The sequence below is a fragment of the Falco rusticolus genome, chromosome 6 (genome assembly GCF_015220075.1).
Source record: "Falco rusticolus isolate bFalRus1 chromosome 6, bFalRus1.pri, whole genome shotgun sequence".
Taxonomy (NCBI): Eukaryota; Metazoa; Chordata; class Aves; order Falconiformes; family Falconidae; genus Falco; species Falco rusticolus.
Window position 1 is genome coordinate 59,740,865 of NC_051192.1, and position 288,358 is coordinate 60,029,222.

The 288,358-nt window shown below is 37.7% G+C and overlaps 2 protein-coding genes across 2 annotated transcripts in view; one reads left to right on the plus strand and one right to left on the minus strand.

Moving 5' to 3' along the window:
- Positions 1-1,371, minus strand: part of DDX1 (DEAD-box helicase 1) — a 20,400-nt gene extending 19,029 nt beyond the window's left edge. The window contains exon 1 of the mRNA XM_037391498.1: positions 1,287-1,371. Within this exon, the coding sequence (XP_037247395.1) occupies positions 1,287-1,302 (16 nt within the window). The 5' untranslated portion in view covers positions 1,303-1,371. The remainder of the gene's footprint in view (positions 1-1,286) is intronic.
- Positions 1,372-4,826: 3,455 nt separating this feature from the next.
- NBAS (NBAS subunit of NRZ tethering complex) lies at positions 4,827-188,297 on the plus strand. The gene is made up of 52 exons (XM_037391240.1): positions 4,827-4,970; positions 10,011-10,065; positions 10,642-10,678; positions 12,394-12,471; positions 13,494-13,541; positions 14,677-14,720; positions 15,064-15,197; positions 15,967-16,100; positions 16,218-16,316; positions 24,055-24,193; positions 24,986-25,051; positions 28,489-28,617; positions 31,993-32,056; positions 33,493-33,686; positions 34,773-35,030; positions 35,808-35,933; positions 37,091-37,242; positions 38,082-38,216; positions 38,482-38,560; positions 39,274-39,378; positions 39,681-39,817; positions 53,644-53,727; positions 54,373-54,526; positions 55,928-56,113; positions 57,106-57,279; positions 58,277-58,410; positions 59,151-59,213; positions 59,768-59,890; positions 61,352-61,454; positions 63,996-64,219; positions 69,030-69,142; positions 72,781-72,894; positions 81,665-81,778; positions 82,678-82,835; positions 84,923-85,021; positions 92,179-92,346; positions 92,944-93,057; positions 93,302-93,425; positions 97,850-97,926; positions 98,484-98,621; positions 114,334-114,563; positions 120,824-120,934; positions 124,343-124,593; positions 126,396-126,730; positions 136,736-136,954; positions 137,204-137,406; positions 146,264-146,353; positions 148,643-148,838; positions 166,434-166,573; positions 173,067-173,211; positions 179,734-179,862; positions 187,486-188,297. The coding sequence occupies exons 1-52, from the start codon at positions 4,827-4,829 to the stop codon at positions 187,759-187,761; spliced, it is 7,146 nt and encodes a 2,381-aa protein (XP_037247137.1). The 3' UTR covers positions 187,762-188,297.
- The last annotated feature ends 100,061 nt before the right edge of the window (positions 188,298-288,358 follow it).

Here is a 288,358-nt window from a genome sequence, read left to right on the forward strand (position 1 = left end):
TTCTACTTAAAAAAAAAAAAGCAGGGGAGGGGAAGAGGCCTGCAGTTACTCAATAAGGGCAAGAGGAAAGGGGGAAGAAAGCAGACTTAACCAACCCAAAAAATGGTATTATACCATCAAAATAGCAGTTTAGCTGCTGATTATCTTCTCAAGTGCATAGGGTTACTCTAGAACAATTTAAGTACAAATACATACCTTTCTAAAGGGATCTTTCACCTGCTAGCCTTTACACTGTCACATGCTGAGTTTCACATATCCTACACACACAGAGCCAGGCTGACATATATGGATCTATATCTATGTAGCCAGAAATTATTCTTCCATTTACTATAGTACAAATGTTGTAAGAAACATGATTAACATGATTTCAGAAAGCTTTAGTATTTTCAAGGGTCAGCCTATGAACCTATATACAAAATTAGACAATCCACATAAGCAAAAAGCTTTTTTCATAATAATAAAAATAGCTACTATTTGCAAATTATATACAAATCCCTAGATTTCTAATATCCTTCCAGTTCACATAGTTTTAGTCAATATACAGAAAAAAGGGTTTAATCAAACAATGTAACTACAACATTTTCCTCAACTACAACCAAATTTATGCTACTGTCTAGCAAATAAACTCATCTCTAAATCTACAGAGGATGCTTCAGTTAAAAGAAACAAATTAAAACCCTCATATACTTTGAAACTTTACAGTACCCTAATCCCCAACACTGACTGGTCACCTGCGTGTACATGTATGTACGGGGGGGGGGTGGGACGACAGCAATGCTGTCTCCTTCACCGTAGATTACAGTTTACACACATAGTTCAGACCATATCACAGAACAGAGCTACTCGAAGTTATCATCCACTGCAATACACAGAATATTCATGAGCCTCCTGTTACAGCAACCAGTCAGCCCGAAGAACGAGTCTTGACTTTCAAGCAGCCCCGTTTGCCGGATACCTGCATACCACATATGCACCAAAACCAGCAAATCCATTTTGATAACCCCTTTCGAAGGCCTGCAAAAGCCCAAGGAACGCGTAGAGCACCTACACCCCCACAGGCCTCTCGACCTTAAGCCTGCTACGCGATACACACGTTAGAGGATGCCGCACGGGGGGCAAGCCCGAGGGGCTGCGTACGGCGCTAGTAGGGCTCGTCCACCGCAGGAAGACCGGGAGCCGCCATCCCCACAAGACGCCGGCAAAGGCCTGAGGCGAGAAACCTCCCTCCCAGTGCTCTGCTGCCGGCGACACAGCCGACGGCCCCCACCCGATCCAAGACCACGTACCCGAAAACGCCGCCATCTTGGCACCCGGAACCGCCAACCACCACGGCCCCGCGAGCGCAAGCGCAAGGCGCGTCCGCGGCTTTATGGCGCCGGGTGGGAGGCGGGCGGCGGGGGTGCCGTGCGGCGGGTTCCGGCTGCGGCCGGTCCGTGCTCCCGCCGCGCGCAGCCACAGGCACGGGCACGGCTCGGCAGCGGCTGCACCAAGGACAGCGTCGAAGGAGGAATTATTTTTCGTCTGTTTGCGGGTTTTTAGGGTGCGCGCAGGCTCACGATTTTATCACTTTTCTGAATGCATGGTGTGGCTTCCCCCCCCCCCCCCCCCCCCCCCCCCGCAAATCAAAGCTCGAGTCTGTCGTGCGGAGCCCTGTGACCACGGCTTCACGCAGGCAGCAAAGCCAGGAGAACATATAGGTAATATAGCTTACACCCACTGTAACTTATGTTTTAAACACGAAGTGTGTGTCTGCAATGAGAACCTGCATTATATTTGCATACAACACTGTCACCTTTGCATTTCATGGGTGTAATTCATGTTTGCATAGTTTTCTACAGTAAGCACGTTTGGCAGAAAGTATTCAGAGTTTCATAGGAACTGAAGTACCTTTGCACATAGGTAACACACACCAATTTATGTTTTCTAGACATAAGTTAATGGTGATACATTCTTCTCCAGTTTCTACAGAAGTTTCCCCAAATTCTGCACAATCTTTCTAGGATAATTTCTAGTAAATTAAAAGGCAAGAATTTCTGGGGTGTTATTATAAAAATAAAATCAGATTGCAAAAGAAAAATTGCAGCTTTACATTTTTCTAAATCTACACCATGAATCAACGGTGCATTTGTTTGCTAAATGGAGGGCACAGCATAAAATACTATCTACTCTTTTCCATTGAGAAACACAACTAAGGCAGGCTTCACATACAGACACATCTGGTTCAAAGGACAAATAAACAACAACATATCTGACAATGCCATTCTCTTGACCAGTGTGTACAATTCGAGTACTGGTTTTGCCCTGGAAGTTTATTTGAAAACCTTTTTTAAAACACTCACTGAGCCCTACTGACTGTTGACTTACACTGTAGAAACCAGGTGTTATGCAGAGAGAAATACAGCAGGTATTTTATAACTTTAGTACCAGGCCGTTTGCATCAGTGTCTTCTTGTACATTAATAATTTCTTTGGGAGTACCTGAATTTTATGTGCTTACTTTCACTATTATTCGCTATATCTGTCAATCATTATTTTGCTTGCTTTTGGGTAAGTGACAAATCTGATAATTTTTAAAAACAGAGATATGAATAATCTACAGATTAGACCGTGAATCTGAGAAAATCACAGTAGGCAGACCATGATATCAATATATCGTACTGCTTGTTGGCGTGGCACCCAGAGTGTAATTTACTACAAATCTCCCACAAGCATTTGGAATTTACAGACAGGAGGTGATACTTAGCCATTGCTTTACAAGTTACATCGTCAAATACAGTTAAAGAAAAATTAAGCAAAGAGACAGCCAGAAAACGTTTTTTCCCTTGGTAATTGTTTCTTCCTGAAGTGTTTCCCAAGTACCCAACACAGCTTTCACATTGTCCTGAATCCCTAGTTTCAGAATTTAATTTTTAGTTTAACCTAATTCTAGGCTGCACAGCTGCCTACAGGACTAAAAGGCTACTAAACACAAGCTAAATTTAGAGCACAGAAGCAGAAGTGATAGGGTGTGAGATAATTTTCTTTCAATATTACAAACGCTTTATAAAGTCGCAGGAAAGAGACTTAAACCTCAGTACTTTCATAGTAACTTATAAACAGGCTTATTTTTACCTGTGTGAGAGACCTCAGCTCTATGAGTGCAAACATTTGTAGGACTGAAATATTTAGCTCTACATAGTGTCATTAAGCTTGGAAGAAAAATTTGTGAGAAAAATGTCACTTTTGCTTTTTTTCCTGTGGGAGAGGGGGATAGAGAATGTCTGAAGAGAGATGTGTGAGAGGAGTGCAGAGAATGTCTGACCATTACTGATGGAAGATAAGAGAGAGGGGGATAGAGAATGTCTGAAGAGAGATGTATGAGAGGAGGATGGAGAATGTCTGATCTGGCAGGAGATGAGAGAACAGCTGGGTGTTGTGAAGGAGAGTTAAGAAAGATAAACATGGTTATCTAGTAGCAAATAGGTGTCCGTAGGACAAGGCCTCAAGGACAAGAGTCCAAGTACTGTTAGCCTGATGAATAGAGACGTGTTAGAACTTGTAGGGCACAAGCCCTGGGAACAAAGGAGCAAGCTAACCGCAGACTCTTGAGCCCTTGCAGTTGAGATGGCAACCAGATGGACAAAGAGGAACAAGTAGCCAGACAAGGGAACGGATAGTGCTGATAAGGAACTCTGTTAATCACGAAAGTCAGGTAGGAAGAAAACCCCTAATCTTAGAATAGAAATTGTTGCTATGACAAGGTAAACTAATCAGTTTTTATTGTTTTAACAGTGTGCCTTAAATGTCAACCAATCAGTGTTTTTTACGCTTAAGATTTAACCAATCAGTGTGTAAGATGTAGAAGGTAGAAATGTATATAATTGTAAGAAAATCACTAATAAACTGACATCTTGCTTGCATCAAGCTGCGTCCCGTCTCATCATTCACCGCAGGTGTCTGCATGCTTATAGTGATATATAGCTATATAACTGCATGAATGGTTTCTGCTGTGAGCTTGGTAGTACTTACAGCTGGAATTTGTATCTGGGCTCAGAGATATAAATATGAGCTTCTCTGTACAGTAAGGTGACCCTGGTTACACCCACAACTGGAGTCCGTGCCTTCATAGGCCATGTTCGCCCCCATTAGTTTTTCCCTATTCGGTCAGGGTTTAATTAGCACACTCCGGCCTTGCCCACATCAGGAGTTCCTTGCCCTAAGTTTTCTCAGTATCAGCCTTCTGGACAGCTGGCACAGGGCTGCAGTGGCAGGTGTGTCCCCGGCCAGGCCCGCTGAGGGGGCTGCGCCAGCCAGCGGGGCCGCCATGCCGGCAGGGTGGCCCCGGTGGCTCCTTACCACCGGGCACTGGTGGGTGCTGGATAGAAGGCCTCCGGGGCCCCCTGGGGCAGCAGGCAAGCTGTGGATCTCCAGGGTTGTTTGTATATGCTCTCTATAGGTGTACACCATATGTCATATGCGGTAGCTGCCTCTTTTTGTTTCTTGCCCCTAAAGTGCGTGCCACCCCTTGCGGCTTAGAGGGGAGGTTGAGGTCTGCCGAGCTGCCGGCCCTCAGGGCGGCGGCTGAGGCGGGGAGGGCTTCCTTGGCCTCGCTGCCCGGCCCTCCGCTTCGAGCTTCCCCCGCAGCAGCTGCCATCTCAGCGCTCCGCACCCGCTCGGGCGGGGAAGGCACCGGTCTCTGGCCCCGACGCGAGGCGAGAAGCGGGGCGCGGCGCCGCCGCCGAAAGAGTTAACGGCCGCCGGGCCCAGGCAGCTGCCGGGCGTTACTAGTTTGGCCTCCGCCGGGCGCCGTCGCTGCTGCGGCGCTGGGAGGGCGGGGAGCAGGCCAGCATGGCCGCTGCCGGCGGGGAGCGGGGCGAAGCGGTGCCGAGAGAGGAGGGGATGTTCGGTGCCGTTGAGGAGGAGGACGGGAAGGGCAATATCCTGTACGACCTGCTGGTTAACACCGAGTGGCCTCCGGAGACGGAGGTGCAGGTGTGTGTCGCCGCGGCGTGGCCGGGCTGCGGGTGAGGTGACCGGCCACGTAGGCGCGGGCGGGGGTGGCGGCTGTGGCGGGGGGAGGCCGCCCGCCCTGGGGGCCGCGGGGCCGGGCCGTAGCCCCGGGGAGGCTCGCCGGGCTGCCCGCTCCGTTCCTGATGGGCACAGGAGCGGGGAGGGCAGCAGAGGCAAGCACTGAAGGGGCTCCGTGCGGTCATCCTGCCCCTGACGTGGTCTCGTCGCTTGGTTCCCGCGTTGTCACCCTCGCCTCTGCCGCCCGAGATGCCTCTGAGCTTTTCCTGCTCGTGGCCCGTGAGCAGTGTGTGTCAGGTTTTGCTGTTCAGCTGACGGGAGGGAAGCCGTGAGGGGTCTCATCTCCAGCAAAGAGCTGTGCTGAGAGCAGTGGAAGCTGTCCTGGTGCAAGCGAGGTTTGTACTGAGCTTAGTTTGCATGAGGAGAACCACATCCCTCTCTAGACCTGTGCATCGCAGTGGTTTCACCTGTGTTTTCACAAGTGGGTTAAAAAGGAGAACTGTATCACAGTGTATCCACAAGGCACACAAACTGATGCCAAAGCTGAAAAGATGAGAAAATGTCATTCTTGTATTAAAATTTTTGTTTGCTTCTGTCTGCTCTTCTTTATGGGCCAGTGGAAAAGCTAAAAAGCTCTTTCATCTTTGCTTTTTGGTCTTTTATCCTGTGATACGCTGAACTAGCTGCCTCTATGTCTGCTCTTGTCTGATTTGGACATGGAATATGCAAGCAATATGGTTTTCTTTCTTGTAGGAACTTTCAAGTCCGCTGCTGCTGTTAATGCATTTCCCACTAAAAGTACTTTATGAATGTATTTTAACAAAGTTTTATGCTTTATGAGAACATCTGAACAGAGAAGATGTAAAAAATTACAGGTGGAAGAATGTACCTATTATAATTACTAAAGCCATTCTCATAAAAATATGTTTTTGTTTATCAGAAAGTGATTTTGTTTGTTTCTCTTGATCTGTAAGTCCTCAGTTGCAGTAACAGGTATGGGTGTTTGGAAAATATTACTGTGGTGTAACCAATTGCTAACTTTATAGATTATTCAGATAGGTGAGTAGACAGATACACCTATTTTTATTTAACTGGCTTCTGAGAGATGGTAAATTGTGTTTGTTTCTAGCAACATATGAAAGCAATTTATATGTCTGTAAACTGTGAGGAGGACTTCGGTGTGCTGGCATGAGACTGGTTCTACCAACTATGTAAAGGGGGCACACTTCTGACAAGTATCCCTTCTCTTCAGCTGCCATTAGTATGGAAGTTGTATGGTTAGTTGATTAAAAACCAATTAGTCTGAGAAACAATCATGTTGTTTCGTTTCCTTTTCGTGAGTGGTCATCCTAGTGCTCATGTACCAAGTGGGGTGAATAATGTTTCAGTCAAAGCTGAGTGAAGTGTGAGACCTCCCTTCAGTGGCAGCGTGTGGGTATGCTGATATAAAGTAATTGTGGAACCACAGTCTTGGGATCCTCATCTGCTCTGATAGAATTTCTATGCATTGTAGAATTCTGCTTGTGAACTTCAGCAAATGGTACAGGGTATTTTAAACTTTGTATTTCTTGCCCGTTTACTTTATTTTCAAGATAATTCCCATCTTCAATGGCAGAAATAGGAAGGCTGAAAATGTTATGCTATGTAATTTGTTTGGTTTTACATTCCTGAGAACTGTCAGTAGCCAAGGTCACTTCTGATACTCTTTTTACAATTTTAGTGGGAAATTGATTTTACACAGACATAATAGGCAAACAAATTATTTTCTCAGTATGATTCTGGTTTTACCTTAAGGTTGCTTTAGCAATGATATTATTTAGGTGATTGTGACTTTCCTTTTGGAACATGTCTCTTTAAATCCTGGTTTAGTCACACTTTTCAGAAGAAGTCACAGAACACTCCCTGCATTACTTCTGTAGAACTGAATGGTTTGGAATGGTTGAGGTGAGGAACAGCAGGAAGGGAAAAAGGAAGTTGACTGCTGCAATGGGAAATGAATTAAGTGTCTTCCTACGCAGTCACCTAGGATACAAAACAAGGCCTTAGAACAGACTTTTCACAGGGCTCTATTGACTTTGTTTTAATTTTCTATTATCTCATTTGGGATGATGCATTTTTAATTGCACAGTGCTGAGCACTTAACGACTGTAATTATGTCTGTTGGAGGATGAGCCCTGTGATGAACATGTAAAGTCAGGTTAAATTCAAGACACTGATAAAATTGGCATGGATTTCTTAAGTTGGAACCCTAAATTAGCTTTACTTTTAGTTCTTGTTAGTATTCGTATTCACCTGTATTGTATTTCCCAATAAGGTTTTATGGGTTTTGTTTGTTTGATTGGGTGTTGTTTTTTTTTTTAGGTGGTGGGGTGGGTGGAAATTAACAGTTATTTGTAAAGGACACATGCAAGGAACTAAAAAGGCCAGACAAGAGTGGTGTGGAAATCAAGCAGTCTGTGTTCAACGTAGTGATGTGATTGTATCTAATGTACTGTTTGGGAACCCTGAAACATATAATGAGAATAAAAGGAATCAAGACAGTAGTTGATCAATGAAAATAGTGAACGAGGCAGTGGTTGCAGGGGAGGACTTAAGGAATCTTTTGTGGAAATACAGGCAGGCTGAACTTTTCTCCAGTAGACAAGTACTGTCTGTCTTCTGAAATGTATCAAATGTATCACTTGACTCTGTGAGCATTTTTCATTGCCATCTCATATTCTGAGATTTCCGCAACACCCCCTGCCCCCTATAACCTTGCTGTGTGTGCAACAAAATACAAAACTAAGTGGGTGTCTTGTCAGCGAGGAAGTTAGTTAGGTTTTATTACTGGTATGCTCTAGTGAAGGAGACTTTGAAGTTGTTTTCCCTAATGGGAATGAATTAAAAAAGAAATACAGCAGATCTAGTAGCTACTGCTGTTGCTGAGGTGCTAGGAATAAATGATGAAAAATAAAATTCAGGTCTTCAGAGTGTAATAGTAAATCAGCTTTGTGAAGGGTTTAACTTGTAGAATAGGAGCCTGTAGTTTAGGCTCAGGGGTGGACCCTAACAATATTTAAAAAAAATAAAATTAAGTAGGTATAAGTCATTTTTGGAAATATTTTTGCTGAGAACTTTTGTTAAAGGTTTTGGATTAAGAGGCTCTGCTGTTAACCTCCCTAAGAAACTGCAGCTTTCCCTGGGGTATTATGATAGCTGTAAGAAATAATTTATGCTCTCACTTATTTTGCTGTAATGCCTGGTTATTGCCTGGTTGATCAACCTGAATTGGAACACTACCTATTAGTACAGCTGTGTTGGCTTCTTACATGTTCTGAGATGACAGCCTGATTACTTGAAAGGCTGTTTCTGTACTGCAAACTTTGCATATAGAACTTCTAATCTTTACTTCAGTAACTTAAATTTGGGAGCTGTTGTGGTTTAACCCTAGCTGGCAACTAAGTATCAGATGGCTGCTTGTTCACTCTCCCCTTCCCCCTCCGGGATAGGGAGGAGGATCAGAAAAAGGTAGAAAGTGTGGGCTGAGATAAGAACAGTTTATTAATTGAAATAATAATAATAGCAACAATAGCAATAATAATTGTAATGAAGAGGAGAGGGAGAGAGAGCAACAAAACCCAGAAGAAAAAGAGATGCACAACACAACTGCTCACCACTCACTGACCAATGCCCAGCCAGTCCCTGAGCAGTGACTGGCAGCTCCCGGCCAACTCCCCTCAGTTTATATACTGAGCATAATGTTCTACGGTATGGAATATCCCTTTGGCTAGTTTGGGTCAGCTGTCCTGGCCCTGCTGCCTCTTGGCTTCTTGTTTGCCTGCTCACTGGCAGCACATGGGAAACTGAAAAGTCCTTGACTGAGAGTAAGTACTGCTTAACACATGGGTGTTTTTGTTATTGCTGTCAACACTATTCTCAGACTAAATCCAAAACACAGCACTGTACCAGCTACTAAGAAGAAAATTAATTCTGTTCCAGCCAAAACAAGGAGTCCACATTTTTTTTTTTTTAAATATAGACATACTCTGGAATGTTGCTGTTCTATAAATTGGATTCAGAGGTCTGAATATTTCAGTTAACAAGTAATGATCTGCTGTATGTATTCTATACTGAAGGGAGGAGGAAATTCATTCATTACGTACTCTAATGCTCAGTTTATGGTGCTCTAATATTTTCACTAGAAAAGTATAAGCATGACTGCTTATTTTGAAGATTTGTGTGTGATGCCTTCCTTACTGCTCATCTTTATTGTCTTCTCAGTTTAATCCCTTTTTCTTACTTTTTTTATTGGCAAATAATTTTGCCCTTTCATATAGGTAAGAATATACATGCTATGTTTTCTATTTCTTTTTTTCTGTTGTTGGAGAGTGCTTTCATTTATATAGTGAGTGTAGTTGTTCACCTCTGTCTTAAGTAAGCAGGAGTGCTGGAAGAGCTATGTGAGATGATACAGAGTAGAGGTGCTGATTTGAGTGGCTGTGTTACCTAGTACAGATTGACATAAAATGAATTTTTCTTCAGAAGTTCTTTGCTTTTCTTAATATTTCTGAAACTTTAATGGACAGTCTTTATTATGTAGCTTAGCAGTTACATACTAGTGTAATACATTGAACACCAATTGCTTTGACTTCTGGACATTACAGATCAATCTGGTATTTGTTTGGCATGGAAAGAATGATTTTATAATACCTCACAGGAGAACATCATCAGAAATCATTATCTATTGGTACTTCCCAAAGGTCAAGGCAAAGCTGAATCAATAGACAGTATGTAGTATGTTTGGTTTATTGCATTTTGGCACTTAAAAGATCTGGTTCTATAGCGTGTTCTAGCTTCTTATGCAGTTAAATTACTCACTATATGAAGTTGTGAGTAATAGAAAATACGTAAGGAACTTGCAGGCTAGCAAACAACTTTAAATTTAGTCAGTGAATATGCGTAGGAATGTTGTATTTAAGTTAAAATGTGTAACATAGTGTTTGACCATTATTGTTGTAATTGCAGCCAAGAGGCAACAGAAAACATGGTGCATCATTTATCATCAGTAGAGCAATTACAGGTAAATATGACTTGTTCTTATGTTTGTGACTGGTAAGAATGGTGTGTGGATTGCTTGCAAAATTTACAATTTCTGTACTTTAGGGTGGCTGGTGTAATGGAAATAGAGTGCAGGGTGTGCTTTCAGGAAGACGTTTTCTGATTATTGATACTTATTTTGGTGAGCTTTCTTGTCTCTGTTAGCTTGGGAAAAACTTCTAAACCTTACATCTAAGAGGTTTAGAAGCTGTGTTGTTTTTTGCAAAATGTCGAGCTTTTTTTCTCTACCAGCTCTTGCATTGGGCTATTTGTTAAGGAAGCTTTAAATTCAGATTATATTCAACACTTGGTTTATGCAGTAACTGAATTGCATTTTCACACAGTAGGAATTTCTCTTAGAATTTCCAGAAAAGTGTAGCAATATTCTTTTAATCTGCCATTTATATTTACTCTAATGTAAGAATTCATTGGTCAAAGATAGAGGGTTTTTCTGTTAATACCTTTTTCTTTTGTGAGATTTCTGAGATTCTGTGTACAGTGAACTGGAAAGTGTTGTAAAACTGCTAGAAATGAAATTTTTGCCTTATTTCCATTGTAGGTCCTGCATTGTTTCTGCTTCGGTACGTCTGGTACAGGTAGGTTTGAAAATAGTGCTGAATCTTTTTATTTGGTAATATTTTTATAGCTTTTTGATTTGATGAAAAGTTATTTTAAATACAGTAAACTTGAACACTTGTTTAGAGTATTGTCCAAGCAATGCTTAGAATATTCTCTTTTCATAAGTTTAAGTTGGCTTTTTACTTTTATCAGAAGCCTAAGTAAACTTGCAATTGGAACAGCATCTTTCTCAAAACATGTATTTGGCCTTCCCACTCCCAGGTGACATATTGCAAGTGAAGCTAGTTTGGGTTTTTTTCTCTTTTTTTCCTCCTTAGGCCTCAGTGATAGGTATGATGGCATGGCAGAATTTGCTTCCTTTGAGTAATAATTCAGATTTTTTTTTTTTCCCCACGACAATGTCAACTGTCATACAAAAAGCTGGATAACTAGTTGAGCAACACTCATGCCATTTATAAATTTAACTTCTGATTCAAAAGGCACTTAAATGGTCTCAAACATATTGGGGTAAATACGGTGCTCCTGGAGAATTTTCAGCTCTGTGGTTATACTACTCTGTTGGTACACTTGACAGGTTTGAAGATACCAGTTCTCCCTTTCTAGGGGTATTCTGTTGGCTTTGGGATGTATAGGGAAAGGGACACTTAATGTGATCCTTGTGAAGCAGTACTATACTTGATTTCAACAGACAGTGCTGTTTTCTATGTTGTTGGTGTCATACTTTATTTTGTGCCTCCTCCCTCTCCTTTTTTCTTGGGGATGGGGTGGGGTGTTTATGGGCTGTATAACATCATACCAACCTAGCTGTAAGGATTCAGTTGCAGAAATTAACTTATTTTTCTTCCCACCCCCCCTCCCCCCAGTAGTCATATTTAAAGTCTGATTTTTAACTTTTAAGATTTATTCTATTTGCTATTTTAATGTATTTAATAAGTGTTGTGAGGGAGCTCAGGAGGCCTCTAGTTTGAAGTCCTGCTAAAAGCAGGGAGAACATTGAATTCAGACTAGGTTTCTTAGGGCTCTGTCCAGCTAGGTCTTGAAAACCTTAGAGGACAGAGATCCCAAAGACTCTCTCTGCAGCCTGTTGCAGTGCCTGGCTAGTCTTCATGGTGAAGAATTCTCTTCCTTATGTCAGCTTGGAACATCCTCTGTTTTAGGGTCATGGAATTATTTAGGTTGGAAAGGACCTCTAAGATCATCAAGTTCAACCATTGATCTAACACTGCTAAGCCCACCAGAGGGTTAATCACGGCTTCTTGTGCTCCCATCACACACTTCAGTGGCTTCCATCTTCATGATAACCTCCTAGATATCAGAGAGCTGCTGTTTAGTCCCCCGAAGCTTTCTCTTCGCCATTGTAAACAAGTACAATTCCCTCAGTATATCCTTGTAGGGAGAGTGCTCGGGTCCCCCTGAGCATGTTGTTGGCCCTCCAGTTTATTGGTGGTGTTCTTGTAATGGACACATACACACACAGCTGGCTGCTGACCAGAGTATAGTGTGGTGAGTAAATAGTCAATTCCCTTAATATCTGCCTTTGTACTGTTAATATAAACAAGAGTGTTGTTAGCCTTTTTCGTTGGTAGGGTGCAGTGTTGATTCATGATCAGTTACTAAAACCTTCCAGGTGATTGATGATTGCCTTAAAGCTAAGTCATCTGGCATGTGTATCTCAGGTACTGCTTTTGTTAGGGGTATGTTCTGATTTAGTCTAATGTTTTTGTTATTTCAGCCCTGCAAAGTTTTCTCTGCCCACTGGACTGGTTCGTCTAGTTAATAAGCAGATCAACTGGCACCTAGTACTTGCAAGGTAACCAGCCTACATGCTTTTTCATTTTTGGCAGGAGTGAAGACATTAATGTTTCCTCTCCTCCCCCCACCATCCCCATTGGTAGCAATGCTGAGTTAATACTGTGCTAAGATAGTGTTACTCTTTTTGGTCAGGAGAAATACTGGAGGCTTTCACAGGTAGCCTTGGGAAAGAAAAGTCAGTCTGCTCTGTGGGGACTTCCATGCTGCTTTCCTTCATTTAATGCATCTCTCACTCAGGTCTGAATGTCCCTCTAACTTCTGAGCCAAAGTGGCTTGCAGTGCAGTAGTTGACAAACTCAAGTGATCAGTTTAAGACCTCTAAATCAGCAGGATACATAATATAAATTGTTTATCTTAAATTGCCCTCAAGACTTACCTGCTATTTTATGTATAGAGAAGTGAGTTCCAAGGCTAGAACCAGCTGTTCTGCAGTAACTTGATCAGCATCAGTGAGATCACTGGCTTTTAAAAATAAGCATAAATATATACAGAAAAATAGTTAAATGACATGAAGACATGTTTTAGTTTATTATATATTATTACTGAATATGATCATTGGTTCAGCAAGAGCTCTGTGCTGTTGAGATGGTGATTCTTTGAGGGGAGTGATGAGCTCTTTTGATGCACAGCATGCCAGTTGCAATGTGGCATGTCAGGTACAAAGACTGGAGGTCTGCTCCTAAGGAGGCAATGTAACTTACTGAAGTGTGGTAGTTGTTTATTCCAGAAAACGCAATACATAGGTTTAAATATTTCTGTTATAAAATTATCCATAAGCAACATCTGATTCTGAAATTCCCTGTGGCAAGCTTTTAGACATTTTTTCTGTTTTCTTAGTGCCACTAAAAAAGAGTGGCAGATACATTTCGGTGATATGAGAGGAACCTTATTATAGTGCTGATTTTTTTTTTTTTTTTATATCTGACCTTACAGAAAGGTTAAAAAGAGCTCTGATGCACATTTTTTAAGGACTGGACTGGACTTCAAATGAACTTTCACACCTGTGTTTTTCTCTTTCAGCAATGGTAAATTGTTGGCAGTTGTTCAAGACCAATGTGTAGAAATCAGGTAACTTAGTATTACCTACAACTTCATGACTACAGTTGTGGAGTTCTAAGACACTGTTTCTATTCATGTACTAATCATACTTTAAAAGATTTTCCTGGTGTGTGGTTTTTTTTTAATGCTATATATTGTGAACGTAGTCTATGGAATAATCATAAAACATATTATCACTTAGAAAGCAGAAACCTTCTGTTTCTTCTTAGTCCTTGGCTGTTTTCTATTTAAAAAAACCACCACAACAAAACCTCTCTCAACCCCCCCCCCCCCCATAATTATAAATGTTACATAGCTTTATATAAACGTCTACCTGTGTATCTCTTTTTGCAAAATTAATGAAGATGCTTCAAAATACTAACCCCAAGTCAACTAACCCCAAATCATGGTTGTTCTAACCTTTGCTTTTCTGTTCCCCCTAGAAATTATCTCCTAATAAATGGGGCAAGGAGCTAGTATTCTGCTTCTCTGTAGAGAAGCTGGCATGTATAATACTTCACCTTATTTTACAAGTTATGTGGATTGCCGTAAAGGCTGATGCTTTCCCTTTTTCTTCTGCTCTCTAACAACAAGCTCTCCTTTGCCCACTCAAGAACACATTTAGCTGTAGAATGGATCTTGATTGAGTGTGTTTACTTGTTTCACAAAAATCCATTTGCTAGAAGGTCAGACCTTCTATTTATATGTAAAAGAAGCAAGTGTATGAAAATTGTTCAATCAGAAGTGGTGTGAACACCATAAATGTCAGCTTATAGACTGTAAAATAAATCTTGTGTTTCAAGTGTATTAAGTATATTCTTGCATTGTTTCTAAAATTGTAGCATAGAGAATACAGACTAGTTTTTTTTTTCTGAAGTTACATACTGAAGTTCTGAAATGCTGCTGTCCTATTTTGAACAGCATTACTACTAAATGAAGGATATTACTATTTATGTGTTGGGAGGATGTTTTCTAAAATGCTATTGTTATTTACTGCAGCTGCCTAAGGGTGAAGGCTACTGTGCCTCTTTGAACAAGTACTTAAATGCATGCAGGCCTTTGAATTTTGCACTTGGAGTATTTTTATAGTGTTCTGTTTATTCTGGAAAATTGAATAGTGGTTTTATTTTTTCTTATTTAAATCCATCGGAGTCTTTTTCTGCAGGTCTGCAAAAGATGACTTTGGATCCATAGTTGGAAAATGTCAAGGTGGTGTTGGTTTACGTTAAAGAAAATGTTGTAACTTCTTAAAAGCACTGGCAAGAATCTCTTGATTTTGCTTTGTGACTAGCTCCGTTACCCTCCCTCCCCCTCTTCTTCTCATAATGATTAACATATAAAAGCTGAATCTGAAATGAAATGGTAGTTAAAATTAATGGGTTTGGGAGATGCAGCAGGTGTTGGCGGTGGTGTGGGGTTTTTCTTTTTTCTTCTCTGAAATAAGCTTGTAATGATGGTAAGCGCCCTGCATTTTTTGATGCAGTTGACTTTGTTCTGTTTAAAGGACTATATTTATATTCAGCTTTTTAATAACTTTCTTCCTTTTTCATAGTGCCAAAGGATCCTAACCCTCAGTGGAGGAGGGTGGCATGGAGTCATGATTGTACGTTGCTTGCTTATGCTGAAAGCACTGGAACAGTGAGAGTGTTTGACCTAATGGGTAGCGAGCTTTTGGTCATTTCACCGGTAGGTGCTCTCTTATATTAAATATGAATGTAGCAGAACTTTTTGTAAGGATAAAGGGTAGTTTCCACTCTTAAGCCTTTTTTAATCATGGCTTATTTTGGTACAAAGGCTTACAGTATGAGTACCTTGCACAAATGTACTACAGTGAAGTGTTTATCATATGATGGCTATATTATAGTTAAACTGAAGTCTTGTAGCACTCATAAAGTGTATTCTTTGCGCTGTTGTATCTAGGCAGAATCTTCATCTTTCTTTTTGTTAGAATTGTGGCAGATCTGCAGGTACATCAGATTGTGGAAGTATAGAATGACCTAATTACCATGTGTGCATATATCATTAAAATTTGTAGTACTATTACAAATCTGCAGTTTATATGCAGAGTCACTTATATGTCAAGAAATATTGCTGATGGAGCAATATGAGGATTTTGTTTTCTTGGTATGAGAATAGTTAGTTGCTATTGGCTTGTTCCACATAATATATTTTATTTTGCATATTCAAAGATTGTATTAATTTGTAATTAATTTGGGAAGGTAGCTCAAGTGTATTTCCTTAATATATTGTCTTTGCAGACTTTATAATAATAATATTTATTTAAATTGAAGGTAAAAGGAAGTGTATTTTGTTAGTAATACAAACTGAAATTTTATTTTTTAATATGTTTTTATACAATATAATAAATTCCTAGTTCTTTTGGCATTTAATATTTTTTTTTCTTTTTCCCTAAATCCCTTTCTCTCTCAATGTGTCTCTGCATTTTTGGGTAAAGACAGCAAGTTTTCCAGGAGATTTGAGTTATGCCATTGCTGGACTGATTTTTCTAGAATATAAAGCAAGTGCCCAATGGTCAGCTGAACTGCTTGTTGTTAATTATCGTGGAGAACTGAGAAGTTACCTTGTAAGGTAAGCATGCATTTTGACTTCCTTTGAGGAGGCACAGTGAATTTCAAAGAAATTCTTTCCACACATTATAAAGAAAATAAATCTGAAATAGTATGTTATTTTTCTTCCCATACTTAGTGTTGGAACAAATCAAGGCTTTCAAGAAAGTCATAGTTTCAGCTTTAGCAGCCATTATGCCCATGGAATAACTGCTGTCATTTATCATCCTGGTCACAGGTAAGTGTTCTGTTCGCTACCTGCCAACAAAATGGAAATGATGAACAGAAGTGGCAAAATAAATATTGAAGTGTGTTGGATAAGGAGGGAGAGAAAAAAATAATCTATTTTACAATTGGTATTTAGTGAATTAGTAATAACAAGTCATGTATCTTACCTATGGAGGAAGCCCTGGTTGGTGATCTCACTCAACTTGATTTTCATTATTGCATTAGTAATGTCCTTTTCTGTTCAAGTACCTTGCATAAGCAGCATTTTTTAGGATGTCAGGAGTAGCTTCAGAAGATGGTTTTGAATTTGATGGGGGGTAAAGGCTGGTGTATAGGTTGGTTGGGGTTTTTTTCCCTGTCTGGATTTGACTGCTGGATTTGTTGGGCAGCCCATTTTCCCTAGTGTTCTGGCTGGAACTGCCAGGATTTGGTATTTGGAGTTGTCTTGTGATGCATTTTTTTTTTTCTATTAGTAATGTATTGGGTACAGATAACATACTTGAAAGGTGGACTAGTTGACTGCCTGCTCTTGAACCAGATGTAGGTGGAATAGGTTCTGGTTGGCCAATTATGTTAAATATGTGCCTGCCTTTTTAATATCTACTTGTTCTATTGCAAGATAAACTCGGCAAATTATTTTTCTACTTCTCTTCAGTTGTAGGGACTAAACTTCCTTCTAGATATGTCTTCTATTAGATCTTATAGAACTGAACTAGTCATGCACTATGTTGTATCACTTCATTGTTTTAAACAGAAATTAGGCTTGGCTATAGAATACCAGAAAAAATTCGCTGTTTAAAAACTTTATCTCATTCTTCAATGCTAAGTGAGCTGTCCTGTTTATCTTAGAAAAAAAATAATTCGTGAGAAGCAGTGTTCTTCTAGCTTGTTACTTTGAGAGATTAATTTTGAGTGGTTTTTTTTCTTTCTACCTAGTTCATATCTCTTAATTCCACATAATTAATATTCAGTATACAAAATATAGAGTTTTGAGGTAATAGGTGTGGGTTATGGAGCTTTGGTAGTGCTATCTGACCAGACAACAGAACCTACTCATCCTTTTATTTGAGCAGACCAGGGTTAATGGTTCTTGAGACTTGTTTCCAAAGTTATCTTTTCTGCTTGTAATATTAGGAAGTAGATTGATTTTAACAGTGAGTGTTGCAAAGAATATCGATTAATATTCAAAGTATGGTCAAATAATTATTCTGACAATTATAATAGATGGATGGGCTTGCCTTTCATTTTTGGTGCATTTCTGAGTAAATGATGTCAGAACTGTTAATAGGTTCATCCATTATAAGAGTTTAACAAGAAAATATACAGAAAATCAGCTGCTGTAGTTGTCAGCCAGATAATATGGATATTGCTTTGTGTATGCTTCTTGTCTTAGAGTTTTAAAAGAGGAGAGAGGAAAGAGGAAAAAGTTTCTTGTTTTCCTGATTTCCTCTCACCTCCAAGAGAAGTAATAGCTTTGGTTTTCCTACTACTCTTAAAAGATATTAGGTTAATGTTTTTAGAACTTGATATTAGTGTGAAGTAAAAGCAGGAGAAAATGCTGGCTTTGTGCTTAGAATAGCTTATTCAGAATGTTAGTAATTAAAGTTATATTTTTATGGAAGCTTATGGTTGGCGTGGTGGTGGTGTTGTTTTCTATATTCCATATTTGTTAGGGACAGAAATGCCCTTTCCTTACATGAAAACGTGATTATATCTGCTGCTGAAATAGTAAGTTTGCATGATGTGTCGCATACACATTCAGGAATTACTTGTTTTTACCAGGAAATACCATGATGCATTCCATGAAAACAGAAAGTTGGGTAGAGTCCCCTGTGATTGTAATATCTCCTCCTAAGTGCAGCCACTTTAGTGCAGCTTAGTAAAGTTGAAAAATTGGTACTTGAAAGAATGTACAAGTGGATGGAAAGTAGAAAGAACTGATGTTTTGCCCTTCATGTAGGCAGGTTTATTCTGTTTCGAACTTACTCTGTGGTAGAGGACTTCTATCTGACAGTAAAGAACTCTAAATTCATGAGCAGAGTCTTTTGCTGAAATTGTCATTATCCAGCAAAATCCCAGGAGTTGAAGGGAGGCAGTTTCCTTATATTGTATATTCAAGGAAATTGTAAATACATATGAACTCTTCCAAGTTTTCACTTTCAGTAATTTGAACTTTGATCACTTAGCACAAAGTGACAAAGGTGAACTTACATTGTCTTGCATTTCATTTAGTTTCAAATCGTGAAGTTATACTGGTCTATCTCCACTGTGAGCCTTGACTTACTGCTCTCTATATTGCCATATATTTGCTCGTTACCTATTACAGTGCAATAAAATAGCACTAAAGAACTTAATATGCTTAATTTTGTCAACTAGATGTATGATAATTGCAAAGAGAATATGTCAGTAGGGCATGTATCAGAGTCTGTAGGAAAACTTGAAACAATAGCGTTGGGAAAAAGTCTAATAATGAGTTTCACTGCTCTTGAAAAGTGTTATATACCTTAATTTAGATGCCTAAATTAATGTTGGTGTTTTCATCTAATCTGGACTTCACCTATGATGGAATTTATGGTGCACTGTAGTTAACAAAACTTAAAATTTTGTCTGCCTCTGTGAGCTCTTTGTAGGCACTAACAGAAGGTTCAACACCAGCTTATTTTGAGTATCTTAATCTGGAGCTGAATGTCTTACTTCAGGGTTATCTGCCATTGTTACAAAAAATGTTTGTTACTAGAGCCTGAAATTTGTGATGACTATAGGAGATAAAAGGTTTTAGAATCAGTTGGAATTTGCTTGTTGTAACAAAGCTGATGAATGAAGAAATGTGTAGAAGTCTCAAGTTTTTCTTGGGTGTCTCCATTGAACTTGCTGTTATTGAGGCCAGCATTAATTATACTAGCTATTTTCAGCTCAACTTACAACCTTTGAAATGAAGTACACTTGAGGTATTGCAAGGGCAGCCATTTTTTTGAGACTGAAGAACTTCTGGAGATAATCTAATCCATTCCCCTTCATAGCAGGGACCACTAGAACAGGTTGCTTGCAGCCATATACCTGCAGTCCAAGCACTTGCACATCTGTATCCTCTCCTAGGAGGATGGTCTGATGTGTGGGGGTAGCTGCTCCAGTTGGGTGCTGGGACTGAGCCTGGCGGTGCTTCACCACAATTGCAGAGAACATGTTCAGAGTTTCTAGCCATGATTTTCTGCAAATCGCTGCACAAAATACTTGGCTGTGCTCTAGGTCTGGCACTTACATAAGTCTTTTTCTAGGACTTGTTGAAAGGGTTCCTAACCCTTACTGATCAGGAGTCAGCTGGAACAAAAGCTCAAAGCACCCTTTGATCAGAAACAGTTGGCAGACCTTGTTAAAACCTAGAGCTTGTTAGGTAGCTCTTCCTGGCAATGGCAGGCGTTGTGAAGTTCCTCAAAGGCTTCCCAGGAGTCCTGTGATGATTCCAGGAGTATGTAGAAGACTAAGCAGATCTAGAAATGGAGCCCAGAAATTGCTGCACAAACTACTGCTTGCTAGCTGTGGCATGTGTAGGGAATACATGCAAGAATAAAAATTATTTGGGTTTTTAACACTTTTAAGTACTAAAGGATGTTGCGTTGACCTTGATTTCCATAGCAGCATGATAGAAAGGAAAGTTTTATTTACAGAGTTACTATTAAGTGTCATATATTAAAGTGGCTTTGTGACCTATCTGGAGTGGCATAAAACTACAGCTGATACAATGGGATTTAAGAACCCAAGGATTTGGCCAGGAAAAGTAGTTTTTTAAATTACTGAGACAAAAAAAAAAAGTTGTTGGCATGGTATCTGTTTCTTCAGACTGAGACTAACTTAAAAAAAAAAAAAAAGTAAATGGGGGGAAAAAAAACCCCTCTCCTGTTGCTGTTTCCAGTCTACCTGTCAACTTGTTATTTTGGAGTCATCTCCTGTCTAGTCCTGAAAAAATAATTGGTAAACAAGGCCAGATCTTTGCTGAGGCTCTCAGGAGTACCTTTCATTTTCTTTTGATGTCAGTGTTGTTATTCATCTTAATAGTTTCTGTCCCTGCTGTTGTATTTTGCTCTCTGAAAAGCTTTTTAAATTTTTAAGTACGTGCTGCCCTGATGAATTTCTCTGCAGTCCTGAGAGAAGGCTTTTTGTCTTGAGGTTGTGTGTTTTGTGCGTATCTAAACTGATATGACATCTTCATTCCAGCTGTCATTGGGTTTCATTTATCCTAAAAAATATTTCTGAATTATAAATACATTGCACTGCATGTGACAATTTTTCTGAAATTTCTTTGAAAAGATTTATCTTGATGGAGTTTTTGAGAGCTAGTTTAGGCAGTTTTGGAGCTCTTGCTGTCACTATTATTGACAGTTCTTCTCTTTGTCTTTGTGCTACTATTTGTCTCACAGTCACCCCTGGCACAGTTCGGTCAATTGTAATTGAGTTTGTCACTGCTGCTGTTGCAACATGCCAGTGAATTAAAAATTTCAATGGAAGTTGAAGCTTATGGGAGAATTCATGTGCCTATGGATGGACAGGACTATAGAGAAATTAATATTCCAAAGGATTGTGCCAGCTGTGCTGTGGCAAATTCATGCAGTTCTTGTTTACTGATTTTTGGTTTTTATTTTTTTTTTAAAGCTTTCCCCAAGAAAGCCTGCAAAAGAGACACATCATTTTCTGTGCTAAAAAAAAGTTAGGACATTGATCACTTAATGTCACACAGATCGTTATGCATAGATCTTGCCAATATCTTCCCATGTTTTAAGATATGTTTTCATGATATTGGACTGTGCGCTCAGATGTTTGGGTACCCAAACGTTTTTATTCTGGGCTAGCTAAAATGGACGTAAACTGCATTGTTTGCAATTGGACATAAACTGGATCATACCCCTACAACAGGGTAGATAAAGTATTTTGCCCTAAACCCTATTGGTGCTATTACAAGGAATTTCATGTGGTGCGCTATGTCTGTGCTGAAAATTTGGGTTTTTTTGGGTTGGTTTGTTTTTTTTATATGTGGTATGTGCTGCAAGATACTTGAAAACTTACTACTTTTTTTTTGTTTTTAACTGAAGTTCCTCAGAAGAATGATAGCACATCTAAACAATGGCTTTTGTACAAGTTGGGGGCAGCTCTTTTCTTCTTTGGTTAGTGGCAGCATGTCAAGCTTCTCTGATAGAACAATTGTAGGCAGAGGAAAGTTGCAGGAAAAGGTCAGGGAGAAAGAAAATAAAAAGATATGCAGAAGGGATATTTAGTTGGATTGTTAGCAGCGTGGATTATTAATTGGATGACACTTAATATGTGAAATTTTTCTCTTCCCAAATGTGTTTTTCCCCCAGTAAGCAGCAGAAAATTTGGTATTAAAATATTTTGTGTAGTTCTGAGAACTACGTTGTTTATTGGTGGCTGTACCTTGTGTTTTTCCATGTTCCTGAAGGACTGATGTTCTTTCCAAGCCTTCCTTGGTGAAAGTCACTTTCTTCATGAAAGAATAGCAAACTGTTCAAGTAGTTTATAGGATTTGCTGTCGTCCCAAAGTTGAATGAAATTAAACTTGCTTTGTTGTCCTGCTTATTGTTTCTGATTTAATTTCCTCAGTTGCTTGAATATGGAATTACTTAAATACTCTGGTTTTCAATGTCTGCCTTTTCATTATTGTTACTTTTAACCAACCCCAGTACTTTCTTTTTGAGTCCTGGTACCAGAGATATCCTCAGATCAAGCTTGTGCTTGGTATGACTTCCAGAACAAAGTGCTATTACTAGTATTTTGTGTTAAAGTGGTGTCTTTGTATGTTCCTCTGAGTTCCTGTCCAGATACTTAGTTGAATTGCCCAACTAGTTGACCAGAATAAGCCACCAGATGAAAACCAAACAGTTGTGTTGATTGGAAACTGTTAAAATGTAGAGCAACTTGGGTTCATTTAAGATCTGAAGTTTGTCACGTAAGAGGCTTAATGCAGTCATATTACTAGCTCGTTCAGGAAAGATGTGTTCACTGTAGGAATTCTTTGGTATTTTAACAATGGGACTGCTGTGCTTACTGAGCGACAGTAGTAGTCTCTGTTTAACAAGTAGCTTTTATGATGAAGCTGCTTCTGCAATCTCCATAATGCTGAAGTACAGTTCTCCCTTGCTGCTGTGTCTAATGCCATGTTCTGCTAATTGTTCTTATCTGCATAACCCAGTTGCTTTGTTAAGTATCTACAGGAAAGCTATGATAGGTGAGTTTTGTCTGCTTTTCTCCTGTGTTACTACTACAAAAAATGTATGCTAATTACTCAAGAAGCACGTTTGCTGGTCAGGTTACCAGTTTTAAGGGGTCTGAAATATGATCTGCGCTACTCATGGTAGATTTCCTTGACTTTCATAGGAATCCATTTGTTCCTTAAATAATATGATAGTTTTTTCTTGGAAGAAGGAAGAAGAAACCACTGTGTCATGGATGCACAGCCAGAGCAATTTACATGCTCTAAAGTTAAAGAACACCACCTTAAGAAAGAAATAATGACTCTTAGCTGTGCTATGCTTTACTTCCTGATCATAAGAACAATGTAAAATTACCTATTCTTCTGTTAATTATGGTATACTGAGAGTCTCCTATTGCTGTTTTTGAGAAAAATAGTGAAAGTGATTCCTGTTTTGCTGGCTTAGGCAACTCTTTACATTACAAAACAACTAAAACTCTTTAAGAACCTGAACAGACTGTGAGCATCCGTGGTATAAATCATCTTGCTGTATATTTCTGAATAGCTTGAAACCTGGGAATGTTAAATATGTTCTGCTGACCTGTTAAAGGGGATTAAATGGGGAAGGATTTATTTTTTCCCTTTTTTCTTCTTTTTTTCTTTCAGTTGACTTTTGCAGATAATGCTTTGGAATACACTCAGATCGCAGCTGAGAGCTATATGACTGTCAGCCACTAGGTGGCAGAGCATCTCAAGAGTAATGCAGAGATTGAAAATTGATAAAGGAGTGTTCTCAGGGCTGAACTCCTGGCTCTTCCAATCTGTGCCTTTTTTGCAGATACTTTACTTTTTGATGGGTTGTTCACTGAAATGATGCTTCCAAACAGACCTGTTAGTTTTTGTCAGAGCAGTTATCAGTTAAATATAAAACTCCTTGCTAATAAAGTGAGTTTCAAGGGAAAATATTTTGATACATTTTAGTGGTAATTAGCAATGATTGTAAGGCTTCCCTCAAAGTTCTTAAAATGTCATCTACTGCATGTAACAAAACTATTGCATGCACATTTATAATCAGTAGGGTGGCTTTAGAAAAGAAAATTGGAAAACCTTGATGCGTTAAATTCTTCAATAAAAGAGAAATAGCTTTAGTACCACATCTGAATAAGTGGAAACCTAATAGTTAAACAGAATGACCACAGCTTTTCATAAGCTTAAGCTGTAATTGTTAGCATTCCTTGTGGGTAAGGAGAAGCTCAAATTTGTAGCCAGACGTATTTTGTTTTAAATGTTGGGAATTGGGCCCTATTTGGAAAGCAAATAACAAAATAACAAAAAAAAACCCCACCAAGTGTTACTCAGGTAATATTTAAGTCTTTTTAAACTTCAGGGTGTTTATTCACAGACAAAGCTTATTGGGGCTGTTGGGTATCAGTCTTTTTGTTACTGCAAGCAAACTGCTCTAGTTTTGTCTTAAGACAATTACCCCCCCCCCCCCCCCCCCGTTTATGTGGCAGTATATAAAACCATAATATGTCTTTGTATTTTACAGACTTCTCCTTGTAGGAGGCTGTGAAATGGATGAAGATGGAGTATCTAAAGCAACTGGTTGTGGGATATCTGCTTGGAGAGTTCTGTCAGGCTCTCCCCATTATAAACAGGTCACTAGTTATGAAGATGATGTTAGAACAGTAAGTATGTTTCCTTGTTTTACTGGATGAATATTGCCACCAATAGAATTATCTAATTGGAAGTTCAATATTAATCTCTTTTTGAAAGAAGAATTTAAGGCAATATTTTATTGTTTTGTAAGCTACGATGTAAGTTATATCTTCCCTCTCAGCATCAGTCTATCTTTGCTTTTTCTGTAGTATGCTTTGAACTTTTAAGTTCTTGATTATCACTTGTGGTTTAAAAAACAAACAAACAAACTAAAGACACAACAAAAATGGTAGTGTGGAAATAAACAATCTCCTTTGTTGTTTACTGGGATATGTTACATGTCTTTGCTGGAAAAAACTCCAGTTATTTTTGTCTTTTTGTTACTTCATAACAAAAGGCAGCGCGCCTGAAATAAATGTTTCCGTTTAAGTCTGACTCTTGACATCTTTTGCTTCTAGTATAAGTAAATGTTTTATTTGGTAACAGCTGCTGTGTGGATAAAGTGCAATCAATCTACAGTATACTGAGATAAATTCCAATATTTGCTCTTATATAGGAATTGCTTAGTATTAAAAGTGAGCTGTTAATTTCACTGCACATGGGTAGTGCTTTTCTGTGGCATGATACATACCTGATGAAATGGGCAAAGTTATACAAACTGGGGTTTACTATCCTTGCATTATTTTGAAGTAGGCTGTATTAAGGAAGTTTAAAGAAACCTGCATAGTTGTTTTAGTACTTTAGATATGACTTTGGTTTTGGTACATAAAAAAATGTATGAGATTGTCTCTCATTGTGTGATGTGTTTCTGTTGTTTACAGGCACAGAGAAGAGGATTATTAAGGATTATGAATTTAAAATTTTACAGCAGGCGGGGAACAGAACAGGTATTAAAGTCTAGGTCTACCTCAGAAATGTTTTTTACTAACACAATTGACTATTAATGACTGCCTGAGAGACCGATTGAAACTAGTTTTTAATTTATGCAACTTAAGAATTAAGATTTCTATAATACGTATCAAAAATAATAAGCTTTTAGCAGTAAATGGAGTAGCTTGCCATTTATTTGGCTTTTAAAAAAAATCCAGTTAATTAATCTGCTGAAGCTTGAATCTTTTATTTTCAGCATACTGACAGGAACAGGTCTAGAGATGTAGAGTTCAATATTAAATGTAAATTTTTTTCAGAAAGGAAGGTATAAAAAGCCTCCTAGTTATTTGTTCATGAATGTAATGATAATAGCATGTTAGATGTGTTGCATGTTCTACAAGAGGAGAGTGAATTGTGATGATGTTTCTCAAATACGTGCCCAAGAGAGAAATAAGAGGAACAAACCTCAGCCTTTTTCACTACCCCACTTCAACTAGAAGGCAAAATAAAAATCCCTTACCTTACAACCCAAAATTCTCATACAGTGTTGGGAAGAAAAAATGAGTGGATTCAAACTAATGATTGATGGCTTAAATAGGGCAGACACAAAGACTGGAATTTTACAGTCTGTTATGAGATACTATTGAAATATTTTGCTAAGTAGCTTCAGAGGTTTGTTGTGGGTCACATTTCTGCTACCAAGATGCACGCGAACCTAATGAAATTGCTGATCAGAATCTATTTGTTCTTAACAAAGCCTGGGTATGGGTCTTGTATTCTCCTTTCCTCTGAATGAGTGAGTGTGAAATATTGTCATCCTGAGGTGCAGGTGTGTGCTTTTTATATTTCTAAGGCTTTGCACACAGTGCTGTGGCTTTCTTCTGTATGACTGAGGAGCTACCTGTGCGGTACTGCACCCACCTTCTCCTATCTCTTGTCTACTAGGTGTGTGCAGCTTTGGTTTGATGCCTTGTTTTGTCCCCCTTTCCCTGCTTGTAAAAAAAAAAAAAATGTTTTGCCTTCTTTTGTTTTGCAAGGAAAGAACAGTAAAGATTCTGTGTACCACCCTCCTGTGTCCTCCAGAGAGGAAAAATGGCTGGTCTGAAGTTACATGGACTTTGAAATGACCTTAATTGATTTTTAGGATGTTTAGGTGACTAGTTAAAAGAAGAAATTACATGCTTGATTGGAAGGGGAAAACAAATCTTTCCGAATCTCTCTTGAGGGTGGAATGGGTAGAGATTTTATTTCCTTCACTGGAAATACAAGAGAAGGCTGAAGTAAACTTTCTTACTGGAAGACTAGTACTGAGTGTAGCTGTACTAAACTTCATTGCACTTGCTGGTACTAAATTTACAAAGAGAAGCAGAGATTGTTATTCATCCTTGAATGTTTTACTCTGATTTCAGAGAAAATGATACAAACATGTGAGGTAGTTTATATTCTTAGTGGGAAATAGGCAAGTGTTGACATATGACAGGAACAGCAGCTGGAGGACTTGTATATTAGAACTAGCTATATCGGGATTTGATTCTTAGTGTTGCTAACTTAAATGACACTTATAAAATGTGAAGTGCCAACCTGCTGAGGTTTACAGTATCTTGTTCTGCAGTTCCATAAAGTTGACAAGCTGTTTACTAAGGCAGCATTGCCTGCTTTGCCAAAGAACTGATTAATTTCTAGATAACAGTGCTCAAGTGGTGAATCTGGATGTGTTAATGGCCACCCAACATCTGAATTTAACAGCAAGAGAATTATTACCAACTACTGAGTAAACTCTTTAAGATCAGTGATATATACCACTGATCATTTATCTGAATGGGTTATATATTTTAATTATATGTTTCTAAGCTCTTTAACAGTCTTGTTCTTTGTATTCTGTGCATGCAAATTGATTTGTAAAGAGAGAATTGCCATTAGCTGGCAGGTACAATTCCTTGGCAAACTACAGTAGAGATTGCAGTACTCTAGCTGCTTAAGAATATAATCAAAGAATACTTACGAAATTTTTCTAATATAATAATTCTTAATTGTCTTTAAAAAACTTAATAATACTCTCCTTTTCAATTAAGAACATACTTTAAGCTTGGATTTAAGCAGTGTTCTCAATAGCTGCAAACCAGTGAACAACAGTGAGCAGATTACTTGATAGTCACTTGCTCTGTGGCATAGTTAGATCTTTAAATAGCCTAAGAAATAAAATAAAAATAACAAAAAAACCAACCCCATACCCAAACAAACAAACATCCCCTAAAAGAATATTGTTATCTTCAGCTGATAACCGTCACTGATGTCCTGTAGAAATGCCATTAAAACTTCTTAATTGTATGGACATCTAGTAACTTTCCTGTACTTTGTTTAGGGGGTGTTTTCCAAGAGGGGAAGTGCTGGCTTAATTGATTAGCTGCAGACTTGAACAGTTCTAACATTACTGTAGGATGAGTCCTTATTAGGAACTGACAAAATGGGATTTTATAAACACACTGAGTTTTGGAATCTACATCCTATTGTCTTTCAGCAAAGACTAGACTCTCTGAGAATGTAACGATCTTTCTAAATACTCAGAATTCAGTTTGGACTGGGGGGAACAAATAGGAATTGTTTTTTCAGAAATTGTTATGCATTGCCAGTGGCACTAGGTTTGACTTCATGATTTGAATGTATACTTAGAAGCTAGTCTTGTGGAAATAGTGTATAGATCCAGTTGTCATTATGTGGGAGCTAGTGAATCCTTGAGGAAATACTTTGTTAGAAGTATGTTTTGCATCTTAAAATATCCAAAAGTGAAGGAAAACGTAATCCAGGAGAATTTTGGTATCCTTGATGAAGTGTATTTAGAGATGTTGAATTACTTCATCTGTATGGCCTTAATCTGAAGTTTCCTATATTGCTGCTTAGTCTATTGTTACCCAAGAGTTACCCAAGAGATTCTTAAATTCCAAATCAGTGTCATGAAATGAAATGTGTTCCTCCAAGATCTCTTAGTGTGTGTATCTCTTTAATTTCTTTTTTGTGGTAATAATGCTCATGCAAAAGCTTGTTCCCAGGGAGGAAAAAGCTGTTGTACTAACTGGTTTTTGGTAACAAACTGAGGCTGCTGAATGTTTTCTTTGAACGGAGGAGAACCTGTGGTTTTTCCTCCAAGTAGCTCTGCATTGCTGTCTGTGCAACTAGAAATGACATGCTTTCAGTTTTTATTTGCTGTATAACAATGAGATAGAAAAGTTCACATTGCTAAAGAGTTTTTTGTGTTACGGTAGTGTTCTTCCTTTATACAGGTTGTTAAATAGTTTGGGGAAATTTTTTTTGTTTTTTTTGGGGGGGGAGGGAGGTATTCCTTCATGCATGTGGAGAGGGTTTTTTTGTTTGGGTTTTTTTTTTGTTATTTGCTTGTTTGTTTGTTGATTTTTTTTTTTTTTTTTTTTATTTTTTACTTTGACATAATATTTGGCAGGATGGAGTTTTCAAGATGAATCTTTCTCCTGATGGAGCTCTTCTGGCAGCTATTCATTTCTCAGGAAAACTGACAATCTGGTCTGTTCCATCTCTCAGACAACAAGGAGAATGGGACCAAACTGATCAGGTAAGAAGGATGTAGATACTTAGAAACATGCATTATATGGCATAATCCTCTGGAGATGTGTTTTCCTAGAATGTGAAAGTAGTTCAGATAACTGTGCTTTAGCTGCTGGCTATCTTTCCCGTCAACTCCATATTTTTCAAGAGCCCTACATTTTCTTTTAAAATAATCTTTCTATATTTTAACCATAAGGCTTAAACTTGAAAAAGTAAGAAAAAGAACCAGTTTTTCACGAGGCATTTTGGTGCCAAGTGGGTAACAGTTATACTGAAATGCTGTTTTAAAATATAAGTGGAGGCCAACACAGGTAACTTTGCTTGAATGGTTCAAACCAAATTCTGCTGGATATCTAATGTGTTCATCTATTCCTCCATTAAAATTTACCTTGCCTTCTGCCAGATAATGCTCCAGAACAGTTTGTTCATCAGATTGGTATTAGTAACTCACATGCTTTCTACAGAAATTATTTGCAAAACTAAGTAGGGGAACTTAAGATAGGAATTGCCCAGACACTGGCAAACTTTTACATGACTAGTGTGAATTTAAACATTGGGAATTGAAAACTAACTAGTTTTCAAAGAAATTTCCAGATAACTAATACACTCTCTGGGTAAAAATAACTTTATATTCTAATAAGGAAAATATATCTGCATTTTTGAAAAGTGACAAAGCTGAAATGATGTACAAAGGTATGTGAAGTATTCTGGGTTTACTCCTATTAATTCATTGGCTAATAGATTTAGAAAGGCTTTTCACTTGAAGCACTGTGTGTTATGTTCTAAACCTACAAGACATGAACCGACATCAAGTCCAAACAGGGTAACCTGTCAAACAGGATCTTTGTTCACTAGACATATATGGCAGAAATTACTACTAATATTTACTATACAGTATTGATCTCAAGATGGTTTTGTTGTACAGAAGTGTGCTTCTTCTTAGAAAATGATAATAGAATGAAACATTTGCTACTTAATGTAAACAGGTGTGCTTTAGTGCATATACTGATCAATAAATCCACATTATATTAGCATTAAACATTTGCAGTTCCTGAACTACTTAATAATTTCCATCTGCAGGGTAAAGCTTTGGACAGTGTACTTACTCCTTTAGAAATTCCAATACAAAAATATTTCTTCTATTTTTGTAGATGTTTTAAATTCTTAAGATTTATGCAATCATATGAAACAATGGACAGCTTTTTCCCATGCTATTGGATTTCTCTGCTCTCTGCACATGGTGCAGTGGGTACTATAAGGTCTGCAACAAAACACTTTCTTGACATTGCGTATAGGCACAGGCTCCTATAATGAGGAAGAGGACAAAATGAAGGAAGATGTCCTTTGGTATCATGATGACTATGAGGTTAAATGAACATTTTCAAGAAAAATGGCAAAAAAGATAGGCTAAAAACTTTGACTATAGGGAATTTCAAGTCAATGAATACTTCTAGAGATCATGTGGTGTGTTGCCATCCTAAACACTACTGGTGTGCTGTTATCTTTTGAATCTGACTGCAAGAGCGGGACTACTGACTTGGAAACATGGCTGTGGTGTTGTGTAGCTTAAGTTTTGGTTCTTAGAGGTAAGCAGTCAGATCTGGTTAGACTGTATTGACTGTGAAACTATTCTGGGTCTTGCTGGGTTGGAGTTAATTTTCTTCATTGCAGCCTGTATGGTGCTGGGTTTTGGATTTATGACCAAAACAGTTTTGATAACGTATCAGTGTTTTAGCTATTGCTCAACAGTGCTTGCACAGCTTCAAGGCCTTCTCTTTTGTCACTGTTGTCCCCCAGTGAGTACTCTGGGGGTGTGCAACAACCTGGGAAGGTACACAGCCTGAACAGCTGACCTTGACTGACGGAAGGGATATTCCATGCCATATAATGTCATGATCAGAAATAAAAACAGAGCAGAGGGAGGTTTTGGTGGGTACATATGGCTCTGAGACTGGGTGGGCATTGGACTGCTTTTGGTGTCACTTGTTTTTATTTTAATTTTTTTCTGGCTTGCTTTTGCTAATGAAACTGTCTTGACCCATGACTGTTTTTGCTTTTGCTCTCCCTATGTTGTCCCACTGGGCAGAAGAGTGAGTGAGCGGCTGTGCAGTGCTTAGCTGGCATCAGTCCACCACAGAAATGTAATTCTAAGCTTATTTAGGGAAAGTGCTTTTAAAAAAACAAAACCTAACCAACCAAAGATTCTGCTCCGGTGCTGGCAAAAGTGCTGTACTGTGTGTATGTATGCATATCTGTCTATCTGTATGTATTCTTAACGTACACTTCAGATTGTTGTGAGAATACAGGTTTTGCCTAAGGGTGCTTACAGTGCTTTTTTTTTGTTTGTTTGTTTATTTTAATGATAATATGTATTCTGAAGCAGTTTTCAGGACACTATCATTTAGTGAGGGTGACATAAAACAGTACTTATCTATTTGACTGTTTGTAGAATGATTTTTATAGGTGAGACTGGTGTCCAAGTATAACGGATATTTTCATGATGTGCGTGTTTCCTATTGTCACCCACACACATTTGATAGAATAACTTAAAAGTGGCTTCATGTTTAGTTTTAATTAGTAGACCTTTCTCTTTCTACTAAAAAATTAAATCGGCAAATGACCTTCCGCTTGACCCAAGCCTGCTTCAGTTGTCAGCTGTATAATGTACCTGCATTTCCATTGCATTGCACTTAGGGGCAGGATTACTGTCATCTGTATTTGTGTAGTTCCCGTGTTTCTGATATTACTAAAAGTTTTAAAAAGGCAACACAGCAACAGCTTGCTAATTCTAAATGTTGCAGCGCATCATTAAGTAATGTTGCTTCTTTTCCTGCACTAGTCAAAGGGGCTTTATAGTTACGAAGATAACCAGAGTGAACACTTACAGCACTGTACTAGGCTGGTACTCAGGAATGTTTACACAGCCCAAACAGAAGGACTTGGAGATACTTCTATATGCTTGTAGTCTTATGTATAGACATGAAAAATAAATGCTTGGTAGGCTTCTGATTGCTGGAGAGCCTTTATTTCAGAAATCTTTAGGGTGTGATTGCTGTTTAATGCTGACTAGGCCAGGTCTGATGGTACTCCTTGTTTTATAATATGGAGTTTTAGGAATGTAGAAGTCTGTTTTGCTATGACTTTTTTTAATTTAACTGTCTGGAGAAAAGTACAATGTCACTATAGCAGCTGTACATTTTATGTTGAAGAAAAGTTTGAATTTATGGGGAGCATTTTCATTGAAAAGTTAGTTGGTCAGCAATACAGTAAGTAATCTTCGTAACACACATGGTCTCTTTTACTTGCATGTAATTCTTTTTTGTCTGTGTTGTGGTTTTTTTTGGTGGTGGTTTTTTGTTTGTTTGTTTGTTTTTTTGTATAGCCAGGTTATGACGAGCTCAACCCAGACTGGAAACTCTCTACTGAAAAAAGAAAGAAAATAAAAGGTATGTGGTACCATTAGATCATTATTTTATACCATTGTGTAATTAAAAATATTTACACAAATATACAAAGGCCTGAAATGACTTAATTAAATCTCAATTAGAATAGCTGCCAAAATTGTATGTATAATTTGAATTTGTAGCATGGCATAGATAAATGAGTGTCACAATAGGTATTATGTAAAATCCTCTCCTAGGAATACTTTTGCAGCCATAACCATAAATAAAGATGATATTCCAGTTAGTACAGGACTTCATTTATTATTAATCATGCGGTTATGACTCTCTAGAATGCTGAAATTTCAGCAGATGTCTCTGCTTGTATCAGAAGCCACTACATCATAATATTGTAGGTAATGCATTATTAGAGTCAACAGTCTAAAACCTAAACTGTCCTTTACCTTTCTTCCTATGAATGTCTAATAAATCTTGAACGCTAATGTAATGTAAAGGTATACATGTAAAATTCTAAAGGAAAAGGCCTTTGTGTCCTCCAGCTGCATTTGCCTCATGTCAGTCTCTGTTCTTTTCCCAAAATTCAGGCCACCACATGCAGGCATTAATCACCTGGTTATTGCATGGCTCTTGGAAGAGTGCAGAGATCAATAGCTATTCCATGATCCATTCATTACTGCTTGTATGCATCTATATTATTAAAAGATCTCTGTTTCTTTGTGCTGTTTTTCTTGGTGATTCTGTCTTTGGGTTAATTCAGTTGACCTTTGTGGGTAGGCTGCTGACTAAGCACTGAAGTGGCAGAAAGGTGCTAAGCTGATCTGTTTCTCAGTGCTGTTTGGGGAAAGATCTGTTTTCATCAGAGATGTGGGAAATGACACTGTAGTGAACAAATTGAGTTAACTTTCTGGTGAATGTTTTCTCCCAACATCCAGTTACCATAATCAAGACAGTCTTAGAAATGACACAGCTTCCATCATCAGTCGTGGCAATTTTTATTTGTTTTGTTGGTTTAGTCTTCTTAACCTCATCTTGTAGGTTGTTTCAGAGGTCTTGTTGATAGTTGTCACTTGTCCTCAAAAGCAGCGTAACTTTTTCTGATTTTCATCAATACTATATCTTTATTGCCAGGGGGACTTGGTCAAGGATGGCCTGGGAAGTATTGAAGTAGATCTTTATCAAATACCTAAAATTTATTGTATTTTGTGCAAGTAAATCTGTTTACTGTGAATTCTTTCTCCAAATAATATTAAAAAATAATTGCATCCACAATGAAGTGATTTTTTTCCCCTCCTCAACAGGTTTCTTTAATGCAAAACTGATTTAGTAAAACATAATTCATCTAAAATGCAAACTTGGTGAACCAAGGATGCATAAACAATAATCAATGTCTGTTAAATTAGGCCATCAGGTGAAATCTCTTAGTAATTGAAGTCACTTCTGTTCTTATCTGATGTTTAAAGTTATTTGTTTATTTGTTTTAGACAAAGAATCCTATTACCCACTGATAGATATAAATTGGTGGGCAGATAATTCTGTCATCCTGGCTCGCTGCTCTGGTGCGTTGACTGTGTCATCGGTCAAGACATTGAGAAACTTGCTGGGAAAGTCATGTGAATGGTTTGAGAGTTCTCCTCAGGTCACTTCAGCTCATGATGGAGGATTTCTAAGCCTGGAGGTGGGGAATGTGCACAAGCAGATTCCTTTTTTTGGAATGCAGTAGAACAATCTGCTTTTGTGTATGTAGTTCTAAGGGTGTTTTGTGTGTGGTGTGGTTAAAAAATGAAGTTGTTATTACTAACAGAATAAGCGATTCTGTTTCCTTATCTCCAGATAGGTATTGCAGTGAAATTCTGAACTTGGTGCAACTTAACTGTCTTAATAAAGATTTGATTGTCAAATAACTTCTGGAGGGTAGAAGTAAAACTCGTAGAAAGCTGAGTCTGAGAGGAATCTTGTTGCAGGAAACAGTGTTGACAGTTTTCACTGCTTTGTATGCTAGTGCTTTTGAAGAATACTGCAAGCTTCCCTCTCCCATTTTGAAACAAATGCCTCTTACAAAGGGAGTATATTTAAAAGAAATGAGGAACACATTTAAACTAAGGCAAAGCTGCCACATAAGAGGTATTTTTTGTTCATCTTTAGTAGGATTCCAGGAAGGGGTAGAACATAATGAAGCTAACCAGGAATTTTCTTTGAAACTAAGAAAATCACTCTATCTGAAGGCTTACACTGAAATAGGCCTTAAACGTCTTAAAAGTTTAGTATTTATCAGAGTATCTCAATATGTATCAAAGCTTGCATGTATGTTTTTGGAAAGGTTTATACTGGAAATAGGAGACAGCCAGTACAGCCTAAGGATGTGGTCTGAGATTATATTTGCATTCAACAGAAAACCTTGCATTGAATAGCTACAAGTTGTATAGCTATGAGTACGCTGCAGTAAGCTATGTAACAGTGTATGAAGAAGTCCCCATGGTTCTGCCTGTCTGGGGTGGTGCAGGACACTTAGCATAATAGCAGGTTACTATTAAGAAGCCTTCAACTCTTGCTTCAGAAGGTAAGAGATGAAGCCTCAGATCCAGGAGACGCACAGAGTTTGTGGAGTGTGTTAAGCAAGCTGAGAAATAAAGGGTTAAAAGGAGAAGAGGAGGGAGGATGTTGATTCTGAAATTTGGAGGACTGGGTGTGAAGATATACTCAATTCTCACCAAATAGTTGAGGTTTACTAGGTGGACATTTCATATTCGTATTTTCTGTGCAGTGTGAGATAAAACTTGTTCCAAAAAGATTACGCTTGGAGAGCAGGCCTGGTGATGAAGATGAGGGAGAAGATGAATCTGACTCAGATGACGAAACTTCTGCTAAGGACAGATACTTCAGTTACCTAAAGCAAGGCCTGTACTTTGTGACAGAAATGGAACGATTTGCTCCTCCACGGAAACGTCCACGTACTATTACAAAGAATTTCCGCCTTGTCAGTTTGAGATCCACGACTCCAGAGGAACTGTACCAGAGAAAAGTAAGTGTAGAAGGAAGGGTCCTATCTCTTAATCAGCTTTATTTAGAAAGATTTCCACCCCACCCACCCCTTTCAATTCTTGCTATGTTAACAGGAGTATTTTGGACGCATATTGCTAAGTCTCTTAGTTGACGGTATAATGTGTTACCTAATTGAAGGGATCATTGTTTAAAACCAGCAATACAGTAATTCAAATGAGATGATGTTTGCAGGTCACTGAGGAGACACTGTATCATCTTGGCCAGACTTGGAAGTGTACTCGTGTGAATGTTTACAAATAATGACAAACCTGGCAAATAGATTGAATGAAATTAGTTCAGCTTGTTACTGGCTGAGGAATGGGTTAACTGGTACTGTGATGTGAATGTAGTTTGCTTGCATGTTTTTTCAGGCATACATACAAATCAGGCCTGTGACTCTTGTACTGAATAGATACTTAATTTTTAGGACTACTCTAGAGAGCACTTTGTCTAGGCCATTTCGATTGTTCTGATGGTAGACCAGCTCACTTCATAGCTGTTAGTTTCCACAGAGTGTTGATGTCATACTAGCTACCTAAATAACTTCTTTCTTTTTCTTGAGGCAAAATCTCTGATTTTCTAGAGGTGTCCATCAGATCTGAGTTTTACTCGTCTGTATCTTGAGCCATTCTCTTTCCTACCTGCTTAAGCATACTCACAGTAATTATTCCTCTACCTGTTTCAGCACACAGAATTAATATTTGATTGCTTAATATGGAAATTGGATGACTTTCATTTGCATGTGTTTGCTTTTTAGATTGATAATGAGGAATACGGGGAAGCTTTGTCTTTGGCTCAAGCATATGGCCTTGATTCTGATCTTGTGTATCAAAGACAGTGGAGGAAGTCAGCTGTTAACGTTGCTTCAATTCAGGACTATCTGGTGGGTTTGTTTTTTGTGACTTCTAGGCTTTCTTACTGGAATGTCTGCATTATCTTTACAGAAATTGAATTCTCAAGTGTGTTCTAATTTATGCAACATAAATTGGTGGCAATGTGGAGAGCTGTCTTGCAAATTTAATTTCATGTTATGTGGAAGAGAGTGGTCTTGTTAATTTAACTGAAGGCCTGATCTAGAGACTTTGGACATAACTGGAAATCTTTCCTTTGGAGTATCTTCTAATTTTCATTAACAGCAGCATGCTTTTTCTAGTATAATCTCTCCCCTACATGCAGCAGTAGATTGTTGCCTGGCAAATGAATAGTAATAAATATAAACATAAAACACCTAAATGACTTCTAAATATTTTAGAAAATGAAATGGAAAGGTGAAGTTGGTATCAGTAGCTATATAGCAAAATCTGAATAAGAAAATTTACAGTGAACTGCTACCTGTAACTGAAGCTTTCAGTAGAATCGAATGTGGGTTTTTTTGGCTTGAAAGAAAGACTTTAAACTCAGTGAAGTGTTGTCAAAACTGTACAACCTAATGGTGCTTCTAATGGTGCTATAAGGTAAAGTCTTCAAGAGCAATATAATCTAATTTTTGTTTTTTCAAGTCAAGCGTTGATTTAATGTCAAAATAAGATTTTTACAAATAGCCGTTCTCCATGTGCAATGTAATCTCAACTGAAGATAAGCTGAGAAGACCAATAATACTCCGTGACTGTGGTGGGGTTTTTTTCTGTCACAGAATCCTATCGGCATGTGAAGAGGTTGGAATTAAAAATGACTGTAGTGCTATTGGGGAATACACTTGGTTTATAAAAACTGAATTTTAGCCCCAAAACATCAGTTTTTATTTGGTTTAAGGGGAAGGGATACTATTGAAGGAATAAAAATAATAACTTCTATTCCAGTTGTTGTGAAAGTTCTGCTAAATCATTTGGCATTTCTGTGCCCTTTTCTGCCACATATACTCTGAGGGAATTATGTTTCCTGCGTTCTCACCTCTTTTGCTCGTTTGCATTGTCAGTCATCAGATTAACTTGGCATTCTCTTAAGTGGAAGAAACGCTCTAGAAGATTTTAACATTTCCAATGTCATTGCTTTGGAGGATTGAAACATATAATATTGTGTCTATGCTCTTTTCTTGGACAGAGCAAAATCAAGAAGCGCACGTGGGTTCTTCATGAGTGTTTGGAAAGAGTTCCAGAGAATGTGGATGCTGCTAAGAAGCTGCTTCAGTATGGCTTGAAAGGCACAGACTTGGAGGCTCTTGTGGCCATAGGAAAAGGAGAAGATGGTGGCAGGTTTGGGAAGAGTATTTTTGTTTTGTTTTATTTTTTCTTTTTAAAGAATGGTGTGTGAAGTCTTTTCTGATAATTTGGTAATATTTTTTTTTATATCAACCACTAATGAAAATGTTAAGATGCTTTTGCAGGACCTTAAGAAAAGTAATGTTTTGAATGAAACTAGTTTAAAGATGTCCGTAAGGTACCTGTTCTCATTTTATGTTTGTAAAAGGTTTTGTACTGCATCTTCCCTCTTCTCTGGATGGCCTTTGACATATGAAGTTCTCTATGATGAAGAAAACACACAATCTGTTTGTGTTGCCTCTTCTGGGAGCTGCAGCTATCCCTATAAATGCATTTTGTTGTATGTCTTAATTGTAATGATCTTCTGTTGTTCAAGTGGGGAGGGGAACAAAGCAAAACACGGTGGGTCAGTGGGGAAACACATGCAGAGACAATTCTCTTCAGTATTCATTTGTTGGTGGTAGAAAGAGATGAGGCTGTTCTTTGTGCAGTCAGCTATTAATATTGCATGCTGTAGAGCTGCTGTCAATCCCAGTGCTAGTGGTGGAATTTAGAAATTTATCAACCATCATAGCTGTGTGGTTTGTGGTTTGGTATTTTGGTTTGTTTTAGGGAGGGGATGGAAATAAGAGATGATGGCCTCTTGACTTGTGATGAGTGCCTGCTGCTTTACAACAGCAAAAGTCAGAATTATCTTTTTCTGTAAAAGGTTTGGATTTTGGTTAAGAAATAAATGGAAAGCTGTGTTAATAAGTTTTATAAAAAAATAGTTTATTGTATGTTGTTGTTTTTTTATCAACACTGATGATGATGATGTTGTTTTTGTCTTGCAGATTTATCTTACCAGGGGAGGTGGACATTGACATTCCCTATGAAGACTTTTTGTCACCAGATGAAGAAATGGATGCAAGAAAAGAAAAAGAGGCCAAGAAGCGTCAAGAACTGCTATTATCAGTAAACTTCTCAAGGTAAATGAAACATTAGGCCATGCTTTATTCAGAATTAGAGGTTTATTATAACTACACAGTTGCAAGAATGTAATTACTCTTATGTATGTTATTCCTAATAGGAAAGTGGTTTCAAATTTAATTGGCACTATTATTGTGTCAAAGTTCTTGGTTTACTTAATTTCTTGATATATTCCAGTGCACAAAGTCATTAATTGTTTAATCCTTGCCTTCATATGATGTACAATATCAATTGCAAGCATGAAAATTCCTCTTCTGAACACAGGCTGACATTGGAACAAAAAGAACTCTGCCGTAGCAGGCTGAAGCTGTTAACTTACCTTGATCGCCTTGAAACCTATGAGGTGAGGAAACTTGGCAACTGGCTACAGTTCTTTTGAGTTCTCGTTCCATAGGTATTCCTGTTACTTTTCTATCATATATTGTAGTATTTATGTTTATATTTGTCTTGAAATGCAACAATCTCACTTGGCAGAAGTAAGCTGTTTTCTGTTCAAGCTTAGTGAGATTCTTTTGCTTTACTGTTGCAAATGGCCAGCTTCTAGGGTTGAGAGGTATAGCTGGGCCGAAGCGTGCTTTGAACATGCTGTGTCTGCAGGGAATTAAGTTATGCAAAATGCCATATGGAGTTGTTGCAGGATCACTGTCAGTCTAATCAGTAAGTTCTGTTTGGATTCTGTGATAAATCTTCTTCTTCCATGACCTTACCAAAGTGAAAGTTTTTGCAATGTCAGACTGTATTTTGCTTATTTTGTTAATTTTAATTTTGAAGTTGGCACTAGTCATATAATGACTTTTACCACATCTCTTTGTAACTAATGTTGTCTAAACTCCTGTTAAGATAAAGTGGAGAATTGTCTTAGCTTGTCAATCAAAAATGCATCTGTTTTTTTCATACTGAAACAAATAAAAACCAGCATGCCTTTCCACATATATCTCATACTTACTCATCCTAAGATTAAGTAATGTGTAAGTTTTTTTGATGCTTTTGTAAATCTTGCATAAAACCCATTTTTTTTTAAAGTTGCATGTTTTTTGTGTGTGTTTTTTTTTAAAGGAAATCCTTGGAGGGCCGCATGCAGCTGAACAGCACTATGATAGCGAATTCTTCAAGAAGTTCAGAAATCAGAATATTGTACTTTCAGCAAGAACTTATGCTCGGGTATTAATATTTATTTTGTTAGAACGTAATTATGTTTTGGTATTGCTGTTTGCATTTAAGTGTATTCCCCGCCCCCCACCCCGCTTTGAACTTGGTTAAATCTCAGTGGGAATTTAAGAGGTGGGGGGTATTTTTCTGATAGTAAGTAATAAATGTGATGAGCCTGAGCTAATAATTTTCTTTATTGCTACAGAAAATTTTAAAATTAAATGTTTTTTGCATGACGTAAGTTTACATTTTTTTTGCTCATTTTCAGTTTAAACCAGTCTTAAGCTAGTTCTTCAACATGTTTTATTCTTTAGGAAAGCAATGTCAGAGCCCTGGAAATTCTGTTCACTTTCCATGGATCAGCTTTACTTCCACACAGACAGGCAATTCTGTCCAATTTTCCAGAGACTACTTCACCACATGAATATGCTTTCTTGTTGCCTGAAGCTTGGTAAGGATGCCTCAATGGATATTAACTAAAAAAAAGGAGACTTTTAGGTTAATACATAAATTAGTTTTTATATATGGCAACCGGCTGTTGGTTATTACATGGAATCAAGAGAGCAGCTTTGTCTTTGTGTACTTGACTAGTCTTCATTTTCTGCTTTACTTTATGCCATTCTTGGAAGCTTTTTGGTCTCTTTTGGGTTAATATCAGGAAAGTAAGGACTTTAAATGTTCTTGTCTCCATTATGCTAAAGAGGAAGCATGGCCTCTTCTGACCTACAATGGCCCGGATTTTCAGAGGTCTAAGTACAAATCTGTGATTGATTTGTAATAACAGCCAATGTTAGGAAATTAATAATACAAGTGTTTAGCTCCCTGGAAGCAATTACATTTTCCTGGATTTGTTTTGGTGTGTAATTTAATACTTAAGCAGTCAGTAACTTCAGAATCATTAATCTTCTTGTTACTGATTCTTATGCAGCTTGCTAAGGTCGAATTATGAAAAGCTTTAAATCCAGACTTTCCTATTCATTCATTTCAGCATAAGATTTTAGCTTACTGTCAATTTCATATAAATTTTTGGAAGAGTCTTCCTTGAACATCATACTTATGTTCTGTGTATTAATTAAAATATTTTTTTTCCTTCTAGAATATTTCTTTTAAACACTTTCATTATGAAATTAGTTTTGAAGCATTTTGTTCAGTGCCCATGAAGAACTGGGCACTATTTTACAATAGGACTTTGAAGCCTTACTGCAGGGGGATAGTTTTTGGAATAGATAATAGATAATTTTTTTGTAGTCTTCCAGCATTATAGTTAAGTTTTTCACTTGAAAGTTTTAACAGTCCCATATAGATAATTCTCCATGTAGCAGAGGGGTTTTTCATTCATCAGGTTATTCCCCCGACATTTTTTCTAGCTTATAATGCTTACCACCTTTGTTCTTTCTGAGCAGAAATTAGTCTTTATTTTACAATATCCAGTACTTACCAGTGCCCTTTTTATTGTGTGGATAGTATTAGGAACACATGTAGTTATTTAGTTAGGATGTGAAAACACTTGTTTGAACATTTTATTTAAGGTAACAGTTAGGACCATGAAAAGAAATTATTGCAGTGTTTAGAAAATTAGTAAAACTTATTCACAACTTTCTCTTTTGTTTTGAGAAGATCTATAATGTGAGAGGGTGGGAAGAAGGGTCATCTTAAATGTGGTTATAATTTTGTTGATGTTCATAAACATGGTCGCTTTCTTTCTGAAGGGGATGAGAGCAAATCCTATATACACAAATCCTGCATACTGAATACTGATCTAACCTTTTTCTAAAACTGGTTTCCTGTTACAGGGATTATTCACACAGTATTGCTAAATACACTCCCTAAAACTATTTTACTAATGTAATGATTAAATATGTTTTGATGAAAGTATTAATGAGACTTAATACTTAATAGACTTAAGTTCTTACTTTGTACATTTTCTTAATGATTTTAATTTTTTTTTTTTTAATTGCATGAGCCTTTCCCCCAGTCCAAACAGCTTCAGTTTCTGGCAGTTGTTTTATGTGAATCAAAGAGAATTGAAGGTCTTGGTCTTTTTAAAGTGAGTTTATTGGGCCTTTTAGTGCTAGCGTGTTTTTTTTAAAGTGGGTTATTAGTATGAATAGAATTACTGGCATTCTGTAGATACATAGTTTTTGTGACATCCAGTTTAAATGTGTGCTATCTAGTTTACTTCTCTATAGAACACAGTATGTAGACATAATTTGCATTACATTAACTGATGGACCAAGGTTATGATACAACTTATGAAACTGGTTAATTCCCACATAATATTAAAAAAAGTGCGAGTGCTAACTGTAATTGATAAACTTCTGAACAAAAGGAAGACATTACAAAAATATAAATCCCAATTGGTTAAAAAAAATGTCGGCAACACTACACGTCACTGTTCAGTTTATGCAGCTTGTCATTACAGTGGTCTTGGGATAAGGGGTGAGAATGATCCAGTCTATCCTCATGAACTCTGACTCTAGAAAAATCTTGTAAAGGGTTCTGAGGAAATGACTTAGTCTCGTATTCCTCCTTAAATGTCACACTGTTGCAGTTATGAAATACGGTGTGGATATCAGGAGGATTTCCTATTTTCAGCTGCAAAAAAAGAGCAATCTCTCTTGTGATTTCTTTTAGATCATTGTTTTTCTGAAAATTCAAGGCCGTAATTCTCTGTATGAAGATATTCCAATAGGGTAATTGGTTGCTGTGGTGCATGTGATGAGACCACTAACGTGGACCAACTGCATGATAATGCCCACGTTGAGTGCAGCCTGCCCTGGTAGCCATGCTTAAAGAACACCTTGTTTGTGCCTTGCTGATGCTTTTGCTGCTCAGCCTTCTGCAGGGCAGACATCTTGCTGAGTAGTGTGCAGCTCTGGAGGCAGAAAAGATTTTGGTGGAGGGAAAAAAAACCCAGTAGTGCATCTTCTAGGTTTTCTTATATGGCCCTGTGTATGTGTAGGATGAATACTGTTGGGAACTAACCATCTTGTGTCTGTGTATATGGAGCACTTTAAACACTGACAGGGTTGGTTCCCAGCTGGAGCTCTCTGAGGTGACACCTGTCTTTATGGAAATTCACCACACTGCTCTGTGCTTTCATAGTTTCCCCCATCTGCAGGGGAATCTGGCTGAAGAAGAACTTGAGGCTGTATAGCAGGTGCTGCCTTGTTTGTGCATGGAACAGGCGAGGTGGGACAAATAGCCACCTCTAGCTATTGCCAAGGCAAAAGCATTGAGACACAGTTGCTTGTTGTGCAGCACTACCAATGTGAATGCGCACAGAAGTGCTATATCTGAAGAATTTCATTCCCCTATAATAAAGAGGTTTTGTAAAAGTTGCATTATAAATGCTATTTCCTTTCATCTGGAGCCTTGACTTCAGCTGCAGCTAGTAAATTGTAAGTACCTAGTGAAAGAAAGGCTTATTTTGCTACTGCATTCCATAGGCATAAAGCAGTTGTTTTCTTGTTACCGGCACATGTAATTTACATTAGGATGGCACTTAGAGGCCAGTGTCACAAAAGTTTTAAGGTCTTACCCATCAAGGAAGAGTTGGCATAATAAATGAGGGGAAAAAAAGGTAGAAGAATTTCTCCCTCCCCTCCGCCCGCCATGTTCTGGGCCAAGTTGTTTGGAAATACATATTTTTCCCCCAATAACAGCTTACAGAAAGTCTGAAGCTGTAGATAGCCTTTCATTGCTCATTTTTGGCACAGGTTTTGTAGCTTAGCATCTTTAGGGGTTGCTCTCAGAACTGTTCAGGAGGAGTTAAGTAATATCTGGGCAGACGATTTATGTATACATAAGACTCTTGGAAAGGACTGCAGGTTATATAAGCTCAACTGCTCCTGGAATTGAGAAGAAATACTAAGACGCATTGGTGGCTCTACATGCCTGTCAGCTTCAAATTGGTATTGTGATGGACTGTCAGTAATGTGTTTCTGCAGAATTGCAATTGTAATGTTTTCTTCTCATACTACTACTTGGCTACTTTTATAATGATGGCTTCTAAGTCTCTGCTGTCTTAGTCATTGGGATTCATGCTCCTTCTCAGATCTCCATCAGATGTCTTAACAGATGAAGTCTGTACAACTAGAGTGAAGGTGGTAAAAGTGTAGGTATTAGGAGATGACAGCTCTTTCTTATCTCTATTTCAATAGCTACAGCTAGCATTCATAGTCTATAGGTAAGACTGGTGCCCTGAGTTTTTTTTAAAGGTGATCTCAGAGGAAAATAACGCTGAACCACCATTATAAATATAACTAGTGCTTTTTTTTTTCCCTTTTAATTTTCTTATCCTTTTTACTACATTTAACTGCTATATTGCAACATTACCGCTCACATTTTAAACTCACAGAAGTTGGGAAATTCATATGTATGGTTCCCTCAACAGCCATAAGTCTGCTATATTGCACATTACTCTAGTAGTAAAAGTCTTTCCTCTTACAATAGCAACTTCTTATATGTTTCTACTTTTTCACTCCCTAACTTTCTCAAATACTGATTTTCAGTTGTAGCTTAAAGTGAATTTTCACTGGAGAGTTGTGGATGAACTCCATTTGCCTAATGAACTAGGGTGGGAGTAGAAGTATCTTCTAAAAACTTAGTGAAGTTTGTAAAACCTGAAAATTTCCACATAATTGGCTCTCACCTATGAATAGGTAAATACTACACAATTAAACTAAGAGATTCATAAGCAGTTAACTTTGCCTTTCCATAATGATATCTTCTCCTGAACTAGGTTTTTAGTTATTGCCTGTGGCACTGCAGTTTCACTAAAGCTCTTAGAGTTCATCTCTTCTTAGTATATATGTATGTGAATTGGTTTGATGACTGAATGTCTGCAGAACTAATATATGGTCCTCACTTTTTCATATTAGTTTTCTCTTCTGAAGCTGAACTGCTTTTGTAGTTCATGTTAAAAGAATTAATCCCGTGGTCAGGGGTTGGTTGTTTTATTTTTTTTTTTTTGAGTTAGTGTGTGTAGTGCTACAGTGAAACAAGTAAGAAGGGCATAAGTTTTACCTTCACTTCTTTTCTGTTGAGAATTTGAAGCTGTAAGGGAGCCAGGGAGAGCATGAGCTGTAACCAAGGAAGGAGGGAACTTTCACTGGAGCTGCAATGCTGGAGTTGAGCTGTCATTCAGAGGGACCTAGACAGGCTGGATGCATGGGCCAGCAAAAGCCTTGGGGAGTTCAAGGATAAATGCAAAGTCCTGTTCCTGCAACTGAAGAAACTCTTGCAACAATAAAGGATGGAGACCGACTGACTGGGAAGCATTCTGCTGAAAAGGACCTGGATGTCCTGGAGGGCAGAAGCAGGACATCAGCCAACAGGGAAGGGCAGCAGCATGTTGTGCTGCATGAACAGAAGCATAGCCAGGAGACAGAGCAATTGGAGTACCGCACTCATTCAGCTGCAGCTAGAATACTGGACCTCAGTTCAGGAAGGACGTTGGTATACTGGAGCCACGTCACCAGAGGGCCACGAAAGTGATTGGGGACTGGAGCACTTGAAGGCTGAGAGCTCTGTGTGTGTTCAACATGGAGGTTTCAGGCAGGCCAGTAGCAGCCTTCACATAACTTTCTATAGCATATGAGCTAAACTGTGCCTGTACTGTTTATCCACAGAGCATGAACGGGATTTTCTTTTTTTGAGTTGTTCATGCTGACTTGTCCTGTCTTCATCTACCATGTGTGTCTCGCCTGCATAGTCCTGAACTGTACCTTGGCTTGCTGTCCCCAGTCTTCTCATGAAAGTGTATCGCTCCCATTGTCGTATTTGTTTGTCACCTTTTTACAGGGTTTAGAACAAATTTTCTTCTATGAACATCATTATCCTTTATAAATGAACAGTTGTGAAGGAGTATTTTCAGTATGTGTTGGCAGACAGCTTTGATCTTACTCAGAGTTTAACTGTGTCTTTGAAATAGCCCATTTTGATTTTGTGAAAGCTCTTGCTGCCTCACAACTTTAATTGTATCATCAAGAAAAAATCCACAGCAAGCTTCTAAATGGCAGTTATGTAGTGTTGGTTGATTTTTCTGATGTTTAGATTATTCAGTCTAGGGTTTTTTTAGGGGAAAAATGTTCCTCTTTCCCCAAATTCTGTTAAAGGTTTACTACATCATTAAAACATAGCTTGATTTGTTTATGTAAGATCAGATGTAACTTTTTTCCTCTGGTGGCAGAGTTGCTTCAAAAGACCTGTCATTAAGTGCACAGCAGTTGTGAAGGGTGATTAGCTGTGGTAGCCACAAGCAGGATGCCTTTTCTGTGTAACAGTTTTCTCAAAGTGTGTGGTGTTTTTGTCAGACTGGTTTAGGCACCAGCTGTACTTCTGTCTTGATGAATTTGTCACGTGACCTGTGGATATTACTAGAAAATTAAGAGCTTCTCTTTCTGCCTACCACTACTGTATTGTGTAGTATATTGGATAATTGGAAACATAAAAAATATATGTAATCAGTTATATAGTTGCATTTACTAATTCATTGCTAAACTACATGTTTTCATGCAATACAAAAAATGCAGTACATGTCATAGCTTTGCAAGAGTACATATCCGGGATGCATTTCTTACTCTGTAACTGAAGATGAAATACAGTAATTGTGATGTAATAAAACTGTTTCAGAGCCATAAGAATTCCAAAGCAACAGAAACTGGCTTTGGTTTCCTAGTTGCTGTCTGAGAAGATACAGACTGTGGACAAAAGAGTTTCTGGACTAAATTAAAAAACATTTTTAAAAACTTCCCTTACATATCCTGCATTTATACAACTATATATATTAAATATAGCCTACTTTTAATACCTCCATAACTATTTGTAGTGGGATTATGAAAGTGCTAATCTGAATGTGAAGTCTAAAATAACTTACAATGTACCTACAGTAAAATAGGGAAATCATAAATTCTGTTAAGTGGACAAGAGTCAGCAGTAGGAAAAGAATATTTGATGGTTCAGGATTTTATATCCCTCTTATCGCAAAACATAAATTTGAGATAATTTAAAAAAATGTAATAAAATTGGAGTCAAGCACATTCTTCAAAAACATTTTGAGTGAAAACCATTTGATGGAACTCTACCTTATTTTTATCCTACAATATCTTTCATATATAGCTTTCTAGCCTCTAACAGATCAATACTAATTGTCTTAACTTAAATGTTATGTTCAGAACTATTCCAATATGTAACACAAGCTTTCAAATGCAGAATTAGTGTTTATAATATTATTTTTCAGACAGTAAGACATGATTTAAAAAAAAAGTAAAGATTCATCAACTCCCAAAATATTTTTAGAGAAAAACCCAAACCTACTCTAAAAAATGTGCATGTCTTTTAGCAAAAATACATTGTTTCATAAATGTGTTGGAGAATTGCATTTTGCTTGGAGCCCGGATTTGATGTGCACAAGTTAACAAGGGAAAAGATTTTAAAAAAATAAAATTCTAATCCTCAACCGGATGAGTCTTGGAGAGACAGGCCTGCTGTATGAAATGCTTGAAGGAAAAAACCTGCACAGTTGCTGTTGGTAATAGAATTGGACTCTGACCTTAAAACTGAATTAGACCTTCCTGTTTTGAACGCCTCTCCTTGGAGAGAAAAATAATTTGCAGGTTTGAATTAATGCAGTTGGTAGGATACAGAAACTGCCAAAGAAATGGACCTCTTTTGTCAAAGAAAAGAATGGGAAGAATTGCCAAGCCAATGTAAACAATAGTGAAAAGAGCAATACTGGAAAAGTCAGCTCCTTTGAAGGAACAGAGCTGAATACCTCTGTAATCTGTCAATTTACTGGGCTCCAACCATATTTATTCTACTGTTGAAAAGAAAAGGTAAGGGCAAAGGGTGGGGGAAAAGCAGTGGCTCGGGAAAAAAAGTGTAGACTTACAGTGCGGCATAGCTGATGGCCGCCTTTTCCAATTAGAAGAAACGATCTGCCTTAGTGCCACAATGATCTATCCCCATATCTGGAATCTAGGGTGGGCGACCGCTGCGTAGTAATGCAGACTTAACCTGCACATGTCTCTGACCTCTGTGGAATTTCAGTTTCTAGAACAAAGCAGCAAAGTTGCATAGCACAAGCAGAGGGACTAATGAATTCTGGATGCAGTAGCATAAAGTGTACATTGCACATATGGCAAGCTACCTGTGCATGCTAAATTCACTACTTTCAGCCCAGTTAGGCTTACGTATTGTGTGTAGGGCATACATGGTAGTTCTGATGTGCCCCAGTTCAGCTGGATTTGCTGCATGTGTGTTGTGAACAAAAGCATGGTAGAGAGATGGAAGCCCTACCTCTTTCATATATGTCTTCATGTCTGTATATCTTTCTTCTCAGTCGCATCTGCATTTATGTTTTTGAGTTTGCAGACTGCAATGGTGCTTTGATGCCTGAATTTTTTTCTCAACTGACTTGCTTCCATTTTAATAGTCCTCCAAAGTTTTGTTGTTCTCCTGTTTCTGCACAAGTCACTGGAGTTACTGATAACAGAAATTTGATGAAAAAAACCCCCATACCTGTGCTAAAGCATGTATCAGTTAAGATAAAAGCTATTTTATGCACTTTAAGATCAATACAACATTTTAATAATTTTTTTGCTTTTATAAAGGACTTGGGTACAGGGATCTCCCATCCTTTCTTTGCTGATATCGAGACCGGTTTATTCCAGCTCTTGCATTTGAATTCAAATACAGAGCTTTTCTAAACCCTTCAGAATGAGTAGAGAAACTAAGGACAGTTGGATGCAGTCACTTAGGGGGCAGAAGGCAGTAAATATTTTAGCATTGTTGAGAATGTGAATGAAGTTAGCAGTCAGCTCTGAGTGGTATGGTTTCTCCTTTTTTTTGTGTGAATGTAGCAAGAAATGTATCTGTTAAGACTGGCTTTCCATAATTGCTGACTTCTACTAGGAAGAAAGATTTTTTGCAGTTATCTTTTAATTGTGTTGTTTTCTTTAAGCATTTAGAGAAGGTTGTTACTGAGTGCTGCTTGACTCTTGGTGAGAGCTTAAAATCTAAAATTCCTCTCAACTTTTTCCTGTGGTGAACCTCAATACTTTTAAAATGTCAAATCAAACCAAACCAGAGCAGAAGATACTTTTAAAAGATTTTTTTTTGCTTATCCATACACCTGAGTTAAAGTATTTAACTCTGACCTTTTCTGCTGTGAGAAGGGGAAAAAAGATGGAGTAGACATTCTCCAGTCAAGATTGCACTGCATGACAGTTCTTTCCCATGAACTGTAAAGTCTTCTCTTCAGTATTTTGTGGTGGTCTGTTAATAAGCTTTTATGAAAAACTTGTGAAGTATGCTTATAGTACTTCTTGAATTGATGTGTTGGGACAACTGTAGGTTTCATTCCAGCAAAATCCTGTGCTGAAACATGAGATTGGCCTTGGTAGATTTGGCCGTAAGGCAAATGGCCAGCAGCAGCTGCTAAGGGAAGAAACAGGTACAGACAGGCACATCGCAGTATTTACCTGAAGTTTCACAAATGTCTATAATACGTGGTACAAATATTCCTGAACTAGGTATTTTCTAGACATAGTAGACTTTCATGACACTTATTCCAAGAATTCTTTCTATTTTTGAACCCAAATACACAGTGTTTTATGTTTTATATCGTGCATCAACATGTTAATGACAAGTTAACAGCTTAGCTGCATATGGTGTAAAACGCTTATCTGCTGTTGTTTATTTTAAATGAGGTCCTGCTAGTCTCATCAGTGCTTACAGTGTTGTAGGAAGTAAAAACAGTGAAATGTCATTTCCTATTTGAGTGGAATGAAAAAATGAACAACTTTGGTATCAATCTTAGCATATTTGTTGTTTTCTTCCTTCTAGGATTCTTAAGTCTGCTCTGGCTTTCACAGAAGGGATGTTCACACACTTCTTGCCTTTGGTCATTCACATTTTTTCTCAACTTTCCAACTTTTTTTCTGCCGTGCCTCGTTGAGTAACATAGGCAGCGGGAGGCAGTTGGGCATTGCTTCCTTACTTGATAGATTTTGGAGGTGAGGGGCAAGTGGGAAGCAAAGTCAAACAGAGCAAGGCCTGGGAACTCAAATTGAGTGAAATCTTTATCAGCAAGCATTTTTTTAAGCAATACACTTCCAATTTTAGTCAAGGGTATAAGCCATAGTGTGGTTTTGGAGAAGTTATTTTGAATGGAGTTTGTTCTTAATCCATGACATGTATAAATGGAAAGGATTCTATTTAAAAATGTATTTAAAAAAATATTAAAGCAGTTAAGTTTAAAGACAAACTCAGGTGTTTTTTCTGTTACAGGAATAGGGAAGAGAATACCTGCTTTTAGATGGGGAGAAGGAAATACATATTGTTTTCTGAAATGAGCTGGGGAGAAGGGCCAGATAGGTGACTGCATCAGTTTGCAAAAAGAAGAGTTAATAACACAATAACTACATAACTTTTGATTTTAGGGTGGGTGGATAATTCTTGCTTGCATAGAAGATAAATTGTTCAGTCTCTAATAATTGTTTATCAGAGTCAGGAAATTGAGTTAATGATGTTAAGAATAACTGGAGGGAAGAAACATTCATCCTGATTTTCAGGTCAGTTAAGAAAATTTGCAAGTTTTGCCAACCTTAATTATGAGCCTTTTGTGCTACTGAACGTGTTCAGAAACAATTTCTGAACTGGATCTGTAATTCCACAATGTAACTTTGCCACGTTTATGGCAAGTATGTAGGATGTGGCTGCTTAATTAAGAACATATTCAATGTAGTATTTGGCAGTACAGTACAGATTTTACTGATCTACAGATCAGTAGACGTTTTTATTTTTTTCTTTTGGTGGTGGTGGTGTTTTGTTTGTTTGTTTGTTTGTTTTCCCCTTCAGGTCTCATACTGAGCGATACTAGCATTAGGAGAGTGTGTGTGAATTCTGGAATGTCTTGTCATTCAGATCCTATATTCATGCATGGGTGGCTTTAAATTTGTGCTGTGAACTTCAGCTGTCTTGGCTTATTTCTAGTGATTTTCTGTTTTAATACTTTGTTAGCCAAAAGAGGAAAATTTTGAAGGGTAAATATCCATTAAATATCTGTACCTCTTTCCTTACTCTTTTGCATGACTTCTTTCTCTCAATAACAACAAAAACAACCAGTGAAGGAGCATCTAAACCAAAGCAGCTTTCCCAAAAGTTTCTCCTCAGGCTCTGAGTTTATATGAAAAGACTTACTCAAATGGGATGCTCTTACTTTACAGAGCTGTGAACAGTCTGTAACTGACTACTTGGAACAGGAATTTGCTTTCAGAGTAAATACAATAAATGGTACTTGCGATTTTGTAATGGATCTTGATATAATTATTAACTTGTCACGTGTCTCTCCCCTATTGCTTCTCCATCAGTTAGGTGTTTCAGAGACTTATGCAAAAGCCAATGTTTGGAAGAGGGGTAGGGGCACAGTCTGTGTTCTCTTTAATAGAATCATAGAATCATTTAGGTTGGAAAAGACCCTTAAGATCATGGAGTCCAACTGTTAATGTAGCAATGCCAAGTCTACCACTGAACCATGTCGCTAAGGTCCACATCTACACATCTTTAACATACCTCCATGGATGTGACTCAACCAATGTGTTGTCTTATGAGATGCATGAGAGAGACTGACAGAGAGGGGTTAACTTTTGTTTTACAGGTTACCCAGGTTATTCATGCTGTTTTTAGTGGAGCTATGGGAAGGAGACTAAGGGCAGGGCAAGATGTGGTGTGAATGCTCCTCTCACCATGCCTTTGTGATTCTTCAGCTTCTGAAACTGCTCAAGCCCTTGGGCTCCTCTGAGAGCTTCCACTGTCAACTGGTCCTTGCCAGTGACTGAATCTCTTTTTACCCCAATGTTTATGAATAAAAGGTTGTTGAAATTATTTGATGTAGTTAAGTTCTTACAGGCCTATACTGTAGTAGAGATTTTTTCTTTTTATTTTAAACATTTACTCTTCTTGTTACTGTATATTAAATAATTTTTTTAAAAAAAACCTCTAAACCATAAAATAACAAAATCTTAAATGTTACAGTTCTTGGAAGCAGAACACTAGTTAAGGCATTAGTATGTGTAGCTAACATTTGGGGGAAAAAGCTATCTGTAACAGGAAATTGGAGTTGTTACCTGAAAATCTCCTGTCTTACTGTTACTCTCTCATAGTAGTTCTGCTACAATTTTGTAGATGTTATTTGAAACAGCTTCTAAATGAAACCCTTGACTGTCCTTGCTGTGTAAAAGGTCTTGTGTGTCTGCTCCACCCCAGTAAAGAAGGTGTGTTAAGATTAAGAAAATAAAACAAAAAGGCCTTCCCCAAATAAAGTAACCAACCAGCCAATCCCCTCTTGAAATACCTTGTTAAGCCTACTGGGAAGTGAATAGAGTAATTTTGCTATGAAAAGAAATTGTATTGGGCAATAAAATTTTGTCCAGTTTTCTTTTATGTTTAATAGAACATAGGAAAGGAGAGTGTTATTGATTATATAAAGACCTGGTTTTGCTGTCTTGATTTTATATTTTGGAAGGGAGTGTTAATCACACTTTGCCTTTTCTGTTATTTGACATTTCAACTGATAGAGAGGACTTTTTCACTGCAGACTAGGTCTTCAATAACAACATTCTTATGTTTGACATGTGAAATGTGACCTTTTTTACTTAGTTATTGAGCCCAGTTTTAAATAATAATATTTAAAATTAATTGATAAATGATGTTATTTAAGACTTACAGAATAGCCCCCCTCCCCCCATCCCCAGAATACATGGGCTGATGATGAATCTTTCCAGAATCTGGAAGTAACTTTATTCCTGGTGCTTATATCATAAATTTTAATTTGTAGTTTTATTTATTAATTATTTTCAGTGATGTTAATACGTGGTGCCTAATTATAAAGATAATTGTGGAACATTCTGTCCAACTGAATTGGAATTGAACACAGATGTTACTATAGCTGAAACTCGGGAATTAGCAGTCTTCCATCTTCTCCCCTCCTTTCTTTTGAGTCTTATAGCCTGCAGATCTGTCTCTGCCAATTTATTGCTGGATTTCTACTGTGTGTTTCATTTGGAGAGTAGGAATTAATGTGATAAAACACAGGGTATTTGTTAGTGCATTTAAGGGGGAAAGAAAGGGTGGCTGACCTCCAGGCAGAAGCGTGTATGTGTACAGTGCAGGGCAGTTATCATGGATATGTCTGTTTTTGTTAAATGTGTTTAATGGCTGTTGCTAAATGAAATGTAGTAACTAATTCTTAGTTTGTTGTTTTGACTCTTACTACATTGTGCAATTGATTTGTTTGTTGGAGTTTTGTTTCTTGTTAAGCTGTTGAGTTACAGTGCTGCCCTTCAAGAGATGTGGAGATCATGTCAGTTGCTAACTTATAAATAGGAATTGTCCATGTACTATTGGTGTTTATTAATCAGGGTTAGGAGAAAATGAATGAGACTTAAAATAGCTTATTGCTACAGTATGCTGGAACGTTAATGTCTTTACTTTGTACGTGGTTTGTTTCTTATTTCTACAAATGCCATAACCTATATGACTTTTCCTCCTTAGTTTGTATAGCTTGACATGGTTTTCTTGGGTTTTATGCTGCTTAAACAACTAGGCTACAGCAGCAAGTCATAACTAATCATTGTATTAGTAGCCCATAGCGTTCTAATCTGTATCTTAAATGGATTTCCCCCCCACCCCCTTCAACATCGATATTTAGAGAGTGTTTCACCGTCGAAGTTTGTAGTCAGAAAACCACATAAAACTTAATTGAGAAGATTAGTACAGCAGGGCATATCTTGTTTCGTTTCAGTACAAGGATTTGTGCTAAAATGTGAAGAATTGTATTTTTTTATGCTGTGAAGATCACAAGTTTTTACTTATTTCATTCTTCCATGACAGCATATGAATTCAGATTACTTACTGTGAAGTTGTAAATGTTCTTAAAGCATATAGTGGAGATTTTCCTTTTTTAATTTTTTTTTTTTTAAGGTATGGCCAGTAAGAAAATTAATTTTTTTAGTGGATCTTTAATGATACAGGTAGAATATGTGTTTTTACAGGTAATATACAGGTAAAATCACACTTGTAAAGCTGCATTAAAAAGTGATAAATCTTTTAAAGAATTGATATTGTAGTTGAATGATACAAGTATTTCAGTGAATTCATAATGAGCATGTGTGCTTTGTATTCCATTAATTGAATGCCATCACAGTTAAAAAAAAAACAACAAAAAACCTACAATCCCAAAAATTGTGTAAAGCTTTTTTTCTGTTATACCAGTTACAAACAGGGGACATTGAAAATTCTTCCTTGGAATGAGCAGAAACATCGTGAAGAAGATTGGTGTGAAAAAGCAGAATGCAGGTAAGTATGTAGAAATAGCAAAAAGTTTTTTCTATATTTATGTGTGTTTCAAATAAGGAATTTACTTATTAATTTTAAAATGTGGGAAATGCCCAGTAGGACTCACTTCTTAATTTTGTACATGCTGACTTGTGTTTTAAGCTTTCTTAGTGAGACTGACTGAGCAAATACTCTTTAATATTAAAGCATTATGTTTGGATTGATTGTGTGATGCATGCCTCTTGTAAATGCATGGTAGCCGGGGGAGGGAGGTTACTCTTGGAATTCCTGAATTATTTATTTATTTTCTCCTGCCCCCTTATTTGTCAGCTGTAATGTTGTCATAGCAGCATTAATGGATCACAAAACTGCCTCTTGCTGTGTGAGGAACAGATGGGAAGCAGAGGTTTGTCTTTAGTAGAGAGGATTCTTTCTTTCGTGATCTGCATCATGTTTTGAAACTCTTACTTGTCACTTTGCTGACAAAAATGAATATTTGCTGTGATTGGCATTTGAATCTCATGAAATAATTGGTGTAGTGGTAGGTTGATTGTATCATTTTCTTTCAGAACGACCAGAAAAATATAGGAAAAGACTGATGTGAAAAAAATACAAACAAATCTACACTTAAACATATGCTGACTCTTTTTTTTTTTTTTTTTTAAGGGTAATTGTTGAACCAACTTTACAAGATGAAGGCGAATTTCTGTATGAAATGCAACATGAGTTACTGAAGTACAGGACTACTGACCTTTCAGTTAATCTTGTTACTGATTGGTATTTGAGCAGAGCACAGGAAATTGAAAAATATGCAATGCAGGTGAGAATAGCAGTGAAAAAATAGTGATGGCTGACTCAGGCTGACCAGCCTTCTTCAGCAGAATCGTGTGTTAACGGGCTGCTTTTTGCTTGGTGACATACACTGTCTCAATCTTTGTTATGGCTTTTGAAGTACTTGGTTTGTTGTTGGTTTTTTTTTTTTTTAATGTTTGCCCCAAAGTTTACTTAGCCAAATAATTGATCTGTAGGAATGACCAAGAAGCTAGTAGATTGCCTTTCACTTGGCTTACCACAGCAGATCGTAGCACTTCTGTAGTCCATGGAAAATATTCACCATTACATTTTATGTTTGTAACCAAGGGAGGGAATTTGGTGCACAGGGTATTGAGAAACATGGTTTTATCTGTTGCATGATACAGTGTCATATGTATCGATAAGTGACAGTCACATGTGTCACTGTCGTATGCCAATATGTAGTACTGTCATCATTGCTTTCTGGTAGGTTATTTGTGTGTCTGTGGGACTACCATGCAGCTTATTTTTGCTTTTATTTTCTTCATATTTTTCAAAATGTTTGAAGATCTGTGTGGTAAAGACAAGCATTGCAAGTAAGAAGAGAGCTCACCACTGACGTGCTCTGGTATTTTATTGCTTCACAAGCTAATTTACCTGCATGGAAAGGAGGTTGGCTGGAACTATGAGTTAGTTCTGATGGAGGAGTTTTTTTATTCTTGAAGTTTATAGTCCTCCAAGTCTCTTTCATCATAGTTTGCTGTGATCTTAACAGCCTATCAGTAGGTATGGAAATAAAAGTAACTTCCAAGGATCAGTTATTTTACTAACATATAAATGAAATTGTGTTCTTCTCTTCCAGACCTATGTCTGCCTCACTGAATACTTACAGCCAATCTTGCATTCTCTGAAATTGAAATAGAATCTTCCATATAGAGGCATTTTTGGTCACCAGGGAAAAAACTGTCACTGTTCTCTGTGAAGTGAAATGCAATAATTAAAATTATTAATTCATGGTCAGCTAGAAAAGTCATGTTACATGCAGAGGTTTTCATAACTTCAGTCAGTTAACTGATTATCTTAGTTTAAAGCATTCCTTTATATTCTGTGCAGTGAGATGAGTTGATGTATCTGTGTGTGTGGTCTCCAGAAGGAATAGTATTCTCCTAATTTACATGCATTAGTGAGATGCATCTGGGTCAAAAGCCTATAATGGTGTCATCCACTAAGATTAAAAACTATATTTGGACTTTATAAAGCTGAGAAGAGCAATCCATGTAGGAATATAGTCTACAAAAACTTCTAGGAACTTAGAATTGCCTATTAAACAAAAACGGAAAGAAAATAGACACAGAAACAGGACACAGATCAGACTTGAAGTTGATTTTTAGCAAACAGTTGTACAGCAGAGTTTTTAATTATTTTTCAGGTGGACTGTGCTCTGTCCCTTGTTCGTCTTGGCATGGAGAGGAATATTCCTGGTCTGCAGGTGCTTTGTGACAATCTGATCACTCTTGAGACAATAGTTTATGAGACTGATGGTGATCGAACCTTAACTTTGAAGGAACTTCTGGAGATGAAAGACATTGAAAAGCTGAGACTGTTGATGAGGAATGTAAGTGTTGTGAATAAAGCAGTAAGTATACCTTGATTTCCAGTAATTCAGGTTATCCTAGATCCTATGTAAAGATACTGTTTGTGGCTGACATTTTTCTGGTGAAACTTCATTTTGAATTCAACACTTCTGTTGTTGCTTTTTTGTTGTAGTGGAGGGGTTTTTATCTGTTTTTAACAAAAGTTAAAATGTCTTGGTTTTCTTAAAGACCTGTTCTTTATCCTAGGCACAGGACTAAACAGTAATGAATCTAGTCTTTTGAAAGCTGTGAATTGCTTCTTCATTGACCCTTTCTAAAGGATCTTTAGTGTCACTGTCAATGGTGCTGCAGATGCAACAACACTGAATTTTTTCCATGGATATTTTTTGGTGTCTTTAAATATTAGCAAAAAATCTTAATATTTGCCTCTGCAGCATATATGTGGTTTTTGTCTTCCCTGCGTTCAGCCTGCGCATGGCATTTCAACCTCTTGGAAAGTTTGAAAAACACCTAGAGATTGAACAGGGCTCTGAAATTCAGTCAAATAATAAATATTTAAGTATGAGAAGATAATGCTCAGAACTTTCAAATTTTTGCTAGGATTTATGTAACCACTCGTCATTTGTTTTTCTGTCTTGCATTCTTGCATGCTGAAAGTAATGCTACTCTGACATGAACGCAAGCCGAGCTTTCACTCGTTATGAAATTGTAGGAGGAAGACAACTAGGCTTTCCTCATGCAGTGGGCTTTACTTCTGTACTGCTTGCTTTCCCCAAGCCATTGGGCAGCAGAAAGATGATGGATTATTTCAGTGTTTTATGATGCGGTGATCTGTGCAGCAGTGGTAAATGTCATGCTTCAGCTGTTGTTTGTGATAGGTGAAGATGCTGTTGCAGTTGTAATGATCAAAATACTTTGGGTTTGGTTTTTTTTTTTTTTTGTTTTCTTGTTTGTTTTGGACAATGAAACTGAATTTGTTCTTTTTTGTTTTCTAATTCATTGTGCTTTCCAGTCCTCTGATGAAAAATATGTGAATAATGTTTACCAGTGGATGATCCCTTTTCTCCACCGCTGTGAAAATCAGTCCCCCGGTCTTGCAAATTCACTTTTAAAAGAATATTTAGTAACCTTGGCAAAGGAAGACCTGAGGCTACCTCTGAAGATATTTCAGAATTCAAAACCTGCTGTAAGTGTAGAGCCTTGATGATTCTACTGGTTTATTAAGAAATTTCTGTATTGAACAGGTGAATTCATAAATAGGGTTAGTTAATCTTCTAAATCTGATTGTTTCTCTGATATTTCCCTTCTTTTTGGACCAAGTATTTGTTACGTTTTCCAAAACATTTAATTAAAAAATATTGCAGCGTAAGTTATAATGCATCAACTGTCCTTGATAAGATTGTCAAACTAATGTAAATATCATCTTGACCTAGTAGAACAAAAATTATTGTAAAGATTCTTCTTGAAGTAATTTTCTGGTGATGTGTTTAAAGTAAATCCCTGGTATTTTGACTTTTTAAAAAATGGATAAGGAAGAGTTTCCAATTTTATCTGATTTCGCCTGAGGAAAAAAAAGTTACTAGCAGTGCACTTAAAGTTATTCCACTCCCCTGCTGCCCCTGCCCCTGTCTTTCCATAACAAATGTAAAGAATAAAATGGGGGCCATTAGGATGGACCCAAGAGTTCAATGAATAAGTGTTGAAGTTAATTTCCATGTGAGTATTTCATGCTGCTTCTACATTTTGAATAATTATTCCAGGTCACATAAGCACATTTTTGCATACTACTGAACATTCTAAGTGTATAGACAGAAAATAGTCAGTGAAGCAAAACTACAGCTATTTTATGTGTATTGTTATTGTTGTACATATTAAATAAATGTGACAAATGTTTGCAGCAGTTGCCTTCCTCCGCCCTGCACCCTCTCCATCTCTCAAATTCAAGAAGGGTATAATGGCGTACTACTGTTCTTTCAAGCATGTGCAGTGTAGGAAACCAGCCAAATTATGTTTCATGTTGTAACTTCAACAGGTACTTCACTCAGTTGTTAGCAGGAGATGTTATACTTACAACTAAAGACAATTCATTTACTTGGAATACGTATCTTTATCTATCCAGAAGAAACTTGACTGTTGAATTAGAAACAGAAAACTAAAAATAATGTGCTTTCTTTTCTTGTTAGTGTCAGCCAAAAATTATTTCTGATCAAGACCAGCTTATGATTACAGCATTGGAATGTATTTATAGTTGTGAACGAGATGACCAGCTCGCGCTCTGTTATGATATTTTGGAATGCCTTCCACAAAGAGGATATGGGTAAACATTTTCAGCTAGCTATTTGTAAATATTTTAGGTATGTTAAATACAGTTGTGAAGTAATGCTTCAGAAGTAGTTGTTAAGTCACAAAAGGAGAGATGATGTTACTGGAATTTTCTGTCCTGGTGTGAGTTGCCGTGTGTGTGTGCATCTGTGTGTGTGTGCGTCTGTGTGTGCTTGTGCTGTATATGTACTCTACCAGATAACGCAACAAAACAGGATTTAAAGTAGCAGCCTAGACCAAGGCTTCTGTATTAGAATCTTAGGCTTTTATAGCCTAGTGAGTTGGACTGGCTGTTAGTGCTGTCTTGTTGGACGACTTACTGTTAGTGGTGTCTCACACTTAGCTATAATCAGCAATATGGCCCTATGAGAGAGGTCTCAGTATGGAAGATCTATATGAAGGATAAGTAATTCTTGAGAAAGTGAAAGCATGAGGAAGGGATGTAAGCTATTCTCCCCAGTATCTTTTACATGTAGGAAGGAGAGAGCCTGAGAAAAGTCTAGGAAGAAGGAAAAGTTCTGTTCTTTGGAGACCGAGGGACCCCTCAATTTTAGCTATCCTTCCAGCAGGAAGCCAACAGTTTTATTCTTTCAAGTGAACATATATTTGATTTTCATCAAGGAATGTTTCAAACTGCTTATCTGTACGTCTATGTAATAGGGATTACATGAAGAAATTACAAGTAGTGTGTGTGTGTATATATATATATAATGTTAATTGTATATTTTTTTGCAGGCCTGAGACAGATAAAACGAACACTCTTCATGATAAAGTAGATGAACTGGAACAAATCCTTAGGTATTTAATTTTGTGAAAATAATGTATTCTTACAGAAGTCATTAGGCATAGCCAAGAATATTTTTATGACAAGAAAGTAGCAAGAATATTTTCCTTGGTTTTAATGCTGTCAACAAGATAATATGTAAGTTTTTTGTGGTCATAAATTATGAAATTTTGAATGGTTTTATTTTTTTGAATATTGTAAAACTGCATGGGTATTTTCCTTGGAATACAAGTAATTTTGGTTGTGTTTGTGGTTTTTTTGGTTGGTTGGTTTTTGTTTTATAAAGGGAGAGGAAGGTTACCCTGGAGATTTGTTTTGGTCATGATACTCCGTAATGCTTTGAATAAGGGAAAACTTGTTGGTGATATGCATTTACCCTACAGCTTTTTAAAATTTTTTAAAAAATGTATTTAATAAATACTGTTACTCTGGCTAATCCATACTTTTATAGACTTTATAGAGACTGTTTGCATTTGCAGTACATTGTCTGAGACAGCTTTAAAACCGCTAAGGTAGAGGTAGTTGTACAACTGTGCAGGATTCAAAAATGTTGACTATTTATTTACAGTGTGTCAGAGCTGTTGGAGAAACATGAACTTCAGAAACCTGTTTCCTTCGTGAAAGACACAAAAGACAATGCAGAGGAGGCACGGAAGCTGATGGTTAGGCTGACAAGGCACACAGGTCGCAAGTTAGTATTCAAAGGGGGATGGGAGATAAGGGGGAAAGGACGGTAAGGTAACAGTACTTATTGTCAGGGAGCGTCCCTGCCTGTTTTGCAGCAGGGAGCTGTAGTGTACAAACTAAACACGGTGCACATAAAACTCATTTCTTAAACTGATGATTAACATGGTTAGTGTTCTGGCTGCAATCTCCACATTCAAAGAACTGTCTTGCTTTAAACCTATCTCAATATGTTTGTGTATTGCCTAAAAGGTGTACTGGCTGCAAAATACTGTAAGATCATGAATAGTAGAAGTTAACGTATTGTAAATGAAGTTCTTTAAGACCTATGAAATTTTATTGTAAGTGTAGGATTTGTAAAATAATAGTTTCTGGTTTTTGATGTGTTTTCTTAGGAGCTCTTGTAATAGGGCAATTTATTGATTGTATGTATTGATTCTACTTCTTATATTTCCAGTATAATTTTTCAAATTTTCTATTTAAGAAAAACTACATTTAATTTGTCTTCCAACTGTAGACGAATTATTATACAGCTCACTGTGGTTTGTTGTTTTTTTCTTTTTCTTTCTCTTAGTTATGTATTTCTCGTATTTAAAGTAAATGTGCACAACAGTGTATTGGTGATGGTAGAGTAGCATTTCGCTTGGACGTACTGAAAGCTTTAAGACTTGTAAAAACATTGCTTTAGAAAGATCAAGTTAATGCCTCTGTAGGAAAAATGTTGATTTATTTTCTAAATTATTTTGTGGAGACCCTTTGCTTTGCCAAAACAAAAGCTAATGCCACATGAGAAAATCGCTATTAGCTGGACTAGTCTGTGTACCTTCAAGTCTTTTAATTGGAAAGGCTCAAGATAATGTCAAAAAACCTTAGTAGTAAAAACTCTATGAAAGGTTTTGATAGAGCACATGAGGTTGTAAAGGAAGCTTTGTGAGTAAACAGATGTGTGGAATCAGAGGGTCAAGAATCTGAATAACATTCCAGTTTAAGGAACAAAATAAACTTGCAGCTGTATTCTTCTGTGCTTGCATGCAATTGATTAGTTCTTTAAGATTGCTTATAATGAACAGCACTTTAATGATTCTCAGTTGCTGTTAAAAACTTTTTACCCAGCTGTTCTTGGATCAGTATGAAGTTAGCACTTCCAGCTTTTTGATGTACTGCTGGAAATTAGCAAAACCTACTTGAGGGATTTTGATAAAGATTGCTTAAATCTCTGTGTTATTCCACAGAAAAAACACTTTGGGTACTACACTGTTATCATCAATTTTATCCCACAGACACTGTTTAAATGTTAATTAATATTAAAAGCATTCTGTCTTTAAATCACTTCTCGTTAAAAGTCCAATTAAAGATTTAAATACTGTTTGTGAAAATTCATATTTTTGGTGATAGAACTGTAGTGCATCTACATCTTTTCTTTAAGTCTGTTGAGGAAGAGAATATTTAATTTTAAAAATGTTTGTAGGCAACCATCTGTCAGTGAGACACACTGGAAGGAATTGCTCCAGGATATGTTAGACATGCAGCAGAAAGTATATACATGCTTACATTCAGATACTTGCTATGAGGTGAGTTTTATTTTTTCTTCCTGATTTATGTCCCAAGTAAGCTACAAATCCTCATTTCATATTGTTGCTCACAAATCTAAATACATTTTCATGTGTTGTGTTACTTGGTTGTCTGCTGGCTTTTTTACAGTATTTTCATTCAAGTCAGAAACTTCCTGTGTTAATTCATTTCATCAAAAGCTCCTCTAATAAATATACAGGAAATTTTTTCTAGATTTAAACTTTCTTTAGATGAAGTCAACTTCCTGAGACTTTATAATTGTATGTACAAATGTGTTTAGTATTAAACTCTTAAAACTAATGAAAATAAACAATCTTTTAGCTAAGTGTTATCTTTAGCCAAGCATGTTTTTTAAACATGAAGTTCTGGTTTGATAACATTATCCAAGATTATTATAGGATTATGGACTTTCTACTGCTTGTAATTGAGGTAAAATAATGTGAGGTAAAAAAAATCTAATTTCATTGAAGGAAAAAACCTACCAAACTTGCATGTACGTAAATCCAAAACGTATGTGATTAATATTTCAAAGGGCTTTTATTAGACTAATGTAGAATTTGCTGTGACGTGTCATTTATCTGCATTTTCACTTCAACAGCCTGCAGTTTTTTATAGGATGTGCCGTATCCACTATAATTGGTATTTAAATAGTCACATCTTTTAAAAGTTTAAGGTGTTTTACTGCAGTTGGCAGATTTAATTGCTTATGGCTAACAGTCTGATTAGCTCTTGGGAGAAGTTTTGAAAGCAAATTAGAAAAAAAACCCTGAACTGAAAAAGCAATGCTATTCAACCTGTATGGAAAAAAAAGTCATGATTTTTCTGTAGTTCTACAGTTTAGTGTTGCTCAAAGAGAACTGCATTGTATTTAATGGTCATGCTTTTGTGATAGGCTGTGGCTTATGGTACTTGGATTTTTTTTTTTAAGTGCATTTAAAAAAATTACAGTACTAGAGAATTCTGAAAATAATAGCATTTGATTTTTTCTGTTTTTAATATTTTGATTAATATTAAATTATTTTTTAACCTCTATACTATATGATTAAAAAACCCCACCACAACAAAGAGTTTTGAAAAAATTCATGTAGGAATGCTGCAAATCCTTTAAAATGTAGTGCCGTTGTATCCAATTATGCTTTGATAATTAGAAAATTGATAAATTGAGGCATTAAGGATTTGCAATCATATGTGAGGTTTTATGGGGATATTTTTTTTTTTAGCGTGATGCTTACTCTATTCTGCTTGCATGCAAAGTGAATCCTGTCCTCCTCAAGGACTTAATGTCCATACATTTTGAGAGGGGTAAGATGTATGTATGTGATCTTTAAGGAAAAAAGTGTCAGCTATCATACTTTGCATCTTTCACTGTTCCTTGAGGATTAATGTATTGTGAAATGGAATATGATCCAATTGTATGATGCTTTTTAAGAAGCACTAACTATGTTCCTTTCCCAGAGTATAAGATGATTTGCAGAGGTTCTTTCTAGTGAATAAATGCTTTAATTTCAGACGCAGTTGGACAGGGTGCTAGATAATTTCATTTATGCCCCCTTTCCCATGAAAGTTCTGACCAGATTACCTTTTGAGGTCCCTTCAACTGGGGCTTGACTATGACTCATTGACTCTATTTAATTTGTTAAGAAATTTAAAACTTTTTATAAAGGCCATATTGTTGCAGCTGTGATATTTTCTGAAATGATTAAATGCATATATTGCTCTTCATTAGGACAATACCGGCTGTGTTTTAAAAAAAAGTAAATTTGTTTTTGTAAGAAATTGAGATTATTTTGAGCATCTTGAAGTGGGCAAAACTTTGACCTGAAAGTAATAGTTAGGTGTTTTGTGGCAGGTGCTGGTATGCATATTGGTATGCATGCTTTGAAGATAGTCTTGATTCAAACTTAAAAACCATCTTATTTGCTGAGTTCTAAATATTTTACTTTCTTCAGGGACACAGCATTTTTTCACGTATATTCTTGGTTTTAAGGTCTTAATACCGAACTGCCTTTTCAGATTTGTACATCCTATTAACACCTCAGAATGCAGGTATAAATAATTTCCTCGAAGTCACACTGTAAAAAAGGCAGTCAATAAGTTGGTGTTGGTTGTTCCTTGCCACATCCTCCCCCCCCTCCCATCCTGTTCCCCCCAGAAGTAGAAATAATTAGCTATTAGTTAATTTTAGCTTTACTTTCATTTTTTTACCTTCATAGTGTACTGCATATTCATTTTCATTCACGTACAGGATTGGTTACAAGTTTCTCAGTTCTAATGGAAACTAGTGCACATCCTCAGATAGCACCACTGATGTTTTTTGCTACCTACGCGTGCTCCTCAAGTGGGGTTTTGCCCTCATTCAGTGGGGCTATTTGAATCAGAGGCCACAATCTCCCCCTGCCACAACTACCTTTGGAAATCCTCTTCTTGATAAAAGTTCTATTTTCTGCTTGTTTTAATCAAAAGGGGTTGTTCCATAGAACACAGATAAGCTTATCTGAAGCTGCTCCTGCAGACTGTTGAATTATTGTTCTTTCTTTTAGATATTCACAGAAAGTCTTTTATGCTCAAGCAGTATAGACAATATCCACTTGGCTGGGCAAATGATGCATTGCAGTGTTTGGTCAGTGGATCTACCAAGTGCATCAAAAGGGAAGCCACAGTACCGAGTCAACTATGCAAAAAGTATTGAACTAGTTTTGGCTGCTGGCAGAGAATATTTCAATTCTTCAACGAGCTTGACAGATAGCTGTATGGATTTGGCCAGGTATATTTACAATTACGATATACATAAATACATATTGCTCTTTTAATTGAAACGTGAATTTTGTTTCCCTGTAAGAGGGGGTGAATTTTAGGTGAGTTTATTTCTTTTCTTGTAAAATTATATGGTAAGTCAAAACAATACTTTCGCCTTCTGCAAAACTCTTCTGGTGTGTTGTTTTTTTGGGTTTTTTTGGGTTTTTTTTTTGTGGTTCCCCCACCCCTTGCTTTGTGTGTGTGTTCACCATTGCAGTTCCTGGTTGATGGAGTGATCTATTACAGAATTCAGGTTGAAGAACAAGAAGAAATGTGCAAGCCTTTCTCTGTGGATAAGAAGGTTTTCACTCATGTTACTTGGACCCTTTCCGCGTTATGACATTGAACACGATTGTGGCCCCCGGTTACTACCACAACAGAAAATAGCAATTTGCTGATTCTTTCATTACTTTTATTGTTTTGGTCTTTTCCAATTCTGAGAGTTCATTTGAGGCTATCTGTCTCTCTTTGTTGCATGAAGAAGTAAGACAATTCTTCACAATGCAGTTCAGCCATAGAGCAGCCTTGAAGGTTGCAGTGTGAATGTTCATTCTTGTATAAATTTAGACATGGAAGTATTTTCTTTTACAGATTAGATGCAGATAGGTAAAACAGTTTGGTATTACCTATGTAGAAGATTGATTCCTTGGCTTACCGTAAATATTTAAAATAGAAGCATGTCTTAGTATTTCCAGCCTTTCCCTTTTATTCTAAGAATTTGCTTTTCCATGGGTATTGTTATGTGTTAATCCAAATAAATTTTCCTTAAGGCACTTATTAAAAACAGAAACAAACAAACCAAAAAAACCCCCCCAAATCCCCACAAACACAAAAAAAAAGAACAAAAATAAAAAAAACCCACCCAACCAAACAAACCAAAGAAACGCAAAACCACAACTCAAACACCAAAAAACCAAAAGAAAATCCCATAACCAAACAAAAATATTTGTTTCAATTACAATGGAAGACATGTCAACTTTATAAAGTACTACTTTCACTTAATGTGAGTATACTGACCTACTAATTACAAGAAAAAAGTTTACTTATTTTTCTTCCCTTCAAGATACAAATTCATCTTGACACATAATGGTATGTACTACACGTTACCAGTTTGTGGGGGTATTTTTGAGTACTGACTACAGCAATACAGTCAACCTATTTGTAAGTAATTATTGTTTTTCAAATTAAGTTTTCCTCAATAAAATATTGTAAGTTTTATGGATTGACAAATCATATATTTTTTGTTAGAGATTAAGGGAAGAATACTTTTGCATTTTGCCTTGAGTAACAGTTATATTCTCCATAACTTAATTGGACAATGACTGAAAAAGCATTGGGTTTTTTCCTCCCTAATCACTCACAGCTTGTTTTTCTCATAAATACATGTGATGAGGATGAAGGTTTCTTTCTTTATTTGTGTGGGATTTTGTTGTTTGCTTTTTTAGTAAAGGCATTATTACCTCAGGTCAGTGTTGAAGGGTGGTCACTTTTACAGGAGTAAAAATGCTAGCTCTCTTTCTACCTTTTTATTGAAAGCGCAATTTATTGACTATCATTATTGCTTATAAGTGTTTGTTCTAGGTATATGCTTGCTTTGGAGGCTGAAAAGGCCCAAGAGTCACTGGCTTTTACTTTATTTTAAAATATATGAATATTTATATAAATATATAGATGTTTAAATTAGTTGAGGCTTTCTAACATTTTGGATACCAGGACAACTAGATAGTCTGTAAAAAAGTTGTGATCACAATGAAACATGCATAGACTGTTACAGTATCCAAATTACAACTGAATTTTATCTGTGTGCATATAATGGCCATCGTTAAAGTTTATGTGTTAGCTGCTTGTATGGGGAGAGGATACTGTAGTTGTGGGATTTCCTTGATGTGTAGGAGAGAAGCCACCTCTAGGCTAAGTTAGGACACAGAGAGGTTGGTTGGTTTTTTGTTTCATTTTGGAGCAGCAGGAACAAAATGCATGGTTATTTGGAACAGACCTTTTGGGTCAGCAGTCTAGTCCTTTGCTGTTGCATGTGGCACTGTAATGCAATGTAACCTCACCTTTGTGCCTGGGAAGGTTGTGGGGCAGATCCTCCTAGAAGCTATGCTAAGGCACATTGAGGACAGGGAGGTGATTTGAGATAGGAAGCATGACTTCACCAAGGGCAAGTCCTGCCTGACCAACCTAGTAGCCTTCTGCGATGGAGTGACTACATCAGTGGTCAAGGGAAGAGCCACAGATGTAGTCTGTGTGGACTTCTGTAAAGCCTTTGACATGGTTCCCCCCCTCTCCTAACATCCTTCTCTCTAAATTGGAGAGATATGGATTAAATGGGTGGACTGTTTGGTGGATGGCCTCATCCAGATGGTAGCATTCAACGGCTCAATGTCCAGATGGAGATCTGTGACAAGTGGTGTTCCTCAGGGATCCGTAGTGGGACCAGTACTGTTTAATATCTTCATCAATGACATAGACGCTGGGATTGAGTGCCCCCTCAGCAGGTTTGCCAATGACACTGGACTGAGTGGTACAGTTGACAGGCCTGAGGGGTGGGATGCCATCCAGAGGGACCTGGACAAGCTCAAGAAGTAGGCCCCTGTGAACCTCATGAGTTTCAACAAGGACAAGCGTAAAGTCCAGCACCTGGGTCTGGGCAACCCCTAGTAACCCCTAGTATCAATACAGACTGGTGGTTAATGGATTGAGAGCAGTCCTGCAGAGGACGTGGGGGTACTGGTGGATGAAAAGCTGGATGTGAGCCAGCGATGTGTGCTTGCAGCCCAGAAAGCCGGTTGTATCCTGGGCTACACCAAAAGAACTGTGACAGCAGATCAAGGGACGTGGTTCTCCCTCTCTGCTCTTGTGAGACCCCACTGGGAGCACTGCATTCAGCTCTGAGGCCCCCAACACAAGGACACAGACCTGTAGGGGCAAGTCCAGAGGAGGGCCACAAAAATAATCAGAGGGCTGGAGCACCTCTCCTGTGAAGACAGACTGAGAGAGCTGAGGTTGCTCAGCCTGGAGAAGGCATCAGGAGACCTTATAGCAGCCTTCCAGTAGCTAAATGGATCTTATAAGAAGATGGACACAAGCTTTTTACAAGAGTGTATAGTGGCAGGACAAGGGGTAATGGTTTTAAACTAAAAGAACGTAGATTTAAACTAGATACGAGGAAGAAATTTTTTACAGTGAGGGTAGTGAGGGCACTGCAACAGGTTTCCCAGAGAGGTGGTAGATGCCTCATCCATGGAAGCATTCAAGTTGTCAGATTGGGTGGGCCTCTGAGCAACCTGGTCTAGTGGAAGTTGTCTCTGCTCATTGCAGGGAGTATTGGACTGGGTGATCTTTAAAGGGTCCTTTCAACCCATTCTATAATTGCTATGAAAAAGTGATTTAATGTCATTATAAAATTAAGGTTTATTTTCTAATTCTGCCCCGCCCCCCCCCTTCCCCCACCAGTCTTTGACTGAGAGTCTTTTCCATTAGAAGACTCTGGAAATACAAAGTATCACTGTTTTTAGTATCTTAGAAGTTTGCTGTCATTAACTTTTATCTCTGTTTTTATGGTCAGATTTCAAAATAATAGCTCAAATACTTGCTATGAATGTATGACCATGTGTTTACTTCTGTTTAGTAAGCTGTTTTGGTCCTTCTCTGACTTTTTTCCAACCAGTTGTTTCATGGTAACTTAACTTACCTCCCTGAGTGTTCATCACAGAGTTTAGGTCTCCTAGTAGTCTTGCTGTAGGGGTTGTTTCAGGCAGAACATATTTTTCTTCTCTTTAGCAAGTTCTTTTTCCTTCTGCTCCTGTTTTAATTTCCGCTTTACCTGAAAATGTTTGTCAGTGCTCCTGAAAAATGTGATGGGTTCAGATGGGAATGTAGTTACCATACAACTTTATTTTTTATGCAAACATAGCTATTTCTTATTTAACATGTAGAGATAAAAAACATACAACAAATTGCACAAACAAAATATGTTTAATGTGTATGATGAATTAAGCCATTTTAAAACACTGAGGCTATTTTGCATGTGGAAATATTTTGCATATTTTGAAAATATCTATTAATAAAACTACTTATGAATATGCTGTACCAGAATACAAGTTTTATTTAAAAATATGTAAAATCTGATTATGTTAATGTAATATTTATAAAACATAAATTTTTAAAAAGTTTACTTAAAGTAAAATTTTATTAATAGTTGCATATATACATCTTCAGAGCAATTTTGATAGTTTTCTTTTTTAATCAGCTTTGTTTTCATTTGCTGAACCTAGTTAAGGAAACTGAATTTTTGACAGTAGCTCTAACATCTCACTTCCAATCAAGTTTTTGCAGAATTTCGTTTTTATCTTAGTGGATTCAAATCAGTCTTTATCTACTATGTAGCAACACCAAAACACAGTAGTGATACAAGAAATACTTCCCTAAATAATTACATATTCATTTATATTACAATGTCTTTTGTTAAATTCATTGCAGGTCTAATTTCAGTAGGGTTTAGGTGATGTTCTTACCATAACTAGGTGAAGAAGATTGTGGCAATCCAAGAATAGAATTTCATAAAAATGTTTAGCCAGCCATGACAGAGGTACAATGCCAGACACTTACAGTGTGTGTTACAGGACTAGTGAGTATTTTGATGTTCCATGAGCACAGTAAATTACTGTTGGGTTTTGGTGGGTTTTTTCATACTCACAGTTGAACTTTTCCCACAAATTTAACTTCAAATTTATTTAACAATTTTTAGAAAAAATTGTTTCCTTCCTTTTTAGGTGCTGTCTACAGCTTATTGTAGACTGTCCAAGTGCTATTCAGGAGGAGCTAGATCTCATTCGTGCTCTTGGCTACCTTGAAGAATTTGGTGTGAAAGTACTACCATTACAAGGTACTGCATATTTTCATTCTTTATGTGATTACTTGAATCACGGGCATAAATATGCATGAAATATAGTTTACTATTGCATGAGTGTTACATGGTTAAACTCATGTTACATGGTTAAAAAAAAGGTCTCTTTTCTGCTTCCAAACAGCTTACAGACACATACCAAAAAATTGGGTTTTTCTTAAAAAAACATTCTTCTGTTGACGTGAGATGAGAAAGATGTCTGCATTTGGAGTCTGTGTTTTGGGACTTTTTTAGCAGAACTTCTTAATAGACTACCGAGTATCTGAAGTTCCTGGTAACTTCATCAGAAATAGTTTGAACTCACCTTTTATTTGCAAAATAATCTGTCCTTGCTCATTTGCTGATGAGCTTTAAAGTAATGGGTGGGAGAGAGGTACTTCACATGTAGGCAGTTCTCATGTCTGCACTGGGCTGTTTCATTCTGAGGTATGTAAAACCCAATGACAAGAGAAATGAGCTTTCACAAGGTGTTTCTTCTGATGACTTGTTTAAAACTTTAAATAATGTTTTGGAGCTCTGACTCCAGTGGTATGGGAAGTTGTTGGACAAAAGTTGGAAAGAAAGGATAATACGGACAATGAGATAAAGGGGAAAATAGACTGTATTGTAGTGTATTTTATTGCTTATAGATTGTGCCAAACAAAGTTAGTTCACTGCTTTATGTGGAGGTTGACCCTGGCTGGATGCCGGGTGCCCACCAAAGCTGCTCTGTCACTGCCCTCCTCAGCTGGGCAGGGGAGAGAAAATGCGGTGAGAGGCTCGTGGGTCGGGATAAGGGCAGGGGGATCACCACCAGTTACCATCATGGACAAAACAGACTTGACTTGGGGAAACTGGTTTATTACCAATCAAAAATCAGAGTAGGGTAATAAGAAATAAACCAAATCTTAAAACACTTTCCCCCTACCCATCCCTTCTTCCCAAGCTCAGCTTCACCCCTGATTTCATTTCCCTTCTACGGTCCACAGTGCAGGGGGCTGCGGTCAGCCCCTCGGGCCCGGCCGGCCCCGGCGCGGGTCCCCGCGGGGGCACCGGCCCTGCCCGCAGCCCGGCCCCGGCCCGGGCTCCTCTCCCCGCGGGGCCACGGGCCCTGCCCGGAGCTGCTCCAGCGCGGGCTGCCCGCGGGTCACAGCCTCCCTCGGGCACCCCCTGCCCCGGCGTGGGGCCCTGCCGGGCTGCGGGGGGGGAACTGCCCCCCGGGGGCTCCGTGGGCTGGGGGCACAGCCTGCCCCGCCGGGGGCTGCGCCGCGGGCTGGGGGGAGCCTCTGCCGCGGCGCCTGGAGCCCCCCCGGCCTCCTCCTGCCCTGGCCTGGGGGCTGCAGGGCTGCGGCTCTCACATGTTCTCACTCCTCTGCCCTGGCTGCAGTTGCTGTTGTGCACCGACTTTCTCCTCTTCTGAAATATGTTATCCCACACGGGCTACCAGCATCTCTGATGGGCTCAGTGGTAACTGGCATTGGCTCTGTTGGACAAAGGGGAAGCTTCTGGCAGCTTCTCGCGGAAGCCACACCTGTAGTCTCCCCACTGCCAAAACCTTGCCACACAAACCCAATACAGTTAACAAAACCCTCCACTTTTCTAAGTGAAAGAAGTACAAGAGAGCTCAACTACTTGGCCTTCCGTAAAGCTTTAATGTATCGTGTGTGGGCAACTATGTGAAACTGCATTAACATGGGTATTGGGAGCACTCTAAAAAACTGGCTGAGAAGAGCACAGAGTACCAATGAAACATGCTGATGTTTTACTTGTGGCATTGTGCAGAGGAATACTGGGATTTATGGGGAGCACTTGTGGGTCTGTGGAAATGAAGTGAATGTTCTAAATGGTTGTTGTTACTTAACAAAAAGAAAACAACAAACTACTCTTTTGTTTCCCTAGTATTCCTTCAAAGTAAGCTGATGCTCCATATGTTATATTCGGAAATATTACCGTTTCTGGGCTGAGAATTAAGTCTGGTTTCTGTATCTTGCAATATTGATATCTAGAGGAGAATTATTTTTTAGTCAGTTTGTTCAGCCTGTAGAAAAGTAAACATATTTTTTTCATCTTTTGCAGTGTGCACATTATTTTTATTGTAAATAATGTAATGTTAATGCGATATTATGTTGCCATGTGTAGTACAACTGATCTAGATTAATTAGAATATGTGAAATCATGCCTGTAATTTCATTAATGATCCTGACTTATCCGTTCCTCAGTATCTTTCATGTAAATCTAATTAATAAGATTAAAATTATGTTTTAAAGTTTTAATGAAAGCCTTTAAATGGTCAGTTACTTTGATAGAATGTAATTAAAATAACATTAAGGATCAGTTATTCCCACAATAAGAATTAGCAATAGTCTTTTATGTTTAGTATTCTGTAGAGCTTCACCCCCTTGCATTTTTAGCAATTCAGAAGTTAAGGTTGTGAACTATAATTATGATGTATTTTAATAAAATCTGGTTTGGACACTCCTTATTAACATGAAAGGTGAAGAGAACTCCTTCTTTAATGAGCGTATTTAACCCATGGTATTATATCAGATTACTTTCAATTATGTTAAATAATACAAAAAAATCTTACTTAATCAGTGAATGAAAACATTTTACTGCTGTATACTAATATATGTGTGATAAAATATTAAAAGTGAAACCAAAAGTGTAACCCTTTCCTGCGCCCCATTCTTAATTTGTTTTAGTCTTAATTTCTAGAACTTACTAATAGAGTTTTCATTATGCAAGTGCTGCTTAGCACTTATTGAGGCCTAATAAGATATGTTTTAAACTGTGCAATAGCACATGGAGCTTATCCCTCATGCAATCATTAATGTCTTACTAAGTGTTAAGTGGAAGATCTGCGTGCTGTTCTTCTGTGTTTTGAAACTTGAATGGTATGAAAATGCTACCTTTTTAAAGCAGCAGCCTGAAGTTAGTCACCCACTATCTAAAAAGAGCACTGCAATTGGTTCATGGTATTACATTATATAATTAAGGTAATTGTTTAATTCTTGATAAAATCTTTTTTGAAACACAGTACTAATTATAAGCTTCTCAGGATATGGTTGACAGGATATGGTGATTTGCAGGCTTTCCCTCTACTCGCTCAGGAATATTGATGTAAATTAAAACAGCTGAAGATTTTGCCTGTGACAGTTCCTTCAGTCTGTATGATATATCCTGTCCACCCTACAATAAAATGTAGCATGAAATATTAGTTATTTACAACGTTCTGAATGAAAGTTAATGTCTGTTTTAGCAGCCTTTCTGATAATGTTGCAAAAATTATATTTTAAAAAGATAATTGTATAAAGGCATGTGGTTAGTCATATGAACTTTAAAGCATTGAGTCTGAAAACCTGAAACAAAAATAAATTTTCATTTGGGTCCCTTTTATTCCTCCCTTTCTAGCCTGATGACTTGCTAGTGATTGGGGCTGGGTATATTATAGTGTTGTTTTAACTTTCTGTTTATCGGTATAATTGAGGATCTGTATGTAAGTAACTTTCAGCTAGTTTTCAGATTGTGTTTGCATTTTTATATTCCCTAGTACTCTTTCTGTGCCTGCATTGTTTAACCAGTAATACAGCAGTAAGGTTCATTTATAAAGTCTCTAACACCAGCTCTTCTTTCAACAGTGCGTTTATGTTCAGATCGACTCAGTCTCATCAAGGACTGTCTTGCTCAGATGTCAACAAACTATAAACAATCTGCTAAGCTCTTGGGACTTGCAAATTTGCTAAGGGTTGCAGGTAAGCTGTGCTAATAAGACACTGAATTGCAATGCAACATGCATTTGTGTTATACTTCGGGACATTTGAGTTTATCGTTAGAATGTGTGCTTGAGGATGTCACCAAAAAATTATGTGGTAGACCAGTCATTGGGGAGGAATGAAATAATTTTAGATGAATGAAATATTTTATCTGTAAAACAGCTGATACTGTCAGCTGTTCTGATGTTCCACAGATACGTAAAATAAAAAAACCCAGCCTTGTCTAATCTGGATTTTTAGTAAAAGCGTATTTCAGGTTGGAGGACTTGTGACTGAGAATAGTTTGTCTTACAGTTAACTGATAATACTAAAATTCCAGTAAATCTTATTGTCTCTGTCAAGTAATGTAGTTTGGTTTAATAATAGTCCCATTTAAGTTAGAGGCAAGAAAGTCATCTAGAATGCATAAACTTCAGCTTTGTGTGTCTCCTTTGTACACTACAAATAATGTGTTAGCTTGACTATTCATTTGAGAAGCTGAACGTCTTCAAGGATCAAATCCTAAGTATGTTAGATGATTTTTTTCTTTTATCTTCATTTTCTAGATGGCCTACCTAAAGTGTCTGACAGCCCTTTCGATTTTTGAAAAATACTTCATCGGTGTAACTGCAAATACAATACTGCTGTTTTTATTGATGTAGCAATAGAATACAGAAATATAAAATACAGATTTGTATTTCGTGCACCGTGGTATATAAAAATCAATGCATTCCAGCTTTGTCACTGATGCATGGCTGACTAATTCCTTTCTCTCTGTATTTGTTAAGAAGAAAATTGTTAAATGATTTATGTTTTCAGGAAGCTTAGTATTGGCAATTTTTTTTCATAGTATTAAATATATATAGGAGGGGGCTATCCAAAGGGATTGGATGAGGTTATGAATAGAGGTATAAAAATTAGGTTGTTGACCTTCCAAAATACCCATGTCCTAAGGAAAGACAGCACTGGAAATGGCATTGTGACTGTGATAAGCTCAGTGTTCCTGTTACATAGCACTGCTACATGAAAGATGACAGAGGGGAGGGGATGGTACGGTACCATGTTAGTTAGCTGGATCCAATCTATATATTTGTTCATTTCACATGTAATCTTCTGTTCTATAGAAAAACTAGAGTGACAGGCATTAACTTTATTTTTCCTTGTTTGCAAGACTTTTTGGGAAAAAAAAAGTTTCTTCGGATCAGTTCATAAGACAAGATTGCTGTACAGCTGCTTCCCTCTCCTCTCTGCTTCTACCCGCATTAAGTTAAAATCTGTCAGTTTTTCATCTAAATAATCTGGGTTCTTTAGGCTAATGCTGCTGATTTTTGTTTTACTTTCTTTTGAAACGGTGTGATTCTTTTTGTATGAGAGAAGGAAGAGCAAATCCACAGTGATTCTGTGAAGCTTAACAATACAAACTATTTTGTCCAGTAGTGTTATCCTAGTGCGTTAGTTATAGATCAGCATCTACAGTGCCTTGGTGTGTACCTTTGAACAGGGAACAAACTCGTGGCTCCCATCTCCGGAGACTGAAAGATGAGTGGCCTGCACTCTGCAGCCAAAGGGATTGAGAAAAATGCGTTTATAATTATCAGTGGTGGCATGCCACCTAGCTACCTTTTGATTCCAGTTCATATTGAAGTTCTAGCATGTCTGGTACGGCACCACTCAGCGACAGCATGACTTCATTCAGGCCATGATAGTCCACTGTTAATCTCCATTCTCCGTTAAGCTTTCATGCGGGCCATATGGGGCTATTAAAGGGTGAATGGGTCTTGCTGATGACTCCTTGGTTCTCTGGTTGGTGAATCAGCTTGTGGGTGGGAATCAGGGAGTCTCGGTTGGTGTGGTGTTGCTGCTGGTGCATTGTTGTAGTAGCAGTTGACACCTGTTGTTCTTTGACTTTCAGTAACCCCACCACAGATGGGTCTTCTGAAAGACCAGGCAAAGCAGAAAGCTGCTTAATTTCCTCTGTTTCCAAGGCAGCTATACCAAAAGCCCACCGATATCCTTTCAGATCCTTGAAATACCCTCTCCTAAGACAGTCTATGCAGAGGATACATGGAGCTTCTGGACCAATCACAATGGGATGTTTTTGCCACTCATTCCCAGTTAAGCTTATTTCAGCCTCCAATACAGTTAGCTGTGGCGATCCCCCTGTCACTCCAGAAATACTAATGGGTTCTGCCCCTTCATAGCTTGATGGCATTAGAGTATGCTGTGCACCTGGATCTACTAGAGCTTTATATTCCTCTGGGTTCAATGTGTCAGACTATTGGATCTACACAGTCCCGTAAACCCAGTTATCCCTGTCATCTTCCTGGCTGGAGGCAGGGCCCCCCCCTAATCCTGGTCATAGGATCCCTCACCAGGACGACAAGTGGTGCAAAGTGGATGTAGCATGCAGTGGTTCCGCTCACTTGTGTCTTGCCAGAAGGGATTAGAATTCCTTTTCACAGGATAGAGAATAAAGGCAGCCCTATCACTTTGTCTGGGAAACTGTCCTCTGGAGACTGGAGCAGCAACCTTCCTGGAAGTCTCCCCATTTCTGACTGTTTTTCATTGTAATTATGCATCTGTGTCTACTGGGTTGAGTTAGGCTTTCCATCCCACCTCTTCATGTCCTTGCTGTGGTCCTGCAGGTGTAACTGCAGGGTACCCTGTGGTGTGTATCTCCTATATTCTCCCCTTCAAACAGAAAGGCACCTACTGGCTGAGATGCGGGTCTGTACAGGTGGAGAGTGGATGATGGACATTATAGAGGTAGATGATGGAGGAGTGGGTGGTGGAGATGATGGAAGCAGAGGTACTGTTTTCGTAGTTCTGCAGATGGCGAAATCACTTCATCCATCATTGGTGTTGTCTTTACAACCCATTGTTGCCAATGAATTGGCATATGATGATGGTGTGCTCTGTATCAATTTCTGCCACATACGTCAGAGACATAGAACTTCATTGGGATGCGTGGGTGACCGTGGATTGTCCTGGTAATAATAAATCATCTCTTTCACAGCTAATGCCCTGAAGTACCGGCTACCTTTCTCTATTGCAGCTCACTTGTCTGGGTGACAGCTCTATCACAGCCAAAACCAGGACAGCTACAAATGACATACTTATTCTAAGAGTATTGAGTGCTCTGACTTTAATGGTTAACCTCAGGAATAATGCTAATGGTTATTGCTGTGGTAAATATGGTATTTTAGTAGTAAAGGTCTATTCCAAGAGGAAATCTTGATAAAGAATATACTGCTTTGACACTTGCTTTCTTGTCTTGTATACTAAATAAATACCTAACTCTGTCACTTTCACAGTTATCTTTTGGTTACTGAAAAACATTTATTTGAAAGGAAAAGATGGCAATAAAACATTTCTTGTAGTGACTTTGTCTGGTGGTAGATGTGGTGGGTTTTTTTTGTGGGTGAGTTGTTTGTTTTTTGTTTTTTTTTTTTAAGTAAGTATTTTTAAGCTTTTGTGATTATAAACCGTTTCACTGTCACTGACGGCTGACTAGTCATATTGCTTATAGAGAAATATTTTCTTTACAGGATATTCATATGTGAGCAACATACGGATTAATTGAGAGAATGCCATAGTTGTGAATTTTATCTAAACTTATTTGTTGTAGGGGATGAGCTATGGAAAACAGGTTTCTTTATTTTTAAGAAACTATTGCTTTAGTATTTTTTAGCTTTTCTGGACTTGAAAGCTATAAACAGCCTACCACTATTACTGCAGATATTTTTGTGCCTGACATTCCATTCCATTGATGAGTATCCAGAAGAGTTTCCAAAAGCATACAAAGGAAGCCTAATTACCTTTGCTCTTTTAAGTCATGTATGCAGATGCTTTTCCCAACAAATTAAAGTCTGTAGAGCTTTACACTTTAGTCCTCAATTACTGCTGTATATACTTCCAGTGAGTGGTGGAATAGGCAACCGTACACTGCATTTAAAGTTGTGTATGATATTATATCCAGGTTAATAATACCTGTAAAAAAGTGGAATGCTGGCATAGCCTTAATCATAGTCTGTAAATGAAGAGTCTTGTAAAATTTGATAGTAGGTATAAAAAGATACTGAAACAAGACATTTAGAAATGGCATTTCTTTACGTGTTGGCTCAGTAAGTTGAGTTGGTTAATTACAATTATTAATATGATGAAGAGTTATTTTAGAACTTGGTAGCCATAAGAATGTTAAGAAACACTAATATTATTCCACAAATCAGTTTGTAGCTGAAAAGGCATCTCACACATGCAGATTAAAAGATTTGTGAATATGTATATGTTATTTTAAACTGAATATTAGAAAAGGAAAATCTTCTTTGCAGTTATAGCACAGATGGTCTTTGTTAGGAGGTTTAAAACTACTGAGAAAGGGTAAGTTGATTTCTAACAGCTTATGATGAAAGGGAATGGTTTTACGGAGATATATTGGGATGAGTCTGGATATTGAAAAAGAATCTAGGGATTGAACTTCATGGACTTGCTTAATGAAGAATTAGATAAAACACAACTGGAAGAAAGAATTGGTTTTTGTCCCTAATTGGTTTTCACTACTTGTACAATTATCCTGATTTATGAGCCACCTTTGCTGTGAAAGAAGTTCTAATTTTGTTTTGTGGAACATACTTGCCAGTATTGGTTATGCAAGCTCAAACTTGCAGTCCCTTCCATTCCTGAACCACTGTGTGTATCTACCAGTAGAGTGCTTTCTTCTGCTTTATCTGCTGACTGATGGAATTTGTTGTAGCTCTTCCCCCTCTTTGCTTTCCCTGCCACCCCAGCCCATACAGTTACTGATTGTGAAAGACCTGCTTGCTACATCTATCCATACCTATATAAACTCTATACATATGTGTATGTGTATAGTATATGCGATGTTATACTGTATATAATATATAGCCTATAAAATACTATGAGCGTATATATTTTAATTCCAATTCTGAAAGAATGCATTTGCTGTGCATACAAGGGTAGACTGCACATGGTCATCCCTAAGGAGCTTTAGGAGCTGTGTTCTCTGAATATAGTTTGTTTACAGAGCAAGGTTGAAAGTGAGTAATAGAATTTATATTCATACTTATCAAAGCTAAAATGTTGCTTAGGTAATGATATATCACCTAGCTTATTAATTGCTTTAAAGTATTTGATTAATGAGAGTGAACTCTACTTAAGCCTCAAGTCTCTGTAAACCTCTGTGAAGTAAGCACACAAGTGTTTTCCTAATTTCATAGATTGGCAAAGTGAGTGAGGGGGAATGTGCTCAGCATGACAGCTGGAAAATCTGCATCTGCTCAGGGAGCTGGAGCTGTTCTATGTCTCGTGATCATCACTTAATTCACACTCTGTTACGAAAGGGTGTGAAACAATTCACTTAATGCAATTGCTTGCTTACAAAATAGGAGGAGCAAAAAAAGTAAAAAAATGATTATGTATCAGAAACTAAGAGCATTTTCTCTACTGTTGCTGTGCATATCTAGTGAGTTTCACTGTATTTCTTGAGTCAGGCTCTCTAGAAATGTTTTCTGTTCATTGTTTTCTTTTTTTACAACTTTTTGTGGTAATTCACTTAATTTTAATATCCGTAAGTTAATTCTAGTAACTTTAAGCTTTACTCATATTCCTCACAGTAAGTCAAAGCTTATTGTTGAAATCTACCTTCCTCAACGCTGACTTTATTGCTTAATGCATGTGGAAGTAACCATGCAGATGGTTTCTAACATCCTAACTGCAGGTGACATGGAATTTCTGAATTATACATCCAAGTTTGATACTATGTGACTTTTTAAGTTTTTATGACCTGGTTTCACTCAAGAGAATGTTGTTTCATCCACTCAGAAGTAGTATGCATCTTATTGAAAGTGTTTCAGTGTTTCAGCTTTTGAATATCCTTTATTTCTGAAGAAAAACTATTTCCTGTTATTTCTGAGCGTCTGTATTATTCTTCAGGGAAAAAAAGTAATTCCTAATGTCCAATCTAAACCTTCCCTTGCGCAGCTTGAGGCCATTTCCTTTCTTCTTATCATTTATTACTTGGGAAAAGGGATAGACCCCCACCTTGCTACAACTTCCTTTTAGGTGTGATGTCATTCATATCTGCTTGTATCAATTCCTATCTGAATGTTAAACATCATAAGTCTCTGAAGTTGTTTCCATATCTTATTGTTAATCTTACTGGGTGGAGTAACCCTTACAATGTAAATCTTATGATGTAAAGAGGCAATCATCCAAAGGCGCTGAACACATGCAAACTTTCACAGATAATAAAAGGGGAATAAAATAACTAAGATATCCTTTCCGGTTTCTGAACTTGATTTGTTTAAGTCTGGTTGTCAGACATTGACATTAAGGCTTAATGCAGAATTACTATGTAATATAATAAGGTCACCATTTTAGTAGTTTTTGTTATTGAACCTTTCTTGGTTTTATATCTTGGATGTCTGTCAGAATGGCAAGGGGAACAATTCAGAATTCAAAACTTTGACTTTTAGAAGACTTTATTATTAAAAATACTTTCAAATGAGTCATTGCAAAGCTGTAGCAGTGAATTTTTTCATGTTTCAATAGAATATGACCAAGACTAAACTACAGCAGGTAGTATTTTAAGTGACTGTACTGCTGAGGCAACAAAAGCTGCGTAAAAAAGACGGGCTGTGCATTGAAGGGGATTCACTCGTCATGTCAGAGCTGATGGTTTTTCTGTGGCATAACAGCATGTGTCAAGATAATGGAAATTTAAATGAGTGAACAGTGGAGATAAAATGAGCAAGTACAGCCATGGATGGAAAGGGAAATGATCCTTATATTTTATGTTTGTGCTTTTGTAAAACATGTGGAGATGTATCCTACTGCATCAAAAATAATTTGCTAAAACATTGGGGTTGGGGGACCTGTTAGCATGCAACTGCTCAAGCATAGTTAAGAAGAAAACCATTCCTTGCTCCAAGTGTTCCTCTTCCCTCCAATTCCACTGATTTTTAAGTAGTGATAAATAGCAGTAATTATTTTGTTTAGCTAAAATCTGAGCAACAAAAGTACTTCTCTTGCTTTTTATTTGTGTCTGCTACTTAGTCAAATCTCTGTCTAAAGTAGTAAAGCTGTCAGGACAAAGTGGGCATCAGAAGGTGAGTGGCAAGTACAGATCTCTTGCTTATCGAAATGACAGTTCACATTTAAGTTGTGTAGTTGGAAGTGACTCTTTGTCATCTGTAATTGCTTTTGCCCGAATGAGAAGTTCCCAGGTTCCAGAGGGCAAATTTTTGCAACAGAAGAGCCTTGGATGTGATTAATTTGCAACATCATGTGTTGGCAGTACATTGTACAAGAAGCCGAAAGATAAAATGATGGGAAGCCAACCTGTTCTCCCAGCTGAGTTAGTCATGACATGCAAGGATTAGGGGAATTTAGACTGAGTTGAGTAATTAGGGTAACTTCACTTCCCCGAATGTCATTCTAGTGCAACTGCTACATCTTTTCTTTTGAAAAAGCTTTAAAAAGAAATTTACTTTGCCTGCGCTGATGGACCTGCAAAGTAGAGTTAAAAATAACAGCTATGTGATTTAAGAACATGTACTCTTTAAATGGTTTTCTGAACTGGATCTGTTTAACCTTCTGAAATATTTGATTTCCCAAGTTACAGTAATACAGTTTCATAAACCAGTGTCCTTTTCAAATGACTGTAACACCGGTGACTGTGTAAAATCACTTTTAATAATAGGGGAGAAACATGAGCAAGAAGCTTGCATTGAAAAAATCCACTCTTTTTTATTAGCTTTTTGTCATCCTTCTTTCCTCAATTAAAATTAATAGCATGAGATGATTTTTCCTGTGTTTAGTCACCTTGTCATACAGTGCATAGACATATATGCTATTTTGAGCACAAGACTGGACCAGCTGGTGTCGGTAAATAACTTTGTCTCATGTGTTCACTGTAAATTGGAAAAAGTTTTAATAAAATAGATGTCTGGTAAAGGGTTGCAGGTGTAAATGTTATTTGTATTAACTACAGCTAGCTTTGAAAAAGGGGTGAGTTGTCTGATTAATTTTTCATCTGTGAATGCTTATGTATTAAAATTAAGGTCAGGACATTTTCCTACAAAGATTCTTGATGAAACTCTAGTCAGAAGAGATAAATGATATCTGAAGTGTAACTTTTAACTCATAACTGAGGGAAGAGGTGTTGTCCAGAAGATCTGGTGACCAAGATGCATGTATGGCGTGAAAAAATAGTTTGATGTACTTGCTCAATTTATGAGAGTAGGGTTTTTAAAATACCTGTGTCTTCCATATCTCATGATTTGGATCACATTTGGCTGTGAAGTGGGAATTTAACCCAGGGCTTTGTATGCTGTACGAAAACAATTAAAAATTTCCAATTTTTTCGTTTCTTATGGTTCACAGAAGTTTTTTTCCTATGTCAGTGTTTTGATTTATGTCACTTACCTTAAATGCCGATTTTTGATATGGGGTTTTTTTTGTTTTGTTTTTGTGAGGTGGTTTGTTTTGTTGTTTGTTTGTTTTTTGTTTTTTTTTACCTAGACATAACATGCTGTGTAATTTTCTTTTTTTTTTAAGCCAGTTATGATGCCAGTGTTTTTTACTGTTTTTATTGTTTCTTTCAGGAAAAAGCAGATAATTTTATTTCTGCTTCAATTTCAAGATGTACTTTTCATGTTGTGGCATATAGTTTTCCTAAGACATAAAACATCAAGTTTAAGTTGACCATTAATTCCAATTAGCTAATAAAAATGTTGAATTTTTCTTACAGGAGATGATCAGATTGAGAGAAAAGGCCAAGTTCTAATCCTTTTAGTGGAACAAGCTCTCAGTTTCCAGGATTACAAAGCAGCTAGTATGCATTGCCAGGAGCTCATGGCCACAGGTGAAGTGAATAAATGGGGGTTGCATGGGATGATGGCGGTGGTAATCAGAGTTCTGACTCTTTGCTTACTGTGAAGTATTGCACTTCAGATTGGTCCATTTCATTCAAAAATTAGATATGCTTTGTTTGTGGAAGTCAACTGGCATCTCTGTGGAATGGATGCTGTATACAGCAAATACTGTATGTGAGAAGATGGTTACGTGTCTAATAGTTCAGTAACTTTAGGAAGCTTTTCTATATTCCTCTGGGAACCACAATTTTTATTCTTTTTACACTGTACCCATCTCAAGCAGATAAAAATATGTGACTGCAGCTAGCAGGAATGTACAACTTTTTAGATGTCTACTATTCTTTCAGAACTCTTAAAATACTTGTGCTATTTATGTAATTTGTATTTGTCTGGGGATGAGTGGAGATAAATGAAATATATGTGTCAGGGTACTAAAGAAGATGGGATTTGTTTCTTTGGCTCTTTTTTCTGCCTTGAGATTGAGGGGGGAAATTTGCGATGAATTGAGATTCTTTTAATATAGCAAGTGATACATTGTACTTTTTTTTTGTTGGTTTTTTTGTTGTTGTTTTTTTTTTAATTTACAGCCACTCCAGTAAGGTGTTCAATATCATGCTGTTTTTCTTACTGCGGTGTGTAGGCTTACAGATGCCTGTTGTACTGATATCTACAATATGATAATAATTAATCTTCTATGTATTTGGTCAGTCTAACATTGAGTTACATCTCTGATTTATGGAGCCTTTATGGTTCTTTCCTTAGGGGATGTTAAGTGTCAGGACGAATGCCACACGCCCTCCTTTATCTCATCCAGTAAGAGTTATGCAGCATCTTCCTATCACTTGTGAAGCTTACCAACCTCAGAAGTATGTTTTGTATTCCCTTGTAGGTTATTCTAAGAGCTGGGAAGTATGCAGTCAGCTTGGGCAATCAGAAGGCTACCATGATTTAGGTATGCGTCAGGAGCTCATGGCTTTTGCTCTGACACACTGTCCCCCAAGTTCCATAGAGGCGTTGTTGGGAGTGAGCAGTTCATTGCAGACCCAGGTGGGTGTTCCTGAAACTATTTTCATGCAAGGTCAGTGCTTACCAAAGTAAAGGAGACTTGTGCTCGTTTTGAAGTTTGTTCCCTTAAATTCCACCCCCCTACAAGTTTATAATTGTTCTACTTGGTTTTTCTTCTTTCAGTGTTACATTTCAACAAATGAAGTCTCTTTATGAGCATTTTTATATGTTCAGTTGGCTTCTCCAGTAGAAGTGCAATTGTATTCTCTGCCTTTAGTACTTTTATTTTCTTTATTTATTGCCTCATTTAAATGTTTTATTTCCAAATGCGGTTAAATAATTTTTTCCATGTTTACACTTTCTGATGCAACTTCATTAAATGCCCATGTAAATGTCTATTAAATCTTTATTCAAACGTTTTCATGATCTCTACCCAATATACAATGAAATTCTTTTCCCACTCATTTCAGCCATGTAATGGTTTCAACAACTACAACAGGCTTTATGTTTGAGCCATATTAACTCTGCAATGACTGATGACTTAATAGAATCACATCTTAGGTGTTCAGCTGATCATAGTATGTATGTGAGAATGCATAATTGTGGCATTTAAATACAACTTTGCCAAGTGACATAGCAAACCTTCTGAAAAGTTTTATTTGAAACTGCAGTGCGGTAATTTAGGTTGTCAAAACGTTCAATTTCTGTTCAGCGTAATTACAGCTTGGCCTACATACTATTGCTTGTTTAAGATTTCGTAATTGTCTTAGTAGTCTAAGAATTCACAATGTTCATGTTTGTATTACACTAAGATAGGTCTGTTTTAGAGGGCTTGAATTCTGTGTTTGAACAACGGGGGAGAAGGGAGCAATGAGTACAGTACTTACGTAGTCTAAGGCACCTGCAAATGCATACCCTTTTTCTTTACAAAATTGCCTTTGTAATAATGTGTATGAGAAATACTGGCAACATATGAAGGCAGCCTGTACTGCTTCAGGGACAGAGTAACATCAGAATAAAATGCTACAAAGAATTTGAAATAAAAGTCTATCTCCTGCAACCTATTTAATGTTTTATTTTTATCATGAAAGCACTCAAATTTGAGAGGTAAGTGTAATTATGAGCTTAAACACAAGTGGAATTATTGCAGAACTGATATCTGTACAATATAGAAATAAAAACTTGTTTCCCCCCTTATGTGCCTATACCTAGCATTAGAATTTGAAGTCAGACAAACTTTTGACAATGTATAAATGAAAATTAGTTATACTTTCTGTCAATTCACTGCTTCTATGTTGCTGTCTCATTCCTTCTAAAGGCTTCATGTCCTGGTAGTTGTAATGAAGTGCAGCTGCTCAGCCACTAGTTATTACTCTCTTGCATCCCACTTCTCCAACGGAAAAGATCCTCTGTCTTCTCCATTCACAAAACTTGAGGCTGAATCTTGCTCAGGTTTCTTTGTTAGTGCAGTATCATTTGTAGCAAAAGTGCAGTGATGATTAATGTAATATTTGCCCCAAGAAGCCAAACCTAAGTAATGATTTCTGTCAAAGCATGTTTACTCAGTTTCTTCTGCAATTACTTTGTCCATAAAATAAGCATAAGCTTTTCAGGTCTGTCCATTAATTGTCCTACATGTTCTGTCCAAGCACTCTGTCTTTGTATGTAGGTAGATAGATATATGCTGAAAAACCTTATCAGAAAGTCATGCTAACTATATGATATTAAACGACTGTGTCTTTCGCCCACAAAACTACAATCTTGTGTAACACTTGCTTGGCAGCTCCACAGAGGCACCTCAGAGGCACAGTTCAGATAATGGCTGTTTTTCATGTAAGTTCTTTAGTTAACATAGTATAGCAGGGTGCATATAATTTTTTTAAAAATATTTTACATTATGTGAAAAATATTGCACAAAAATCACAGAGAAGGGAAGGTGGTTTTGTCTGGGGCTACAACAGTGAGGGGATGCCAAAGATACCTATGTGTTCTTCTCCCTGTCTTCTCCCACACCCTTGTTTTTCTGTCATGGAAGCTTTTACATCAGAATTTCTTGCATTTCCTACGACATCAGTCATAATTCTTACATTTTGTTATTTGACTGGTAAGAGATTATTTTGTGTTTATAGATTCTTTATCAGGCTGTGAATTACCAGTTCCTTCCTTCAGAAGGAGGTGAGAATGTATATGTCTCAGGACCGTCTTCACTGATCAGTAAGGATACAGAGGTAAGCTTTAAAGAGAGTTTTTGGAGTAATAATTATTTTTTTCTGCATTATGAAGAGCTGGATTTGATTTTTTTAGCAATATCTACTGTTTACTAGATAAAATGCACAACATAAAAGAAATTACTATTTTCTGTTCTTAGATTGTTGTAAGTTCAAGGTTTTGTTTATGTCTTTATAGTTAGTCTGGTGCAATTTTTTTATTGCCTCTTCCTACGCAGTCTTAACACCACAGGAAAAAAACCCACCACAAACCCAGAGGCAGAAGAGGAAAGTGCCAAAAAAATTAACATGATAATATACATTAATGTTGATTTGATTTTTGACCTGTCCCAATTGCGAAGCAAAACACTTGAAAATAAACCTAAGCTACAAATTTAATAAAAAAATGCCTTGAATTAAACTTACTTTTCCCTTTTGTTCTGTGTATCATGAAGTTTGTGTCTTCTTTGCCATTTTATAACTTCCATATATTGCATCTGAAACTATTTCTATGTGTAAGATCAGGAGAAACATCGAGTGTTTTGTGGGAAATAGAGGCAAGGCAGCAGGAAAATAGGCTGCTATTATTCTTTCTACTTTTCATGTTTATTGTTTTAAGTTTGTACATGTACAATTGCAAGTATATTTCTCTCTTTAAAGAAGATGTAATTACCTATTTATGAAATTCTAAGTTTAATTTTATTCTTTTCTGTTTAATTAAGGTTTTCTGTAGATAATGAACAGATCTTGGGTGGGGAGAAGGGTAGTAAAAGCCTTAAAGACATACAGGAAAGAACAGAGAGAGAGAAAGAAAGAAAGAAAGAAGGTGGTTCATGTTGCATAGTCTGACGTTTTTAGAAGAGTGTCTTGAACTGCAGTCACCTTAATGTCACTATACCCTTGGGTAATTTTTACCAATGACAGTGTAGATGAAACACACTAGTCTTTGCCTTTTAGTGTACTTAACATCATGTGGCTTAAAAACCCACACCTCTCCTTCACGTTGTTGGAGTGGGAAGAGAACTTCTATGCCTCTATTTTGTGTATGTTTTATATATGTATAGGCATACATACATTGTATACATATATGTGTATGTAAACATACATATACATGTTTGCATATATAAAAAATAAATAGGCAAGAAAGCAAAATACCGCTGAAAACAGTATTCAGGGGAAAAGAGCTAAACACCTTAACTGCTAGAGTCTGCTATGAAGAACAGGTCTGTTTCGCTGGCAGGAGTGCTTAAAATTTTCTGGAAATTGGTAAATGAATCTTTCTGAGGGGAAGATTATTAAGTAGATGTTAAAATTGTTCAACTTTCTGATGTGGATGCATGTGTTTACAGAATTTTAATGTATATAACAAACTGTCATGCATCACCTTTCATATGCTGTAGTGCTATTTACTATGTTGTGACAGAACAATTAGACTTGCATAAAAATGATTCAGAAACTTATTCAGAGATTTATCAGAGTTGAGTAAACTCAATAATTAAATTTATTATCCATTCAGTTTGGATATCTGAAGCAATTTTCATTATGCTAAAGAATTCACATTCGGAAATTTGTTCGATATTTTTTTTCCCCGCCCTTAGTTGTGGTTGGTTGACTGTTTAGAATTGGAATTAGGTAAGCAGTTGACCTGACAAGTTTGTATGTTGCTGCATTGAGTTTTTTATTTCTTTCTGTGTTAATACAGCTTCTTGGCATGTCATATTTCAGACTGTTACACTATGAAATGAGTTCTGTATGTTTGCTAATTCTGTCTTTTTGTTCTCTCCCAGTTAACTTAATAGGGATTTATAGCTTCTTTCATTTCTTGCAATGACACAGGGGGAAAGGGCCCAGAATTTAGTCAGTGTATAACCCTTCCTTTGTTACAGACATCTGAAATGTTAGAAAAGCAATATATTTAATAACTCAGTTTCTCTGACTTAACCGAATCCCATGTCTGCAATCCCCATAGTTCCACTTCAGCTAATTCCTCGTGCTTCACTTTCATTGTCTTGTACAGAATTTCAGTTCCTTCAAAGAAAAAACTGTAAGACTTTTTCCCTTTCTTTTTCTCCTTTCTTTTTCACTTACGTCCTGATTAACTTAGAGCATCATTTTTTCGAGGATTTGACAAATGTTTTTCTTTCGTAGTTGTTGATACCTTTTCAAATTGGTGCTCTAATTTTTCTTATCTTGACTAAGCGTCTTCTATCATACATGTGTTTGGGCATCCCTTTCTCTGTTGCATTAAAAATACCTATCTGTAAGTATATCAGTTTTCCCTTCCGAAGCTTTAGTGACTTTTTTTCTACTCTTCTTACCTTCATCTAGTATTGAATCATTAGTTGCTGCTACCTTTTTTTTTCATTATAGTAACTTACATCACCAGCTCACCATACTTGTCAATCATTCTTCTCTTGAACTCCTCTCTAGAAATGTCTAAACTAATTTCATTTTTTTTGTTTTAAGTTTTTCCTCTAAAAACTTTTTTCCCATTAAACTTCCAGAAATCTTGATAGCAGCTGGCTTTATAACTCCACAGATTGCATAGAAATGTGTCATTTAATACTGCTGTCATATTGCCGTCAGTATAATTTTTCTCCAAGTTTTTGGTGGTTTTACTTCGAAGGAAATTCCTGATTGCTATGATAAAGATGCACTTAATTATTCTGTAGGAGCTAACCTATTTGCACAAGAATGTACTTCATTAGCTTAGTGCCAGCTTGTCACCGTTGATTGAACTTGTGGGATCCATTGGAGGAATTATCTTTTGGAAGCTACAATGATTCTCACATAGCAGACTATTTTTAAGCAAAATGCTAAGTTTCCCCAGTCTGCACCCTTTTTTCTTTTTGTTGTATGTGACAAATGCATTGACAACTAATCTATGCTTCTCAAACAAAATATCTCAGTAAGAAAATTAAGGTCTTGATAATGAAAAGCATTTCAGCATATTATAGCTAACATCTGATTAAAATCTAATGCTTAACCATGAAATGCTGTGTTGTGTCTAAACAATGGAAACAATAACCTTCGATTGCCTTGTGATCTCTGACTTTGTTAAATGTGCAGAATAGTTAAAACATGCATTACATCTAAGAAAAATATCTATCTTTTACATATCTGAACGTGAAAACTTAATTACTGTAACATGGCACATCAGCAGAAGAGAAATCTAGGGTCTCACATTCCCTTGAAAACAAACTCTTTTGATATGAGAGCAGACATAATTTCTAGAGGAGAGTATCTTAAAGTTATAGGAATGATTTTCTTAAATGTTGCTTAAAGAAAAGAAAATTCCCAATTAACAGAGTATTAGCATCTTCTTTGCTTTTGCATTTTTTCCCAAGCACTAGGTCTGGGGAAAGACAGGATCTTTTAAACATCTGTATACATTAAATTGGTATGTCATGCATTTTTATCATTGCTGGTTAGAAATGCTTAGGGAATGTTGTGTTTGCGGCACGCACTGGGAACTCTTCAACCTGGAGTCTTTGGAGCCTCAGGGCAAAAATAACGCTCCAGCTGCTGTTTGAAATAGTTATGCTTTGGGTTTGTTTGGTGGGTTTTGGTTTGGTTTGTTTTTTGTTTTTTTAATTTTATTTATTTTGAGATTAACTGGAACTGTGTTTTGTGGTTTAGTAAATGTACTGGTTTTAATTCTGTAATAAGTAACTTTAAATTCTTCTCATGGGAAGAGGTAGCTGCAATTCCTGAAGAAATAGTGTTCATTAACAGTGTCACAGAACTCTTGTGCAGAGGAGAAAAATCTAAACGTGGAACTCTATACATGCACTATTTAAGCTCCTGTTGTAGTCAGTGGAGGTCCAGTATATGATGCATAGAGAATAATGCAGCTAATCAGCCATTAGGTGCTTGTTGCAGTTACTTAATCATAGATATCAGCAATTTGAGATAGCCCAAGTTATCCTCCTCCTTTAGCTACTGATCCAAAAAGTCTACGTCCTCTGTCAGATCTACAAGTGTGTTAAGCAGGTATCTTTATTACTGCCATATATCTCAGTCATCAAAGCCTGCATTTAAGCAGCTGAATCAAATGCATTGTGTATGCTTAAGGCTGGGTTACTTTTTTGGTTCTAGTGACATTAAAGTCATAATAAGAGCTTAGACATCCAGTGTCACCTGAATTTTAGTGTTGTCATCTTGAGCTGAATCTTTTCGATAGCCTCTCATCTAGGGTCTGGTTTATCTTTGCAGGAGTGGAGTTTTCAATTAGACCGGTTCATTAGCTGTAACATACCTTACAAAAAGAAAAAAACACACACACCCCCAAAAACCCCCAAACCAAACCCCTCCCAGGCATAAAACATAAATGTAGGTTAAACATTAATATGTATGTAAAAGAAACTATTTCAAAATCCTATTTTCCAATGGAAGTATCAAAAAGGGAAAAAGAAAAAGGAAAACTAATACTTGATGTTCTGTCTTATGAACAGAATCTGTTCCAATTCGCTTTGTTTCCTTTATAGTCTTAGGCGTTAAGAGACATTATGCAATAAGGTGTATACAGTATATGGTTTTTGCATGCTTTAATCCTTGCACCTTCAGTAATTGTTGTTTTGTAATTGTAAAAGAAAAAAAAATAATCCATATTACAGGCGTTCTGATTTGTTACTCTGTCTTCCATGTTTATTTAAAATGTAGGTGGCTTTGTTATTTGTCGTTGCATTGGACTGGTTGGAATTATATATATGTGTATGCATGAGAATACGTATAGATATAAAAATATTTTACCTGTTATTTTAGAGTATCTTGATAATTCAGAATTTGTTGACTGACTTTTTTTTACACTGATTTAGATTCATTCAAAAATTTAAGCTGCTATTATTATTTTGTTTTTAACCTGATGTGCTTAGTTTTATAAAAGATATCAGGAAGAAATGATAATTTCCCCGAAACAGCTCTCAAGACGTCCAAACTAACTTCCTCCTGACAATACAATTAAAGGATGCAAGTTGTCTTAAGATAGGATCTCAAACAATCTTTAGGAAATAATTTATTTTATGAGAGATTGATTCAGGATAGCAAAAAGTTATAGCCTTTAAATGTTGCTGTTCCAGGTACACAGAGGAATGGCTTTTTAGAAAACAGAATTCTTATTTGTGCAGAGAAGACTGTAATTACTTGTTAAAGTTGAAATTGTTTTTAGAGAAGATCAGTAGAGTTTATCTGATAGCAGCAGAGCTATAGAAACATACACACTAGCATACAAATTAGCCCATTAGTTTTCACACTACTGAAGGAGGTTTATTTTAAGAAAATTTATTTTTATAGAATCGTTTGGGTTGGAAGGGACCTTAAAGTTCATATGTTTCCACCGCCCCTGCCATGGGCAGGGATACCTTCCACTAGACCAGGTTGTTCAAAGACCCATCCAGCCTGGCCTTGAATGCTTCAAGTTTTGCTCGAATGCAGTTGAGAACTTGAGCGGGACTTTTTTTTTCTCCTGGTTCTGTTTGGTTTAGTTTTGGTTTATTTTTTTCCCCATGAAAAATTTTCAGTGTCCTGCAGCATCTACTTGAAAAGGGAGGCAGAGAGAAAACTTAGTATTCTGTATACAACATTTAAAATAAATGACAAAAATCTTTTGTACGAAGTAAGAAGAGTGGTTTACTTAACATACAAACAGGAAATTCTCTCCCACACCCCAAGCCACCAGACCTATGATTTTCAGTTGCTTTTAACTTTTCAGAGGAGTAAAAATACTGGCATGTTGTAATTGGCATTAATTTTCTTTATTTGGTCAAGTAAAAGCTGAAATTTCCAGTTTAGCCAGTCAGTTCATTAGTGGTACATCGTGAAATGCAGAATGTAGTTTCAGAAAGGACTGAAAAAATGCTGAAGCCTTAATGGAAAGAAGGATTTAAGATGAACCTGCTACTTCAGTGGTCAGCTTGAGGCTGTGATTTACTGCATACTACAGTAAAAGGTACTAAATATAAGTTTGTCTGCAGTGAAATTCTGCCTTACTGAAGCTAACGTGTTTTGTCGCTGAGCTTATGGTAGGGGACGTAATTCACTGAAGTGTAACGACATCTTTTTGGGCTGGAGTCTGGAATTTTGTCATGAATTAGTATGTTGTAAACTAATACCTCATATTTAGTTATACATGTAGAAATTTTCTATTTGGATACACTTCAGTGTGTGGGGAGATGAATAATAGGGTTGTTAGTGAGAACCATTGGATATAAAGCTCTTGAACTTTGCTGTATGGAGGAAAATACTTATTTTTTTCTACTGCTGAAGACAGTGTGTTTACATTAGCATACTAATTATATATTCATGTGTAATGTGCAAGCCTTGTAAAGCATGCAATTAATGCTAAACCTTTCAGGACAGAAATAACACAGATCAACCAACATGAGTGTTCTGGGTATTATTTAAATGCTTTACATGAGGTAAAGCTGATAGCCAAAGCTCCATTTTTGGAACGTGTTCTGCTTTTAAGAATTTACTTACATGTGAGTTTACTGAGTGAAAACGTTTTGCAGGATCATGTGTAGACATGTATGTGCATGTATTACAGAAGCAGTTTGCAACTGGGGGTAGGCTGGGGTCTCTGGTTTTTTTTGCAGTCTTTTAGGTTTGCTATATCTGGTATCTTCTAAATGCTGACTACAGAATTTCAAATCTTGATGATTCTTTTTCACTTGGTCTGGAGATGAATGTTTACATCACTTCTCATTTTCCCTACTGAGAATTCAACTTAATTAATGCTGCCTCTGTACAAATACAAGATTGTGTCTACTATCAGCTTTCTTGAATTACTGAAAATTAATTTTAGCATGCTCAATCTGCTCATTTGTAGAGACATCATTATTTTAACAGAAGCATTCAACAATTATGTAAAACATTACCATTATAAACTTCGGAATTAAAACCAGCTGTTGTCTGTGGAAACAGGAGATTATAACTGAATAAGGGGCAAAATGTTCTGTTGGTCATGCTGGTAACTTCAGATTGAAACTCCTAAACCGCTTTTAACTTGTTTTTTGTTTGTCTTTGACAGCTGCTGCTTAAATTAATGATCATTAAAAGTATGTTACTAACATAGTATCTTAGTATTATGCATAGAACTCTAATGCATTTGGCTTTAGGTCATTAGCCTAATTAAAGCATGAGTCTTAACACTTGCCATTGTGTGTTGGATATGCTCACAGGATGAAACCAACACTGCCTCTAGCCAGTCTGCTGATTTGTTGTACTGGACGACATCAAAAACCATGAAGGTGTTGTCTAACACAACTATGACTACAAAAGCCATGCTGCATGCTGTCAGTGATGGACAGTGGTGGAAGAGATCGTTAACTTATCTTCGACCGTTACATGTAAGGGATTGCTGATGTGTCTCTGAACGTTTACACATTCAATGATACATTAGTATAAAAGCTAGGCTGTTTTGTAGTATCTGCTAACTGAAGACCTCAAATCAATAAATGAACTAGAGACATCATGGGATTGTTTGCAAGCAAATCCCAATTAAAGAAGGGGACTAAAGCTGTTTCTTTTTCTTGTTTTCTAATCTGTTTCATCCTGCTTTCTTAGCATAGTGTGGGAAGGCATAGTTGAAATTTGGCAGAACTTCGAAACTTTGAGGAAGGAAGCACAGCAAAGCCCGATCTTTAAATGCTCTTTTTTTTATATTGAAAGCCATTCCTTTTCAGTTTCTCTTTTCTACCTTCTCTATCTCAGTGGATTTTCTGTAGCGTTCATGATACTAGTTTTTCTGATGGTACTTCTAAACATGATTCTCTTTAAGGATACTGGACCTCGTTCAGCATTGGTTTATGTAAGATGATACCTATCTTACTCCCCAGTGAATTAAATTATATTTTCATTTACAGCTGTTTCCCTTCTGAGCAGCAGTTACAGACTCTTTAATGAGCTTTTTTACAACTAGGTTCAACTATACTTATTTTTCCCAGGGCCAAGAATTTGGAGATGTGTTAAAAAGTGGGCCTGAAGAAAATGCCATTGTGGAAAAACAAGGCTGTCATCCATTTTACGAGTCTCTGATTGCTGATCCATATGTTGCAGAAGTAAGTTTCTGTTAGAGTTCTGAAGTGTTAGTTTTTGTTGAGATGTTATAATTAAGTAAAAATACGGATTTTGGATTATTTGTGTGACTTGAAATTTTGTGCAATAGTAGGAAAAAATCGAAAAATAAACAGAAAGGAAAGCAAATGCAGGAACTAAGGCAGATAATTGCATCCAATTCAGGTGAGCCAAATAGAACTTCAGGGTATAGTGCACGTGTGTCAGTTACCTTTATTTTACTTCTAGTCTGAAATCAGCTATGGCACATACCAGAACAATTCTTCGGAAAGCTTTGCGGAAGTATTGCTGAGAACAGAGAAACTGACAGAAACAAAGAGTGAAGGGAAAGACCTGCTTCCAACTACAGAAGGTATGGGTACATGTATATTCATTCCTGTATTTACTATATATAGTAAACACATGAGAATCTGTGGATGGCTTTAAATATGGAGAGTTGCACACAATGATCTGAAGTATTGTCTAGGCGTTTTGTATGAATTGGGATCCAGTTCAACATCTCAAGTTCCTAAGTAGTCTTGATAGAAGTATCTGCAGAGTTTTCAAGAGAAGTGGTATGTTTAAAGAGTTGCTCAGTAAAGACTACAATCTGAAATTTGAAAGTTGGCTTTAAATGAGCAGAAACTGGTGTTTGGGGGCTGACAAAAATACAGATGTTGTGGGGGGGGGAAGTTTTTGTAAGTTTCCTGAATACTACCATGTGTAGATATTTAAATGAAAATTGGCAACCCAGTGTTAATGTTATTTGTATGTATGCCTGTGTATTCACTTGTTGAAATTGTGTGCCATTGTGTATACAGCTTTCAGTATTGCAGGGTTGTTACAGTATTTTATTTCCTAATTAATGCATAACTGCAGCTTCTGGAATCATCAGAACTTCTTCTGAAATTTCTACATTTTTATAGGTTATACTTAACGGTTTGTTAACTGAAACAGTTTCACTTTTTAAAAAACAACAAACCACACAAAAACTACCTATGATTGTTTGTCTTTCATTTTGGCTATCTCCTGCTGGTTTAAGGAATGAACTGTTTAAATATTTACATGCTGTTAGTGTCTCTTGAAGGAAGAAAACTGTATTATTTTACTCTGTGGTAAGTTCTGCCATGAAAAATGAATATATTAAATCACTTGCAATATGAGAAAAGTTTCAAGTGAGACTTTCTTCATTAGCCACAGTTTTATTTGAGTTGTTTAGTGAAAACCAACATATTTGTCTTACAAGTATACGATTCAGTAGTTTGAGATATATGGTATTTCTACAGATAACCTGTACAGTTGTAATAGAATAACATGAATTAGAAAAGGTCAGCAACAGCTTGCATAAATGGGGATGTGTTCACATTTTGTTCCTTTCATACTCTCTTAATGCAAAAGTAGTTTCAAATCAGTACTTACGATCTCTTTTCTTGCATGTAGAAAGCCCATAGGCTTCTAGCTGTGATTGCTGTGTCTTAAAGGAGGGGGAGGCAAGGATTGAAAAGCATTCGTTGCTTGCTTAGGACAACTGATGTTAGTTGGCAGATCTTTGGTAATACTTCCTGCTCCAACTTGAGTAATTGGAACTGGTTTACAATTCAGTGGCTGCCTTTGAGGTGTAAATCTCAGTTCTGGGGACTTGTGCTTGAAGAAGAAATTGTAGATTCCAGCTTTAGTCTTCAAGCCTCTATCTTCCTCCTCCTAAGTGTGCAGACAACTGCTTTTGCAATGTTAATACTTCTGTTCTCTTCTAACGCTCTTATTCTATAGTCAGTCTGAATTTCGCTTACAAGTCCCTCCAACTGTGTTAGGGAATTGAGATTTCTGTGTTTTCCTCTGGAAAACTGAGGTGTATTTATTCTGTACTCTGCAGTCCCGTATGACACTTCTGGGTAGTCAGTAGGCAGCATTCTTACACATACAGTCTTAGTGTGACCGAGGCAGTGTTGTGCATCCCTGTTTTGTTGTGGTTCTCTTTCTCTGTAGGGCTTAGGGATTTGACGGGGAGGTTGAAGATGAAATTTGAATAGGAAGTTACTACAAACACTGCATTTCATTGTAACAGGAGTAGGTACTAAACTCAAAGTAAACCCAGGACACTTGGTCATAACCTATCAGTCCTCAGGAGTTTAAGAACAAAGAATAGCTTAATGTTTTCCATGATTTTGTAATTGCTTACAGATATGACTGTTTCACTGAAATACATACTTTTTAAGTTTAGTGAGATTTTATCACATGCTAAATGAAGAATTGAAAGCTTGAAGCAGTTTTTGTGGGTTTTTTTAGAGAGAGAAAAAAAAGGAAAGAGCTGAAACTTTCTAAGGATTGATAAATTCCAGTTATCAGAAATTATAATTTTCTTTCCTACTTTGCCTTCCAAACAGTCTTGTGGCATAAAGTAGAGACCTGCACAGGAAATAAAAATTACTTTTAAAATTAAACTTTTTTTTAGTGTTTTCCTAAGGAAATATTGCTTGTGAGACAGCAGCACTGGCTCTTTGTTTGTCAGTGCTTGTCCTTCCTGGTTTACCAACCCTGTAATGTTTAATCCCTTGGGCAAATTTCAAATTTTGCAGTGGTCTAAAATGATACTAAGTTCCTGTAAATTTTGTGAAGATGTATGAAAGGACAGAATGGCATCCTGCTAGTGACCATAGCCTGTGATTCGAACTCAGCCCTGTTAGACATCAGAGAATTCCCATAGGGCTTCACTGAGAAACAGAAAACTGAAGTTGATCTTTGTGTATACACGTGTGTTTGTGTGTACGTAAAGTAGGCATCTGTGTATGGATATATTAACACATCTGCACACAAACACACAGAAAAATTATATTTTTTGAATTAGTACAGGGGATTTTTTTTTTTTTTAATCTCAGAAGGGATGACAGTGGAGGCAGGTCTTAACAGCATTCTGGCAACAGGGGTGTCTTTGTGTTGAGCTTAATGCAAGAGTATGAATAACATTGTTTTCTGGCTTGTACTGGTGCTATGTTCTCTGTCAGGATTGCTATCTGAAAAGTGAAGTTATAGTTTTGCTACTGTGGCTGTTACCATGTTGAGGATGTTAAGCTGGAAGAGAGCCCACAGTTGATCATTCCCAAGGCTTTGCAATTGCTAATTTTGCAGAGAAATGGAGAAGGAGTTGGAGCCCAGATTCTTCTTTCCCTTTTCCCATTTTTTTTCTGTTCAACTAGAGGTGGTTATATGAATATATAAAGTAACTTCACTTGTGCTCAGAGTAGGAAATACCAATTTTGCAAACTAATTCATCAAGATTTTAATATTAGGTATTTCTAGAGTCCTGTTACCTTTTTTAGGACGGTATACAGGTTATTTTGAATGTAGCAGAAACAAGCTATCAGGAGCAAGAAACTCTTAGTAAAAGTTTGAAGCGTGAGCATAGGTGCTGTTGGACAGGCTTGTATTTGCAGTAACTGTGACATATTGCCATGTAGACAGCCTCTGTGATGACCTGTCATATAGAAATTTGGGGTTTGTTTCTGGCTGAGGGCCAGCATGTAAATCCACTTCAGGCTGATGGCAAATTAATGATAATCTGAAAATTATAATTGGCCATTCAGGCCTTTTATAAATCATTCTTTGGAACAAAGAATTCACTGGGGGGCTCTGTATATAAAGTAATCGGATCTCTTGCCAGCATTCCCTCAAGAGTAGTTTGTGTAGTGTAGGAATATAGGTATTTGAGATGTCCTTAAACAAAAAGCTAAATTGCTGGAAGGTAGCTTGTACAGATTAGAATAATCATAAAAAATACAATCTATAAAAAAATGAAACCATAATATTATTCTTGCAATGTACTTAAATTCCTTATTCAATTTCTGGTCCAGGGTTCATAAGATTTTTTTGAAGTTGTCTCTGGAACTAATAATTTAGGCTTTTTTTACCCCAAAACCTGAATATTAAGTGTGTCATGAGAATCATTATTCTGTAATTGTTTGTTGGAACCCTGGTAGCAACAGGGTGATGCTTGACTTCAGTACAGAAGGAGGTAACTGCATGAGAGAGAGAGATCCTGTTACTAATTAACAAATTCTGGGGGTTTACATTGTGTCTGTGTATCACTTCTATTTGTGGAATGTAAATTATAGTGGGGTTTTTTGTTTAAAAAGCCCCACAAGTTTGGCATCTATAATGTAGGAAAAGCAGGTACTTTTTCTGCCAGTTTTACCAGAAATATATATTTTTATAATCAGAATAATTATTCTTCCATGCATTAATTTCTGCTATGTCATTGTGCTCATGCTTATGTTTGCAGTAAATGGCAGGACCTGGTTTTGGTGTTCCACTGATCTTATTTAAAATTCATATGACACTTGCAGGTTTGGTTCTGTGGTTTGGGGTTTTTTTCATTTTATTTTTTTTAAGACGAGTTTTTAATGTGGTTTGTTTTGTGAATTAGAGCTCAGGTTTGAAGAGAGGACTTTTTGTACTGTTCCTCTGGTTATTCTCTTTGAACATTTAAAACATAACTGCATTGAATTTACAAACAAAATATTTACCTATCATAAATTGGTACAGGTGATAACTTTACTGGCTTTGCTTAGCATCTGTTACTGCACAATCTCATTGTTTGGTTAATGCATCAAATGCTTTGCCTGGAAGTCAAGGTAAAGCTGTGCTTCAGTTTAATTACATATTACCTGTTCCTGGATTGCACTATAAGTGTTTAATTAAGTATGTAGAGCTTTTCAAGCTAGTATCTAATAAAATATGGTTACACTGAAAAAATTTCATTTGATGAATCAAAGCTTTTTTTCTGCTCCTTATATGTTGCAGTTTTGCTACAACTGGCAAGCGATGCTTTACCAAATGATATGGCCTTGTCTCTTGCCTATTTGCTTGCACTGCCACAGGTATGTTGATAGTGATTTTGTTTCTGTTTTTTTGCCAGGAAAGACTATTCATAGCATTTCAAAATTCCATTAAAAAAAAAAAAAAGAAGTAATTTCCGTAGGGTTTTAAAATCTTGATTCTTTGAATTCATTTAAATACACTTTTTAATAGATTGGGCTGGTGCATTTAGAGGGAACTCTGAACAAATGCTGTTGGACTGGCTTGTGAACATGGCACTGGCAAAAAGACACATTTTCTTACTTAAAGTAGTTGTCTGGCCACCTGACTGACAGTTCTAACGTAGCTCAGAAAGGTGGATAATTAGTTTGTGGTATAGAAGCAGCAAAACTGTAATTGGAAAAGCATTTTGGTTAGGTGTTTGTGCAAGAGTGTGAGAAACATTGTAATATAAAATTATCTTTGTGTGTTTGTGTATGTTACTGATTTACTTCTGTGCCAGAAAAACGTAGTTACAGCTATTTCTAAGTCACAGCAAGTAGCTTTTTAGAAAGTTTGTGCACTTAATGTTGTATGCTTATTAAATCTTTCATCTAAATTAATGCTCTTTTTCTCCTAGGTGGTAGATGCCAACAAATGCTTTGAAAAGCAATTACATTCTGCGTTATCTCTCCAGCTGGCAAGTTATTACTATAGCCTGCAGATCTATGCTCGTTTGGTACCATGTTTCAAGGACAAATGCCACCCTCTCTACAGGGTTAGTACTCTTTCTTTTTAAAACCATATTCATTAATGTACAGCATTAAAGCTATTCTGAAAAACCAGTACATGAGTTAAGCCTGTTAAGGAGCTGATCTGACTTACACTGTGAGAAGTCTTTTAAGTTACACGTAATTATTCTTCTACAGTGCTGTAAACAGACAAGTACTTCACAATTTGTGGAGGAGTTTTTGAAGCACAGTGTCAAGTGTCATTTGTAGGTAATAGCACTGTCAGTCTTCAAAGTAGCGTATAAAAACTGAGCAATAATGAGCATAACCTGTGCTGCTATCTTGCAATACTGATACAATATAGTACTTCCTAGAAGAGTCAAGCGTCCATTTCAGCAAGAATGGTGGTATGCAAAAAGTTTCTGTAGCCTTCCCTGAGGTGTGCTATTTTGTATTTCAGTTTACATATGGTGTTTTGAGAATTCATCCTCATTCATTGATGAATTGGTTGATTTCCTTTGACAAGTGTCTCTTTTTGAAAAGGCACAGCTTTCCCTCTTATTCATTGCCTGTCATTAAAGCAGTTACATGGTAAACTTGGAACTAAATTGAAGAGGTGACATACAAAGATTTAACATGGCAGCATTTGCCATTTCTGCCAAGATACTAGAGTAAAAACTCTTCTTTGCCACTCCAAGAGCCTTTCTGAATTTACACCGATTCTTTTTTTCTGCACACAAGCTCGCCGGACTGCTTGGTTTTCAGCAAAGATGAATCACTAATCACCACTGTGGCATGAGAGCAGATTTTGTTTTTTTTCCCCGTGTTCAGAATGACTGCTGATTTACAGAGGAAAGCCTGTTTTGGTATTTGCCCAGTTCTGCAATTAGGCTGCCTTTCATGTTCCTGCTGAGATTTGCATTCTTTCCATCTTCTGTTTAGACGCTAAGGGAAAACTTAGCTCACAACTGAAATTTGGGGGGCTTGCAAAATATGTTGGTTGTGAGGAATTAATTCATGTTTGTTAAGTAGCTTTCCCTGAGCTGAGGTCCACCTGCTGCAAGACACCTTTGATGGGGAAAAAAAAATATTTTTTTTTTTAGTTTAGCATTTTGAAACAGTCTTATTTTATAGAAGGAGCTGTGAATCCTTTTGAAAGAGGAAGTCATAAGAGCAAGGATGGTAAAGATGAATTGTTTCTGCTCCAACTGCTGTTTAATAACCAAGGTCTTATCAGTAGCACCATGTAGTTTATCTCTTACTGGTACAGTCTTTGGCTAAATCTTTTGCTCCATCTTGGTAAAATACTGTATGCAACTGTGATAAGCAGTGGATTCTAAGTTTGCTAAAAAGAATGTGCTATGTTTAAGTACTATTCTTAAAACAGTAGCTTTTGAAAACAACTGTATGAGAAGATCCTGAATGAAGAGCACACCAAGAAAGGGGTGGGGGGGAGGGGGGAAAACCTGAATGCCCAGTAAGACTCTCCCCCCACCCCCCCAAAAAACCCCAACAAAACCCAAAACCAAAAACCAAAACCCAATCAACCAAACAAAAAAACCACAAAACATCCCCCCCACAACCCCCCCCCCCCCAACCAACCCAGACTTAAATGCTTAGTTTATACTGCAAAACAGCCATTTGAGTAAATGTACACTTAAATGCTGGTAATAAAGAATGGCTCCACTTACAAGTTGCTGTCCTCAATGCCATACCAGATGCTGTTCATGGAAATAGATCTAGCCATGGTTTTTGGTTTTGTGTTTCCAAAGAGCTCTGTGGGGGTTAAAAAACCATTGCTTTTAATCTTTTATGGTACATACTTTTATGAATATGATAAACTCAATTGTATACGTCATTACATAGTAGATTGTCTTCCAGCTCTTGCCACTAGTGTCTTGCATCACCTTTATCTTAAAACTGTTCCGTAAAGCAGAAATGTGTACCTAGGCCATTTTAAATGTATCATTCAAAGCTGTGCATTGTTCTTAGAAGAAATTGAGTGTAGTTTTTGGGTGAGAGTGTGTAACCAATCCTTCTCCACACCCCCACCCCAAACCTTTACATATTCAGTAAAGATTTAAATCTGGCCCTTCAGCCACATGCTTAGATGGTGGATCCTTGAGATAATAGAACATTTATTTCTGTTTAGCAGCATCTGAGTCACAGTGTGATTTCTCCAATCGGCTGAATCAAGTACCCTGCCTGAAAACTCTAGCTGAATTTATAAGAAGCTGTAAAGAGGCATGGAAAAGTCTACATTTCCTTCGTTTTCTTTAAAATAATACTGTGTAAATCTTTCAAAACAGTAAATGAGTACATCTGGCATAATAAGAGATATGTTCTCAGAATGAAAATGACAGTTGTGTTATAAGGATAATGGGGAGTAGTGGGGGAGAGTTCCCTTTCAGCTGGCTAAGATAGACCTTTAGGACTTGGTCATTAGTCAAGAAAGACATTTTGAAGGAATGATTGGGTCTGCTGCGTGAAGGCTTGATTATGTTTTTTTTTTTTTAAACTGCAATGTGAAATACCTACAGCTAATATCTGCACATCAAAAAAGAATCATAAATTGCCAAAAATTCTGGTTAACTTTTTTGTACTGTTGATGTCCAAAAGGAAATCAGCTCGATAATCAAGTTATTACTTTGCTTTAAGGAGAAAAAAAAGGATTTAGGTGTAAAGCGCTGCTTCAGTTTTGTACTCGAGACAATTTTGAATTTTAGTTGTTATAATAATATGAACATAATAGTTATAGTTTAGGGCATCTGACCTATATCAGTTTCTTCTCCTGAGTAAGATGTTAGATCTCTACAACCAAATGAAACCATAGGTGAAGGTCTAAGAATAATGCCAGACAGAACAGAACAAAATTTCCAGAAACGGACTGGCTGTGGAAAGCATTGGTGTAAGGAGGCACATGACCTTTAGAGAAGCTATATTTATTTTTGGTTTAGGTCTGTACTGCCTCTGGCAGAGGTGGGGTTAACTTTCTTCATAGCAGCCCCTATGGCACTGTGCAGCGTTGATAACACACTGGTGTTTTGGCTGGTGCTGAACTTTGCTTGCACAGCATCAAGGCTGTCTTCCCACTACCACTGATTCACTGCTCACTACTTCCAAGTCTTGATGAAGAAGAAGAAAAGTCATACAGATGAGCAAGAAATTTGCTGGATAATTTTTGCTGTTAAAGCTTTTCTCATTTGTCCTATTCCAGTGATCTGATAAGTGAGCAGGATAAATATATCTGGAGGATTTCACTCTAGAAAGGAGTGAAAAACTTTAATTACCCTAAGGCTAATTAGTACTTTATGTTCCTGTCCCCATGCTAATAATCTAATGCTGAGGTGTTTCTGTGGTTTTGGAGAGGATTATTTTACTGACTTTAGCTGGGGGATGAGCTTTTTCTTGGAGCATCAAGCAACAGTTCTAACAGATACTGTTAAGTTGCAGAGGGGAATGGGAATTTTGCAGTTAATAGCAGAGGAGGAATGTTGCCATTAGCGGAAAATTCTTAGGTTTATATTTTATTCCCTTACCTGTTATTTTCATCCAAGAAAATGATTACTGCCCTTTTGTGCATTGCAACTGGCAATATATGCAGCTAGAAGTTAATTCTATACACGAAGTAATCGCACATTGGAAATCAAATGCTTATTAAATGGTTGCATATTGGTTTGTGTTTAATAATAATATCCTGTCATATTCCTAACTTATAAACTTAACTCACTAGAAACAGTATATACATTTTTATTCTGAAATTGGGTGTGTGTTCATGAAGTTTACTGGAGTATTAACACTGATGCAGAAAACTAACAAACTATGTCAGTCAGTCTTGTTTCATTCTGTCTGAACATTCAGCTCTTCATCCGCAAGTGCAATGGCTAGCACAGTCTATTGTAGATGGTAAAATGGTAGAGTGCTCTTTTAGGTTGACTTATGATGGACTTAAAACATGACCTTCTTTAATTGTATTACTATTTTAATTCATGATTCAAGCCCTTGCCTCCTCTTTGACCCCTCTTTCTCTTTGGTTAGTGATGCTGAGAACTCGCAAATTTCCTTTGGCAGTGTAATTTCTCCCCTTTGCTTCCCTGTTTGAATTTTATGTTGTATGTTCTGCTTCAAGTTGAAGTTTCTTTGCTGGTCTTTAGGTTGCTCCACTTCCTTGTCACATTGTTCTTTATGCCTGGCACTTCCTATTTTTTTATATACGAGGCTGCTTGCTTGTACGTGTTCAGATACAATTACTCATTAATATTTGAGGGGGCGGAAATAATGTCTTATCTCATTTGGTATATGCATCTAAATCCAGTGCATGTCTGCCCCAAAACTTGAAAAGATGAGAGTGTAACTCCTTGAATCTACACTGCACTACTCTCTCTCCCATTGACCTTCCCGCGTATGCATGGAGTCTGTGGTGGAGAGGAGAACCAGGGAGATAGAGGGCAGTAGGGGAAGGCACTGTGAATGAGACATGAACTGGCAGACTAAGAACTTGGGAGAAGTTTTCTTTGGTGGTGTTTTGTGGGGTTGTTTTGTTTGGGGGTTTTTTTTGGGGGGAGAGGGTGGGTGGGGTGGGGTTCTTTATTAAAAACGCTAAGGTAGACCAAACACTGTAGTATTGATATGACATTTTAATAATTCGAAGAGCTTAGTATCATCAGAAAACTTAAATATTTATTGCTTATCCCTTCTCCAAGTCATTGATGAGTAAAAGTGGTCTCAAAACTTGCCCCTAGAGGACTTGCTGCTGACTCTCCCCTACCTGGAAAGTGATCACTAAGCTTTTACCTCTCCTTTTACCAGGTTTCAGTTCATAAAAATACCTTTGTTCTATCCCCAGGCAACCTAAGTTTCCTGAGTGGACTTTGGTGAGGAAACTTGTCAAATAGTTTTGGAAGATCTGTATATATTTTGCCACAGGATTCCCTTCATCCATGTGCCCCTTGACACTCTCATAGTCCTCCAGCAACCTAACAAAGTTAAGTTCTCTTTACACAGGCCATGCTGACTCTTTCCCACCAAGCTCTGTTAATGCATGTGCTCAGTGGTCTTATTCTTTGTTACAGTCTGCCATCTTGCCAGGGATGGAAATCTGACTTGCTGATCTGTGATCCTCTTGAGTTCCATTTTTCAGATGGGACTTTTGTACTCTGGCACAGTGGTTTTTTAGAACATTCGTTGATGCACCTTAGCCTGCCATTTAACATAATTTCTCATTGGTGTTCCTTGGGAACAGAGGGATGAATGCCATCTGGTCCTGGTGGTGTGCAAGTACATCACTTAATTGGCCTGACACTTCAGATACATTTTCTTCTAACTTGTCTCTAACTCTTATATCTTTTGAGCTCTGTCCCTCACATCTTCAGCAGTGAGGGCTGACACAAAGTGCTTATTGATTTCATCTGCTATGGACTTATCCATGAGGGCCCCTTTGACACCTTTTCACCAGGTGATCCTGCCACTTCTTTAGCTGCTTCCTGATTTTGAGTAACTTTTCAGAACTTTTTGCTGTCAGCTTTCCTGTTCTTTGTAAGACATTTTCCAGGTACTTTTTAGGCCCTTTGAATTTCCTCTTTGGCCTGTCACATTTTGTATCTTTTCCTCATTTATTTGTTTACTCCTTAGTGATGTCTCAACAAATAAACACACTTTTTTTTTTTTTAATGAATGACTATCTGATCTAACAAAAATTGTGAGCTCACTAAACACTATTGTGTTTGAAATCTTGAAGTTCAGGTAAGCTCATTGTGGACCTTTGAACGTCTTTCAGTATGATCTCTGAAATAGTAATCCAGCAGTTAGTGACATTGCAGTCAGGTTGTGACAGCTGTGTTTGAGGCTTGTCTGATACAGATAAGCCAGTGCTTCACAGATCCTCATATTTCTTTTAAGTACACAACACTAAGAGGCATTGCCACTCTTACTTGGGACCAAATGATATTTAGGTGACTCAGAAAAGAGCTATTTTTAAATAGTTGGGATATTCCCCCTTCTCTCCCCCCCCCCTTTTTTTTTAATTTCTTCAAAATGAATTGTGCTTAAGAAAAAGAGATGTTTACAGTGTTGCTTACTTTTTTCTCAAGGGTTATATAAGCTATTCTGTTAAATCCTACTTCTGAAAGCAGAGTGAGTGTTGTTCTTGAGCCAGCTATTCAGAAATACTCTTTTAGAAAAGAGAATCTTCAAACCAGGCTTCCATTTCAGCAGAGGTTTGAGGTCTAGCTTGGCTGTGTTCCTCTGGAGACATATTTGTGGCTGATCATGCAAGGGTGGTAGCTGGGGTAAGTACTAATGCTTTCATTTTTGCAAAGGGTTTAGTTCCTCTCTGGGAAACAATATAAAGGTGATCAACAGCTTTTTTAAGCAGTCTTGCCCTAGTCAATTGGCTTTATCTTTTATTTATTTGCCTTTTCTGTGCTTTTGCAACTGTTTTCTCCAGTCAGTGAGCATCATTAATTATAAGGAGCCCAACCGAAATTTTCTATTAATAATAAAACAGAAAAAAAATTAAATGAAATTTGGCAATGTAGGTAACTTTTCAGACAAAGCCAAATTCCCATCAAGTGAGAGAGCTGGCTCCTCTGTCTCTTCGAGTTTCAGTAGTTTGGCTGTTTGGTGGTGGCAATTTTTTTGGTGGTTTGTGTGTGTGGGTTTTGTTTTGTTTGTTTTTATCTTGCAAAATTGAGGATAAATGCTAGATTGGCCTTTATAAATTTAGCCTAAAAAGCTATCCATGTAAATGTACACCACCATTAGAGAAGCTGGTCACTGAGAAAATCATGCTTCTGATCACAAGTGCTAGCAGTGCTTGTGGATTACGATGAAAAAGTATTTGACTTCTGGTATTTTAATAACTGTTAGGGAAGGGAAAATTATGTCTTACAGCTCATGGAATATTTAGTTTTCAGGCTTTAAAACAGTAAAGTATAGAAATATTTGCGTATATCCAGCCAACTAACGGTACAAACTAAAAGGATACAGTATCGTACTTCAGCTAAAACTGTATCATATCGTACTGAAGTTTTATAGTAGGAGCGTGTACTTGTCCCAGAGTCTGTATATGACTACAGCTGCTGTTATATAGATCAAATTAAAAGGCATATTCTGAAAGAGTATACAATAACATAATTTATTCAAAAAGAAAGCACAATTATTAGTTTTTTAGAGAAGAAGGAGGTAGAAGGTTAAGATAATTACCTAAATGGGGACATTATTTATTGAGACTAATGCTGAATGCAAATGGGAAATTAATTATGTACTATGGATTTAGTAGCCAATTCACTCAAAACCATGTAGTAATTTTGTATTTTTAGAGGTGGTCTTTCAGTTGACATTTAAACTTTTATGTATCATCTGTTAGTTCCACTAAAACAGCTGTCAGGTGAAATAATGAGAAGAGATTTTTCTACCTAAACCTGAGTTGACGATATCTTACTCAATAACAGAGAGTCTGTAAGAGAACACAAGGTAGAAAAGAAACAGTGAAAACATTTTATCTTTGGACAAACTATTTCTCACTCTTGCTGGACTAGCTGATTAAAAACAAAGCAAAAAAGCATTTAAAACAGAGCACTAGGGCAATTTCTTCAACTCTTTAGGGACAAGTCATTTAACATAACTGTAGAAACAACTGCTTGGACAACACTTCAAATTATTTTTGTTTTATTACTTAACAGCAGCCTCTTGCTTCCCACCCTCCCCTGCAGGAATACTGGTTTCTGTATTGGAAATTATATTGATTTAACTTATACCTGGTGGTTTTATTTGGGCTTAAAGTAATTCTGTTATTTTTTCTTATGATGCTGGCTATTAAAAGATCATGTGTTATTTCTGTAACCAAGTTTCATCTGTTGGTTCTACCTTAAAATATCTTTAGTAAGAATACAAGGCAATTTTTAGATTAACATGCAGATATTAACATTCAGTAGTCTATAAATACTGCAGATATCCTGGCTGACTATATGATTTAATTTTATGATGGGTGGCTGTTTGTCATTAAAGCAAGATATATAGATGAAACTAAATTTGACTACATTTTATCCTTGGTTTTGAGTATTCTGATAATTCTAGGCAATGATTGTGCTACAGTTTGTGGGGCAAATAGTTAAAAAACCATGGGTTTGTGTAATAGATGCTGTACACTGCTTAGCCCAATTCTAATACCATCTTCAGTGTAATTTTTGAAGCAGAAATAAAACCAGCAGGAAATATTATTTTAAGGTTGTGTGCTGGCAACATCTGATTCATAATTCAAAACTAACAGCTTAATTCTCAGTTGTTTCTTATTCAATCTCATCTGGAGCCTTTGTTGGCAGAAAATGCTCCTGGGTTTCTACTTGGGTCGTATCTTTAATCATGCCAGCATCTTGGACAACCTTTTGCCCTTATAAGATTCAATTAATTTCCAATGTAATGATCTTGAAATGGCAGTGGTGTATGCTATCTTCCTATTCCAAGTGTTTCACTTTTCAACCATTACATTGCAGCATTGCTTATTCAAAACATACAGCATTCCTTTTATTAAAAAAAAGAAACAAACAAAATAGCCAAAGAGATGGTTTGTTCTTTGTAGACTCCAGTTTTGCAATATTATAATTTTTCAGCCTTTTATAGATTTTGCATTCTCAGTGTACTTCTGTTCATAAAGCAACAAAGCACATTTGCATGTAATGTCATTTATGATCATATGTTTGCAGTTTGAATTGTTATGGCAGGTCCCTATTGCCTGATAGTGGAAGAAAGCAGGACCTTGGAAATTAATTAGTTTCAATTTCACTGAAATTGCGAATGCTTATTTACAAACTGTTTATCTGTATTTTTGTGTTCCCCTCATAATTAACCAATTCTTTTGGTTTTGGCTGGGTTTTTTTGAGGTGAATTAGTTTATTTTAATTTCACTACAAATGTACATACTGGCTTTCCACTAATTTCCCCAGAAATTCAACTAATCCCTTAAAGTTAGTACTAGCTTTAAACTGCTAAGAGGGCTAGGACTGTGAAGCCCTCAGCCACCTGTGTAATCTGCATTTTGTATAACATTTTAAATTGTGTTTGTGTAATATATATGTTTGAGAGTGTTTTAAACTTGGTCACTTCAAGTGAGAGGTAATTGTACTGGAATTTAAACTGTGGTCCAGGAGCATTTTTTTTGTGCAGCCACTCATCTAGAATGAAGTTTTAAAACAACCAATTTCAGCTCTTGGAATAAAGAGAAATCTGGATGAAATCTGTGGTGAAGATGAGAAGGGAGAATAGGGAGCTAGAGTCCACGGCTGCATTCCTGCATCTACAAAATCCAGATCTACCTTTTTGAGTACAGTATGAATTTGCTTGTTTGCATCAGCCATGTACAGTACTGCGGTGACAAACAATTTTAGAGAGTACGAACAGACTTTAAAATAATCATACTTAAATATATCTTTGACATTAGAGTATGTTACAAAAACTTCTGATGGATCATTTAAGTTTATGAATCTGAAATAGAGAATTGTTTTAATATTGTCTGAATATGTAAGACCTTCCTTTAGGTTTGATAATTGAGGATTTATTGCACAGCTCATCTCTACTTCATTTTTTTGGGTTAGTTTGTACAACTTCATTGTGATGCATCTTGCAGCTTATAAAAGGTATTCTAGTAGGTATCTTCCTGTGCTGACTTGATGTGGTTTCACTGGTAGGTGATGGGATTTTCTGCTTCCTGTACCCATTTAAAAAACGGTTGTGAAGGCTGATCCTGAAGAAATCGGTGTTGTCACCCAACAATATGTGTAGCTGCAGCAGTGGAAGAACAAAAACATTGAAGTATCCTTGCACTTGAGTGATGTGACAGTACAGGTTTTATTTCTGAGATGTTCTGGTAATCCATCTCAACCATACAGTTTATCTTTTGCTTTGAGCAGATCAGACATGAGGCAGCTGTGATCTGAAAGGTAGGCCACGCCAGATTCATATGGTGCTGTGTCTATGTTAATGTACTCTTGACACAGTGTGACAAGAAGACTCGGTTGAGGACAAGTGTCACTGATTTAATTAATCCTATGGAGGAATGGGGTTTACTTCTTGAGTGAACAGGCATGTTCGGATTTCATTTCTTGAGTGAACTGTTAAGATTTAGCAAATCTCTCTCCTGTAAATCTTTTTTCCTGCTTTGGTGTGTTTGGAAAAGTGTCCCCTCTGTGTTTTTCTTCATTCCTTGTTTTCTTGCCTCTCTCTCCATCAAATTTATAGCACATTGAATCTCTTGCTACAGGCACCACTGTGGCAGTTGCTACAAGGATTAGGGAGAGCTGTCCTTTTCTCCCTGAAATGTTAGTGCTTTCCAGAGGTGTAATTTGGTTCCCTTGGAAGCGCTGGATGTGGCAGGGTAGTGATCAAAGTGCAGCTGTCTGCAGCAGGATTTTACGTGCTGCTCCCTGGTATCTCTTGCTTTGTCCATGTGCTGTCATCTCCTAGTTTTGCTAATCATTAGGGTTTTGCTTGGTGTACATGTCTTCCTCTGTAGCACGATCTCTTTCTTAGGATCACTTAAAATGGTTTAGAACAAATCTGGTGTTACAGGGTCTGGACACAACATGTCTTCTGCCTTCCCATTCATATTCCAATGGCTCACTGTGGCTGCAGCTTTTAACCATTACCAAAAGATTACTGTTGCAGCTTCAATCCAGAAAGGTCCACCACATCAGTTAGGTATTTGTGTGATTGTAAGTGGATTAGCCTCGATCTAAGCAGTTTTTCACATCAGTGTTCCTAGTCAATTCTGTATTACAGTCTGAAAATGTCCATTAAAAACAAACCAAAATATTATTATTCTTATATTCCTTTTTAGAGCAGTTGGGAAGATTCTTGGTCTTAAAAGAAGTAAACAAGCTAAATAAATAGCCTTTCAATGTTCTAATGTTATCTCAATGACATGTTTAGAGTAGAGCTTTTTATTATTTATCTGTCTTACCATAGCTGTAAAATGGTTGCCACTTTCTGAGCAGGAGAGGAACAGGAGAAAAAACTGACTCAGATTCCTTCGCCCCCCCGCCCTCCATGTGTATGGCTGAATTAAGTCTTTTAAAGAGATTTGAAAGAAAAAAGAAATAGCATATTAGGCGGGGCGTGGGGTGGGGGATAATAAAATTGAAATTATTTTAGAGATCAGGGTGAAGAAATTCCAAGATGAAAACATTTTCTCTCTCTTTAAAACCAGTGTTGCTTTTGTAATATCACAGTGACATACAGATTCTGAAGTGCTTTACAGGTGTGACTCCCAGAGGATGGTCAAAGAGAAATACAGCTTTAACACATCTAGTCAGGTAGACCCTGATCCCCAGCAGAGGCTTACTGCTTACTGGTAATACCTGGTGGTACAATATTGACACTAACTTGTGCTAGGTAAATGACATCTAATAGCATGAAATTAAACTAACTTTATGTTGAAGCAATGGATGTTTATTTCTTTTCTCTCTCTCCCCCCCCCCCCCCCCCCCCCCCCCAATTCCCGAAGACAACACAACACTGTTGTTATGTTACAGCACAAAACACAGTGCTAGTTGAGTAGATGAGTAAAATGCTTTGGCAGGTAGTTCATGAGGGATTTCCCTGGCAATGCCAGGGAGGCTCACAAGGGTGTAATACATTCGGGTCAGCTCTTGTGGCTCCTCTGGACACTTCTGCAATGTTTGTTGCTGTGTTCATATGTACAGTACCCTTCCTGAATGATCAAGGAGGGGAAGCCATGTTTAGATGTCTGCCCAAAAGCACTAGAGGAGATGTGTCTGGCAAAGCCGGGGGGTTGGACACCTAGGCATGATTTCTAGCTATCTGAAGGATTCTGAAAAGCCAACAGAGATAATGGTGTAGTAGCAGTTTGGGGTATTTTTGGTGGGTTTATTTGGTAGATAACATTAGAAAGAATACAAGTTGAACATCAGGTTTTATTGGTCTTGTCAAAGTTCATTTGTGTTTACAGAGACTGCTGTAGAAATTTATTTTTTTCTAAGTACCTGTTACAATTTTAAGAAAGTCAAAGAATTTGTAAACCCTGTGAATGCTGCACTAAGAATCAACCTTTACTGATTTTGCTGATTTTCTTTATGGCCAGCTACTATTACTAACTATTTATTATGGTCTTTTAAGTTAAAAACTATTATGACTTTTTTGAATACTGGCAATAGAGCTATAACCAACTTTATTAGTGTTTGTTAGAACAAGCATCATGTCTAATTGAACTAGGTGTCTAATGGGTGTAGAAATATTTGTGTTTATCTTTTAAAAAACATTATTATTAAAAATGTGAAGATGTTAAAGAATGAATACTGAAAGTTATAAAATACAAGTTCTACACAGCTTGATACCAAACTCTTTAGCTTTTAATATTTTTTCCCTTGAGCTTGGGTTGAATGCTTGATTCTGCGCAAGTTATATCTGCACAAACAGCACTGTTATTTTAAGAAAACATTTTAAATCTATAGAAGGATTACAAATCTGAGGGAAGGAAAACTGTGTGTCATTCCAGTAAATGAGTTTTGCAAACAACTGCAACTTGAGAAAAATTGTTTTCTATAAATTAAAAAAAAACCTAGAATGTCTCATGTCAGACATAAGTATAGGCTCTTGCATGAAGCAGGCTGTGGAATTTTTCTAAACTAATTATTGATTTCACATGCTCTGATAGTTTGGAGCATAAGTAAGGGATAAAAGAGGATAGCTTTTGACTGAAAGATTTTTGGTAGTGAAGAGTTCAATGCAATCCCTGGCAACTGCTTGCAATAAAAATAAAAAAAACCAACACCAAGAAATTGTGTTTTCTTAATTCTGAATGTATATCTGATAACATATATAGCTATTATATCTCATATTTTTAATCTCCAACATTGAAGAGTTTTTGCTTTTTTACCTTACATATGTATGTATATACATACATGGGTGTTCATACAGGTTATGATTCTATTGTTCTCTGTTAATAAGCTCAATAGACCCTAAAACATTATTTCTGAAGATATTGTATATTGCTGTGTTTCTTAAATCTTTCAGATATTTTTTGTGATGCTTTTCAGAGCTGTTCCTTTTATAACATATTTCAGAACTTCAGCACTCATAGAAGAACCTAGTAGTGGGAATTGGTTCTCTTCATGACAGTCATCAGTGTAATGTTTTTGTTTGTTGTTCCTCATAGGTACAGCCAAGGATCACATTCATCCTTCAAACAGCATATACATCAGATTATCTTCCACTTCCTTCTCTTTTCCTCCCTGTAACAGTTTGTCGTCATTATTATTTGTCATGGTACTACTGTATCACACAGTGGTCCTTGATCCAGGTTTTTTATTTTTATTATAACCTGGTAGTGAAACAAGAGGTAGAAGAGATTAGAATAACAGAAACCATGAAACAATACTGACCAATTTGATAGAGAGAAGTTCTGGAGGAACTGCACACTTACTACTGCATCTTTGTAGGTATTATTTGGCAAAAGTATTAACAGGAAAATGGTTAAGCTGATTAGAGGACCTTAAATTATTCCGTTGAAGCATAAGCAGGCAGCATGCAACATTGCACACAGGGAATGTAACAAATGGGGAATAAAGATTGACAACAGTGAGAGATGTCATTTGAGAGGGCTGACAACATGATTGGAAGTACAGTGGGATTTTTTTTAAAAAGGTATTTCACATTTAAAGGTGAAGATTGCCCAGTATATTGAAGACAACAGTGGACCAAAACCAAAATGGTTTTAATCTGTCTTAGTAATTAGTATTACTTTAAGTTGTTGTTATAAATACTCAAGTTTAATGCTGCCTCATGGTGAAAAATTACGTGCTGTTTAGGAATCTTATTGAAAATGTTATCATTTCATCTTCAGAAACCATTTGTCAATGAAGAGTTTTGGTCTATTTGTTTGAAAATACTTTCAAAATTATGTACTTTATGAACAATCGGGTGGGCTGTGCACTGGAAGAAGAGTGCTAATGCTGAATTCTACTCTTCTTAATGGAGAGAGGGGAAAACTTAGCAAAAGGGCAAATTTACCCTTACAGGTTGTCAGAGGAACCTGCCTTTCTCAGTGGACTGTACAGAGGATTTAGGCAATTATGTTAAACAGTTTTCCTCATCTTGCTCTGAGTTTCCCTGCCTCCATGCGGTTTTCTAATGTATCACCTAAAATGAGATACCAAGATACATAATAAGCAGTGGATTGGTTTCCGGCTGATATAATTGTATTGTAGAGGCACTGCTATGCTTGCCTATCTCTTTTTTGAGGTTTTATTATACTGTTACCAATCTTCTAAGCAACCTTGAAAGAACTGCTGATGATGTTTATAAAATCGATGAGTTTGTGATGTTTAGAGGGCTTCAGAAAAATATCATGTGGAGAGGAAAAAGGATGCCCTGTAGCATTTAGTATGACTTGGTGAGCAGCCTGTCAGCTAAGGCCTGAAAAGAAAAAAAGAAAAAAAATCAATTTAGAATGACCAGCAAGTTGCAGAAAAATTCAAGCATGCCTTAGGGTTCAAACATCTGGTGCGTGTTTTATCCTGCTGTGTACTCTAGTTAACATTCATAAGATTAGCTTCTAATTTAGCAGAATTATTCTGTAATAAAAACAAAAGTATGTTTGTCCAGTACACTCAGCATTTTTGAGATCGGTTGAATCGGCTCTTTTAGAAAGTAGTTCAACTACAGTTGGCATCCCCAGGTATTTTTCTGTGACTTTTTTGGTGGCACTCCTCCTTCAGTGGATGTTATGTAGAAATCACGGTGCTTCCTTATGTCATTGTGCTGCTGGTGGCCTCGTTTTTCATGGAAGAGAGAAATCAATGTGCTGAGTGATGGCGTATCACACACAACTGCGTTCAAGTGGAAGCACCTAGACATAGTCACAGTCCAGATCTTAAGATAATTGAGAACTCTCTACAATACATGTGTTCTTTTTTCATTTCTAACATGCAGACTGTATTTGTTCCGTGTTCTGAACTGTTGCTTTGCTACATGTGTTTCTGGTTGCAGAACATAGTGGTTGATTAAATATGCACTTGATGTATAACTTCTAATCCAGCAAAGTAAGTTTTATTTGTGATGAAGGTATTTTGAAAACAAAGGTTGTCCTAATTCATGGATGGTCAATATTTAATTATTTGAAGGTTTCAGAGTGTAGACAATGCCTCGTGTAATGCAGATCCTGCAGTGCTTCTCATTCTTTGCAAGTATCGGTGCTTGACACTTCAAATACTAAACTATTCCTTTTTTCAAATATGTATGATAGAAGTATATCAGAAATTCAGTAACAAGAAAACCAAGTTTGCAATATTGCTTCTATTCTTATTTTTGAAATAGAGGCTCTGTTTTAGAGTAAACTTAATTTTAATGTTTGGATTGAAGATAGATTTGATGAGTTTTCTTTGATTTCTTGAAGCATTTTACCAATCAGTTTTTTACCAGTGAACTTTGCCTAGTTCAAAGTTAATAAAAATGAGGGGTTTAAAAACAAATTAATTCAGTCATAGTGAAGAACTTGTTACTATTAATTTGGTTAGGTGGGTTTAAATTTTTGTAGCATATGGAACAAGCTAAAACATTCCAAAAGGATAAATTCTGATGCTACAGTGAATAGCCCTTACAGAAAAATTGGGAGTTCTCTTGTACTTAAAAATTCTCGGAAATGGAAACAATATTTCAATTCTGAACACAGGGATCAGTTATAAAATGATACATTTTTTGCAGAAATTTACAGGGCTTTTTTTAGTTTTTTGTCAATTATTTTCACAGGCTGATCCAAAAGAGTTGATTCAGATGGTCACAAAGCATGTTACTCAGTGTGGCTATACAGACTGGCATGAAGAAATCATAACTTTAATAAATCAGCTGCATTACTACAATGAACGACTGCTGGATTTCACTCAGGCTCAGATTCTGCAAGAACTTGGCAAAGGAGTAGATGTGCAGAGATTTACAGCAGATGGACAGTACAAGAGAGAAACAATACTGGGATTGGCAGAGTAAGTAATATCTATTATGTTTATTTTCTTTTTTTAAAAATGGAAATACTTTAAGCTTTAAATCAGGAAAATAAATTGAAAGTATTGCTGACCTTTAGAAGGGATAAGTTACCAGTTGCTTTAGATATTTACACTGTAACGCTGCTAGAAGTGGAGTGTTTTCTATTCAACTACTCCACTTAAATGAAATGTTGCTCAAAGAAGTGAATCGATAATTTTAAATGGAAGCTATAACTCTTTGTTTATTAACTACTAATATTAAAGTTAATCAGGAATAAATGAAATCAGAGCATAGGTGGAGGTCTGATCTCATATTCTATCTCCTGTAAACCTGCCCTAAAAATCCATTAGGGTATGTCCTAAGCATCACATTTTGTACTGAACTATAGTTTTAAAAAAAAAAAAAGTGAAGAAACTGTATTTTATTTTTAAGAATTTATTTAAATATTTATTACAATATTTTCCCCCTGTATTCATTTGGAAGTACTGAAGCCTTCACTGCATGTGTTGTGATATTTAGAATGCTTTTATCTCACCTTTTAGTTATCCAGAATAGAAAAAAAAGCAAGATATAGGGTAATACTGTCTTTTCATTTTAAAAATATCTTTAACGTCTGTATGCAGGTGCTTTAAGCTGTGAACAAGTCATGAATAACCTTGAACTCTGTATGTTTTTAAGACAGTTCAGTTTAATAGCTGCTGTACTGTCAAAGAAAGAGTTTTGTGCAACAAGAAGCTTTTAATATGAAATTTAATCTAATTATAAATTACTCTGTACATAAAGCTTTTGAAGGGAATATTTAGATGTTTACAATCTTCTACCTATCTAGCTTCTCATGGCTATAATTCCAGTGGAAATCTGTTAGTAAAAAAACATTGATATGAAATGCTGAATAAAAACAATAGTATAACCTCAGGTTTTGAACATTAAGCTTCTGATTTGCATCTATAGAAGCTATACCTGCGTAATTTTGGCACTTATTCATAAAAATAGCTTGAAGCATCTTTTAAAGTTTCCATTGGAGTTACCTGTTTTATATATATTGTTCACTGAGCACATAACATATCAGTACTATGTCACTAGGTAAATGTTACATCTTGATGATTACCTACATCAGTATATGTAGGTAACACCTACATGTATTACTTCAATACAAAAATCTTTCTATTATTACAGATATTTTTTTTTTGATGCAGCATGCTTACTAACATTCTCATCCAAGAGTCCTTTACATACTGTCTTTCATAAAAATAAATTAAACGTGAAAAGGAAATTCCTTATAGTAAGTAGAGATCGAAACACAATATGAAAGAGTGAGTAGAAATAAGGCTTGACGAGATGTGGATGAGAGTGGTAGTTCCGTATAAGGCAGCTGCAAAGATCCAGTTAATTACTTGTTCAGCTTGCAGCTTCCTTGTTTTCATCTTCTCAGTTGATTCTTAATCTGCATTTTTTAATGAAAACAATGTGCAAATTGAATATAATTGTGTAGCATACTTTTTTCTTATTTTTGAACTATCATTGAGTGGCTCATGTTTTAATCTTTTATGAAGTGCTGTTTGTAGAAACAGCACCTGGAAGAGATGGTATCTTATTTACAAAACAGCTTTGTACTAGAGTGAACAATTTGCTAAAACTACTTAACAAACAGTCATCAATCTTATCTTCCATATTTGATGTATTATCATTAAGAGTTTATTATGCATTATTTATCAAATATTTAAATATCTGGGTGCCTCACAGGCTTAATCAACATTAGATCTCAAGCAGTTAACAATTCATTTGGGCAAAATAGAGCCAGAACATATCTGGAAAGGAATTAAACTAGAGCAAGATTGAATGGGAATTCTTGAGTAGTCAGCTGAAGTCCCATGTATCTTCAGGCCAGCTATGGTGTAACAAGGTTTCTAAATTATTCTTTTACTTGCAGCCAGCTTTTGGGCAGTTTTGTTTGTTTGTTTTTATTCACCTGCTCTGAGGTCTTCAGCCCTTCATCACTTCTCTTAAAATGCTGAAATCAGAAGTTGATTTTAATGATTTAATACAAATGTCTTCCTTGTCTTATGTCACTGATCTGAAATACTTCTATATTTTTAGAAAAACTGTGCAGTTACCAAGCTATCTCAATTTCGTAACAGCTTGTGTTTCTTGGGTTCTCAGAATGGTTCTGGTACATATGAACGAAGTCCGCTTCCAGAAGACTAAACTAGAAGGTCCTGTATAAAGCAAATTTAAATGTACTTCAGCTCTTATCAGCAACATTAGCTTCTGAACCATTGTTTATGCTTTTGTTCTGCTCTGCTGTCAGTGCAGACAGTGCCTTTTCTCTTGCTGCTGCAGGACTTAACAAACAGCTGTAGTGTTTTCCACCATCTCATTTTCCTGCTGCAAATAGTAGAGGAAACTAAAAGCCCTTGGCTCAAATCTTCATTTCACTTCTCTAAGTTGCATTTTTTTCTTAAACGTTTTTGAGGACAGGCAACTGGAAAAGTGGATCTTATTTTCCCCTTGTTATGATGGAATCCAGTGGTGGTTATAATGCTTTGTAGCTGATTGATGTCAACAGAAAATGTTGAAGACAGCAATTGTGAGAAAGCCCATGCACATGTATAATACAAAAGAAATGTTAGAGAACAAGATAGGAAAAAAAAAAATTGCTCTGAGCTGCCAAATGCTTATTTCTATGAGCTTGAAGGTAGCCAGCAAAATCCCAGCTGAATGCTACTGCACAGGCGTATTTTTTGATGCTTCAGAAATTCATGCTACCACACACACAGGGTGGCTAAGAGCCATCCACAAGAACTGCTTCTGACTTAGTTTTCATACCAGTCTTGGTACAACACCACACAGTAAGTACATCCAAACGGTGCCTGCACCGGAGCCCTCAGTGGGGATTTCTCTGGCAGGCCTCAGGCTCACAGAGACAGGCAGTTAGGGCTGGGCATGGAAAGGGGTGTGTGTGGGGAGAGTGTAGTTAAAAGGTCTTTTACAGGTAATGGCCATTTTTTCAGCTTTTCCTTGTGTAACAAGTGCTTGTTTTTGTCTTGTCAGTGTTATCTTAACAATGAATACCTTTTACTGTTCTTCATTTGTACAGTGTTGTTTCCTTAATCTTTTACTGCTTTGTGCTGCCACTGCATGCCACTCCTAAGACAGAAAGACAGGATTTTAATTGTGTTTATAAGGTGTTAGGGGGGAATGGATCCCACTAGCTCCAAGAGCTACTCCTGGTTTGTATGATTGACTGAGTTGTTGTGCAACTAAGCATTCATATAATCTTCCTCTTTCGCTGAATCGGTCACAGGATGGTTACGATTGGAAGGGACCTCTAGAGATCATCTTGCTCAGCCCCCCCGCTCAAGCAGGGACACCTAAGACCTAGAGCTGCCAAGGACCACGTCTGGGTCGTTTATTAGTATCTCCAAGCATGGAGACTCCATAGTCTCCCTGGGCAATTTGTTCCAGTGTTCAGTCACCCTCATGGTGAAAAGTATTCCCTGATCACATGGAAGCTCCCGTGCTTCAGTTTGTGCCCATTGCCTCTGGGTACCACTAAGAAGAGCCTGGCCCCTCCCCCCTGCACTGTCCCAGAAGGTATTTGCATACATTGACGAGACCCCCTTGAGATTTCTCTTCTCTAGGCTGAACAGTCCCAGCTGTCTCACCCTTTCCTCACAGAAGAGATGTTCCAGTACCTTCGTTGTCTTCATGGCCCTTCACTAGATTCTCTCCAGTAGCTCCACTGTTCATTTTAGAACTGCTTGTTTTAATTTCAGAAGTTGTAGCATTTACTTTTTAAGCAGAGGATTATTAGATCATTCCTAGAGATCATCTTTTATTTCTGTCAAGATATTCTGTATATATTGTACTTTTTCATTATTTTTTTTTTTAATTAGTGGAAGTACTGAGGTCACTGTTGTGGACTAGCCTGCAGAATACTGCTGTTAACCTCATCACCTCCAGCGTACCATTCTTCCAAATATCCTGTTATCTTCTCCTTAGTGGCATACTTGCTGTGCTGTTCTTGCATCAATCTTCACCTTCATTATAACTAGTAATCCCCTTGTTGACCCGTGTTTGATGTACATCAAATGATTTCTGGAAAATGCAAAGGAATTTAAGTTTACATGTTATGATTTGACAACAGATGTTGTGTATCCCTGGTTAAAAAAAGATCTGCTTTTATGTACTGAATGGCACAAACTGTGGCTACTACTCTCGAGTTTACAGTGTAGTGTTGTCATGGTACTTACTAATATAAAAAAACAGAATAGAGCATCTGCCTCTAAAATATTAGGTGACTTATTGAGTATTTTTTTAAAAAAAAATAGATCATCATCATCCTCTTATACATACATCATTGCTTGATGGGTTAAAAAGTGTTCTGTTTGCATTGAAGTATTGATTCTAATTTTAAGAGGTTGGGTACAGGAAGGCTTGCTGTGTTGGAAAGTGAGAGGGATGGTGCTATGGCCATCGGAACAGAAGAGACAGGACAGTGTGTGGGATTTCTTTCTTTTTCTTCTCTTTTTTTTTTTTTTTGTTTTTCTTCTGAAATGTATTTCAATGAAGACTTTTATTTGTCCTCAAATATATTTCTTTCTTTCAATTTTGATGCTTGTGTTCTGTCTCCTTTACTTTGCATACGTGTTATGCAGTGTATGGTGCTGAATATTTTTTTAGGGGTTGTTGTAACTAAGTTATTACAAGAGGGTTGTGGATTTTTTGCTTTTTTGGGTGGTTTGGGTTTTTTTTTTGTTTGGGGGGGAGGTTTAACTATCAAAGCAATAGTTGTAATACAAAGACTTCTGATAGCTGGTTGTAAAGATTTTTCAGCATTATATTATCTCCTGACATTTTGCTTTTCTACTCGGCATCATTTATCCTATTTTAATTTTATAATATCTGTAGTAACCATCATAGTGGAATATAATGATATGTTGGATTGAGCATCTAAAAATCAGAATTAAGGTGTATGGATGTGTCTGCTGTTTACCTAGGGTTGTGAGAAAGTCATTGACTCCACCTGTAAGCCTTGTTTAGCATAGATCAAGATATAGCGTACATCTGTGCTGGTAAATGACAAAAAAACCCTGGGAGGATATGGTCTCTAATCTGTAATTTTTTTCTACTTTTACCTTTATTATTATACATGGATCATGATGATTGTGTAGAAAAATTTACTAAAACATTAGTACAAAGTCTCTCGCCCCTGGATTGTTGAAAACAATGTAAAGAATCTAAGAAAGTTGTTAAACAAAATATGGTAAGGTTGTTCAAGTTTATGGAGTTAACATGGGTCTTGTATTAATATAATCTTGTAAACTAATTTACAGACTGTTGCAACAGTATTTTGTAGTAGTTTGTGTTGTGTAAAGGCTTTTTACCTTAGTTACGCATGGCTTTTTAATTAAAGAATCTAAACCAGCAGTATTCACATTAAATATTTTTTTTTTAAAATTGCCTATGTCAGGTATTTTAGGATCTAATTCCAGATAGTATTGTTCTTGGAATTATCCGGAAGAAGAAAAATAAAAACAAAACCTCCAAACCCCAGCATCAGCCTTAGCAGCATTGCTCCTATATCAGCCTAAAACCAAAACCCACATGTCTGTTTGAGCTATACTAACTTATAATAAAAATTAATATGAAGTTCATTTCAGGATTTGATCACTTAACAGATTCTCCATCTATTGCTTTGTTAAATGGTTATACAATGACAGAAAATCAGACATGTACAGAGTAGAGCTGGACATCTTCACACCTTCTTTTAGTCTGCAAATACTGAGTGTTTCTGTGATCTTAGGGAGAGCTTTGAGAATCTACATACCAGTTGTGCTAAAACACTGTAGGTGTTGCAACTAAATCAAATGGTAACTGTGATACATAACAACTAGTGTTGCTTTGTAATTGAAAACTGAGGCTTTAGGTTTAGCACAAAGGTCAGGCAAGACACTGTTATAGAGATCCAAAGTGTTATGTAGAGTATGTACCTGTCTTTGGAGGATCTCTGTAGTTTCCAGTTTTGTTTTTTCTTCTTTTCTTTTAATCCCCCCAATGTACTAACGAGTGTAAAAAAAAATGCAAGAAGGCACAGTTTGTGTATTTTTATTTAACAGTGATTCCAGTTTCTTGGTTTATGAAAAAAAAATATTAAAAAGAAGCCATTACTTTTCTAATGTAAATATTCATTTTCATGTCGTGTGTAGGGTCTTAGTGTAACTTTTTCTTCTTTTCTTTCACATCTCTCCTCTGTAAGAACACTTGAAGAAAATGTCTACAAGATTGCTATTTCTTTGGCTCAGCGATACAATGTTCCACTTTGGGAAGTTTATATGACCCATCTGGAATTTTTATTCACTGACAGTGGGTAAGTTGTCTCCCCTGCAAATACACATGCAATTCTCTTACACAGAAATATGTGCTAACCTGTGAAAGAATTGAAGTATATTGAGGGTAGAATTTGGTTTATGTTTTCATATTTCTTGTGTTGTGACAGTTGGGAATTTTTGTCTTTTACATGTGATGCTTTTGTGACCAGCCATGAAAATAGGTGTTAAAAGCAAGGATGAAAGTCCAGATGTCTTACTGTACTTGTGACTTCTGTTTCAGTGTTTAGGTTTCCATGGCTTTGAATGCTTAGTGCTCTCTTCTGATAGTAACTTATGTTGTAGTTATTTTTACAGTCCCTTGGAATATGTCCTGAAGCTTGATAGTTTCTATATAATTATTCATTTTTGGGCAATAATACAAAAAAAGTGTTCCTATTTATTGACATCCCTTCTGCATAATAGCAAAGGGAAATAAATGTGTTGGAGCTTACCATTCCCATCATTCATCTATTCTCAGTTTCAGTTTTTTTGTAGAAGCAATTTTTTTACAGTATTTCTTTGGAACTGTTCTAGCCTACAAGATTATGGCAGACCAGACCTGGCATGTTGGGGGCATGATGGGGAGGGATGTTTTTTGTTTCTATTCCAGAGTTGGTTCCAGGATCTTGTCTTACTGTTCGTTTTTTTTTTTTTTTTTTTTTTTTTTTTTTTTTTTTTTTTTTTACCTTTGACATCTTGTCAGTCAGACAAGTACTTTTTGCCCACTGAAAGATGAATAAACCCATTCAGTGGAAGACTAAGCTACTTGCTTGAATAGTGCATTCAGATGACAGTGATGTAGAGCCCCCTGTGTAATACAGCAGCTTTTATCTACTGTTCCAACAGCCATGATCAAATTAGCCTAGTTTGTTTCAGATTTTGAATTGTGAAAGTAGCTTTAGCTGGCAGCAGTAGTTGTACCTCTCTTAACATTAACTATTAATTAAAAAGCATTAGAACATTTTATAAAACATAAGGCATAAAACCTAAAGCCTGATAGATGTTGGTGCAAGGTCTGGGAAGATGAAGTAGCATTCTGAGATTTTCTTTGCTTCCTCCAGAAAACAGAGAAGTCATACCCTCTAAATTTTGATGCTGCTAAATTATTTAAACAAAATACATAGTCAGGATATAAACATGACAACACTGGCATAAATGTGAAAGAGCCAGCTGACTTGTCTGGGTCTGAAATGTTACCTAAGGTATTTTGTAACAGTTTTCTGTCATCTTCTTTGTTCTTATCCTCCATGAGTTAGTATTCATAGAATTCTGAAATCGCTGAAGTACAAAGTGGCAACCTTTTCCCTTATGAAATTAAAAAAAAAATCTTAAAAATTGATGTATAATAGCATAATATGCTGCTGAACATGTTTTTGTTTTATCATAATTTCATTTTAAAGTTGATTGACAGCATATGGCCATTACAGTATGTTTTAATCTTGGGATTGTGGCATTAATAATGCATTCCTTGTTATTCATTCATTCTAAACTAGAAAGAAGTTTATTATAAGACTTAATCTGTTTAACAAAATATGCAGTCTTTCTGTATGCCACTTTGAATAGGGAGAAGCTCAAAAGAAGCACTTACATAGTTTGTATTAACTATTTATTAGATTGCTTGATGACAAACACACATCCCATGTTTTTGTTATGTTTAGAATTTTTTTAATTCTATGGGAATTTAATTGGTTCTTTTGAAGAATCTTAGCACATTTAATTCCCCAAAATCTATAAAACGCATTTTATGATTTAAGCAACAGAAAATTTTATATGCCTGTCACACAATCTGTTATTCTAGAATCTTTCTGAACAGCATAATGGAGGCTTCTATCTATCATCACCTCTGCCCCAAAAACAAATGGGAAACCTCTGTAGATCCTGTTGGTGTAATTTAATGTCCATCTAGCCTTTAGCTTGAACTTTGGGTGTGGACAGAAGAATATATTCAGATCACACTCTTGAAATACATCAGGCCCAAGTGTCTGTTCTGTCTGATACTAGGAGTGAATGATACTTTATCTCCATTAATATCGTATTTATTGCCATTAATATGGTAGAACACTTAAAAAAATAACAAGAATTTAGAGAATGAAAATAATGCTTCTAAGGTTGACAACCTAACTGAGTAGGTTCTAGATGTAAAAATAACTCAGAAATAACTTAGTCTCTCTCAGAAATCAATGAGTAATTTTTAAACTGATAGAAAGTTGTGTTTGTAGTATTTGCTGTAGGAAAATAATCTTTAGGAATGAAAAAGGTATCAGAGAAACACTAACTTATATGTGGCATTTATACTCAGGAAAAATTGATGTAAAAATTCTAATTTAATCAGTTTTAAAGTAGAAGAAAATCAAATGGGATTAGAAGACATCAGATTTCCAAATGAAATGTACTACCTAATGTGGCATATTATTGGACTCTGGGGAGTGTCGAGGTGATGGTCATTTGTAGGTTCCTTCTTTCCTCACATTTTAGGTAAAACTTTCGGTTGAGAAAGGTGTAAACTTTAAGATGAGACTTTTTTGATATGCACATATTTTTCTTGCAGCTGGGGAAAAAAAGGAGTGATTGCATTCAGCTATCTTTTATGTAGTCAGCTGGAGGTGTCTGAATTCATGCTGTGAAAGAGCTAATGTATTCTTTTCAAAAGGGTCAGGAAAAAAATTTCCTGAAGCAGTGAGCTTGGCTGAGGTCAACCCAAGACTTGCTGATATTTTCATAAGCTTTCATGGATAACAGTTTGAGAAGCAACTTGATAAAACTGTCAAATGATATATGCTAAGCATGCGTAATAGTGTCACATAGATTAACTAGTGGGCAAGAGCCAATTTTCAGTGATAATGTATCTATCAAGGCATACAGCGTTGCTTATCAACTACAGAAAACAGAATGTAATAGTTTGGGAGAACTAACTGAGCAGTTGGATTTTCTGTCATCATTCAGCTGCAGATTGTTGGGTTTTGGGTTTTTTTGGGTTTTTTTGGTGGGTGTTGTTTTTAGGGGGTTTTGGGGGGTGGGTGAGTGTGTGGGTTGGATGTTGTGTAACTTTTTTTTTTTTTAAAAAAAAAAAAGGCTTCCTGTACAAATACTGTGGGCATATGTCTACTTTTACATATAGCTACACTTCTCTAAGCTAAATGCTGCTTTGAATTCTACTTCAGTGTTCACGACCCTTAATTTGTATGTCCAAGTTAACAGATATCAATATCAGGAAATACAAGAACTCCTTAGATTTTGTTTGTGGACAGCTGTCTAAGTAGTTATGAATGAATACTTACTCTTTCAAAATGTCTTACAAAGTTGAACCTTAAACAAAGGAAAGTATTGTCCTATCTCCCAAGTGCGCAGCTGAAGAGTCTTTCATGGCACATCCAAGCCTTTAAGGCCAAAATTATTTCTAAACACAGGTTATCAACACTGGAAATAGAAGAAAGAGCACAAAGTCTTGGTCTATTTGAAACTTTGAAAAACAGTCCTGAAGCCTTATGTGAACACATGGTTAAATATGTTTACCCAAGTATTGAAGGCAGAGATCACCAGCGGTTGCTTTATTATTTTACACTCCTTGAAAATTGTGGTTGCGCAGAAGTGGTGAAGCATGCTGTTAAACCTGAAACTCATATCCGACTCCTGAAAAAATTCAAAGCAGTTGCACCAGGTAGGAGAATTCCTGTTTCTTTTCCTTGTAGCTATATTTATTGTTCCATTATGTGAGTGTTGACATGATTATGTTTATTTAATTTATACCTTCCAGATTTAAAAAAAAAAAATAAATTAAGTGAACATATCAGATGAATACAAGTAATTTAGTAGGTTAGTCATACCTTTATAGGAGTAAATTCCTTCTCTTTGTATTACTGGAAATTTAATTTACTCAGTCACAACAAGCAAAAAATATGTGAAACCAGATTTCTGTTGGTGCAGATCAATATTATTGGTAGTGGTTCACAATGAATTTTTAAAGAAAAAAAAATACAGACCGCATAGAGCGTAATTTTTAACACTGCAATTTTAACATGGATTTCACAAGAACTTAACAGTTTACCTTTCAAAAGTCTGATTTGCATAATGTATTAGGAACTGTAAGCATTTGTTTGCTTTAAAGAGGGTAATTTTACTTTGCATGTTATCCTTGATATTAACATCTGCTTTTGGAGATCTACATTATTTGTCTTCCTACATTATCAGACTGTGCCTATAAAAGTGAGCAGCTAGAAAGCACTCTGAAATTGTGAATACTAATTTCAGTTTGTTTGTTAGTCACGTATTAGCAGTATCTTGAATATCAGTTGAATAACTCCAAATCCAGTTTCAGAACGTAAAATACGCACTATATGGGATTATTTGCTCTGTGGATGAATTAATTGTTCAATACTGGAATCTCATCTGTATCAGACACTAGCGTTACTGCAGAATTTGGAGAGATTATGCCTAAATTCATGTATTGCAGAAAAAAAAGGCAATAACGTTTTTGTGAGAAGAAGGGTTACCTTCAGTTCTTATTGATACGTTTAAACACTCAAGTAATATGATACTTGTCAAAGACAAAATTGTCAAGAAGTTACTGTTTGCCTTGAAACCTATTTTTAAATGTTGCTTAAAAAAAAAAAAAAGTCCTTGAACTATATACCAGACACAAATTAGTCACTTTTAAATCTATTAAATAGTTAAATCGATTCTATTATACCCTTAATTAAACTTCTCAGTGTTCAAGATAGTTTACAGGTAGTCATCAAGGAACAACATTAAAGTGTTTGCAGAGGTTGCAAGCCCTAAATATATGAAAGAAAAGATGGCAGCAGAAGTCAGTTCTCTTAGGAATTATAGATACAGAGAATAAAATAGTATTGTTGCTAGGATAACTTGCAAGAGGTTTGTTCCTGTAGAAACCAAAGTAGTAACAGATTCTTCTGTTATAGAGATACTAATGTAAATGGCAACTAGAGAGAGGACACTTAGATCCCTTACTTAATTTACTTGTGGTCAGTGCCTTGCATTTTTGTTAAGATAGATAATAAGTACCAATTGTTACGTGATCAGAATACATCTTTTTTTAATTAATGAAGACTTATGTCATTAGGTGCATAAGGCTTTCCAGGCTTTATATTAAAAAAAAAATAAATAGTACTGTGATTCTATATACTATATATGTATTCTTATTTCTTTGAGAATCTGCTCTTTTAGTTTGTGTTGATATGCAGTTAAAATGTGTTCCAGGGATTGAGAGTTTTCACACACCATCAGGACATCATAAAATCCCAGTGCTATATGTATGCAGTGTATACAGATCTGTCTTCCTTCCCAGTCTGTCAGTATGTGTGATTGTAAAAGGAAATGGAGTAGTCTTTCTAGTTCTGCAGCTATTGGTTTAGTACTGATTGTTTTACAGATAAATGTAGAGTTTGAGTAGATTTAATGATGAATAACTTGTACTTTGCCTCTTTCTTGTCCTGTCAATAGGTCTTAATTACAAAAAACTAACAGATGAAAATGAAAACCCACTGGAAACACTGGAGTCTGTCCTTACAAGTCAAAATGTCTTGTCTATTTCCAAACTGGCTCCCAAAATTCCTAAAAAAGATGGCAGCATGCTGTCACCAAGCTCTATTTATGCTGTCTGGTTACAAAAACTTTTTTGGAATGGCGATCACAATCTCATTAAAAAAACACCAGAAACCATGGATGAGTGGCTACATGCATATGATATGTGTTCAAAGTACTTCGATAGACTTGATCCAGATGATATTGTCACTCTTATTGATGAAGTCACATTTTCTTCAAAAGCTGTCACAAAGGTAAGCAGGCGTATTTGAAGAATTGCAGGCCTCAGCTGAGGTACAGTTCAATGTAGTATAAAGAAGAAAGTCTCAGGAGATTTTTCATTTTACAGTTTTAAAAAATAAATTCATAAATCTACCGTTATCTGCCTACCTCTTCTTTTTATGATTGCCAGTATAAAACCACATTTTTGTTCAGTTAGAGGAGTTAGCTCTGTGGATAAGAGAGTTCTTGATGTAACCACAAAGTCCCTGTATTCTGGTTCAGCAGAGAGTAAGGAATTCTTCCTGTGTATTTGAAAGAATCACAGAATGGTTTGGTTTGGAAGGGACCTTACACCTTGTTCCAACCGCCTTCCGTGGGCAAGGACGCCTTCCACTGGACCAGGTCGCTCAGAGCCCCATCCAGCCTGGCCTTGAACACTGCCGGGGATGGGGCATCCACAGCTTCTCTGGGCAACTTGTTCCAGTGCCTCACCACCCTCATGGTAAAGAATTTCTTCCCAATATCTAAACTAAATCTACCTTCTTTCAGTTTAAAAGTTTAAATTCCCCCTTGTCCTATCAATACCTGCCCTTGTAAGAAGTCCCTTTCCAGTTTTCTTGCAGGCCCCCTTTAAGTATTGAAAGGCCACTATAAGGTCTCCCTGGAGCCTTTTCTTCTCCAGGCTGAAAAACCCCAACTCTCTCAGCCTGTCTTCATAGAAGAGGTGCTCCAGCCCTCTGATCATCTTCTCTGGCCCTCCTCTGGACTCGCTCCAACAGGCCCATGTCCTTCTCATGTTGGGGACCCCAGAGCTGAATGTGGTACTCCAGGTGGGGTCTCATGGGAGTGGAGATGAGGGGAAGAATCACTTCCCTTGACCTGCTGGTCACGCTTCTTTTGATATGGCCCGGGATGTGGCTGGCTTTCTGGGCTGCAGGTGCACTTTGCTGGGTCATATTGAGCTTCTTGTCCACCAGCACCCCCAAGTCCTTCTCCTTAGGGCTGCTCGCAAGCCATTCTCCACCCAGACTCTATTTGTGCTTGGAATTGCCCCAGCCCATGTGCCACACCTTGCACTTGGCCTTGTTGGACTTCATGGGGTTTCCATGGGCCCACCTCAATCCTGTCAGTGTCCCTCTGGATGGTATCCCTTCGCTCCAGTGTATGGACTGCACCACAGACTTGCTGAGGGTGCCCTTGATCCCACTGTCCATGTTGCTGACAAAGATGTCAAACAGCACCAGTCCCAGTACTGACCCGTGAGGAATGCTACCCATCATCACTCTCCACTTGGTTATCAAGCCTTCTGCAACTTGGGCAGTGTGGCTGGAGCACTCACCAGTGAGGACCAAGGCAAAAATGTCATTGTGTACCTCAGCCTTATCCAGGTCTCCTGTTTCCTTCCAGAGAGGGCCCACAGTTTCCCTAGTCTTCCTTTTATCACTGAGGTACCTATAGAAGCTTTTCTTGTTGCCCTTGACATCCCTGGCCAGATTTAATTCTATCAGGGCTTTAGCTTTCCTAACGTGGCCCCTGGCTGCTCAGATAATGTCTCTGTATTCCTCCCAGGCTACCTGTCTTTGTTTCCACTCTCTATAGGCTTCCTTTTTGTGTTTCAGTTTGTGCAGGAGTTCCTTCTTCATCCATGCAGGCCTCTTGGTATTTTCACCCAACCTTCTCTTTGTTAGAATGCACACACCTGAGCTTGGAGCAGGTGAGCCTTGAATACCAACCAGCTTTCCTGGGCCCCTCTTCCCTCCATGGCTCTATCCCGTGGTACTCTACCAAGCAGATCCCTGAAGAGGCCAAAGCCTGCTCTCCTGAAGGACAGGGTAGTGAGCCTGCTGCGTGCCCTCCTTGCTGCCCTAAGGATCTTGAACTCTACCATGGTCACTGCAACCAAGGCTGCCCTTGAGCTTTACATTTCCCCCCAGCCTTTCCATGTCGACGAGAACAAGGTCCAGCATAGCACCTCTCCTTGTTGGCTCCTCTATCACTTGGAAAAGGAAGCTATCATCAACACATTCCAAGAATCTTCTGGATTACCTATGCCCTACTGTGTTGCCTGTCCAACAGATATCAGGGTGGTTATATTTACTTACTTCATTTGTGCTCACCCTAAAATTCACGGTGCCACATGCCTGTGTTTAGTACCAGGTTTCTGCATTCTGAATAGGATGCTCCACAGAGAAGCATTCTGGGCCAGTGCATATGATTTCTAGGCATTATAATAATAGAAATTATAAACTCTGTCATAATCTCCATCTGGCTGAAGGCCCATTATTGTAAGAATGTGCTTATGTGTCTGTAACTTATATTACCAGATCTGCCTGCAGGTTTTTTGCCCAGTGAAACCTACTTATAAGGATATTTCTAACATAAAGTTTTACCCATGAGTTCTTATGTATCTGTACTGCCAAGCACAAAAAAAAGAGATAAGATTTCTTAGATATTTCCGTATTGAAAGATCCTGAGATGTATTTACTAACTTCATCTGAAATGAAAAGATGGTAAAGAGGATGTTTTGTGGGGGTTTTTGTGTCTTTATCTTCTCTATTCGAGATTGTGCTCATTTTCTAGAGATCTTTATTCACCACGTTTAATAAAGTGAATTTCAATTTATTCCCTCTTTGGATATTGTTTTAGTGTTCTCGTTACATTTGTATAAATTTATTAGAACCCGTCTAACCTGTATATATCAAAATTTGGTTGAAAAAAATGTACAATTTATTGAAATCCTGGGAAAACGAAAAGCTTTGTCAGCACAAAATTTATGCTTTGATCTGTCTGTCATGCTAGACACCTTTTATCACTAGTTCCATCAGCTGTCTCTCTCTAAAGCCTGTTCAGCGGAACTACTGTCTTGTTTAGGTGTTTTTATATTTTTTATCATATGTTAGGACTAAGTGTTTCATGCTTATCAGGAAAGACTTGACACTTACCCTGATATACCACTTGCCAGACCTGACCATGGACTGAGATAGCCAAGGGATCACTTTTGTCTAATGAGAAGAAAATACTGTGTTTGCTTGTGATTGCTGCTAGTGAGTACTTGAAACTCTTGCTGTTAATGTATCTTTAGTACTTCAAGGTTCCAGATGAATGGTGCAGGGAGAGGGTGGATAGCCTCCACTGGGTTCTGTTTTGAAAAACATTGTTTATTTTTCCTTTGTTTATTTCTGTTCAGGATTCTAATACAGTTTCTCTTGTCTCTTAAGATGAGTAGGAGTAGCAGGAAGGAAACATTGATGGCAGGATTATAGTGGCTGGTGCCCAAGCAGAACTTTGTAGCAGGAATCTGTTAGCTTTTTGGGCATGAAAGATGCTCAAGAAGTATTTGAAACAGTTGGTCAGTTGATTTAGTGTGTCCCTTGCACTGAGTTTGGGAAAGAAACAGCTGTTTAACTAGCTTGCAACAAGTTTTGTCTCAGGATCCCATCCAATTTTCAAGTGGAAGCGTACAATGAAAAATTGTTATAGAACCTGAAAACTTGTTTTTCAGACATCTCTTTCCTCTAACTTTGATCTGAAAAATTCTTCATATGTAAAAGCTGCCTTTTGGCTTGTACCTTTTACTTAGTTTTATCCTGTTTTGAGGCTGCACTGGTGATGTGATTGTTCTTAATCTCTAATTCAGCAGTTTTTTCCCAGCCTAGTTCTGTGGCCAAGCACTTTATTATATCAGTTTCCCTTTCCCATTCCCATAACAGGTGCACATTCCTGTATTTCATGGAAGTTCTGATAGTTAATATATGTAAAAGACTGCAGAAAGCCCATGGTCAACATCATGAAATAATCTGTGCTGTCTTTGAGACAGCAGAGTTTTCTTGTACACAGAAAATTTCCAGAGTTCTTCAGTGGACCTTGACAGGGAGCTTAAGGTGAAGTAGTGTTAAGTAGGATTTTTAGTAGTGGTGAAAGATGAATTAGCTCCTTCCCCCTTTGCAGCAACAAACCTCAAAACAAAACCACACACACACAAAAAGAAACTGCTGCACACACACCACCCAGCCTCTCCTACCTCCTCAAAATTTCAAAAGGGGAAGGGGGAAAGGAGAGAAAGAGAGAGTGTAGTCTAGGGAGGTGATGAGATAGCACTCCATCGTTACCCTTGTGGAACAGCACCTGCATCTAAAAGCTCCTCCTTGTCAGAAACAATCAGTACAAGTCTTGAGTGATAAGGGGTAATGGGAGGTAGGCTGTGTAGCAGTGTAGGCTAGATGAGTTGACCTTCAAGGGTACCATTGCTGCTGGTACCATGTGGCAGTTTAGGAAGCAGACATCAGAATATCGCCCACTCTTTGAATATATCAACAGTAGTAAGTAGAGGTAGGTGATAGGCCAGCAAAGTAATAAGACGCTGCTTCTACTTGTGTGAGTCCCTTGATATGGCAGAGAACCTGGGAGCAGAATGTGTAATTGTGCAAAAGGGAATGAAAACACAGGTGCTAAGTGCTGACTCCTGCAACTTCTTGTTCTTACTGAGAAAGACAGGAACATACTGGGCTTACACTTGGACCCTCTTGCAAGAATGTCTGAATTGGAGAAATGGATGAGGAGTTTGCACTTGTGAAAGGGCAACTAATATTGTTATGCTGACTTGTAGCTTAGGGTGTGACGAGGTTTTAGGTGCTCTTAGCTCTAAGAGCTCAAAGATTCTTTTCTCCCATGTTTCTTGCAATCAGTAGAAATGAGTTACTACCTGGAAGATGAGATTCAGTTTCCCAGCCTTAAGTGCTGAGAGAAGTGGTGAAAGTGGGATGGTGGGAACTGTGTGAGCAGAGATGCTAACCTGTATTTATCCAGTTTTGAAATTCCACCTATAGATCTTTTGTCTGCTATACTAAAGAGGTAGTCATCAAAGTTTGCTTTCACGGTCAGATATTCAGCAGAGGCCACTTGACTTTGATAAACTGAATGCACTGACCGTGGAAATTTTTCTGCTTTTTTTTTTTTTTTTTTTAATTTCCCCCTCTTGTTGTGTGTGTGTTTGGTTTTTGTGAGGTGCGGGTTGTTCCCTTTTCTTTTTTCCCTAGTTCTTCCATTATTATGACAACTCTTCCTTGGATCCAGTATATCAGCATCCGTCTCTAGTTAAAGAAGGTAGAGATTGATGCAGTATTCTTGTTGTATTTGCAGTGAATGAAACAGGTGAAGTCCTTTGCTCTTCATCAGTACCCTCTTCACACATTGAAGGACTGAAATATTGATCTTTTGACCACAGCAGCTCACTGCTGCAACCAGTGAAGAGAGTTCCTGACTGTGGCATCTCTACTCAGAAATGCTTTTAATTCTCAATAACTGTTTCAGTTTTTCTGACTAAATAATAATTCAGTCTACCTCCATAGTGGTAAGCTTAAACTATTTGCATGTATGGAGCAGATTTCTCCCTAAAAGGGATATATTCCAAATATTCAGTGTAACTACTGCTTGTATTCTGAGTCTGTCTTCTTTCCTTTCAGCAGCTCTGTTTGCTTTTAACTAGTGCTGACTTCATAGATTCTTAATTATAGTAATGATCATACCAGCTTCTTTATCTTGGTTATTTCCTGTTTATTCCCCTTTGTGTGATCTGAGTAAAGCATTATAGGTAATTTGGGTTTTTTTTCTTTTCTATTCCTTTGTTGCCAGCATTCTGTTTATTGTTCTAGATAGCTATGTCTTCAAAGAACCATCTGCTTCAGAGCTCGTAGGTCATTGTCCTGATGTTTGTTGACTAACAGTTCTCTGAAAAAAAGCAGCCCAACACAACAAAACCAAAAAACAAAACCACAACTGAATACAATTATTTTTTTCAATCACTGTGTTTTTATTATTGAACACCCACTACAAATGGGGATGGGCACAATATGTTGGTTGAGAAGAAAAGGCTACAGCTTTAGGCAGCAAAAGTAGAATAAAAATCAGTGGTGTCATCTATAGAGAGAAGTGGAATTTTTCCTTACACAGGTTCTTCCTTGCAGTCTTCTGTAGACTCCGCCCTATTCATTCAAACTATAGCTAATGACATTGTAAGTTTACTATTCCATCCTTTATAACTTCAAGTTCTGATGCAAAGGAGGAACTCTGCTTGCAACTCAGTGTTTATAATTTAAAGGTTGACTCTTATTTTCTCTGAGTCAGCAATGCTTTTTTGACCACTTTCTTCATGCTTAAGCAGGAATACAATGTCTGTGTTTTGACCACACACTAAGTGGCTGTGGAATGGGAACCTCTTACAACTGGATATTAACCTACATTTTTTTTTCTATGTTAATGACTTTGAATGCTATTTTAAATAATTGTATAGAAAGCTCAATTTGGAAAAAAAAAAAAGCTCAAAGTAATATTCAGTATGTTTTGTCTGGCTGACTGCTTAACTCTGTGTAAAATGCTAAGGAAAAAGACAGGACATGACATTGCCTGAAGATGTACAAGAAATGCGTTAATAGTGTTCTTGCATAGTATGACTGCATTCAGACATTACCTTTAGATTTACTTGGCTTCTTTCTGTCACTTTTTATCTCTGTGCTCCAGTTCAGTCAGTTTGTCTTGTCTGTCCTTGTTTTCTTCAGGGGTATTGACAGTACCTCTTTTTCTAATATCAATACATTTTAAGATACTTTATTGTGCCTTGCCATTAATATAGTTATTTTAATTAAATCTACTTCAAGACTGCGAAACAGGAGACTTCATGAATAATGTCTTTAACTGATTCCTTACAGGTGTTAGAGCTTTCACAGTGATTCTCCAGATGAACTGTGCTGGGTCTGGCAGGGATGGAGTTAGCTTTCTTCATAGCAGCCTGTAATGGGGCTGTGCTTTGGATTTGTGGCTGAAAGCATTGATAACACACCAGTGTTTTGGCTACTGATGAGCACTGCTTGCACAGTGTCAAGGCTTTATCTTTTTCTCAACACCCCAGCCCTGAGTAGGCTGCAGGTAGGCAAAAAGTGGGGAGGGGACATAAGCAGAACAGCTGACCTGGGCTGGCCAAAGCTGTGTTCTGTGTTACATAATGTCACGCTCAGCAGTAATGAACGGAGTTGGACAATGTCTTCTAAGATGGTTACTGCTTGTATATTGGCTAGGCATTGGTCTCATTGTGAGAGGTGGTGAGTGATTGATTGCCTTTGCATCGCTTAGGTTTAGTTTGTTCATTCTCTCTGCCACCCTCTCCGTGTATTAAACTATTTTTATCTTGATCCACAAGTTTTCTTGGTTTTGCTCTTCTTTTTCTCACCCCCTGTAGGAATTGAGAACCAGATTTTGTTACTTCGTAACTGTGTAACCTGCTTCTGAATTAACATAATTTGCTTTCCGTTCTATTGTATCTGATTGGCTTGTGGATAGGTGACATTTGGTTGGTGCAATATGTAGAACTGGGTTTTAGTGGCAGAGATAGGAACTGAACCAAAGTGTTTGATCTGAACATCAGGAATAATTTTTCATTATGAGAGGAACCGATCACAGGCACAGGTTGTGCAGAGAGGTCGTAGAGTCTCCCATGTTGGAGACACTCAGAAGCCACCTGGATATGGTACTAGGCAGCTGGCTGTAGGTGGCCCTGTTTGAGCAGGGGGGTTGGGCCAAATGCTCTCCAGAAGTCCCTTCCAACCTCAACGATTCAGTGTTTCAGTGTTGCTGGGATCCAGGTTCCTGCGGCATTAAAAAGGAGAGTATTCAAAGTTGCATGCTGATCACTAGCAATAAGAGTGGCAGGGTCAATATCTTCATGTGCAAGTGAATGTTACTTGTACAGTACTTTATTAAGAAATACATATTCAGAAGGAAATGGGTTTGAGATGAGTTTTTACCCTGAGGAGTGAAATCTGTTGAGCTGAAATAGTATGTGATGTTCATTGATTTGAAAATGAAAGAAAACTGGTTTTTAGGATTTTTCATTACACATTACAGCCTATAGATTTAAAAAGCTTTTTAAACTCTAAAAGCTTTTTAAAAATAAATCTTCTCTTCACATGCAAGCAAAGATTGAACTAGCCCCTAAGCTACATTTTTTTTTTTTTTAAATCACTGGGTATGCTACCAGATCTCATTACTAAAACTGACTAGAAGTATGCAGGATAACCATTCATGTTTTAGAATACAATAACCAGAGAAATAGCATGTTTGTAGTGCTGCATTTTGGCACTGTGCAAATATGAATGCAAAGTTAAAAGTGTCTTGGAAAAAGCCTGTTTTTTGTTTATTAATGCTTTATTCTGTATGATGCCATAAGCACATGACTTCTAAACTGGCAGTATATTCACACTGTTCTCTAGGATACAACAGTTAGATGGAATACTTAAATTGTTTGCCTTTTGCATCTCTCTTAATTGCATTTTGAACATTACAATGTGCAGTAGAAGGAGAAAAACGAAATATGTAGCAGTTTTCATCTTTTATCATGTTTACAAAATGGATATATATATCCATCTGTGGTCATTAAATTTTAATGTGATGTGAGGAATATCCCCTTTGCTTAGTGTAAAACCTGATATTGAGACCTTGTTCAAAGTAACAAAATCGTACTTAATTACTTTTGGTGGGAATGGAACTGAGTTGCGTTTGCAACCCAATGGTAAAGTACCCTTTGTATTTACCTTGCTACACTGGCAAGTTTTCTGAGCTCTTACAATAATGTCCACCCATTTTGCTTTCATCATTAAAAATGTCCAGTAGACCATTATTGTGGTTTACAGCAGCAGTACATAAAAACAGGAGTAAACCATACTTCTTTCACTGTGTGTTCTTAGGGAGGAGGGAGTGGGAAAGTCTATAAGCTATAAAACTTTCCGCTAACTAATCCTTTTTCTGCCGTTTTCTGCGGCTTTACAAGTAGATTGTTTAATTCACGATATAAACATCAATTTGATTTTTTTATGAACAATGCTATAACGGTTTAATTTTCCTCTTTCTTTAGTAATTCAGCCTCTTTCCTATTCAGTGGTCATACAGGTTTAAGCTTTGTTTACTATTTGTTGTGTGTTTCAAGTTGAGGATTGAAATTGCATGTCTTTGTCCAGTATTCCAGTAACTAAACACCTGATGGTAAAAGTACCTAATGCTGTGGGTTTAGGCAGAGGAGACCCTCACCCATTAGAAAGTATATTGCAAGCATCCTTCAAAATGTACTTGGAAGTTATAAACTAGTAAATTATACATTGTTTTTTAAAATAGCGTTTTAGACTTGGACTTAAGCTGAAGCTGTGTCTTTCCTGACTTAAAAGCATAACAGTTTGCTGCAAGTACTGTCTATATAAAGAGTATTTCCATCTATATCTTTTTCCAACATACTCTTGGTTTCTGGAAGCTTGGGAGTCTGTGATCATTGCCCAGGCTCTGTTCTGAAGTCCTAAATTCCATTCTGACGCACTGGAATAACACTTTCATGCTAGATGGAAGGGTAGGGGAAAATGGCATTCAGTGAATGTATGATGACTCCATGTAAAAATTCAAACTCTTTGAGAAATACAATGTTAAACCCTAATCTTCCTTGTTTAAGTTTAGTGGCTAGATACATCAAGTTGTATGGGTCTTTCAAAATAGTAACTTGCTGTTTTGTATAGCATGTAATATAAATAGGTTGATTTAAAACTTGTGTACCATCTATTGGGTTTTTGCTTACAATTGTGATCTTAGGGATATGTTTTAAACAGTGACCTAAACCTGATAAAATGAAGTTAATTTTCGCCATTTGATATTTTCAGTTAATCTTGTAAAATGATCCTCAGATATCTCTCAATGCAGAATTAAAAACCAAAGATTGTAAGGCTGTCTACAAAAATCCTAAACATTATTAGGGAAAAGAAGTTTCAAATGGCTTAAAATGAGCCAGATTCAACATCAATAAAAAGGACAACAGAAGAATGTAATGGAATACTGATATTTTTTAAATAAATGACTAATAAGAAATAAAGTTGTTTCTCATAAAATACTTTATTTAGTTGTATGCCGTGCTGTAGAGTAGTGGAACCACCTAACCTCTAGGTCGTGCTGTAATACAAATAGTAGTTTACAGATGATGAATGATTAAATATTTGAGTAATCTCTTTCAGCTGCCAGTTGAAGCCAGGATAGAAGTGACTAAGAAGGCTATTAAGGCAGTCAAACATCTTTATGAGAAATCAAGAAAAAAAACTGCTGAGAACAACATGGAAGATGCTGAAAATCCATCAGTTGCTTATGAAGAAACTCTTGATCACTTGCAACAATCTCTTGCTCATCTGGAAACCCTCACTCATAGTTTTATTGCTTACTTGAAAAACAGCGAACAGGTAATGTTTACTGATCAAATGCTTGTTTGGAGTGTTCCCATGACTAGCAGTGACGGACATAAATAGTCTATCGTATTTTATTAATGATTTGTATCTTTGTTTTTGTTGACTTGGTTTTTGAAAATTAACTTCCATCAGTCTTGACTTTTTCATAGCGTATGTTCAGCCTTGGTAGAAAGAAAGACTGAATGATACAGCCCTGTAAATAAAGAGTACGCTGATTTGTGTTTAAAAATTATCTGTTCACAGGATACACTACAGAAGTATGGTTATTTATATGATTTGTCAAGGTCAAAGAAAGAAAAAATCCATGACCAAGCAGTAGCTATGTGTATAGATGGTCAGCCCCTGGACATGATACAACAGTTGTTACAAGTGGCTGTTGGAGATGTAGGTCTTTCTCCCAAAGATATTGTCCAATGTGCTATTAAAAAAATTGTATGTATATTGAGGTAAGTACATTGCCTTAATCGAGGTAAAAAAGCTTTCTTTTAGGCTTTGTTTTGTGTTTTTGTTTTGTTTTGTTGGGGTTTTGTTAATTGGTTTGGATATTGTTGGTTGGTTGATTTATTTATTTTTTTTTTTTGTACTTTGTTTGCTTTGAATGTCTGGATTTTGCAGAAAATTGGGTGGTAACAGGAAATGAGTTCTTGGATCATTTATGCTCCTGTTTACCTATAACTTCATATTCAGATAAGACAGTTCTATTTTTCTGAGTTTGGGAAGCCTGGGCAATCTGAACAAAGCAAGCTACAGAACTCATCCTACTCACTGGAGGGTGTTTTTTAGTTAAAAATTTTGGCTTAATAATAATGTTCCATTACATGTGTGTGCACTTGTTAATTTTTGACAGATTTAGAATTGCACATAATTCTTTGCTCTTAAACAGAGTCAAAAGGAATGTTTGTTGGAAATGGTGCGTACCTAATGCAGGTATTTGGGCAGTAGAGGGCTAGCAATGGCAGTTAGAACACAGCTAGTCCTACAGGAAGAAGTACAGTTTCCATCTTTGGAATAACTTTTTGGGGTATTTTTGGGGCTGCATTGGTTGGTTGGTTTTTATTTGCAATTTTTTCAAAAACATGTTTATCTGTCATTAAAATATAGGCTATACATCGTCCTTCGTTGTTCTCATAAAGAATGCTTCATAGAGTTTTTACTCTTCCTCTTCCATCTCCCTTTGTGTCATACCATATCTCCAAATTAAAAAGCAAGCATGAGTGCTTTGTTCCCTACAGCACTTAAAAGCAACAATGATACCCTTAAAAACCCCTGACCTGCAAAGTTCTTGGAGAGAAATAGGTTTCTAATGTGAGGAAGGGGATTGTTTTGTTCAACTGTTTCACTGTTGCCATTGTTGCTGTTTCTTGCTATTATTAATGCCACGCTATTATGAGCAATCCCACATGCTATTATGAGCAATCCCACATGCTGTACAAGAAACAAGGCTTTATCTCCATCTTTTTCTGGGATTCACAGTCCCAAACCTCAGCAATTGTCTTTTTCATGGCATGACACAAACCAAATAACCAGCCTGTTCATGCAGCCCCAGCAAACTGCGTCACCTTATATTTTAAAATTATGGAGAGACACCCTAGGAGAACAGAAGATGCAGAATAACTAGCTTCCGCACAGTTTATATGTACACATCCCTGAATAACTCTGTTGAGATCCGGGTGAGACCTGGGTGATACAAAGGGACATGAAATGCAGTTGATGCTGACCAACTCAATCTTGTTAACAGCGAGCTTAAAGTCTTAATTAACTTGAATATGATGATCTTCTAGTTGTATATATTCTTTATTGTCTTGCTTCCAAATCGTAGTTGTAATGCTTGTAAGAAACAGTCTAAAACTACTGTAGTCAGTGAGTTTCTCCAGTACTAGTCATGTCTTGGGCAAGGGAGGAGTCCTGCGTTGAAGTCCTGCCTGTTTGGTTAGCTGAAGCCTCTGCACTTCCATGTCTTACAGCCCAGATGAGACATGGCTTATTCTTCATAAGTTTAAGGCTGAAACTGTTTAGTTTGTCTGGCATTTGGGAGAATGTAGTCATCTCTGGGAATACTGAATGCATCCATACAGAAGTATTTTTAACAGTTCTCAGACACGGTGAGGATATGGACACAGGTGAGGGAAAGCTAAGCACACTGAAAAGCCTCTCAGTGAAATAAGGTGCTTTTCCTTGATTTTGTTTGTTGTCAGTTCTAGCTCAGCTTGTCATTTGTAGCACCCTCTGTTAAGATTTGGTAAGAGATTTACTGCTTTTGTAGTCATAGGGATTGTAAAATTCCTTTGGCATGTGAGACTGTCCTTTAAGTTTCAACCTTTTTCCTGCCACAGCAAAACTGAAGATATTTATTAGGGCGGTGAAGTGACAGGGGATGTGGTCTGGGGGCTCAAATGACAATCCAGCTGTACACTGAAAGGCAACTGTACATTGAAGATGATTTGTTCAGGTTGAATGAGTCTGTGAAGGTGCCATTGTTCTTTAACAAGATTTAGGGTATGTGGAAGTCCACAAAATTTGGTAGTCGGGTAAGTGCAATGTGTCCTCTTTCCTACCAAGGAAGTAGCATTCTGACCCATACTTAGCGCAGTGGAATCTGTGCATCTGGCTTGTTGTTCTCTGTTGGAACAGCTTAACTGAAGAGCACACTTGGTTGCCATTGCTGTTGGACTAGAGCTGAGATGTGAAATGCTCAAGACGGCAAGCAGAGAATGAAGTTCTGGGCTTTTACATCTATATCCCTGTCAGTATTTGTGTTCCCAGGATGAAGGGAACCCAAGATTTTTCTTTCTTTTCTCCCTCCCCCACCCTTGTTGACAGAGTATCAATGAGCTCTTAAGAGTCTTTCTGTCCTTGATGCTCTTTCTCCTTCAGAACAGCACAGAAGTATTTATTTTGGCTTTTTTCTTCTGCAGTCAGATGAAATGAATTCATCGGGGATTTTTTTTTCTTCTCATTTGAGGAAGCTCTAATGGATTTAGTGTTGCTGACTGCCACCTGTTGCCTCTTCTGGGCTGGGTCTTTGATGTACTGAATATTCCAAATGAAATGGCACTGTATTTGTAGCCTAGTAGTTTCAGTAGAGATATTTTCTTCCCCCTCTTCTTCCCCACCCCCCACCCCCTCCTTTGGGTGGGAGGGGAAGAGATGATTTTGTGTCATTCATGATAAATGAACAGATAGTTCTCATTTAACTATTCATACAAAACTCTCTTCTGAAGTATTTCTGATCCAAAGAGGCATGCAACAAGTGTGAAAGAGTATTCTGTTGTTAGATGGCTGCTAGACACTTTATCACTTCTAAGACCAGTTCAGATAGATAAAACTTTGGGAATTTATCTTGCTCTTATGCATGCAGAAAAATTATGTGGGCCAGGTGACCGGAATGCACATACCAGAAATAGAGAAACAAGTCTAGCATGGAAAATAATCTATGGCTCTACCTTTTCTTCAGCATCTATGTATATATTACAGCAGACTGAAGTGCCACAAATGAAAAGAAGGCAGCCTGTCAAAGCGTCTGCAGTCTTATTTGGCAGAAAATGGATTTATCCTGTCACTCGGTTGCTTATTCGTAGTATCCTCAATGATTGTAGAGCTTTTGTAAAGAACCATAAGTAATACTGTCTTTCTTGTCTGGGTTTGTGCATCTGATGAAAAATAATTTGCCTTTAGATAATCACTGTTGTGCTGTTTCTGCCTGAAATATAACAGTGTGATGCATCTGGATATAAAGCTCACAGAGTCGAGTTATTTCAACTATAATGAGTCTCATTAACATGCAGAGTATGATAAACCTATGAAAATTCTCCTTTCTACTCTGCTGCTTAACAACATTTTCCTGTGAACTGAAATATTTGTTCTTTATATGCATTGCAAGCCTGGAATGTTGGCAAGTTGATTTAAAGTTCTGGGGCTAAAATGATGACCAATTACTCCTATGCAGCACTCTCCACTAAAGAAGGGAATGTCTGTCTCCCTGGTAGAGAAAACTGTAATGGCAAAGATGGGAGAAGTAGTTGAAGGCTTCAGATAAAATCATTTGGTGTGTGATGTGACCTAATGTGGTTGTGTGTTTTTGTTGTTTGGTTGGGGTTTTTTGTTTGTTGTTTGATTTTGTTTTTCCTTTGTGGGGAAGGGGAAGATCCTTTCATGTCATCTATGCTAAATGAACAGATACTAACCTGTGGAAAGTTTTCTACTACAATGATAGAGCATGAAGTAAAAAAAAAATACTTGAAATAATATCCTCTCTATTATGTATTTCAGTAAGAGGATAATATTATAAAGTTGCAACACTCTAAACACAGGGGGCTATTAAAAGAAAGGTTGTTGCTTGGCATCTCTTAAGCCTGCTGGTATTAATGTGGTTGCTGTGAATAAAGCTGGATGCATGTCTATTGTATGCTCAGATGTTAGTTTTCAGGCTAGAACATAATACAAATGAAAACTTATTAACTACATTTTGCCCAGTACTTGCATGTCAAGGTTAATAGGCAAAAACGGTAATTAAAGAAGTAGTCTTGTACGCGTACCTGGAATTACAAAATACTGTTCAATAAATGAAACATTTCAAGGGAAAACTCTTCAGGTTTGTTTATTGGAGCTTTGATATGTTATACAATGTGGCTGTTTTATACAATAGTTTTGAAAGAAATAGAGTTGGAAAATTCCTTCTTTGACAATTAACCTTCACAGTAGCAGTTGTAAGGTTATAACACTGAACTTGGAGTTTCCGTAGCTATGGTGACAGGGAATGTGACTTAAGGTATTGTATCTATAAGTGAAACAGTCCTGTATGGATGTGAAAAATCATGGTAGCGTCAGTGCTTCACCTGAAAGTCAAGCGTCAATCCACCGCTTCTGTGATTGAAAATATGCATCTTTTCTTTCAGTTTCATAACTATAACCCCCCTTCAAAACACAGGAAAAGATCTTCTGTTACTAGTATATTTACTGACTATTGCAGAAGAACCTTCTAGGAAGTATTGCTTTTATGAAAGATTAGAAAAGTTAGTTTTTGGCTTCATTTTTCAACAGCATACAGTATCACAGGCTTAGATTCTGACACCTTCTCAGAACCAGACTTCTTGTTAAATAAAAAATACAATTATTTGCCTAATGTTATGTACTTATATTGTGATTTCAGGAGCAGTATTGTCTAGTTCTGTTAACTAATTTCATCTCCTTGACTCTCTAATTCTGGCATATGAAATTCAAAGTAGAAGCTCTTGCAGTGGTATGTATAAAATCTCTCCAGCAGAGCACATCTGCATACTTATACATATATTGTATGGGGCACTTCCTTGTTTGTCTATGGAAACAGCTACTATAAATAAAAATCAGTTGCCTCTTCAGTAGAAATCATGCACTTGTGAAAAAAACGCAAAAAATTTTGGTAACGATGGTAGTCTGATTAGACTTATTTAAGATTCAATTTAATCCATTACCCGAGATTACTCACATGACACACTAGAGACTTTCCATGATCCATGACCTAGTTCATGGTTTGTTAGTCAGGGAAGACAGATCATCTGTTGAAATTATGACCTCCTTCATTTGCAGCTCCTAAATGCCTTATCTTAGGTGTTCACCTGGATGTAGCATTTCTTGGAATTTTGGAAGTATTCACCAGGCAGTGAGCAAGAATGGTTTGGTGAAATATTGAGTTCTTGTTTAATGGCCAGTGTTTCATGAAGGTGGTAAAACCAGCTTTTATTAGACTGCGTAGCTAACTTCGAAGGAAAAAGGCCATTTTTTTTTACTATCTCATCTCACTTGAGCAGGGGTCATACAGATTAATTTTGTATCTTGGATATCATAATTGCATAATATTTCTGATTGAAATGATCGTTTGGCATTATGAGTTTTTTCCCCAGCTTTGAACATTCATACCAATGATACTTTATTTTCTTATTTTCCTGAGATTTACAGGAAACACGGAAAGAGGAAAATAAGGCTGGAGAAATAAGATTATATCAAGTATTTTCAATGATACTGTAATTAGGTTAAAAGATTTAGTTGAAGTTAATTTATTCTCCTTTCAAGCATTCTTTGTACTTTATTGTGTTTGAGGAACTTGATTAAATATGCATCACTTTTTCTGAAGCTGAACTGAAATCAAAATAAGCCTTTATCAGTGTAATTACACCAGACTCATACCTAGGAGTTTTGAAGTGAACACTGAACCCTGTTCTGTTGCTTAGAACATGCATAAAATAGCATATAATCTGTGTGGAAGACTAATCCTTCCTTAATTATATTTGTTTCTGTTAGTAGCTGCTTATTTCTAATCATTAATTATTAAGAAAAGAACAAGGCAACAATCTGTAGAAACTTGACATGATTATTTGTCTCGTGAGCTGTAATTTCGTTTTGGTTTCTCTAACCATTAGGCAGTAAAGGCAATATTAAGCTTAAAAAAGAGTGTTAGCTTTCAATCTTTGCAAATTTCTTTCAAAAATAATTTCTTGTTCTAGAGAACTGTAACTTCCTGCTTAGTGTTCACCTTTTTTATGCTTTCCCCCTGCTTAGTAGAATAGTACCTGCCTGTGTATAACAAAATCAAAGCTTTCTGTAAATGTTCATATATGTATTGTACTTGAAAACTGGTTTCACAGATGTATTGTCTGAAACAGTGGTTTTCTGTTTTCAGAAATGCCCATTAATTTTACGTATGTTTCTTTTGACTTGAGTGTTTTTGAGATGTTCAGAGCCTGATTGTGATAGGAGCTAATGGCTTTCATTTCTAATGAGAGATATGAAGGCGTTTTGAAGAGCAGGTCCAAAACTGTCAATATCCAAAATAAAAGTATTGCTGGGCAGTCTCTTTGATATGGAAGTTGCTTAATGTATACTAAAGATAATTTAGGGTAAGAAGAGCTGTAAGATCTCCACTTCTGTAGTCCATAGAATCATAGAATAGTTTGGGTTGAAAGAGACCTTTGAAGGTCACCTAGTCCAGCCCCCCTGCAGCGAGCAGGGACATCTTCAGCTAGCTCAGGTTACTCAGAGCCCTGTCCAACTCGACTTCGATCTACCCCTTGTCCTGCTAAAATGTTTGTCCCCATCTTTCTACAAGCCCCCTTTAAGTACTAGAAGGCAGCAAGTGTCCTATTCTTTTCTGTTTCAATCATGATTCTCTTCTTAGTATGCAAGCTTTGTACGTATTCCAGTTTTCTTTGAAGATGTCGTTATTGCCCTTTATAGATGTCTTTTTATTACAAACTTAATTGAAAAAAACCCACAAAAAGCATAATAATACAGGAAAATTTAAATCTGTCCTGTAAATAGAATGTTGATGAAGAAGCTTATATCTGTCTTCAGTCTGGGAACATATTTTAAACTTTCTTAGTTCGTTTTATTTTAAAACATGTTTGAAACCATCTCCTAATGCATGTAGCTGCTTGTGTACTGCTTGTGTAAAATGATTACTTTAATACTGCTGTTCTTTCTACCATTTTCACACTACTGCAGCATTGGTAATCTTAATGAAAAATGTAATTCATTCCCCACCCCCCCACCCCCCCAGTGCATTCAGTTCTGTCGAGTTTCCTTTTCTGTGAAAAATACACTTTTTTTTTCTTTCTTTTTTTTATGTGCTTGGTGAAAATAGATTTTTATCTTTTGGACACACATGGCTTTTCAGGAGTCTAAAATACTGGATATTTCTGTACTATAAATTATAATTCGCTTGTTTCCAAATATTCTGAAGATGTTTAGGAAAACACTTAGATTTAAACTTCAGTCCTTTAAAATTTATTTAGCTGCCATATGATAGTATTGGTATTAAGAATGGCAATTCTATCATATTCATATATAACAGTATTTTTTGAGAAAAAGGAGGTGTTATGAACTTTCTACTCCTTCTTCAAACTTATGAGTGCAGTATAAATGTAAAATGAATATACTAAGGTTTCGTCATGCAACAGATCTTTCATCTGTTCTGAGTGGAGTCACACGGTCTTAAATCTAGTGTTGTTCACAGAAGTGCTGGTTTCCTATTTAAGATAAAAATAAACCCAGAAAAGTTAGAAGTTCTGAATGCAGGAAGATGTTAAAGTTTAGAAAAATTCAGGTCTCTATGCCATAGAGTATAATAATCTTTTAGGCAATCTATTTATCTTACTGAAGTAATAAATGACAGAATTATAAATACTCTCATAACTTGACAAAAAAGTTGTGTAATTGCAGTTGGTTTTACACATTCCTGTCAGCTGTGCAGTGTATTTTTGGCTTTAGACAGAGCGGTCAGGGTAGTCTGGGCATGTATTCATTCTTATTAAGAGATCATATAGGAAGAGGCTGACATTTTTAGTAGCAGGAGAGTTTTGATATACTGATGAACTGTAGAGAAAATACGCTTCATCCCTGGGTTTTTGAGTCACCTTTAGTAAACTAACTTTGGAACTTTTTCTTTCTTTCTTTCTTTTCTTTTTTTTTTTTTTTTTTTTTTTTTTTTTTTTTTTTTGCCTTTCTTTCTCTTTCTTTAATGCAGCATTGACAAACTCTAGAGGGGCAAACCTGTTGTTTTTGTAGTTTTGTAGGGTTTTTTTGCTGAAAATCTTAGCAGAAAATGTTACTTCATTGCATTATGAGTGAAACTATTTTTCCTACCAGAATGTTTCTTTTCCAGTATTTACTACCTTTTGACCTGCAAAACACTTTATTGTAACTGGAATGTGTGACAGGCAGCATAATTCACATTTTTTCCATTCCTACACATGCATAGTGGATGCCATTTCATGGGTGATTTGACCCTTTCCTTTCCCACATGCTGTTCCAGACCACGTACTCCATGCTTCTTAATTTTGTTGTTCTGGTAATCATGAACCTGGTTGATCCAACTAAAAATAAAACCTGAGGATGGGGGGGAAGACATCTGATGAATCAGCAGATAGGATTCTGTTGACTCAGGTTACAGTCAAGTTGGTTTAAACCAATAGTGATACTTGAAAAGAAAAGCCAGTGACATTTATGTGTAACCTTTAATCTGTTTAGTCAATATTGATGAGATCTTTAAGTTAACAAGCCTACATGTGTATATTTTGCTGACCTCATCTGTGTTAGAAGTGCTCCATTTTAGTTATTCTTTTTTCTTTCAAGTTTCACTTAAGTATTTTTAGTAATTCTCTTTCCCGCTCTTGGTGCTCCTCACATTACTTTGACATAAAAATAAAGGTACCACTTAAGTAGGGAAAGTGCTGTAATTATTGAACAAATCATGTAAATCCTAGAAGTGGGTAGAATTGGATACGATATCAAGGACCATTTTAATGGTAATTTTATGTCTTCCCATAACAGTGGAAACAGTGACTCATCTACATCAGTGACAGATCCACTTGGAACCCTGGAAGGCATCATTTCTGCAGTGCATGCAAGTGTGGAGAAAGGGTAAGAACTTCCTGTATGGATTCTTTGGTTAAGACTTTGAAAGATGCTTCTCATGAAAGCAGTGAAGGTACAATACTGAATATGGATGATTTTTCTTCATGGTTATATATAATGGGATTGCACTTAATTTTCTGAGGCTTTATTCTGGAACAGTCTGTCGTCAGGTTCAAAATATGAGCCCTGACAGAAGCCTTTATTTGATCATTAAGTCAACGAACATAAAATTTAGATAAGCATGTATTACGGTGATTTGAGAAAATGTTTCTTCTGCTGTGACTATTGCAGACTGTGTATCTACCAGGAGTACTTTACTGCTTCTGTTTTAGTTTAGAAGGTAAAATTACAAATAATAATTACTCACTTTCAGATATCTGAATTTAGATAGGTAAATTTGTCAGTATTTGTAAGGTATAGTGCAGAAACAATTCCACAAATGCTGTATGATGCTTCACTGCATATTCCCCCCCCCCCCCCCCCCCTCATGTTTTGGCCGTGTTCTGATTTCGAGTCACATAATGGTCTGTATGTCTCACTGACGTTTTCCATTGCATTTCTACTAAAGACAAGAAAGAATAAAAAACACAACAAAACAACACAGTTTTCTTTCCAGACATATAAACTCATGTATGATGATAATAATAATAAAACCCTATACTCTCTGCTAGCCACAAAAAACAATTACGCTATTGTGTGGAGGCTTCTCCACTGACATTAAATTAGTTAAATATTAGGTACTGAAGTAGACTGAATTGATGTCAAAATCTACAGTAAATCTCATTTGCAATATTTAAGGTAGAACCAGAGAGTCAGTACTATTTTATTCTGAGGTGAATTTTCTGGAGTTTATTTGTGTACTTCATCAACATTTAACTGCTGAAACAATAAGCTGGAGTGAAAGTCATTGTGATTACAAGGGATAGCTTACATTCATTTAAATACTTGTTCTTATTTATTGACTTAAATCTCAGCTATTACATTTAAAAAATATAAATCTTTCCCTCAGGAAAACATATATAAACATCAAATGTGAGCTCTACAAAACTGAAATATTCCAGCAGGTCCTCTTAATTCCCAAGCTTTTAATTTACAGTTTGAATGCCACCTGTTCAGCAGAGGCATGTCTAATTTAGCTGAAGTTCTGAGCTAACAGCATCAAGCAGACAATATAAAGCCTAAGTAAAATTGAAATCCATGTAATATGAAAACCTAAGCTGTCAATGTTTATTATTTCAGGGCTGTAAGACAGGTTAAATTGGTGTTTTCTGTCTGATACTACTTTCCCATCTGTCTTGTTAAGACAAATAAGGGAACATTAGTTATAAATCACACTCCACCTGGAACCACTTTCTTGAAATGTTTTTTTAAGAAAAAAAAATTAGCTTTAGTTTAAAATAATACTGAAAGATAGCAGAATGGCATTTACTGATTTGTTACATGCTAGTTTATAGACTCTAAGGTCAGAACAGATGATTCTGTCTGCAGCTGCTAGCTGGTTGGTGAGTTCATGGTAATCTGAACTGTAAATGCTTTCACACAGTTAGAATGTATTCAATATAATATACTTTTTGAATCAGATTATTTAATTAAGAGTTTTTCTAATTTTTCTAATTAGCCAAGTCAGAAAACCTCAAAACCTTATTTTAACAGCGCTTTTTTTTTTTTCTCCCCTTTCTAGGGATTATGGGCATTTTTAATCATCATACTATAACATATAAAAAGCAAGCTGGCTAGAGATGGCCCAGAAAAAGAATAAGAAATTACTAGAGTTACAATCAGGAGAAACTAATTTGTGTATGTGGTGTTTAAAGAAGGGACTTGTAAGGCAAGAAAGAAAATATATGGCAATATGAATAAGCATCACATATTAAAATGTCATACTTAAAATGCAGGCAGTCAAGGTGGTTTTCCATAAAGTCATATGGCATGGAAATAAAGGCATTGATCAGGATCAGACACTATAGAAAGGCTTGCATTTTCAGGTGCAGAAATCCAGCACAATGATACAGTTGGCAGGCAAGGTAGATATGGGAGAATATGTAACTGTATAGATGGATTTCTATGGTATTACATGGTTATTTGAAGTTCAAAAAAAGTTCTTACACAACTGAGCTTTAGGCACCTGATTTACAAAGGCTAGTTTCTCTGCAGTCTCACAGAAGTGAGCTCTTTCATTTCTAGTGTTAAGTATTTGTTATGCATTGAATGTACTTGTTAACAGCTTTGAAAATACATGCAGTGCTCTCATTAGGATTACCAAGGACTGTTTAACACAGTATTGTTTAATTACAGGGAGAAAGTAGTTTCTTCAGATGACCTCCTGGAGTGGTTGAGACCGTTCTGTGGTGATGACTCTTTAGCAGTGAAGCCTCGCATCAGAGTATTGCAAATTTTGGAGCAAGCCTTCCATCTCAGTGATGAGGATAGCAAGCTACTTGTGTACTTCAGGACACAAGCTGTTCTCAGAGCTTGCTGGCCTGAAACAAAGGTATTAATATTGATTGCTATAAATGTTAGCTTAAGACTGTTTTTATGCAAGGATTATATGATGAAATGGTGGTTTGCAATTTATGATTGTGATACATGATGTTGGTATGGGAACTAATCCTGCCTTCCTTTTGAGTCAGGTTTCTAATACATTATGATTCTTTGAAGTTCTGTAAAGTTAACGGACATCTCAGCTTTTCTTTGGGATCAGAAGTACATAATACCAAACTTGATTAAACACTAATGATTTTCTTGCATTGGAAGGTCCAAGCATTGACTTTGCAGTTTTTGTATGATCTTTCTTTTCTGACCATTTATTCTGTCTGTTTTACCTTCCTTCTTTATGTGACATTATAGTCAGAATGACAGTTACTGACCACTGTCTCTTTTTTCTGTGGTCTTTAAGTATTATTCCATTAACGTGTAGTAGGAACCTTAAGGACTTTCTCAATGGAAAGGCTTGATTGATAGGGAATGCATTCATAGTCTGCTGTTGTCACCCAAGAGACAGCACGTAACTGAAAGATAGTTGCTTAAAACCAGCTCATACCTTTAACTGCCCAAGTGATAGTTTTAAGTCTTTTTTTGGTGTAAAGTCAAGAAAAAAACAAGGTCAAATTGTTCATGAAAGAAGTTACTCTTAGCTGTTTGTTTCCAGCTAAGAAAGACAGAGTGCTTCTAGTTCATGTTTTAAAGACTATAACAGGTTAACTTTCTTTCTGAATCAAAGGGTGACAAAATGTCTTTCATTTTTTTAAGTACGTGTAGAAGTTGATCTAAGACTAATAAGGATCATCTAGTGAATGTTCTCAGGAGCGAAAACGCTTGAATTTGTCAAGTAGTATATTAAAAATTCCATATGTGCAAAAAAGGCTCTGGTTATTCATTAATATTTTAACTGCTTGATTTTATGACTCATTTTGGTGAAGTGCTTAATATCAACATACATATTTTTAGATGTTCTACATTTCTAAGTACTATGAAAATATACTAAAGGCTTAACAGGAAGACAGGAAGGTATAGTCTTGTCTTTGAAGCTTGTGCCATTTTGAAATCATTTAAGTATCACTTGCTGCTTGTAGAAGTGTTCAGAAGCAGAGTTACTTTTCATCCATTTCCTATAGGCCTCCTCTCCCCCAATGCCAACCTTATAGAACTAAAATATAATATTTCTAATACTTCCTCAAAAAGCTATGCATAAAACCGTTTTATATTCATATAAAACAAAAGCAGTATTTCAGTCGTGACTCACTGTGCTAAGATCATCCAAGGGAATAATCCTAATAAAAATCTTCAAAGTAAAATAAAATGCTTATCTCTGGCTTGCTTTAGAAATTACTTTTTCTCTTGCATTCACGGTAATACCAGCAGTTAACTCTTCAACTGCTCTTCAGGTGTCTGTCTATGATTGGATTCTTCGTCTTCAGTTCAGTCCTTTGTCAGTATTTGTGTTGCTTGTGACCTGCTTTCCAATCCAAAAGCATTTCAGGTCTAAAAGAAAAAAAGTTACAAGTAGATAATAGCTTTCAGCCATGTCTGTAGAAGACAGAAAAAGAACCTGTATTTGACAGAAAGCTTGTGAGACTCCTTATAGTTGTTTGAAAAATACGTAAGATAAGATTACTTTTATTTTCTCCTGTAATTTGGTAAGTCAAAACGCGTGTAACTTTTCAACATGAAACTCACATCCATTTGCTTTTGTCTCATGATGTTTTAGGAATTACTTGAATGCATGACATATGCTTCTGGCTGATGCGTTGCTTACTGCCCTCCAGGACCCTCAGGGTCCTCTCAGCAGAGCTGCTCCCCAGCCTGGCTGTCCCCACCTGTGCTGTCCCAGGTGCAGCATGGTTGCTAAATCTGGTGTGATTCTTGTTGGTGCAATCTTCCAGCTTGTTTTGGTCCCTTCATATAGTCAGCTAATAATTTCTCTCTCTTGAAGTGGTGGATTTTTAGAATACTCCTAGTTTCAGGCAGGAAAACATACCTGTTTCTTGTGAGGGAAGAAGTTTGTACTGACTATAAGCAGAAGTCCATTTGCTCATAACACAGAGTTGCCGATTGCTTCAATGCTTTACTTTTTTTCTGATGAGTAAGCAAGTAGTGCAAGAAGCCACGTAGTAAAAAGCTTAAGTACTATGCTAGATAAGCTCAAACCTTTCAGACCTGATTGTATTTAAATGTCTATACTATATTGTAATATAAAATTATCTGTGTATAGTATTTATTATTTAGCTAAGTTCAGAAGTAGTTTTCATGCTTAGCAATAGTGAAAGCTGTACTTATAGTACATTCATAAAAATCATTGATTTTTCACCCCAATTCCTGCTACAGAATGCAGTGTCCTGTTGGAACACATTTAAAAATTATTCTGTTTTAAATGTCAGTTCAAGCTAAATGTGTTAGATCAGAACCCTTTATTTTCATTGAATATTTTGTGCTAGGTAACTTATGTGTGATTTAGTCAGGAGAGTCATATTGGTTTGTCCATTAGGTACCAGTCATTGAAATTCAGAGTTCTTCATGAATGTCCAAGAAAACAAATGAGTGACCCACTACTAAGACTATTCTTTTTTTCTTTTTCTCTTTGAAAGTCAGCTGATGTCAAATGCTGGTGTACAAGTTGGTATTAGAAAAAGCAAGTGATGACCTTATTTGATGATTAGTTTTGCTTATTTTGTGAATTAACAAACAGGGAAAATAGCATATTGAAAACTACATTTCACAATCCTTCATGGTATGTTAGTAAAACAAGAACCCTGCAGAATTCAGTGGCTGCATGACTGTTGAAAAGTGAAAAGAGAGATTTGTATATGAGCTTTTGGCAAAGCATTAATTAAGCAAGTTTTTCATGCAAGTTAATGCTTCAGGTGCTTCAAAAGCAGCCCTGTTCTACAGAAGGGGATGTTGAAGCACAATTTAAAAGTCCGATCAGCTTGCTCTGTAATCCTGTGTGAAGCAGGGTCAGAAGGTAAACATAAGGCATTACATCTTTCAAACACGTGCTCAGACTGCTGTGTCAGTCTGCCTTGTCTGTAGGTATCAATTTCTCTAGTGTCACTACACCTTTATTAATTTGGTCATTTTTTCTCCTCCAGCAAAGTAGTAAAAAAAAACCAACAAAAAACCAACCACATTTAAAAAGAAAAAAAAAAAAGAGGGGGGGTGGATTGAATGCTGGTTTTAGATTGTAGAGGAATGTATTTAAAGGTTGTTGGGTTTGGGTGTTGGTTGGGTTTTTTTTCATGAACTTTAAATTGCAAGTATTTCAAAAATTTATCCCTTATCTTACTTCCAGATTGTTTTATCCTTACTTGCTTGGGATTTTTTACATGGTTTGAGGGTTTCCCTCTTTTCCTTTACCATTCCTTGGCATAGAAAGCGAGAACAGATATTATAAAGGATGAATGTGGATTTTTTTTGAGTAAAGATAAGTTTAATGATATTGCAGTGTTCAATTACCAGAAAATGTGTGAAAGCCACCCTCAGTGTGTCTAGTAATCCTCTTAGTCAGACTTTGCATACATCAAGGAGGGACTTAATATTTAATTATGCTGTAGGTGCTGTAAGTAGTGGTCCCACAAATCAATGTACTACTGGGAAACAGGCCAGCTCTTACAAAATTAAAAATGTACTTTATAGAAGCAGCTACCTATCAAACAGTCAGAAACACAGCAATTTCCAGTTCTCTAATGATTAGTTAACAAAATTAAAAATTCAGGGATCCTCATTTTTCAAAGGCTTGAGAGTCTTTAATTCACATTCCAGTAGCATCCCACGCTACTGGAGGAAGGAGGCATGTGTTGTTTTAATCCCTTTGATGAGTTTTATCTGAGCTCTTCAGGTTCTGTAATTTTCTAGTTAATTGGTGCATGAAAAATATGGGTCAAAATACTGACTTATTTATATATTACAAAAATGTTGGGGAGGGAGAAAAACATGCTATAGAATGTTCATCTCAAATTTTAGCTTTATTCATCTAAGATAGGAAATCCATTTGTTTTCACATAATATATAAAAATATCTTCTGTAATGTCTCACAGCACTGGTGTAAGTAAGGTATCAACTAACAGGTTATGTGTGTGTATGTAGTAGTTCAGTTCAGTGACCACTTGCAGATATAAGTTACAGTAATAAGAGTTAGAGTTTTGCCCAAGGAAGTTACAGCGGCACTGGTAAAGATTTTGTAGGTAAACCAGGGGTTAGTTAAAGGTAAAAAGTTAGTATTTCTGAAGCTTCTCATCTTAAAAGGATTGTTTATTATATGCAAATGCAAAATGTAATTGCTAGTTGCATGCTACTTACATGCAAATAGCTTTGTCATTTAGAGAAGCTAATCTCATTTAGCCTTTCCCCTCATGTTGTTATGTTACGTTTTTTTCATTATCTTGGGGTATACAGAGCTGCTGAGGGCTAAGTGTTTTTGAAAACTGGAAGGGATATCTAATACAAATTTAAGACTGTAACTTTAAGCACCTTTCTTATTGTATCTGTGGGTTTTTTTCTTTGTAAAGTTTAGCTTTGAAAATTTGCCAGATTAATTTGTATGTGTTGTGTATGTCATATGTACATTTACCCTTCCTTCATATAGGCAATTTATGTATGCCATATGCGAGTTTTATGTGTCTTAGCAACCTTAGTAATGTCTACATTTAACATAATGAGTTTCTGACAACTTGGGTATGGCTGTCAAGCCTCCATTGCTCTTTTGGTCCTCTTCCCCCAGTATATGAAAAATGTGTATCTTCATATGACTTCATAAAGAAAGGTTTCAACAGGAATAAGTCAATGTCCAGTGATTTTCAACTTTTTCCCATTGCCTCTGCTTGTGTCAGAGAGATTTAAACCTAAGGGCTTGGAAAGCGCAGTGAAATTTAACAATTCCCAAGTCAATTTTGCTGAAGTCATTTACTGAGTAACAATGACCTGTATTTAGCTTGATCTGGTAAAATATGTGTGAAGGAGCTGTATCTGTTTAATCCTCAGCCATCTTTAATTTGTGAAAAATGCTTAATTAGAAGAAAGATTTATGGTTCTATCAACTTTGAGTAAATTTGTTACGATGTTGTTTATAATTCTAGAGACATTGTGTCTCTGCTAGTAATGCATAAAAATTAAGTTTAAGAAATTTAATTTCAGTTTTAATTAATATTTTAAAACACTAATTTCCGTTCCTTGAAGATGCAATTTATCTGTATGAGAACACGTGAATTGTATTTTTTCTGGGAACATAAATTGTAGCATGTATGATTAATTAAATACTTTAAGATGCAAATGAAATATTTTTCATTAACTACACAAGTAAAATAGATAAGACAAAGTGGAGAGGAAAGCAGCAGAGCCTGAATGAACATGATGGTTTTGAATGTGAGCCCTGGGTACTGTGGTATTCTGTGACTAGCAGTAGTGGCTTCAGAGGAAGATAGTGCTCTGGAGTGGATTCATGGAGGATAAGTCACTTTCTGTATTAGGCCTTTTGTACTAAAGGTATAAGTGGACCATGGTTTAGACTTTGCATATTCTGCTTTTATTTCAGTTTCAGAGAAATTAAGAGCTCATTAGAGATGTATTCCAAGTTCTATTATTATGTTGCAAAGAAACTATATGAACTGTGATTCAGCCTTGAGTGTGTCTTGCTACATTTGTGCCATTGGTGCGCCATACAGCATTGAATGCCAAACGTGCCAAAACTTTATAGAAGGATTTATATTTTTAACCTCTTTATGTGATTTGGTATGTGGTGGCGTTCTATGTTTTATAGGATAGTAAAAGCCAGAAAATCAAAGTCCCTGCTCTGTTCTGTGTACTTCATCAGTTTTTTCCTTATTCTGTGGTTTAGTCAGTTTAAGCAAACAATTCTAGTCACGTTACCTCATCCACAGTGTTTTCTGCCTCTGTAACTATTCTCCCCTCTATCTTGGAGCCCACTGTGATATGCAGTATACCTCCTGAAAGGAGGTAATGAGAGAAAGGAATGTGATGTTTGTGTGGAAATGAACAGTCTATGCTTGTGCATTCCCAACACCTTGATTGCTCTCTTGACTTCAGCTGTATTTTAACCAGAGGTCTCTGACTTTCATTCAGTGAGGCTCAGGATCTTGTTTTGACTTGGTGAGACTAATTTAGCATAGCTTAAAATGTGAAGACTTTACCATTGTTACATTTTATTTGCCATCATATTTACTAATCCTAGAATTTTCTTTTTTTTTAGGTCGATCAGAGGTTTCTTTTTACAGTGTCCTTGACAAACATAATGTAGCTTATTTGTGTGCAGTATTATCTGTTCTATGCTTGCAGTGCTCCAAAACCATCATTTAATTTATATAAGCAAAGAAGCAGTCATAAAATGCTGATAAATTCTACTTTTTACCTTTATCATTTGATTATAACCAGGGTTTTTTGTTTGTGCTTTTTGGTTTTGTTCCTGTTAGCGGATAAAGGTCTTAAGAGTTTTCTAGTCAGGAATGTTGTTAAAAGCCTTTAAAAAATAAATAAATTGTAAAACTGGGGAGGGGGTTTAGGCATTATTTTGTTAATATCTCAATATTTTGTATTAATAACTGTGACATTCAGTTGATATCCTTTTTTTTAAAAAAAAGTCTTACCTTGTTCCATCAACCATCTTGCTAGCTGATGCTTCCTATTCAGAGGTCTGTAAACTGTGCATATCTGAGGAGCCCCTCTCAGTATTCTTAAAGTAGTTCTTCATAGTATTTTCTGATAGGTCATGTTGATTGAGAGTGTGAGGGGGTTTTCCATATTATTGCTATTATTACATAAGGACTCATCTATGATGGCTGTGGCTGGGATTCTCACTACATCAAATTAAGAAGAAAACCACCAATTGCAGTGCTTACGTAATGCCATTGCATGATGCTGCCTACCTTTGATTATTTTTATGGCTGCAATAGAGCTTCTCGTTTATTTCATTTTTTACAGCTTAAATTATTCTGTGGGATCCATCTACCTGGTACTTTAAGTGCTCCTGGCATAGGTCATAAATATGGATAGACACTGGAGGAACTTTTCATAAAAATTTCTCTTTTCTTTTTTTTTTTTTTTCCCTGAAAATAGTAGTACTGAAATAATATTTAAAACTGGAGTCCACATCAACAACTCATTGTTCCTAAAAGAGTATATTAGTATATTCTGAGTTGTTCTTTCTAAAAATTTATCTTTTACCTTGTCAGTTTTGTCGTATCTGCAGGATGTCATTTTGGAAAGATTGTTTTTTGACAAATTTTCATTTACATGAAAAACAGCTTTTAAAATCATTTTCCCTCAGTTAGCAAAATTGCAGACTTTTATTACCAAGACAATTATACATTCACCTCAATACTGGGAGCTTGTGTATGCACTGCTGCTTGATGGTAGTGATGATCAGAAACGGTAAAATGAAGAGCCACTTGCATAAGGTATGGAGGGAAATGGCTGACACTAATTTCACAGCTTAAAGTTATAAGTAATATTTAAGGATTAAAATATTGTCATTTCCAATCTGCATCTTCCAACAGTCTTTTCTGTCCTAAGTGTGAAGTATCTATATTATACATAGATAAGAAATATGAAACAGTGAATAGTAGCTGGCGCATACAAGTAAAATGACTTACATGTTTTTAAGTCCCCATTGTTGCACAGATGTTAGTTTTAGGCATGATTTACATAGATCCAAATTGTTACCTATTAACTGACACCTCATCAATATCCTTTGTAAATTACATGTATGTTAATCCTGTCTCTTTCAGTTCTAGCTGGCTAGATACATAAATCTTTCAAAAGCATAATTTTTTCATTTGCCCTTATCTCTCTATCAATATCTATATACAGTCTTCAGAGGTTTTTTCTGTACTAAAATGTGTTTGCAGATTAGGACATAGTCTCCTGCAGAATACAAATGAATGGATTTTACTTTCCACGCGAGTTACGCATTTTTGTGCGTTAGGCAACGTGTTTGTGTTTATTGAATCTACATGCATTTCTTAGTGTTACTGAGCTACCTATCAAGCAGATAAGGAGTTAAACAATACATAAATCGGTTCCGAAGAAAAAAGTTATTGGGTATTTCTGCAAGACAGGCAACTCAAGATGTGGCTGAACCTTTGTTTAATTCATCACCAGTAGGCTTCTGGTTGATTTGTTTCTAAACTTGAATCCCTTAACTTGCTTATCCTGTTCACTGGCTTCAGTTTGAGTAGGATTTGACCTGTGAGATTATGCACATCCCTTTAGTATCTGTGTGCAGCAGGCATTCATATATGGTCGGCACTCATATTCACAGTAATTTTTAATTTGTGAAGTCCAGCTTTGGGGAAAGTGCAAGAAAGCCTGGCATCAGAGTGATCTCTCCTTTTGGGTAGAAGCTGTGGGTTGTGAACACTGAATTTGTAAGGCAAAACCCTTGACTTCAGTTTTAATTTTGTATTGGTTGCTCTAAGATTGTTGTTTTGATAGCAGACTCTTCCTTCTGGTCTGCCAGGCAGTGGCTGTTTTTTCCGAAGTCTAGATCATATCAACCCGTGTTCTCTTTGTGAGTTGAGAACTTGGACTATGTTCCACCATGAACTGCTGTCTTCTTGTTGGTCTTAAACTCAAATGAAGGGGTGATGTGAGACAGCCTTTACATCACTGTCTCAGCTTATATCCCCCCTAGTAATGTAAATCAACAGTACTTTGAATGTGGTGGGGTTTTGTTGGTTTTGGTGTGTTGTTGGTGTTTTTTTAAAAGTGAATATTCCTTAACAAAGGTGTTGCTTTTTATTAACTGGGATAAATCCATAAGCATAGCTTCATAAAGGCATCTTTCAAGCAAAGGAGTTTAATCTGCAGCATTGGTAGGCTGCAAACCAGATCGTGTTTTTTCCTACGGTGTCTTTTCATATAATAGAACTAACGGCCATCATTGTATGGGAGCATTTGTGAGACCAGTAGAACAGTTTTTTAAACTTTGCCATGTCTCAGCTGTGACTTACTACCATTTAAGTTTCCGTTTACCAAGTTCTAAAATGGTTTGAGAGTAGGATTATCCACATGTAAATTCGGGCAGATGGAGAAAGTAAGATGAAAAAGTCTCATTTAGAACTGACAGGTTCCTCTGCCATGGGGGGGAGGGGGGTGGGTGGGTGAATATATTTGGAATACATTTCTGAGAAAGTAAAAGTCATCTGTGCTAAAGGAAAGATGGACATCTCGAATGACACATTGGCATACATTTTTTCTCTTTTGTTATGGAATTTAGTGCACAAGAAATCTTTGAACTTGAAGGTTTACAATTTACTTGTATGTATGCAGTCTTCAAATTGCACTTTTCTTATCCAGCAGTGGTGTGAATAAACTTAACACTTTTAATCTAAACCACAGCTTTCTGTGATTTTTCTTAAAAGTAAAATTTCTTATCAGCTTTACAAAAAAGGCTTTCCAAAAATAGGAAGCGCGGTACTGAGATTTAATGATCAGTAAAGCAGCAGTTTGTCAGTGTCTCATCATAGTCATTTGGCAGTATTCCTTTTTCTAGGAAATCTTTTGAATTTAATTCTAAAACATTGTGAATATTTAAAGTATATAAAACCTAGTGCTGCATGAATGTGTTCTTTAAACTATTCTTAATTGCTTTTAACTCTGTTCATGGCAATATAGTGCTAGGACACAGAGTGAAAGGTACTACATCAAGTTATTGTTTAAACTTCCAATTTTCTATAAAAACTGGGGAAAGAACTTCAAGGAGATACTAAGTTTGAGATGAAGTCTTTAAAATATGTCTTTGAGAAGCAAGTTTAGCTTGACCCCTTGACTCCTATTCAGCTACCTTGTGAGAGTACATGTTTCACATATGGAAAATTTTAAGCTTACTTGAGTCCCTCTAGTCCCCCAATTCCACTTGGAAACTGCATATAATGAAATATTGTGGTCCCAGTATGTTTTCATAATGTAAATTTTAAGTAGTGTTTGAGTATATAAAAATGTCAATGCTAATTCAGATCAAGGTCCAATCCAGCTTGGTATTCTGTGTTCAACAGTAGCCAAAAAATCAGATGTGGAAGAAGAGTAGGAAAAGGAAAAGTACATATGAAACTTCGATATTGCCCTCATCTGTGGGTGGTCAGAGGAGGTTAAATTAGGAATAAGAATTGGAAACAATTCTGTGTAGACAAGCTGTAAATTCAGGTGTTACTGTGACAAGGTCAAGTAAGTGAAATCTTAATAAAATCAAATAAGGAAGATTTACTTTTTGATTGATAGGTAGGAATAATTTGCCAGAAAGGTACTGAACTTGGTGACACCTTAAACTTGTTTACTTAAGTCAAAAGACTACGTCTATTAGGAAGCATTCTAGCTCTAAACAGAAGTTACAATTTTAATGAAAAAGTATTGGGTAAAATTATGCACAGAGATATGTAGATTATCAGAACAGATTGTAATAATGTCTTCTTCCAGCACTAAAATCTCTTATTAAACTTTGGAGAATGAGACTATAAATATAGCGAGGGAGAAAAAGTGAGGAGAAAGAGTAGTAATTCCCCACTTTTCTTCTTTCTCGGGATCTCCAGTTTCCAGTGTAAGCCTGACAAAACAGATTAGTTCACTGGTTTTTAACCTCTTCTGTCTGCCTGTATGCATGGTCTCCTCCTGACCTGCCTTTAACCAGGTATCTCAAACTGTCCATACCTAACCTTGCAGCTGTGCTCTCGTGGTTACTCTTGACTTTTCTTTCTATGTGCACTTGCCCATATACTGGTAGATAGGTGGCTGAATGACACGGTGGTTTGTTTTTCCAGGCCTTTCACTACTCTCCCCTGCCTGACCCTGTTGTGTGTCTTTGCAGATTTTCCTCTCAATTACAACTTAAAAGTTTTCTTTTTAAAGAAACCCTGCTTTAGAAGTAATGGGGTGCTGACAGTGTATTGGGGAGTACAGCACTTATGGTTTTGCCTTAAAAAAGGGTTTACTGTTGCTCTGGGATGTAAAGGTCTTGAATAAGATGTCTCAATATGTACTTACAGTTTTGCTTTGTTTCACAAGTATATAATGGGTCTAACATCAAAGTTGATAGGAAGTCGAGCATCTTGAAGCAGTTTGAAGAGAATGAAATAAATAATAGCCTTTAAAAACTCCTAATCTTATCTTTGCAGGGTCAGTAGCTACTTGGGTTTACTGGTGATTTTTCACATTTATGTTCATGGGAGTAAATAACTTCTAAATATCTATTTGTTAGTCTGTAATTTTGTATGTCTTTTGTAACAAGCTTTTAACTTTGCAGCCTTGTACTTGAAGTAGGCTTCAGTAACTTATGCTCATGCAGACGTTTCAGTAGCTGCACAGATACCAGCAGAATAGGGAACAACAGACTACAGGTTGACCACAAAATTGTGAGGAACAGTTTCTTCAGTGACTGACCCTGACTGGCCTGTTCGTGTAGGAAGGGCAGTATTGTCTTTGCTGATTTACCTAATTAGATTGTAGATTCCTTAAGGCAAGACTCTTGTATTTTTTTTTACCATGAACGGCACACCAAGATGTCAATTAGAGAGATTCAATCAAATTGTTATAAGTCTTTCAGTCATCATTTATAACCCATGTTAAGCCCTGTATAATGTGTGGAAGCAAGTTTTAGCATCAGCATTCCCTGTCTTGAAGCTGAATAAAATCTTTCATGTCAGATCTGCCTATTATTTTAAAATGCAGCATAGATGAATTCTCTACCACGAGAACTTGGGTGGGAGGGAGATAAATAACAATGTAGTGCATTTTACAAGGGAGTCCTGACAAACTGAAAATGTATCGTAGCAATAAGGGACTACTCAAATGCCTGCTTAGTGTTTCTATTTTCAATGCGATATTAATTCAAATTTATGCTGCAGTGATGAACATGAACATATTTTGAAATATTTACATTTACAATCTGGTGGATGTAATAAAATGAATTTTATAATCATGTAAATCAGTAGGTTTTTGGTTGCAGCTCTTGAAAACAACTGTCTCTGCCTTTAATATAGAGAGCTGCTTTTAAGCACGGATATAGCTTTTCTCAATAACGAAACAATTACAATGAAGGAAAAGATTTCTCTGATTTCTACATCTCAATTCTTTGGTTACAAACACCCTTATCAATTACTTCCATAAAACATTAGTAGTGAACAAAATCTGTTGATGAAAACAACGGCTTTGCCATGTCACAGGCAGTAAAGACATAATTTGCGAAACAGATTTCATTGTGCAGGCGGAGGTAGAGGTCTGTCTTTGTTAGTTTTCCTGCTCACCATTCTCATATGTAAATAGGTAATCTTTTGTATTTTAAATCAGAGGAAGGACAGGATTGGATTGGCTGAATCTTTTTACTGGCATTTCCATTTTTTAAACAAAACTCTTGAAGTTATCAGCCAAGTTGGTCAGCACCAGATTCTCAAATTATGTAGCTTTAGCAATAAAGCATTTACAGCTCTTATCAGATGTCTCCATCCTTTAGGATCAGGAGAAAATTATATAGTGGCTATCTATGCCTCAGGGACACAATTTAGATACAGCAGTATTCCATGGTTGCTGTAAATACTGATTTTAAACTAACTTCAATTTCAAGGGTGAGATAACGTACGGAACTAAACAACTGATCTTGCATACTGCCATACCAAAGGTTTTCGTTATCAGTCCTGTATGATGTCCAGGGCTTTATTTAACCTTATCATTCTTCAAGTGTATCATGTTATATTTTTTATAAAATTCTAGATTTTTAAAAGGTGCAGAAAAAACTTTTGAGGGACTTTGTTTGGACTCTTTTGTGTGTCATATGCAATGAGTATCTATAAAGCAATAACAGAACTACAGAACAAGATGATGAGTCAGATCTTTGTGCGTTGGAAGTGGATAAAGCATGTTGGTTTCAACATCTTGGGCATATAATAGGATTTAATCTGTGATAGAAGAGAACTGTGTAAGTGTTCTAAAGTTTCTATCATCAGGCAGAACAGCTTGGGGTTTTATATGGATACAGAGAAAATGCCTTTCAAGTTCGCTCAGGATGGCCAGTCAGATGAAGGGTATGTTAGTGCTCAGACAATGTACTCTTGAAGAGGCTACAAGTATCTCAACCAACTGCCAGATCCCTCTTTTTATTTATACTTTAGCAGTAATAGCACCCTTGCAATATAATTCACGTTTTGTATATACAACCAAATGTTTTAAAAAAACTTGTGGGAATCTTGTGTGAAGTAACTTCTTACTAGCAAAATGATGTCAGAACTGAGATATTTTGGCCAATTTTTTGATAAATAACTGAACTCCAGCAATAATTTTTTCAACACAGTAGTTCAAGACTGTCCCTGTAAAAATGATTGATTGAACATACACCATGTCAAGTCTCTGCAACTGGTAAGCAGGCCATAACTACTTGAGGAAAAATAGCTGGTTTGATGTCTAAAATCATGTAATTCAATGAAGTATATTGTGTGGCCATGCTCAAAGACACTCAAAATAATATATCTTAGATAAAAATAAAATCTGACTTCTGACATACCATAGCTGCCACAGCCTGTAGCTGCAGTCTGCATTCCCATTCAGAACTGTGGTTAATTTTCTGTCTTGATCAATATTTGAGAAAGGTGGACTAATTTTTGTCATTATTAAGCAGAGATAATATGGGATGAGTCAGAACTCTTTTAAGAGCCATGCTAACCACTGGTACCTAGTAACAGAAGAAACTAGTAAAAGATGTAAAAGCCAAGTGCTGATGAGGAGAACATATTAAGTGGAGTTTGTATGGGTTCAGACAGCTAGTAGTATGAAATGTAGTTTTAAGGAACACTCAGTGCTGTTTGTGTAGCCTGTATGTTGCTTTGTGAATTTTCTGAATATTTTTTTAAGGAACATGAGCATATGCAGATGTTGCATATTCTTGATTTTAAACATATGTAGTCCCTCGATAATGAAATCATGTATTTTAACAGTCTAACATAAGGTTTGATTTTAGTTAATTTGTATTTTGTTTTATAATCTATCATAAGTATAATTTCTGAAATTAATTTGCCTAATTGGCTTTCCCATTGTGGTAAATATTTATGCAGCCTTTTATTTTAATGAAAAGCATGAAGGCAGCTGTGTTCCGCTGCCAAAGAGAAGTCATGAAACTAGGGAAAATCAAGACAGAATGGAGAAAATCTGTTGTTAAGACTGAAAGTCCTTGCTTTCTTTTTCCTTGTTTCTTTTCTTTTTTCTTTTTTCTTTTTTTTTTTCATATTCCTTTGGGATCATCTGAAGTTCAAGCGTACTCCTCGCTGCCTGGATATGGGCCTTATTATTCTGTTTAGTGACAGATTCTTCTTTACAGGCACTTGTGCTATCAGGGCTCCGAGCAGTTCATGGCAAGTTTTCTTTGCATGATTAATCTTTGAGTGGTTTAGAGGGATGTTTTCGGGTTTTGGTTTTTTTTAAAAAAAGGGGGGGGAGGGGGAAGCTGAAGTAGTATTATCCCATTACCATGGGTTTAGATATGATCATACTTGTAATGCATGCAACAAGGCACAGCATTTCTACAACATTGTCATCTGAATCGATCATTCAGAGTCACTACAAAGAACGTTCAATTAAAAGTAGAATTTTTAATCTTTTTGCTGTGTTGTTACAGCTAACAGTAGGCTTGACTAGCCTTGGCAACTTCATCTCAGCTAGCTTTTACCTCTGTTAAGATGAAATTTCTACCTTTTAACACAGTGTGATCTGTTTCTGCTGTGAGAGGTGGCTGCTTCCTCACCATGCTCTCCCTCAGCCTCAGAAAGAGACAATACAGAGGAAAACATGTTCTCTGTGTATGCATGTGTGTATATATACACACACACATACATACCCACACACACATATATAAGTGTAGTAAATATAAATTTTAAGAAACTTATTCCTATGTGTATTGTTTTGTTGTAGCTTATTACTCTGAGGTAATAAGTGATAAGACAAGAGGAAACAGCTTGAAGTTTTTCCATGGGAGGTTTAGATTGGATATTGGGACACATTTCTTCCTGGAAAGGGTTGTCAAGCACATGAACAGGCTGCCCAGGGAAGTGGTTGAGTTACCCACCCCTGGAGGTATTTAAAAGACGTAGATGTGGCACTTAAGGACATGGTTTAGTGGTGGAATTGGCAGTACTAGGCCTACAGCTGGACCCACTGATCTTAAAGGTCTTTTCCACCCTAAAGGATTTTGTGATTCTATGAAGTCATTAAACTTCCGTTTCCTCTATCTTTAGAGCTGCAATTTTAGATCACCGCATGCGCTCTTAAAAGCATGCATACTTACACACTATGTTGCAGCTTTATAATCTCAACTATTTCACAGTAGGTGGAAGTGAAGTCTATTTAAAAAAACATAAAACCCCCTGAGTTTTCAATAGTTTACTTTAAAAACTCTAAGTAATTAATATTGTAGAAAGTTCACTTTATTACTTTTAGTGGGAAATGTAGGTGACTTGAAAAAAGGCCATTATAGAAAGAAATATTGCAGAAATGCACCCCATGTTTGAGAATAAAAGGTTAATTCTTCCAATTTACTTCAAACATATTAATGTGTTTTGTTATGAGCAATCATGTTGCAAGGATCCAGCTGTCCAAAATGCAAGATTATAATGTTAGATTAATTAACCTCATTAAAAAAAAAAGTGAACCCAAGTCTGTATAGATGCATTATTAGGCAGAATTACTGGAATTCAGTTATGTTGAATAGGATGTCTGATCTACCTCTACTCTCATCTACCTTCTGCTACTAATAGCTTAATTTCTGTGACAGCTTTTCTCATCTATTAATATTGTCTGCGCCATTTCTTGCCATTTTTATGATTATCATTAGATCTGCTTTAGTCTGTGTTTTGAAGTAACGTGCTGTTTATGCAGATATACTAAAATATACTCAATGGACTATCCAGAATGCTAGTTACTTGGTTTAAATATTTAAAGAGCTAGTTGCCTGAAAAAGGAGTTTGGGGACAGATGAAGTAATCAGAGGGCTTCTCTCATCTATATAGTACATCATTTACTAAATTGCAAAATGTTTTTGATCCTTAGAGGTTAACATATCTTATGTCCCTTTTACCCTTTCTTGTTCTCCCTTCTCTGTTCAGCCTTGTGATTTAAATATTGAGGATTGCAATGTTTTGTATTAACAAGTATAGATGGAATGTAGGGTTATTGCAAGTGGGTAACAGGTATGTGCTGTGTGACATTTGCAGAACAGGAAAGTATTTTAAATGGACAGATCTCAGAAACATTTCTTCACTCTCTAAAATGTTTTAGTATACAGTCCTTTCAGATGTACTCTGGAGACAGAAGCAAACAGTTTTTCAACGCTAAATATTTTGAAGTCACAAATTATGTAGGCAACTCAATAAATGCATCAGTAATCTTTGTTTTCCAACCTCTTTTCAAAAATTTGGCCTTGATGTATCAGAGTTACTTTCAAAAGATGGGAATGTGATCTGTAATCTTTCAGAGTAGCCGCAGAAGTAAGGAAAACTTTGTCCATGTTTGATGTCTTAGAACTTCTTGGACTGAAACAGAAAAGTTAACAGTTAATGCTGTGTATCTTCAGCAGAATTATAAGATGAAACTGAAGTGTATGATATTCTGGAACTTTTTAAACTTTGAAAGAACATTTCAGCGTTAGAATGTGTTAATAACACAGAGTAAGCTACCTTGTTATTGTAACAGATTATTTTTAAACTCCCAAGCACTTTTGTATGTCAAATAAACAGTGATTACCTATTCCATTTGTGAAAGCCCTCCTAGTGTGATAGCCAAACTGTTAAGCAGAAGCTGCTTCTCATTTAGTAGCAAGTTGGTTCTCATTTATAGCAACCTTCCTTCAACAGTCAGACCTTTTACCTTGCACTTTTTTACCATGCAGACTGCAAGCAATAATTATCTGTAAAAGAACCTGTCATCAACTGAATTGATTTCAAGTTCTGGCAGAAGCTGCAGCTTTTAAACTTAGATGGACACTTTTTCTGAGATAAGTTGTCTGGTGGCTGGCTGATGGGGTATGGGTTTTTGTTTTTCTTAGGTTCAAACACCTATACAGAGAAATATTACAGTGCTTGTCAGCAAGTGTTCTTTGCTGAGTAAATTAATTTAGAATCCTCTTTCAGGGCTCTTCCCTATGGGAGAAAAGATTAGGTGCTGTAAATTCAGATAAAACTTGAATTTTCTCAGGTGAGAAAGGGAAGCACTAGACATACTCATTCTTTAAAAATATGTGTGTGTATATGTCTGTATGTTTAGAAGAGGAAACTTAAGGAATTTTTGGTTGTTTGAAGAATCACAGACATAAGATCCTCAGAACTAATCAATGAATGTACTTGTGTGGGGTATATTGTTTTAGGAACGTACACCTAAGTCATTCCCCATCATTTGTGTACTCTTCTGCTTTATTTGTATGTAATTGAAAAAGCAAGGCAAGAAACTGTTTCTGGGGAAATTACGTTCACTGTGTTCCTACATTGTTTTAAAACAGTGATGTCCTTACAGATAGTTTGCTAATTGCTTTTAAATAATTGATATCTTAAAAAAACCAACAACAACAAAAAAATCATTTGAGTGTTTTGTTGTTTTGCGTTTTTTTTTCCAGGTAGAGATAAAAGATATTGAAAATGAAGAAAAGAGGTATGATCTCTTCCTGGAACTTCTGGAGTCTAGTCACAGTCCATCCGAGTTTCAGCACTTGGTTTTACTGCTTCAAGCTTGGCCGCCGATGGATATGAGCAATGGGTGAGCATTTCTTCAAAACATATAATAAGAGTTTGAAGGTTTTGAGTTGAGGTTAGTAAATGTGATGCCTATTTACAAGAAGGGCTTAGAAGGAGGATCTGGGGAACTACAGACCTGTCAGCCTGCCCTCAGTGCTAGCTAATGTTATGAAGCAGACAATCTTGAGTGCCACCACGTGGCACATACAGAACAAGTGAGGGATCAGGCCCAGTCAGCATGGGGTTAGGAATGGCAGGTCCTGCTTGACAAACCTGATCTCCTTCTATGACAAGCTGACGCACTCAGTGGATGAGGGAAAGGCTGTGGATGTTGTCTACCTGGACCTTAGTAAAGTCTTTGACACCATTTCCCACTGCATTTTCCTGGAGAAACTTGGCTGGTCATGGCCTGGATGGGTGTACTCTGCACTAGGTGAAAAATTGTCTGGGTGGTTGAGCCCAAAGAGTGGTGGAGAATGGAGTTAAATACAGTTGGCAGCCAGTCACAAGTGGTGTTCCCCAGGGCTCAGTATTGGGGCCAGTTCTGTTTAATATCTTTATCAGTGATGTGGAGAAGGGGATTGAGTGCACCCTCAGTATGTTTGCAGATGACACCAAGCTGGGTGGAAGTGTTGATCTGCTTGAGAGTAGGAAGGCTCTGCAGAGGGATCTGGACAGGCTGGACTGATGGGCTGAGGCCAATGGTATGAGATTCAACCGGGCTCAGTGCCAGGTCTGGCACTTAGGTCACAACAACCCCATGCAGTGCTACAGGCTGGGGAAGAGTGGCTGGAAAGCTGCCTGGAGGAAAAGTACCTGGGGGTGCTGGTTGACGGCCAGCTCAACATGAGCTGTCAGTGTGCTCAGGTGGCCCAGAAGGCCAACAGCATCCTGGCTCATGTCAGAAACAGTGTGGCCAGCAGGACTAGGCAAGTGACTGTCCCCCTGTACTTGGCACTGGTGAGGCTGCACCTCGCACACTGTGTTCAGCTTTGGGCTTCTCACTGCAAGAGGGACGTAGAGGTGCTCTGGAGCAAGTCCAGAGACGGGCAATGAAGCTGGTGAAGGGTCTGGAGCACAAGTCTCATGAGGAGCAACTCAGGGAACTGGGGTTTTTAGCCTGGAGAAAAGGAGGCTTGGGGAGGACCTTACTGCTTTCTACAACTACCTGAAAGGAGGTTGCAGTGAGGTGGGTGTCAGACTCATGTCCCAAGGAGCAAGTGGCAGGACAAGAGGAGATGGCCTCAAGTTGCGCCAGGGGAGGTTCAGATTGGACATTAGGAAACATTTCTTCCCAGAAAGAGTGGTCAAGCATTGCAACAGGCTGCCCAGGGAAGTGGTTGAGTCACTGTCCTGGAGGTATTCAAAAGATGTGTAGATGTGGCACTTAAGATGGACATGGCATTTGGGTTAAGATGGACATGGCATTTGGGTTAACACTTGGGGTCATTATCCTAAAGGTCTTTTCCAATCTAAATGATTTCTGTGGAGTCTTCTTTCTTGATAATATCATCTAGTTTTCAGTCAATTAATTCAAGTATGATGAAGAGGAATATGAGCTTTGGAAAGGGTCACACTAGGAAGAATAAATGGTTTCGTTAAAGCAGAATTGAATCGGAACAGTTTCTTGTAAAAACTATGTATACGTATGTAGTATGTTTCATGGAAGAGACAGAAAACGATTTTTTTGCCTGAACTGTTGCACAGGATAGTTTTACTACTAAATCTGTTTTAGTTTAAAGTATTTATTTTGCTCTTATTTTTGTCAGTATGTACAAAATCCATAAAAAGGAATAGAAATTTCTGACTGTTTTTTCCATTCCAAGTTACATTTGGAGAATGCAGAAAAACATTTGGAAATTAGTGTTCGGATAGCTGTGCCAGTCAGTCTGCAAGAGGTCTGTGAGGGTAACGGTACCAAGCAGTGGTGCTTCTCTTTTCTGGATCCACTATCTGTTCTTTCTGTCTGTAAGTGGAGTATTCAGAAGTAAAGAATAAAGACCATCTCAAGAATTTTAAATTAAAATAATTACTTAGAACTTCAGCATTGTACCCATTAGAATGGGTATTTGTTGGAGATGTTAATTTGGAACATCTTAACTACATTATTATTTACCAGTTCTTTGGGTTTTTTTCTGTGACTTTGAACAAGTTTAGAAGTAAAAAAATGTTAGTTGTTATATTCTATAACATAATCACTTCTAAGATAAAAGCATTCATTTAATCTTATGAGGTAAAAGTCACATATCTTTCAAGGAGAGCAATAATAATTTTTTTGCTATCTAGTACAATGTGCCATGTTATATCTGATGATCATTATGTTAGAGACATTAAATTATGCTTATATCAATACTCCAAAGTAATTGAATTATAGACTCTTTTTACCTGAGGACTACGCTCCCCAAAGTTATGTGCATTGATATGTCAGGAAAATTAAGTCTTAAGTAACTCTTTTGTGTAGTGTAGAGAACTGCTCCATATAGAAGGTGATCTGTAAGGGTTTTTCACCTTCAAGCCTGTAGTTTGTTTGTAGTTTCTGGATGAGCATAAATCTTAAATTCTTTGTGATGCTTTTAAGAGCTAAAGATTTTTTTTCTGTACATTAAGTAGTATGAGGACTGCTGTTTGATCTGTCAGAAATTCATATTCCAACTTTTCTTTCTAGTTTTGTTTTAATTGTAATGAAAAATTGGATGCCTCACAGTGTGTGGGAACTGTCAAACTTTAAGGTAGTGTTTGAGGTTAAAAAAATAATGAAGCGTTAAACTTATGGAACAGATTGTCAAGTGAAATATTACTGCAATTAGCAAAATTCTTTTTCCTTATGTCAAACAGAAAGACTAAAGATTTTGTGAAAGGAGAACACTTCTTATATATAGGTAGTTCTTGTCTACTGCTACAGAGGAAATTAAAAAATATTTAATTTTATCTCCCACTTGGTGTTCTGTTCCTTCATGCTGACTTCCTCAATTGAAGAAGAGAAAACAAATTAATGATTAAATGTGATTTGTTTTCACAACTAACAACGGATTAAATTTCAGGGGTGGGATACCTCTTAGTTCCAAGATCTGTGCAGTCTGAAAATTTGTGCAAAATATTTACATTACCTGTATCATAACTCCTTTAGGGTATAAGGTCTGCTCTGGGCTCTTCTCTTCTTGCATTGGTCATTCTTCCTTCTTCTGCTTCTGTTGTGTATTTCCATGTTAACAGCATTCAATTATGCTTACCAGCCTAGGGTTTTTTACAGCTATGTTCCTGAAGTTGTGTTCCTGAAAAACCTACCTTGCTGGCTGGCTTGGAGTGAGGAGCAGGAAGTACTTTTCCACAGTCTCATTTTAAAAGATGTCATATTAAGAAATCCTTGAGCAAAGGGGAAAACTATGAGCAGATAAGCCAGTTGTTTAGTCATACGTATTAAGATTTTTGTTTAATCTTTACTTACTTTTTCCTTCTCTGCTTCAGTCAGTTAGCAACAATGGCATGATATGTGCAAGAACTGGGGACTTTAAGTCTGAGTCATCTGAATACTTAGAATTTTGGGTTTCAACCTAACTGTAAATATCTAATACATATACTGGAATGTAAAGCTAGAAAATTTACAATTTACATTCTGTGAAGGCTCAAAAGGAAGAAGGAGTAAAAGAACTTGAGTTTGGGATTTTTTCTTTTTTAGTAGATTTTTATTTCTTAAAGAACTCTTATGACCTCTGTGCTTTTTAATGTTTCGGAGGTTTTTTGAGTTCATGTGTTTTAAAACACTCCAGCTATAATAAAACTCATTATTCACCTGCAAATTTGTTTCTCTTCATAGCATAATATGCCGTGATGACTGTGAGGAAACAAAGAGGTAGCTTGGATGTTTCAGTCAGCACTCAAACCAATTTACTTTTAAAATTTTATTTTCACACTCTTGTTATGCATCGATGCTTTTCTGCCTAGGTGTCTCATAGTCAGATGTCATTTTAAGCATTTCATGAAGATATTTTTTTAAAAAATTATTGACACTACCTGAAGCTCTGCAGTTCTTTGGAACTTGCTGCCTACCTACATTCAAAAGGCATTTTTTAATATTAATTTTAATTAAGTATTGATAAGGTGTTTTGGAATTAAAAAAGGCTAGCTTTTTTTGGAATTAAAAAAGACCTGCTTTTAGGGACTCAATAGCTTAGTTCACTTTTCTTTTTTAAACTTAATTAAAAATTCCCCTGTTTTGGTTCTGGGCAAAAAAAAATAATGTGTTCATGCTGAGTTTTTTAAATAATTACTTTTTTTCATGTTGAAAAAAAGCCTTTTTTTTTTTAACCATAGTTGAACTAAGGTAAAATTCAGGAGAGAAGAAAACTAAATTTTACCTGTAGGTGTCAAATCTTTGGTAACTGAATATTGTTTTTATTTAGATACAGAAGATAATGGGTATTTGTTAATAGATCACACAAGTATTTGAAATAGTTGTAAGGAATTGTGTGGAGAAAAGCTTTATTGATGTAATGTATATATCTGATCCTTTACTGAAATAAACCTGCATGTGGCAAGCCTTGATTGCCTTCCATCTTTCTGGTTATTTCTGACTTCTGTGTTTAGTAGTGTGATTTTGTTGTTGTTTTCTTTTCTTTTTCTAATGGGAAATTCTTACAGGTTTTCTTAATGTACTCTGGAGGCAGCAGCTATAAAAATGGAAATTCATTATGACTGTTTATGCCTTTAAGCAAGAGATGGATCACATAGCAGGAACTATCAATTTAGCCAGTGCCAACGAAGGAGTTGCAGGCATTTTTTTCTTCTGAAGTTTCTAGGGGTTCACAGATTAAGTGTATCATGTTCTGCTTGTTGAATAAGCTGGCATCTTTGGGTTTGACCCATCAGGTTGGAGGGAAAGGAGAGGAAGAGCTCTGCTGTTCCCAGCCTGATTTGTGGCAGCTCTGTGCTCAGTGACTGTGACTGATGGAAAGGCTCAATTAAGTTGTCAGAATGAATACAGACAATGACTTATATTTAATTTGCATTCAAAGTTACCCACTCCTAGCATCTCTGTATGGTTTTCACAATAGGATATAACATCAGCTTCATGTGGAGCTGGTTTTATTCCTTTACGTACATTTTGAAGTGGAAGATGAGGAGGAGATAGCTTTTATACATGAAATAGTAGATACTGGTGGTTGTCCTCTCCAGAGCTGTCAGACCTATTCCTTAGTATATGTCAATCCAACAGACTCTATTTATGGACTCAATTTACAGTGATATTGATGTGTTACTTTCAATGATTGCTGCTAAATAATATCTTTGAAAAGCAGTGCTTTGACAGCATTTTACTGCTCCTTCCTGTATGTGCTAGCTGAGTATCGTAATTTACTCTAAATTGTAAGACCAACCTGCCAGATTTGGTCTTGCTGTGATTATTTTTTTTTTCTTTTTCCTTCAAGCTAAAATGAAAAGTTTTCCATATCTTTGGGATGCTGATTAATGGCCAAAGAGATTGGTGGAGTGATTTTTAAACTACCTTTTGTGCCGCCTTAAGTTTATGCACAGATGAACATAGTGTTTGTGTTACTGTGGCTTAATATAATCACAGTCTAAGATGGGATTGTGCATGATTTTAGCTCATTGTAGAAAGCAATTCAAATGCATTACCTTAATTCACATTAGGAAAATGGCAGTGTGGATGTATTCCAGTGTTAAATTTCACGTTGTCATTTAAAAGCCCTGGTCTGCTACCCAGTTCTGTCAGTGCATCCAGTCCTACCAAGTACACCTATCCCTATCAAAAGTAGGCAAGCAGCTCCATGATCTAGCAAACAGGGGCTGTAGGCCAAGAAACATTGCCTTTGCCATCATGCGTGATAAAATGTACTTGTATCTACTGTCTGCTGTCTGTTTAAGTCTGACTGTGTAACAGTGACATGGCATAAAGTTCTGTGTGGAATGAAAAGAACGTTTTAAATATGTGAAATAAATGTATCTGTGTCCATACCTAGTAGCGGACAAGAACAACAGACGCATGTACTTCCACTCTCCTACCCTGTTTGGATGGGCTATATAAAAAGTTTATTTTTGTTTGTACTTGTCGAACCTGAAAATTAGAATTTGAATCTCGGAAATATTTTCTCCACTGAGAAGCAAGAGACAGATACTTGAGAAACAGATGCTGTTGGAATGTGATCAAAGCAAACAAAATTAGGAATTCTGGATTCCTGTCACCCCTCCCTTGATACCATTCTGCTTGGGAAATCAGCTGGTGTGAAGCCAGGAGGAGCTGTTCCTATGTTATTCCAGTCTGATCAATATTTATCTGGTGTGTGATTCCTCAGGGATTGTAACAGCATGTCATAACTCAAAAACACTTAAAGCTTCTTTGCTGCATTGAAAGAACGATGGCATCATGATGGTAACTTGTCTCAAAACTTTTTCCTCTCTCTAACTCACACATGCTAAAAAAAGAAAAAAAACCTACAGAAAACGGTGGAGGAGTGTATGTATATTTATATTCTATTTACACCTCTGTTTTTTCTGGGCAGATTGTGCACAAATGATAATCCCTGGGTGAAGCTGGGGACTGTTATGCTACAGAGATGCCCACCTGAGGAAAAGGAGAACACAGGAAACGAAATTTTGAAAATCTGCCGTTCTTTGTATGAAACAAAGCACATGCTCCCTGTCAAGGTAAGTTTTAACTCTGGGTGTCATGGATACGAGTCCTGTTTTGGGGTCCCAGCTACAAGAAGGATGTTGCCATACTGGATCAAGTTTGGTAGAGAGCTAGCAAGATGATTACGGGGCTGGAGCGCAAAAGATGCAAAGAGGCTGAGAATGCTGGGTTCATTCTGTTTTAAGAAGAGATGGCTGAGGGAGATCATATTGCTGTCTTTAAATATGCAGATGAGGAAACATGCAGAGGAGATGGAGCTAGCCTCTTCTCAGAGATGTTCAGTGCTAGGACAAGAGGCAATAGAGATAAGTTACATCACCAGAAACTCACATTACATATAAGGAAAATGTTTGTCATCATTAAAATTTTGAAACGTTAGAGCAGGTGGATGCCTAGAAGAGACCTGGAGTTTCCATCCTTGCATGTATTCAGAACTTGACTGGATTATGTCACAGGCAATTGGATCTTGTTGGACTTGCTTTGATTGAAGGCTGGTTGGATTGGCTGTCCTTTAGAGGTCTGTTCCAGTATAAATTATTCTTTGACATACTTGTAGAAAGTCTTTAGTAGTGTATTGTTATTGAAGTCAGTGTGGCAAAAGCTGTTAATTAAATTATCGGTAATTTTCTCTACTAATAAATGCGTAAAGGTTTAGTGAGGAATCCTTGCAAAATGTGTTGGAAATTGAAAAAACATAATAATAACAACAAGTAATTGCTTTGTAATAATCATGGTGTTCTATCTTCCTTAACTATGTATGCATACTTCAAGACAAGCATCTTTTAAGTATAAAATTATTGAAGCATTTTGTACATAAACATTGTATATTAATGAAGACAGATTGGAGAAATGCTTAATAAACTTTGCACAACTTCAGAGTAGTCGTGCATATTTTTAGAAGGCTGATTAATCCTTTATCTTAACGCAATCACACTCTGCTGGGAAAACAGCTGATGTTAAGACTAGAAGCAGAATAGAAACAACACATTCTGTTTAAAATACAGACAGGTGGGGATGTGGGTTTTTTAAGTAGTCCAACAGACTGATTTGAGTCAAGTTCAAAATCTATGTAAAATGTGATTCTGGAAAGTGTCAGTAAGCTGAAATGGTAAATACATAAATTAATCAGTTCATTCCACCAAAAGTTTTTGGTGGAAGGCAGGTCTCTATCCCTGGAAATGGTGTAATTATATGTAGCTTTTCTTTATAAGGTATTGAATGGTGCATCATAGCTTGTAAACTCATGGTCTTACTTGTGCCCAGGAGCAGTCAAACTTTGTGAAAGTAGGATTTTCTACCTCAGCTCAATGATCCAGGAAGACAGATCCCACTGAGAGTCACTGTCATACAGCAAGTCAGTTCACCAAGAGTTCTGCTCAAGAATAGGTCATGATTTGCTCACTTCATTGAGTAAACTTTTTCTTGAACTCCATAAGTCCCTGTTTGCAGACAGTTTTGGTATTGGTTGGCAGCTTTGTTTGGAGGTGCCTTCCTTTTTTAATGGTACAGGGTGTTGGAAGAGCCTTCCATGTAGGTGTGAATATACAGGTACAGTATGAGGGTGTTCTGGTCCTCAAGCATAAACTACCTTCACCAATGTAAAATATACCTTTTCTATGAACAGATTGCTATACAGCAACAGGAGGAGTTGCTCTAAAGTGTGTAATTGTACAGTTATCTACAAACAAGGTTGATTGCTTTCAATCTCTACTTGGGAAGAGGGGGAATGACATGGATAAATTTAAGTAACTTATTTGTATGCACGGCTGCATTACTTAAGTGCACAAATTGGAGAGCTGAAACCACGTGGCTGAATAAGATGAAAATCTGATTACTGACAATTAACCTGTTTAGATTACTTCACATTTCAATAAATACACTGATTAAGAAAGACGTAGAATGATGGTATTCTAAAAACAGAGATATCAATTTATCACCATGAATAACATATGCCATTCTGAAGTCCAAAGGTTGTGATGGAAAAAACATTTAACTTCAAGTCATGATGGTCTAGAAGTAAGGAAAACTGTTTCTTTGGATGTAACCAAAAAGGTTTCCCTCTTCCTTTATTCTACTTCCTGCTGGTCTTCCTAATTTTTTTATAGCCAAGTTCTTTTTTTTTAATGTCTTTTGGAGAGCTGCGTAGCTTTAATCTTTGTATCTGTGTGTGTGGTTTGTTTTTTGTCTGCGTGTGGGGTTTTTGGTTTGTTTTTATTTTATTTACACTATTCAGTGGATAGTTTTTTCCATTCCTCTTAATTGAAATAAGCATTGTTTTATTTGCTTGGAAGGCACATGTGTTTGGACTGTCTGATTAATCTCTTTAGAAAGGGGCAAATCCTTCTCCCCCCAGCAACTGTTAAAGTGTGACTCCTGAATATCTCATGTTTTTCTATCAAACTATGCATCATATGCCAGTTAACATAAACACCTCAATGGGAGAATGCATCTAGTCTCTTATCTGTAGTCACCCTGTGGTCCTAGTAGCCATAAGATGCTTATCTCTGAGAATAACGTAGCAGCCAATTGGTCTCCTTGTTTCTATTTATGTATCTAGTTCCTGTTTTTATCTGTGAGTTTACATTATATGTTTTTCTTTGTTCACAGTTGTCCCTGTTCATTTTGTTCAGATAATTTTGAATTTAAATGCTGCCCTTCAGTCTGCTTTGAGCCTCTCCAGACACAATGCTGTTTGTACTACTCATTATCCAGCCCTTCAAGCCATCCATGAAAATACTGAATACTGGACCCAAAACAGATTTCTATGAAATCCACTTAATATGCCTCACTGGTGTCACAGTGAACCATTGGTAGCCACCTACCTAGACAGAAAAGTTATCTTAGAAAGGTTTCAGCTAAATCGTGCTATGCCAGATTTTGAATTAGGACTTTCCTGTCCCTTTCGCAGGTAAGATCATGGCCTCTCTTAGCACAGCCTCTCACTGCAGGCAGGCAGACACTCAAAGGCTTTTGAGTGCTTATTGCAGAAAAGAAAGCCACTTGTGTTGCTCTGAGAAGTGCTGTGGGTGGTGGCTTGCTGCCTAGGGCTGGATTTCCAATTTCTGTCCAGAGCAGCAGTGCAGTCATTTCTGGCAGAGATACGAGGAGTTAGTTGTACTGTTCAGTATTCAGTGCTTGGCAAGCTGTCCACTCCCTTCCTGTGGAAAAAGAGATTGAGGCCACTCCAAGATTTTGCATGCTGGACCACATTATCCTACACCTTATTTCCCTGGTGCCTTATTTCCCTGGTGCAGAGCACAGTGAGTGTTTCATGTGACGTTTTCAAAGTCTTGCTAAAGTCAAAATGTGCCATAGTGATGGCCTTATTCCTAACTGTAGAACCTGTGCAGGGCCCTGGGGAACATACTTCCATACACTTTTTTTGGTTAGTTTTTCATTTTATGTTTTGATGGCTTTTCATGAACGGGAGTATCTGATAGGTCTACAATATCTTTTCCCCTTGTGTGCCTGCTTGAAAGACAGACTGTATTTCTCTTTTCAAGTCTTTTATAACCTGTCTGGAGGGTGATATCGCTTTACTTGATTTATTATTTCTTTAGGTGTTTGGGGGTGATTTTTTTTTTGTAGGCTGAATTTTCAGTGCCTGTACTCTCACCCGTTAACTATTATCGTCAACTGTTAGCTGTTCGTCTGCCTCCTGACATTTTAATAAGAATTAAAGCAAAAAAGGTATTTAGCATTTTGCTTTTCTTGGCTTTTCGTTAATATTTTAAAAAATATATCAGTATGTCATTAATCACAAAGTAGTGTCATAAGCAAAACAGAGGAAGTGCAGCCTTACCTTACGAGATATCAAGTGAAGAAGAGTGGATAAGAAGTACCCTTCTCCATGCGAGACTGGCATTAAAGTAAAATACCCTGTTAGTATAGCTGCATTTCAAGAGGGCATAGAAAAATGAGGGGCAAAAGAGAGAACCTGCAAAAATTAGTGCACAGATGAAAATATCTTGAAGACTGAAGGAGTGCAGTGCATTATCTTACCAGAGATTGAGAGGTTATTGATTGTACTCTGCAGATATTTTTAGATAGAACACAAGCTACTAAAAATCTTGTTTTACAAAGAAAGGTGTAACAAGAACCAATTGAATTTAATTTATACCATTTGAAATTTTAGCATAAGACATGATATTTTGACAGTAAGTAAAAATAACTTTTGGAATGTGTTATTTCTCCTTCAAGAGAGATTATGGATTCTCTATACTGAAATATTTTTGTAGTTAAGACTGGATATGTTTGCTAGACATGTTATCATCAGGCACAAAGTCACTCAAGTCATCCGAGTGGTACCTACATGAAGCTAATGACCTTTGGCTTCAAAATATAATTGTTCTAAGATAAACAGAAGTTAACTGGATAGCCTAAGCATGTGTTTCCTTATGTGAGGCCTTTTATGCCTCTGTGGTGAGCAAGGCAGATTGTTAGAACAACCCCCATTAGAACATGTAACCAGTACTAGAGTATATTATGAAGCATCTAAAAGAAAACAAAATGCAGGCATATCATGGGAGTTAAATGCTGTTGCTTTGAAAATAGCAATGTTAATGTCTGTATTATTGCATTTGCTTGCTGAGAGATCTAATTTTTCTTTTTTTTTTAAAGCAGCTCATTGAGACAGCAAACTGATGCAACATCTGTATCTTTTCTTTCCCTGCCTTCTTGCTTTAAAAATGTGCAGTACCTAGTTACATTTTACAATTTGTGTGGTTTCCTTTTCTTCCTCCTACAATCCCAAAATATGATTTGGGGTTCTTTTAGAGAGCCTTTTTATAGTTATGACTATTTCATATGTTACTGCTTCTCCAGTTAGTTTTGAAAGGCTTTCAGACAGAATAAGTTAGCAAGCATGGTAAAATTTCTGTTTTCTGAGGTTATATATCTTATGACTCTCAGAATTTATTTTTCTGAACATAAGTTGCATTTTTTGCTGTGGATACACATTTTCAAGAAAGAGAGACACAGATGAATCTCTACCATCAGTAAGTTTGCTGGAATGGTAGTGCACTGCTTCAAATACAATGGAATATTAAATTATCAAGTTTTAATAAGCATGTGACTGATCAGTCCGAGCTTAATGCTAATTTAACCTTTTTGTTCCGTGATCCTGTATCGTATCTTTCACTAAAAACATCAGCAATTAGTAGTGGTACACAATACAAGTTTAAAGGAACAAGTTTGGGTAAGAGAACAAGCCTTGCCTCAGTGACTCAGAGCTCAGTGTGATAGGATATAGCCTTTTAGGCAGTGTTTCTTGAAGGTATAAATTTAGAAAAGACTGATCAACGTGAAGAGGGAGCTCCCTGTGCCAAGGCAAGGCCAGGTATCTCTGCAGTACATTACAGTCAAAGCATTTAATGTCTCCTCATCTTCAAATAATTTTTAGGCTTTTAGGTGCACAGCTACTAAAACCATGCTGCTGAAGGTGTGGTTGCGTCTTGGTCATCAAATTGTTACTCTTGTCATTAAACTGCAAAAGGTATAAAAAAAATACATGACTTGCATACTCTCAGCTTAATATTTAGCGGATGACCTCCTTTGACAATTGCTCTCCAAATGTTGGAGTGAACCAGAGCGCACCTCTAGAGTTGGAAACCATTTTCAAGGTGATCACCATACAATATCCAAGCATTTAATGTAATTTGTCCTGGAACATGGGACATCTCTGATGAGCCTCATTGGAAAGCAGTTGTGACAAATGACCTAAAGTCTTGGAAATGGCAAAAAGGGAAATGGAAGTTATAATTTGATTTATAACGGGTTTTGTTAGTTGAAGTACTTTTTTACGTATAAATGAATAAATCACTGCAATGCTGAGGAAAAAAAAAAACCAAAACCAACAAACCCAGCCCACAAGTTACCTGTAGGATGTTTCGTTATTGTTTTAACTGAAGGCCAGGTTAAAGATTTGGAAATGCACAGTAGGTTTGTTGTGGGACTTGTTTGTTTGTTTTTTTTAAAAGACATTTCTACTGGTCAGTTCTTTTTGTAGAAGATTTATGATGCTAAATTAGCGCTATATTACAAACCATGACAAATCAGATGAATAAAGAAATGAATTTGCTAACCTTTAATCATGTATAAAAACAGCATAAAATTTCGAAAGATTGAACTCTGGTATGTACTGTTATTTCCTTGCATAATTGAGTTACAGAAATATCGCAGGTGTCTGTTAAGTTTCTTCCTGAGCTTTGCAGTATTCCAGTAAGCATAAATATATTAGTCCCACAGAAAGCTGTGATTGCCGTGTTGTTCTTACAGTAAAACTCTGGGTTGTAATGGTGATTCAGTACCTGCCTTGTCTTAATATAACAAATGTTGCACTTATAACCCTGCATTCCACTTTGGTTTAGATTTGTCCTTTCAAGTTTCTGAAGAGTTATTTCCAACAGGGAGTTAATTTGTTGTAGAAGTTTGGTTCTCATTTTGCATTTGACATAGAATTTTCATAAATTTTAGTGTGAATGATGGTGTTAGTATCTCCAGAGGTACTCACCAAATGAGTTTATTTTTATTTTCAGTGTATAAAAGAATTATGTTCACTGCTGCTTAACCAGTCCCTTCTGCTGCCATCCCTGAAACTGCTGGTAGAAAGCAAAGATCAAGATCTTCACGCTGTGGCACTGGAGCAGATAACAGCTGTTGCTAAGGTATGAGCAGTTGAATTAACCACCTTTCAGAGTTCGAGGTAATAAATTGGCTCTTTTATCTTCATACAGTAAGCAGAGACTATTGAGACCCTTATCATTATAAAAAGTTTCCACAGCTATTGTCTCCACGGTGAGTAGTAACACAGGGCTACTAAGATCTTTTATATATATTTGAGGTGATTAAAACTCATAGTACTTCCTTTATCTAATACGGTATTTTGAGTCAGTGTGGTAGAGCAGAAATTATTCTGTTATATAAAGTAGATTGTTATCTCTGTTAATATTTTAGCACTTTGGGTTTTTTTAAAGTGATAATAGTACAGCAGATGAGTTTGTTTCTGGCAAACCTGGCAGTTTATATACACGTGGAGAGCTGTTACATCATGGGTTCTTGTTGTGGAAAAGTTGAAATGCAAGATGGTATGTTTGGGGACTTTCATGCAATTCTAAACAGGTTTTGTTTGATACTGTAGCAAAGTTTCTAGGGGAAAAAAACCACCTAAAGGCTATCTTGTTTTCTTTGGACAAGAACTAACAGACATGACTGTAGTTTTCATGTTATATAAAGTTACATTACTCCCCTCCCATATTAACTTCAATTAAGAAGGAATAACTAAAAAGATGAAAGCTAGTCTCCTAGACAAAAGCATTATATTTTTATCTTATCTTTTGAAAACTGAGCTGTGTTTAAAACTTCTTGAAGCTCTTAATTGAACTTGTGCGTGTACAACTTGACTTCCTTAGAGTGTATGTTAGCTATGGCTTATGATCTGGCATTCTACCACAACAAAAGAGAAGGGAGGTATTGTCTGAGACCTTTATATGAAAGGGAATGGCTTTCTTGTCTGGCTAAATTAACTGCATTGAACATTTCCAGAATTATAATATCTAAGTAAAAAAAACCTCATCTCTAATATTTCCCAGCTGCACCATATCTTAAGGAGCTCTTGGTTGCGTATTTCAATATAAAATAACAATTTGTCATAAATTTCCCATCTGCTACTTCAAAATGAAACTGCCCATATGGGAACAAAAATGGAACTGTGTATATCTTTTAAAAATAAGCATCCCCAAACACAAAAGCTTTTAAATTGTGAATTGTAGGAATTCAGATTGAAATTGTAATTCTTTTCCAAGATGCACAAAAGTGGCAAACATGCCCCTATTTCTGCATAAGCCTTCTAGGGCAGGCCCTCTGCTCTAGTTATATGAATGATAAAAATTTTTCAGATTCCTTGGTTGCAACAAATGGTGCAATCCTATTCCCTACTTTCACACCATCTTCTGTTGCCTAGAAAAGATAATTCTACATCCTGCTCTTACCCTGGATTCTCCCTTAAGTCTGTCCTCCTCATTTATTCCTGCTTATGTGCTGTGTCTCCTTATTATGCCACACATTGTATTCCAGAATCTTTATCTTTTTGTAACCATTGAATACTTTGAGAAAGGATTTATCTCCTTTCTAGAACACAGCAGTGAGGACCAGCCAGAGAAGCAACAGATCTGGAAGCACAGGCTCCATCTCAGACACTGCTATTTTTCCTTCCAAAGGACTTGGTTACCAAAATAGATGAAGTACCAGCTTTTTTAACCTGTTCTCTATGAACATTTAAAATGGTAGCATGGAAGATGGCAGGGTGTATCATACATAATACGTATCTGCTTGTATGAAATTTCCAATGCCATAGTTGGCATCCAATATGAACTTGGAGTATTTCCTAGTTCAGTTTGGCATTTTCAGTAAAGAACCACAGGTTTTTATGAAGATGTGCCTGTTCCCTTTTCTTTATATAAATAAACCACAAATTTTATGCAGAACATAATTTTATAAATATTAATCACCAATATAATAATCTCTGAATTTTTTTGATAGTTTTCTTTTACCACCTGCAATTTCAGATTGTGTCTGCAAAACAAGGCTTTTTTTGTAACTGTTTTAAACAAGAAGTTCTCACTGAAAAGCAAGCAGAGATCTGATGGATGTATGCACTTTCTCACTTACATGTTCTTGTTAACCTTTCAAAAACTGACTTTTTTGTTATGGTGGAAGCTGCTGTGTGACTCGCTCTGAAGCTTGCCAGTGGAATTGTGTCCAAGTACATTATATTTAACTAATTTTAAAGCATAATTCTGCGTAGTAGCACTTTCTGAATGGTTACTGATTGTATTGCTCTCGTAACTGCCCTTTTTGTTCTAAAATGCCTACAACTTTTGGTTTGTACACCCTAGGTTGGTTACTTTATGTTGGAGTTTTGAGACCAGGAACCATATTATCTTTTTACTAATATAAAGCACTTTGTACACCTGTGCAGGCGTAAATAATTTTCTTTTTGGCTGCCTTATGCAGGAGACAGCTTGATAAGCTGTTCTAATTTTTCCTTTTAAGTTCATGACTAATTTGAGTGCATAGTTCTGTAAGACTGCTAAATAACTTAGAAGTTTCAGAACATTTAGCTTTGGTCTAATGCTTCATCCTAAGTCAATGAAAATTTACTTATTGACTTCATTACATTGGGCAAAGAGCTTAGCCAGTACCTTGAATGTAACATTCCACTGCCAGTGTTAGAAAAGCAACTAGTACAGAAGAGTGCCATGCTAAATTTAAAAGCTGTTCTTCCGTTGTTTGGAAAAGTATCTCTTACTCCTTGTTGTATATGCATCTCTTATGATTACATTAGTTGGTGTTGTACTAAAAGTGCATATATTGCTTAGCTGTGTCAATGTTGTTTCTCCAGTATAATTTTGTATGCATACTATTTGCGTTTTAAAAACAGTATTCGGCCTGTTAATGTTCTTTGTAGAATTCTTAATGAATTTTTCATAGGAAGCCCATTTCTGCTTACATTAAACAGGAAAAGGACAAATAACACCTGGCAAAGGGAAAACATAGCCATTGATTCCCTGACATAATGCAAACACGGCTCACAAACATGGCTGTGAGAAAAATACAGCACTGGCTTGCTGATACGATGTATTAGTTAGCCATTTGTTGTATGTTGCTGACAGCTTTATGGATGTTTACAGTTAAGGATGATGCTGAAGTGCTGATACTAAGAATTGTATAGCTTTTGCCTGTAATAAAACAACCAAGATTTTTGTGTAAGCTTTTTTGGAATTGCAGACCTCTCTTTTTATTGCGTATCTTTTTATAAACTGTCACTTGTCTTTTTTGGGTAACAGAAATAACTATACTTACTCTGTGGTGTGTGAATAATTTTAAAAATTGGTTTCCTTAAATAAGTTTATTACTGCCAATAGGGCTCAGTTTGCTCTTAAGAGTCAGATTGTTTTTGGGAAGGGTTTCAGTGTTGTCTGTTCACTGGGTTATCTTCAAAAGTGATTTTTATACTTCTGACAGAGCAAGTAAATATTCTGTTACCTGTTGGTAGTTGTACTGTTAAAACAGCTTACTAATGGGGCTTAATATAATCAGCGAAAATACTTCTTCAGTCAAGGCTTTAATAGAAATTAGAGCTAGATTTTTTTTTTTAGTTAATCTAAAACAATACCTTAGCTCCATTTGCATACTATACTTTAGATGATGAAGTACTGATACCACCTTTGCAACATGATTTATTGAAAAATTTAATATGAAAAATCATAAAGAATGTGAAATAATGGAATTTCCAGTGTTCTCCAGTGTCTTATGCCATTTGTGGCTACTCACTTGATGTGGCTTACCTTTTAAAAGAAATCTTGTTGCATTATGTGTATATAAGCTAATGTAAGCTAACAGTAATTATGGTGAAATATCTTTCTTTAGTTTGTTTTTTCTAGACTTTATTTATAATCTCTCTGTTTTCTTCTCTCCCCATATTTATTTGTCCTATAGCTGTAGACTCCAATAAGAAAATAAACAAAAAGCATTTTTATCTCCAGTAGTAGCAGAGAGCTAATATTTAGGGAAGTAGCAGGTTCAGTTCTTTTCTGCTGTTACATCAGCAGCAGCTCTTATCTTCCCATTAGTATCCATATTTCTTAATGAATGGATTTTATAATGCATAAGTTATGGATGAAATACTGTCTGTTTGCTAATAGCAGAATCTCTAGATCCCTGCACAAACAATGCTGATGGGGAATTGCCCAGACCCCAACTTGCCTCTTAGTTAAGCAAAAGATAACACCTGACCTGCTCTTGCTTATCTGAATTTCTCACTGTAGGAGGAGGGGTTCCCCCCCCCGCCCCCGCAAGATATGCTGCATCATAGCAAGTATAAGTACATTGGCCGTGTAGGCTGTATTAGCAAGCAGAAAGAACACTGGATGCTGATATGCATTCATGATCATGTGGATTTGTGGAGGCCTCAGTGATTTATAAGTGAAGCCTTTTACATGTCTTAAGTTCCTCTTCCGAGTGCGTCAGAAGAGGTGCCACCTGTAGCAAAACGGATCTTCACCGACCTATTTCACACACAGGCTTTCTTAAAACCTGCAGGCTCCCTGTCTCTGCACGCCCAGGGGACCTGCTGCCATGGTAGAGCTGACGCCTCAAGCCTGAGCCTATTTGCAGTTCATAATATTAGTGTGCTGATGGCAAAGCCCCAGGCAGGCATGCTTAGCCCCCTTACTAATTATGCACTGACAGCACCAAGTTCAGTGTAAGACACAAACTGCCATTCTGATTCAGAAATACAGCAATCAGCGCAGGGGTCAGTACAGGCTGTGCAGGGGAACAGCTTGAATCCCCCACCCTCTCTAAAAGCAGCACTTAGCAGTCTGGGATGAGGCTTCTTCCCATCCTGCTGAAGATGTGCAGAAAGAGTTTAGGGCTCGTGGAGAAAGAGCGTAAGTGGGTCCTCACTTCTGTTGACAGAAACCTTGCTCTGAGACGTGGTTTTCCATCTGTAGATGCAGATCCATTTATAAATTCTGCATGAAAGAGACATTTGATAAAATGCACAGGCCTTATTTGAAGCAGAGTGCCGTAGCGCTGCTTCAGTAGAAATGAGTACATCTGTTGCAATAATCTGTTTCTATACCATCTCACTTTCTAGATGAATATGTATGTCTCTAGCAGGGAAGGGTATTGATCATCACAGTCTAAAGGAGTGAGCTAGTCAACAGAGATACTGCATGAATGCTTACATCTTGAAAGCAGATTTCAGCCAAAACCCAAAGAGATATGTAAGTCAAAGGAAAAAAAGTTTGGAGTTCCTCTCCTCAGTGTAATTAACTCCATTAGTTCTTTTACTTGTACATGTGTGCATTGTGTGCGGGCATCATGCTAAATCTGCGCTGTCAAATCCTACTGAAGGAGAAATGGATATGAAAAACTAAAGCTGCTCCCATTTAAGCCTTCCAGAAGTAACACATTTTACACCAATGAAAAATTTAGCACCCTTAGCATGGAAGTCTAGATGGGCATAATGATTTTTCTCCATTATATAGACTCTGAGTTTGTCATTATTGTGGTTTATAGTTTATTCACATGTTCACACAATATGGAAAGTGCTTGTGTGTTCATTTGTGCGGAAGACACTTGCACTTCTGAGACTTGCTTAAACTGCAGTCAGCTGCATCCCATATTGCTGGAACAGTGTTTCTGGGATCAGCGATAAACTTTGGTGGAACCAGTGTTTTAAGGCTTAGTTAGGGTCTTGGGATAGCAAGGGCTTTTCATATGCAGGCAGATCAGTGACTCATTGATAAGATCCTACCTCTGCTGTCTGCCCAGAAGCAGCAGCTTTTTAACACAGGAATGGTAACGTTGCTTTTTAGTAGTTGTCTTAATTGGATGTTTCAACTAATGTTTATGTGCAAAAAAGATCCTTCTTCTAAAAGAATTTGTTGTTACTTCAGAGGAAGTTCTTTCCCCTGAAGCTAGCTGCAGATTTCTTACCCACTTCAGTGCAAGGAGCTACCTGGTATTTCCTCATGAACTCTGTGTTCTTCTACATGGAAATGTAATGGTGATTCCTCCAAATAAGATGCCAAACCTTGGGAGTCTTGGAATTCCATGCATTCAAGAGAAAATCACGTACTTTTGCTGATACATGCTTTGAACATCCTGTTTCTGGTTTGACTACCTGTATAGGAAAATGGGAGGGAGTAGTCTCCCGCAGTAGATGATCCATGTTAAATGGCGTGCTTGATATCTCACAGTGTTATGTGTCTTGAGTAGGTAAGAGTTGTTTTGGTTCGTTGGTTGGTTGGGTTTATTTGTTTTGTTTTGGTTTTTTTGTTGTTTGTTTGTTTTTACCAGGACATTTGGTTTTCTAGACTAATAGATTATTGTTCTGTTCGATCTTTCTGGAAAATAATTACAAAACCCACCCCACAAGTGCAAACTGACACTGTTACATGTTACTAAGAAATGGGTGTGGAAACTTTGTGGGACAGAGAATCGGGTTATAAGGAGTGCTTGTTGCAGCGTGCAGCAGCGCAAGGGGTCGATGGAGCACATTGCACATGATTATGGGAAAGCAAAGCTCTGCGCTGTTTCACTTTGAACTAAAACAGAGAGACAAGGAAACTTTAAATGCTGTCCTGAAATGCATCAGGGTTGAAAATTTTGTGATGCTAATTAGGTTAAAAATTGCTTAATTTCAACTGTCAAGTCTCAGTTCCAAATCTAGCCACATTCTGTAGTCCTGTGTAGCAGTTTAATTGGTCTTCAAGGGTACCAAATCACTGGATCAGAGAGTCTTCATTGCTTGCTGGTACCAACCATGTAAGATAATACATCAATTTTACAGAAAATAAAACCAGAAGCTAATCAGACAGATTTTTTTTTTTTTTTAACTGAGAGGTTGTTTTGTGAATGTAACATAATTTGATTAATTTATTTCTAACTTGATAGGATATAGTCATTGAAAACTGACTATTATCTATCCCTCCTTTGGCCAGTATATTTTTTTATTGCACTTCTTGAAGTGGTAAGTCACCTAAGCTGATTAAAACAACACTGCATTTCAGGGAACCCAGGAAAGACATGTCAAGATCAACAGAAATAGAATTTGAAGTATTCTGTAGTGTTATTCGTAAGGCTATAGACAAGACTTTCAAGAGGATACTTGCTCTCAAGGAACCACATTTTTCTGAGGCATCCAGGGTGTCTCACAGAGGAAGCAGCTCTGTACTCTACATCTTTTAAGAATGTTTCCTTCTAAAAGTTGTATTCTTCTGAAAATCTCATTCTTTCTGTGAATGCTGAAACTCTGGGAAATCTCGCTGGGTCTGCAAATGTTGCCTATCATATTAATATGTGGTATGTAACATACTGTATTAATATAAGGTGACCAAAAATTAATACACTCTCTGCTCTGACCTTCCTCAGAGTGTCATTCTTGATATGGAGGTAAGTGGCGTAGTCTGTTCTGCACTGGGGCTAAGAACTTGTGAAAAGTCTATAAAGCTGTTCTTTAAATCCTAGCCAGGTTGCTAAGCATCCTTATTGCCTGATTTTATGCAGGTCAAATATTTACATTATTGTGACAGAAACTATTAAAGACATACCTTTACATTTTCCGACATATGCAAAGCATGTATCCCTGTTGTTAATCCGTGTGGAATACTCATCTCTCTTTCAAGGTCGTGCTGTGCAGTTAGAACAGTCATGACATGTTCTGGTTGATGGATGTATCTGGTAGTTTTTAATTACTTTAGATTTTTCTTTCTTCATAGGTTGATGATTTCAATTGCGATGCTGAAATACTTACCTTGCTCCTCAATGCCAAATTAGTGGTGAAGTGCATATCTACTGCTTTCTATCCTCACCTTATTGACCACTTACTGGCTAACCACGGAGAGGGAGGCTGGGATGTAGAGGAAATAGCAAAACAACTTAAAGAAGCAGGGTTCAATGCAGAGGCCGGGTCCCTCTTGATGTCTCATCGAGGGACTCATCCAGCACTCAGGACTTTCACTACTGCCCTCCAGGCTATTCAGCATTGGATCTAAAAATGCTGGATTTATGCATTTGTCTGCCTTTTTGCTGGAGATCTTGCACAAAAGGGAGAAATTGTTGTTCTAGTGAAGTAACATAGTTATTACCTATGTTTTGTACAAAATAAGAACAGCACACTTGCAGTGTGTTCTGGTTTCTCTGTCGCAGCTGAAATAAGGACACAGTGAATTCCCATATACTTTTAATAGTTTAAAAAAATTATTGGTGTGGATCGTATCATTCTGTTATGACTAGCAAAGCGTTGAATCTGGTAATCCTTTCAGATCGAAGTGTTAAATGGTTACACGCTGACATATAAATGAAACATTAGTAAGCTGGCAGTTTATATAGACTTTGTCTTAATTTCTGTAATTTACTCTTGTCATAATGTAAAGCTAATGTAAAAATATAACTATAAAGATATATGGTGCAAAAAAGAAATCACAATGAAGAATAATTTCTGAGAATTTCAAAAGCTTAAAATTTGGTATTGTGCAATGTTGCTATCCAGCTTTTGTTTGCAATAAATAAAATATTTTACATTCATTGTGGACTCTTTTCTTTCCTCCTTTTAGACAGCTAAATGTTTTCTTTATATGGCCCCTTCTTCTGTAATTCCTGCCTCTCCTTAGCGATGCTTAGTCATAAGGACAAGCTGAATTTTTCTGTGCTTGAAGACAGTTCTAGTCTTTGAGGCTTTTCTCTCCACAATTTGGGAAGCGCCATCTCAAATCCTAAGCACTTGTTGATACCTTTTGTGAATACACTTTCAAAGTATTTTACTTACATTTTTCCTGAGTTCTGAAAAATTCCCTAAGTGTGTGTTTATTTCCAAATGTCTGTCTGTCTTAATAAGGCAACGTGTTTCTGATTGTTTTCAGAGTTGTTGGGGTTTTTTTAACAAGGGGACTGTCTGTTTATTACACTGCATTACCAGAAGGGTTTGATGTTACCATGTGTTTACAGGAATTTGTTATTAAAAATAGTCTGTAAATGTTTTGCCTAATCTAGTGTTCAGATCTGATGTTGATGTAATAATGTACAGAAACATTATATGTATTATCCATGAGATACTTGTTAGAAGCAATCTCTAGAGGTAATCTAACCTCCTCCTCAAGGTGGCATTCATTTATTGTTGGAGCAGATTGCTCAGAACTGTATTCAACTGGGACTTGAAAACCACCAAGGGTGAATGACCCACTGCTTGGCTGTCCCCATGTTGAAAAACTTTTTGACATTTATCCTCTTGTTTGAACCTGTCTTAATCTTCTGCCAGTTGTGTCTCATCCTCCCACCATGCATGCTGTGAAGAGCCTGGTTCCATCATTTTGATGATAATCTTGTAGGTATTGCGTCCCCCACAGCCTTCCCTCCTCAAAACAAACAGAACACACAAAACAATTGTAGTGCAGTTCATAGATGATTCAGCTGGCTGCGCCATGCCTACAATACGGAGGTCGGTGATGGATTCCATTAACACTGGTAACAGTCAAAATTTGGCAACAGAGGGATCCAGTTCAGGTGCAGTTGGTCTGTGCTTCAGTAACAACACTTCTCTGAGCTTTGTGCTGTTTGGAATAGCCAGCCCCTTCATTATGCAATATAGTAAAAAGCTGACTGTTATTGAGATAGTAGTGTCTAAAATCTTCCTTTTTTCCTAAATGTCAGCCTAAACCATAGAGATGGAAGAAGAAGAGGTTAAATGCTTGAAGTAGCTATTTCATTGCCCATTTGTATTACTGAATTCTTTCCTAGATGTCAGCATTTAGAAATGGGTGATGACATTTCTGGCACTAAAACTGACTCTTACTAGCATTGTCTTTGACTTGGGATCTGCTTTGTTTTACCAGCTTTTACTGACACTGAAAATTATTCAGATGTTAGTGTTACTTCCCACCTTACATAGGACTCTTAGCAAGATTTTTAAGAATGCTTTAATTCTTCAGATTGTTAACTTATTTTTTTGTACTTGGTGGTCCCAGCTGTCCTTCAGTATTTTACAGAAGGTTATCTCATCCATGTATCTGACGAATTAAATCAAATTTATATCATTCAGCTATATTGCCTTAATTCTGTTCTCTTATGTTAGCAGTCCCAAGAGGCCCTGACTAGTAAAGCAAAATATATTGGAACTGCAGAGAAAAGAAAGGAAAAATTTAAAAAAGGCAATGTAACTGGAAATCGGTAGATGCAGGCAAACCACAAGGCATACCTCCAGTGAGAAAATGGATTACTCTGTAGAAGACATTTCTGTACTTCATAAATGGAGCATTTTGGTCTGTCTGCATGTTATGTTCTGAGGTTAGTAAGTTCAGTGCTAGATTTTCTTACCATTCTCATTCAGGATCATGAAAAGTTTGTGTTTAGTGTCACTTTAGAGCTGAGCTATAGATAAAGCTCTAATGAGTGTTATTGATCTTCTGTCCACTTTCTGTTTTGCTGGCATTACAAATCCATGATAAATGTTTTCCTTGCAGCCAGGACTACTACCGATTTATTCTGTATTCAAAACTTCCATCTGTAAGGAACACACTTAGTTTATACATCCAAAACAATCAGCCTATATCAGTGTATGTTCCAAATAAGGGGGGGGGGGGGGGGGGGGGCAGTGAAGGAAGAGGCACGTAACAAGGATATCTGTATTTCGGTGCCAGCCTTTTCATATCTTTTGTGTTGCATAATAATATTTTCGGCTCTAGGAGTGATCAAGATATGCTAGCGAATGCTTTTTTGTTGGGTTTGGATTTTATTTTGGGAGGTGGTCTTCAGCAGGGGGCAGTTGAGGGGTTTTTGGTTTTGGGTTTTTTTTATAGTTAAGAAACTCACCTTGGTATTATTAATAGTACTTAATAAGATGCTGAGCAGTTCACTTTTGTCTGCTCAATTTGCATTTGGGATCTGTTCAGAATACAGCTGACTTTTTTTTTTTTATTTTTTTATAAAAAATCTAAAACACATACATGCTCTGGAGATGCTTGTGCTTCCAAAAGCAGGTGAATAAAGAGTTTGGTTGTGTCTCAAAGAGCAAGGCTTCCTAGAGCAATTAATCCTCTTTTGCGTGAAGAACACTGATAGTGTTTGTATCTTTGAGGAGATTTTTGCTGTGTGGTATATACAGCAAAGCACCAAAATGTCACCTTTTTTTGGCTAAGTAGAACCAGAGCTCAGGGAAGAAAGATCATAACTCACAAGTTCTTCGCTGGAAGTTGTAAGTGGAGACAGTATGTCACTGCAACAGATGCAGAGTAGATGCATTTATAAACAAAACAGTGCAATTCAGTGGGTGGGGTGGCTACATATAATTTGGATATTTTCCTTGTGTAATGATTCTTCCTGTGATTTATTGTTTGTGACATTCTGCACTGTGAAAAGACTTTTTGAGAGGATGGCCATAGAATATGGATGCCTTCATCATAGGGGTAAGAATTTCTATGCTTGCAAAAACAAGCCATTTTTCAAGTTTGTTTTATTTACCTCTACTTTCCTTTCTGGGCAAGTATTCTGTGCAAGGTCAGATTTAATCAAACAGTATGCAGACAGTGCCTGTGCCTCTGTTACTCACAAATCAGGGGATGCTGGGTGAAACCTTGGGCTGTTTGCTCCTGACAACAATGGTGGGTTACCACCCAGGCAGTTCTCCAAAAGAGTGTGTTGCTTATGCAGAAGCACAGGATTACAGCAGACCACGTAGAAACTGAGGATTTAACCAGTGTTCGTCTGTCAGCAGGTGAGTACCAAACAAGAAGGCTCTCTAGCTGGAGAGCACTTCAAGGGCAGGGCAACACTGAAACGGCCACAGTAATTGAAGGAAGTGAAAAAGGGGGCCAAAGCAAGGATTTTGCTAGGGTTGTATTTCACTGCAAAACACACAGCAAGTAACATCTAACACCTTGGTGGTTTATTGTACTGATTGATGATAGACTGAGAGATTCTGAAGGAAGAGAATGAACACAGAACTAGAAGTGTTCCACCTCTGGAATGGATTTATTATTGTAGCATTGCCCACCATGCCTGCCACGTTTCCAACTTAAAGATTTTCAGGTTCCTAAATTCCAGTATGTTTTAAAAGAGTGCACGTTTTCAGTAAAGCCCTGAGACTCATCTCTCTTCCAAGATTGTTTAGTTTGATCTGAATGTCCACCTTGACATAAACTTGTCTATCTGTAGAGCCACCTTCATTATTTATGTTTTGGTTTTCGTTTGTTTCAAATTATGTCCCTACTTCTTATATCAGAAAAAAAATATGAAAAAAATAAATCACTGTCCACCCTCCCAGTTTTTGTGGACTTCTAATATACTCAGTGTTAGCTGTGTCTTTTCCAACCTGTTGAGTCCTAGTGTACTTAGTTATTTCTCCATAATCTTTGTTTTTTTGATTTATTTCCGTATCTTTTTCAGTATATTGTTTGAGTTATTAAAAGGTGAAGCAGAGCCATGCCTTGTATCAGGTGTTGTGGATACACCGAAAGGTTCACCTAGTGGCATAAAAATGTTTTTCAGTTTGATTGTTTAACTGTTACCAAGCGCTTGAGATAGTGTTTGCATAGGATTATTTGGTTTGACCCTGAGCTTTCTTTCCACGTTGGCAGCAGTCATTGGATGTTACATTACTTTATATGTTTTTTAACTTTTATTTTAAGATTATTTTTCTCATACATTACTGCTGTAGTTACAGACTGAAGTCCATTTACCTGTTGATCACCCAGACAGTACATTTCAGTACTTTAAACAGTTTTTCATCCAGTCCTCATTCTTACTCAAAAACTTGTCTTCATCAGCACTCTTGGACACCTTTACTATTGGTCCCCTTTTGTAGACACAGAAAATAGTAAACTTGAGTCTCTTTAGCAACTGCCTGCACTTGAAAACAGCTAGCTCGTTTTGCTGAAGATAAGGCACGTATCTATTCTTCTGCTTTTACATAAAGGTCCTACAGGTGGTCAGAAACAGGCCCTTTTTAGCTTGGTTGAATCATCTGCTGACATGGTTGCATTCTCCACAAGAGCTCAGTGCCTTAAGCTTTCGTATATTCATCCTCAGTGATGCTCTGTTGCACTAGGTGGAGATGGAGTACTGAGTTTCCAAACTGAATGAGCATCCCATCGTAGGGCAGAAGACTTGAGCCACACAAGGACAGTCTCACCCTTCCACAGTGCTTAGGAAAGGCGGTTTTTAACTACAAGCAGTATTTTCAGTAGGTAATTAAAGCAGACAAGACTTCACAGAGAGAAAAAACCCCACACCCCTCTCCCAACCTCTCTGACTACCGTGACAATCAGAAATATGAAAATCTTATTTACTTTGATTTTTTTCTTATAGTAATACATTTCATCTGTCCTCTTTTTTTCACTTGCTTTGGGATTGGCTAACAAAGGGGATGGCTTGGTGCTCATGCTAATAACTATGCTATTTGAACAAAGCAGGGTATTTTATCATGTTGACTGAACCTTCATAGGGTAAACTAAGGTGTGCAAACAAGATAAAGTCTGAGGTTATGTCCAGCTCAGTCATTGCTAGATCTGACAAACTTGTCAGAGACTGTGCTTTCTGAAGCTGCCTGGGGGTGGATGGCAGACACCCCAACAGCTTCCCTGTTGCACAGCTGTGTCATTTCCAAACCCCAGCTTCCTGTATTGTTTATAAATACCAGATACACGACAGTGGAAATTTTTTATATATGTGGTGGGTTGACCCTGGATCGACAGCAGGTGCCCACCAAAGCTGTTCCATCACCCCCTCCTCAGCTGGATAGCAGAGAGAAAATAAGAGAGGCTCGTGGGCTGAGATAAGGACAGGGAAAGATTGCTCAGCAATCACTGTCACGGAAAAAGCAGGCTCGGCCTGGAGAAATTATTTTAATTATTACCATTCACATCTGAGGAGAGTAATGAAAAATAAAAACTAAATCTTAAAAACACCTTCCCCCTACCCCCTCCCTTCTTCCTGGGCTCAACTTCAGTCCTGATTTTCTCTCCCTCCTCTCCACCTGCAGCTCAAGGGGACGAGGAATGGGGCTGTGGTCAGTGCGCACTCTGCTCCTGCCCCAGCCTGGGGTCCCTCCCACGGGAGACAGTCCTTCATGGGCTTCTGCAACGTGAGTCCTGCCCACGGGCTGCAGTTCTCCACACGCTGCCCCAGCGTGGCTCCTTCCCACGGGGTCACAGCCTCCCTCGGGCACCCCCTGCCCCGGCGTGGGGCCCTGCCGGGCTGCGGGGGGGGAGCTGCCGCCCGGGGGCTCCGTGGGCTGGGGGCACAGCCTGCCCCGCCGGGGGCTGCGCCGCGGGCTGGGGGGAGCCTCTGCCGCGGCGCCTGGAGCCCCCCGGCCTCCTCCTGCCCTGCCCTGGGGGCTGCAGGGCTGCGGCTCTCACATGTTCTCACTCCTCTTTCTCGCTGCCGCTGCACAGGTTTTTTACCTTCTGAAATCTGCTGTCCCAGGGGCGCTGCCACCGTCACTGACGGGCTGGGCCTTGGCCAGCGGCGGGTCCCTCTCGGAGCCGGCTGGCGCTGGCTCCGTCGGACATGGGGGCAGCTCCTGCCAGCTTCTCACAGAAGCCACCCCTGCAGCCCCCACCACCCAACCTTGCTACGCAAACCCAATACAACGTATAATCAATTTATATGCGGTTGTTATTGAAAATAGCTGTAGAAGCTGAAATACGTGATTTAGTCACTGGCTAGCATCCCTAGCTCTGGCAAAGCTGAGTATTAAATGTGATTCATTCTTCTGAAGATATGAAATGCTGAAATGTTTCCTGATAGCAGTTGGTGCAAGTCAGTCTCTTTTCTCAAGGCACAGAGGTAATAAAATACTGGACCTGGTGCACTATTTATAAGGCAAAAGAAGGAAACAATTAATTAGTTGTACTCTCTGAAGGAAATAAGTGTTAATGGCAAAAACCAGTGTATATAGACTTTAAAATTAAAAAAAAAATGTGATTACCATTAAAACTGAATTGTCTGCCTTAACGTGTGGTGTTCTCCCTCTGAAAGCAGCATCTTCTACCAAGCTGTGCTGACACCCTGTCACTGGATGTCCTCTTAGCCTACCTTCCTAGGCTTCCCTTTGCTTGCAGGTGACAGGGAAACCAGCATCACACAGGGCTCTGATTTATAGTCCAATGTCCTTTGCAACCCAGATACATAAAACTGCATGACAGCCTTTTTCTGCTGAGAATCTTTATCTACATAATGTGCATGTAAAATATTTATTCTAACGAGCAAAGCAGATGTATTCTGTTTAAAAAGAAAAAGTAATGCTTGAAAACAAATAAGCAGAAGGAGTTTTCTCTAAATGGGAGAACAATACAGAACACAAACTGCGAATGGAACCGGGGGGTGATTTTAATTAATCTGGTAGTACCATCTGCACTGGTTCTGGCTATAGAAGAAAAAAGACACAACAGTATCTGAAAGCAAATTTCAGTAGTATGTATGTAAACTATATATATAGGCAATATCCTGTATAATCTTGGAAAAGGAATGATAGTGCAATTTAAGACCCAGTCCTGGGGGTGTTTCTTTTGTCACCTCTTCAATTCATTTAAGCACTTAATGAGTGTTTGTCACAGTGCTGCTTTAAAAGTTATTTCTGTTAAAGACATTGCAGAGAAAAGTGGAGCAAAAACTAGCCTAGGCCATTTTGGACTTTGGCACTATAACTGCTACAGCTTTTCTGTAACAAATATGTTCCCAAGATGTGATATTTTTTTCCCAGTCTTTGGCACTTAAACTCTTTGCTGGACACAAGTGGATGAAAAACTAAAAGTGATTGTGAGATATAGCTTCCCATATAAAGTAAGGTCCAGGTTGAGATGGTTCAAGATTTAAAGTTTTAAATTTTGGCTTGATGTTGGCTTCATATCCAGGTATAATCTGTATCTCTGTAATGACTTGATAGTTCTCCAGATGAAGGAAAATCCTAGGTAAATATTTAAGTGGTGTGGTTAATTGTTTTTTGATGATTTTTTTTTCTTGTTCATGATGATGGGAAAACAACTAGCATGATCACACCAAACAGCTCAGACTAATTGTGGGATTTTCTAAAATATTTAACACATACACTTCAGGAGAGGAATGAAAGTAGTGTATCTTGCTAGAAATGAGCAATGAGTAATGGTAAATGAATGAAGAGAACTACAAGCCACCATTTTTAATTAGACCTCTAGGGGGTTTAATTAGCTATTAATTCCTTATATACATAACAAAGTATGTGTAGCTGTGGCTCAGTCTGTTGAACTTCAGCCCTGAAAGGCAGGGAGCACTTTCTGAAGTGTTTCCTTGTTCGCTCAGCTGCTCACTGATCTCAGTGTATCCAACACCTATTGCAAAAGCCTCAAGGTCCTTAGAATTATTGACAGTGGAACAAAATGCGGAGCAGAATCACCTCTCTTTAAGTCCTCTGCTATTTCTGTGACTGAAGACACTGGCAATGTTCTGCATCTTTCTTCTTTGTTTTTCACAGCATATTGTAGCATTTGAGATTTTTAGCAAGGATTTAATGTTGGTCAGTGTTGTTGGGAGAGGCCTCGGACAGCATGGATTAAATATTCTTCCTTGCTTGCAGTACCAGGCTGATCTATTGTCTTATGGATGTAATCTGTCCCAAAAAGAAAACCAGCTGGTACCAACAACTAACTTCCTTGGGAAGATCTTTCATTACCATGTTACTTATTGCAGCTGCTAGTTTCAGCCTCTGGTTTTAATCACAGTTCAATAATTAAGGATTAAATTTGCAGAACAGAAATCAGCAAGCTGAATTTTGTAATACTAAACCACATCTACAATCCATCAAATTTCAAATCTACAAAGGTTAACCAGAGGAATATCCATAGACAAAGCAGCGTCGTAACTGTGGGGAAAGGCGTGGTGCAATTTTTGGCATCCCTAAGTCAAGTTTGAATAACACAGCCTCCAGTGTTTACCGAGCTGCTACTGAAGATTACTGAGAAGTGTCACACAACCATGTGTGGGACGTGGTGGTTGACAGCCAACATCTCAAAGCCCCAAAGCCCTACTTTCCTGATAAGACTGGCTTAACCCTAGGCCTGAAAGCTCTCCCCTCTATTAAAGACTAGTATTTAGCATTGCTGTGGAAAATAACATTTCAGGGTTGTTTGATGTCAAGAGTGTTAGCTTTCAGTTCTTGGAGCTGGCAGCTTTTCCAGCTTCTAAGAGCTGTAGATCAGTTTGCATTGCTTAATACATTTGTGAGTTTGATCTTACAGGATTAAATTTCCCTTTCTTGTTCTTTGCAGTTACTGGTTTGCATGGTGAACTATAAGAAGTGAACTTTGGGGCAGATGAAGGAGGACTTTGTGGTTGCTTGTTCTTTTGCAGCATGCCAAGATTCTTCTTTATTGGCCTGGAGAATTTTAGCAGTTGTTACTACTCCTGTAGCCCCACTGTTGTACAGTTGCAGCTTCTGACATTACCAAAAATTAAGCAATCTGAAGTGAGCCACAGTCTTTGTGTCAAAACTGTAACTGTAAGTTTATTAACATATTTTTGTACTCAAAGAAACATCCTCTTAGGAGTGACTTAATCCTACAGTCAGAAGATACGTAGCTCTAAGATGGACTGAACCAACCAAGACCTGGATTGCGTTCTGTCTTTCCAGTGACTCTATAGGATACCTTATTGATGTTATTTTTACTTCATTTATGGGTGCCTATCCCAGTTCTTCTCCTTTGCTGTTTAACCATAGCATCTCATGGTTTCAAACATTATGGGCCTGAAAGAACAGAAGAAGGTTGCTCTTTTCAGAGCTATTCCAGCCATTTGTGATGGAAAAATGAGTGAATATTGCCTGATTTTCCTTTTGAGTTACTTGTAGACAGCCTGAGATTTTTGCTGATTTTTCTTATTTCACATATTCCAGCGGCAATTTTTATATATGAGTTTTAATTTCCAGATTACTTACGAAGACCTGTTACTTTTCTGTGCTTCTAGTATTTTTAATTAATCCATTAATTTGGCTAAGAGGATTTTAAAGCCCAATACATGCTATTGTTTTGCTCCTGGATTACTTTAGCTAAACCTCTTTTGATTTTTCTGCAAGAGGAAGACAAGCTGGTGATAGAAGTGCATCAGAATCTGTGATATGTTATTTCCATAGATGTCCCTGTGTATAGCAGCAAAAATCTCCTTTACAGATGTTTAGAATACAATGAAAAGAGCTTCAGACCCCAGTGTTATGAATTGATGGCTTGTATCCTAAAGCATGTTTGTGAATCGTTTATGACTTGGCCTGGGAGAATACTGTGAAATAATCTATCTGCCAATAATCAGATGATGTTACACAGATGTATTAGCTCTGTGCTTCGATTTGGCAATGATTTCCATCTGGCCTGGAACTAACTCCATACGGTGCTTTTTCTTAACCTGTTAGGAGTGATAGGGCTTGTCCAACCTTCTGTATATAGGCTACCAGTGAAAAGATGAGTTAAAGCTTGTTGTCATAAAAGGGTGGACATAGTATCTGCTGTTCCTGTGGATAGGTAGAGGTCGACAAAACACTGTCCTGACTTCTCCTTTTCCACCTAGATCTGGTGATTTGTGTAAAACTAAAGTCACAGGTCTAAATGGTCCTAGGCAGAGAGCTGAGCCTGAGCTAGAAGGAGAGAGGCTTGGTCCCAAAATACGTAGCCCAGCAGCGCAGCACTGAAAAGACCCATTTCCCTCACTTCTCTTGAGCCTGGAGTTGCACCTGGAGGGTAGCCAAGGAGAAGCTGCCTGGAGAAGAGGTAGGCAGCAGGCAGAGTTATTCCTGGAGAACCTCTTCGTTTGAATGACCTGAGGATGCATGGTCCTCAGCCAGGCCCTTGGGTATGATGGTGGTCAAGAGTGGGGTCTGGAGAGAGACACAGCCTAGAGCTCCCGTTATAGTGGAGCTCCAGGGATCTTTCAAAGGAATGTGTTGACTTCCTTGAGATTTCTCTCCTGAGATTTTTCAACTGGGCCAATGCTGGGGGTGAGTGGACTGAGGATCAGCCCATGCCTTAGGTTTAGATTTTTCCTTTGGGCTACTGATGTGGTTTATTGGTTAATGTCTTTTCAAGCTTAGCCCCACAATACTATGATTAGATGGCTTCCAAACTGGTTGGTTTCCCAAAATGCAGACAGAAAGGGCATCCAGTGTCAGCTTGTGCACCATTATAAAATATTATAAAGTCCTGTATACTATGGAAGTCAAAATAGACGTGCCTGATTTTTGTTTGCCAATTATCTTTTTGTAGACACAATATAAAATTTCATCCCTAACAGGGAATAAATTTGCATAGGGGACGTTTCTTAAAAACCCTTGATATTGAGCATACAAGTCCACATTATAGTCCTGTCACATTTCTGCAGTGCAGAATGTGAAGCCCCTTGTCCTGTGGGCAGGGATTCCCCTGGGGTTTTGCCTTGCTTGATGTACATTTCCATTTCTGTAATCCTGTTAGTTATCCTACCTTCCCACCCCATATTCATCATCAACAACATTCTAGAAACTCTGTAGCCCAATTTCCAGTGAAAAGCCTTGGTGGGGTTTTTTTTGACAAATGTGGGAAAAAGCTTTTCCTATTGAATACCTTTAAAAAATTCTAGCTCGGTCTAAGTTTTGTCAAGTATCGCTTTATCCTCATGCATCATGAGCTCCAAGATGCATCTGTCTCTGCTAAATGAGCCTTTTCCTCATAGCTACACCTAGACTTTAAGATACTATTTTCTCTGACTTCAAATTTTCATGGATATTCTGGTATCTTATTTGATGTAATTGTGCAAAATGCTTAGTTGAGGTAATGAAATCTGTTCTCTAGCACCCAAACCCTTGGAAAAACAATGCCCTTTTTAACTCTGGAGGAAGTGGTGCACTGTATCCACTACCACTCTGCTTCTGTGCTATTTTCAGAGTTAACATGGGAAGAACTCAAAGTCTGATGCATTTAGTAAGTACCCAATCCTTGCCCTTAACATTCATTATTTTTAAAATATCTCTTACAGTCTCTTGTAAATAAACAATTGCAAACATATAGTACAAATAAATTCCCTGCAGAAATCAATCCTTTTTCATCCCAGTTGTTACCCAGAGAAAACAGTTAAAAAATCTTCAACACTGAGAAAGTCAATCCAGTGACAACAGACGGAAACCAGGCTCTGCATTACTGTGTATTTACCCTGCCACTCTGCTTCAGGGAGTGATTTGACAATAATAGAGGCCAAATTAGAAGCCATGCTAGGTACTCTCCACAGATAATTAGTCCTAGTACCTAACTGTCATCAGGCTGAAAAGCTTTTTTTGTTTAATTTTCCTATAAGTGTAACAGAAAAATATCCCTTTCTCAAACTTGCTGTTAGCATCTTGGAGAATACCTCAGTGTGGCCTCCATTATTCTGACCTTTTATACCTTGGAAGGCTTTTAAAAAACCTTCTGTAATTCATACAAATATAATTCTTTGTTTTTTCTACACCCACACCCACTCCTTACTTTTTAGAACACCTCCTTTTGGTTTCTTCTTAATTTGTCATATTTTATTTGAAATATTGTACCATAATTACTGTCTTGTCAATACTTGGCAGAAAGGAATAGCTACTTTTCAAGGCCTTCCTGCAATGCTCCTCTACCTTTAATTCCAGAATTACTTTTCTCTGTACTCATGTTCTCAACTCATTTTGTTTGTGGTTTACTGTAACCCCAGCTACGTTTCTGTAGTGGTGCTGTCTAAACAGTTATTCTCATTTTTTGTGTTTACACCTTTAATTTGTCTTTCTCAGGCATACCATCTTATTGGTTAAATTTCATGTTATTTCTTTGATAAGAAGCTTTAACCATGTCCTTGAGAGTCTTTAAGGCATTTGCAGCATCTACAAATTGTTTCTGCTCTATCAACCATATTATTACTGGAAATTCAGAATATAATTCAAAACCCATGACAGATCCTCCATTTCATCTCCCACCTTTCCAGGCTAAAAGTGACTATTAATAACTGTTCTATGAACATGTTGTTTTCTTATTATTTTCAATTGGTTGTGTAGGCATTAAATATTAACTTCACCTCAATGACATATCCTTAATTTTTCTATGTAAATGCCAGATACCAAAAGCTTTACTAAAGACAGAACGTGTATGTTAAATTACTTCCCACTGCTCTGATAACCCCGTGTATTGTGTGGCAACCTTTTGATACCGGGGGCCACGGGGCTGCTTCTGTGAGAAGCTGCCAGAAGCTTCCCCCATGATGATGGAGCCAGCGCCAGCCGGCTGCAGGATGGCCCCGCCGCTGGCCAAGGCCCAGCCCGTCAGTGACGGTGGCAGCGCCCCTGGGACAGCAGATTTCAGAAGGGGAAGAAACCTGTGCAGCGGCAGCGAGAAAGAGGAGTAAGAACATGAGAGAGCCGCAGCCCTGCAGCCCCCAGGCCAGGGCAGGAGGAGGCCGGGGGGCTCCCGGCGCCGCGGCAGAGGCTCCCCCCAGCCCGCGGCGCAGCCCCCGGCGGGGCAGGCTGTGCCCCCAGCCCACGGAGCCCCCGGGGGGCAGCTCCCCCCCCCGCAGCCCGGCAGGGCCCCACGCCGGGGCAGGGGGTGCCCGAGGGAGGCTGTGACCCGCGGGCAGCCCGCGCTGGAGCAGCTCCGGGCAGGGCCCGTGGCCCCGCGGGGAGAGGAGCCCGGGCCGGGGCCGGGCTGCGGGCAGGGCCGGTGCCCCCGCGGGGACCCGCGCCGGGGCCGCCCGGGCCTGAGGGGCTGCGCCCCGCGGGGGGACCCACGGCGGGGCCGGGCGTGGGGAACTGCAGCCCGGCAGGGCCCCAGGCTGGGGCAGCCCGTGGAGGGCCCCCTGCCCTGGCAGGGCCCCGCGCTGGGGCAGGGCAGGGTGTGAGGAGCCTCCCCTTGAAAGGGGAAGCAGGGACCGAAGCCCCCTTTCGCCACTCCCCTGCACTGCTGGTGGGGAGGAGGGAGAGAAAATCAGGTGTGAAGTTGAGACCAGGAAGAAGGGAGGGGTAGGGGGAAGGTGTTTTTAAGATTGGGGCTTATTTCTCATTATCTGACTCTGATTTGATTGGTGATAGATTAACCAAATTTCCCCAAGTCGAGTCTGTTTTTCCCATGACGGTAATTGGCGAGTGATCACTCCCTGTCCTTATCTCAGCCTATGAGCCTCTTATTCTATTTTCTCTCCTCTGTCCAGCTGAGGAGGGGACTGATAATAGTGGCTTTGGTGGGCACATGGTGTCCATCCATGGTCAACCCACCACACCCTGTCAGGGAAGTAAATTTGATTGGTAAGACACCATGTTTCTTAGACAATCAACTTTTACATTTCTTGTCATGTTAATATAATTACTATCTTACAAAACAATTGTCTCATATTTTCCATGCTTACTTTCAGGTGTCAGAGTGTGATTTTCAGTTCCCTAGTCAGTGATGTATTGACGTGCGGAATTAGACTCTATAACTCGAAAGTTATAAAGTAGGTATGTTTATTGCGCGCAGATGCACGGGGGATCACTCCTCCACAAGCGTGCATACCCGAAGTGACGAACCATCTCACATTTATACAATGAACAAATGAATATTCAATTAACGCCTATACATATTTGTTACCTAAACCCCGCTTCGTATGTTAATTAGCTTATCAGTCCGTTTCCTGGAATGTGGTGGTCTTGCAGGTTTGTAGGTGATTCATGTTCTTGTGACCATCCGATCTTCTTCAGGTGATTCATGTCCTTGTGACCACCCGATCTTCTTCAGGTGATTGTGACCACCCAATCTTTTCCAGCAAGGAGACTTAGCACTCCCTCCCTCTAGATAGCATTTGAATGTCTCTCATCTTTTCTCATTCTCTTTTAAATAGCCCCTTTGTTAGAGGAAGAAGGGCAGGCGTCTCCCCGTCTCCCCTTTGTTAGAGGAAGAGGGGCAGGCGTCCCCTCAAAACTGTAGTTGTCACCGCACCCATGACCAGTCACCATACCCACTTTCCTTAAGCAGACACATACAATCACAATCCATGTCCATTATCCCCATTTCACATTATTTCTCCATATCAGTATTTGTACTTCTTTCTGTTTAAAGGTAGGTACTTTTTTTACTCTGGTACATCTCTTACCTCCCTTAAGCTCTTGAAGACATTCATTAATAATTTGGAGGTTGCTTTGGCTTGTTCTTAAATCCATAGTGTTAATTTTTATGAGGTTTCTCTGTCTTGACTGTATCTCACTTACCTTTAACAAGTCTTTTATTGTTTTGCTTGTTTTGTTGTTGCCAGTTACAAATGCTAATTGTGCTGAGTAATTTCCTTAGGATAATTGGAGCAAAAAGCCAGTTGCGTGGTTTAACCCCAGACAGCAACTAAGTACCATGCAGCTGCTCACTCACTCCCCTCACTGCTGTGATGGGGAGGAAAATTGGAAATAAGGTAAAACCCATGGGTTGAGATAAGAATAGTTGAAATATAATATAACAATAATAATAAAAAAATTGTAAGGAAAAGGGAGACAACAAAAAGAGAGACAGAAACAACCCCCAAAAGACAAGTGATGCACAGCACAGTTGCTCAGCACCTGCTGACCTGTGCCCAGCCAGTCCCTGTACAGTAGTCAGCAGCTCCCAGCCAACTCCCCCGAGTTTATATACTGAGCATGATGTTCTATGGATGGAATATCCCTTTGGCTAGTTTGGGTCAGCTGTTCTGGCCCTGCTTCCTCCTGGTGTCTTGTGCACTGCTCACTGTCAGAGCATGGGAAACTGGAAAGTCCTTGACTGAAAGTAAGTACTGCTTAGCAACAACTAAAACCATCAGTGTGTTGTCAACACCATTTTCATACTAAATTTAAAAACATGGCACTGTACTAGCTACTAGAAGAAAATGAATTCTATTCCAGCCAAAACCCAGGACAGCACTGAATATTTCAGTTCTTCTCATCATCTGTTATTTACCTTCCTTTGCCAATGAGTGCTATATATATTGGGGGTTTTGTTTTATAAAAGTAATTGTATATTATGTCTCTTGCTTGGTTTTGCTCCCTTTTTCCTCTTCACTACCACACCAGTCTTCTTTTTGCTTCTGTTACACATAGAAATTTGCAGCTCTGCACTTGGATTATCTCTGATTTTCTTTTTTTTTTTGGTCAGTTTTGTTGAAGCAAATTGCCATTTCTTTGGCTCCCTAATGGGATCTTCTTCCTGATTAGTAATATCTAATTCACAGTCCACCATTGTGAGTGGAACCTTGGTTCATATTTCTCACAACTCAGTTTTACTTGCCATTATATCACCAGTTGCTCAGTAATACAAGATTCCCCTGCAGCTTTTCACATTCAGGATTTTGGTACTCTGAAAATTCTGCTGTGTTGTTATGATGTTGCCTAGATCACTCAGGGTGCACTAAAGATTCTAGCCTAAGTTCCTAGACTGAAAAGATCAACCCCTATATTGAGATAACTGACCACCTACTCATGACCTTTGTTTTCTAATTTTTATTATTTTTATTACCCTCCCTTTTTGCTAGATAATTGATGAGACAATTTCCTTTCTTATAACTTCCTTCCCCCCGCCACCCCCCCCGCCACCCCCCCCAGGAATCTGAAATTTATTACATCAGCCAAATTTCTGTGTCCATATAAGTTTTGAATCTTGCGAAGAACTTTTAACAGATTTGTGAGGCATGACGTCTCTTCATGGAATATTTCTGGCACCCAACATTAGACACCTACTGTGTAGATATCTACGAGTGAAGAAATCATCCTGTCTTTCTACAGAGAAGAAGAAACAATCCAAGATTGTGATTCAGTTTAACACCGTAAGTGAAATTCTGGCATTTTTTCAAATACTGTAATCTTTCCCAATACTTGATATTTATCTGTATGTCTGTTAACTGCATTATTTTTAGCAGTTTCAGTTGTGCGATTTGTGTGCTACAAACACTAGCCTTACTGGTCTGTTGTTCCTTCAAACCTCTGTCTCCTCCCTGATTTCTTTCGTGATAAGCACAGTTACAAGGAGGTTCAAGGAACAGGTTTAGCTTTTCTGCTATGGCTGTGTCTTTTCTGAGTACTTCTTTTACACCTTGATCGTCTACTAGTCCTAGAGACACTCTGATCAGGCTTTCTACTGGCTTTCTACTTATTTGAAAAAGTAATTACTGTTTGTTTTTATGCCTTAAGCAACATATTTTTCTCAATGATTTTGCTTACCTTAATTTTTTTTTCCCGGTTTGTTCTTTTCTACTTCGTCTTTTGAACACGACTCAAAACACCATCTATTTCTAGCGGCTTCCCTAACCTTGTGCTTCATCACTGTCAGCCATCTGGTCTAGTTTCTATTTGAGGAACAGCTGGTTATCTTTTCAGCCTTTGGGATGGTGCATTTAAACAATCTCTATTGTAGCTGCAAAATTCTAATTTTTTTGATTTCATTTGTAATCTGAAAATAACAATTTTCTTATTTTTATGTGGTGTCCCTTTTGAGATGAATCACTTCATAATGGCTTTGAGGGAGGGGAGGTTGTATTTGTTGAACATGCTGATTAAGTGAATATATGTGTGGAAACCAAGCATGCTGGCTAATACTAGCTGTGGTTTTGGTGTAGATTGTTGTTGTTGGTTTTTATTTGGGTTTTTTTGTTGCTGTTGTTGTGTTTTGGTTTGCTGTTTGAAGTTTTCTAATCTCTGTGTTGTCGTATGTATATACCTCATCCAGTTTCCCAATTTTCAGGTGCTGTTTAAAGGGTACTCTCTTGTTCAAGCCTGACAAAAATATTTTCATGCGTGAGTTTTGCCATTCTCTGTTGTGTTTTTTACTTGAAGGTTCACAGGTTTATAATCTCATCTAATTATTCGCTGTGCATTATGATTTTGCCTTCTGTCTGAATTTCCACTAAGGGGTAAGATCAGGGGATGCTGTCACAGAGTTCATGGTCTTTAGCGCCCCATGTAGTAAATTGCATTTTGTCTTCAGAACCTCTCTTTTGCCATTCTCTGGGTCATGGGCTTGACTGTATACCATAAGTGTTGTCCTTGTCCCTGGGTTTCCTCTTAAGGTGCTTTATGAAACTGCTTTCCCCAACCCACACCCACCCACCCACCCCAATCAGAAAATCACCACAAGGCTTTCTAGTATCACAAATCTTGTCATCAGTGTTCTTGATCTTCCACTTCTATAATCTATCTCTCCTTGCTCTGTGAAGGTAAATGTATTGCAGATCAGTAAGTGGCCATTCTGTGGAGAAGCCATCACCGTGTGTGGGATTGCAAATGTCCGGATCTTCTGGAAATTCTCTTCTTTTGCATGAGTATCATGAGCCTGGAGTGAGATCACACTACAGCATCTCTGGAGAGCATTCTTCCTTTTACTTATGAACTCTACAAATAGGAAGCTGCATAGATAAATATAGTCTCAATAAAAATGCCATTGATAATGCATTCTATAGAGTCACTTCACAGAGAAAAAACAATTCAAATCTTGGTTGGTTCAATTCATCTTAGAGCTACACATCCCCCTCACTGGACCATAGAGAAAATTTAGGGTGCCAATAGTTCTCAGACAGACAAGGTGGGCATGAGGTACTTCAGTTCCACTGACATGAATGGGAATAAAGTGCTCAGCCTGTTCGAGAGCTGAGCAAATCCCACCAGTTACAGTTTCAGGACTCTAAATACCTTTGAAAATCAGATCCATCAGGCTTACATTGTGCTGTACATAGATGAACAAGCTCTTATTCTGGGAAAGGCTGGTCCATGTGTTATGTGAGTGGGAGACTTGATGTTCAAATGATTTTTGGCACAAGAGAATTCGAACTATGTTAGGCAATCCAAGAGGTCCTGATTCCCACATCAATTTCTGAACTGTTCTTTTCTTCTGTTGTTCTTCTGAACTCAGTGACCTGTAATAGATTTTATTTCTGTTTCAGTGCCCTCTGGTGTTTATATTTTCTTTCGTGTAGTTCTGTTTTCTTCTTCCTTTTTCGGCGTACTTATACACTGAGTTATCTTTCAGCTCAATCCTTTGTCCCCTGCAATGTTCTTTCTGACAGATCACATCTAACAATACTATTCTGTCCTCCTTGCAAAAGTGTTTGCAATGCCCTTGGTTTGTGTTATTTATTTCACTCTGTCTTCTTTTCCTTTCTGTCTTGCTCTTTTTTTTTTTTATTTAAACTCTAAAAATCTGGGGTTTATTATTCCTTGGTCCACACCACCTGCAGTGGTTTCCATGGCAATCATGATTCTGCAGCCCCCAGCTGTTTCATTCCCGATTCTTATTAGCGGTTTGCTGGATGCTCGTACAAATGCTGTGGGTTTGGAAAGGCAACCTCAGAGCTGATATCACAAACGTTTAATTACTCTGAAACTGCCTGTCTGGTTGCAAGTCCAGTCCCTTTGCCTGGGATGAGAACGTAAACCAGCTATGGCTGTTTAGTAATCTCATCTCATTAGCTGTGCTTTCTTGTTATCTTTGGAATTACATGCTTAAGTTGATAACTCATACTCATCCAATTATTTCTTATGATCTAAGCACATTCAGATTTCTCTGGTTCTTCTTCTGTCTTTCAGGAAACCTGAAAAAATAACTACATTCCTTTAAATAAAAGTTTTAACAACTTACTGTTGACAAGTAGAAGCTGGGCTGTGAAATCTCTTAAGTACCTTCAGAAAATACTTCCATCATGTCCCTGAAAGTAAAGTCCTTATTACTGAGATGGGTCTTGAGCAGAGATTGTATCAAAATATACACTGATCTCTCTGCCTGCAAAATCTGTCTTGTTTTTATGCCCCTCAACACACGGTATCTGAATGTCTGATGAAGAGAAATGACCAAGGAGAAAATCAATCTTCTCTACTTAGGTCATACCTAGCTTCTACTGGTAAAAGTTGGGTGGATTAACCACCTGTTGTGTTATTGCTCATAAAAGTATTATTGTAAGAGGAGTGGCTTCATATTTGTTTTATTATTCCCACAAAACAAAATGCAAAATAAATGGTGACACTATGAAAAATACAAATACCTATTATGTTATTTGTACTAATTGTAATATCTCAAAACGATATTTATAAATTATGTTACTTAAACAAAGATATAATTGCACACTCAATTTGAAGTACCAGTAACGTGAAAGCTAGGTTTTAGCAAAAGAATATTTTTGCCAGTCAAGCAAAAAGGAAAAAAAACCCTCACACCATAAAACCCCTGGTGTCAGACTTTGAAGAATCAAGTTATAAGGGAAAGCAACAGAGGAGAACTGTCTGGGAAAATGGAAATTTTAAGAAGGCCTAGTATAAGGTTTTTGAACTCTAGACAGGTGCCAGATCAAGCTAGCTAGCTGAACCATGTTTTTAGCTCGTCATAAAATACTAATCCATTGAAATAATACCTTTTAATTGAAAATGGGTTGTTTTGATGACTTTTCAAATGATTTTTTAAAATAGTTTAAAAAGTAATCTAAGCTTTATTTCAAGATTACAGAAAATATTATTTCAGTTCCTTTTCTATCAATAAGAATTATTCAAATTGATATAATCAATGATACAACAGTTTTGTTACAATTTGGTTTGGTTTTTTGTTTGGTTTTTTGTGTTTAAAAGCTGTCTTCAATGTAGCTCCATGAAATTATTTTGGATAGGGCAGAAAGTCCAGTTTCCTGATTTTGTATATATATATATATGAATTTGTAGATACTTTTTTCCTTATAACTACAAAATAGACTGATTTAATTTGTATTTTACGTTAAGAAATGGAATTCTGTCTACTTAGCAAAAAAGACGAAGGAGACAAAAGGATCAGTTTCCATCATTCTTAAAGTGAAGGTAATTTTAGTAAAGGTTGGTATTTTTTTATTTGCTTTTCTTCACATTAGATGATGATATAATGATGAATTAAGTTTTTTTTTCCCTCATCTTTTTAGTGAGGTTCTTAATGGCTTTACACACAATAAAGTGATTTTAAAAAAAATTTAGGTCAGATAAAATCTTTACAAATTTTTCTTTAATATTGCTGATGCAGTTCATTTTATATTCATCATGCCTAGGCTTTCAGTTGAAAAAAACCCCAACAACCCCTTTGCTACCAATTGACTTCTGCAGAGATAAGCTCTGGTGTTTCTGAACTTCAGGTGTTGTTTAGTTACTTTTATAGTAGCATATTTCTGTATTCCTACAAACATTGAAACCAAACAGGCTGGAACCAGCTAAAATTTAAGGTGGTGTTAACAGCTGCATCAGTCACTCAATTTTTACAGATGCTGTTAAAGTTGTGCAGGGCAAATGTCTCTCCAGTTTCCAACTCAGAAATTTTCACTAAGCAATCGAAACAAGTGTTGCTGCTCTTTTCTACCCTACAACCAACCTGAGATCTGCAAGCCAGACTTGATCTCCTCCCATGTTGCCTGATGACCTGTAAAAAGATTCAGCGCCTCAAGCACAGAATAACCGTGTCTTTTCATGGGTTTGGGTGTGTGTTTCTCACCCCCACAGTTTTGTAGTCACAGCTTCTTCAAGTGAATCCTTGGGTATATCTGTGTAACCCAACAGAAACAAAATGTTCTGAACAAGTCTTACTAAAGATGTCCTATGAACTTTCCTGTGCAGAGGAGTTTAAAAATAAAACCTGAAAACAGACTACAAAACATGGCCAATATAGGAGTTTTCTAGGTCTTGGGTATGCAACTGAGATATTTGATTGATGGGAAATCTTTATTCTGTGTTTTGTATATGTACATATGTACACGCTTAGAACAGAATTATGGTTGGTGCATAAGTAGAAGTCACAGTTTTCTTGGAGTGCTGAGAGTACTGCAGTGTCCTCTGTAAGTCTGCCAGTGATCTCAGGTGGGAGGCATCTGCTGCAAAGGTGAGTGTCTCGTTAGGTTTAGTGTGTAGTTTTTCCTGAAAACAGAACACATCAGTCAGGTTGGACAGCTGTCGCCAAAGCTGAGGATGTGAGCACAGCGTGATGTAGAGGGTGCACATTGCTCTGCAGTTTGCAATGGCTGGCTGTTGCCACAGGAGGAGTAATCACAGGCCAGAGGAGAGAAAGTGTAATTTTTTAAGGCACAGATACACCTTGCTGGATCTCTGTTTCCTAGGATTACCTTGATATTCCTGTTAGCTCCATTTTGTGCAGAGTGTCAGAGCTGTGGCTATTCTGACTGGAAGATCTGTCTGGCTGCTTTTTGAGTCATTTATTCACTGAAATTAATTTTGTTTTAGAAAGATATAGTGTGTGATTTGCTTCCCCTCTGGCAATAGAGCTAAAGAGTGTCAGCTTGCATCCACTAGAACATTCTCTGCTTCAGCTTTTTTTTTATTTATTATTTATTTATTTTTGTTTATTTAAAGAATTGTCCAGTAGAGTGGACACAAGGACCTGGACAGGTCACTAATTAATTATTCTAAAATTAATTCTAATCTTGCTTTAGAAGAAGAAGTCCGCATGTCGTAGTGTATTACCTCTGTTTCTGCCCCAGTACAGAACAGTACTGAACTGTATTGAAAACAGTTTAGTTAATGGTAGTGAAACTTTCTGAGGCCAAACTGAACTCCTTACTAACTGTCCAGAGTAGTGATTTGTGTATATATTCCTATGTGGAGTACGATGATTCATCTATCTGAGCAACTCCACAAAATGTGGGTAAATACAGGATTCAAAAGTTAAGCCCTTGCAAGAAAAAAAGAAGTTCGGGATTGAATATGCCATTTGAATCCTAAAAACTCATAATAAGTAGATTATCAGATATTGCCGGGGGGGAGGGGGTGGGGTGGGATTTTTTAATTTGGTTGGTTGTTTTTTTTGTCTGGCATCAGATTGGAAAAGAGTCACAGAAGATGGGTGTGGATCAACCATCCATAAACACCACCTTCTCCTCTGCTGTGTCCTGCAATGTCAGCCTGCTGTTGGTGGTGAAAAGAATTACCTCTTCCAGGGAGGAGCAATTAGAATTTGTGTGTCAAAGAATCTGCAGTTCAGCATTTGGCTTCTTACTTGTGAATTTTATTGTAAAATAAAAAGGGATCATATTGATGGTGCTTGCAGTATTCGGGCATTCTGCTGAAAATGAGAGAAATAATTTTAAGCTGACAAAGTAGGCTCTGAGATAGTCACATTACTGATTTATATGAACCTATTTTACAGATTTATTTATTTTTTAATATGTATGAGTAGAAGCGTAGAAAAACGTGGCCAAAAAGTACTTGGTGCTGACATTGTTTACAGATGAAAGCAGCTAAAAAGGCCAATGGCATCTTCCAGGATATTTGCGACTATTGATGCAACCATGTCTGTGCCTGTGTTCTGAACTCACCTGTACTACGACTGTACTACAAAGTTTTTTGTGGTTTGTTTTTTTTTTTTTTAATTATGCTGTAGACTTACCTGCCAGGGGAGAATGATGCTCTGTATGCTGTGCGCATGCTTCACACAATATGGAGACATTGCATGGCCAGTGTGCTGATGGGCCTCGCCACAGGCAGGCCCTGAACAAAACCAGCAAACCAAACTAAATAAAACAAAAAAGTCCCGGGAACTTGCTGAGCAGTGTGGAATAGTTGTAGAACCTTATGTGTGATGTAAGAGAAACAAAATCAGTTACAAGTTAACTGGTTTCATTGGTTTGATGAAATAGGAAGGAGGTGCTGAGAGGCTGGCTAGCAATGTGCGCACATAGGGGTAAGGAGGCAGTGACTTCAGTTGGCCATAGCTATCTGTCACCCTGAAGTGACACTCCAGCTTTTCTCTCTCTGTCTGGCACCTCAGCACAGGATAGCCTGGCTCTGCGCCCCTGATGGTAAGCACTTTCAAAAGCTTCCAGCACGGGTGCTAATACTATTGAAGAGAAAGCTGCAGAGTGAACGTCCACGCTCATGGAGGGTTGTCCTGGTAAAGACAAGAGATTTCCACGACTTAGCTATGAGAGCACAGGAAAATTCTCTCTTAAACCTCTCCCCAGTCTTGTTTATAACAGAAGTTTGTTCACATTCATGAAAGCCCCTTCAGACTTACTGGGACAACTCACGTGACCCAATAGATAGGAGTGCTGCATTAGGCAGGACATAGAGGGTTAGTGTTATAAAAGTAGGTGCTGTCTTAACCGAGTGCTCTTATAACCAAAGCTTTTAATATCTGAGACTAGAGCCTGCCTGTCCCTGAGCACAGGGCTATGTCACATGCAGGGGAATAAACCTGTCTCAGCTCTTCAGAATGCAAGCTAGCAGCTATATTTCTCATCAGATTGCGTGTGGCTGTGATTTACATTAACTTGGACAGGTTGTTAGGGAAGTCAAGAATGGTTGTGAGAAACGTGTTTAGTTTAACAAACTAGTTAAAGTGCTGATGCTTCTAGAAAGAAAGACCTTTTTATTGTCCATTGAACACCTACTGAGAGTTCAGGGTAGCAGCTACCCTTGTGAAAGAGAAGATGAAATAAAAGATTATTTTATTACTTGAGAAATGGCCTTACTTCAGTCTTACCTTTCCATAGTGGCATATAAACCTTCTGTATGTCTTGGCACCAGAAATGTATAACAATGAGTAGATTGTTGTTGTGGTTTTTGGAGAGAACCATCTGTGCAACGAAATGTAGATCTGCAGGAATGCTTACAGTGTGGAAAATGGAGCTAGGAAATGGAGTTGAACTTTACAAACAATTGGGTTTAATCTACATATAGAGATTACTTTTGCTGTCAGCAGTTTAAATTTACCAGTTCAGAAAGGCCTAAGAGAATCAGAGACTACTTCCTAAAATGAAGTATAAGCTACAGGTAAATGAGGCTGTGCTGCCCAAAAGCTCCACTTTAGTTTCTACACATAAGACAGGCTTGTAGGGTCATCTTATTAATTACCTTACTGCGGCTGTGATGGGAGGACCCAGCAGAACCTGAAGGTCCATTCTACTGGTTTTATGCACAAATATGTTATCTGCTGGTGTCTGTGCCACCAGGAACAAGGTAGGCAGGATAGACAGAGAAGGGAAGTCAGTCCCAAGGATTCTTTTGGCAGAAGAAAAAAAACTGCAATTGGGAGAGGCACACTGCACATGTACCATTACTCCTTGTTTGTATTTACTAGTGATAGCACCCATGTGCTTGGCTGATAAACAAAGTCAAAAGGAGCAGGGTGCAATAAACACCTCAGCACACTCAGGGTGGGAATGGGGCCATTTAAAGTATGATAAGAACCAGTCCTTAATTTGGGCTCAAGATTCAAAATGGATTTAATTACCACTAAGCACATTGCTCTTCAGTAAGAGGTCAGCATTACTTTACCACAAGTGGTATATGAGGAAAATTGGCACTGTCCATATTTTGAATGCACAATACGCACATAATAATAAAAAACCCCAAACCTTTGACACCATTCCAAACTACTGTGTGTCTGCCTAAATCTCTCCCTGATATTTCTGTGGAGGTGGACCAGGCACAGACATATTTGAGTAAAGATTCTCTTGAAATAGAACGAAGAAAAAGTCTGTTCCCTATAAAGAGAACCCAGTGGGGAAAGTATGTAGCAAGAATCTGATTTACTATTGTATTGCACATTTGTCTTTGTGTAGTGCAAATGAAATGTTGCAAGGGACCTTTGTAAGCTCAAAAATCTTATGCTGGAACTAATTACATGACTTCAGGGATCTGCAAAGGAATATCCTGGGATCCTCTTGGTGACCTGTTCTTTCTCATAAATCAAAAGAAGGTGAAGAAAAGAGAATCATGGAGCCAAGCCAGCAGTTATGTGAATGATTTAAAACTAAAAGTCTTGTTTCTGAAAAGAAAAAAAAATGAAAAAAAAAAAAAAAGAGAGAGGAAAAAAAGAAAGCAGCAGTGCCTTGGTATGGTGCTTCAGCCAAAGATGGTTTGTAAAATGGAATTGTCATCTTCCCTTGAGGGCACTAACTCTGTCATCCAGGAACTATCTGGGACAGCCACAAGTGTCTTAAAATAGCAGCATGAAAGGAGACAAAGTAAGTGTTAGACAAACTCAGTCTGCTTACGTCTGCGTAAGTTGAACAGAGAATCATCTGGCTGGACGTTCCTCTTTCCAGGGCTAAGGAGTCAATTACATGCAATAAAGTCAAGCAAGGCAGCAGGTGGCATAGAATATATATTTACTATAGCTATATCAGACTTGAAATATATTTAGATGTCTTCAATTTTTCAAGTTTCTGATAGTACGTTTTGTCACATAAAATGTCCACTTTTTCACTAGATGAAGTGCTTCCAGTATTCCTCAGGCATATCTAAAAGCAACAATTGAAATGAAGGGTTTGATTCACAAAACAAGAGCTTCTCCCTGACCGTCATCTAACAGTGGAGCATGTGACATTACTCTGGCTGCTGGAGTCACCTGGTAGAATCAATGCCTTCCTTTCTCTAGGCTGTGAAGAATGTTTTACCACAGACTATTATGAATAATATCTTTAAAAAGAAGTTTTAAATGCAGGTCTTCTCTATCATCAGTTGTTTGTTTAGAGGGACTTTTTTTGGTAAATCCAGTGCTGCATTTCTCTTTCCAGACAAAGTATTTCAAAACGTTGTCTCAAATTTTAAAAGTCTTTGAGAATCTGACAAGTATCTCAGTAAATGTGATATTTGCTGAATCAAATTCCTAGTGCTGTTTTTGCACATCTGTGGCTGGCATCCTGAACTGAATCATGATTCTAGCTTGCATATATAATCTCTATGTAGAGAGCCATGTTTGGGTTTTACAACCTGGAGCTAAAACCCACCTATTAGGTCACATTGAAAGATGATGTTCTTAGAAAGCAGTTTGTTAGCATATTGGCAGGACCTCTGAGTGCAATGTACTGTGGTGGAAAGGCTGACCTGATCCTTGGGTGTTGGGTAAGGATAGCAGCGAGTAGGATAAGAGGTAATTTTCATCTAGTATTGCTGAGTCAATGGATTTGTCACTTAGTCTTCACAAATACAGTAAAATCTGTGAGACCATAGAACTGATTCATAACCGTGAAAAATGCTTATGTTGAGAGGCTTAAGCAGCTGAAGGCTCTGTAAAAGAAGACTATGAATGATTTGTTGTTGGGTATAAGACTTCTAAGTACAGGACAGGGAGTTCTAAAGAGGTTTTATTTTTGCAGAGAAGTGTAGAAATATCAATACTTAAGAGGGTTTGGCTTAGTCACGCAGATTTCATTTTCAGCAGTAAGCATAATTAACACTTGAACAAATAGTTAGAAAGAGGTGATTTCTAACCTTTAATATGTCTTCTTTCTCTCAGGTGACAAGCCTTTAGTAAAACTCGGATACAAGTTTCTGCAGTAAATGCAAGGAGTAACCAGTAACATCTTGTCAGATGAGCTGATCTCCAAAATTCTTTCCACTAGAACCTAAATCTAATTTGAAGTCATGTTAGACTTGGTGCCTTCCTGTGTGTAGATGTAGATGTAGGCATGAGGATGTCATTTTACACTACCTGGTACTGTTGCTGACATGTAAACTCAGGTAGAAGGTGTCAATTGTTCAAGCACAATCTCTCTCCTGTCTTAATTTATATGGACAATTTTCAAAGCTACTTTTTGAATTATTTTGTCTACTTGCTATGATTTTATCAGCTGAAATAAAAAAAATCACGCTTTCAGGTTATATTACCTGTGCTCATGTGATTTATTTACATACTTGTTTCCATTTAGAGATTTCACTGCTCACTAAAATCAGTCTGTTATTGCAGTTTTATAGCTGAGAGTGGTCCAGAATATAAGATTTACTTTGGGATGTGAGCTAAGACACAGAAAAGACTATTACCACCATAACGTGAAGAAATGCATTTGTTAATATTTAATAGAAATAGCCCTTTACATTGATACTGCAGGAATCCTGTAGCACCAAACTAATGCCATTATGTCTGGCCGTGGAGACCCCCCATACTGGCAGGCTATTTAGAAAAGGCTTTTCTGTCCCTTGAGTCTGAATCCTATTTTGTTTTTCGCAGCTGTGACCCTGCAGTCATCCAGTAAGACTGTTCTGAAGGAAAAACTCTGACTGTCACGGGAGAGGAGAGTTGTAAGCATCGTAAATCATCCCTGAGAAAGTGAGCAGGGAGGAATAATGAAAGCCCTACCTCCTTCCTACACTTTCAGATGTTTGAGGTCCAGTCATATTGTGTAACGTGTCTCTTGTAAGTCACAAAAAGCAATCATTGATCCAGAGGTTAAGCAGACAAGAGAAAGAAGAAAGATGTAACTGCAAGGAGATTAAATGATTCACCTGCTCTGAAACCTGACAGAGCAGGAGTGCTGCCTTTCCTCTGCTCCTGAGACCTCTGCAGGGGCAGAGGTACAGGGATTAGAAGCACCTGGATGGGAGTGAAAAGATATGACCAGTTTGATTTTCACGTCTGCTTTATAATATTTGGGTCTATTTCTGTTAAAGAAAGCTGTGTTCTAAACGTGAGAGAGCTGCAATAGTTATAAACACATTGGGAAAAGCTTTTAAAATCTATCTAGTTTACATAGATGTGCCTGCTGAGCCAGGCAGGAGCCTTGGAGGGAAGGGTACGCAGGCAAGAAAGATAAAGATTGTTTCAAAACAAAGAGGAGGAGCCTATCTAGAGAGCTCCTTTTTGTGGCATTCACTGTGTGAATCTTGTAGGTAATTTTGTGCTTTCTGAAAGAATTAAAATTGTTGCTGGGCTTCTGTGAGAGGAGGCCCAGCAGACTGAAACCAGGATGGCTGCGGAGCAAGCTGGCTGGCAGAGCACAGCAGCAGGCCCGTCTGCATCAGGGTCTGAAGCCTTGAATACTTCTGGTTTGGGCCTCTTTACCAAGCATCAACATCATGAGTATTTAGGCTGGGGTAAATTTCACAGGGCCATCCTCTTTAGGGTAACCAACTGAGTTGGGGAAATCCATGTTATGTCAGTACACGTTACCAGGAATGGAAGGTGGATTTGGTCTGAAATGGTCAATATTGTGTGATTAATTATCTTTGCCTCTTGAATTATTTTGGATTTCCGGTTTGCTGTGGTGTTGTGTTGTCATTTTCTCTCCTTTACCTTCCTAAGTATTTAAATACCTGTTTGTGCAATTCAGAAGACAGCGTGTACAGATAATCCCCTCTTTTTCTGTTTATTTATTTTTAAGTGGGAGCTCCTAGAAATGAGAATTGGGAATTGTTGCCACTTGCTGTATGTCAGCATGGAAGCTGACCATCTGGATAGCAACTTGGCAGAAAAGGACTTGGGGGTCCTGGTAGACACCAGGTTGAACGTGAGCCAGCAACACGCTCTTACAGCAAGAAAGTAAATGGTGTCCCTGGGCTACATTAGGAGGAGTGCTGCCAGCAGGCAGAGGGAGATGATCCTTCCCCTCTACTCAGTGCTGATAAGGCCACACCTGAAGCACTGAAGCACTGTGTCCAGTTATGGGCTCCCCAGTACCAGAGATAAGGACATAATGGAAAGACTCCAATGAAGGGTGACAGAGAAGGTTCAGGGGGATCTTCTCCATGTGCATGAAGACCCAAAGTAAAAGTGCAAAGATGATGGAGCCAGTCTCTTTTCAGTAGTGCCCAGTGAGAGAAAAAGAGGCAATGCGCACAAACTGGAACACAGGAGGGTCCATCCAAACATTAGGAAACACTTTTTCACAGTGAGGGTGACCAAGCACCACCAAGGTTGCCAGGGAGGTAGTGGATTCTCCCTGCTTGGATATATTAAAAAGCCGTCTGGACACAGTCCTGGCCAACTGTCTTTAGGTGGCCCTGCTTGAGCAGGGAGAGGTGGACAAAATGACCTCCAGAGGTCCCTTCCAACTTTAAACTGTTCTGTGATTTGGTGGTGAAACCTAGGTATGTACAATCTAGTTTCTGTCCTCTTGATGACACCTTTCATCTATTCTACGGCTGCCAGGGGCAACACCATCACAGTCATATCTGCAGGCACATACATTCTTGCCCAGGTGCAGATAGGTATTGAATTGGCCAGCTCCTACTCCAGGTTGGCCAGACTCCCTTGCAGACTGGGCGTGCAACCACTTGGATCGTTTCTGCTTGGTGCAGTTCCTTCGGTAATGTACCAAACCCTTAGCAGAGCATTTTAACCTGATCATAGTGCTGTGCTCTGCTGCTTGAAGCAGATCTAGGAAATGGATGGAATTTGGGCAGAGGAAGGATATAGACCTGCTGGAATAGGTAATTATTTATCTGACAATTATATAATTATTACATAATTATAAATCAGTGTTTTAACCTCTAATGGTAGCCAGTTCTGTGTTGGATTTTTGTTACTCATGTGTGCCATTTGTTCATTTCTGAGGTGAAAAATGTCTTCACAGTACCTTCAAAACTAGTTTTATGCTTTTAAAAATCTTAGAAGCATTAAAGAAAAATAAGAGAGAAAAACATGAGGATTTTGCTTTTGGAACCTTACTCTGTGGCTGGAAGGAAATTGTATTATCCATTGCATATGTGCTTAACCAAATCTGTATAAGCCTCCTGAAAATGAAGTAAAATGTCCTTTTTCTGTATGAAAAGAATTTCAGTAAAGCCAGTTAGTATGACTATTATGATTTTATTTGGATTCAAGCAAAATCTTTCCACGCTAAAGAAATTATTTTTGGCAGTGTTTGAAAAATGACAGAGGAGCTGGGTTAAGATGCAGCATCAGGGGAGGTGAGAGTTTGGAAGGAAAAGCAGTTGGTGTCCTTACTCCCCTCGGCTTGTCTAGTGCTGTTGTGTTCCATATAATTAATAACAATAATATTGGCTCCCTGGTAAAACTACTATATTCAATTTTGTGGATCAATAGTAGACAATATAGTATATATCAAATATGTGATAACATATCTACGTAGGCATTATTTAGACTCAAGCAAATTAATTCAAGGTCTTGTTCTGGTAAATTGCTTGGTAATTGAAGTTGTTAAAAAGCATCTTTTCAAATACTTTAAGAACTTTGGATGAGAATTACTGTAAGAGCTAAGTATGTTTATTGTAATTATTTATGCTTCATCTTTAAGCTTTTGCTTAGGATAGACTTGAAATATACTTATTAAATACTGTAACAAATTAATTCCACTTTGCAGTTAATTTCAATTGCAAATGGGTAAAATTTCCATAATTTCTTTCATAATTCTTGATCTTCAAATTTCTGAAAAAACCTGTTTTTAAGGATTCTGCATGCAGTGGTGAACTTTTTATTGTTACTATGACAAATATTTTGAATCTTCCTAGATATTTTCTCTCTCTTCTTTTTTCTTGAAAAAAACTTGCTTTCCTTAAATGTTCTTTTCTACAAACTTGTTCTTGCTACAGATATTAGGTAGGTTAGCATATCAAATCAATACCAATGATGAAGGGATATAAAAATTTAAGCCACTAGTTTGCTTTTGTTTTTAATTGGAGCCAGTATTCAAGGAGACTGTTATAATTGCAGTTTCCCTTTACCTGGTTGCCTAAACTGAATTTTTATCTGTAAACACACAGTCTTAATATTGTGGAGGGGTTTTATTTTCAGAGCATGTTCCACTGGGACCTCCTGGGAAGATTTTGTACTTTTTTAGAATGAAACAGGTTCCACTTAATCTGTAAAATGCAGCAGAGCTAGATCCTCATAGCTGAATCAGGTGGAGAAGAAAAGGTAAAAATCTTAAAACCTGCAATATTGTCATAAATTACTAAATAAAGGAACATTGCCAGAAAAACTGGAAAATATAGCAGGTGTTTTCCCCAAATGTTAACTAGCCATGAATCTGAAATATTTCCTGCTGAGCACTTCAGATGTAAACAATTTATACTGCAAATAATGGCATCATTCTATGACAGCAGGACTCCCACAAACTGAAACCTGTGTTGCACTAGGTAACCTTGCATTAAAATAGTTCTTTATGATAGCTTATGCACATGTATTGGTAAAGATTTCATTCTGAAGGAATCAATATGATAGCAGAATAGTGGCTTTCTTCTCATCTCATGTATCTATTGCAAGGCTTTTTTCTGTTTTGGTTCTGTTCCTGTTGTAGCAAGGATAATATCAAAGAATAAACCCAAAATTGCTGATAATGTGAGGCTATGTTAATGAGCCATGGGCAATGGAAGCTATGCCCTAGGCTTACCTGTTTCAAAGGTAAATTTGGTAGGTTTATTTCTAACTTTAATGTTGAACGTAAAGATATAAACAAAAAAAAAAAAAAAATGGGACAGATGATTACTACAGAAGTCTGCAACTGCTATAAAAGCACACTCCAGAGGAATGTTGTTGACGTTCTCCAGATGGTTGAATATGTTCAGCCTCTGTCAATACATCTTCATTTCCCTGGATGAGAAGCAGGGAAGATGTGACCTTGGGGCTGGGTACAATCTCTGACTATATATTCATGCACTTTCCCAAGCATGTGGGGTTTTTTAGTTTTTTATTTTTTCTTTTATGTCATCATAGGGCAGAACTAATGATTCAAGGCTGCCAAAACTGTTTGAAAATGAAAGTTCCTTATTCTTGGGTTTTTTCAGTTTGTTGGTCTTAGATTATGCTTTGTCTTCACACACCAAACTATAAGTTGCGATTGTGTTAGTTGACCTGAACCTATTTGAAGATGACAAGGTAATGGAGAATGGCACATTCAACTGTGCTCAGCAGACTGATGACAAATATATCCACTCATGTAACAGCTATGGACTGCATTGTGTGTGAAAAAATGAATTTTGAAAACTGTGAGCACAAAGCAATGTGAGCAAACTCCATACTTCCAGAGAGGCGCTGCAGAGCCCAGCAAGCTGCACTTCTTCCTCATCTTCTCCCAGCCAAAAGCACAATTTTTCTACAATACATCTCAGCTCTGGAATACCGGTTTCTAGGGGCGTCCATGTGTCACATGCCTTGCTTCATTCAGGCATTGCTGCTGTCTGGCTTTGGTTCTGCTTTTACTGTGTTTTTAAAGCAGACCCAGGTGCCATTTTTTGAAATGTATATTTATAAGAGCATATATTGGCATTGGAAAGTCTCAGAATGTGCAGAATTAACTTTCTTCTGCTCTGTTCACTCTGGCACCTCTTCAGCTTTCCTCCCAGTGTCCCTGGAGGAAGAGGAGCAGCCTTACCACTTGCCCTGGAAGTCATGGTATGCATTTTCTTTAAGTCAGAGGGAGAAGGTATGAATTCTGGGGGTTTTTTTATAATTTAGCAGGCTTCTAATAATGTCTGGCTGTGGGGGAATGCCATACACCTTGCATTTCTTGATAAAAATGGTAAGTAGGCAACATCATTTTTAATCTAGTATGCTCTGTATACTTCTGAGATTGTTATTTCTGCTATGATAATCTAGGATATTGGAATCCTTCCTTATTCTCATGGCTGTTATCTTCCTATAGTAATTAATTAGTAGCTATGGACATTGCTTGTAATTTTATTTAAAACAAAAATATCATTTTACTGTCTTAGCTTCTACATGACTGGAAAAGTTTTGGGCTTCAGGGCTTTGGGTTTCCTTTGTCAGTGAGATGTGTGCACACATGCTGGATATTGGTCCTTGCTATGCTTTGAACAAAAAATTATATTCAATGAAAAAATATCTGCTGAAGACAACTTAGAAATGCTATAGAACAGTTATGGTTTATCCTTTCTTTGGCCATAGGTTTCCAGTTGCCTCTGGCCCCAAAACAGCATAAACCAAACCACAAACACTTCTCCAAAGGAGGTCACAAAGCCATTGGTAATACCAGCACACGTAACGTTTTCAGTATGGACTCTGGTGGAAAGAGCTGCATGATTCCAGATCTGTGTCTCTTCACATTTATTCGTTTTTCTCTGGAGAACCTCGGCTTTGCCTGCTTCATCCACTTCTGGCAGTGTCAGGACAACAGCGAACTAAACCAGTAAAGGTGACTCAGCTGACTGGAGGAAGGGCAGGGGCTCCTGGTTTCCAGGCAGCATGGTTTGAAATAGCGATGCTGACTGTGGCAATTCAGGATCACTGCCTTTCTTGTCTTCAAAGACTGGATTTTGTGTCATAGATCTTTTTATTTGGAGATCTATTTTACTGTTTTAACAGTACGTACCACCTACGCCAGACTGAAGAAAGGGAAGCTGCCTCTTTCCAGGCTGGAGGCACAGCCTTTCCCAGCTCCAGCACAGTCCTGAGGTCTCAACAGCTGCTGCATCAGGGTGGTAAGAGCTCCCCTCAAAAAGCGGTTCAGAGTGTTACTTTGCAGATCACTGCACCCGTGCTCAAATCATAACCCTGTCCTCTTGTGTGTGCACTGTAGAGTGCTGTCCTCTGTAGGCAGAGGCCAGAGGCCTTCGGTCAAAGCCATTGAGATGGTTTTCTCTCCTAGAAATATTGGGGGCCTTTCACATGAGAGGTTATGTTGGCTAAGTTCGTTTAGTCTGTAATTCTGAGGCATGGGCTGTGTTGTCCTTTTTTTCTGAATGTACATCAGACTCTGTTTTCATCATAAGCTAACAACTGGTTAGATCATCTGTTCTTCAGAAGCTTTCAGAGAGCTAACTAAACATGGAGCCTGTCAGAAAATTTTGAACAAAACCCTGGAAATTAAAAATTTTAAATGGAAGATGCTGCTAAATTTTGTGTTAGCAATCAACAGTAGGTATCATTAGTGCTGCACATTTTCAGGACACTTTTGCTATAGGATATTAAGGCTAACCAATTTGACTAAAAGAACTAAAATAAATGCACCTTGGATGAAATTTTCCAGGAGTCATTCAGGCAACAGAAAAGGAAAGGAATGGTTCCAAAACAAAACACTGCTCCTGCCCCAGTGGAACAAGACTCTATTTAGCATTGCTTTCTTTTCTTAAAACACAAGGAAGAATTTTCTTCATGAAACTAGGATATCCATGTTGAGCCCCCTTTTGTATTGTTTTGAACTAAAATAAAATAAAATGTCTGCTCTTAAAAAAGCCTTCAGCAGTAAAAGAATTTGGCTCAAGCACAGTGCAATTCCCATGTCTCATGAGACTTTAAGGAATCAAACCCAGTTTAATAGTTTCATCTGTATGGGCTATAGTGAAATAGGAAAAGAATTGAAAGTATGAGATAGTCTAACTTAATGTTGCTTCTAGAACGTAATCTGCTCTTTCTAGCCAGCATCTGCCTTATTTATTAGCATAATAGATCTCCTTCTGATCACAGATATGTTGATGGAGGTTGAAATCTATTACAACTGTCATGACAAGGACTGGGTGTAATTTGCAAGTTAGTATATATGAAATTTGTTCTTCTTCCTCCCATCACAGAGGATGTAATCTTTTGCATATTCTGCATGTATAGCCTGATTTGTTAGCTCGTATTGCTCATGTCTCTCCTTTCAAAGACTCTTACGTCCAGTGAAGAAGGCAGTCATCCCATAACACAATGTAATTTACTAGTATTTAAGAGGATCTAGTATTTGTTTTCTCTGCAAGACTTTTGCTACTTAGCTGAGAAATAATCCACTAGACTTTTTTTTTTTTTTTTTTTTTTTTTTCTGTGAGGATTACTATTTGCCTGGAAGACCAATATTAACTGTAAAAAGTAATTCCTGCTCATTCATGTACATTGCCCTTAATTAGCCCTTTTTTCTGCTGCTCAGCAGTTGAAAATGAACAGACTGTTCTAATTTCAGAGAATTTGCATGATACATATAAAAACATATGTATTAAAAATAAACAATACTCTCAAACTGTCCATTTCTTGTTTTAAAGAGCTGATCTTACAACCACATGGTTTACTATTTATAGTAAACTGGAAACTATTTTCTTCACATTTGCCTTACATATTCTCTAATTAAGGTAGAATAAAATGCATCTTGGAGCTGAAAAAAGTTTATGTCTTTTCTGTGGTCTGCATTTATAAATTGTATTAGCTTATTTCAGTCAACTGCACTCGTAATTTAAAATTGTCAGCATAACCCATGCTCACAAAACATATCTCATAAGCAGGCTCTGATAATTACATTTCTAAGGTGACATTTCAGAGTTTCGATACCTTCGTTTCAGTATCTTTTTTCTCAAGGAATGTTGTGAATATAGGGTTCCACAAATGAAACTTCATAAGAGGAAGACCAAAACTCTTTGGAAAAGCAGATAATTTTCCTCTTTATAATGGAAATCCTATATGCACTGTCAAATAAGTAAATAAACAATTGATCTGACCTACTCCACAGGTTGGTTTCAACAACTAAATGCTCAAATAGTACAGCTACAGTTCAAACAGCTTCAGTTGTTCACACCATTGTTGATTTGGTCTTTATCTGCTATGAAAATAGGTCCGTGTTAAATTAAGTGTGTGTTTTGGTAAGAGCTGTTGCATTTAACTTGGTTTGGGCTCTTCAGAGTTTGTGTGTTCCATCTCAGACAGAAAGGCATCAAATTGCTGTAGTCCTCAGGGGCTAAAGCCGTCCATGATAGAAGTAGTTGTTTGGGGGTTCTGGTTTGGGTTTACTGCTGTTCCAGGAACAAAGACACTTCCATGCTCCAATGTTTCATGTTAAGTATTGTCCTGCCTCTTGGCAGATGAAGGACAAGTATTCCTCAATCCATTTTAGAAGCTGGATGCTTGGAATCCACAACCTTGCAATATTCATTCAATCTTCCTTGCCTTGTCTCCAGGCAGAAACAGAAGAATAAGACATTCCTACGGTCATTTCCCTAACCACCTCTCAGGTATACAATATTAAATTTAGGTTCGAGGACACCTTCAGAGGTCTCTAGTTCAACCCCACTGCTCTAGGCAGAACCAATCCCAAAAACTGGGTCAGCTTGTTCTGGAGCCCTTCTCCAGAGTGAGATATGAGTATTTCCAGAAACAATGATTCCACAGCTCTATGGTGAGAATCATATTCTAGCGCTCAGCCACTTTCATTGTGAAAAACATTGCTTTAAATTTCAGCTGTGGATGAGATGGCTTAAGATATATTTTGATCTCTGATTTAGGGTTACTCAGGAATGTCAGAATGGCATACTAGAAGGATATATAACCTAGGATTTGGGGTTTTTTACTGTTTATGGGACTTCAAAATTACCTCAGAGCTGGATAATAGCCTGTCTAACACATTATTTTTGACTGCATTTGTCAAAGGCTATTTCTTGATTTCCAGCCCATTGATGTCTCCTGACTCATTTTTGCCATCTCCTTTGCTGAATGAAGTTGTCTTGCCTGGTCCTGTACTTTCCTCTCCAAAGAAAGAATGCAACAGAGAGGTAACCAATGGAGACACCTTGCTAAAGAAGTGCTCAGACTGTCCGTTGTTTTCATAGAATCATAGAATGGTTTGGGTTGAAAGGAACCTTAAAGATCACCTAGTTCCAACACCTTGCCATGGGTAGGGACACCTTCCACTAGACCAGGTTGCTCAGAGCCCCATCCAACCAGGTCTTGAACACTTCCAGGGATGGGGCATCCACAGCTTCTCTGGGCAACCTGTTCCAGTGCCTCGACACACTCACAGTAAAGGATTTCTTCCTAATACCTAATCTAAATCTACCTTCTTTCAGTTTAAAGCCATTTCCCCCTTGTCCTGTTGCAACATGCTCTTGCAAAAAGTCAGTCACATCTTCCTTATAAGCCCCCCTTACTGAAAGGCCCCAGTAAGGTCTTCCTGCAGCCTTTTCTTCTCCAGGCTGAACAACCCCAACTCTCTCAGCCTGTCTCCATAGGAGAGGTGCTCCAGCCCTCTGATCATCTCCCTGGCCCTCCTCTAGACTTGTTCCAACAGGCCCATGTTCTTATATTGAGGGCCCCAGAGCTGGATACAGAACTCCTGGTCAGGTCTCACCAGAGCAGAGTAAAAAGGGGAGAATCATGTCCCCTTGACCTGCTGTCACACTTCTTTTGATGCAGCCCATGATATGGTTGGCTTTCCTGGGCTGCAAGCACAAGTGTTGGTACATGGGAATGAGTTACCTAGATTAATAAACAAATGAGGACGTGAAAGGTGAAAAGTGGATGGCTAACTAGCTAAGAGAATACATGGGCCTGAAAAAACTGATCGTACAAAAACTGAAGGTGGGAGAATGTGAGGAGGAGGAAAGAGAGCTGGGGAACAATGCCAGGAAAAAAGATTAATGGAGAAAAAATAAAAGTGTTTTGTTCTTGTCAACATAGAATCATAAATAGATGTATACTTGATTTCAGAACCAGATGGTTTCACTTTTTTTAGGACATTCTATAGCAAATGAGAAGTGCTTTCAAATACAGTCAGGTAATTTTAAATATAAATACAAAGAGTATAGCATTGACATTCTTTAAATATGTGACTTCAAAATTATGATTCTGCCAAATCTAAGAAATATAGATCTTCAGGCAGTATAGAACGTTATAATCCAAATATTTTGACTAAAATGGGACATGTGCCTCCCTCTTCCTGCTGCAGTAAGTGAAAGTGCCACCGAAGGCATAAAATGCTATTTGACTTTCTTCCTGGCCAGTCAACATTACAGTTTTTCACTAGATGGGTAGCACCACACTTTGTAGTTTCTGTAAGGAATGTATTTGAAGTTTGTACTGCCAAGCACCTCCATGTAGCTCAGAAGAGAAGTAAAAGATCATTCACAAGTAAGTCCTGGTCCCATGGATATGGCTCCTATGTGCTTTTGCTGAGCTTTTGCCTCTCTCCAGAAGCTGCAGACTTTGTCATGTCATCTGCTCATCTGCATGTGGCTGCAGGATGATGCTGTGTGCCTGGTGACTGCCAGGGACCAGAGGCTCATCCTGCCAGCCCAGGTGTGCTGCAAAGCTCTTGCGCTCCGTAGCACTTTCTCCTTCAAATGGCAATCTCTTTCTCGCTTTGCAATTACGAACATTGTTTTAATAATTTGTTCATGGGTAGATGAGCTATTCTTTTGCTTTTTGAAGTGATAGTAGTTGTACAGCATTGCTGCTATGGTAATGTCTTGTCGTCTTTATAGAATACAGCAAATTGCCTTTGTATCTCTCTGAGTTCAGTGGTTCAGAAGAAAGACTTTGTCCTCTCCATGCTTTCTGTGGTAGTATGAACATTTGAATTTCTTTGGATTTGTCAGACTATGTCAGGAAAGAAACTTTCAAGGTAACACTCAAGTGATTTAAGACTAAATAGTTTCATAGCTATTTCCTGAGTGTGAAGTAAACAGAAAGACAAACTGCTCTTGGCATAGTGTACGTGGGATGTGACAAATCTAAAAGGAAAATTCAGTTGTGTGCTGTGCCTAACACAGCACATGGCTTGATGGTCCCAACTTCACCAAAGAAGCTTCTCTTAGGTATAGTTCTAGGTTTCTTTGCCTTGATTAAGGACATCAAGCCTTTTCTGTGCCCCAAGAACATGGAGAAATCCTACTGATTGTATTTTTTCACGTGTTTTACTCTATAAACCAAAGGCATATAGCCAGACTGACTAGTGAAATGATATGGGGGCTGTCCTCTGGCCTGAGGCCAGCTAGGCATGACACAGATCATATCCCTCCAGCTGGATTCTCTCACACCCCCCAAAATCTGCCCAGGCATTGGGGGAGGGGGGTAACCTGTCACTAGTGACATGGGAGCTCGCTACAAGTCAAATGCTATGGACAATTGCATGCCAGTGCGTGGGGCCCATGCCCATCACCCTTTTATTTCCTGAAATAGGTGTGTCTAAAGTGGATGATCACAACCCATCTCACCACAAATACTTCCTTTTCATTTTAAGACGTTATGTAGGGAAAAACTACATTGATTCAGTCTTAGTTTAAGGATTAAATACATAAAAGTTTATAGAAAGTTTTAGTAATTTTATTTGTTCAGCATAATTTCTCTTTCTCCTTTGTATTTTGGGGGGGGGGGGGGGGGGGGAAGCCACCTCCCCAAAAAAACGCAACCAAACCCCTGCTTCCCAAAACAACCTGTTACCAGCCTGTCTGCAGAAATGAAAAATTTCTAGCATTTTTAAAATTATCTTTAGTTTATCTTCAGCTAACAGGTACATTTAAGTTCAATTGACCACTTTCATCATACTCTTAATAAACAGGACAACATGTACATTTCTGAATTAGATTTGGGGAAAAAAAAAAAAAAAGAAAAGAAAAGTAGATCTAGCTCTGTTGCATAGCTGTCTGTGTGATGGAAAGCCAGTCCTGCAGAGGCTGATGCAGAGTGCCTGTTGTTGGGAATTGTGTGTCTATCTGAACAAAGAGATGGAAATCAGTGACACAACACTAATTAGCTCTTATGAATGTTTTTGTTTTTAAATTACCTTTTGAGAAAAAACATACCTTTCCCTAGATTATAATTAAGCTAAAGAATAGATGCATCTTATTTCAGATGTTAAGGAATTTGTAGAATTTCTGTTGATATTGCATATAAAGAAAGTTAATATGTGCGTGATAAGGAAACATCAATCCCGTGTATGTGCATGTGTGCAGAAACAAAGATTTAAGCAGTCACATTTAAAAAGTAACCAGATAGGCAGCTGTTTATATGATAGAGCATGTAGATGATGTCATTAAATTTCCCCTAGTATGCCAGTCAGGATAGAAATATAAAATGTAATAGGTATCTATCAATATTTACAGCTGTAAAACATGACTAAAGAGGAAATAAAGAAAAAATAACCCATGGTTTTAATGTTATTTTCTACATGCCTACCCATCTTTGAGCTAAAATATTAATGAAGCCATTTGACATGAGTAAATTATTAAAGCCTTCAGACCTACTCAGAACAAAGACATATCAGAGCCAGGTTTTGATTTCAGGCTTTGTCAGTTTTGAATATAACACTCAGATTTTGTTCTCTATCATTAGTAAATTTTATCATAGATTCTCCATCAGAAAATTCACTAGTATTACTTAACTCCTGTAAAATATAATTTTGTCTTCTTTCCCTTGCTGAGGTGTATTTAAAAAAGAAATTAGTGTGCAGTAAGGTAGGCTATGCAATCACAGTATCCAGCTAGTCAGCATTTACTCCCCATCAGGCTCTGCCTCGCTCTGTAGCAGTAAACTAAGCATGATCAGGGGACAGACCTTGAGCACTGGTGTGTGATCATACTCGTAAACTGTTATCATGGTCCCTACTATGTTTTTGGCCAGTGTCAATCAGAAGTGTTGCAAACACCGTGCATGTGGTGACAATATAGCTGTTTACAGAGGTGATGGGTGATTCCCACTGACAGTCTGTGCATGGCCCCCTCATTTGGGTGGGAACAAGGTCACCTCTACCCTGCTATCCTCAGGGCATGAGAAGGTAGGCTTAATTTTTTTTATTTCCTTGTCTATGTGTACCTTCTCACTCCACACTAAATGTAAGCTAGCTTCCTCCACTTTTAAAGTAAACAAATGTGTTTCATAAAAAGACTTTCAGGCATCAGATATGTTTGCAGAAGGAAGTAGTGCAGTGTAGCGACTGCTGTAAAAATCACATCCCAAATTGCTGCAAAATAACTGTTAGCTGAAGACAAACCCTTACAAGAATTATTTTCTTAAATATAAAAAGGCTGTTTCATTAACCAGTTAAAAAGAATAAGATATTTTTAAAATTGGGATGTGTTGGTAAGAAGGTTCAATCAGCAATGATAACCCACAACCACTTTAGATTTGTCTTGTAGGTAGCACAGATTCTGTGTTTCACTACTTACTTGTGATTTTTTTTTCTTTTTTTAAACTCAGCAAAAAGTGGATTCCATGTCAGTTCCCTATTTTGATTATGCACATACTTTTCTGCTGATTTTCTGTCTGTGGACTAATAAGTGAAGATGCTATTTCCCGTGAACAGAAATCTGAGTTTTCCTTCTGCACATGATATATTGCAAATGTTTGTGAGCGCTGGCTGATTTTCTAACCCTCTGTCTTGCATTTCTGACTCTTGTACTCGCTAAGAAAAATCTGCTGAATGTCTTGTCTTACTGTGCTGCCTAACTGCCTGTTATTCTAGGGTTACCTCTGTCTGCAAAACTTTTGTCCTGGTATTTCCTATAGTCCATGTTATTAACTCACAGAAGGAACTGATCAAATTTAGTTTGAGGATTTTGAGCTGATGAGTCCTCAGTTATCCATGTCTTTTCTTTCTCTCTCTGTGTTTCCTGAAGCTGAAGGTAAAAACTAGGGTGAGGAAAAAAATCTCTGCTAGGATGTGATGTTTTTACTTTTTAGCTATCTTCAAGTTTTGTTTCAGGAAGAGTTTTCTTATTAAACTACATGTGATGATTAAGGGAGAAAAACTAAGGATGTTTCAGAAAAAATATTAAAATATCCCGGTCTGTTATATGCTAAAGGTGGGATCTCCTCACCTGACTTAGAATGTTTTATTGAAGGACTGATTCACTTTCTCTGGGTTCTCTTTTTACCTACTGAGAGCAAGATGATCTGATTCAAACTTTTAGGGGGAAAAGAGTTCCTGAAGTCATAAAAATAATGTGAAAACTATGGTCAGGAGGAAGAAAAAGTGCCAAAGAATCTTGTTCGCTGCAGAGGCTGCAGTGTGGACTTCTTTGGTGGTGCGTAGCAGAGAATTCACATGAGACAGCCCTTTTAAGTATTCCCTATTTTTAGAAAAGATGCAATCATGGCATCAGTCAACAGCAGGCATGAATCTAGACAAACCCGGCTTCATTAACTCCTGTGTGATCATGTTACTACTTGTTTTACAGAGCAAAGTCAATGATTCAGATGAACAGAAACTGAAAGTGTTGAAAATTAAACAACATGGTTTTAAATGTGCTTATTTAGTTCTGCTATCAGGTTTAGAATAGAACAGGATACAATTTTATGAATGCAACATTTCATTTAATGTATTTTTTCTCCTGTCTTCCATCATATATTCTGCGTAGCCCAAATTGCAAGTGGAGAGCTCTGTATGAGCCACTGTGGTCCTGACATGCTGTTCTGATCAGTACTTAACTGTCACAAAGTAGAAATTAAGCCCATCTGTCCTGGAATGTAGTGATATACAACTGGGGGTTAACTTTTTCTTAAAGTGTAATTTCTTATATTGGCCAGAACAAAATAATTAGGACCTTGGAGAACTCTTTCATCTTTGGATTTGTAAAGCACTGTGAGGCAATTTCAGGAAAGTTCTCATTGGTAATTTCTGAAGGGTATACACAATGCCAGAAGGCTAAAACCAGGCAAATACAGTGTGCGTCTTTGAAGAGGTGGGAAAGGGAAAAGGAGATGGGGATTATAAACCGGATACTTCAATTTCCTTGATAATTCCAAAATTTAAGAGATCCCTCTACAGAAACAAATTGTAGACATTGTATATTCTAGCTTCAGAAAGGCTTTTGGCCCTGCTTCACTCATCTTATAAACAAGCTATTGAGACATGTTCTTGACAAAATACTATATCATGTGTGTAAAAGTGGTTATACAGAGAGAGTAGTTTTCACTGATCTTTTTTTCAAAATGGAACTGTAAGGCTTATGAATCTTGTGTTATTAAAAACTTTGATTAATCACTTGAATTATTGCTCTTTCAGACTACCTGAAACCAGGAGAGAATTGAATTATTTTGGAGGAAGGATTAGAATTCAGAAGGTCTTAACAGATTCGAGGTATGATATGAAAATAATACAAAGCTTTTCAAGACAACACAAGGTACTGTAATTTGGCGGGAAGAAATGACTACAGGTATGGATCTGTAAAGTGGTATGAATGCATTGTCTAGTACTGGAAAGCCTTTCAGGGGAATGCTGCAGTCTCTTCTGGGTCCTGAATGAACTTCAGGAAAGATACAGACCAACAGGAGATGGCTGAGACAGCATGACGTATGAAAAAATGACTGAGACTATGAATGCTTACTGTACTTAAAAGATATTCAATAAGGACATGATTACTGGCCAGAGTTATTTAACAATATTACAACAATTTTGTTGTAAAGGAGTGACCTTTCCTAGAGGTTCAAGGCAGATAAGACAAGAAGTAATCTGTTTGAGTTAAAGCAAGAAAAATTCTGTTTACATGTTTGGAATAATATCTGAACTGTAAACATGATGTAGTAATGGAATAAATCTCCTGGGAACATTGTATATTCCCAGCCAGTGAATATCTTTAATAACAGAAAACATCTGAGGGCTGTTAGCTTAGAATAGTTTTCTGAGGTTCATTTTTGCACCATTTTTACTGAAGTCTGTGAACTGGGTGGATTGTGTTTTCCGTGGGAAGCATAACTTGAATATTTGTTGAGTATGTGTGAACTGCATGGTTTCATTACTGACTGAACATAACTTTCGGCATTGGCCAAATTTCACTCCATATTTGCCCACAGAAAAGACAAGATAGCAGTAGTTGGCGTATGCCATTCTTCAAAAATGTCTAAGATTTTTTTTTAATCCGTGTTTTTTATGAGTAATATTGAAAAACAAATTGCAGAGTGACTGTAAAATCCCCTGTGATAGTTCCTAATTGGAATCTATTTCTTGGTCCAAGCCAATGATTTACATTAGCTGAATAACAAGCTGCGTTCTGAAAATGCTCATTTATTGCATACAAGGTAGCAGGTGGCTGACTTGTTACCAGTCTCTTCCAGCACTTTAAATTTCAGGGTCATTGCTTGTATTCTGCTATCTTCCCTAATACGGTGTTTTTTTATCAGTTCCTTGTAGGCTGGAAATAACCCATGGCTTAGCATTATCTTCAGAGAAAGTAAATGTTTCTGTTAGTATTTTGTGATTTAAGAAAGTTGTTACTGCTTCACTAGCACAGGGAGTAAATAAAATGAAATGTGAAGAATACAGGTTGGAAGAAATACAGGTCAAAATTAAAAAAAATATACATGGCATACATTTGACTGGATACGAAGGATCTATCTGTTAAAAGAGTCAACGCACATTTTGTAGAACATTTTACATGAGGTAACATTTGCGTGGATACATCCTTATTAGCTCTTTGCACTGATCCTCAGCTTTGCTACAGACCTTGGTTCCAGTACAGGACACTGCCGTTAGCTATTGCAACCGAGACTATGAATAACACTATTTTTCTCCCTACTTGGATTAAACATAGGTTACAAGATGTGTGGTTTTTTGTTAAATATAACGGGGTTGGTTTTAGTATGTTTTCTTTTTTTTATGCTTTTCTTTTTTATCATGAAGAAAGATGTTGCCCACCCACTCTCACCGCCACGCCCCCTTGGATGAAGACTCTCAGTCCTGGTTCTCTTCTATGCCTTTACATATCCTTATGCTCAGCACCTCACTCCAGGCAATCATCATGTGAGGCAGACAACCCGAGTTTCATAATGAAATTGAACTCTGTTTTAAAGTTTAATCTAATTTGAAACTTTAGAGCAGAAACAAGGAAATGTAATATTTATTATTTAATATTATTTTTTTATTTCACAATTTACATTAGATTTCTGTACATTTATATTTAGATTTCCTACATATATTTTGGTGACTTTTAAGAACCTTTCATCTGTTGAGTAATTATTTGAACTTTTGACATTTGTAAGGGAGAAAGCTCTCAAGCTTTATTCTATACCTTTTGTCATACACACTTACATTGCTTTGCTTTCCATTATGCATCTTTAAAAACTGGTGTTTCCATCCTCAGTTGCATTTCCTAGGAAAGGTTTAGCAGTCTAAAGAAACAATAGTGAAGGACAGAGAATATTTATAAGCCTGAAATACACCATTGCAAAAGCAATGGTAACAAAAATACTGCCCGAGACTTCTCAGAACAGCTGGCATGGACTGGGTTTGGAGGGGACAAGGTGAAAACCAGGCAGGCCAGTCTGCCACCTTGAATCTGATCCTGAAGTTTGTTTACAGCTCCAGCTTCTCTTCTGAAGGTTGTATGGGAATGTCCATCATTGCCGAAACTCCTTGAAACTGGATCAGGTTCAACTAATTATACTTGGAACCAGAACCACATCCTCCCTTTAGGTTAATAATAACCTCCTTGCCACAGATTGAAGATGTGTAAGTTGTAAAGTCAAATAATAAAAATTTAGAAAAGAATGTATCTATTTGGCCATTTTCCAGTTTCAAAGCACAGAAGCTCTGTGTATATGTATAATGACTCTAAATATGCACTCAAGTTTTTTTTTCCCCACAGAATGCCTGCCTCACCCGATGAAAAACACAATAGAAATGCAAAAGGAAAGAACTGAGATTGTGAGGGCTAATATAAATCTGACATTTGCTTTTTACTCACCTGAGAACCCAAAGAACTGATTTTTGTTGACATTAGTTTTAGATATGCAAACTAGTATACACTCACAAGCAAAAAGGTAACTGTGTACAGTAAGAAGTCTATACAGGGGACATATTATTGTACAATGTATTTATGGGTTACATTTGACAGGTATTTTAGACTTCTCTGTGACTTCTTGAGTAGCTGTTCCCTGAAGTGAAACATATTTTTCTGTCCTGCTTCTTTGCTTATTTACCCTATTCCCAGTAAACAAAGCTGCATAGTGCGCCTGGGATACAGAAAGTCTTCACCATACTTACGTCTTGTATTTCTTTGCCTTTAGTTTGTATGGCTCTGGGGCTTGATTTTTTTTCTTCTGTCTTACATACAGTGTAAAAGAACAGCATGAAGAAGCAATTGGGTGCTTTGTGTGTATCATAAGATAAATATTTATGTGTCTAATAAGCGATCTAGCTTTGGGTTTGACACACCTCATCTAAAACTATGTGAAAGAATGAAAGCAAACACAGTAAGCTACTGATGGAGGAAGAGGATCTGTTTAAAAAACAAGTTTAGAAAGCTATGACATGTGCTTTTGGATGAGAGAGATTTCCACCTGATTTTTCACACATTTTCTACATGTTATGAGTTACAATTCTGTTAGGGAAGGAACTGAGGCTCCAACTCTATTGACATAAATAATCAGGTGTTTTTAATAAAGATTTTTCATTGATTTTGAGATGGTCCAGCTTTGAAACAGAGATTTCAGAGTGAAAGGGTTCATGTCCCATTAATCTCCTCATACTATATCCATCTTGTGGCCCAATGGGAGTTTCATTCAGTTTTTATAATAATTAGTTTTCATGAGAGTAGTTGGTTAGCCTTGTTCTGTCTCTTTTTCTTTCTTCTTTTTTTTTTTTTCTTTTTTTTTTTTTCTCCCCCCCTGCCTCTTTTTTTACTAAGCTGTTTGGAAAATATGATGAGATACAGCAGGGCGAGTTATTAATCTTTTTAAAAGAAAATTAATTTGACACGAAGTGCCTTTGATTAGAAGAACACAACTGCATTGTCCCGCATGCTATGGGCTTTGTGCATTGAAAATTTATTCTTTTGACGAGATTTATTTAAAGTCAATTCCACACATACTTGAATGTTTTACAATTTCATAACAAACAGTATCATTACTAGTGGCTGCAATTTTTGTCATGTAACTGCCTTTATGATCTTATAAACAGGAGCTATGACTTCCCATTTTAAGCCAGAAGGAGGAGGAGATAAAGATTTGATTATATGACAGAGAGGAAGCTTTATGTCTTAAAAATGCCATCTTGGTACCTAACAAACTTTAAACAAGACATACAGGAAAACCTATTTGCAAACCATTTGCATGTATATGAAATCTAGACTTTCTTTGATGTTTTTATTTCTTTCAAAACTGAAATATATTTTTTTAAATGAGTGTCAGCTGTAAAGACTTGTATCTTAAAATATCTGCAAACATTTACCCACTGATGTTCCCAAATATCCAGTCTACCTTGTTTAGGACTACACCAGAACATGACTTCATAATAGAATTGAGACACTATTGTATCTACATTGTGGCAAAATAAAAGGTTACTGATTAAATTCAGGGCTAAATTAATAATTTGTAATGTATATTAATTAATCTTTCTGAGAGGGTAGCTTCAGCTATAACTTAGCATCTCTAGGAGTTATTGTTCTCAGATGTTATTGTTGGGCCCCCTTTTTACGTTACCTCCTGGGTCATCCCCCCAGCTGCTGCTGCTGCTCCCTGGACCCCCAGCACTGCTGTTGTGCTGACATCCAGCCTCCTCTGGAGTGACATCCACTGCTCCCTGTTCCCTTCCAGAACTGACCTCTGGCAAAGCTGGCACTGGCCTCAATGCAGGACACTCGCCTTACAAATTTCACAGACTAATTTCCAATATTTCCCTGTATTTTTCACAGAGTACATTACTTTTCTGCTCTCCCCGCCAAACTTTCTCTGTAACGTGTAACATGTCCAGCCCTGGTTTGGAAAGGACCGACACTTTGCTCCTACATACAGCTCCTCTGCCGCCCTGCTGCCAGAAATTCCCCTAGTTCCTGCAGCCTCACACAGTCTTGCCCCAAACATGTTTTCTCCTAACCAGTGAGCCTGGACTGGTTACACCACAAAAAGAGAAGTAATGTCTGATATCTTGTCATCTCACCGTGGCAGAGGGTGGACGGAGGAGCTGGTGACTAACCAGAGCTGGTTTTGTCCCTACCCACACTCTAGGTAGATACCTGGTCTTTCCTGGGGCAGTCACAGTGTGGAGAACATCCAGAGAATGGAGTGATCCAGTGAGAGAGATGTGATGTAGAAAAAAAGCACAGATGAGTGTTGGAATGGGCTTTCTTGGAGTTTCTCACAACGGGAGAAGAATCAACTCCCACTTTAGGAACTTTGAAATATTATTTTGGAAAGATGGCCTATCTAAATGCCAGCTGCCATAGCTTAGGAGAATTAGAAGGACTGTATGAGCTACACAGAGCCTAGACTGGGGAGTGAATTTTTCAGGTGTACTACGTTTCTTTTCCTACATTTTTAAAAATAACAGATCTGGAGTCTGACATGAGCATTTGAGATAATTATCTGTGTAATGAACACGCTAGGATGAGCAAGGTGACTTACAATGCCTACCAGCCTGCAGTTGTCTGATGTGTAAACAGAAAATCTGTGCCAGAATGAAAGCATCAGTGAACTAAACTCTAGAAAGAAAATGTTTTTTCATTTCTATTAATGACTAAAGAACTCCAAACTTTCTGGTTAGTAGAAGAGTTCCAACTTTAAGATAACCCCAATTTTTAATGGCTTCAAAATTTACCAGAATAAAATATTATTTGCTTTGTTAAGTTATAGGTGTATAGTATGAGGTGTTTCTGGTCTGTTGATACACGTTCATAACAAGTAACTCCCTATTAAGTGTATCTACAGTGATTAGAGAAACATCAAGAATATTTTTGTGGATGTCACAGTCTAACATTCCATTTCACATTTCTAAATCCCAAAAGCACTTGAGAAAATAATAAGTGTTATTCTTCTTCCTTTTATACCTGCAGAAAATAAACTGCAGTGAATCCTACACAGATTTCACAAACTGTCAAGACAAGGCTAGGATGAGAATCCAGCTTTCTGCTCCAGTGATCTGTACCTTGGACTATGGCTCCATATTTTCAAATATATGTAGACTGTACAAATAGGATGAAATTTTGTATTCCTTGCAAAGTCACAATTTGTGCTGAACCAACTGAAGACAGAGGAAGAAGGGGGAAATGGAGGCTTGGAGCTGAACAGGAATTGCAGGGTAAGATCTATTAATTGTAATTTTAGGTTCTTACCTGGCTTAAAGGCTAAAACCTCTAAAATGTGACAAGTAGTTGCTAAAAAGAACAATTTGTAGCTACCCTGTATCGTTTCACATACAAATAACTGCTCACACAAAAGCCAAACTATAACTCATTTGTTCAACTTACATAAATTAATCAGGATGCAACAAAAGAAATAACAATGAAATGATCCCTAATGGCTGGAGTGGATGTCCTTTCTCATTAGCATGGTTGTTGTCTTGAACAACACTGCTGTGTCTGAGAAAAGGCTGACGTACATTAGTTCCTAGAAAAACAGAGGCACTTCAAACAAGAGGCACTTCAAACAATGATGCATCAGTCTAAGAGACTACCTGAACTGAAAGATAATAAAAATATTTTAAATTATATTTTTGTATCCTACATTGTCTGTATTACAAAGCAAGAATTGTACATTTAAATTTATACTTTAAGAAGATGTATTAATCCATGTATTGTAGTATTTGAAGAACTCAAATTCTCACTGCTTGGCATTGAGAACAAGAGACTAGGTTTGTCAAAACCATAACTAATATCGTAAGAGCATAGATCTTTAAACTTCATAGCAGTGCAGCCAGATGGAAAGCGAAGAATGGCAACACATTTACAGGCTAAACCATAAAGTTGAGCTGACTAATTTCCATTGGTGGATGTGAGAATTACAAATCTCTGCCTTAAACTAAAGGCTTTCTGTCTTTATTCTTTGCCTGGCATTTCTGATATTGCTCATACCTAATTATAATATGTATTTCCCTTTAATCAGTGATGCGTAATTTATTTTGTCATGCTCATAAATGGGCTTTTTTGGTTTGTTTATTGAAATACATACTTCCCATAAAACAAACTATTCAGGCTTTGATGGTATAAATGTATATAAAATTCAAGCAAAAGTAGTTAAAGCTTTATTAATAGTATTTTCAATTTTTAATAGTGGGCCTTAAAAGCACAACAGAAAGCTTTTAAATCCTTAAATATACTGTATGGAAAAAAAAATCCATAAAAGTAACATAAAACTCAAGAGATTTCTGCCCTATGTGCATTTAGAGATGCAAATCTGGTTACTATAATGACAAAAACCATACATTTTTTCTAATTTTCCTTGATTGTATTGGAGGCTTCTCACACCAAAAAACAGAGTAGGAAGCCAACAATCTTACATAATGAATGGAAATATTGGGTAGGCACCAAACCCAGGACATCATTAGAGGCTTTGGAGCCTAAACTGGTGTTGCTAGGGAAATTAATGCTAAATATTAATACAGTGAAATTAAAACTATATTTTATGTATTCCTTTATTTCTCATAAATGCTACAGCTATACCATTAAGCTGAACAAGGCCAGGACAGTATCCCATCATTGGCCAGATTTGTCTCGTTGTTTAATCATTAGTGGTCTCCTTGGCACAGTTTTTGTTTTTGTTTTTGGTTTTTTTTCTGATTGGCACTAGCCTGAACAATGCCATGTTTTGAGTTAATGTTAGGGACTATTCCTAAAAGATAGTGTGGTGAAACAGTCTTATTTTAGAAAGAAGGGAGTTGAGCTGTATAGAATGAACTAAACTGCACCGCCTGGTCTCAGGATGAACAAACAGACCATTGCACATTTTGTTTACTAGTGTAGGTATAGCTGAGGTCACTACTGAGACCCCGGACAACTGTGAGCTCTTTAACTTGCAAACCATGCGAAAGATGGAATCCTTGAATCACAGAATGATTGAGGTTGGAAGGGACCTCTGGAGGGCATCCTGCCCACCTCCGGCTGTTCAAGCAGGGCCACCTAGAGCCAGTTGCCCAGATGGCTTTTGAATATATCCAAGGAGGGAGATTCCACCACCTCCCGGGGCAAACTGTGCCAGCACTTGGTAACCTTCACAGTGAAAAAGTGTTTCCTGATGTTCGGATGGACCCTCCTGTGTTTCAGTTTGTGCCCATTGCCTCTGGGCTTGTCACTGGGCACCACTGAAAAGAGCCTGGTTCCATCATCTTTCCATCCTCTCCTCAGGTATTTATATACATTGATGAGACCCCTGCTGAGCCTTCTCTTCCCTAGGCTGAACAAACAGTCCCAGTTCTGTCAACCTTTCCTCACAGGAGAGGTGCTCCAGTCCATTAATCACTTTATCAGCCCTTCACTGGACTCTCCCCAGTATGTCCATGTCTCTCTTATATTGGGGAGCCCATGACTGGACACAGTATTCCAGGTTTGGCATCACCAGCTCTGAGTAGAGGGGAGGGCATGCCTTTCTCACTGTGAGCACAGTTTATATGCTTTCACAAAATCCTAATTTTCTAATCTTGAATTTTTTTTATCTGACCCTCTATTCTGAAAAACTATATGGTAGGTTTTGACATTTATCTAATTCAGGATTCAACCAAAAGATAGAGAATTAGTATTTTCTGTGAGGCAGTCTGCTACTCGCTGGTCCTGGGCTCTGCCACTGTCACAGCTGCTTCGCCTGTGCAACACTGCCGTTTCACCCAGGTACTGCTGTGGCGAACTTTTAGGTTGCTTCTCTCAGCACTGTAAACCACACCTGGATTGAACTGTTTGGTTTCCTGAACAACAGATGGGAAGAAAAATTACGTTTCAGACTGCTATTTCCACAAAAAATAGCAGACAGAGCAGACAGCCTGCTGAGGATGTAGAAGAATCCCAGCTCTTGCTCCTTTTTTGCATTCAGATGCCTTGATCATTGCTTCTTTCCAGCTTCTTTCCAGTCATGAACTGCTACCTGGTGCCCTCTCTTTAAAAAATACTTCAGAAAATCAGTCTTTATTTAAAAAAGCAAATAAGAATATGTATTTTTGAAATGGTTGGTATTGTTCTGCTTGGGTTTTAGTGTACGCAAGGAGATGGAAGTCATTTAGTCATTCTGAAGAATCAGGAGAAGCAGAGACATTGGCGATGTATTGCCACTCTCCTGCTGGACCTTGAAGCAGCCCGTTTAAAGCAGGCTTGGCTCTGCGCTGTCTCCATGGGAGCCATCTAAATGTGCATACCTGTCTAAACTTGTCATCCAGATGCAACAGTTCTGTGCAGAATAAAAAAAATTACCTCTGGAGAGCAATCATCTCCTCATTGGTGAGGAAACATAGATGACTAGATTAACTTAGACCTTAATTAACAATCTCACCAAGTTTTCTGTTTCCCACCAGGGAAAGCACCAGGTATATTTACAGTCCAATTTAGCCAAACACAGCCCATATTTAAAGCAATCACTATTCAGACTCCTAAGCATGTGCTTAAGTCATGCAAAAATAATGAAATCTGTGGATGTGTATAAAGCTAAGCGAATGTTTAAGGATACTTTTGAAGAGTGGCTCAGTTGGGAACCTTAACGAGATTCAGCTCACTGTTTTCCTAGCCATATATAGAAAAACGAGCTGAACAGAAATAAAATTTTGTCAGTGGTCTTGCTGTATTTCATCTAACTTAACCTGTTTAAGGAATTATCTTGTCATTACACGATGTGCTGGTTTCTGCTTTTCAAGGACTGGTTTTTTATTTATTTTTTTTTAGGCTGGTTTATTTTTGCAAACCATATAATCAATAATAACTGTTAACTACCTATTCAAATTCCTCTTCATACAATTACTCAGACTTTTACAGTGTGCTCCTTCATACCTGTTTTTTAAGGTGAAGTTGCTTCAAACAGTTTCAAATCAGAAACTTCTTTTTCTGACTGCTTTTTTATTGACCTATACTTTATCCGAAATGTAGTCATCTTGAACTTAGATGCTGGCAATGAATAAGGTAACCTTGTTCCTCCTAATTCTGCTCTTTCTTCACATTAGATGCTGCTAGCAATCATTTTATATATAGTTATAGTATTATCCTCAGAACCATCTTCCTGCTTGCTTCTCAAGCAAATCAATTTACTAATATACTTCTACAAATGCCAATTCAGAATTACTTAGCTGGAGACCCTGCTCATGAGCCAAACTTATTTAATGGATCGATCCTTTAACTTTCTTTTTATTATAATAATTGGGTCTATTTTGGGGGCAGACAGTTTAAAGGAAACTACCATTTTTTTGGCTGCCAGTAATAGTTCTGCTGTCAGTAGAAACCTAATCAAACCTAAGAAAGTACTATACTTATTTGGCTTAGATCCCAGCCCAAGAAATGCTTTCCTGATTTCTGATCTCAGTCTGACCTACTCAGAAAATGCCAGAAATTCCTGAATATGTGCGAGTCTTTGATAATTTTGTAAAAAAATTTTGCTCACACTTAACAATGTTTCTAATTTTAGCAGTCTGAAACAGACCTCTTAAATTTGAGCAACAGATAGAAAACCATGGAAGACATGTTGCTTTGTTTTGCTTTTTAAGCAAATGCATGCATCACTTAAGTGTGTAAGTCTTCAACCTGTGGAAACCTTTAGTTTTCACAATTTATGAAAATCTAAATGCAAAGGTGATGTTACCACAGTAAATCATTGCATTTTCCAATAATTTCCTAGGCAACGACAGTGTAATGTCCTGAAAGACTAGCAGGTGTCTACAAAAAAGTAGGGTGGTGGTTGTGGTGAGGACTGTTAGTCTATATGATAAATGCAGCAAGCTTAGCCCTGCCTTCAGTCCTCTGGAAGATGTTTCCTTAAAGGAAGTTACTGCAAAAAATGGGAATGAAACTGAGTTTGCCTCTGATTTCACTTTCTGTGGCATCAGATCCAGACAATATATGGATGCTTACAGAAAAATTTACATTATTACTAATTTACAATTACATTATGATATAATGTAATAATGTAACATAATATATTGTGATATATGTACATAACAATGTAATAATGCAATAATGTAACATAAATTACTCTCAAAATGAACTTTTACTTTTGCATCTTTAAGTAGGTTATAGCAAGCAGGCAAAGGCCAGGAATGGTGCTAGTAAAGGCACAGATTAGTTTCTTAAATAGGAGAAGAAAACTTCCAGGGTTGTCCCCTGCTTTACTGTATTATGACGCACAAGCATAGGAAATGAGAAAATAAGCTTTCATGAGAAGAATGTAAAAAAGGGTAGATCTTTTTGTTTACAAACACTTAGAGAGAGGGCCATACCTTTGTATGGTCCCTTTCCACTGGAAAAAGGGTAAAGGACAGCACAGTTACCCGCTTATCTGAAACAGCCAATAACAGAGTTTATTTTGAGAAAGAGCAGCCAGGGAGAAGGAGAGGCAGAAGATAATTATGATATGAGGGTGCAAAACAGCGTTTTTATAGATTTACTATTTTGTTACTTTGTGAAATGATAACAGCCCACTTCCAGAGCAGGCTAGTTTGCACCTGCTAGTTTAAGAGGTTGTACTGAGGCATCAGGAGAGAAAGGTATGTCCTACCACACTAAAAAACAAATGCAGTCACCTCTCTGAACTAGCAGCTGGAGCCCAGGCTGGGTAACATACATGTCTTAAAATGAAAACATGCCCATGCCGAGGCAACTCAGTCTTGCTTAGGGGCTGACATCTGCAGAATATTTAAGACCCACTTTTAGTCACTGGGTTGGTAACCTTCCCTTGCCGTGTTACTGGTGTCTGGGTGCCTTCTACCATGCCAAAATCACTTTGCAAGCAGAACATATACAGGAATAAAAGCAGTTATTTATTCACTAACATGGGCAACATATAGGGGAGACTCACGGTGTACCAGACTTAGCATGCTTGCCACCCAAAGCACCCAGCAGGTCTTTGCTGGTTGGGAAGTTTTCAGCCACATGGGGAGAGCTGGGTCTGCTTTGCTCCTTTGAACAGGCTGGTTGATGCTGCTGGGTTGCCTTCCTCTTCTCTGCCTTTTTTATTCCCCTAGGAATTTATTCCCTTTTCACATCAGTACTTTTCCACATGGATTCTAGAACAGCTTTTATCATCTCAGCAATTACCCTCCGTGTTTTCACATATCCTGTCTTGTAGAGTTGCACTTCATACTTTCTCACACATTTACAACAATTTTTTTTTTTAATAAGGCTGAGCTAGTGCCGCACAGCAGTACTGCACCAGTGCCCCCTCACAGCAGCTCACCCCCCGGCCTGAGAGCCACCAGCTCGTCTGCCAGCACATACCCAGCTTCTGATCAGCCAGGTACTCCTTAAGCACCACTGACTGTGTTGATTAGATATTCTTCAAATATAATGGCTGCTTAATGCTTTGGCCATACATCATTCCCCCAGGTAGATATCTTGACCTTGAATAGAATCTCGGTTTGTCTATTTGGTCTCCTTCTATCCAGTCCTTAACTGCAGCCCAGTCTCAGAAGTCTGATTATAGTCCCACATACGCTGTTTCTTCCTGGTGCTCATTTGTACAGTGCTAAGATTATTTATGTAGAATCTAATGTCACCAGAACGCCAGCATTACAGAGGATCATTATGAACCACTCTTGTCTTCGTTAATTATGGAGCTTTATTGTTGGTGACTTTCCTATTAAGGGCTTTCTAGGAAAATGTTAACAAATTTCCTCTATTGAAAAATGTGGATAACTTTTCCTTTGGCTAGAAGGAGTCCATTCTCCTTTCCTGTTCACAGTTAATTTCTTGTACCCCTTCAGTTTCCTTCCAGATGTTTCCAGATGTTTCTACCAGGGTATTCTGAATATAGTTGTACCTGCTCAGACACTGTAATTTACAGTTTCTATACCTCCTTAATGGAACCAGTTGATATATTTTACCATTTTAATATGTTTTGGTGGGGTTTTTTTTGGTTTATTGCTGTAGGGATCAGAGGAAGTCCCTGATGATTCAAGAGGATGTTTGGGAATGGCCAGCATATCTTCACTATAGACAAATTTAGCTGACTAATATCACTGATTTCTGATGAAGTGCTTTTGGTGTGGTCTCCTATTTTTAAAGCCATATTTGTGTATGGACTGTAAAGCGGGCAGAAGACTGGCTGGTGAGTACAGGAAAGGACCTGGTCAATGAAACATCAGGTGCTAAGTACTCAGTCCCCTCTTTGGGGACATCAGTTTTGCTGAGCTCTCATCTGACTGTATGCCTCTTAGTGACAGGAGCAGAGTCAGCATTCCTGAAATGCACCTTCCAGTTTTGTTTCATCTGTGAAGCCTGAAGTCTGCCTGAACAAATAAGTGGGGACAAATTGGAGATAAGCTTGAAAAAGCTCACTTCCGATCTAAGCTAAAAGGATATGTAGAGTTATGTCACGCTAGGCAGAAACTGGAGAATTTTTCTCCTAAGAAGGTATTTTTCTGAAGACACCAAGTCCTCATAGTTGCATGTGCCATCAATCATGTTCAAAAAAGCATATAACAATTCTAGTATCCATTAGTTCTTTCTCCCCAAGTTTTGGTTTATGAGTTTTTTGTTGTTTGTTTGTTGATTTAGGGTTTCTTTAACCTGGAGTTTTTATGGCTGTAATGTTTTGTTCTTGGTTTATCTTCCAAAGACATTACAAAATTTTTTAGCTACTAGGAGCCACATCACAAGCAACTGCTTACTATGGATTGAATGCCACTCTGCAACTTCCCTGGGGACATATTACGGGACTGATATATTAGGAAAAAATAGTAGGAATCATTTAACATTGCAGCTCAGGACTCAGGCATCTGTAAACTTCTTTGGCTTTCTCAGACCTCTGAGAAAATAAAACACAGTAGAAGTAAGGCAGAAAGAACATGTATTTAATAGCACAGGTTATATTTAGTTAGTTAGAAAACTAGTGAATGTTGTACTTTAAAGTACTTTGAAATAGCATGATACACTGATGGATAGCTATCCAGTTCCTCTGTAAAAATATACTTGCTAGGGATAAAAAGAGCTAGGAATGTTATACTTGTGATTTTTATTTTTTTTTTTTTGTGAAATACTTGTCTCTTTCTTTACACCAAATAGTATATTTCTCAAAGAAATGCTGTGATGTTTCATTTTATACTTTGCAGATCCGCTGTTCCTACATTAGAACTGTGCTTTAGTATTTCTAAAATTCTTTTGGGGAGAGGTGGTGGGAAGCGGAAGATAAGGGAGTGAACATAGTATTTCCTGGAAAAATAAATGCTAAAGAAAATTATCTTTATTTCAAACAGTATTTGTGAAACAAGATTAGACATTATCTGTAAATATTTTCTCTGAACCTGAAGAAAAGTAGCATTTGCTTGTACTCATCTTAGGAAAGATAAAAAAAAAATCCTCCATAGAGAATCTTAAGATATCGTAAACTGTGCAAAGATTCAATAATTGTGTTTTTTCTTAAAATTAGTCCATTAATTTATGTGCAAAAGCTCTTCCTCAAATAAAGGACAACCAACCAACCAACCTCACCATTGTTCAGCAGGTGAACATTTTATCAGTACTATAAATTGGAGAGGAAAGACAGAGGACAAGTTGCAGTTTTCAGGCAAGTATTAAATATGGCATTGGTGCTAATATGGAACCTTGTTATCTCCTCCTCTCACTGTTAATATTTGACTAGGCTTTTCTGGCACTTTCTTTCAGTCCTGGAAACAATTCCACATAAGGATTCCACATAAGAATTCTTAACCTATTCATTTTCTTTAACAATGAGAAGTATAGCCAATAATTAACTGAAAGTTCAAAGAAGTAATAAATGAAAGTTCAAGCAATTCCCCCTCTATCTTTTTTGATATCTATTAAAATCATGATTTATCAAAGAAGCAGGATTTTTCATTTGAGAAGCAAGGCTGGTTGGTTCCTGTTACAGCATGTTCATTTACAAATAATTCTACTTTTAATGATTACTCACATAATCGATAAGATGTAAGTCACAGACCATCACATATGTTCCCTCACTTTTAAAACTGGTTCTCTTGAAGTTAAAATACCAGCTCTAGTTTTGATGGCTGTAATCTATCATGAACTTCACAAGTGCTTGTTGGGGTTATGTCTCTACTCTCTCTAAAAATTACATGGTTTTTAGCTTGTTACTGCTTCTGGGTTTACATAAAAGCTACAACAGTGGATTCCTGCTTATATTTGAAACTCCCATTTGAGGGATGACAATTCTTTTTCATGAAAATTAGATATTCTGAGAAACTGTTGTTAGAATTACTGTGGTAATCAGCAGTGATGATGGTGATAATAGGAATTAAATTAGTTTTGATTTTATTTTTATATATATATATATACACACAGACACATTTATGAATGTATATCTGCAAGATATACTCTGGTGGGACCTTTAAAAGATTAAAGTATTATATATTAAGTATTTCTTCTCTTTATTGGCCAATAAACCTCTCCGATCACTGAGAGGAACCGAAAAGTAGATGGAGGACTTATATTTATTACACAAGCTGGGTAGCGCTGTGTAGACAAAGTAGAATGTGAAAATGAAGTAAAGGAATTTCTTTCTTGCAAATGAAATACGAAGGCAAAAAACTTGCTCAATATCACATAAAATGCTTTCTGTGTATCTGAGAACAGAATCTTTCAGCCTGGTTCCTTGCAAGCAAGACTGTCAATGCCTGCACTTTTGAGGCAGTACGGTATGTTTCTTTGATAATCGTTATAAGAATATATGATAATGTCTTATTGGAAAATAAAGTACTGGGTGTCATTTTCTCAGAAATAAACAACAAGACAATAGAATGGAAATTGTCAGGATGAAATATTTAGATTCTTATTTTTCTTAGAATATGCAATACTGTACCTTGAAATTTATTGATTTATGTTCCATTGTGTAACATTAAAAGAGTTTGTTGTTATGGAAGAAACATTTTTTAATTTTATGAGAACTTTATTCCCACTTGAAAACTGGTAACACAGGATTATTTTTCATTAAAATGTAATATAAAAAACCAGCACTGAAGAAGACTAACTGGCTTAATTGCCTGAGAATTTTATAAACAGTGATATATAGGTACTCTTTTGAGCAACTAATGATAAAGTTGGGCAGTTAATTCAGCTACAGCCTACAGTTGTGGGAAGTTGTGGGAAGCAAGGGTTTGATAATGTCATAAATAGAAGAAAAGAAACGACAGCAGGAAACACCAATTAAGCAGCTCCTCTGAAATGACCTCTTGAAAAATTATTTAAAATAGAGACAAATTGCTTCCTGTATGACAAAATAATATATATTTTTTTAAAAAAGGACAAAAAAAATGGATATGTGAAATACAAGACAATGAAAAAGAGTTGTCTTTTGTTGTGATCTGTTATATAAAGTATCTCCATTTTTACTAGAGAATGTAAGGACCTAGGTACGGTGCCTTAACAATTGTTTTGAGCACCACCCAGCACTTAGTGAAAATGACTGTTCAATACTATCCGGTACTGTAATTTTCTGAGTTATTGAAATGCTAGCGATCTCGATTGGGATATGCTTTGTGCGAATTCTTCCTTTAAGTCACTAGAAGCAGCACCACCTCCTTAACAGAAGTGTAACCATCACTGCTGAAGGGTCATCTTTCTAGTCCCATGGTCTGGTAATGGTGAAAAAAACCCAAAACTCAGCCACTGTATTTCCTGTTTAATTTTTTTCCTTTCCTTTTATTCCACAGTTACCCTACCATTCACGCTCCTTAGCCATTGATATTGTGCTTTCTCAGCACAGTGGAGGCAAGAGTGTGATTCAAGTGACTGATTCTACCTATCCTGTATCATAGGGATATCTTCACAATATGCAGCGAGGCCATTACTGTCCCATTACAATGTGTCATTTTTAATTCATATATTCTGCATCATTAACTGAACCACTACTCTGTGAAAGTCTTCCGTGAGGTTTAGATGTACATTCTCTCAATAGTCTCCACAATTCATAAGAAAAAGTAATTCCCTTTTCCCTTGGTCCTGATGTAGTTAATATGATCGGAAGCTGGCACTGGAAGTTTAAGCTGGTTTTTTTGTCTTTGCTTATAAGTACATAAAAAATCTCTGTAACTGCAGTGATGCTTCTGGTGAATCATATGCCATCCGATCATGTTCATATATTGTGTCACTGTCTACCTCCTGTGTTACAAGTGGTATTGCACATGCTAGGTCTATAGTGGTGATCTAGGCACAGTACCTGTCCCACTGATGATAGCCAAGATGTGAGCCAGTCCACTTTACTGTGCTTGTTGGATACTGCAGTGGCTGGGTTAATAGAAATAAGACCAAAGAAAGATTTGCTTTTCTCTCTTAAAATCAGGGAATCTGATTACCAATGTAAATAAGGCATATGTTGTGTTTGCTGCATTTTAGTATGTATTAACTTTAACCATCATAATCTTCAGGGATACTACTCCACTCAAAACTAAGCATATATTCAGAAACATTCTTGAACTTGGGTTAAAATCTTTAATCTTGCCAGTATATTCCTGTAGAGATAAATGGGTGGATTTTGATTGAGACACTGAAATAAGATCAGCTTCTCTCTCTTTAAAAAAAAACAAACAACCAAACCTAAAATAAAAAATAGATACAGTTCATTATTGCAGAATTAGATTTCTGTCCCTTAACCATTATTTCTGTGCTTTATCCAATCAGTGTCTCATCATAAAAAGATGCAGTAGCTGGAACTCCAGCACAAATATCTTGCCCTGATCTATAGTTGAATAACCTAGTCACTAGATTTAAAAGATTAAGCTGATACGATAGTTCATGTGTTATTGGCATCCTGGTACCACTTAAATAGGACGAGGAAAGGCACTTCTGTTCAGAGTACACGCTAGCTTACTGGTATAGACCCACTTTCCCCTGGGAAATCGGGAGACATAGATTTGAATTCCCTCATGCTGATGAATGGATTACCCACAAAAATAGGTACCTCTCTATATTGTTTCTGAAAGGTAATGGCAAGGTGCTGTGCTGCTTGATGGATTTAGTGCTATTTGTGTGATTTAGTATGCTCCCAGTATGCCTGCCAGGCTGACTCTCTGCATTATCTCTGGGTTACAATGAAGTTTAGAAGAAAGAGTCATGTGTAAAATGTTTGCCTGAGAATTATTGGAACATTAGAGAGAATAGCAATTTTAAAGTCTCTTTTCTGTATTTTAATAGGCACAGCAAACAGGCAAATTTTCCCTATCTTGTTCTTCTGTTTCTGTTTCTCATCCATTTCTTTTTCATCTTGATGAAACCACAGTAACGGTTGTAGTTCTAGCTGTGAAACATAGCTCCCAGGCTCAGTGATCTGAGAGATTTCTGGGGAAAATAAAAAGGAAAAAAAGGAAAACCCCCACAACGTATTAAAATGAACCTAGAGATTGTTTTATGTTGAAAAGATGGGGGGTAGAGGTGTGAAGAGAGGGGGAAGAAAAGTGCTTTATATGGAACTGAAGAAAACCTGCATGAAATATGGGTGACTTCGCAAATTTGGATTAAGTATTACTGCCAAACATTGTGACTGTAAAGCTATTTTAGGGATTTTTGTGTTTTCTACAGTAAGCAGTATGACAAATAAATGTATAAAGGAATTCATTCTGAGTGTTCCAACTTTCTGTCAATGATGGTAAATAAAGAACTGCTCTGCATAAGACTGACAATCTTATACATTTACTGGAGACTGATTTAATGGTCTATAATTAAGTGTAAAATTGGAAAAGAGAAAAATGTAATGATGAGCAAAATTTCATAGCTAGGTTTTGGAGTTGCCAAATGCTTCAGAAGGCTGCAATTTCACAGCAGGATTGGTTCCAGAAGTGGAAATTGGACGTAAATATTTCCAGAGAGTGGAAATGTAAATTAAAAAAAAGAATTAAGAAACACATTTTGTCCTAATATATTCTCTATTAATAATTACAAACTAATCACAGAGCTATGGTTTAGAAATCAACTTATTAAAAAATCTTTAATGAATTAACTTCAATTGTAAATCTGTGTCTAAGAATATTTCAAACAGTTGGTCAATTCTGGTGCATTATTTTATGATAATTGCACATAAAATACTCAGGGTGTGTTGGCTGCTGAACAAGAAACATTACGGCTATTGCAAAGCAGGTTTTTTCAAGTACTGTGTGAATATTCTAGCACCCTAACACATCTATTGCTACTGACTAATAGTGCATTAACTGCTTTTTTTTTTTTTTTATTATTGCTTTTGGCCAGTGGTCTGTATTTTCCATTAGGGATCTTGTTATCATTAGTTCCTATTTATCAAAGAAACCTACAGGGCAGACTTCTTTCTTTTTCGCAAACTAGCTGTACCTAGAGGATATAATGAATACTATAACAGCAAAAGGAAATCGCTATTGTATACTCATACAATTCTGTTATCAAATTTTGTAACCAGAACGTATAAGCTAACTAACAAATACTATATGGACATGTGGTTTTATTGCACAACCTGCACATATTCCTCAAGAGGCAAAATGCACATATTATTTTGACTCAGGATGTCCTGTGCAAAGAACTATCAAGGATGATTAACTGAAGTAATTTCTGCTTAGGACAAAGCGCCTTTGAAGAACAGTTACATCCTGGAAAGCTGGCACCACAAGACTCTTGCAATCAAGATAGATCTGATACTTGTTGAACGGGTAGCCAAAGGTGTGTCCTTAAGTGAACTTACCTTCATAATACTAAAAATCATTAAAAAAAAATTACACCAGATATCCCAGCCCACAAAGACCCTTCCTCTATGCATTGAGCATGCATAGTTAACCAATAAGTTTGTGTAACCATTATGTTAATTACTCACTCAAACACTCAGTGTTAGAGGGTTGAAAGTTAACAAATTAATATTCATGTAATTGTGTATAAATCTGATTGTGGAAACTGCCAAAGTGTGCTAGTTCACCTAGCACCTGAACTTGCTCAACTTTATTTTAAAAGCAGTATCTTAGACTTTTTCTTTGCTTTTGCCTACTGGGTAACAAACTCACTTTCGAGATGACAAGTGGCTTGGAGACATATTTAAGTCTTTGGACTGGCTTCGGGGTAGGTTTATTATAGTGTTAAGTCAGCATAATGAGTGTTTTCATTTATTTTTGTTACAAGATGTAATGTCAGTGCACCCTTTAAGAGAGGTAGTGTAATGAATAGTGATTCTAAAGATACACCAGTAAGGTAAACTGCTAGAGCCACTGACAGACTCAATATGAAAACAAGCTCCTTCTTAGGAGTATTTGTTTTGATGCCAGATGTATGACATATTTAAAACTCCTGTCAAACAAAAGGGCTCTGGCATGGAGCAGTGCTGATTATAGGAGACAGTGATTGATTAAAATTCTGTTATTGATGCGACAGAATGATGGCCAGGCTTCATTGCTGGGCTGGACACCAGCTACTTGAGGAGCCAACCTTCATAACTAGGATTTAAGTGCCATCAGCATGTTTGTGACTGGAAGCATGCAAGAATGAATACATTACATTTGAGCATGCCAATACATCACAAAAAAGAAGTCCAGAAAAGATAAAGGAGTAGCAAAAGGTGAGCAAATTTATAAATTAAGTTGTTCCAGTTAGACAAGCTTCTTCAAAGTTTGAGAAAAAAAATTATATTTAAATGGGAGTACTTCATGCTTTTTTATGGAACACTTTAGGAATTTTTTTAAATAACCAAATGGATCAAAGTGACATTCTGTGGGGAAGGAAGAACAAAAATGAAGATAGCGACCAAAGGTAAAAATTCAGATAATGCTTTCATAGAGACCATTATTAAAAGTCTGGATAATGCTGACAGAATTTTTCAGTGAAGGAGCTATTTTTGTTAAATCCAAATAACAAAAATGTTTTTACAGAAGAACTTCAAATACATTTATTGCAGTTGCCTTGGCACAGGACTTGATATTTCAGTGGCAGAAACGGTATACTTTCTATATTTCTCTTCTGCTTATTTCTTCTGGGTTTAGAGAATGGGTTCTTTTTATTTATTTATTTAGATTATAGTGTTTATATTATTTTAATAGCTAAAGGATATAACTATGCTGGATGCTGTTTCCAACACTATGTAAATATGAGCAGGAAGGACTATTGAGAAAGGTGATGAAGGTAAGAGTATTGTTGATAGCTACAGAATTGATAGGAGAAAAGGTGGGGACAATGTTGTCTCAAGGAATCTGCAGAGAAGTATCCCTAAAGACCCTTCAAGAGATGAGACAAACTCCATGGGTTAGCCTTTTCTTTCCTGTCCTTCACAGGCTCAGCCAACCACATGTGCACCACTTTGTACAGGCTGAGACTGTACAGTAAAGCTGAACCATATCCCAAGTTTTAACTGCAAATGGTCATTTTACCATGGTCAATATATTTAAATCTGGCCTTAAAAATCCTTCCATTTTAAAATTTATGAAGAAACTTAAACTTTCTAAATGCAAGTAAAACTTATAATATGCTTAAAAGAAGGTCAAACTAGCTAATGAACTACCTATGGCTCAAAAAACAGCTGATGTGAAAACAGACTGCAAACGCTGCCTTAATTTTTTTGTTTTGACACTTAGACTTCATGCACAGTGTTGATGAATCTCTATCATTTGGGCATGTGCTCATGTGTATCACAATGGGTATTCACCTGATTGCACACAGTAGTTCACTGTACAGCACTCTGGTTATGGCTCTAGTCTTGTTTTGGCTTATATCTTAGTTTGGCATGTGAAACTGTCTGATTCCTAGGAAATACCTCCAAAACGTTCCACATTCTAATACAAAAAATGCTTTATTTATTCATATTTGTGTGTGTGTGTGTATATACATATAGATAGATAAATAGATACCATGTAACTAGAAGCTTCTTACTTCAGATATTTTTACTTACTTTCCTAAGTCTCTAGCTGCTGCATGAAAAAAAAGTTTATTTAAAAATCTAGTGAGTATATTGTGGGAAAATTACTGTGTGCACAATAATGATTGTCTGAGTAGTTAGTCATAACAGCTTGTCTTACATTAGCGAATGTATATTCTAAATTTAAAGTAGTAGCAGTTATTATAATTATTATAATTGATGTTTTGTTTTATAAGTACAATTGGGAGTACCATTCATTTGTAACAACACTGTATTTAGCAAATATAAACTGATTTTTGCCTTAATATCTTATCTGAGAGGAGTCAACATCTCCTTTCTTGTAAAGAGAACAGTTTTGGGGTTGTTGCGTGAAGAGGAGGAATTCAATGCCAGGCACTGAGTTAAATTACGCAGTTGAACTAGTAGAACAAGCTTAAGATAAAATCTGGTTGCAGGTGTTTGCCAAATCTACATACAAACATCTGTCTGTGTTTTTGTCCTTCAGGTATGATAGATTTTGCTAAGAACAGCACCATCAAAAATCCCATAAGAGCAAAATGGCCTGGGAGCAAATTAGAAGGTAAGAGAAAAACATCTTTCTTTATTCATCTTACGCTGACTTTTTCTGCCACTAGGTTTGCTTGCAGTGAAATATTTCAGAAGTGAATTCTGCTTAGTGCTTACCTTAAAAATAATTTTGTTCTGTGTAGTTTTTTAATATTTCCTGTTAAAAGGAAAATGTACTAATACTTTGCAATAATTGTCAGTTAATGTTCAATGTACTGGGGCTGTGGATAGTGATCCCATTAAAAAAAATATATCAGATAACAGACGTATTTCTTACTTTCAAAACAGAATGAGTGTAGGCTAGAGGCTAAAGACTGTCAGTTATTGCAGACAATTTAATGGAGATCATACTAGCATCCAAAATCCATTTTACCCCTCCCTTCAGTGCACTATGTGTTTCTGCTCTGTTTACCTTCCATGTAAAACAAGGTGACACATGCCATTAAGTGAACTTCATGGTCAGGTAAAATATTTTAACCATTTTTTCCGGGAAGGAAAATCAGTAATGCTAGGGCATCCATTTTAGCATGTACAAATAAATATGTGCCCATCTGCTATGTACATTGTACAATGGATACAGTAGGTAGGCAGAAGAAAATATTCAGCCTGTAAACTGTTCAAGGAGAGTTTGTAGAAACTGTAAATATCCATTAGGTACCCATTTCCTTTGAACGTAAGTTTTTATTTTACTTAAATATTTGAGCATTTATTTTTGTTGTATTAATGATAAAGATACTTAAAGATGTGGGTGTGTTCTTAAATTTAGTTGCATATCTGAATTACTTCTTGATTTTTAAGCATAAGAGAGAATAATATCAACTTGCATTTAGGAATCAGACTCTCTGATCAGATTATGATGCACTTTGTTTTTTATAGATTGCATTCACCTGTGTCAAAATGATAAATTTTCTTCATGTATGACACCAAAGATGATGTTATCATTATTGGTTTAGCACAGTAAATTAAAGACTATGACATAACATATGAACAGAATAAAGTTATGTTAAGCTGCATAAACCTGCCCATATAATATTTCTAGCCGGTACAGTCCTTTCTGTCTCCATTCATACAAAGTCTACCTTTTCCACCATAGCCCCTCCAGCATATCCATGCCTCAGGTCTTTCTCTTCTCTCCTGTATACTCCAGTTTCCAGAAAACCAAGCAGTTCTGATATCTCCCTGCTCTAATGCAAGTCCATATTACACCCAAATTTACTGTGTACTGTGTTTTATGCAGGCAAGACCCGTGCTCTTTGCCCTACCTATTACTTTCAAAACAGTTTTGCCCAGCTCTGCATTTCCTTAGCTGACCGTGGGGAAGTTATAGTTATGGAGTCTCCATCCCATGCCTATACTCTGCTACAATGCACCATGTTTCAACTTTTCGAGTACTTACTGTCATACGAATAGAGCTTCTATAGCTATAGTGAAAGCCCAGTTCAGGGCATGAAACTCTGAACTGGATAATGTACAAAACAGACAAAACATTTGAAACTGTAGTGCCTAAGCTCCAGGAAACATCTGTAGAGCACATAGACATCAAGGTCAAGTTCAGACATCCCATTCTAGATTGAAGTATAATGGCTGAAAAGGTTTTTGCCCTGGGGCATTGCTTGCTGGCTAGAGATGACTGGCCCCTTATGTCTGTTGATGGAAGGACTGTTTGAGCTCTCCAAATTTGCCACACTGTCTGTTTATACTGACCTGGGTGACTTTGTTGGATTAGGCTGTACTTACACTGTCTTTTCCACCAGGATAGTAGCACACTAAAATGGTAACATGTAGCGGGGGGAGGACACCATCTTTGATGGGTGCTGTTCTTCGCAAAGTGGATGTTGTGAAATTTCCAAGGAAGTTTTATTTTAATAAAAAATTTGCTCAGTTTTTTATACTTAAAAAGAAATGTTTTGGACATCAGGTTCAATCCACTCACAAATTCACATCACAATTCACATCAGAGGTACTAACATATCATTAAAAATCAATACTACTTCATTCCCCAGTCTGATTCTTCTAACTGAAATGTAAAATAAATTAGTAAATACCCACTTGAGACAGAGATCCAGAATGCAGGTTTTCACCCTCACTTGTTGTAAGCAGTGGTAGCAAAGGAAATCAGCAAGTAGGAACATCAATTTGCGATTGGAAGTGAGGGGTAAACAGCTATGGTTTCAATAGCTTTGGTAATTAGGTATCTCTAGAACAAGGACTGGATATGCTTGTCCTCTACAGATCTGTTTGAAATTAATTATCTACATTTCTATGTCTAGATTTGAACACAAAAGATAAAATAAGTAATTTCATCTGATGTCTGCTGTAAAGGCGAATGACAGAAATATAAAACCTGGAATGTTTAGATTCATTATCAGGAAACTGTTTTCTGACAGTGGAATATATTATGCTTTGGGATTGTCCCAGAAGGCAAATAGCTGAGGCCTGACTTCCTCGGTCATACCGTTAAGTAGATGGAGGTCAAGAAAATACATTCTGTGAAACAGCCTCATAAAGCAGGAATAGGTGGTGAGGATCTGAGAATCCTGTTCATCTGTAAATGCTGTGAGTCTGTGATCCACTCGAATTTCAAGAATGTTTAGAGCCTCATGGGGAAGTTTATGCATTATGAAGGCAAGATGAGAGGCTCTAACACAAAAGAATGAAAAGAAAGAGCAGCAGCAAGAAAAAACTTCTTGTGTTACTAATTAATCATGGTGTGACTTTTCTTCCAATGGCACCTTCTTTCCAGCTACTGACATATGGTGCTCATATAGCCAGCTGATTTACAGTATCACATCCATACATCTGCATGTCAGATAGATGTTTTGCTTTTGTAAGCTAGTGGCCACGGTTCTGTGAGGAGGTGTTTAAGAAAAAAGGTCACCCAGAGGTACCACACAGGTTTAGGTTAGGGAAAGCAAAGGAGAGCAAGTGTTCACTTAATCGTCCCTTCTCCTATTCAGTCCATTATTTGCACATTTTAGGGGCAGATGTGCAATCTGGGAAGTTTTCCAAATTAATTTTTCAGAACATTAGGTGCTCTCAACATTAGGCACACTAAGCAAATTCCTCTTTGTAACAATTTTGCCACCAGCATTGAAGATGAGCTGCTTTCAGGATGAAAATAGATGGTTGAAAACTTAGGCCAAACCAAGCAATTTGGGAATAAAATTACTTAGAAAACTGTTCAGCTGGTTTTCACACACCCTCTCTGTTCTACTTAGAGTTCTTCGAGGCTTTGGGCACTAACATAAAAAGTCTTCTCAAATGGAGTTTTTCTGAAAAAAAAAAACCCAAAAAAAGAGAAAAAAAAAGATAGTACAGCACAACAGGCTGAGAAATGTTTCTACAATAATTCTATGTATAGGACAATGAATCACCTACCCCAAGCTATTGATCTGATCAAAGAGTTTCTAAATATCCAGACTCGTTGCTACTTAAACTTGTCACTTTTCTATTTTTATGGAGTTCTTTCTGCAGTTTTTCATGCCTTAGAGGGGTGGGTTGTTGGTTTTTTTTCACCTGACAAGAGGGACAGAATCTTGGAAGACTAAGAAGTAGTATTTAAATGGACTGCTGTCTTTCATTCAGCAGCTTCAATTTTCAATTTCCTTTCCTACTGCTTTAATGAGACTCCATAGTGGAGTTTAGGTTTCTTGCTCCAGAGACCCTGAGTTTGGTGTGGACTCTTCTCTGTCTGAAGTAGCTCAGGTGTGCTGATATTCAATACAGTTCAGGTATTTTCCTGTGCTTTTAAATAATAGGTTTGGGAGTATGGAGTTGTATATCATCCAATTTTTCTGGTTTGTCTTATTTATTGTTACATATGTCAACAAGGAAGCAGTACAGAAGATGCTTACTTCTTAGATGGTTAACTTTCCATTAGCCTTGGTTTTTTGAAAAGGATTTTAAACGGTAGGGCTTGTTATGAAAGTGAAAGACAGACAAACAGACAAGCTTGCAGTTAAGGCTTAACCCTGCTCTTGAATTGGTCAATGTGTCTATGCTCAGGTTGTATATACTGTTGTCTTTTATAGGTTAGTAGAATGTTGACCTCATTCCTCCAGTGCTGGTTGAACATGACTTTTGCTCTCAATACAATTGATCTACATCCTCTTAACCAAAGTGGGAAAGTTAAGTCTAAAAACTGAACCATGAACCTCAGCATTCTGATACCCCAGAAGGCTGTGCTGCCAGTCAGTGAGACCTGGGCAGGCTGGAGAGTTGGGTAAAGTGGAACTCAATGAAATTCAAGAAAGGCAAGTGCTAAGATCCTGCACCTACGGAGGAATACCCCCATGCACCAGTAGACACTAGAGGCTGGCCTGCTGGAGAATAGTTCTTTGGCAAAGGACCTGGGAGTTCTGGTGGACAGCAAGTTGCCCATGAGCCAGCAGTGTGCCCTTGTGGCCAAAAAGGCCAAAGGGATCCTTGGGGTGTGTTAGGAGGAGCATGGCCAGCAGGATGAGGGAGGTATCTTCCTCCTCTTCTTTGCCCTGCTGAGGCCGCATCTGGGGCGCTGTGTCCACTTCTGAGCTCCCCAGTTCAAGAGAGACAGGGAACTCCTGGAGAGGGCCCAGCAGAGGGCTACAAAGATGATGAGTGGACTGGAGCATCTCCCTGATGAGGGAAGGCTGAGAGAGCTGGGCCTGTGTAGCCTGGAGAAGACTGAGAGGGGATCTTACCAATGCATATAAGTTGGTTAAGGGTGAGTGCCAAGAGGATGGGGCCGGGCTCTTTCTCAGTGGTGCCCAGCGACAGGACAAGGGGCAACGGGCACAAACTGCAACACAGGGAGTTGCATCTGAATGTGAGGAGAAACTTCTGTACTGTGAGGGTGCCAGAGCCCTGGCACAGGCTGCTCAGAGAGGCTGTGGGGCCTCCCTCTCTGGAGATATTCAGAAGTCACCTGGACATGATCCTGTGCAACCTGCTCTAGAGGAACCTGCTTTAGCAGGGGTTGGACTAGATGATCTCCAGAGGTTCCTTCCAACCCTGACCATTCTATGTGATTCTGTGCTTCTGTTACCTGCTCCAACAGGTCCATGTCTTTTACGTACTGGGGACCTCAGAAGTGGATGTAGTAGAAGGGGCTCAGCTCCCTTGATCTGCTGGCCAAGTTTGGTTTTGTGCAGTGAATATGAGTAAGCATTTTACTACATTTACAGTCTGTTTTTGCTGATGTTTCTGTGTAATGTCCATTGTAATTAATGGCTATAGTATTTATGGTAAATGTTACCGCACCATATCAAGTGACATTTAAATAAGAAAATGGCCTATAAATATGCCCACAGGACATGTGTTTCCATTACACAGCCTTCCATTATTTGACAGCCCTACTAGTCTATTAAAGAAGCAAAGGGTCCTTACATCAATAACCTCAGTAACACCCAGAAGTTGTTGATTTAATCTTGTGCTTTCAAGTTGAGCACATGAGTAAACATTGCTTAGATTGGAGCTGTGTTCAGTAGAGGGAAAAACAGTATTATATTCAAATATTCTCCCATAATAAATTTTAGCCCATATTGGCTTCTTAATACTGACCACTGTATAGCATAATTAAGAGAGGACTCAACAGAGGTCTCAACAGTAATGAAAAAGGTTCCTTGGGTTTTATAAATGGATCACATTAATTACTTGTGCTCACAGCATCTCTAATAATTCCCGAAGCAGGAACAATATGTCCATTCCAATAACACTAAGAGAGATTCTATGTTTACACCACTGCATATACAAAAACCCCCTATGTATTCCTCTAAGGCTCTTTAGCTCTAACTAGTTAAGTAGTGATTTTGCTGCTTGTGTCAGAAAGTGGCTGGTGCCTTGTGGACAGAAGCATCCATGGGAGTCTTCTAACTATTTAACTGCCTTTGAGCACCATGCCACTGAGCAAGAGAATAGGGAAAGGGACATGGAGCACTGAGCTGCAGAACGGGAGGTGGGGAATTAAGCTGAGGAGACTCCAGCCCCAAACTATAAAATTAATTCCCCTAGGAACTGAGGATAGCCTCAGACCTCATTGCTTACTGCTTCCAGCTTGTGGCACATTTCTTTGTCCTTATCATTTCTAACACAATAGTACAGTAGTATGTACATAGATGTTATAAAAAATCCCAAACAAACTGTGTGCAGTTCACACGTAGATATAGAAACAAGGTCCAAAATGCTGTGCTTACTTCTTATGTACCTCTCCATGAAGTTCTGAGCCTCAAAAGAAGTCCATTTTTCCTATTATACTCAGAGAGAACAGGTCATGACAGATGCATATTTTTGGTAGCCAGCTTTGAGGACAGCTACTGTAACCATTGAGAAGGGAATGATGCAGGATGAGTTTGGTATGACGACTAAAGAGTGGCCTAACTCAGGACAGTTTCTATTTTCTCTTCCTTTCTCTGGGTATCTGAAGCATTAGGAGGGAGAGCACTACTGCTTCACTGCTTCAAGTAGTCTAATAGTCTAGTCATTAAATAATTCAAATGTGGAAATACAAGTTCAAATCCTTTATTGAGAGTAAGGGCTTGAATTATGTCATTTACACTGTCAGGAGGTTATTCCTCTACCAACCTATTTGACTGCCCCTGGCAGCTTTGGGCAGGCTTCACCTTATTAATCTTTAGACATTTGACGTCTAGACAAAAAATCCAAGCAAATTTTGTTATGTTCCTTCTGCTTAAAGGACCTGAAGAGTCACTTCAAGTAATTTGTTTCAAAGGCAAGTAAAACAGGTGATAAAACCCTGGCACAGGTTGTCCAGGGAGGCTGTGGAGTCTCTGTCCTTGGAGATATTCAAAACCCAACTGGAATGCTACTTGATTTTTCTCAAGACTGTGTTCACTTTAATTTTAGATTCCTAATAGATAAGAAAAATCTCACCTGATATAAGTTGTACCTAAAAGCCAGACTGGCATACTGAGCAATAGCTAGAAGGTGGAGGAAAAGAGGTATATGGTGGATTGAAGAACACAGATCAAGTTTGTGTTAGACACCAAATTAAAGTCTTCTGAGATCCAAGCTAGAGCACTGTAACTGCAGAACTGCACTTCACACATGTATCATGTCAGAACATGGCTTTCAGTTAGAAGCCTTAATGTGAACGTTATATACAGGAATAAAATATTCTATAATCTATGATCTATATGCACTTGTGAAAAGTCACAAGGCAAGACGTACCGCAAAATGACTTGCAGTTGTTTCAGTACTGAAGCACAGTAATTACACCCTCATGATCATGACAGAAACATCACACTGAAACATTTTCTTTTCTTTCTTCCTTGGTATTCTGATTAGATAAGATTTAATAATTAAAATACCTTTTCTGTACCTGACAGTTCTTACTACTTTCTTCTACTGAAATCTTTCAGACTGAAATCAGAACAAAAAATTAGAATTTGGTGTTTAAAAACAAAGAAGAAAAAATAATGCTGCTGATTTTATATTATAGATCATGTTTTTTTTCACTGTAGCAAGGTATAATTTCTTCAAGAGTACAGAGTAAAAGTGATTACAAAATCTTGACTTTACATTTCTAGGTATGTCCAAGAGTGGATTTAGTATAAATTCCCACATGATTATACTTTTAAGGCATTTGTTTAATGACATAAATAACTTTTTTAGTTTACTTTTTTTAATTATGTTGAATGTAAATAAATCTGGGAAATGGATTTTGACCACATTTCCAGCTTAATGCAACCGTAACGTATAATTTGAAAGAATCAGAGAAACCCAAGTGACAATAGTATATTGCTCCCTCTAAGCCATAAAAGAAAATAGCCTGAATGAAAATAGACATGTCAAGCAGATAAAGCTAGATATACTTTGGTATTGAAGCAGTCTGAAAAGGCCAGGTAGTTTGTTTAGTTACTTGAAATCTCTTCTTAAAATTTAAATTAGTGTGGGATTTTTTTTTTTCTTTTTTGCAGCAGAATCTTTCACTTTCACACAGAAAATCAACAGTTTTGAGATTTTTTTGGAGGTCTTAAAACCTGTTGTCAAGTGAAGTTGGCTAATAGCCCTAAAGGCTTCCTAGTTTTGTATTGAACATAAAAAATTAAACATAATTGATTTGTGGGGGTTTTTAGTGTTTTGGGTTTTTTTCTCCTGCAAGGCTTGTCTCTCATGAAGCTGATAAATAGTGCAGTTGGTTAGTATCTCTGAAAAGCAGGACAGTTTTTCTGTGATTGGCTTTCTTTACAGAAAGGCTACAGAAAAGGTGACAGCAGGCAACTGTCACTTGACATCTCACCTCTTTGGCTCAGCTCTTGATTCTGCAACTCTCTGTGTGGCTTAGGCCATCTCACTTGGCCCTTTCTGGGACCCAAAGTAGTTAACCACTCTCTTTAGAGTTTTGTGTGGCTTCCCTAATTAAGATGAAAGGAAACACTACAATATTGCAGAATTCTATTATCATCATAGTAAACCGGACAAATATTGCTTCAGGGACTGCATACTCTGTGCTTCTCTTTCTCTAGGAAAGCCTGCACAAACCACACCAAACTGATGATCTGTTGCTGCATAGCTGGCTGTGCATGCCGAAAAATATCTTGTATTCAATATGTAAATTCAGCGTATGATTGTTGACCTTTAATGAATCCCTTCACTAACATTTAGTGTTTATGCTTTTGTTTTTAATAGATAGTACAATTTTACTACATACAAACAAACTGTGTACTTTCAGGCATGCTAACAAGTCTTAGAGAATTAAAGTGATTTTATTGCTTGCAGTCCTACAATTCTCAGTACCCTGAGCAGCACAGCATGAAAAGGAACTGAACATATATATCTGTGCTGCTATTTGGAGCACCTTTCCAAATGCAGATGAAGTTTTGGGATTTCTGCTAAGGATCCTTTAAGTGGGACAGAGATCCTCATTGGCGTCAGAAATTTCTGGCAGCATTTAAGCATTATGTTCAATATATGAATTTTATTTATATGTCTTTGATAAATGCTAGTAGACACACAGAGTCTTCTGTTAGAGAGAAGCTTGTTATTTTTAACCTTAGAGGAAGCTCATGATTTTATTCGTGTTTTGATTGGAGATGGTTATCTTAGCAGCAGGTTTTTAGAGATATGTTGCAGGAAAAATATGAAGAAAAAAATGATGGCTTTCATTCAGGTATGGCATAGAACCTGATTAGCCACGAGGGCTCAGTGCCTGAGAGCAGTCCAGAGGATCCCTCTGGTATGCAAGGAATGAAGGTAAATAGTGCTGCAGTTCAGAAGCATGGTGTTGGTCCATTTGTCACAGTTGTCTTTCAAGAAGCAGATGAGATGAGTCACTGCTGTGAAAAGAAATCATCGATATCACCACATGCACACCCACATATATAAAGATTTAAACTGTCATTTAATTTGCTCACCATTAAAGCTCATGTACTTGCTCAGCAATGGTAAAAAATTCTGAGGACTGGAGCAGAGCAGTAAATTCCATCTAGTGTCATTTTGCGTAATTTTTATTAACCTGTTTGTTCTTTCCATCCCATTTTATAATTTCAGAGAGCTTTAAAACATTAATGCATCTTAGGAAAGGAGATCCTGCATAGTACATATAAATTCACTATTATTTAGACTGTTTATCAAGATTTAGAGTTTTTGTATCTCTATTACCTATTAAACTTTAACGAACCTGAATAAATTACAGGGAATCTGCGCACATATATGACACAGTTTCAAAATGTATGGATATAGAAATGTTGTACTTGATTAAAAAAAATAATAGATCCCTATAAAATTTGCTTCAGAAATGCTTTTAATAAGAGAATATATACTATTATCCAAAAGGGTGCCTACTTGGAACACCTCTTTCTTTCAACAATAGAAAATTTGATTTATCACAAAGCTGGCATCTGAATCCAGTATCATCTAACATTCCTTATTCCATCTGGAAACAAAGTGAGCCTGAAGGGGAAAGAAAAAAAAAAAAAAGTACAGTTATTAATTCAGTCTGTGGTTGTGCATTTTAGTGATTAATATGGTACACAGTGGTCCTGGGGTCCTCAGTGATATAAGTAGTAATCCACAGCACAGATACTGGAAAAGCTACTGAATCTTGAACAGATTGTGTAATTTTTCTCCATGGCAAACTAGGCAAGTCCCATTACCTATCTATCAGCAGCTTGTAAAGCCCCAGTTCTTACACGAAGATGAAGACTAGACTGTGGTCTCCTAAATGGAATGTGCTAACAGTGATAGGATGCAAGTGGTCTTTCTGCTTGTGCTTTTCCCAGGAAAAGCACTGTTTTGAAGACCCTGATGAGGGGTGGTAATGGGGCTAGCTTACATACAAGGTTTCCTTAGCAGTTCCCATTTTGTGGCATATATTATGTTTCTGATGGCTGATTGGCAGCTGAAGTACAGCTCAACTTCTGAGAAAGCACAGTTTGAGCCAGCTGATGTAGATATCAGAAGGTTAAAAAAAAATAAAATGTTTGTGGTGGAAGATGAAGGATTTCCCAGTCACATAATGACAGAATAGTTGAGGTCAGAAGGGACCACTGGAGGTCATCTTGCCCAAACCTCTGCTCAAGCAGGGCCACCTAGAGCCAGTTGCCCAGGACTGTCCAGATGGTTTTTGAATATGTCCAAGGAGGGAGAATCCACCACCTCCCTGGGCAAAGTATGCCAGTGCTTGGTCACCCTCACAGTGAAAAAAATGTTTCTTGATGTTCAGAGGGAACCTCCTGTGTTTTAGTTTGTGCTTAGTTCTATCTGTGGGTGTTTATGAGGTGTCCATGTCAGGTGTTCTGAGCTGAGAAAAAACCCGGGACATTTGGTCCTTTCAGTTACACTTTTGAGAGAAGTGGAAGGACTCAGGATAGTATTGTGCATTGGGGTGACCTTCACTTTAAAAGAGCCTGATTGATAGACTAAGACAGGTAGGAGTAATTACAAACCTACGAAAAAATAATGACAGACCTCATAATATTATGTTCAGGAAAAACTGCTGCTTTCAAAATAGGTATGGGTTAAACTGATTAATCTTAATTGATCCCTCTCACATTTGTCCTCTGCAGTGCAACTCAGGGACTTCAGTTCATGTAGATGTAGCTATACTATGAATCCCACACATCAATAACAGTTGTGCTACTGATTCAAAAAAGGCTGTACAATCTAACATCTGTATTGCTGCTGTTACACTGTGATCAGTACCTGAGCTAGCTAAGATAAAGACAGCTAGATGTAGCTAACTTCACTAGTCAGTCCTTTGGATTCTATGGCAGACCAGCCTTTAGAATATAAAGCTTTAACTTAGGTACAGGGACTGAAAAGTGAAAACAATTAATATGGAGCAGTGCCAGCCAGCACTGCTCCTACTACAACTGGTAGTAGGGTTGGAAATGTTACTACTGTTCATTACATTGTTCTGACTATTTGGTGAGGAAAAAGAGTTAAAAATGTGCAGTGCAGTGTGATGCTAGAGTGCAGCTCCAAAAGGCACAGGGCCCATCTTGGCACTGTGGTGTTCATGCTTTGATCTCTCATAAAGCCTCCATTTAAAAGTGCTGCGTGGATTCATTTTGCAAATTTTGCTAATGATGTCTGACTGCCTTAGGTTGTATTGTTTGTCCTGGGTCTGCGATGTTTGACTGATGACAATGAATATGATTTGCAAAGTGCAAGTTCATAGACAGAGATATTTTGGGATGGGTTGAATAGCTCCCTATTAAATTTAATGACAGCTACTCACAAATAAGTCAAAAGGACTTTTTAAGAAGATTTTTTTCTTTTTTTTTCTATTTCCCTCTCCCAGTTCTTCAACTGGAAGATTTTCCTTTTGCGGTAAATCTCCAGGGAAAAGGCACAAGTAACAAACACTTATCAGAGAGACCAAAAAACTTTAAAATTAAATAAGAAGAAAGAATACATTAGAGAAATTTCCTCCTAGAGAAAGAAAAGGAGCTGCAAGCCAAAATATTATCCATGTTAAAAAAAATTGTAGTCTTTCAAAAGTTCTAAATTATTTACAGTTTCCAAAGTGCATAGCCTTTTCAACACATTTTAATGCCCAAAGGAGTACAAAAAAAGAAAAATCCATCAGAGGCAATTAGATATGGAATGTCTGTCTCCAATTCAAGGGGTTACTGTTTCCCAATTCCCTGGTGTCTGCGAATGTATTCTGAAGAATTACTGCTTGCTGGGTACACACACCCTCTCACCATGCATGCTTGGATCTTACCAGAGGGAACGCTGGAGTAGGTGTTACCTACTATTGGTAGGTATACTATAGGTGTTACCAGCTATTCACTGCCAAGGTTTGCCCCTTCCAATAAATAAGCAATATAGTTGTTATAAGACAGGTGCACTGAAAACCCCCACTGTGTGCCAGAAGCTGAAGCATGGTAGAACATTTTTATGATGCTCAAGACTTACTTTCCTTATTCCCATAACAGCCTGATTCTCCATGGATGAGGTTGGAAAAGATCCTCTTCATGTGCTGTGCTAATCCATCCGCAGTGACCTGGTGAAATTGGGAGGTAGCTTAATATAACAGAGAGCACCAGTTCAGTAACACACTGTACATTTTTCACAAATTGCAACAGGAATGATGCCACAATCAGCTCTCTGCAGAGTTCTTTAAATGCTGTATTTCTAATAAAAAGCCCTTTTTACTATCTTATGGCTGCATTTACACAACCCCCATAGGTTCTGTAAAGTCAAAAAAAGAAAAAGAAAAGCTTTGACAGCCATAGTATTAGAAAGCCTCCCCACCTGTAGTTCATCCTCAGAAAATTATAGTCTACACAGTCAAATGATAGGAAGATTATAACATACTTTATTACTCTCTTGAGTAGTGTAACTTTACCAAAACATTCCACTGCCAAACACCTTCCCTACAAATCCATCTGAATAAAAGCTAAAGCATTTAATTTCTCTTCTTGTTTTACATTATATTAATATCTATAGTAAAATAGAACTTTGCCTGCAAGAAAGAATACAAATATAGCAGAAAATAATGTGTGAAATCTTGCCTTACTTAAAGCAACTTTTTTTTCATACGCAGTCCAGGCTAAAAAACAAAACAAACCAAAAAAAAAAAACGCGTTCAAGCAAATAAAATTTCCATCAGTTTCTGCAAGAAAGAGTTAAAGGTATCTGGGTTGACTGTATTTAGATTTCTTTGGCTGTGTCTAAATTATCAGTCTCATTTATTTTATATTTTGGGAAAGTAAAAGCATGACTTCACTAATTCCCTGGGTTTGGACTTCCAGGAGGGTACCCATAGAAATGTTTTGAAGTCATTCTGCATTAACTATATAAATGGTAACAAGTTCTCAGACTATAGTATATTCCTGTTGGTAATCTTGCATCAAAAAGTCCTGCAGCCATTAGTAAAGGTATAGTTTCAACACCATAAAAACAGGTTTAGTTTATGTAATCAGAACAAAATATTACTAAATCAGGTTATTTTTAAATGAATGCAATATTATTGCTGAAGAACTGTTAAACCTATTTTTCAAAAGACAAAACCCAGATATATTTTTCAACTGTCAAACTTTTCTTTTTGTTTTCAGTGCGATGGAAAAAAACAATGATATTGACTTTGCCTCTGGTCTTACAATCCTGCCACATAAAACTGTGACCTTGAAGCTGAAGTAGTTTTATGCTAATAGATTATGCATAACAAGTTTATAGATGCTACCAGAGCTTCTTCAGAGTGGCAGTTGCACAGTACAAACTTTTAATGAATACTTCTGTGAATTAAATTTTAATTCCCCATGTTATGTATAACTATTGCTAAATCACATAAGAAAATTAATTTCCTTTTATTTACAGCAGTTTGGGGTTTTTATTTTATTTTTTTAATTGTAATGAATAATTTTAAAATAGATTTTAATAAATAATTAAAAAATATTATTTTATTACAGCAGATCAATTATCTTCAAACAATAAATAATAATTTATTATTGAACAATAGCATCTTTATTAACACTTAGCTAAAATCATTACTCTCTTAGCTTATTGTAACTTGCAACCTAAATGAAAATTGTCATAAATTATTTCAAAAATGATTTAGTCATGGTTTGATTTAATAATAAAGTTATTTTATGAAGCATTATTTTTCTAGATGCAGAACTATTTTCAGCTGATTTGGATGCTGTAAGTTCATCCTTTAATGTTTATCATCATGACTGATTGACAAACATTACATCATGCACAGTTCTACTTTTTTTAATAGCAGTCTCTAAAATACTAGGAATGAAGAAAAGAGTGTAACTGTTGGAGGACTATAAAAAGTATGTTATTCAGAAAAAATATCAGGTGTAAATGTCTAAATAAACACAAATAAATAATCTGGAGAGCTTCAGCCAGATGGCTGCAAGCATGAGAACAGCATAGGTATTTTACTTTTCTCCAGAAGAAGTGAGCATTTACTCTGTCACATCCGTTACAGTAATTTACATCCATTAACATGAGAGACTTAAAAAATTCAGACATTGCTGTCCATAGAAAAATGCTGTTAGGAATACTTTTTAGGGATTAATATCCCCAAACTTTATTGTTTGCATGTTACGATGGGAGTGAAACATTGTGGATATAAATAAAAATTATGTTTTATCACAGATTAATCACAGCTAAACTAATTAGGCCCTGGGAACAACAGTTCAGGCTTCTGAGTGTTTTTTAATGTCTCTTGAGACTAAAATTTAAAAGACAACTTGAAACACAGGAACATTCATTTTGAGACTATAGACCACTTGGATAAAAACCAGAGAACAATATGAATATTCAAAGCTCTAGGAGATGTGACCTATTACAACTGTGTTACCTGGAGAAGGCAGGCATGAAAGAATAATGGTAATGGACTTCAAGTGCAAAAAAGTTGGCAGCAGACAGAAAAAGGATGAAGTGGTCTTCATAATTACCAAGCATAGTACAAGAAGTAATGAGATCATATTTCAACAAAGGAGAAGCAGTTTAAAGATTAAAAAAAAAAAACCTTTCTAGTTGCACGAATAAGTGAGCAGTTGGAACATACTGCTGGAGAAGATTGTAGGATCTGTGTTGCTGGAAGATGTTACTAACAGCCTAAGAAAACATATCACTAGTTAGGTTACTACAGGTAATCTTCCAGGCAAGAAGGGAGGGAACTGACATAATTTTCTTCTGGTTCTGGTTTTGCTTGGTTCTATGATACAGTTCAGTTATGTATCAAGAGGGCAGATGGTGCTCAGAGCATTGTCATTTAGCAGACTGCAGCATGAACAGGAAAGCTGCGTATCCTGCAAGAAACGCTGATAGCAGTGTCCTACACCCTTCCATCCTGTGCATATTTTACCATGAACAGGAACATAGTAAAGAAAACTCTCAAATTCTTAAAACTCTCAAAGACTGTCTCAGAACACACCTCTGTGTTGTGGAACCTATTAAAAGAGAATATTTTCTGGCAACAGTTGATGGCTGAAGAGGCAGCACAGCAAAGGGTCTGTATAACAGAAGGAGAGAGACTTCCTATTTTTTTCCTCTGCAATTGAATGTATAACCAGGTTGTCACTTTTCTCATACAAGTAAGACAAACCATTACCCAGATTAAAAAAGACCCAACCCTTATATAAAACTTTTCCCTATGGGTTTTTAGGAAAGAGGCGGTGGGTGGGAAAAGCCTGAGAACATTTGTATTGAACTGATCAAATTCAACTTTGTTGACTTTTTACGCTAAATATTAATCCATTTAACTTGGGTAACTTGGTTTCTTTATTTAGCTAATATAACTTGACTGGAGCCACCATGCAGAACCCATTCAAAATTAGAGCAACCATAAGAAATGAACTGCTTTCTAAATATGGAGACATATTCTCCAGTAATGTGAAAAATCTTGCAGCCTACATCCATAGATGCCTGCTTCTTCATGGAAGGACTTATAAGCCTAGTAATATGATTTGAAAATCAGCTGTTTCAATTCCCGAAGCTACACACCTCTTAACAGATCTGGATGTGTGAACTTTTATGACTACTGGCTATCTCCAATGACAGAAAATATATTTTGCCTTCTCTCCAGCAATCTACGGAACAGCCATTGGTTTTTTAACTGCCAGTTTAATGGCAATACCTGCTCTTCACTGCAAGTTAAGAAAAATATTCTGAGTTCTTTTGTTGTGACTTGATACAAGTGAAGTTTTCAATTCTAGAATTAGTGATAACTGCATACCACGTTGTGCAGAGATAAGCTAATGCTGAGGTCCTCTTTTACATTACATTCTGAAAAGCAGCAGGTTCTATTGGATTGGAAGTGATATTATTATAAACCTCCACCATAACAGATAGGAGGTTCTTTGGAAAGAAAATGACTGTAGAGGTAATCTGTGTACAAGAGGGTAGGGTACTGATTGTTATTATTCAGCATACTCCACAATCAATACACTGAAGCAAAAAAGAAGTAGGAAAGAGGAAAAAAGGACTGAAAGGTTGGATTACAACCAAGCTTTATTTTATTGGCTGAAGAGCAAAGAAATTAAGAAGATATTAAACAAAAATAAATTAAATTGCAGTTGCCTCTCTCTTCAGGTAAAACATGACTTCATATTTAATGTTTATAAATCACATACAGCCTGATGCAAAGTGTACAAAAGTTCCTGAAGCCTGATCATTCCTGTATGACGAGCACTGAAGTCTTTTAATATGTGAGAAACACTCTATAGGTTTCTGTGTTATAGGTCTGACATAAATGAAAGAAAGAGGCTTGTAGTGTCCTGTTCAGAGTCTTCGTTAAAACTTACTTTTTGGTGAAGAGGCTTTGGTGACTTGCCAAAAAAAGTGAAGCTTTCCATGGGAACATGCCCATTTCCTTGAAACTTCCTCTGTAGATCTGCACTTCTCAGTGACAGTGTGAAGCCAAGGGAAAAGGAGCACAGCAGAGGCTCAGGGTGCCTTGCCCTGACGGATCTGATATGAGATTTACATTTCCAGCCTGGATCACAGAGGTAAGGGAATTGGATGTATTCTGTCCAGCTTCCTTAACCACTGAGGTATTTATCCACCTGGAAAGAGGGTATTTTTTTGTTTGTTTGTTTTTCTGCACTATTTTGTTTTGCTTTTAAAAATATATGTCTGTCTCAGTATGTGCCCCAGTTAGGCAGTGAAGGTCTGAAAGTATTTGGATGCCTGTTTGAATGCCTATTCAACATCATCCTTATAACCAGGCTTTTTCATGCCAGAACCATGTTTTTGGGATAAAACAGAATCAGGGCATGATACCAGTCACTAAGAGCATACATATTAAAATATGCATGCATGCAGACACACTTTTGAGCAAATTGAATTGCTCTCACAGTTTGAAACAGATTAATATTATTTCATCTGTTTTTCAAATTCTTTCCAGGATTTGTGAAGTAAGTTATAAAATAAAGCCTTTGGGAGAAGGATAATTACAGACTTCAAAGCTAGATGAATAGAAGTTAACAACATCTTTTTGTTCTCTGGCTCAGTCTCTTTCTAAAGGCTGTATTTATGGGCCCCAAAGTATCTCTCTTTAGTATTGATTGTTTTGCATTTACTGCCTGAAGTAATCAGTAGTTATTGGACACAACTTACCAGTTCTTGTGAATTCAGAAAACTGAAAAAAATCACCTCAAAGTTTGACTTTGTTTATCCTGGACTACCTAGTCTGAAGGAATGTATTGTTACAATATGTGATCTGAACAAGACTTCAGAAATTGTTAAAATGAGACTTCTATGGGAAAATTCAGGTGACCTACATTGAGGTTTTAGGTACATAAATTTCAGTGATTCAGACGGCCTGTTCTCAAGTGGCAACACTTTTGAAGGCACCTGAAAAAAGAGAAAGAGCTAGCATATCATCATGGATCCCAAGTTCCACCTGTGACTGAGCAGAGCCCAGGAGTGTTTATTGCAAAGTGCTGCCTGCCAGATTAGCTAATGATGGGCAGGATATCTGAACACAGGTAAATACTGCAGTCAAAAGGTGAGCGAGTGACAAAACCTAAAAGAGCACCCAACATTTTGAATCTCAGGTGGAAGGGAGTGATTATTGTGAAGCATGGCCTGGTGCTCACACGTGGGGTGAATCTAGGATGCTGCTCAGTTGGTGTCCAGGCATGTTAATTTGCTTATTCCCATATACAGGTGAGAGGGAGTTTAGGCCTTCAGTTTTCAGACACCAAACTCCCTCCACTGACCATGCATGGGCCTCAACCTTGTATGTTCTAATTTGTACTTTGAGTAACAGGTACCTCATTTTTAATCAGGTTTAGAGAAGTTCAGAGACTTTGGAGAAATCTGAGTGTTTCCCTTGCTTTCTTATTAGATATCTTATTAGGTATTTTCAGAAGTTGAATGTTGCACCACGATTTCCTTTCACCCCACCACACTAGCATTATCCATGTCTTTGGTGCTTTTAACTTTTGTGCCATTTATTGATACAAACTCAATATGAACTTCAAGCTTTCTGAAGTCTTGGCTTGACTCAGCATAACACATTTTTCCTTCAAGCCACTAAGTACGTACATTTTAAACAATGCTTAAATGCTAGTGATGAGATTGACACAGTGGTTTGATCATGCCACATAGCAATTTTTGATAGAGATTTGTGAGTCCTTCACTATGACTTTGCTTCAACAAAGCAAGGGCTGGAAACCGTAGATACCTGAACACAGGGTAAAGGAAGCACCAGAGTCAGAAAAACTTTTGCATACCTAAAGCAGGATTCAGGCATCTAGTTTCCACAAGCTGTTTCACCTGTGGCCTTACCTTGAAAAAGACTGTTTTAGAAATTTACCTTTTTTCCAAATCATCCAAAATATTTCTGTAAACACACCTAAAGCTCTGTAAAATTTTCTATGTCCCACCAGTTACAGGTTAGTTTCCTGTAGTTCTCTCCTGTTTGATTTCTCCTGTGCATAATTAAGTAATTACTTTCACATTGCAGCCTTAGCCATAGGGAGGATGGAGAACTATAATTTGGATTTATCTTTTTTTAATCAGTTGCCCATTTTCAGGCAGTGGTTATCACTGACACCTCTGGGCATCTCTCAGGTTTCACTAAAATTAGCTATTAGGCTAAAAAATTACTATGGTTGGCTAGGAAAAAAGCCTGACAGAGGAAAAAGCAGACAGACAGACAAACCACCGCACCTGTAGATGTACATGGAACCCACACAGTGCTTGTCAGCAGCTAACTAGAGGGATGAGTTATAACAAAGGAGGTTCAATCTCATTTAATTAAATAGATTAATGACAGGTTCACAGTCTCTGTTCAGACAAATGAAAGTCATAGCTATGGTTATGGTCATGGGGCTTTTTTTGCTACTGTTTTTGTTGTTGTTGTTGTTTGTTTGTTTGTTTGCTTTTCTTTTAGGCTTTCAAATGAACACTAAGAAATCCTAATCGTCCAGTTAACCATTCAGTGCTATGAAATATACTAGTAATGTGTCCATGGAGAAAATAGAAATTTGTGAGAGAAAGAAATTTGTATGAATGTGCCATTTCTGTTCACACTAGGGTGTACATAGATGCTGCAGGAGGAATTCTAATAAAAGAGATGGTAAACTTTCAAAATTAACAAAGTGTGTCCTGGAAGTTGAGTTAAGGTAGAAGGATGGACCACCATCTTAGAGTATGCACATAATAAAAAAGTCCTTCAGCAAATAGGCTTACAGTATGTTACTGAAAAACATACGAACATTGATATACATGTTGTCCTGGTTTCAGCTGAGGCAGGGTTAATTTTCTTCTTAGTAGCTGGTGCAGTGCTGCGTTTTGGATTTGATGTGAGAACAATGTTGATAGCACACTGATGGCTTTGGCTGTTGCTGGGCAATGTTTACACTAAGTCAGGGACTTTTCAGTTTCTCAGGCCTTGCCAGTGAGAGGGCTGGAGGGGCACAAGAAATTAGGAGGGGACACAGCCAGGACAGCTGACCCGAACTAGCCAAAAGGATATCATACCGTATGATGTCATGCTGAGTATATATAAATGGGGAGGAAGATGGAGGGGCCACATTTGGCCTTATGGTGCTTGTCTTCCTGAGTAACCATTATGTGTAACAGAGCCCTGCTTTCCTGGGGATGGCTGAACACCTGCCTGCCAATGGGAAGTGGTGAATTAATTCCTTGTTTTGCTTCACTTGTGAGTGTGGCTTTTACTTTGCTTATCAAACTGTCTTTATCTCATCCATGAGTTTTTTCACTTTTACTCTTCCAATCCTCTCCCCCATCCCACTGTGGGGGGAATGAGCAAGCATCTGTGTGGGGTTTGGTTGCCAGATGAGTTTAAACCATGACACACATGAGCTATAATAACAGGGTATATGCTTTTGTTTCTATTTTATTATACTGTTAATTAAATCACAATAATTTTTTTGCACAGTTCTAGTTCAATTTAATAATGATCTTTTTCTGTTTCCTCTGTAACAAATTTAGACCTTAGTTATAAGTCTCAAGATCTCAAAATGATCTCAAGAATGATAGTTCGCTTTTCAGTCACTCTCAGTGGCAACTGACTGGAATTAACATTCCTGAAAAGTGTTTTCCAAGGATCTCAACAAAAGTTATATACTCACTTTTGCATATCATACTTTAAAAGATATGCGATGTGAAAAGACTAAAAAGGCAAAAAAGACAATAAGTTTAGAAAATATGACTGCATGAGAAAACAGTGAAGGACTTGGACTCGCTTAGTTTAAGGAAGAGAAGAGAAAGATGTAGTAAGTATCTTACATAAAAAGCTGGTCTCCTTGTCTGTTGCAACAGAGCAATAAAGAATGTTTAATTTGCCTCAGAGATTTGGTCTGAATAGTGTGAAAAGATTTCTTATTACACAGGTAGTCAAACACTACAGAAGAACAGAGACACTGCAATCCCCTGTCTGGAAATTCTTCCTACTAGGTGAAGACTAGTCTGTCTAGGTGAAGAAATGACCTAGCTCTGTTTAGTCCTGCTTCAGTGCAGATAACTGGGGTACATTATCTCTTGCAGTCCCTCCCAGATCTTAATTTTTATAGTCCTGTGTATGATTCTTTATTCCCTATGACTTTTGTACTACATTCTCTTTGAGCTTCAAAATATTATTTTACACTTATTTCAGAAATACTGTGTGTGAGAAGAGAATCTTTTCCCAAGAAAATTTTAGCTGTACAGAAATCACTCTTCTTTAGTTGATTCTCCATTGTTTAATTTGACAGTTAAATTGCAATGTTAGCAGAACAAAATTGGTGATCAGAAAATTAACTTTACAGTTTTCAAACTGTTATTCCATAGCTGCAAGATGAATAACAACAGGTATTTTTTTTGTTTTCTCCCCAGCTCACTGGAGATGCAAGAAAAATTCAGCACTGCAGCAAGAGGAAGTCTTTGCAAGTATTCCCAAACTTTCCCTGCTGTACTGCTTCTTAAGAAGGCCAGCTGAGTTAGAATAGTCTTACAGTACACTCAAAAGTGAGATTTGCAGAATATCCAACAATTAACATTTCCCAAAGACCGTAAGAAAGTAGCAAAATGATCTCAAGAGTTATAGTACCACCACATGCCGTTGCTTAAAAGCAGGTGGCCTAACTTAAGATTTGGCTTGAAAATTTTTTGGTCTGAAGCCATTTAAAAAGTTGAATCATACCAGCAACCTCACGTTATGACTTGTGAGAGACTGATGCAGTTTCCTGTGCACATTCTTGAGGCTAAACCTGAAATATGAATATTTTCATGGTGGTACATGAACAATAAAGGATAAATGAGGTTAATGGCCTGGGGTGAATTTAAATGAAAAATGAACTCAATTGCAACACTTTTAAAAATTTTAGAACATTGTGAAAGGGCTTTACTATGAAAGAAAAACACATAACCACATGACTTGTAGACTGTTGTTGCTGTTATTATTTTCAAATGTCTCATATCACCCACCACTCTATCTTAAGCTATTTTCCTATTTTACTATCCCCTGTCTTTGTATTTGAGTCCTCTGGTTACAAATAAATTCTGCTATCTTTTATGTGGGTGTAAATTTAAATTTCCACTAGAATAATTGTTTAAAAGCTTGATTTACTAAATTTTCTAAGGGAACCAGCTTGCAGGGAGTTGCTGCTGTGCCTACAAATGAATGAGGCTTGCTACCTCTCCAAAGAAATTGAGCATGTCATAGAATGAGGTCTTTGTACATGCACAAAATCTGACCTATTAAGGTCTGTTGGTTTTGTGTGATTGTGTGGTTTTAATTTGAGGTAGTTTTTTAATTTTGTTTTATAAAGGTACAATAGGATGACCTTCAAGAAACTGATTTATCCTGTGGGTAGTGAGTATATTTTATTTCTATTAAGCTGAAACTGTATCACAGAGTATTACCTGCTGTGAAATGTTTCCTAGTGAGTGACTAGCTATGAGTTCTAGCCTCTGATTTCCATTCAGCAGCCCCCGTGGTTACAAGATAGATATTTTCAGATGGTAAGGTCAGTATGCTACAGATTTAAGCTCTGGAAACAATAACTTCTTTTCCTGTATTTTGTCCTTTTTATAATTCTGTTTATACCTCTAAAATACAGAAAAGTGGTAACACTTTTGGAAGGGTCCTAGTACAGCATAAATATGTAGATAAAGCTGAAACAGATATTGGCATTTACTACTTTTTGTTGTTGTTTGGACTGATAAACCGTGCACTCTCAACTTTGTTTCCTCATTCCATTTATAGATGGAATAAAGTATATGATAGAAAACTTTTATGTAGCCTCCTACATGAAAAGAATCTTAAAATAGTAAGTTTGAGTTGCTGAACCCTTATTCTTAGTTATCTGTTGTACTAAATCCCTTAGGTTTACAAACTTTGTGTCTCATCTGAAGGGTTTATGATTAAGAAATAACACACCTGAAAACTGTTACATGACTGTGTATTGGGCTTGCATGGCAAGGCTTTGGTAGCGGTGGGACTGCAGGGGTGGCTTCTGTAGGAAGCTGCTATGACCTTCCTCCATGTCTGACAAAGCCAATGCCAGCCGGCTGCAAGATGGACCTGCTGCTGGCCAAGGCCAAGCCCATCAGTGTAAGCGGTAGCGCCAGTGAGATGGGGGGGCTTAAAAAGGGGGAAAAACCCAGAGGAGCAAGAGTATGTGAGAGCTGCAGCCCTGCAGCCCCCAGGCCAGGGCAGGAGGAGGCCGGGGGGCTCCAGGCGCCGCGGCAGAGGCTCCCCCCAGCCCGCGGCGCAGCCCCCGGCGGGGCAGGCTGTGCCCCCAGCCCACGGAGCCCCCGGGGGGCAGCTCCCCCCCCGCAGCCCGGCAGGGCCCCACGCCGGGGCAGGGGGTGCCCGAGCTGACCACAGCCCTGGCCCCACTGCTGAGGGGGAGAAGGGAGAGAATTTGGGAGTGAAGAAGGGAGGTGTGGAGGGAAGGTGTTTTAAGTTTTGCTTTTATTTCTTATTATACTACTCTGATTTGAATGGTAATAAGTTAAACTAATTTTCCCAAGTTGAGTCTGTTTTGCTTATGCCAGTGACTGCCAAGTGATCTTCCTGTCCTTATTTTGACCCATGAGCTCTTTGTTATGTTGTCTCTCCCCTCGCCTGTCCAGTTGAGGAGGGGAGTGATAGAGCAACTTTGGTGGGCACCTGTCATCCAGCCAGGGTCAACCCACCACAGCTTGATATGGAAATTGTTGTGAACTTTAGTATTAAATTATGCCCATTTTTTAGAAGCAATTCCTGGTGTATAACAACAGTGTAAAAGGAACCAGAATAAAAGCATATTTGCACTTGAGTGTAACTTTCTATTTAAATAGTTGAATGTACTCATTATCCTCTATTCAAGTGCCATCTATCGTTTAAGTTGTTGTGGATGTCTCATGTTTTCACGTGATCACCAAGGATTTGGGTAAATCATCTCACCAATCTTGACATCTAAAACATAGAATTAGTTTAACACACCCGACACATTTGATACACCTTTCTAGTGTGTGGAAAGAGATTAACAAAGCCTCTGTCTAGCACTGTGGAGGGATAGATACAAAACACATTCATAATTCTAGCATAGGTGCTTAATGTATGTTGTATAAAATGGCCCTTGGAAGCGTCTGTATGTCCTAGATGATGATTTGAGTGAGAAGGGATAACTCCTGGTTTAGGTAAATCTGACTTTTGTTGCTAAGTATTGTTTTATGTGGTTTTTATTTCTTTTGTCTTCTTCACACATTCCTTAAATAGATTTTGTATATAAACTCTTGGCAAAGTATTAACTTTCTAAGATCTCAAGTCAATTACTCACAATCTTAAAAGTTCATTTGCTTTCTCATTTTGTCCCTGCCTTGAAATGAGACAGGTTTCTCAAAGATCTTGCATAAGCAAACAACTTCCACCTCCTTTTCTAGAATGAAAGACATCTATTAGATAGAAGGACACAGCTATTAACCTGTCTTCCCTCTTTCCTCCAAACTCTCAGGCAACTGGGAGTCAAACAATCTTCAGCCAATAATTTGGAACTATATTATGCCCTCTCACAAAAGTCAGGGATAAGTAAAATGACATTCCAAATACATTGAAAATGCCTTCATGTATAATCAAAAGAAGAGCTTTTAAGTGGTGAGATAAAGTAAGTGGAAGGTTGGTATGCAACTGAGAGGATTCTTGGAGATTAGATACACCTGCACATCAAAAATCTGCAATATTCTAACACGAGTCTTTTAAAGACTGTGCTGAATATGACATCTCCAGAGATTCCTATTATTATTTCTAATCCCATCTGATTTCACCTACAAATCATATTTCAACACAATATGATCTGATCATATTTCACAGTTATATTGGTCTGATTTTGCCAGTATGTCTATAAATGCACAGGTGTAAAGCAAATTAGATTCTTAAGCTAGAATGTTTCATTTCACTTAGTCCAAATATAATCCATTTAAAATACTTTATATTGCATCTAACAGGAGAACTCCCTACAGCTTGAGCTCCAGTAATATTAATTGTATATTATTCAAAAGCAAATTATCTAAACTTGTCAACTCAGCAAAGTTGTCTTAAAAAAGTCTTGCATCAGCTCTTGTAACAGAATATTCTACTCTAAATTGTATTTACTTCATAGGTTTTGCTGCTTCCTTCAGGAATGTTCATCTTGTAATATTTCTTTTTCAGCTCTGTTTATTTTGCCAGATAAGGGAATTTCAGCCATCAAGCTTGTCAAAGGACTGTTCAGTCACTGAATGAAACACTAAGCATGCCAGAAATTGTCCCAGAAAACATTCAGAGAGAAAAAAAATGGCTTGCATGGGGCATACAGAAGGTTGACATTCTTTTGGTTTCATCTCACATTATCCAAAGTTTACACTTTCCATGCTGCTAAAACTCATACCCTTTCTACCATCTCAAAAGCACACTGGTGTCTGGGAGAGCTCAGTGGCTATCAATATACCAATACAGTAAATGATGTCAGGATCCAAAGCTGAACGCTGGACCTTCATCATCTACATTGTTAAATTGTTATGATGACTTACTCCTGGCTTTTGTCAATCAAATTTTGGGTGTGGTTTTGAAGTCAGAGTGAATGAGTGTTCATTGCCAACACCCTCTTTTGGAAGCTGAGACCTTAATAATAAATATGTAATCAGTGCTGTGTTGGATTGCCTCAGTGCCTGAGAACCTGTCTTGGCACTATCTAGTTTACTAGTGTAGATGTGTTTAACACCTACCAGAGGGAGTAAGTCATATTGATACAGACATACTATATTGAACTATATGATCTCTTAAAAGCTGTGAGATTCTCTCCTTTGTGTGTGTGGAGTTTAATACCCATGAGATGACAGGCAGCTTGGTAATGTTTGAAAAAATCTTCACAGTGGGAATGACCAAAGGGATGTGGAAAGAGACACTCTCAGTTATGCTGATATTATTGTTATGCTATAATGTCACCACTTTTCCAAAATATCTTTCCAAAGGAAACACGTGGTGGTGTCCCTGCCCAGCCATATGCCCCCCACAGGCCACTGTCCCTTAGGATTGTCTCTGCCCTGGCAATGGGTCACCCATGGCTGTAGTCTCTGAAGGGTGCCCCTACTCTTCCTTGGATCCCCTTCTTCTAAGAGCACATCTCCAGCTATACACCCAACAATGTCCCCATCCATGTGTCTTTATCCAGTCCCTCATCGCCTCCTCACGTGTGTCTTACCCTCGCAGCTACCACTCAGCAGAGGCACATGCTCCTCTCTTTGCTTTAAGCTTTGGTGGATGTTGGGTTGTTTTCATCCATTTCAGAACTGACTGGAACAGACTGTGGCTGACACAGGGCAGTTCATGGCCTTGGCCCACACAGGGTACCCTGCAACCCTGCTACCAAACCCTATGAACTATACACCTGATATATGTGAGGAAGTTTAAAACCATTATGTCTTGTCCTATCACAACAGGTCCTGCTAAAATGTTTGTCCCCATCTTTCTCACAAGTCCCTGTTAAGTACTGAAAGGCAGCAATAAGTTTCCCTGGAGCCTTCTCCAGGCTGAACAACCCCAACTCTCTCAGTCTGTCTTCATAGGAGAGGTGTTCCATCCCTAACAGGAGGTATTATCGTACATATTTGGGTTTAAGTTATCCTTAAAATAGTTGTTGGTATAACAGGATTTCTACTATGAGCCAAGATTCATATCTTTAGTCAGTCTTTACTCACATAGAAATTTTCAATTTCATTAAACAGGGACTATATCCCGGTAATTCCTTCGACAAAGACATGCCTTGGATTCTGAAAGATTTTTCAGTGTTGATTTAAGGAAATTTACAGCAGGATGGGATGACTGACTAAAGATAGAAGTGTCTGAGTACATTAGGGAAAACAAAAGGAAGAGTGTGAGAGGATGTGGGTGGGAAAGCGAGAGCTTTACTTTCTTGAATGAATGAGGTGAGGACTCAATGTTTGGTAAGTAGGGTCAAGGCCCCTGGTGTGGGGTTTGGACCTGTGTACTTTCCTTCCTTTCTTTTCTTTGTGTGTGTCTCTCTCTTGCTCCGGACCTGTGTACTTTCCTTCCTTTCTTTTCTTTGTCTGTCTCTCTCTCTTGCTCCCCTTTTGCTATGTGCAGACCTCATACTCATTTGAAAAACTTTCTGTGATTCTTATGGAGTCTTTTTAGACTTTTAGCCCCTTTAACAAAAAAGGGCTCTTAAGTTAAAAAATGATGGGTCAGTGCCAGCAGCGAATAATAGATCACTGTTAATCCCAGGCTGAGTAGGGGTGCTAGATAGCTGCTTCTGGTATCAAAAGGGAGCTTTCAGGGAGTCATTACCTTGGAAATTTCACCTAGCACAGGATCATCAAGAGCTGCTACATCTTCCTATCTCTCTCCCTAGGTATGGGGTTGCATTCTTACCCCATGCCTGTCAAAGGCAATGCAAGCCCTCAGCGTGGGAGTGTCCAATTGATTCAGCAGCCTTTGACATTAACTGCTGATCAAGCCCATTTACTCATCTTCATTGCTAAGAGCTCCTGCCCAGCTCACCCTTAGGTATGGCTGGGCCAGCCTTACTGTTTAACATGTACAGCTTTGGATCTGACCTTCTCCTTCAGCCAGCACAGCTGTCAGTGAGCCAAGGCCATCAGCTCTGGTTGCAGGCGTGTTCCGCAGCACAGGGGGTGGTTGAGGCGCACGGGGTGGTTCCTGAGCCAGGGAAACCCCAGGGGAGCGCCGAGACCTGCCCAGAGCCAGCAGCTCTCAGGAGAACGGCTGCAGAGGTGTAGACAGGGCCTGGAGTAATGGTGGCCACCCCAGCCCCACAAAGGACAGCCCTGTGTGTGTGTGCTGTGACCAGGGCATGGTGCGGCAGTTGGATCGGGAGGGCACCTCTTCGAGGGAGGGGTGTTCCAATGGCCGAGTGGAGAGGTTTGAAGTTCGTGTAACCCAGCAACTGGGCACCATTCTGTGACCATCTGCACAGGAGAAGGGCACTCATCCTGCCTGACCCTCACAGTAGAATGGTGGGCACTTGTCTGAGAGCAAAGGCTGCAGCTCCAGCTGGGGGGTTGGCACCATCTACCCCAGCAGTGGCCAATGCCCCCACCCAGATGGGGCTGCTGATGGGAGAGGCTGCAGCGCAGGCCTCAGGCTGCGGGACGTGCCCAGGCCTTTCCCCCAGGATGGACACAGGCTGCAGATCTGCCAGCAAAAGGTGTGCCCAGGTGGAGGAGCTTCAGAAGGTGGCTGAGCTTCAGAAGGCAGTGTGAAGGCTGCATAGCATCAGGGAGGCTGAGAAGCAGTCAGGTAGCCACTTACAAGTGCAGTCTGTAGTGGACTTGCAGCCCACGGTGCAGCAACCAAAACCTCCCCCACCAGTGCACACAGAAGTGAGGGGGCCAATAATGCAGAAGAATGGAAGCTTGCAACGGCAAGGATGTGCAGGAAGACAAGACTTCCCCCAAAGCCTGAGGTGCCCTTGCAGGACTGCTTCTCTGCTCTGCAGACTGCAGAGCAAAGACCCATCACACCAGGAATGGTGCTGGAGCTGAGTAAGGCAGCCCACTCTGCTCCCCATGTAACAACCAGAGCAACTAAGAAAAGGCAATGGATGACAGTAGTAGGCTATTTTCTTCTGAGACGTACAAAGGCACCTATTTGCTGATATGACACACTCTCTAGAGAGGTGTGCTGCTTACCAGGGGCTCGTATCTATCAGCTAGATGATCTTTAAGGTCCCTTCCAACATGAACCATTCTATGATTCTATGATTCCAAGTATCAGGGATGTCAACCAAGACTGCCAAGCCTTGTACAGTCCACTCATCCACTGCTCTTGTTTTCTTTTGGCCACCAGTGATATAGCCAGGAGCCAACTGAGGAGTATCAGGAAGGATTACAGGGCCCTGGGGGCAGTGGTAAGGAACTCCAGAGTGCGGGTAGTTTTTTCATTAATCCTCCTGCTCAAAGAGAAGGGGTTTCAAAGGGCCAGCTGAATCTAGCAAATCAATGAATGGTTACGGGACCGGTGCCCCAGCCAAGAGTTTGGCTACTTAGGCTATGGAACTTGCTTTGAGAAACCTGGAGGCTTGATGGGGTCCGTCAGAAAAGGGGAAGAGCATTTTTGGTCGTAGGCTTGCCAAGCTGTTGAAGAGGGCTTTAAACCAATGTTGTAGAGGGAGGTGAATCTCAATTAATCCCACTCGTGCCAGTTTGATGCCAGAGCCAGCAAGAGATGCCCAGAGCCTGGAGAGGAATTGCAGAACACCAGGAGAGCACCTGAAGAGCAGCACAAAGGAATTCCAGCCACTCCATCCAGTAAGTCAGTTTCATCAGGGGCCCAATTAAATGCCTCTGTGCAAACACATGTAGCATGGGGAATAAATAGAAGGAGTTAGAGATGTGCACATGCCTGCAGGGCTATGATATTACTGGTATCACAGAGATGTGGTTGGATGGGTCCAATGACTAGAGTGTTGGAATGGAAGGATACAGGCTCTTTAGGAAGGACAGGCAGGGGAGATAAGGAGTAGGTGTTTCTCTCTATGTCAGTGACCAGCCGGACTGCATGGAGATTCACCTGGGAATGGATGAGGAGCTGACCGAGAGTTTATGGATCAGGATTAATGGGAGGGCAGGGACAGAAGACATTATAATGGAGGTTTGCTACAGGTTGCCTGACCAAGAAGACTGAGCAGATGAGGTCCTTGATAGACAAACAGGAACAACCTCACATTCACAAGCCCTGATCCTCAGGGGGGATTTCAACCAGCCTGATATCTGTTGGAGGGGCAATGCAGTAGGGCATAAGCAATCCAGAAGGTTCCTGGAATGTGTTGATGAAAACTTCCTTCTCCAAGTGATAGAGGAGCAACAAGGAGAGGTGTTATGCTGGACCTTGTTCTCACTGACATGGAGGGGATGGTGGGGAACGTGAAGCTTAAGGCTGCAGTAACCATGAAATGGTGGAGCTCAAGATCCTTAGGACAGCAAGGAGGGCACACAGCAGGCTCACTACCCTGGACTTCAGGAGAGAAGGCTTTGGCTTCTTCAGGGAACTGCTTGGTAGAGTACCATGGATAGACCCCTGGAGGGAAGAGGGGCCCAGGAAAGCTGTTTGATACTCAAGGATCACCTCCTCTGAACTCAGGAGTGATGTATCCCAACAAAGAGGAAGTCAGACAAAAAAGCCAAGAGGCCTGCATGGATGAACAAGGAGCTCCTGGACAAACTAAAAAAAAAAAAGAAGCCTACAGAGTTGAAGCAAGGTCAGGTAGCCTGGGAGGAATGCAGAGACATTATCTGAGCAGCCAGGGGCCACATTAGGAAAGCTAAAGCCCTGATAGAATTAAATCTGGCCAGGGATGTCAAGGGCAACAAGAAAAGCGTCTATAGGTACCTCAGTGATAAAAGGAAGACTAGGGAAACTGTGGGCCCTCTCTGGAAGGAAACAGGAGACCTGGTTACTCAGGATATGGATAAGGCTGAGGTACACAATGACATTTTTGCCTTGGTCTTCACTGGTGAGTGCTCCAGCCACACTGCCCAAGTCACAGAAGGCAAAGGCAGGGACTGGGGAGAGTGAACTGCCTATTGTAGGAGAAGATAAGACCATCTAAGGAACCTGAAGGTGCATGATTCCATGGGGCCTGATGAGATGCATCTGCGGGTCCTGAGGGAAATGGGTGGATGAAGTGGATAAGCCACTCCCTGTCATATCTGAGAAGTCATGGCAGTCTGGTGAAGTACCCACTGATTGGAAAAGGGGAAACATAACCCCTATTTTTAAAAAGTGAAATAAGGAAAACTCAGGGAACTACAGGCCAGTCAGTCTCACCTCTGATATCGTGTACATGGATTTGTGCAAAGCATTTGACACTGTCCTGAATGACATCCTTGTCTCTAAATTGGAAAGACATGGATTTGTTGGATAGACTGCTCAGTGGGTAAGGAATTGGCTGGATGGTTTCACTCAAAGAGTTGTGGTCAATGGCTTGCTGTTTAAGTGGACACCAGTACAAGTGGCATTTGTCAGGGGTTGGTACTGGGACCAGCGCTGTTTGATATCTTTCTTGGCAGCATGGACACTGGGATTAAGTGCACCTTCAGCAAGTGTGCCAACAATACCAAGCTGTGTGGTGCAGTCAACATGCTGGAGGGAAGAGATGCCATCCAGAGGGACCTTGATAGGCTTGAGAGGTGGGTCTATGCGAACTTCATGAAGTTCAACAAGGCCGAGTGCAAGGTCCTGTACGTGGGTCAGGGCAATCCCAAGCACAAATACAAGCTGGGTGGAGAATGGATAGAGAGCAGTCCTAAGGAGAACAACTTTGGGATGATGGTGGATGAGAAGGTTGACATGGCTTGGCAATGTGTGCTTGCAGCCCAGAAAGCCAACCATATCCTGAGCTGCATCAAAAGAAGTGTGAACAGCAGTTCAAGGGAAGTGATTCTTCCCTTTTACTCTGCTCTGGTGAGACCCAACCAGGAGTACTGTGTCCAGCTCTGGGGCCCTCAATATAAGAACATGGGCCTGTTGGAACAAGTCTAGAGGAGGGCCAGGGAGATGATCAGAGGGCTGGAGCACCTCTCCTATGGAGACAGGCTGAGAGAGTTGGGGTTGTTCAGCCTGGAGAAGAAAAGCAGCCTTCCAGTACCTGAAGAGGGCCTACAAGAAAGCTAGAGAGGGACTTTTTACAAGGGCATGTCATGATAGGACAATGGGATAATGGCTTTAAACTGAAAGAGGGTGGATTTAGATTAGGTATTAGGAAGAAATTTTTTACTGTGAGGGTGGTGAGACAGTGGAACGGGTCGCTCAGAGAAGCTGTGGATGCCCCATTCCTGGAAGTGTTCAAGGCCAGGCTGGATGGGGCTTTGAGCAACCTGATCAAGTGGAAGGCGTCCCTGCCCATGGCAGGATGTTGGAACTAGGTGATCTTTAATGTCCCTTTCAAACCAAACCATTCTATGATTCCGTGATTGCCTGGGTGCAAGCTTGGAGCTCTCTCTTTTACACTGTACAAAAGCTTTATGTAAATGAGTATATTCTAGCTTCTTCTTTCCTCCCTAGGCTAAGGCCTATCAAAAATTATGATTTAGTCTAGTATTTTTTGAGGAGGGCAGTTTAGTTTTTTTCTTTTTCTTTTTTTTCTTCCTGCTAGCACTATATTAGTTGTTTAGAAAATTTCAGTATCCTAAATCTGTCATGAGAACTTTCACTATTTCACTGTAATACTTCCAGGTGTATGAATACACCAGGTGTTTCTTCATGGCCCCTCAGATCAGTCCAGAGTGGTGGCAATCCTCATAGGTAGGTACACAAGAAATGGCCAAAGATATATGCTGCTTTTCATTTGCTGCATACTGATTTTCAAACTGTGCCTTAGGAAAATGACCTTCACTGTCCCCTTTTTGCTCAGTCACTTAAATTTTAGATGCTTAATTTGTTACTTTAGAAAATAGTATTATTTTAGGACCCTAGTAGTCTTATTTATGGACCTTAAAGAAGCTTCGATGGGATATGTTTTGCACTTTATCTTCTTTCTATTGAAATGTTTGAGGATGAAAGTGAGGTTTTGTGGATTTTAAATTACTTCTAAGTTTAAGCACTGCTGTTTTGAATCAAGAGGTACATCTGCTGACTGTAGTATCTGTATGTACTTATAACAGCCAATTTCAAAAGACAGTTGCTATTTCAGTCTCTGTATTTTAAATATTTTATTCTACTTTCATTTCTGGCAAGTGAAGTGGAATCCCAAAGAAGACTGTTCCTTGGTCAAGAAAATTTCTTAAGTTTTCTTTTTCTTAGTTGTTGTTAAGAGCATAAAGTTTCTGCACTGACCAGAGAGTAACAAAATTCAGATGCCCTGGATTTGGTTTCTAACTTTAATTTGGTACACTTTTGAAAGCATGTTTTCTGACCTGAATAACATGGGTCAGAGAATTTAACAAGCGAGTGAGGTTTTAAATCCATTGCTACTTCTTCTGGGCCTGTTTCTTTTATGATTCTGTACTTTTATCAGTACAGAATACTCAGCTTCAACACTATGACTGAGCGGATCATTTAGAGATACATTTTCTCTTTCTTTAGAGATTTCATAACTATATTTTTTTCAGGATAACACATACTGGATTTTTATAAAAATATCAGTAATAACCCTAAGCCCTATTAAAAAAAACTAGGTATTGAATCAAAGAAGTCCCTTTAAGTCTGTCTTTGTTGTTGACAACAATAAAAAACAGATTTAGAAATAAATTGTCATCTGAGCAGAATACAGTTTTCCATTACCTGCATTTACCTCTCCCTGGCCTTTCAACCTAAATTTAGCTTGTTTATTCCCAGGACAGATAACATGCACCTTATTTTAAATGAGGCCATTCAGATGAATGATATTACATTTTGATATCACAATAGATTAAAAAAATAAATGCTTGTGAAAGAAAAGGCAATTCATCCTGAGAAAGAGTGGTACTCTTGTAGTATAACTCCTCTCATCAATCGTTACCAAACAAATGCTCGTATGCTTTGTTATGATTCCATCGTGTCTGCGCTCCTAATTATACAACCTAGATCGTCTTTCCTTCAGATAGCTGAGATGTGGAAAGCAAAACACTTTGCTGGGAATTACACATTGTTACCTCCTCTGATAGTCAGTAGGGGTTCTTAAATATGATAAATTTTGAAACAGATATTTTACTGTTGGTTGAAGAAGAAAAGGCAGAAGCTATGAGATTTGAGTCTGAACTTTGATTTTACTGAGCTAATTACACGTGGGTTGAGTTTTCAAAATCACAAATAGCTTAAGTTTTTAAAGATATCTTAGCTACATATTTTTGGCAATTTATTATCTAATTGATGTGGGGATCTAACTGTGTCAGTGTACATTTTAATATGCAAAGATAATGAGTTCCAGTTCCTGTGATTCCAGAATCTGTGAAAAATATTTGGCACTGAATGATATCATCTACATATACCATTAAGGACTTGGAGGAGTTGTATGTCTGCAAAAGCCCCACTTATATGTGGCTGGCTTGTTTTGAAGTGCTGCATTTTGATGGATTTCTGCTATCTCACTGTAGCAGAGAATTGTTAGCAACATATACTAAGTTTCTAAACATACTAGCAAATTAAAACTCACCCTATAATTATTGTATTTTATCCTTTATGTTGATTTCCACTTAGGACCCATTAGAAATGAATAATAATTCATTCATATAGTTCATATCTATAAGAAAACTAGCAGTAAATGATAATTTAAATATAATAAAGACCTTATTTTAAGGGTAACAAATATTTCTGCTTCTCTCTTACATATGTAGGTGCATTCATGGGGGCATTTTCTCTGCCCCATATACAAGTTATGTATTATGATAGATCAGCTAAAGCTCTTCTGCACAGACACTCTCATGGCTTTTTTTAGGTCTTTTTGCAGCACCTCTTTCAATGCATTAAGATTTGCTTCCAATATTTTTTTTCCTGTCATATCTTCTGATTTTAGTATCATAAAGTTCAGAGAAGTGCTGTGAACCATATTCAAAATGGTGTTTGGAGTCTCATTTCTTTTTCTCACACTAAGATTCAACATAGAAAAATTTTGTTTTACTTTACTGTCACTTCTACAGTAATTTAAGTCAGTGTGAACACTGACTTTTCCTATAGTATCTGTTGTTGATGCTTTACTTCTGTAACATATCAAAAGGATCTTCTTTAGCAGACTTATTATCCTCAAGACTTTTTAATGTGCATGTAGTTTGCATCTACCATTTCAAAGGCATTCTAGCCTAAAAAGTGATTCCAGACTCAATGATACACAGAAAAAAACCCCAGCACTTCTTTGCCTAGATTGAAAACTCTACACAATGCTCTTCATGGAGCATACTTTATTCTCTTGACTAATACATGAATTGGGGCTACATTATAAAATCATTCTTTTGAATCATATATATCTGTAGCGTCACACTTGCTCCCTGAAAGTCTGTGAAAATTAGTGAATATGGCATGTAAAAGCAACAAACAATAGTACTTATTTTATCATCAAACCATACTTGCTCATAGCTCATAATGAATAGAATTTTAGTGTTCTATTGTTTGTTAGCTGTTATTTTTCTGAATGTGAGAATTGTTAGCTTTTCAAAAACTACCTTTTAATCCTACGTATATTATTTCTGTGACTTCACATTTAAAAATAATTCTGTTGTCTCCATTGCT

Coding starts and splice junctions, on each gene's coding strand:
- NBAS (XM_037391240.1), top strand. CDS start 4,827: ATGGCCGCTGCCGGCGGGGAGCGGGGCGAAGCGGTGCCGAGAGAGGAG. Junction 38,217..38,481: donor TTATCAGTAAACTTCTCAAG/GTAAATGAAACA, acceptor TTCTGAACACAG/GCTGACATTGGAACAAAAAG. Junction 136,955..137,203: donor ACTTGAAAAACAGCGAACAG/GTAATGTTTACT, acceptor ATCTGTTCACAG/GATACACTACAGAAGTATGG.